At 36.9% G+C, this 288,358-nt stretch overlaps 2 protein-coding genes across 3 annotated transcripts; one reads left to right on the top strand and one right to left on the bottom strand.

The window, feature by feature from the left end:
- Positions 1 to 4,917: 4,917 nt before the first annotated feature.
- Positions 4,918 to 14,586, bottom strand: FPGT (fucose-1-phosphate guanylyltransferase). Its single transcript, XM_031968874.1, has 5 exons — positions 14,113 to 14,586; positions 13,548 to 13,642; positions 11,637 to 11,804; positions 9,526 to 9,618; positions 4,918 to 7,953 (listed from the first exon to the last, which is right to left on the bottom strand). The coding sequence occupies exons 2-5, from the start codon at positions 13,633 to 13,635 to the stop codon at positions 6,506 to 6,508; spliced, it is 1,797 nt and encodes a 598-aa protein (XP_031824734.1). The 5' UTR covers positions 13,636 to 13,642; positions 14,113 to 14,586; the 3' UTR covers positions 4,918 to 6,505.
- Positions 13,639 to 212,828, top strand: LRRIQ3 (leucine rich repeats and IQ motif containing 3). 2 transcript variants are annotated; one of them, XR_004234226.1, is made up of 10 exons: positions 13,995 to 14,102; positions 28,503 to 28,754; positions 30,755 to 31,078; positions 47,041 to 47,171; positions 91,638 to 91,791; positions 130,625 to 130,763; positions 151,753 to 152,482; positions 164,177 to 164,331; positions 209,139 to 209,367; positions 212,317 to 212,828. XR_004234226.1 is itself a non-coding variant. In XM_031968875.1 (6 exons), exons 2-6 carry the CDS (start codon positions 28,503 to 28,505, stop codon positions 93,559 to 93,561), a joined length of 939 nt encoding a protein of 312 aa, XP_031824735.1. In that variant the 5' UTR covers positions 13,639 to 14,102; the 3' UTR covers positions 93,562 to 94,943. The 2 variants fall into 2 exon arrangements, 1 of the variants encoding a protein (XP_031824735.1); XM_031968875.1 differs by lacking the exons at positions 130,625 to 130,763; positions 151,753 to 152,482; positions 164,177 to 164,331; positions 209,139 to 209,367; positions 212,317 to 212,828 and adding an exon at positions 93,484 to 94,943 and having other exon boundaries at positions 13,639 to 14,102.
- The last annotated feature ends 75,530 nt before the right edge of the window (positions 212,829 to 288,358 follow it).

Genomic DNA, 288,358 nt, shown 5'->3' on the forward strand with positions numbered 1-288,358 from the left:
AGCAAGATGGGTGGTTCAGGCTGGAGCAATGAGGGAAAAACTGCTCCCACTGGAACGGTGCTCTTGAAAGCTGAGAAGGTCCTTGGCGTCAGAGGCCACTAGCCTGGGAAACATGGCGTTCAGCAACCACGGAGTTCACTCTCATTCATTACTGAGCTAGGCAACAATGTCCTTGGGATTAACATCTAGGACCTCTCTACTACACAACAATGAGGGAAGAGAAATGGCCAGAAATGGCCGGCAATGGCGTCTCACGGTGGATGAGATAATTACCAACTGTGAGGGAGAAATCAGAACCCGCTGCCTCATTCTGCCGCAGCTTTCTTTTCTGAGGAGAACAACGTTTGGTCTGGAAAAAAGTGAACAATCTCCAACATATGTAGAGAGAATGAAAGAACGCCCAGCAGGCCTGGATGAGCTTGAAGGGTCTGACCCAGAGGAACTTGATACTTGGACACAAAGAATCGGCAGATGTTATGACGGAGCCATTGTCAGGGATCCCTGATAAAGTGTGAAGATGAGGAGATGGAGCATAGGATTGGATAAGGTCAAAAGCTTTTCAGAGACAGAGATAGAAAGAGAGAGAGACAGAAAAAGACAGAGACAGAGAGGAGAGAAAAAGAGACAGAGACAGATAGAGACCAAGAGGAAAGAAATAGAGAAAGAGACAGAGACCAAGAGGAGAGAAATAGAGACAGAGACAGAGGTAGAAAGATAAAGAGACAGAGAGAAAGAGACAGACAGAGAGGAGAGGAATAGAGACAGAGAAGAGAGAAATAGAGACAGAAAGGAAAAAGACAGAGACAGAGACCAAGAGGAGAGAAATGGAGACAGAGGGACAGAGACAGAGACAGAAAGTAGAGAAAACAGACAGACTGAAAGGAGAAAAACAGAGACAGAAAGACAGACAGCGAAGAGAGGAGAGAAATAGAGACAGAGACAGAAGAGAGAAATAGAGACAGAGACAGAGAGACAGAGACAGAAGGGCAGAGACAGGGACAGACACAGAAAGTTGAGAAAACAGAGACAGAGACTGAGAGGAGAAAAACAGACAGAAAGAGGAGAGAAATAGAAACAGAGGCAGAGAAGAGAGAAACTAACCGAGACAGAGACAGAGACAGAAGAGAAATAGAAAGACAGAGACAGAAGAGACAGAGATAGAGAATAATTGAAGAACTGAAGAGCAATGAGCTTGACATCTTCAGTTTATGGAGAAATTCTAAAGTGTTATTAAAAGGATGATCAGCACCTATCTTGCGATGAAGCAGTGATCCAGAGAGCCACATGGCAGGACAGATCAGGCAATGCTGTAATTTGCCTAAACGTCTAACAAATTGTCTCACCCTATTGTTTTTCCTTCTGAGAGCGTGGGGGTGGGAGAAGAGCCACGGGCTAGCCAGCAACACAGTTAAGTAGATTCAGGACTGGTTGAAAGGCGGGACACAAAGGTCAGACTAATGGCTGCTTGTCAGCCTGGCCCAAGTTCTGTAGAAGGAATTCTCCCTCATTCTCGGGGGGCATCTAGACGGCCTGGGGCATAGACTATGGGCGCAGAGTGGAGTAAGGACCCGAGTTCAAACCAGTCTACAGCACTTCCTAGCTGGATAAGCCCAGACAAGTCACCAACTCCTATCTCGGTCTCTGTAACTTTGAAAGGAGGATCATGTCAGCAGTGACCTCATTGGGAGGCCAACTGTGATAATACTGGTAAAGTGCTTTGCACAGTGTCTAGCATTTAGGTTCCTCTCTTCCATTTAGCATTTTAATCAATGACATCAATAAAGGAATAATAGATGTTCTCATCATCTTTGTACAAGGCTCAGCTTTGGAAAGGATAATTAGTGGAGTTATCCACAAAGTTCTGGAGAAGCTGGGCTGCATGGGGAGGAGGGAGAGCAGGAAGATTAGCGGGATCATGCTGGGTAAGAGCAGGGTAGGAGCTGGGACCTTTCCTCAGAAAAGAGATGCCACTGGGGAGGGGCAATAGTCTTTAGGCCATTCGCTGATGTAGAGGGAAGGACGGGACTTTTCTTCCCTGTCAGAGGAGATGAAACAGAGAGACCAAGAGAACCATTCTGACCTGTGGTGGGTAGAGCCCTCGGCAAAAAGAGGGAGGTGCAAGCATCCGGGTCAGCCCTCCTGGTGCCTCTCATCCTCCCGCTTACAGTTATGGTTCCAAGGGCAGCTCTGGGAGGGCAGGGACTCTCCCTCAGGCTTGCATTTTGATCCCCAGGCCCGTCACTTAACCTATGCTTACTGCTTACCCGCCAGCCACAAGCAGAGCCATGCTTTGGGAGTAGCCTTTCCCTGGAGGAAGCGGGCGTAGTTATTATTCTTTCCTGGATTTATGAGAGAACTTATATACAATCTGATTTGGGGAGAACGGACTCCAAATGATTCAGAGGAGGTTTTCATGAACTAAAATTCTACAGGAAGCATCTGACAGGAGGATGGGCAACTCTCAAAAGTCAAATGCTAGACTCAAAGCAAAAGAATTCTAATAGAAGTGAAAAAGGAGACTTGTCTGAAGGGACCAATGGTATACTCCTAGAGCTCACCCATCGACTTGGATTGAAAAACTTGGATGGATCACCATCATCCTCTCACAAGAAGAGAAGAAAAGGTCTACCAGAGGTAAAGCAAAGTTACTATTGTGTTCCCAACAAGTGTTCTCCTTCCTAGACACATTTGATTTTTGTCTCTGCCACTTTTCTTCCTTTAATTCTCATGCTCCCTCTTCTATATAATGTAGAGACTGGCCTCCATGCCTCTAAGTTCCCTTCTGGCTGGGAAGCAATGATCGCATGGCTTCTTTCAGCCCTTGTAGAAAATGGTAGGAGAATGCTGCTGGCGAGCCCAGAACAGGAAACATATGTGGACGATACTTTGCTCACCTTCCCGATGGCCGACTGCAAGGCAGCCTCTGTGGAAAGCAAAAGGCGCCCGACTGCTCCTTCCCGCCGTGTGCAAGAGCACACAGTGGGAGCAATGATGAGCCACTGGGCCTTCACCAAGCCAATAGTTTAGCTGGACGATCATTTATTAAGTGACGTGAAAAAATAACATCCAGGCAGGACGGTGTGGAGATAAGCGAGTCCGTCTCAGAGTTAGGGAGAGCTTATTCTGAGGTGGTTTCCTTATTCACAAAATGGGGATAACGGCTCCCCTTCACAATGTCGCATGGTGACTTAGTCAGACTTTCAAGTTTTGGTTGTTACCGTGGCCCTTGCCACTCCCTGCTCTACTCAGGCTGTATCTGGAGCCTTGGGCTCAAATATCTGGGCCCTACATTTCAGCAAGGTCGTGGCTGAGCTGGGCCATACCCCGAGGAGCAAAATCAGACTAGCCAAGGGCTTTGAGTCCCTGCCACAGGAGAATGACTTAAAGGAACAGAGTGGGCAGGAGAGGGACCATTCAGCTGTGTTCACATACGTGAAAGCAAGAATAAGGCTTGGGCTTTTGGGGACAAAATGCAAAACAGCAGATTGAAGCTAGATGTAAGGAACACTTGCATAACAATTAGAATAGGGATTGCCTGAGAAGGAAGGGATTCTGGCTTCCTGAAAACCTTCAACCTATGGCAGGATGATCAATTGTTAGAGAGACTACAAAGGGGATTTTTTTTTTTTTTTTCTTTTTTAAATAGCTTTTTATTTACAAGTTATATGCATGGGTAATTTTACAGCATTGACAATTGCAAATCCTTTTGTTCCACTTTTTTCCCTGTTTCCCCCATTCCCTCCCTCCCCTAGATGGCAGGTTGACCAATACATGTTAAATATATTAAAGTATAAATTAAATACAATATATGTAATACATGTCTTAACAGTTATTTTGCTGTACAGAAAGAATCAGACTTTGAAATGGTGTGCTATTAGCCTGTGAAGGAAATCGAAAATGCAGGCGGACAAAAATATAGGGATTGGGAATTCTATGTAATGGTTCATAGTCATTTCCCAGAGTTCTTCCCCCTCCCCTCCCCTCCACCCTGTAAAAGCCAGTACTGCAGGATGTGGCTGCAGGGCTGTTACAGGTCTGCCCCAGTCACTTCCGGTTTTGGGTGGTTACAGCCAGATCTTGTTAGGTTCTGACATTTTTTAGAGTACTCTCTCTTTGGTTTTAATTTCTCTGCTGGTTTACTGCTTTATAATTAAGGCAGAGCAGTTAGCCCATGGCAGAGTCGTCTCTAGCTGCAGAGATCACCCCACCCTTGGTCTGCTCAGGCCGCTGGTCTCTCCCTGCCTGTGCTGGTCTGTTCCTGGCCCCTCAGGACAAACCTTTCCTGGCAATCTTCCAGATTATCTTTGGCTGGTAAGTTGTTGTGCTTTTAAACTTTGAGTTTTACCAGTCAAGTGCCATTTTTGAGGCTGAATTTAATGTTGGTTGTGAGGGTATGAGAGGAGCTTAGAAAGTCACGTGTGCCTTCTCTGCCATCTTGGCTCTGCCCCCTTGGGATTTTTTTTCTGGCATGAGATGGGGTTAGATGGACACTGAGATCCCTGAAAATTCTGAAATTCTTGAAGTTCTGAAAGTTTAAGATATTCTGTTTATCTCCATCACATTTCTTACTTGATTAGGCCCAATACTCTAGTCTGTCTTCTTCAATTCTGAATCTGTTATTTGGGGTGTGATCTTTCCCTTTTCACTGTGTCATACACAGATTTGGAGGGATGTCATGCATGTGTCAATTATGATCTGCAGTAGTGAGGGTGTGACAGGAGCCAAGGAGACAATGACCAATGTCTTGATAACATCTATAGTAGAGAGCTATTCATCCTGGGAGAGTGGAAAGCTGAGAGCTGAAGGAAGGAAGGAAGGAAGAAGGAAGGAGGGAGGGAGGGAAAGAAGGAGGGAAGGAGGAAAGAAGAGAAGGGAGGAAGGGGAAAAAAGGAAAAAGAGGAAGAGAAGAAAGCGAGAAAGAGGAAGGAAGAGAGGGAAAAAAAGGAAGAAAGAGGAAAGGAAGAAGCAGAACTCTTGAGATATTTACTTACTGCTTAATGGAAGGTAGACAAACTAGAGGCAGAAGGCAAGGGCAAGGCACAAAGCCCACAAGGCCAGCCTCTTCTTCCCCCTCTCTACCAAGGAGAAGTAATGCCATATGCACCATTTTTATAGCCAGGTACATGCTCTTGCAGGCTGAGCAAACAATTGGTACAATAATGCAGACATAAAATTATACATATTGGTATATTACTTTGGTTTATTCACAGTAATAATCACAACAAATCTGTTTACAATTTAATCAAAAGCTTTACATATTTTAGTAGGAACAGGGAAGTAACCTGGGTTCAAACCCCAAATTTATTGCTCTTCTCTGTACTATTCAGGTAATCATATTTCCTACTACCTGCTTTCAATTTTATCATAGATTGGCACCTTTATCAGTGTGGACCAGCCAAGGTTCACTTAATATGTGTTATATGATTTAATAAGATTTATTTAATATTTTTAATTTATTTATGTAAATAAAGATTTAATATGAAAAGATGAAACAAATGGATAGATTCATGTTCAAGCCATCATCAGGGCCTTCCAATTACCTATTATCTTTCAGTATCATCTTTCAAGAAGTACATAGAAAGAGAATTCCCTGAGATTGAACAAAATCATATGTTCTAAATACATAGAGCACATAAATGTCATCTCTTTCCATTTGGGTAAAACAGACACTTAACTGAGAAATGGAAAGAAAAAAAAATATATTTTCTTTTCCTTTTAAATGCTGAGCCACTAAGAGGCTATGTTAATTCTTACTTTAAAACAACTTCAGATTGTTGAACATTAATTTAATTTGAATTTGCTAGCTACAGCTTTGTTTCTGAGGATAAAGGGTTATTAGGAGGGTTCTTGAGAATCTAATGGGCCTAAAGAGATGATATTTTGATTAGTTCATCTAAATGGAATTACATTTCAGGGTGGGAGTATCTGAAAAGAAGTATTTTGAGCTTTTATTGGAACCAAAAGTACAACATCCCTTGTAAGCAGTAGAAGAGACTCTAAAATTGCCATATTTCTTCCAGCCCTCATTTAAGCCTTGAAGAAAATTACATTAAAAACTGTTTATGATATTAAGTCAAAATAATAGTACTTAAATCCCAAATCCTTTTTAAAAGAAAAGTTCTCAATAAAATGCTTTTATAATTTGCCAGACCATATTGCTGAAATGACTACTAGGTTTTTGTTTTAACAGTTTCCATGAATGTACTCGTTAATATGTTCATAGTCATTAATTCTTATTCAAAAAGCTCCCCAAAGACTAATGAATGTTCTCAGAAAATCTGTCTCTTTCTATAGTTGGAGATTTGAAATATTTCATTAGTTCCTTCATCAAAAGAATGGTTTATTTGTATTTTTGCATTATTAATGTTATGCTACAATAACACTGCTAATGCAATTTCATTATTTGTACTGCAGTGAATCAAAGAAAAAATAGACCTGATTCTTGGGCTCTGCAACCTTGAGAGCAAGGTTGTTTAAAATGAGTCTGGGTAAACGTCCTATAAGCCTACTTTGGCCCGTCGGCTTGGCCCCCCAGCAAACGGATTTCCTGAGAAATGTGCTCCCTCCATCTCATCATGTCCTCCACGTCCTTGTAGAGGAGCATCTCTTCGATGGACAGGAGCTGGTAGCCGCTCAGATGGAACGGCGACAGGCTCCTCACCGCCCCCAGCAGCCTGAGGGAGGCCAGCACCGAGTCCCTCAGCGTGGGGCACACGGGGAAGATGCGAGCGGTCCACAGGCCGAGGTCGCTGCTGGAGAACAGGTCTCCTGTGACTTCCAAGCCCCAGAGATCTAAGCAATCCAAGAATCCCTGTCCAGAGAAGCGAAGGGAGCGGACGTCGGGCAGGGCCCTGACCTTCCGCTTCAAGTCGTCTTCCACGCCGTAGGCCATCGTGGCGTACATCGAGCATCCGTTCACCTTGAGGCTCAGGGCACACAGGAAGGAATTGGGGGGGAGGGCGGTCCCGGCGGGGACGTGGCAGCCGCTGACAATGCTGTTGGCTCCAATGGCGACATCGGGCCCCAGCCAGGAGTACTCCACCACTGTGCCCGGCCCCCAGCGAGAGCCCGGCTCTATTATGCTTTGAATGACGCACGGGGTCTCACGGGAGCCCTCCGAGCCCCCCGCAAAGACGCTTCCGGCTGTGGACAGTAAGCCAAGCTCGAATCTCAGTGCGCTGTCTGCAGAGAAGTGCTGCAGATACTCGTGCGAGGTGCCGAGGTGATAGAACTTGGACTTGTGGAGGGCCACCACGTGGAGCGGCGTCCCTCGCAGCAGGCGGAAGATCTCCTCCCTCACGCGCACCAGCTGCGACTCCTCCCTGGTCACATTGGCCGTGTTCCTCGTGTACTCCACCGTGGCCCCAGGCCCCAGGGCCTGCAGGAAGTCTCCGTAGGCATCGATTTCACAGGTCAGGGGCCCCAGTTGCTGGTAAAAAGCCAGTAATTTCCGGGCTGAATCATGGTCCATGTAGAACAAGCTGTCCGTGTAGACAAAGTCTGAGTAGGCACTGGGAGCGCTGGGGTCCCCTGCAGCCAGGTTCTTTGGGGAAGGGCTTGCCTTTGTGCCCACCGCACCTGACCGGTACATCTCTTCCAAGCTGGGCTTGTGCAGGAAGCGGTGGCAGGTCCTGTACTCCAGGTCTCCACTTTCTGAGCCCCCTGAGGGTTTTAACACAAACACTCCATGCGTGGTCCCCACTGCCAAGTCCGAAGGATGCGCCAAAGCCGTGAAGCCTGGCTTATCGAACCTCAAGGGAGTGTCGTCTGGAACGCTGTAGAGTTCTATGTCGTCCGCACAGGTGACCAGAATTCCAGGGCTCATGTGGGAGGGGAAGTCAACGTACATAGCTAGTTTTAACTCCAGCATTTGATAGATTGGGTAACCAAGAGGCAGAGCCATGAAAATTTTCCCCAGGGCGCTCGCATTGGGTAACCGCTGACTGTAGCCACCTGGAAAAACCAGAGAGATCGTTGACAAAGGCATTCCGGCCGGAAGTCCAAGACTCAGTGAAGGAAAATGAATGAAAGAGGGCCCTGGCCGGTCCCTGGCTCAAGCGGGACTGAGCCCACTGGCCATGGGCAGCGTAGCTTTCATCTACCAAACAGGGAATAAAGCTGACCAAGTGATCTTGGGAGTTGGTCATTCTCTGTCGTTTACTTGAAATGATTAGTCAAAAGAATATAGGTGGAAGGAAATTTTACCTCGGCCCGGGCTTTGTTTGGTCACCTATGTCCAATACACAGGACCTTCCACCCAACAAGGGCCCTAAAAATATCAGCTGAATGAATTATATGAATGAATTTGTGTCTAAGAAAAAAGATGGGCTGAAAACTGGGAAAATCTTTTTCTATCTACATTTTAAGTAGATGCCTCTGAGTGTCTCATAAGGTTCTCAATTAGTCACAAACTTTAGAAGGGTAAGAGTTTCCGAAATTCTCTTATAAATCATAAAGGGAATCAAATCTTACTAATGCAGGTGCATTTGGGGCAGACACGAGTAGTCAAGGAAATGTAAAAATGATAGTTTGTGTTCAAAAATAACGTTTGTGTCTTTCAAGTCTATGTGATGAATTGAAGACTGAAAAAGGATTATCAAGAATAGAGTTTGGCAAAGGAAGGCAGGAGGGCCAGAGAGGGGCAGCTAAGGGGGCTTTGAGCATTTTGGGGGTGAGCATCTTTTTGTGTGGCTGAGGTGGAAGGTGTAGTCACATAGGGAGACTGAGGAACTGAGTGGGCAGAGGGCTTGTGAAGGAATCAAGATGTGTGTGTTCCAGTCCCCTCACCTGAAGGCAGCAGCTGAGATGGGGAAGAGCCAGGTACTGAACCCCTGGGAAATGCAGGGGAGTTACTATTGGGCCTCAGGGCAACAGCAACCAAGGTGGTGATGGGGCAGCAGACAGGAGAGCAGTTACTGAGAAATGGGCCTGAGTCATGGGGGCAGCAACGGGGGAGGCCCGCTCGGACCGAAGCCAAGCAGGATGGCTGTCAAGGCAGCCGGTGCTGGGAAAGCAGCCGCTCAGGGTGGCCAGGTTATCTCGCTAACTGAGCCCGAGAACAGATGCTCCACAAGAACCACCCCCGGCTTCCTTCACGAGCAGGTCTGGACTCCGGAGCCCTCGCTGCGACCACTGCACGGAGCTCCGGAATGCCGGCAGGCAGGGACACCGACTTCCCGCCCCAAGCCCCTGAAGACCAGCCCCAACAGATGGGGGAGTTTTCATGAGCTCAGCCTTAAGAAAGTAATTTTCAATCACCAGATCAAAGGCGCCTCTGATGAAAAGTTGATGACCAAGTACGTGATGTACAATCTAAAGAATATTTTAACAGAAAACCACATTATGCTGCCTCCGACATGAGAAGGTATCAAAGCAAGACACATGTGAAATGTTTGTTTTCAAAGAGGAACAACTTCAAAGATACACAAAAATGCTAAGTTTTCCCAGGAGGGAGGACAAAGTTCCTGCGGTATCAAAGGTGAAATGCTCAAAAGAAACTTATAAATTAGTGAAGTATGACTTTACCAGAGTGAATTAACAGGATGGTAAAAGAGTTCCATCTATCACCATATATCTCTTCCAAACACTGAAGGGCACAAAGTGTCGATCCTCCATTTCCTTTAAAAAAAAAAAAAAAAAGAATAAAGAAATGTTTACTCATTGTCTACTATGTGCCAAGCACTGGGATAGAAAAGACAAAGGTCCTCATTTTTTTTTTTAAATAAGAATTTACATTTATCTCTATTATTTTTCTCATTTGATTTGGTCAGTGTCTTAGAATTGGGATCCAAAAATATCTTGAAAGACCATCATCCAGCACTTCAACTCCCTCTCAGTTATGTCATTTACAAATTTGCTAAATATTCTCTGTTGTGTGTCTTTATCCAAATCATTGATTTAAAAATAATATTACACAGAATGATGTCAAAAAAAAAAAAAAAAAAAAAACAGAGGAACATATAAATGTACTCATCTTCCAAGTTCAAATCTGGCGTCACTCTTCCTTGCTACGAGACCCTGGGCACATCAGTTAATCCACTGGCCTCAGTTTCCTTATCTGTAAAATGAGCTGGAGGGGGAAAGGGCAAACTCTCCAGCATCTCTGCCAAGAAACCCCCAAGCAGGTTCGGACAGAAGACGACTAGCCAGATTCCCTTCTTGACTTTACGGGAAGGAGCGAGCACATACGTGTATAAATCTATCCCCCCCTCCCCCTCCCACACACCTATGCCTTAAATACAGATACACATATGTACCGTCCCACACCTTTTCATTTTTATCAGACCTGGGATCTGGGGGGGAGGATGGACGTTTTTTCTGAAAATCACCGTTGTGGAGAGCTGCCCAGCCCAGGGGGAGTAGGCGACCCGCTGGGTGAGCTTGAGCCACGTTCTCCAGCAACTGAGGCCTCTTCTCTTCTAACTACATCACGGCCCTTCTACTTTACAGATTCCACAAGAAAAAGCATGCTGAAAACTCAAGACAGTTTTCAGATTTCATGTCTTTTCTGATAATCTTCCCCAAATGAGTTTGTAAGAGCTTAAATCTTAAAAAAAAAAAAAAAGCCTGCAGGGCAGGTGGGCAGCGGGTCAGGCCCTCCTCCCCAGGAGGAGTCGCGCTCCGCCAAGAGTCCAAACTCATTGAGCAGTGGGGCCATCCGCTGGGCACACAGAAGGGACCCCCTTGGCTTCCAGCAATGGCAGCTGGAAGGATACAGGGGGGCAGAAGTGGCGGGACCGACTGGGGACCAACCTCGCATCCCCACCTCTGTGTCGGGGTTTGCGCGTTGCTTGTCTCCACAATTTTTTCCTTTTTGATTTGATTTTTCTTGTGCAGCAGCAGGAGCGGAAATAGCTTTAGAAGAACCGCACGTTTAACCTAGATTAGTTACTCGCTGTCTAGGAGAGAAGGGGGAGGAGGGAGGAAGAAAACTGTGGAACAAGGTCTTGGGAGCGTCTATGCTGAAAATCATCTCTGCACGTGCTCTGGAAAATATGACAACCAGTTAAAATTTGGTTCCCTGGCGGGTGGAAATCACTGATCTCCTGAACCTTGGAAGGTCGCCAGGCCCTGAAAACTCCAACGGGACCTACACGGGTTCCAGCCGCTGGGCCGGCTCCCTGGGGGTGGTGCTTGCGCCTGCGTGTGGGCCCGGGAGCCCCGGGAGCGCGGGCCTTTCGGCCCCTGTGGGGGGCAGGGCGGGGAGAGGTCGGAGACAGAGGCTTCCACGTGCTCCTGAGAAGCCTCAAAGGCTGCGCTACTTGGGCTCAGCCAAGCTTAGTCGTTAAAACCGCGGCTTGACTAACACGATTCTCTTCTAACAGTCTCCGGCCTTTCTCAGCTACAAGCTCCCCTAAAGGGCCCGAGGCAGCAGCCCCGTCACCCAGGGGAGCACAGCCCTCTTCCCATTCCGGGAGCACCGGAGGCTGGAGAGCTCCGGTCAGCGGGCGTCGGGGAGCGAGCCCGGCCTCCGAGAGCGTCTCTGCCGCTGGGAGCCCCCCCCCCACCAGACGCAAACGCTGAAGCGCCCCCGGCGAGGGCCCGGCCTCCGAGAGCGTCTCTGCCGCTGGGAGCCCCCCCCCCCCCAGACGCTCACACTGAAGCGCCCCCGGCGAGGGCCCGGCTGGGAAACCCACCGATCTTGGCCCCGGCGGGGTCGGCAAACACGTGGTAGCGGGCGCCGAGGGGCAGCTCCTTCCGCTGGAGCTTCCGGGAGAGCTGCTGCCGGTAAGCGCGCTCTTGCTTCTCGTCGGCCGCCGTGATCACCACCGCGTCCCAGAATTCTCCCCGCTCCGCGGCGCGGCCTGCTCGGGAAAGAGGAGACGGTGAGAACGGGCGCCAGAGCCGCCTCCCTGCGCTTGCAGAGGCCGAGTCCCGCGGAGGCCTCGGGGACTCACGGCGGGACGCGGGCTGGCCGGGGCACGGCGCCCGGGGCCGCGCTGAGCCTGGCTTGGCTGGGCCCGCGCTGGCTGCTCCGCGAGGGGAGCGCCCCGAACTCCTGCCCAGGGCACCAAAGGCCAGGGGACGCCGGACCCGCGCACCCCGTGACATCTCGGGAACGTTGGGGGAGGGGAGGGGGACGCGGGAGACTCTGGCCCAGAACCCGCCACCTCAGAGCAGGGCGGGCTGAGGAGCCAAACAGAGCGGAAGCCGCCCAGTCGCAAGGTGGCGCTGTTAGAGAAGCACCGGAAATGTGCACAGGGGCTGTGTCCCACCGGGGCGACTCCCAGCGGTCTGATCAGCGCGGGAGACCCTGCGAGCCCTGCCCAGAGCAGGGCGGGCTGAGGAGCCAGGGCTGAGGAGCCAAACAGAGCGGAAGCCGCCCAGACGCGAGGTGGCGCTGTTAGAGAAGCCCAGGCCGTGGCGGTGCGCCCGGGCTCCCGGCGGTCTGATCTGGGCAGCGATGTCATGCTGGCCCTCCCGGGGAGGCAAGGACAGCCCCCAGCTTCCTCTGCCCGCCTGGGGGCGGAGGCGGATCCCTGGGATGCAGCGTCGGGCCAGAGTCCCCCGGCCCTTCCCAGGCCACGCCTGCCCTTTCCTGGAGCTGGCGGGCTGAGGGGCGACGTGCCTCGTTCTCCCCTCCTTGGAGGCGTGCGTGGGCACCTTCCCCATGCAACTGTCGGATCCCCGAGACCCGGGTGCCCCTCCCCCCACCTTTCTCTGCACCCCCAGGGCTCACTGTCTCGGGCAGCTGGGCCGGCACGTGCTCGGAGCCCCGGCTCTGCAAGTTCCTATTTGGCCTCAAGACACTACTAGGTGTTGGGCCCTGTGCAGCTCACGTCATCACTGCCTGCCTCGGTTTTCTGTAAAATGGGCATCTTAGCGGTCCTGGCTCCCAGGGTGGCGAGGATCCCGTGAGATCAGACACTCGCGCTAAAGGCACATGCGCCACCGGCATCCGGTAGGTACACTATAAACAGGCGATTGTTGACTGGCTAAATGACTCCAGACAACCTCTCTCCTCATGGGTTTTTCTGACCCCGGGTCGGACTGGGAAGAGCATGTTCTTACTCTCCGACCTTCCCTCCAGGGGGGACCTCTCAGGGAACCGCATACAGCCGGCGCTCCATGAATGCCAGGGAGCGTACCGCATACAGCCGGCGCTCCATGAATGCCAGGGAGCGTACCGCATACAGCCGGCGCTCCATGAATGCCGGTGAGCTGTGCAGCCCTGCTCTCTAAGGTCCCTTCGAACCTGGCAGACTCCCATCCTGCCTGGGGACCTTCCTCTGTAAAAAGGGGTCAGAACGCCCCGAGAGCAGTAGGACTCAATCCTCAGTCTGCATACAGCAAGAGCTTAATAAGAGTTAGGTGAGAGATTCAAGTTGGACTGGGGGGAGGGGGCACTAAAGGCGCCTGAAAGAGCGTGGCCCAGAGAGTCACCGCCCCGGCCCCGCCCCTCGCGGCGAGGGGCCGTGTTACGGAAGTCTGCTCATATCGGAACTAAGCTCCGCCTCCTCGCAACCCGGAAGTCCCTTCTGGCAGCCAGGATCCCTTGCATGCGGCCCAGCGCACGCCGCCCCGCCCGCCCTCCCCCGTCCCCGTACCTCTGAGCCGCTCGAACTTCCGCAGCTTGCGCTGGGTGGCCTCGTACAGCGCCACGTCGGGACCGGCCTCCGCAGCTGCCATGACCATCACATTTCTGGGGATGGGAGGGAGAGGAGCTGGGGGTCAAGACGCATGCGCAGCTTTTTATTGGGCCCCCCCCATCACGCACGCCCCGCCCCTGCTCGAGCGATTCGCCTCTTGCGAAGCCCCGCCCCTTTGCCTCCGAGGCTTGGTGGAAGGAGGCCAAGGCGCGTGCGCAGACACTGGACAAGGTGTCCATAGCAACCAGGGACGCTGACCAGCCTGGCCGTTGAGTTGCAGACTTCCCTGCCGCTCTTCCCCTCTGTCTGCGACCCTGCAGCCCCGCTGCCCCTGCCAGCCCTGTGAGTGGGCTTTGGGGCGGCCCTCTCCGAGCCTCAGGCCCCCAAGAGCCCCCGAAGTAAACTTCCAGAGAGGCTGGAGGGCTTCGCCACCATCCGCCTGTCAAGTGGTTCTCGAAGCGCTTTCTACTCCTTGCGCCAGCGCGCCGGGCGTGCAGTAGGTGCTTAATAAAGGTACACTCACCGTTTACAGTTACCGTCGTACAGATGGAGTCACTGAGGCTCAGGCTGTCGGCATATCCTCATCCGGGCAGCCAGGCTGGGGGGGCCGGTCGGGAGGAGCGGATTCACACTCAGCCCCAGGGCCTCCTGTCTCGGCGATATCCCCTAACCGCGGTCTGCCTCAGTCTCCACTCGTGAGAAATGGGGCCAATCCCAGCCCCTGCTTCCCGGCGCCTGGTAACGGTTAAGGCAGTCCCCTTGGGAAAGCGCTCGGTCGGTGTCCGGCGTGGGTGCCGGGGCCCCGGCGCGGCTGGGAGCATCCGGGGAGGCCACGGATGTGCGACGCCCGCCGCTGGGCCTCTCCGGCAATACTGACGGCGCGTAACCCGGCGGCGGCGGCGGCGTTCGCGGCCTTTGGCCGGTCAGAAACACCCCCAGCCTAGTCTCTGCCCGGCGCCCGGCCGGTCCCCCTCGGGGTGTCGCTCCCAGGCTCGGGGGGGCGGGGCTTCTAGCCTGGCGGTGCCCTCCGACCCCGGGCCTTCCAGCCGCGTGGCGACGTGGTGGAAGTTAGAGTCGCTCGGAATCGGGCTCGTTTGTCGGCTGATCCCCGTTTCCTTCTCTAGGGGAAGAAAGGATAGACCAGCAGAGGGTGCTGGGAAATGCTCCTGCGGAGGCCCGAGATGGAAGCTCGGGGGAGAGGCCCGGGCTCAGACTCCAGGAGGATAAGCCCCCGCCCCCACCCCAGGGCCTAGGAGAAACAAAGCGCGGGGGACGGAGGCAGGGACCGAGACGGAGAGGGGGAGAGCGGTCAGGAGGTCGGGGTGCTGGGACACGGGGCGCCTCCGGGGCTCCAGCCGTTCTCTGGGCTCCGGCCCCAAAGGCCAGCGGGCTCAAAGCGCGGGGCTTGGGGGACAGGAGGAGTGTTTTCTGGGGCGCGGGGAGGGAGGAGGGAGGGCCGGGGGAAGGGGCCTGGTTTCCTGTGGGGACCCTAGGACCCCTAGGAGGGGGAGGTGACCTCAAGGGGGCTCTAGGGCCACTGCCTCCCACCGCCCGGCGATAAGCCCGGACCCTCCAGCCGGAAAGGGCCCGTTCCGGGGCCATTCCTTACGGGGGATGAGCGGCCCCTGCCAGGATTCCCCGCGGCCTCTCCCGGCTCATTGGCTTGGCTTTTAGTGGGGGAGGGGGAGAAGGTGGCTTTTATGAGAGAGGGGCTTGGCTTTTAGTGGGGGAGGGGGAGAAGGGGCTTGGCTTTTAGTGGGGGAGGGGGAGAAGGGGCTTGGCTTTTAGTGGGGGAGGGGGAGAAGGGGCTTGGCTTTTAGTGGGGGAGGGGGAGAAGGGGCTTGGCTTTTAGTGGGGGAGGGGGAGAAGGGGCTTGGCTTTTAGTGGGGGAGGGGGAGAAGGGGCTTGGCTTTTAGTGGGGGAGGGGGAGAAGGGGCTTGGCTTTTAGTGGGGGAGGGGGAGAAGGGGCTTGGCTTTTAGTGGGGGAGGGGGAGAAGGGGCTTGGCTTTTAGTGGGGGAGGGGGAGAAGGGGCTTGGCTTTTAGTGGGGGAGGGGGAGAAGGGGCTTGGCTTTTAGTGGGGGAGGGGGAGAAGGGGCTTGGCTTTTAGTGGGGGAGGGGGAGAAGGGGCTTGGCTTTTAGTGGGGGAGGGGGAGAAGGGGCTTGGCTTTTAGTGGGGGAGGGGGAGAAGGGGCTTGGCTTTTAGTGGGGGAGGGGGAGAAGGGGCTTGGCTTTTAGTGGGGGAGGGGGAGAAGGGGCTTGGCTTTTAGTGGGGGAGGGGGAGAAGGGGCTTGGCTTTTAGTGGGGGAGGGGGAGAAGGGGCTTGGCTTTTAGTGGGGGGGGGGGAGGAGAAGGGGCTTGGCCTTTGGCCCCTAGTTGAGTATTGACCCAAGGAAGAGAGCCAGAATCTCAGACAAGTGCAAGTAAATGCGCCGCGGGCGGCAGTGAGGGGCAGGGAGCCGCCAGGGAGCCGCCAAGACCCCGCGGGCGGGAGGGGGAGAAAAGGCCCCGCTCTCCCCTCCCCATACACGGGAGGGGCCAGGTGGGCTGCAGGGCTTTAGGGGAGGAGTGGCGGGGGAGCCCACCTCCCAAAAAAGGCTCGGGAGACACAGGGCCTGTCGGTGGGGGAGCCCGATTGGGCCGGGCTGGGGCCTGCGCCAGGCCCGGAGAGTCAGGCGGGGAAAGCAGCAAGGAGAGTTTTTTGGGGGGGGGGACCTGGGGGAGACCCGGGGATGGAGGCGGGGATGGGAGAGATTTGTCTGGGGAGTTTTCCCGGGGCCAGTTTCCCAGCTTTTGGCTTCGGGGTGTTTCCCGCAGAAGCTTTTTGATTCTTTAGCCGCCTTGTCTTCGGGTTGGCTTGATTTGTGGCAGACACAGGTTTGCGATTTTGCAGATCACGGTTCGAAATGAAAACTGAAGTTGGAAATAAATAATTGTATCTTTTCCACAGGTCTCTGAGCACAAATATTTCAGTAAAACTTTGCTAATTTACAGACTGGATTTTTTTTAAAGAGAGAAACTAATGAAAAATGAATCCTAGCCACAATTCAAAGATAAATTCCTTTGCTGTGGTTATGAACCATTTAAATATGGACTAGGGTGAAGCCTGTATTTATGGGTCTAGCTTTAATAGGGTATCCACAAGGTGTATGATTTAATTTAGTGAGTCTATAGAGATCATTTGTCCAAAAGTGGTCAGGCTTTGTCAAAAAAGCTAATGTTTCAAATAATCTAGGAGTTCTCATTATTAACTAAACTTTTATCATTGTCTATTTTCATTTGTCTAAGAAACTCCCCTCGATCTCCCAAATAAACGGGACATGATTTGTGTTGTCAGATCGGGCCATGGGCTGGCTGCTCACAGGGAAGGCTTCGAGCAGAGGGAACCCAAGCTCAGATCCAGGAGGTCCTGGATTCAAGAGATGCCTCCCATCCGTACTAGCTGTGCCTCCTGTCTCTAGGACACCACTCTCGGTGGCAGATCTCTGATGTCTGACTCTGCTAATGAAATCACTGGTCTTGCCCCAAACATTCTCTCAGTCGATCAATAAACATTTATTGAGCGCCCATCATCTGGCAGATCTTGTGCTAACTGCTGTTTGGAGATCATTTTGTGTAATTAGATGGTGTGTATGCATCTGACTCTTCCGAGATTTTTTTTTTTTGTCGCAGTCAACTGTGTGTGTTTTTCTGTGTTAGGTTGTCATGTTTAATAGGATTGGGGATTCCTCAAATATGTCCCAAATATGTTATGTTCCCTAGCGATGAGAACCATGCCCGGTGCTTAAGGAAACATTTAATAAATGTTTTCCACTTGCATTGCCAATATTGCGAAATACAAATTATCTCGCGTGTGTGTAAACTCTGTTTCTGCATGCCACCCTGTCTTTTATAACTAGATGTCTGTGAGAGCTCCTCTTTTTTCATGCAATTCCTGCTGTTACTATTGGGCTTTTTTGGTGGAGGAGGGAGGAAAGGAGATCGAGCTTGTATGGGGTGTCAGTGACTAATGCAAATTTTGGAATTCTCGATGTCAGAGTCCACAAGTCTGACTTGTAAATTGAACTAAATGCACATTAACCTTGAAGTATAATATTTATATGAATAAATTTGTATTTTTAGATGATAGTTTGTTAGCATTCCAACTGTCAAAGAGGCCCAAGGAATGCCTGCCATGTTTTCTTGCTACTACTGCCATCAAAAAAACGTCTTCAACAAATGTTTCATCTTCTCCCACTAGAAAGCAAATTGAATTCAATATGCAGGATCAAGGATTTGTACTCTTCCTTAATTCTTAGGATTCCTTCATTTCCATGTCATAAATTCTGAAGCTGCGTGAGAGTTACTTAAAAAAGAAAAACTGGGAGTGAGGATGATATCTTGTAACTGGTAGGCCTTATCTGCCACAAAGGCCTGGTTTTCAGAGTGATTAAAGATATAATATGATGTAAAATAAAAAAAAATAACTTAAATAATCACCTTGATGAAAATTAAGGAAAGATTTACCGACAAGATACAGATTTCCTTATAACTACATCCCTCTGAAGCCGTAGCGGGAGCCCTCATGCCTTCCTTAAAAGGCGACTGGACATCTCCCCAATCCTCCTTTTGAGCATCTCAGTCTGTTTTGAACTTGATCATTTATGCATCCACATGTATTTTCTTCAAGTAAAATACCATTTATTCAGAATAGAGGTGCCCCGATCTGGCTGTTCGTGATTATCTTCAGAACCAGCGGTGCTTGTTGCAGAAATTTCAAGCCAGGGCTATAAGGAGGGATCATCATCACTCTGTAACTTGAACAGTCTCACAAGTGTTCCTGCTGCCTTTTGTTAAGCAACTGTTATATGATGATAAAGGGACAGCTGGATGGCTCAGGAGATAGAACATTGGACTCAGCTTCAGGAAGATGTGAATTCAAACCTTATTCTGTGTGACCATCATCAAGTGACATAATCTGGTCTTGAATAATCCACTGGATAAGGAAATGGCAATCCCCCTCCCCATCCTACTCCAGTATCTTTTCCAAAAAAAACCCCAAAAACCGTGGACAATATTGGTGTGGCTTGGTTTGCAGGGTCATGGAGAAGCATACATGACCAAATGGCAAAAGAGATAATAACAATTGGCATTCACAGGGTGCTTGAAGGTTCACAAACAATTAACAATGATTATTATGTTTTCTTGTAACAAATAAAATAACAGATGTAGGTTGAGATAAAGTGACTCACCCAGCTCATGAGTCTCTGAAGCTGAATTTGAACTTGGCTCTTCATGACTCTAGGGGAAACAACCCAGAAGTTCTAATTGTAAGGTCCTTATTCCTATAAGTAAAGGCAAGTTTTATTTTTTACTTTTTCTATTTTTTAATAAAAACAGAGTGATGGGAGGGTCATGAATTAGCAATAGGGGGATTGGACAAGGCCTTTTGATAGATGTGAATCTTGGGAAGTGACCTGATGCAGCTATGGTTTCTAACGGTAGGAGTGAAAAGGTAGAACGTTCTCTGTGAAAAAAGCAGATAAGGCTGTTGGATTGGAATATGGAAGGCAGGAAGGAGAATAATGTCCCATCAGGCCAGTGATAGACAGGAGCCTTCCAAGCCAAAGTCCATGTTTTAGCCTAGACACAATGGAAAACCAGCAGGGCAGTGACAGACTTGTGCTGATGAAGGAAGACCATTTCTGCAGCTATGGAGAGGACAGATTATGGAAGAGAAGAAACTGGATGCAAGGAGACCAATGAAGAAAAGCCATTGAAATTCTGTGGGTGAGAGGCGAGAGCCTGGACTAGCATAGTTGTCCTAAGATGGGCGAGGAGAAGCATGCTAGTACTATGGAGAAGAGAGGGTGGTGACAGACAGGAGTCGCCTGCTGCTCAGAGGGAAGGAGACCTCCAGTACCTAGAGGAGAAGAGACAGGACCAGCTGTGCACCGGGAGGCTTCCTGAGGACAGAAATCTGGAGAACTCTGGGCCAGAGAATCCCAAGGAAAGATCTGTGATATACATACTAGAGATTACGTGAGACAAAAAGCTTAGGAAAGAAAACCAACAGAAAGCTAGCTCCCCAGTAGGTAAATGACCAGAAAGCATCATAAAAAGCAAAGAAAGAATGAAAATCAAAGTCCAAAATAGAATGATCAAGTATTCATTACTTGGAAAATTAAACACAATTGTTCAATGAGAGAAAAAAATCTCTGGAGCTTCCAGAAATCAAAGAACAATGGCAGGAAAATACAGAATAAATCCAAAAGAAAAATAAACCATTTAAAGGAATTAATGACTGTCAGAAATAAGCTCAATTCAAAATTCACAAACATGCACACATATGCATACATACTAACAAACACACACTACAAAATATGAAAAATTGAATATAGATGATAAATTTCTTCCCAGAAAATAAAGACTCCAAGGGGGAGAATAATAGATTGGGAACACAAAAACACTGAAATGGAGGGAAAAAAAATTGGTGAAAGAAAAGCAAAAGTCACCATTGTTTAAAGAACAAATGATTTTTTTTTAATAAGACAAAGTAACCAGCCTTGAAGACAAGATGCACAGAGATAACTTACATAAATAAGCATTATATATTGTTAAAAACACACCAAAACCAATTTTATTAATGTAGAAAAAACTTATGACAAAATACAATGAAAAAGTAATGGTAAAAATGAAAATACAAAATAGACATAAAAATCATATGTGTGTATGTAAATATATATACGTATATATATACATATACACAGCTATATACATACGTATATAGATACACATTCATATATTTGCTGTGGGAAAAAAACAAATAAACTTAGCAAAGCTTTCTCAATGAATATTGAGTAAAGCAAGAATATCCCTCTCCCCTCTTTGTTATTCAGCCTAATTCTAGACATGCTAGAGATAACCAAAAGACAAAAGAAAAAAAAAAGATACAATTGGATATTGACAAAGAGAAGACACACTTTTTCCAGTTTGTTGACAACTTGATGGTTTAACTAGAAAACCCTAGAGAATCAGTACAGAGATAATTGAGACTCAGAGGGAATAGCTTCAGTAGTAGTATACAAAACACTTTGAAAAGAAAATCATTTCTATATAGTTATAACAACTTGTAGGAAGAAATAGGGAGATCTCATTTAAATCACTTCTAAATGTACGAAATATTTGGGAGGCAATCTACAGAGATTCTCAAAGATTTTATAAGAATACAATTGCAAAGACTATTTTAAGAAATAAAGAAAACTTAAGTAATTGAAAGGATGGTCATTACCGATAGTCATTACTACATAAATACAATAATAATAATGAAATATATAGAGCTAATTTCCTGATTAAGTACTATTTCAATTGACCTATCAAGAGGATAAGCATATTATAAAGCCTAAAAAATTAATACTAAGATTCATTTCGAGTATCATAAGTCTAGAATGTTAAGGGAAAATAAGTGAATGTGTGACCAACCTTTTATTGAATGTCTAGTGGACTAAAGCTTCTATACCCTCATCAAGGGAAAACAAAGCAACAGTGAATCCAAAGGAATGAATGAAATATATCATTTCTAGATATCAAACACTGTTATGTAATTATTAAAACTACTTTGTCCTGTTTAGAAAAAAATCTAGCTGGAATAAATAGCAAATGAATTCATTAACTGAGAGATTGATCAACCAAAGAATATGAATTGCTAAGAAGTCCTCATTTGTCAAGAATTGATGGGCAAACTGGAGAACAGTTTGGCAGAAATTAGATTTAGACCGATTTTAAATGCTAAACTTCAAGTAGATTCTTCTTGTTATTGAGTTGTTTGAGTCATGTTCAATTCTTTATGACCCATTTGGGGTTTTCTTGACCATGATAGTGATTTGTCATTTCTTTCTCTAGCTCATTTTATAGATGAGGAAACTGAGGCAAATGGGGTGAAGGGTCACATAGCTGGTAGGGCCTGAGGCTGGATTTGAACTCAAGTCCTAACTGTAGTCTTGGCACTTTATCTACTGCACCACCTACTTTCCTTTTTGAAATTTTTACAACCTTAATATGAAATCATTTAAAGAACAAAATAATAACTTAGAAGAGAACAAATTCAGGTACATTTCACAGCTTTGGCATGAAGTATAAAATGGATAATTAAATTTAGTGAAATTGAAAAGCTCTTGCCGAAAGGAAATAATTAAAGGGAAACCGTCAACTAAAAAAGAAAAAGCTTTTTACCTAATATCTCTGTTACATAGTATTTATACTAATTTTTCTTGAAAGTTTGATAGAATTTTCCAATAAGATCTATCAGAATCAGGAGCCTCCCATCTCCGCCAGCTCCTGCCCTTTCAAAGCTTTGGTAGCTTCCTTACAGCTAGTTTTATTTTATTTTTTTAAGATAGGATTATCCAAGAACTTAATTTGGTCTTCTATTATTGGGACTTTTAAACTTATTTTAAACACATTTCTTTAATTTTTTAACATATTTAAACATATTTCTTTAATTTTATTTCATTATTCATTTAATTGTAATTTTATTTCATTAAACTTATTTAAACATATTTCTTCTATTTCTTTAGTGTTTACAATATTATTAGGATATAACTATATATAAGTTGTTATGTACAAACATACCATTTTATAAATATATATGTTTCAGTATATATACTAACATGTTGCACATATAAATCTATATCTTTATTTATTTCTGCTTTTTTGTTATCTTGCTTTGTTTTCTATTTTGTTGGTTTGAATTTTTCCCCTTTATAATTTGACCAAAGGTTTATCAGTTTAGTCTTTTGAAAGAAATAGCTTTTAGCTTTGTGGTGTTTGTTGTTGTTCAGTTGTGTACATGTCTTTATTTCCTTATGGACCTTTCTGTTCTCCACTGTGGTGTTCTTCTTGTTCTATAATATAATCGTTCTCTGTGAGCAGGTTTCTTGGGGAGGTTTTCTGGAGGCAGCCTTAGTTTCAGTTCAGAGTAATAATCACTCCAAATGCAGCCAGGAGTTAAAATCCAGTCCTTTATTGTGTCCTTCAAAGTCTTGAGCTTCAGCCCCTCGCTCCCTCCGAATGTCTTCAGCCAGCACAAAGGTGGAAGATGGAATGAATCTGTCTCTGCCCCCGAGAGTGGGCTTCTGGGTCTGGCCCTGAGAGCTTCTTGCTTATATGCTGTACACTGAGTACACACCAATCATTATATCACTGGGAAACCATTATTTGTTGTGGGATTAATTCAATTCTAAACTAGATTTAAACATTGTCTCCTCAATTCCACTTAGTACCTTGTTTCAAGTTCTGGCCCATAACTTCTCCTTGTAGGATTAAATCAATCATACTGAACTAGGTTAAATTAGATAATTATTGTCTCTATCAATTCTAATGACTTAACACTTTGTAAGGATTCCAACACTCTACTATCTTCTGAAGTCTTTCTAAAAGGCTCATATTTGTTGTTTCCGTGATGCTATTTATCCATCTCATAGATGTTCTTCCATCCCCTTCTTCAATCTTTCCCAACATCAACGTGTTTGCCAGTGAGTCCCATCTTCTCATTTCGTAGCCAAATTATTTAAACTTCAGCTTCAGTATTTATCCTTCCAGTAAGTAACCTGAATAAAATTTTTCTAAGTTTTGATTTATTTGAAGGTGTTATCCAAGGGATTCTTCAAGACTTTTCCAAAACCACAACTGAAAACTATTAATTCTGTGGTGCTCACATTTTTTAATAGTGCAACTTTCACAGCCATATATTGCAAATGGAAAAACCATAGCTTTGACTCTACGGATCTATGTTGACAAGGATGTTTCTGCTTTTTAGTATTATATCCAGATTGTCATAGCTTTCCTTCCAAGGAGCAAGTATCTTTTAATTTTGTCACTGCAGTCACCATCTGCAGACATCTTTGAACCCAAGAATATAAAAACTGACATAGCATCCATTTCTTCTCCATCTGTTTGCCAGGAAGGGACAGGAGCAGTTGCCAATGATTTATTTTTTTTTTTATGTTAAGCTTTGAGTAAGCTTTCATAGTCTTTCTTTTAGATTATCTATTTTTATTCTAATTTATAAATATTTCCTTCTTGTGCTTATTTTTGTCATGTTGCTTCATCATTACCATTCTCTTTCATATGCCTATTGTTTGTATGATTATTTTTTTCTTTTAACCCTCATTAGGATTTCATTTCTGTCTCCATTTTTTTATTTGAACTTTCTGAAGTGATCACTATTTTTATTGTTATTTGTAGTGTTCTCAGTTGGTTTTCTGGAGGTCTTGGAGCGGATCTTCGTTTCAGTCAAGTAATCACCACAAGAAAAGCCAGGGGTTAAAGTCTAAATCCTTTATTATCTCCTTCATAATCTAGTTTCCTTGCCCGGGGCCCAGCTAGCATTCTTGAGAGTCTTTCAGACTGGCCTTGGTCTCAGTTTGGGGAGCATGAGGACAGGCCAGCCACCAAGGTGGTGAGAGGTGAAGTGAATCTCTCTCCATGGCTCCCAGAGCTTGAGTTCCCACCTCCAGTTTGCTTGTCTTCTCTGGCTCTGACCCTGGCTGAGTTTGTCCCAGCTTATATGCTCTATTCTAATTACATTATCATAGGTGTGAATCTTGTAGAACTATATTAAGTACTAAGTACACGCACTGAACTAGAGAACTATTAATCCCCATGCTAAACTAGATAACCATTGCCTCACCAATTCCATGAACACCTTGTAAGAATCCTTGTTTCAAGTACAGAGTTCTGGCCCATAACAGTTATTGCCTATAAAGGATATGTTTATTAATTTGTTTTTTATATTTACATAAATATACACATACATACACATATATGTATGCATATACACATATACATACACGCATGTAGAGAAAGATATATAGATATCTATCTACATATTTTATCGACTGGTATCATAATGGTTGATTTTGTAAAAGTGTCATTCGGTACTGAGAAATATAAGTACATTTTGTGACATATAAAAAGTTCAAGAGATATAATTCCTGGATAATTGTTTTATTAATAGTGGTGGCAATAATTAATAAAAGGGAATCAATGAAACCCTTGAATGCCAAAGACCCCTCAATGGAACCCACTTAATACTTATATAGCCCTGGACGAGTGGTTGTTTCTGAGGGTGCAAATCAACTCTGATTGATCAAAATTAATAAGATAATGAACATTATAATGAGAAATGGACCTAATCTAATGAAGGTTTGGGTACTGACTCTGATCACTTAAGTCTTGGTCAAAAAGACATCTATATTCCTATAACCTGTCTAACAAAAGGGAAGATTCTAATTTTCCCAGACCTAAAACACAATGGACCAGAATCTATCAATTCCCTTAAACTAAAATTTGTTTATCCTCTGAACAGAATTGAATTTTCCTTCTCAGTATCAGCTCTGTACTTTAAAGACTGCCTGAATAACCTACAGGAACAGATTTCTGAATAAAAAAATAAAAAGGGGGAAAACCTTGGTCCTAATTCAATATAAAGTTATTAATACAAGAGAGAAATAATCATTTCTCTCAGTTAATGATCCATTCAGAAGGTACTATTATAAGCCTTTTAATGCTTGCTTTGCCAACAATTCTGAAAATTCTACATTTTCTTTTTTGCTTTATTTTTATGCTAGATTTATCCAAAAGTGAGAGAGGGTTTTTAAAAAGTCTACCATTATTATATTATATTATCTATGTCTTCTGCACAATTCAGTTTTTTTTCTTTTATGAGTTTGGAAGATAAAGTATTTAGGACAAAGAAATTTGATATTGCCATTGATTTATTGTCTATAGTTCCTTTCATCACATTATAATTTCTTTGTTTTTGTCTTTTATTGTTGTGAATTTTTGCTTTGCTTTGACAGAATCATTGTACCTCTTTTTTGAATTCACGTCTGATAATAATAAATTTTATTGAAACCCCTCATTTTCATTCTGAGCATGTCTTTGCTGTTTGCACATATTTCTTGTGAAATTGTAGGATTTTGTTTTATCTTTTTAATTTGTCATTCTTTTTCATTTTGTTAGATGGCTTAATCCATTCAGCATTAAATTAAGACAGAATCAAATTGATACATTCTTTCATTTGATCACATTTTTGTTTCTGTTTCTAAATTAGGATTTTTTCTCTTTTTTTAAATAAAAGGACTGTACTTCATTTCTTCAGATATCTTAGTACATATATTTAAAAACTTAAAAATTATTTTGGTCCAATGTTCTAAGCTGTCAAAAACTTTTAAAAAACTGAACCTTACAGTATATTCTCTATCTCTCCCACCTTTGTGTCAGTTACAAATCTTATAAGGATATATGCTATTTTGACCTTTTTCAGTTCATTCACTTAATATATACTGTATAAATATATGTAAATATAAATACATATATATATATCACATATATGAATGCACACATACAAACACATTCATAAACATACACATATATACATATATATCACAAACATATATACAAAAATATACATAATTTCAGAGTGTGAAGGGACTTCACAAGATAGCAGTTGTCAGCTGTGAGAGAAACAGGGACAGCGACAAAAGGCAGAGAGAGCGAGAGAGAGAGATCGATTTAATGAGAGGACTTTTAAGCATTCCTGATGAAAAGATCAGAACTAAATAGAAAACAGAAAAGTCAAAAGAAATATAAAGAGTAAACATGAAAGATTAAATAAAGTTGCAGTTTACATTATTATTAGGGAAGACGATAATTGTATAAGTCTTAAGAACTTTATCATTATTAGGGCAATTAGAGTCTATACAGATAGAGGGCATGAGTGTGAGTCAGTTTTGTTGGAATGATCTCAAAAGAAAATTAAGGGATAAAACAGAGGTCTGCATTGGGAGAAGGGGAAAGGAAAATGTCAAATAAGGGAAATTTTCTCCCATAAAAGTATACAAGGACAAACCTTTCTAGTAGAGGCAGAAATGGGGAATGGTGATGATTAGTGGTAAACCTTGAAACTTCACACACACACACACACACACACACACACACACACACACATCCAATTGGCTGTGTTAAATCTATTTTATCAATAGGGACATGGGCAAATAGGCAATAAGAGTAAGGGAGAGGGGAAGGTGCTGAAGGGATGGCAGATTAAGGGAAGCAGTGTCAGAAACAAAAATAGCTGAAAATGGGGTTGAGAAAATAGTCATCATAATTGGGAATGGGAATGGGATAATCTCACCCATAAAGCAAAAGTAGATAGCAAAATGGATTAGATACCATAATACAACAATGTGATGTTTACCAGAGACATTTGAAACAGAAACAATAGAGTTAAAATGCTTCAGCTGGAATAAGAAAGGCTTCAGCAACCATGATCTCAGACAAAGCAAAGGCAAAAAAAAAAAAAAAAAAAAAAAAAAAAAAATTAATTAAATTAAAAAAAAGGAAAATACATTTTGCTAAAAGTTACCATAGATAATGAAGCAATATCAAAAAACTTTTAAGTTTCTCTGATAAAGGCCTCATTTTTCATATATATATATATATAAGTTAATGAGTCAAATTTATACAAATTAAATGCCGTTCTCCAATTCATAAATGCTCAAAGTACATGAACAGACATTTTTCAGAAGAAGAAATCAAAGTTATCTCTACTCACATAAAAATATTCTAAATCACTGTTTATTAGAGGAAGTCAAATTAAAACAAATCTTGATGGACCACCTTATACCTCTCAGAAATGACACATGCTGGAGGAGATAAAGGAAAATTATGTGCATTAATAAACTTGGTAGAATTTGTGGACTTGTCCAGTGATTCTGGAGGTCAATTTGGGACCATGTCTAAAAGATTATAAAACTACCTTTTGCTCCTCCTGCTACTAATGTACTAGTACTAGTACTAGTAATGCTACTACTAGGTCTGTATCTCAAAACAATAAAATAAATAAAATGAAAAAAGACTTCTGTGTACAAAGATATTTAGAGTAAGTCTATTTGTGATTGCAAAGAATTAGACATTGAAGGCCTTATTCACTAAGCAGCTTGCAGCATATGAATAAGTAATGACAAGGGAGGGATGGATTCAGACAAACATGGCAAGACCTATATGAACCAATGTAAAGTGAAGATCATTGTGCACAATAGCAGCAATCTTGTAATGATGAGCAATTGTGAAAGACTTGGCTGCTCTGATCAATACAGTGATCCAAGGCCTCATGATGAAAAACACCATCCACCTCCAGAGAGAGAACCGGTGAATTGAGCGCAAATTGACGTATAGTAATGTTGATTTCTTTTTACTTTATTTTGCGTGATATGGGTTAGATGGAAATGTTTTGCATGACTTTGCATGCATCATTGATATCATTTGCTTGTTTTCTCAATGAGAAAGAGGGAGAAAATTTGGAACTCAAAATAAAAAAAAAGAATGTTAGAAAATAGTTATTGAAAAGAATTCAGTCATATGATACGTGTACATCTTGTATATCCTAGGAGTGATCATCTAAACCATTGTTTTACTTCAGCTGCTGGAGAGTTCCCCCTTCCCCTTCTATTTTTCTTGTCTAGATATGACCTAAAATTTCCCAGAAGTTTCATTTCAAGCTAATGTTCTTGATTTTATTTTCTAATTAAATAGTAGTTCCCTTTTCTGTCCTTGAGTTGGTTTCATTTAATTGATAAGACAGGATTTTTTTCCCCATGTAATTAAATTTGGGCTAATTTAAATTTCTTTGACACAAAATTATTAGGCAATTTCAGTACATTTTTTACTTTGCTATTTTTGGGTAACAAAGTGTCTTCTGCCTATTTAACTATAACCTAACTCTTTAGCTGTATATTATTATTCATGCAAAACCAATCATATGCCATATTTTTTATTACTAAAATGTTAAAATTTTAAAATACATTCCTTTTGAAAGTTAAGGAAAAAAAGATAAACATTTAAGAAATTCTCCTTCTCTCTTTTACTTCCAGATGTTCCATGGAAGAGAGCCAGAAGAAAAAGGAACTAGCTCTCAAAACCCAGATGAGAACAGTGAAAACCAGTTAAATGATGTGCAAGATTTTATTTTTTTAAATTGCCATGGATTGCATTTATATGCACTGGAAGATTCCCAATGCTATAGCTCACTTAAAATATGTATTTTGTCCAAGAATTTTATTATAGATATGTCTCCACTTAAGAATTGTACACAATTAATTAAATTGGATCTTCATTCAAATCAGGTAATGGTGAATTCAGACCTATGTTTGGAAACATATTATCTCAACAGAATTTTATGTAAATACTTTTAATGTTTCAAGATTCCTTATATTAACTTTTATTTTAAAATGTAAGGCAATATAGATTTTGCTATTTTAATTTTATATTCATTATTTAACTACTTACATTTAAATTAATTTTGAATCTTTAATTCTATACTTAAAATAGGTTGAAAAGTTTGAAAGCCTCTTCCTTTCAATCCCCTCCTGTTCTCTCTGTTTTTTTCTTTTTTCTCTCACTTGCCCTATGCTCCCCTCACCTGTCCTGTCCTGTTGTTTGATAGGAATAAGGACTGGACCCATGATTTTATTGACATGTGGAATTTCCAGATGAGAAAACTCATTCCACCAGTTTAGCTTGAACCTTTTTTCTACAATTTATATTCCTAGAAACTGCCCAGAAAACCGAGACCATACACACAATGTGTGTGAGAAGCAGGTCCTCTTGTCTTGGAGTTTACCTCCAACTCTTGCTGTATCAGGCTTTCCTATATAACACAAAGTCCTTAATCTTGGGGTGGGCACCATGGAAAGAACACTTGCTTGGGAATTTAAGGGTCTCCTATTTTTACTCCTCCTAGGATCCTGGCCATCAAAATGGGTGAGTCCTTTGGCCCCCTTCTCTCATTTTTCCCATCCCTTACATTATTCAGCCTGTGATGGTCTGGGATGGGGGCAGAGGGTGCTTACTTCCACTGGCTTAACGTTCTGAGTTGCAGCTCAACCTCCCAGAGTTCTTCTCCATATTAGCTGAGTCACAAGTACTCCTCTGACTTTATTGCTCTGAGATTATATGGTACATCCCAATATGTTGTGTTTTCAAGATACAGTACCATTTCTTAAATTGCCTTCTGACTTATTTTTTACATTGTTCTCAAAAGCCTGCCATTGCTATCTTTCTTTCTCTATGTAACCGAAATATAATGTAAAAAACAAGTGACTGCTAGCATGTGTCCATTTGAGATAATTATTAGCCTTTCTCTAATTAATTTGAGCTTTGAAATAATCTTCAATTTTCCAAGAATCTCTTTTTCCAAAAGGACAGCAAAATGGCCTCCGTGTTGCATTTACTTTCCTAAAACATTCCATTAGAGAAGCAGGCATTTTAGCATAAAATACAGTCTTTCAGGAACAATTGAAAATCAGTTTAAAAACAAAAATAAAACATAAAAAAATTAATTTTGCCTTGAAAAAAATGAGGATTTCACATCCTGATCTGGAGTACTAATTGCTCCCAAAGTCAATTGGATCAATCTAGATGCGAGCTCTGTGTTTCTAGGGCTGCCTAGACATTCCAGTACCAGGTCCCTAACTGATTGCTCTCAGGATTGATTGTAAAGTCTTGGAAGGTTGGGACTGCTCCCTTCCTAACACTGTGCTTGGCACAGAGTACTTGCTTTATAAAATACTTCTTGAGTATTTGTAGTCACATAAAATACTAGTTGGAAAGGTGATTTCTAAGGAATAAATGAAGCATGGTTTTACTATAAATTTAGATACTGCATCTATTTCCAGATCTCAACTTTTATTTGTGCATATGTAGGTTTTTATGAAACTTCTTTGTATAAAAAGGTAAGATAGGTATTGTTTTTTCCTATTTTTCTCCCTTTTGTAACTAATGTTCTGTTAACTAATGTTCTATTCAAAAGTCTACTTTCATAGATAAAAATGATCAAATTCTGTATATTTTCAATGATTATAATATACACAAATTCTTTCTCAAAATTTTTAAAATTTTTTTTTCTGTTTTAAGTGGTTTCATGTAAGTTTCAGGTGCTTTCCACCCTCAAAAATAAAATAATCCAGTTTATCTAAGCTCTTATTGACCATAGTTTTATTGTACTATGTACATAGGCTAATCAAGTATAAGTATTTTATAAGCCAAGTCATTGCTGCTCTTGTACATTTTATAGGAAATATGTCATTAAATTAATTTCAAATTTTGTATTTCATTGTTATTTCAGATAAGAATTGTACCAGATGGGACATTTTGGAGTGCAATGAAGCAATTAAAACTTCTATATCTCCATGATAATTCATTTGTAAAACTAAAGAATGTGTGTTCGTTATCGGCCTGCCCGAACCTGATTGCCCTCACTCTGTACGACTGCCCAGTGAGCCTAAAAAAAGGTTATAGACATGTGATAGTTAATAGTATATGGTCACTCAAAATCCTGGACAATTTTGTGGTTTCTGATGAAGAAATAATAGAGAATTGGGAACTTCCTGAAAGATTCAAAACACTTAGCAAACACCTTTTCTGTGATATCACTCCAGTACTGGTAAAGGTGAGCATCTTGTTTTGGCAACCATAGTTGATTATTTTGAATATATACCTAAAGAAATTAGCAGCGACTTCAGTTTTGAACGATGTACTGAAATTATGGAAACTCCAAAGCTATTTTAATCAATTATATAAGGAAACATAAATTATTGAGAATGTTATTAATAGTTTTATAGAAACTATGAAAGTTGTTAAAAGTTTCTGGCTCAAAGAAATCTAATTGGACATAAAAAGAATAGCTTTGAATCAATGAGAATGGAGGATGAAGGAAAAGATAGCACTAATTACATTTAATTCCATTTTACAATATTTTATTAGACCCTTAGTAGGTGTAAGGCATATTGCTGCCTCTTCTTAATTAGCTTTTATTAGTATTTATTATTATTAACTTTGTAAAAATTCATAATGAAATATTTCCACATATAACAGCATAAATAAGAGTTGCTTTTGAAGTCTGTCAGCTATAGTTCATTCTTTTAGAAAAAATTAAAGTTCACCTGTCTTTGCTTTTCTTTTATCTTTTTTGATATCACAAGTATAAATATATTTCTTTAGTCTTAACCTGGTAATAAATAAGCAGAGTCCAGCTGTTATCATGGGAGTTTGTTTTACTAGACTATGGGGTGATATAGTGAGGAATTTCTTTTCAATTCTCTTCCTTTTTCTCCTGCTCCTCCTCCTCCTCTTCCTCCTCTTCCTCCTCCTCCTCCTTCTTTTCCTCCTCTTCCTCCTCCTCCTCCTCCCCATGTTTCTCTCTAAACATATCTTTCCTTATGTCTGTCTACAAATCTGGAGTTTAGGTGTAGATAGAATACAGGAAGACCTTCCCTGCATCCCACAGTCCACCTCCTTAGGCCCTTGGGCCCTCAGGGGCTCCCTGGTTGGATGGAGGGGTCCCCAGCTCGCCAGTTGGTGCACTCCTCCCACCCTGCTGAGCTTCTCCCTCACCCCAGCCCTTTTCCACTTCTTCCATTGGCCCTCAAGTGCCTGAGATTAGGGCCTGTCCCAGCATGGGAGACCCTGAGAGTTCTGGGATGCACCATGAGCTACACACTGTCTCCCCCATTAGAGCCTGAGCCCCTTGAGTTACAGGCTCCCTTTTTCCTCTTTGTGTTCTCAGAACATGACTCAGAGTAAGTACTTTATGAATGCTCCATGATAAACTGTACCTTTCATCATTCACATTCACAAACCAGAATTTGTGCAGTTATTCTCCAATTGATGGATGCTCTTTTGGGTTACTTCAACAAAAAAAGCAGCCATGAACACTTTTTACATAAAGATATTTTCTCACTGTCTTTGCTCTCTTTGTAGTAGAAGACTTACAAGTGGTTTTACTATTTCCAAGGATAGACAAGCATTGGTGACTTTTCACCTTTAGATCCAAACTGTTTTTGAGGTTTGTTAAATCAAGTCCTAGCTCTACCAAGATGAGTCAATATGTTATGTTTATTCTCATATCCATCAAGATTGGCCATTTTTCTTTTTTATTGTCTTTTCCAGATTTCTGGGTGCTCATTGTTTTAATGTGCAATTAATTTATTTGTGATTTGGAACATTTTTTATGTGATTGAAAACTTGATATTCTTTTCATAACTGCCTATCTTCTTTGTCCATTTATCTATTTATATTTGTTTAAAAAATAATAAATATCCTCAAAGATGACAAGTCTATATAGAAAAGTATACTTTAAAGCTTTTAAAAAACAGTTCATAGGTTCTTGTCAATTTTTAACATCACTGATTTTATTTGTGAGTTAAAAATAATGTAATCAAAATTAGCTATTTTGTGTTTTGTGAACCTTTCTATACCTTATTTTGTCAAGAACTCTTTTTAGAGTTATAAAAGATATATCATTCCAAATCTCTTCTAATTTGTTTAAACCTGGCTGTTGTGTCCTGCTTTCTAGAGTCCCCAAGTTGGGGTGATAAAACGTACCATGCTTTCTAGAGCCCCCATGCTGAGGTGATTAAAACATATACTGTCTTAGTGGAGGAGTGATGAGGCGAGACTCTGAGGATGGTGGAAGTATGGAGTCCATTTATCCAAGTTCTTTCTCCTTTATATACCCTCCTACCCTTATGTAACCAAAACAACACTGGGCATGTGTATATACTGCTATTATAAACAACCTGCTGTTGTATATAGATTGATACCTGGTATCGCTCTTCTACCAGGTATCACTCTGCTTCAATCACAGCACAGGTTGTTACCACCTCGGGACTTCTTAGGAAAGTTGAGAAGCCCTTAGGGGAGCCAGGGAGCTGAACCAGACATTGTTAGCAGGTTCCCTCTGGGCTGAAGGGTATTATTATACCTCACCCAGAGTTACCTCACCCAGAGTTTCCTCACTGTTTGTGGCCCTCTGTAACTGACTTTTTATATTTAGATCATGTATGTTTTTGGAACTTGTTATGGTATATGCTGTGAGATGTTAGTCAAAACCTAGTTTCTGCCAGAATTTTACAATTTAACCAGCAATTTAAAATAAAATTCTGTAATTCATATAGCAGACATATTTATCTATAGAATTGAACTTTAAAGCCTTTAAAAAACAGTTTCTAGGTCCTTATCAAATTTTAACATCATTGATTTTATTTGTGATTAAAAAATTAATCAGACTTGGGTATTTTGTGTTTGGGAATCTCGCTATATCTTATTTTGTCAAGAACTCTTTCCAGAGTTATAAAAGATATCTCATTCCAAATCTCTTCTAATTTGTTTAATACCTGACTTTTTATATTTAGATCCTGTTATATTTAGATGCTTTTGGATATTATTATGGTTTATGGTGTGAATGTTAGTCGAAACCTCATTTCTGCCAGAATTTTCCAATTTAATCAGAAACTAAAAAAAATTTTCTACTCAAATAAATGTTTCTCTCTTTTATTATTTTTGTGAAGTGTTCCAATCATGCTAATTTTCTCCTGAATTTTATGTACTTATTCTGTTCAGTTAGGATTCTGGCTTTTAATGTTTCAATTATGCTTGATGATTATTTCTTTGTAATATAACTTAAGATAGAAATGTCCACCTCACTGCACCAGGCTACCACAAAATTCCTGAGTGTGGCCAAACTATATTAAAATACAGTTTGAAAATATCTACAGGATTAAAAAATAATACAAAAAAGATAATATTAATTCTTATTTATGGCATCACCCTTTCTGTGTACCTTTCTGTGTATCCATTTTGACTTTATCTTTTTATAGCCTGTGAGATATTTTTCTATACCTAGTTTCTGCCTTATTATTTTCTAGTTTTCCCAGCATTTTTGTCAAATAATAATTTGTCCTAAAAGCTTGAGTTTTTGTGTTTATTTCTACGAGTTTATTCTAGAATTTATATTCTAGATTTTTATGATCATTTGCTATTGTATATTAGATACCTAATCTATTCCACTGATCCACCATTCTGTTTCTTAGTACCAGATTGTTTTAATAATTATCACTTTATAATATAGTTGGAGGTCTAATATGGCTAGCTATCTTTCTTCACTCTTTTTGCATTGATTCTCCTGACATTTTTGATGATCTGTTCTTCCAGATGAATTTTGTTATTTTTTTCTAACTGCATTAAAGAATTGTTGCTAGTTTAATTAATATAGTGCTAAATAAATACATTAATTTAGGTATAATTGTCATCTTTATTATATTGGTTCAGCCTACCCATGAGAAATTGATATTTAATTAATCCTGATCATTACTGATTAGAGAACTGCAAACCATAACAACTTTAATGTACTTCCTTGCACCCTATCTTATTGACTAATATTTAAAAAAAGAGAAAAAAGTAATTATTATATTCCTTTGTATATTGTTTTCTTGGCTTTGTTTACTTGATTCTCCAATTCATAGAGCTCTTTCCATCTTCTCTGTATACATTATTTCTTACATCACAGTAATATTACATTACGTTCATGTAACACAATTTGTTTACTCATTTCCCCCATATGGTCATTGTCTCTGCATCCAATTCCTAGCTATCCCAAAAAGTGCTGCTACAAATATTTTGGAAAATACGGGGTGTTTTTCCCCCATAGGGTATAAGCACAGTAATCCAGTCTTTAGTTCATAAGATAAACTTGAGCCACTTAATTTTGCATATCTTGAAATTGCTTTTTTGCAAAATAGTTGTGCCTTTTCATACTAACATCAACAATGGATTAGAATGCTTATCTTTCTGTGAACCCTTCAAAATTGACTGTTGCTATTTTTTTGTAAATTTAGCAAATTTAGAGGGTGTGAAATAAAAACTCCAGTTGATTTGATTGGCATTTTCCATATGTGACTATGTCCCATTCATAGATAACTAAATCCTGCCTAAAAAATTCATGAGGCACTTGAGAATCACACACACACACACATACACACACACCCTTCATAGATTTAATTAAGAATTGCTCTTTTAAAGAAAGAACTATTTATTATTATTATTTTTGAAAATTTCACTAGCATTTAAATATTTCATTTTTTTAGTTATATGTAAATTCATTTGTGTAGGAATTTGAGTTTCAAATTTTTTCTTCCTCCCTCAAATCCCTCCTCACCAAGACAGCAAGAAATTTGACATAAGTTGTACATGTAGAATCATTTTAAACATTTCCATATTAGTCATGTTATGAAAAAAAATCGGAACAAAAGGAAAAAACCATGAGAAAAAAAGGTGAAAATAGTATGCTTTTTTTTTTTTATTATAGTAACTTTTTATTGACAGAATCCATGCCAGGGTAATTTTTTTACAACATTTTCCCTTGAACTCACTTTTGTTCCGATTTTTCCCTCCCACCCTCCACCCCTTCCCCTAGATGGCAAGCAGTCCTATATATATTGAATATGTCCTAGTATATCCTAGATACAATGTATATGTGCAGATCCAAACAGCTTTCTTGTTGCACAGGGAGAATTGGATTCAGAAGGTAAAAATAACTCGGGAAGAAAAACAAAAATGCAAACAGTTTACATTTATTTCCCAATGTTCTTTCTTTGGGTGTAGCTGCTTCTGTCCATCATTGATCAATTGAAACTGAATTAGGTCTCTTTGTCAAAGAAATCCACTTCCATCAGATTACATCTTCATAAGGTATCGTTGTTGACATATATAATGATCTCTTAGTTCTGCTCATTTCACTTAGCATCAGTTTATGTAAGTCTCTCCAAGCCTCTCTCTGTATTCATCCTGCTGGTCATTTCTTACAGGACAATAATATTCCATAACATTCATATAGAGTGGTAATAATTTCAATTTCATCATCTGAAAATTGTTTGTTCATATCCTTTGACCATTTATCAATTGGAGAATGGCTTGGTTTCTTATAAATTAGAGTCAGCTCTCTATATATTTTGGAAATGAGGCCTTTATCAGAACCTTTAACTGTGAAGATGTTTTCCCAGTTTGTTGCTTCCCTTCTGATCTTGTTTACATTAGTTTTGTTTGTACAGAAGCTTTTTAATTTGATGTAATCAAAATTTTCTATTTTGTGATCGATAATGGTCTCTAGTTCGCCTTTAGTCACAAATTTCTTCCTCCACAAGTCTGAGAGATAAACTATCCTATGTTCCTCCAATTTGCTTATAATCTCGCTCTTTATGTCTAAATCATGGACCCATTTTGATCTTATCTTGGTATATGGTGTTAAGTGTGGGTCCATGCCTAATTTCTGCTATACTAATTTCCAGTTATCCCAGCAGTTTTTGTCAAATAATGAATTCTTATCCCAAAAGTTAGGATCTTTGGGTTTGTCAAACACTAAATTGCTATAGTTGACTATTCTGTCCTGTGAACCTAACCTGTTCCAATTATCAACTAATCTATTTCTTAGCCAATACCAAATGGTTTTGGTGACTGCTGCTTTATAATATAGTTTTAGATCAGGTACAGCTAGGCCACCTTCATTTGATTTTTTTTTTTCATTAATTCTTTTGAGATTCTTGACCTTTTATTATTCCATATGAATTTTGTTGTTATTTTTTCTAGATCATTAAAATATTTTCTTGGAAGTCTGATTGGTATAGATTAAATGAAAATAGTATGCTTTGATCTTCATTCTGGAACATATTTCTCTCTCTGGGTGTGGATGACATTTTCTATTTCAAGTTTAATGGAATTGTCTGGGATCATTGTATTGCTGCGAAGAGCTAACTCTATCATAGGTGATCCTCACATAATCTTGCTGTTACTGTATACAATATTCTCCTACTTCTGCTCACTTCACTCAGCATCAGTTCATGTAAGTCTTTCTAGGCTTTTCTGAAATTATCCAGCTTATCATTTCCTATAAAACAATAATATCCCATTACATTCATGTACCATAATATATTGAGCCATTCCCCAATTGATGGGCATCCACTCAGTTTCCAATTCTTTGCTGCCATAAAAAGAGCTGCTGCTTTTTTGCACCTTGAGGGTCCTTCCTTCTTTTGCACATCTTTTATGATCTCTTTGTCAAAAAGATCCAGGGGTGAGATTGGATCAAAGGCTGTGCACAGTGTAATAGCCCTTTGGGTATAGTTCCAAATTACTCTCCACAATGGTTGGATCCTTTCACAACTCCACCAATAAACATTAATATTCCAGTTTCCCCACATAATTTCCAAAAACATTTATTATCTTTTCGTGTTATCTTTGCCAAGTATGAAGTGATACCTCAGAGTAATTTTAATTTGCATTTCTCTAATAAATTGTGATTTAGAGAATTTTTCCAAATGAATATAGAATGGCTTTAATTTCTTCATCTGAAAATTATCTGTTCATAGACTTTGACCATTTATCAATTTGGGAATGACTTGTAGTCTTATAAATTTGACTCACTCTTGTTAAGGACCATGCCTAGGTGGAGGGGCAGGTCAATTCTCCGAGAGCCTCCACAGCTGTGGATCATAAACCTTGAAGGAGTTGCAAAGCTGCCTTAGCAGAAGTTCCTTGTGGATTGGGAATGAAATAAATTGGAGGCAGAGGGAAGAGGAGAGAGGTCAGCCAATGCAATGGTCTCTTGGTGGGGAGGTCAGAGAAAAGCAACTGCCTCTGTCTCCTTGTATCACTATTATCCTCTCACATGAAGAGATCCATTCTATAGGTCTGAGTTAGACCTCCAGCAGCCACTGACAGGTGGCTCCCATATCACAACACACTCTATTTTATATATTTTAGAAATGAGGATTTTTAGATTTTTTTTTTTTTTTTTTAGAAATACTGGCTTTAAAAATTGTTTCCCAGCTTTTTGCTTCCCTTCTAATCTTGGCTGCATTGGTTTTGTTTGTGTAAAACCTTTTTAAATTAATGTAATCAAAATTATCCATTCTGCATTTTATAATTTGTCCTATTTCTTGTTTAGTCATCAATTCCTCCCTTTTCCAAAGATCTGATAGGTAAACTATCCCTTGGTTGACTAATTTGCTCATTGTATCACCCTTTATGTTTAAACTATGGACCTATTTTGACCTTATCTTGGTATAGGGTGGTAGATGTTGGTCTATGCCTAGTTTCTGTCATATGGTTTTTCAGTTTTCTTAGCAATTTTTGTCAAGTAGTGAGTTCTTATCCCAGAGGCTGGGTTCTTTGGGTTTATCAAGCACTCCATACTCACTGATTATTGTATCTTATGAGTCGAATCTATTCCACTGATCAAGTACTCTATTTCTTAGCCAGTACCAAATGGTTTTGATGACTGCTGTTTTATAATACAGTTTTAGATCTGGTAAGCCATGTTCCTCTGCATTTCTTTTATTAGTTCCCTTCATATTCTTGATCTTTTGTTCTTCCAGATGAATTTTATTATTTTTTTCTAGCTCTACAAAATAATTTCTTGGAAGTTTGATTGGTATGACACTGAATAAGTAGATTATTTGAGATTATAATTGTCATTTTTATTATATTAGCTCAGCCAACCCATGAGCGATTGATATTTCCCAATTGTTCAGACCTGAATTTATTTGTGTGGAAAGTGTTTCGCAATTGTATTCAGATATTTCCTGGGTTTGTCTTGGCCTATAGGTTCCTAAATATTTTATATTGTCTACAGTTATTTTAAATGGAATTTCTCTTTTTATTTCTTGCTGCTGGTCTTTCTTGATAATATATAGAAATGCCGATGATTAATGTGGGTATCTTTTATATTCTGCAATTTTGCTGAAATTGTTAATTATTTAAAGTAGTTTTGCAGTTCATTCTCTAGGATTTTTAAAAATATATTATCTACAATGAATAATAGTTTTCTTTCCTCTTTGCCTACTCCAGTTCCTGCAATTTTTTTCATTTATTAATTGCTAAAGTTAGCATTTCTAAAACGGTATTGAATAATAGTAGTGATAATGAACATCTTTGTTTTACCCATGATCTTATCAAGAATGCTTCTAACTTATCCCCATTACATATAATGCTTGCTAATGGTTTTAGATAGATGCTACTTATCCTTTTAAGGAAAACTCTATGTATTCCTATGCTACCTAGAGTTTTTATTAGAAATGGATGTTGTACTTTGTCAACTGCTTTTTTTTTTTTGCATCTGCTAAGATAATATGATTTCTATTAGTTTTATTATTGATAAGCTCAATTATGCTGAAAGTTTTCCTGATATTGATCAGCACTGAATTCCTGGTATAAATCCTAGTTGGTCACAGTGTATTGTCCTGGTGATAAATTTCTGTAATCTCTTTGCTAATATTTATTTAAGATTTTTGCATCAATATTGATTAGGGAAATTAGTCTATAATTTTCTTTCTCTGTTTTGGCTCTTCCTGGTTTAGGTATCAGCAACCATATCTGTGTCTTAAAAGGAATTTGGTAGGACTTCAAGAAGGAACAATTTAAACAGCTGCAAGTATATTCAGTGTTCTCTCTCTCCACATACATATATGTATAGGACAAATAACTATATATGTATACATATACATGTTACATATGTATGCATGCATACACACATGCATGTATTTATAGATATGTATACATATGCATCTCGGAGACTCATTAATATTGTCTATGCAGAAGCTTTTCAGTTTCATGTGATTAGTTATCTATTTTATCTGTTGTAATTACCATTATATCTTGTTTGGTTAAGAATATAGTTCCTAGTCCTATCTTTGAGAGGTTCACAATCTTTTATCAATTTTTTTTTATCATTTCTTGTGTGATCTTTAATATTAAAATAGTGTATTAAAATAAAATACTATATCCATGTAGAATATATTGTGGAGTGGGGTTTAAGGTATTGGTCTAAACCTAATATTTGCCAGACTGCAGGTTGTTTTTTTATTATTAAATAGGGAGTTTTTCCCTAAGTAATTTATGCTCATCCTAACTTTATCAAACACTGAATTCCGGGGCTTTATTGACTCTCCCTTGTCTAATTGAATCCATTGATTTCTATCTCTATTCTTTAATCTGTACCAGATGGTTTTGATGACTGCTACTTTATAATATAGCTTGAAATGTGAAAATGGTATTTTTCTGTAAGCCTTACTTATTTTCATAATTTCCCTTGTTATTCTAGATCTTTTTTTTCTAAGTTAACTTCATTATTATTTATCAAGTTTTGTAAAGTATCCCTTTGAGAATTTCATTAATATAACATTAAAATAAATTAATTTTGGTAGGAGTGTCATTTTATTTTTATTGGCATAACCCAGAAATGAGCACTGAATATTCCTCCAGCTATTTAGATTGTTCTTTATTTCTTTAAAGGAATAATTTGTAACTGAATATATACAAGTCTTTTGTGTGCTTTTGGAGGTTGATCACAGGTAGTTTATGCATTTTGTCATTATTTCGAATGGAATTTTCCTTTTTATTATTACTTCTTGTGTTTTGTTATTATTTAATAGGAATGATGTTGATTTTTGAAGATTTATTTCGTAATCTGTAACTTTCTTGAAGCTATCTTCTCAATTAACATTTTTATTTGTTTTATAGGATTTTCCAAGTAAACCACCATATTTCCAGAAAACAAAGACAGTTTTATCTTCTAAATATTTTGTCTACTTTTATACCTTTCATTCTTTTCTGTTATTCTTTGCCATCCCTAGTATTGCCTGAACCATATTAAAAATAATGAGGAGTGTGGGAATCCTTGCTTCATTCTAGTATTTATTAAAAATGATTCTACTACCCCATTTCATAATGACTCTTTTTAAAATTTTAGATAGATGCTTTTCATGATATTAAAAAAGATCCTTCTATGCCTATCTTTTTAGGTGAGTTTGTTTAACATAAAAAAGTGTTGTACTTTGTTAGTGACTTTTTTGCATTTATGGAAGTAATCATGTAGTTTTGGATGATTTATTTTTAAATATGATTATGTTGATTGTTTTTTTAATACTGAATTGTCCTTGTATCCTTGATATAAACCCCAGTTAATCATAATTAGTGATTTCTGGATAAATCACTTAACTACTGATAAGAATTTTTATTTAAAAATTTTGAGTCAGTGTTCACTAATTATATTTTTCTTGATTTTGTTATTGATATGGTCTATTATGCTGATAATTTTCCTCATATTAAGCCATGCAGTCTTGGTGTAAATTATACTTAATAATAAAATTCACTTTTGAATCCATCTGATTTTTCTGTTAGGGAGATTATTTATGGATTGTTCAATTTTTTTCTAAGAGAATTGTTTTAAATATTCTATTTCCTGTTCCATTTTTTTTTTTTGTAAATTACCATTTCATTTATATTGTGATACTTATTAGTCTATAATTGGGCAGATGACTAATAATAGTCACTTTAATTCCATCTTCATCGGTTGTAAATTAACTCCTAATTTTTGATATTGGTAATTTGATTTTCTGCTTTCTTTCATTACATCAAATTAACCAGTGGTTTATCTAATTCCGCCCCCGCCCCCATGAAATCCTTTTCTATTTTTATTCATTTGATGGTTTTCTCAACTTTTAATCTCTCCTTTGACTTTCAGGATTTCCAATTTAGTGTTTCATTTGGAGAATTTAATTTTCTTTTTTCTAGATTTTTTAGTTGTATACCTTCTCTCCATGTTAATGTGTTTTATGAAAGTGTTTAGAGATGATGAAAAGTGATGAAATAGGTTTTTCATGATGAAAATGTTGAGATAAAAATTCTCTTTAAATATTTTCTTTGACTACATCTTATATATTTTTGTACATTGCTTAATTTTTTTCTACTTTAAAGATTGTTTTTATAATTTGTTCTTTGATTCATTCATTCTTGGAAATAAATTTAATTTCAATTAATTTTAATCTATGTTTCCACATCCCTTTTCTGAATGTAATTTTAATGCATTATGATTTGAAAAGTATGCATTTTGATTTTGCATTTCTGCACTATGTTGTGAAATTTTTATGCCTTAATTATATGGTCAATTTTTGTGAAGGTACCGTGTACAGTTGAGGAAAAGTATAATCCTTTCTGTTCCCATTCAGTTTTCTCCAGAGGTCTCTCATTTCTCACTTTTTAAAATTTCTATTTATTTAACTTTTTTCTTGTTTATTTTTGATTAGATTTTTCTAGTTCTAAAAGGGAAAGTTGGAATCCTCAATAGTTTTAGTATCTACTTTCTCTTAAAACATTTAATTTTGATGCTATGCCATTGGTGCATATGTGTTTAGAATTGGTACCTCATTGTACTTTTTTAGCATGATATGTTTTCTCTGTTTAACTTTTTAAACTTTTAATTAATTTATTAATTAATACCTATTAAACCTATTTTTTGCTATTGTTTTGCTACCTGCTGTTTTTTAAACTTAGCTGCCATGTAATACTCTGCTCCAGTATTTATTTTTAATATGTGGCCTCATTTTTAATACATGTAAGTTCTTCTACTTCGAGTGTTTCTTCTAAATAATGTTACTGGTTTCTAGTTTTTTAATTCTTTCTGCTATCCACTTCCATTTTATGGTTAGTTCAATCCATTCACATTCACATTTATATTTTATTTTTTTAATTTATGAAATAAAACAGATATTTCTATATAATATAAAAATATTGTTCACGAAACCACAAATCTATTATGCACAAACTATTCCTTTCAAAAATACAGTGAAATTATCATGTAATATTTTTTCTTTTTTAAAAATTCCCTTCCCCCAACCCTTATCTTAAAGAGGGCTTACATTAGGCAAGGACATACATACATGTATGTAAAATTTAATGTGTTTCTAGAGTATGCATAGAATAATTTTACATATGCATTTGTAAAATTATTTTATATATACCTCTATTTCTCACTTTCCCTGAATATACATTTATGATTACTGTACATTTCCTTCCAACCTGTTTGTATATGTCCCTCCTCTTTCCCTTTTCAAAAATCTATTTTGCTCCTGACTATTGCCTTCTTTAATCTGCGCTCTATCCATTAGTCTCTCTCCACATTTCTTATTTCCTTCCCACACTATCTCCTTGTTGGTAAGAAAGATTTTTTTATCCAAAAGGAGTGTGTATATTATTTCCTCTTTAAACCAATTTTGATGTGAGTAAAGTTCAAGATTTCCCTGTAACCCTCCCATTTCCTCCTCTATTTAACAAATCTTCCTTCTCTCCCTTCCCATCTCTGTTGTTCCTCTCCCTTATCTCTTCTCTCAGTTCATCCCTCTTTTTGACAACTTAATTTTTTATATCATCCCATCATAGTCTTCTCATACCCTCAAATAGAGGGTACTCTACTTGAACTTCTTATAACTAATAAATGATAAAATTCAAAGGGGTTACAATTATTATCTTATTATATAGGAATAGAAGCATTTTAGCATTATTGATTCCCTCATGACTTCTCTTTCATGTTGATCTTTCAATGATTGCTTTAAATCTAATATTTGACAATAAAATTTTCATGTCAGTTGTGGATCTTTTATCAAGAGATTGAAAGTCTTTTATTTCATTGGACATACATTTTTTCCCCTCTCAATAGCTAGACTCAATATTGCTAAAGTTATTCTTATTGTAAACATAACTCCTTTGCCTTCCTAAATATCACATACCAAATTTTCTGTTTATTTAGTGTAAGACTGGCTGAATGTTGTGTGGACTGACGGTGTTTTTACAATATTTGAATTGTTCCTTTCTGATTACTTGAAATGTTTTCTCCTTGACTTGGAAACTTTAGAAGTTGGCTTTTATTTTCTGGAAATTTTCATTTTGGAAAATCTTTCAGGAGATGAATGGTAGGTTCTTTCAATTTTATTTTACCCTCTGTTTCCAAAATATCTCAACAGTTTTGTTTGATAATTCCTTGAAATATGATATCTAGCATTTTAAAAAAATATGAATTTTAAGTAGCCCAATAATTCTTAAATCATCTCTTTGGGAGCTGTTTTTCAGTTCATTTGTTTTTCCCATAAGACATTTCAAATTTTATTCTACTTTAAAAAATTATTTTCATTCTATTATTTCTTAGTTTTTCTGGACTCATTTTCTCCTTCTTGCCCAATTCTAATTTTTAAGAAATTATTTTTTTCAGTGAATTTTTGTACTTTTAAAATTTGGCCAATTTTTCTTCTTAAGGAAACTTATTTTTCAGTGGATGTTTTACCTCCTTTAGCAAGTTGTTGATTCTCTTTTCATAATCTTCTTGCATCATTCTCATTTATTTTTCCAATTTTTCTTTTCCCTCTGATTTGATTTTTACAATCCTCTTTTGAGCTCTTGCCGGAATTGTTATTGGGTTTCTATTTAATTCACATTCTTTGATGCATTACTTATAGTAGCTTTGACCTCATTGTTGTCTTCTGGGTTTGTGTGTTGATTTTTTTCCCATCACCTTAGCAACATTTTACCATCAGGTTCTTTGCTGTTGTTTCTTTTGTTTGCTCATTTTCCCTGCTGATTTGTCAGCTTTTAACTTTATTTTATGTTTAATTTGAGTTCTACTCCTAGACTAAAGAAGGGATTTTCCTTAGGTTTAGAATTTTCTTGCTATTGTCTTCAGAACTAGTTTTGGAGTCTGTAAGTTTTTTGTTCTTCCAAGGATATAATCCAAGAATGGTCACTGGTCTCCTGTATGCTGATCTTCACTGCAGAAGGAACTGGATTTCTAGGAGTCACTTTGCTAGCTTTCCTTCTGGCTCCTTCTCCTGTAGCCCCAGTGGCTATTTCTTGCATTTGGTCCAGAACTAAGGGTGAGGTACCCACACTCTCCTCTCAGAGTCCCGGGCCTCTGCCCCCCAGCCCTGGAACTTGGTGTTGTGGAGAGTTCAGCCAGAAGGCAGTTACCATGCAGCCTCAGACACTGACTGGCCAATTGACCCTGGGCAGTCATTGAGCTCTGTCTGCCTCAGTTTCCTCATCTGTGTAACAGCTGGAGAAGGAAATGCCATATCCCTCCAGAATTTCTGCCAAGAAAATCCCAGACGGGGTCACAAATAATCAGACAGGACTGTAATGGCTGAAGGACAATGGCACAAAGTCCTGCCCAGTCAGTGGCACCCCCGCCCTGCTGCTCCCCCAGACTCATGAGCTGAGGGCCACCTTCCATAGGAGACTCTCCCTCCTCCTCTGCCACAGGTCCCCAGATGTTGTCCCTTCTTCCTTCATGAGATCTCTCATACCCACCTCTTTTCCTGCTCCCATACCTGGACTCCCTCACCTCAAGCCTGCACTGGAGCTTTCCCCCTTGGGATCTGTCCTGCCCTTCCCCAAATACGCATGGACGTGAGAGTCCCCTGGAGCCCTCTTAGGGTCACTCCACTTTTCTCATTTTTTTTTCTTTTTACACTTCGCTCCCCTAAATTCAAGGAAGAATCCAGCTACTTTGACTTATTTGTAATTTTTCACCCCAAACATTCCAATCTTGTGTCTCCCTGGCTCTTCTGCGTGTACTCCTCCCTGCCTTTCAGCCCTCTCTCTTTTCCTCCAACTTCTAGCTTCCCTGTCAAAGCAACTCCAATCTCTGCTTCTGCAGGACAACCTGCCAAATTCTCCCAGCTGCCAGGGCCTTCGTCTGTTAGCATATCTACTCTGCATATAGCTTATATGTACATAGTTACTTACATCTTGTAAGAACAGTGGCCCCTTGAGGGCACGGAGATCAGTCTTGCCTTGCTTTGTTTTTCCAGTTTTTAATATGGCACATAGAAAACAGTAAATGTTGGTTAATTGATGAATTAAATAAAAGTATTAACTTTTTAAACTAATGAACCATATTTCATTTTATTTCAGTAACTTACTCTGTATAAAACCAAATTTTTTTTTAGCAATTTTGATCTATTTGTTAATCAGTGCATTTTAATATGACATTGTTTATTACCCAATATATGTCAGATTTTTAGTGTTTTGTCTTGAGATCATTGTTTAAGAGTCATTGATCAAATTTTTCATTAGCCAAAGTAGTCACATGAGGGTCAAGAAGAAAATAAAAGAAAATGGTTGCTTTTATTTCATCATACTCCACTATTTATAACTAGAGTGGGAAGGGCTTCTGTAGAGGATTAATAATAATGGATAACAATTCTTGAGAGAATTAGGGATTTTGTTTTGCTAAGAAACTGTGCCATATTCCAATGAAAGAGGAATCCCAGGATGTAGATGAACAGTAAACACATTATAAATTGCTTTCTGAACTGTCATATGCCAGGTTGGTATGGGCATATTAATTTCTAGATTAATTTCATACACTTCATAATTTCTCTGCAGTTCTCCATAGGATATTAGGCCACTTAGGAACTTGATGTGAATAACTAAGATCGTCATAGCCAAACTAAAACATCTGGTCACCTTATGGTAGGCTACCAGGTTAGGGTAAACATGTCTGAGTGATGTAAATACAACTGAGCTCCTGGAGTATGTTTTTTGAAGACAGAATTAATCTAATTTAATTTCATTGATTTTTCTGTTTTCTAATTGAAATTAAATAAAATTTCTCTATGCTATTTTTCCTCCAGAGAGAGACCCATGCTCAATACATTTACTGCTATGACCTGAGTATGAAATTTAAAAATGCCTTTTAAGAACTTGATAAATGAAACATGTTTTGAGCCTTTTTTTCCCCCCTTTATACAGGGGTCAAACTATGAGAAAGAGCTGTTCCAGATGAATTACGTTATTTCAAAAATAAATAGAGTTGTTGCCCACAATTCACCAGTTGTGATACTCCAGAGATGGATTCGTGGACATTTGACTAGAAGACTGTGGTATGTTTTACTTTTTAAGCATATGTTTAGATATTAAGGTATTAAGGATGTTATGATTTTCAAAGGAAAACACAAATAGTCTAAAAACTATTGATAGAGAATATTGATTTTAATCAGTATTGTAATACAAAGTGGATTATATAAAGAATGGTTTATGAATACTTAAAAAAAACCCAGAGTAATCACTTGTCATTAATATGAGGTTTCTGAGAATAATTTCCATTTCATATCGATACTTTCTAGCCTGGGAGATCAGATAAAACTATATACATAACTTAATTCCAGCAGTGACTCAGAAGACATAGAAGACGGGGGAGGAATTACTTGACTACATTTAAAAGTTATTGTTTATTCGTTGTGAGCCATATATGGGATGTGCCAGCCAAACAAACAAAAGCAAATTCTAGTGGAGGTTTCGACAATTATCAGAGATCAGTTAAGTTACTGCAGATCTTTGTCCTGAAGAAGCGAAGAAAGTAGAGATGAAATCATTGCCTTCAAATATTAGGAACTTTGTTTTGCCATGGAGAAATTAATTTTGTTCTCTTTGCCACCATGAGAGAAAACTAAGACCAGTGGTTGAAAGCTAGAGGGAAAGGATTTGGCTTAATATAAGTTGTGAAATGTCGTTTCTTTGGAGGTGGCAAATTCCCTATTGATGGAAGTCTTCATAAGGGGCCCGTGAAGTTTTATTAGACCAGCCCTCCCAGTTTGCAGATGGGGAAACTGAGACTCTGGGAAATTCAGTGACTCCTTGAAGGCTCCACTATCTGGAGGTGTAAGCACAGGCTTTCTGACTCCAAATCTAATAGTCATTTTATTGAACATTTTTGAGTGACTGATTAGGAACACTGTCGCGGTTTACTGTTTCAGGTACATTTGACTTGACCTGGAAGGGGTAAGTCCTTTTATGATATATTTGTGGAAAGTAAAAAAAAAAAAAATAACTTGATAATGCCGGCTTGGTCATTTCACCAATAAGGCAGTGATTCTACCCAAAGTATATTCCTTTTTGATTGTTTATTTTTTATGACAACCTGGAGAAGGGTCTGCATACAGTGCTGGAGTGAGTTTGTGTCCCTCTTTGGCCTTGCTCTGTTCAGTACTGCTATTTGCAGTATTCTTTCTGGATTACTTTACATATAAATATTCAGTCACAGAGAGGATTTCTAAAAGGAGACTGCTACTCCTAGGCTCCAGAGAGTGGGTGTTAACATCCACACCCTTAAAATGTTGCAATCAGATAATAGACACAAATGGTTCTTATCAAATTCACTTACTAACATGATGTAAAAATATTAAAATAAAACATTTTCTCAAACACTCCCCTACCCAATTCCAAATCTCACTTTCTTATCTTATATACATCCTTAAGAAAAATAGGCTCATATGTAAAGTAAAATGTAGTGAGACACACAAATATGGAATGTGTTTGATCATGTCTACTTCACCATTCTTGGTACTAGAAGTCCCAGAAATACTCTCAAGGTATCCTTTCTTCATCTAAACTCTCCACTGACAGAATAATTAGTTTTCTTTTGACAAAAGACTTTAAAAAAAAAAAACTTAGGACTGCTTAAATGAACTGAAGTTTAGTAAAGTGAAAATAATTTTTAAAAAATTAAATATAATGACAGTGATACTGTCAAGAAAAAATAACTTTGAAAATCTCACCAATTTTAATCAGGTCAATGATAGCAAAGATTCCAGGTGACCAGTGATGATTAATGCTTCCCACCACTGGAGAAGTGATGTACTTAAGATGCAGATTGACATAGATATTTTTCCAAACATAATGCTAGTGTTGAAATTTGTTTTGATTTGATTTGTGATATATACTTGTCATAAGTTTGTTTGTTTTTCAGTGAAGTATGGTGGTACCAGTGATAAGATAGTAAAATTTAAAAAGAAAAAGAAAAATACCATCAAAATAAATTGAAGCAATTCTAGAATTATGGATAATTCCAATATATTCATATATTATAATTTGCTTAAATATTCCCCATTTAGTAGTTGTCACCTTAGTTTCCCATTTGCTTCAATTACAAAAAGAGGTACTTTGAAAATATATTTCTACCTGTGGATCCTTTTCCTCTTTCTTTGATCTCTTTGGAGTGTGGTCTTATATACTACATATTTGGATCAATCAGCTGGAAAATTCCTAGTGTGCTGAGGATGCAGCAGCAAGACAGATAATATGTATTATATATATATATATATATATATATATATATATATATATATATATATAAAATACATATTATATACATATAATAATATATGGTGCCATGGAAAGAATACTGAGCTTTCAGTTTTCTCATTTTTTATTAAATTTATTTTGTATTGTATTTTACCTCAATTAAATAAAAGTTTTTAGCATTTATTTTAATATTTTGAGTTCCAAATTCTCTCCCTTTCTTCCTTCCCACACTTCCTCATTGAGAAAGCAAATAATTTCATACAGGTTATCTATGTGTGGTCATGCAAAACCTTTCTATAATAGTCATGTTGTGACACAAAAATCCCTCCAGAAAAATAAAGATAAAAAAAAAATTCTTCAATCTATATTCAGACACCACCAGTTATGGAGAACATTTTTCATCACAAGTCCTTCAGAGTTGTCTTGGTCATTGTATTGCTGAGAATACATAACTGTTTTACAGATGATCATCTTACAATATGGCTGGTATTTTGTACACAGTATATTTTACCTTATGTCAGTGCATGAAGTCTTTCCAGATTTTTCTGAGACCATCCTGTTCATCATTTCTTATGGCACAATAATATTCTGTCATAAGCACATACCACAATTTATTCAGCCATCTCCCAGTTGATGAGCACCTCCTTAATTTCCAATTCCTTGCCACCAGAAAGAGCTGCTATAAATATTTTTGTACATATAAGTCCTTTTCCTTTTAAAAATTTAATTTTAAATCTCTTTTAGAATGCAGACCTAGTAATGGTATTGCCAGGTCAAGGGATATGCATGGTTTTTTATAGCCCTTAAGACATAGTTCCAAATTGCTCCAGAGAATGGTTGAATCAGCTCACAACTCTACCAAGAGTGCATTAATGTCTCATTTTTCTTACGTCATCATTTGTCATTTTCCTTTTCTGTCCTATTAGCCAACCTAATAGGCATGAGATAGTATCTCAGTATTGCTTTAATTTGCATTTCTCTAATCAATAGTGAGAACATTTTATAAATATGAATATAGCTCGGTTTGATTAATTCATCTAAATAGTAAATAATATACAAATCTTTTGAACATTTGTCAATTGGTAAATGATTCTTATTTTTATAAATTTGACTTAGGTCTCCTTATGTCTGAGAAATCAGAACCTTTATGAGAGAAAGTTGCTTTAAAATTTTTTTTCAGTTACTATTGTTAACTGGATTTCTTGCCATCCTATCTACCCCACCCTGTTTGTTTTATTCTCTCTCTCATCTTGTCATTTTTCAAAAGAGTTTTGTTCTTGACCCCTCCCTCTCCCAATCTGCCCTGCCTTCAATCACTCTTCCCATTGACTTACTCTCTTCCCCTCTTAGGACAGGGTAAGATTGACTTCTATACTCAATCGAATATGTGCTATTCCTTCTTTAAGCCAATTCTGATGAGAACAAGATTCACTCACATCCTCTCACCTCCTCCCTCTTCCCCTATACTGTAAAAGCTTTTTCTTATCCCTTTCATGAGATAATTTATCCCATCCTACTTTTCCATTTTCCTTTCTCACAGTACATTTCTTTTTTCACCCCTTAATCTTATTAAGATATCATCCCTTCATTTTTCAACTCATAGCTGTTCCCTCTGTTCATGTATACTCCTCCTAACTGGCCTAATGAGTTTTTATGAGTTACAAGTATCATCTTTCCATATAAAAATGTAAATAGTTTAACTTTATTAAGTCCCTTATGATTTCCCTTTCCTTTTTACCTTTTTATGTTTCGCTTGAATCTGGTTTTTGAAAATACTTAAAAATTCTCTATTTCACTGAAAGCCTATTTGCTGCCTCCTCTCTTCTCCTCAAGTTTTATACTCAGTTTTTCTGGGTATATGATTCTTGGTTGTAATCCGAACTCCTTTGCCTTCTGGGATATCGTATTCCAAGCCATCCTATCTTTTAATATTAAAGTTATTCAATCTTGTATTATGCTAATTGTGGCTCCCCTATATTTGAGCTGTTTCTTTCCTGCTGCTTGCAACCTTTTCTCCTTTATTTGGGAAGTCTGGAATTTGGCTATGATATTCCTGGGACTTTTCATTTTGTGATCTCTTTCAGAAAGTGACTGGTGGATTCTCTCAAGAAAGATAATGTCTAGGCTCTTTATTTAATCATTCTTTTCTGGTAGTCCAAGAATTTTAAAATTATTCTTCCTGTATCGGCTTTCCAGGTTAATTGTTTTTTTTTTTTTTCCAGTAAAATATTTCACATTGCCTTCTATTTTTCATTCTTTTGCTTTTATTTTGTTGTTTCTTGATTTCTCATAATGTCATTAGCTTCCCTTTATTCAATTCTAATTTTTTAGGTATTTTCTTCAGTGAGCTTTAATATCAGTTTTCCTGTTTGTTCAAATCTACTCAAATCGACTTTTTAGGATTTTTTTTGCAGTGAATTTTTGTGCCTCTCTTTCCATTTTGCCAATTCTATCCTTTAAGGCACTTTCCACCTCACTGGCTTTTTGTACTTTCTTTACCATTTGGTCTAGTTTGTTTTTTAAGCTGTTATTTCCTTCAGTATTTGTGTGTGTGTGTGTGTGTGTGTGTGTGTGTGTGTGTGTGTGTGTGAGAGGAGAGAGAGAGAGAGAGAGAGAGAGAGAGAGAAAGAGAGAGACAGAGAGACAGAAAGACAGAGATAGAGAGAGACAGACAGAGACAGAAAGACAGAGAGAGAGAGAGAAAAAGAGAGTGAGACAGAGACAGAGACAGAGAGAGTGTGTTCTTATTGGCTTAGCTCTTATGATGTTCTTCTTGTATGATTCTCATTTCTCGTCCCATTTTTTCTACCTCTCTTAGTTTTCAAAATACTTTTTGATCTCTCCCATGTCCTGACATCAATTTCTATTTTTCTTAGAGGCTTTGGATTAAGGGCTTTGACTTTATTAACTTCTTTTGAGTGTGTGGCTTAATCTTCCTTGTTCTCTTAGTAACTTTATATGATCAGAAGGTTTTTTTTTTTGTTTGTTTGTTTGTTCCCCCTCTGTCATTTATTCATTTTCCAAGTCTTTTACTCTTTGTTAGTAGGACTGTACTTCTGGGCTGGAGGGTACACTGGCCCATGCAGCAAGGTCTTGTGCAACTGTTTTCAGAGACATTTCTAGGGACCTGATATTTTTGCTTCTTCCAAGGGGCTATGACCTAAGGAGCGATGTGCTTACTAACCCTAAGGCTTCCGCTGGCCTATGTTCTGATCCATGAGCAACCCCAAGCCTGGACCTGCTCCACTGTGGCTGCAAACTCTGGTGTGGTAGCAACCTTCTTGGCCCTGGAAGCGCCACCCAGGACTGAGATGCAGACCTGAGTAATGGCAAATTCCAGAGTCTGCTTCGGTGCTAGCAAAGACCTGTAACCTCCTCCTGAACTAGGGGTGTGACCCCCTTACCATCTGCTGCTGCTAATGCAGTGATTTCCAAAGCCTGCTCCTGGCCTACAGGGTCCTAGGACACTTGCCACCTGTGCCGAATTGTGATCCACTTTCACCCTGATGCAATAGACCTTTCTTCCCAACCTTCTAAGTTGTCTTGGGCTGGAAAATGGTTTCACTGGGTTTTGCTGCTCTAGAATTTATTTGGAGTCATTGTTTAAAGGCATTTGAAGAGGTTTGGGCAAGAGCTCTGGCGAGTCCCTGCCTCTATTCCATCATTTTGGCTCTACCTCTGGGCTTGGAGTCAGAAGGGCCTGGGTTCACATCGTAACCTCCCTCGCAAGATACTTAACCTCTGTCTTCCTCAGTTCCTCAATTCTAAAACAGTAATATTAGTAGCTCCTATTTTTCAGTTTTTGCAAGTATCAAAAGAGATAAAATTTGTAAAGCATTTTGCAAGCCTTAAAATGTTAGATAAAAGCAATTATTGTTGTTATATCCATTGAGGAATATATCTGACAGTGGAGCATTTGACAGAGCCAGTCACAGTGGGACCCAGTCCTTTGTTTTTTGGGTCATGAGTAAGGCAATTTGCAGCATCTACAAAAGCAGGGGCCATGCAGATTGCTTTCCAGCACGTGGGCTGACCGGTGGACAAATGAGCTTAGTGGTGGCTCCAAGGCTCGGTTCTGGACTCTCCATCAGGGTCAAAAAAGAACTGGAAAAGTTGGAGTAACATAAGAAACAATAAGGCAAAATGGACACCCAGAAAACCTCTGCAAAATAAAAATTACACATCTAAGATAAAACAATTTCAGCTGACTTCATGATTTAGGACTCCCAGAATCAGAGAGAAGGTTATAAAAATGAATTTATGTCAATTCTGAGCTCATTCCCCAGGCACTATAACCAACATCTCCATGCTCCTGGCACCAAAGCTGCCCTAGCCATTCCAAGGATCTGATACATTGATGCAAAATCCATCCCCACATCCTGGCTGCTGCTTCCACTTCCTGGTGCCGTAAAGATCATGGCTCAAGACTCTAGAACTTTGCTTGGACTGAAACATCCAGCTGGCTTTGTGATGAACACTGTCTGAAGGAGAGCAGAGGGACAGAGAGAAAGGGGAAAGACATATATGGCTTTAAAAGGAGCGCAACCTTCTCCCTCCCCTCCCCAATCAGAAGCCTCATAGACCATAAGACTGGTAGGGCAACTCTCAGAACTGCTGGTACTAGGCTGGCGGACTGAGGGAAATATATAGTGGAACAAAGCACCAGATATGTGGGGGCTAGTGGTGGGCTCTCTGGCTGTGGGTCATTCTCCCAAGGCTGAGAGAAGAGACTGGTACCCAGCTGATGCCGATTCTGTCCCTTCCCACACAGGTCATTTAGGGAGATGTGGGCTGAAACATCATGAATTACTCCCTGTGGGAGGAGAACTGAGATACTTTGAGATCCAGCCTGTAAAGACACCATCAGAAGGGATGGAATCAGAAAGTGAGGAATAAGGAGCAGTAAGGAGCAAAAAGGAAGAGAAGATAAGAGAAGGGGGAAGAGAGAAGAAAAGAATAGAAAAGGAAAGAGAAGAGAAGAGAAAAGAGAAGAGAAAGGAGAAGAAAAGAGAGAACAAACCAAAGATTCCTAGAACAACAATCTCATGTACAAATAGGTAAAACAACAGAAAAATCACTAATAATAGAAGGAAAAATGGCTTCCAGATGTAGTCAATGATTTGAGGTCTCAAAGAATGAATATTGCAAATCAAAATGAAACCAACTTTTTCTGTTTTTAATATTTAATATTTTCCCCAATTCAAAACAAAAAAAATACATTTGTTTTTAAAAGTTTTTGAGTTTTTAGATTCTCTCACTTATCCTCACTCACAATTAAGAAACTACTTGTGAAGTCATGCAAAACATTTCCATAAAAGTCAAGCTGTGACAAAAAAAAAAGATCTCCCACCATAATGAAAATAAACACCCTCAAGAAAAACTAAGTTTAAAAAAAGAGAGAGATAGAAGAGAGAATGCTTTAATCAGTATTCAGATAAAATCATTTCCTTCTCTGGGTATGTATGAGTAGGATTTTTCATCATAAATCCTTCAGAGTAGTCATGGATTATTGGACTACTGAGAATAGCAGTCATTTGCAGCTGGTAACCCCAGAACATTGCTGTTACTTTGTGTACCGTACATTTCATTTTGCTTAAGTTCATGGAGGACTTTCCAGGGATTTTTTTTTCCTCTGAGTGTCCTCCTCATTTCCAATAAAACAATAATATTCCATCATAAAGACACACTATAGTTTATTGAGCCATTTCCCAATTGATGGATATCCCCTCAATTTCCATTTGTTTCCCATGAGAAGATAATTGCTATGAATATTTTTTGTACATATAGGCCATTTTCCTTTTTTCTCTGGATTTCTTTTGCTAATTCTTTTAAAAATATTTTCACAATTACATGTAAAAGTATCATTCATTTAAAAATTTAATTCTTCCCTTTTATTTTCCTTTCTCATCTCATTGAGGAAGCAAATAATTTGATATAGTTTATATAATATAGTCATACAAAACACATTTCCATATTAGAATTGTTACTAAAGAAAATGGAAACCAAAAGAAAAAACATAAAATAAAAATAATTAAAAATATCCTTCAATCTCTAGTCAGATCAATTCTTTCTCTGGAGGTTAGAGTTAGAGTTAGCCTAAGTCTTTCTGAATTGTCTTAGATCATTGTATGGCTGAGAATAGTTATTACTGTTGATCATTGTACAATATTGCTTTTATTTTGTACAGTATTCTTCTGTTGTTGTTCACTTTACTTTGCATCAGTTCATATAAATTTTCCAGTATTTTTTGAGACATTATAACATTCAAACCTTCTTTGTTAGTTTGCTAGCTACAAGACTGAATAAGTAAATTAATTTAGGTAGAATATCATTTAAATAGTATCTTATTTTTTCAAATACATGCAAAGATAATTTTCAACATTCACCTTTGCAAAATTTTGTGTTCCAAATTTTTCTCCTCTCTCTCCTTTCCCTCAAGACAGCAAGCAATGCAAAATAGGTTAAACATGCAATTCTTTTAAACATATATCTATATTCATCATGCTACACTATAAAAGTTGGATCAAAAGTGGAAAAAATACAAGGAAAAAAACAATCAATAAACAATAACAGCAACAGTAAAAAGGAAAATACTTTTCTTTGATCTTCATTCAGTCTCCATATTTCTCTCTCTGGATGTGGATGGTACCTTTCATCAACAAGTCTATTGGAATTGCCTTGAATCACCTCATTGTTAAATGACTATCCCTTGTTCTCCTAATTTTCTTCTATTATCACCTTTTATGTCTAAACACCAACCCATTTCAACCTTATCTTGTTATAAGGTGTCAGATGTTGGTCAATGCCCAGTTTATGCCATACTATTTTCCAGTTATGACAGCTATTTTTGTGAACTAGTGAGATGATAGAATGTCATTTTAATTACATTGGCTTGGTCCACGAGCAACAGGGATTTTCTCAATTGTTTAGATCCACACTTTATTTATGTAAACAGCGTTTTATAATTGTTTTCATATAGTTCCTGAGTTTGCCTTAAAAAGATCCAACTCTTGATAAAGGATTCTATGAAATGTGAGGAGGACATAAAGTCATGATACACTGTCCCTGGGTAGTGAAGAAAAATGGGAATCGTGATAACAGCATTTATGGTTTGTCTAGAAAACAAATATTGAGCAGATTAGACAACTTGAATCTGCCATGGCAAGCCTCACCAAGGAAATAAATGAGTAAATATGAAGAAGCAAAGGATGAAGTGGCAAGAATTATGGCCTGACTTGCCTGGCTCAAGCTACCTCCCTCTGTTTTTCTCTTGGTATCTTCTGGCTTCGACTAAAGTCAGATATCCACATGGAGCTTCTTTTAGTAAGTAAAGTGACATGTTAGCCCACACCTGATTTATGACACATGGATTTCTACTTTTCCAAGCAGTTTTTGTGAAATAGTAAATACTTGGACTGTTCAATTATTGAATGCAAGATCTGTTTGCTCCTGGTTTGTTCCATTGATTGACTTACCAAAAACTTGAATAATTATTGTTTTATTGTATAGTTTGAGATGTACTATTAATAGATCTCCCCTTCCTATATCCTTCTAAAATTCTGTTGGCGTAGATTTTTGACCCAAATTCTATATTTCTGAAGCTAATTGGTGTTATCACTGATTTTATAAAGATTTTTCTTCAGTGAGATGTTCTAAAGACAGTGTGATGTAGTAGAAGATGGGAGTTGGAGTCATGAAAGCCCAGATACATATCCTGACTCAGCTAGTCCCCACTCCTACTCTGTGATTCTTTACAGTGTTTATGTAGTTTTGCAGTAATTTCTCATATACTTTTCTGCTACTTTATGTATTTTGGGACCAAGATTTCTGACAATAGCATCCTCCTCTTGTTACTGTTGAACTGTTCTTTCAAGCTAAGCCTTTTTATTTTTCAGATGGCGTGCTGAAATTAGAGACATTTTAGTATACATTTGTTTTTCTTTACTATAATTGCAATAGTATAGCCTCTATTATTATTGAACTAGAAATTTTCTGGGTTTGGATAATAATACCCTAAAATTTGTATTTATCATCTTTGATTTAAGAATGCATTCATGATACATCAAAGGCAAATAGTACATCAAAGAGGAAAGAACTTTCATATCTCAAATGAATAATTTTAGATAATGTTTTCCCACAAAATGCATTTATACAGTAAAAAAAACATACAACGCTTCAAAGGGATTAGATGTATCACATGAAATTGGCTCCTTTTAATTTTCCTTGGCCTAGGGTGATAGTTATAACGATATTCATAAAAGTTCCTCTGCTGCCCATTTCTGCCTATTATTTGAAAGTATTCTCAGGCACTTCAGATACAAACAAATTCTTTTACCTATTTTAAAGTTACTAATTTTTGCCCAAAGAAAATGTCTGAGTCTGTGTATCCCTACGAATATACGCAAACACGGTTAGTATAATAATTACTACATTCTTTCATAAAAAAGATAAAAATAAAAAGTTAATTTCATTAGAATTTAAAGAAAACATTGATCTTTTATTCTTTTAACTTTTCTTTTCAATAGAAACTTTCCTGTGATTGGAAAAAAAAGACTTTGTTACCCTGTCAGCAATCAGAATCCTTTTGTGGCATAGGAATCTCATTGGTCCCTTTTCCCTTGATTAAGTACTTGATACCACACTGAGAGAGGTGACCCAGTAGAAAATTTTTTACCTCATTGTAGAATGTAATTTTGAAGATGGGACTGATTCTTGGGAAACATCAACTTTTCATATGAATTGACATTGGATTCTCTTGCATATGTATGTGTATATATATATATATATATATATATATATATATTTATATATTTATATATATGCATATTTGCACATATATGTATATTGTTATCACCACATTAAAGACTTGATAAGAGATCAAGGCATTATTAATGACATTCACTCTTCTGTTGGTTTGGTATCATTTTGATTTAATTTATAATGAAATTCATTATTTTTTTTTTACTTTTGATTTTTCCTTTTACTTGTACATTTAGTTTGTGACAAAGCTGAATGAGATTGGAATATGATTTGATATTTGTTGCTTGAAAAGCTGATCCCTTCATTTAAATTCAGACCTTCCTTTACTCTTTTCTGTTGAGATCAGATGAGGCTATTGAACATTCAGACTATATCAGATTTGTGCAGAATTTAGAAGTGTGATGTATATAGAATAGGACCATGATATATACTTCTATGATCAGAGAAGTTCTATACCTATAAGTCGTCATTGAATAATGTTGAAAATTACTTTAAAAGAAGAGTCTTTTGTCACACAGAAAGGACCAATTCCTAGATAGTTATCTTTATCCCTAGTTATTGCACACTTGGGAATTTCATTTTGAGTTTGTGGTCCAAAATGCTTAGAGGTTTTTTCCTTTGTTTTGTTCCTTTTCTGTCACCCTTTAAAATGTATCCTGAAATCTCTATCTCTTACTCACAAGTAGACACTATGTGCAATCAGTGGAGAAGGATGTTTTTGCGTGGGTAGAGACCTTTTGATCTGATTTTAAAGCCTTAAACTGAAAAAGGAACTTGGGAAGATTGTTGTTTGTATGCTGCTGCTAAAGTGGATATTGATAAGACAGCAGTAAACATGAAATCAATAGAACTAGTTGTTTACGCAGCCATTTGTTTGCAGGAGATTGTTATGGAGAACATGGGGAATGATGGCACTGATAGCTCCCTATATACATATCTAAATGGTCATATATGTATCAAATAGTTGATAAGGTCCATAAAAATAATCTAACAAGAGATCCTTATACTAGAAGCAAATAAGATCTCACTGAAAAGACAAATAAAATAGTGTTAGGATGAAAGCATGTTACAGGGCTTGCCTTCTGTGATGAAATCTTGGTACGGGTCTCAAATCTGACATTGAAGAATAACAAGATGAAAATGTCAAAATGGGAGGGTTCTGGAATGATGACCTCACTACTACTTTTGTTGATGGAGTTCATTGGTTCAACTATTCTGGAAAGCATTTGGGATTACGTGAGAAAAGTTACTAAACAGCTAATGCCCTTTTACCTAGGGATCCTATTGTTGGAACATGTCCCCAGAAGATAAAAACAGAGAATCATAAACCCAAAGTGTAACAAAACATTCACCAGGACTTTTCATTGTAAAAAGGACAGAAAACAGAGTAATTGTGTGTCTATTAAAGGATGGCTGGGTAGCTGTGGGATATAAATTCAATGTAATATGGTTCTCCCATACAACTAAGAGGAGATATAATCAATTCTTCTCGGCTCCAGTGAGGTGAATACCCTCCTGCCTTTGGAGAAATGGGGGAATGAGTGGAAAATGGCAGTGAGATCACTGCACTGGTGTATTTCCCTTAAGTGTTTTCTTTGTTGGAAGGGAAGGTTGGGTTGAATGATAGCAAGAATTTAATAAATATATATTCAAAGAGATCTTTTTTCTGACTCATCATAGGTGTTGGAGAATGTGACTTACCACAGCTTTTTGTACTATTAGTGATCTGAAAATGGCCATATTTGCCCCATTAACCATAATTTTCCAGTCCCAAGACTCTGACATGGGCTCTCCTCTTTTCTTCTTGCTCCTTCTGACTTGCTGACTTCACCTCTTATGTGTTTAAATATCTATAAATATCTATATCTATCTATATAGAATATATAGTTATATTCTATGTAAAAATGACTCAAGATGTGTATATATATATTTATTTGATTAAATTTTCCAATTTCTGTTGTGGTAACCATCATCCTATTCTCTCGGGTCCATAATTTTGGCCTTATACTGGACTCTTCCTTTTCTCTCACATTAAATAACAAATCAGTTGCTAAATCTTGCCGTTTCTTTCTCTCCATCTGCCCCATCTCATACACACATTATTTTAAATCAGATCCTCATCGCCTAGACGATTGCAGTATCTTCCTAATGAATCAAACTTCCTCAACTTTCTCCCTACTTCAGACCACTTTTCTTGATGCTTTTAGTGATTTTTCTTTTGTACATATTTCTACATCTAACCTCTTTTCAACAAAACCCAATGGCTCCCTGTTGCCTCTAAGACACAGTGTAAAGTCACCTGTTTGGATTTTAACACTGCCCAACCTGGCCCTAATTTATCTTTCTAGCCTCATTACATATTAATCCTCTCCCTAAGCTCCTTGGTCTAATCATACTAGTTTTCTCTCTATTTCTCACACTTGTCTGGCATTAAGTCAACTGGCATTTATTAAGTGCCTACCACTTGTCAGCCACTGTCCTAATTGCTGAGGATGCAAATATAGGCAAAAGTTCTCTGCCTTCCATTTCTGGACATTTGCATTGCCCCCTACCTTCAAATTGTAACACATGGTCTGTTTTTTCCCCCTCAATTTCCTCCAACAAAGTTCAAAAACCAGCATCTACACAATGTGTCATCACTCTCCTATATATTTTACTACTTGGTGTATTTTTTATATTTATTTTCCACAGAAAATGCTCTATAAAAACCATGAACACACTATGTAAACCTATTCAATATTATTTTTGTTCCTTTTACTTTTTTAGCTAATGATATATGTAAATGTTTTCTCTCCTGATAGAACATAAGTAAGCTCCTTGAGAGAAGGGATCATTTTGTTTTTTGTCCGTAGCTCATTACATTCCTTAACAAAAGCAGTTCTAAATCAAACTTGTTGATTGAGGGATTGATGAAATACTCTTTTGGTGTAATTGTGTGGCTGCTGGCTGTGGACAACTACCTTCTGTGGTGGACTGAAATTTAAGAGCAATGAAATAGAAATGGGAAAGTATATTATGATATGAATATGCTTAATATATTATCAAAAAGGAGTTACACAAGAAAAATATCATAAAGAATCTCTTCAGAAATGCATGGGAGTAATTGAACATGGGTTGGTCTCATGGCAAGAGGGAAGGACAGCCAGTGGCTCCATTATTTTCTTTACAGTGGCTGGGGAAAAAATGAGATCAGTCCCCGTATGATCATGAAATTATGGAAGTCATAGATAAGAATGAATCTCATAGGAGAAGAAGACCTGGTTCATTTACACCATTTGCACCATTGGATGAAATAGGACATTGATGAAATCACAGAACCATTTGAGTACTGAATTAAAATGTAAAATTATGTACCAATTTAATTCATGCACAAGTAGGAAGCAGATATGCTTAGAAGGAATTCATATGAAAAAGAAAGCAGAGGTGGTTTTAGTAGGCTGTCAGCATCTGAGTCACTTGTGTTAAGATTTGGCAGGAGAAGATACACAGTTGGCCCTTCACCATTCAGAAAAGTATAGCATCCATCCAGAGCAGTTGAGATGATGGCTTCTCCTACTCTGCCCCAGCCAGGTCATACATGCAGTCCTAAGGGCTGAGTTTTGGTGCATCTTTTTTGAAGAGACATGTTGAGATCACCTGAAAGGATATAATAATGAAGAAGCTGCTGGAGTTTATCTGAAAGAAAGATGGGTATTCTTATTGAGGGCCTGATCTTTGTCTTCCAGCATTTGAAAAGTGGTTGTTATGTGGAAGAGAGGGATTGACTTTATTTTGCTTAGTTTCAAAGAAAAAAGCTCAGGTGAATGGTTTTCAACTAAAGGGATTTTAGATCTAACACTATAATTAGAATTATCCCCAAATTTAAGGAAAGGAGGCAGTATGTTATCTATCATTTAAGGTCTTTAAACGAACTGTATGAAGAATTGATTGTAAAGTTTCATAGGGCATTCATGTTTCTGTTTGGGGTTGACTACAGAGGATCTCTGAAATACTCAAATGTTGGCATTCTTTGATTCTTATTGATTAATGAATAATTTGAACTTTCCATTAAGAGCATTGAATATATGAAAATTTCAACTTAAAATTAAGTTAATTGGGAAGTAATTATTTTTATATTGAAGTGGGTTTTTGGCTTGTATAAGGGATGCCCTTTGAATATAAAAAAGTTCTTTTAAATATGAACATGAATCTGTATATTAAAAATTTTTGTAGCTTTAGAGAAACACATAATCTATTGCATAAAATAAATTACCTTTGTATTTCCCGCAGGGAAAATTTTGAAATCTCATTTTTGAACTATAATGGTTATACCATTACTAGTGTCTTTCATGTAACTCTAAATACTATTTTCTACCATTGCATTATTTTTATAATATTGAAGAATATTCCTCCGTTCATCATTATAAATGCTACTTAAGCCTGACTTTTCAAAATGCACATGTTCCAGATAGTTGGCTGTAAAACAAATATAATTAAAGCAAATCCTATTTATACAACTAGAGAGCTATTCTCAAAGAAAATAACAGGAGTTAGAAGGTATTGGGTGAACCAATGAGCAGCTCTGTGGGATAGTATAGCATTACTATTTGGTCAGGGCAGGTGAGTGTCTACATTAGGGTTGTGAGCTAAAATTGGAGACTTCTCTAGAAGTTCTAGATATTAAAGAGTAGATCCATGTAAAATTAATGAACAACTCTGACTTTATATAATACAGTCCTATCTTAGAACACAGGCATATTTCATCCCATTGTGATATTGCTAAAAAAATGTTATATATGTAATATAAAAATGTAAAAAAATAATGTAAAAATTAAAAGATCATTATATGACATGGAAACTATTTCAAGCATTTAATCTTCTGAAGGGACCATGCATGCATGGACTTGAGCACAACTTTTTAAATGAAACTTTACTCATACCAGTTAGTACTAGGCTCATTTCCTCTATTTTGTATTAGTCTGAGATAGGTTGGTGGTACAGTGCTTTGAGCACTAGACCTGGAGATTGAAAGATTTGAATTCAAATCCAGACTCAAACACTTTTTAGCTGCATGAACCTGGTCAAGTCATAATCATCATCTGGTTCCTCAACTACAAGCTGAGGATAATATATAATGAGGATATAATAACCCTCCCAGGGTTACTGTGAGGTCCAGGTGCCTGGCACAGAGAAGGTGCTTAATAAATGTCCATTCCCTTTCATTCCCCCACAATCCCTGCTTACTGAAAGCCTTCCCTTCCATCAAAGCTCCGCTTGGTCAGCCCCTCCTTAATGGGTCTTCCTCAATCCCAAGCTCCTTCCTCATGGGATCTTTCCCTGCTTCAAATACAATCCCTCTGAACATCCCTGCTATACCTGGTCCTTCTGCCTTGTATTGGCTTTGTGTCCTGCCTTCCTGCCTTCTATGACTGAACTTCCCAAGGACAGGGGCATATGTAGTGCACAGTGTCAAATTGAGTTTAATTCAGTGTTTTCCTGGGCCTTTTGTTTTGAAAGATGGGCTTATTCCATTTGTATTTGTTAATAATTCTTTACAGACTGATTATACCTCTGGGATTATATCTACATCAATATTTGTTGAAGTTAAGCCACAAGACTCAACTATTTTTCCCCTTTTCATAGTATTTTATTTTTCCAAATACATGCAAAGGCAGTTTTCAACATTTACTTTGACAAAATATTCCAAAATTTTCTCCCTCTCTCTTCCTCAAGTCCCTCCCCAAGACAGCAAAGCAATTAGTATGGGATGTCAGTATGTACAATTCATCTAAACATATTTTCATATTTTTTCTGCTGCATAAAAAAATCAGATCAAAAGGGGATAAAATGGCAAAAAAATAGCAACAAGCAAACAAACAACTATAACAACAAAGGTTAGAAGATTAGGCTTTGATTCACCTTCAGTTTCCTTAGTCCCTCTGGGTACAGATGATTCTCTCCATCACAAGTCTATTGGAACTGGTGTGAATCATCTCATTGTTGAAAAGGGCCACGTGCTTCAGAATTGATGACCATGTAATCTTGTTATTGCCGTGTACGGTGATCTCCTGCTTCTATTCACTTCACTCAACATCAGTTCATGTAAGTCTCTCTAGGTCTCTCTGAAATCATCCTGCTGGTTGAGAAACTTAATTTCTTCAAGATTCAGCTATTTCCTTGATGCTGCTTCATCTTCATAATCTTGATGAGACTCATAGGGGATAGACCTGAGGGGGGAGTTCATTTGTTTCCATTCTTATGTCAAAACTCTCCATTGTGCCTCCATCCAGAGGTACACCCATATTGGCTATTATTATCATTATCTTTTCTGATGAAAATGGCTTGTGAATTTTCTTGCTCTTATTTTTTTAATATTCTACATTTTACTGCACAGATGGGACAACTAGATGGTTCAGTAGATAGAATAGCTGAGACTGCAGTCAGCAAGACGAGTTCAAATTCAGACTTAAACATCTGCTAGCTGTGTGACCCTGGGCAAGTCACTTAACCTTGTTTGCCTCAAGTTTCTCTTTTGGAAAATCAGCTGAAGAAGGAAATGACCAACTGCTTCAATATCTTTGCCAAGATAACCCTATTTAGGGTCACGAAGAGTGGAGTATGACTGAAACAACTAAACAGTACAACACTTCACAGATGGATGAGATGACTGTCTTTGGTTATTGAAGCAGAATATTTTGAGTCATCTCCTCCCCTGCAGATTCCCTGAGAATAGCCTTGATACAACACCATGTGGAGATGGGATGACAGAGATGATGTGTCCTCTTCATGCATCCTGTTCATGTACATCTTGCATCCTCTCCACACCCGCTTCTGATTAAGACCTCTAGGTTTTTCTATTTTGAAAGCTTTTTTCTTCATTTCAAGTCTTTTGAAGGTTATGAATATTTAATATGTTAATGTATATTTAAACAAAAAACTTCTTAAATTTTATGAATCAGTCTTCTATCCAGGCATTTGTAGTCAGAGTTCTGTTCCTAATAATGTTTTAGTTTTATAATTCTGAATGATGTTTTGCAGCTTGTCTTTGAAATACAAGGTTTTGTTTCTTTTTCGAAAAAAAATATAAACGGTATTAAGCTTTTGTTGTCTGATTCTAGATAGCCAAGAATGTTTTTCTTGGGCTCATGTAGATGTAATTTTTTTGCACCCTCAGTGATGTTTCCATCACTTCATTCATTGCACAAACTCTAGTAATTTAAAAACCACATCAATAATCTGGCCTCTTTAAAGATAACAGGCCTGATCTTTAATTACCATCATATATATAAACTACTCTGTTTTAATGAACAAAAAGTCAGGTCTCAGCCAATTGTTGGACATTTCCATCCTTGCAGATTCCATCCTTCAAGCGTTGACTCTTGTCAGGAATCAATCATTTCCACTTAGATCTCATTAATCCAGTGATTTCTTCCTCTTAGTTTTTATTCTTGCTCAGTAAGATGAGGTCTGCTTTTGACTAATCAGTTTGCTATAATTTTTTAAGCTTATCAGTTTTCTTTCTCCTATTGGATGAAGTATTGTTTCTTATGATGATGATTTCCTTGTAGTTGGATGCTTCTTCATGTGAATTGGCCTCTAGGAACCCTTTTTAGTCTACTATCCTGTTCTTGTGGTACGTGAGTTTAAAATTAAGTCCATTGTTATCTCCTGGTGGCTGATAGGAATGTACTTAAGTTAGTTAATGAAGAAACTACTCTTTCTTTGAGCCTACATGATTCAGAATAACTTTTTGAAAAGTCATCACAGGTACATTTAGACATGAGTCTACTATTACCCGGGGAACTGATTTTCCCCCAGCAAAATATTTGATCCAAATCTTTTTTGAACCAGAGTGCTCTAATGTATTGAAAAGCAATGTTTCATGATTCTTGTTTGATTCTGTTAATAACCTGTTTTATCTTTAATACCGCATCGAGTCAAATGAAGAAGAAAACCCCCAAAACATTTGGGCTAAGAGATTTGTTGTTATTCAGAAGCTTTTTCTTGCTCTGACTTTTAAGAACACTGAATGATTTTCTATTAAGCTAAGCACAGATGCGAGATATTTCTATAAATGTAAGCTGCTGTATTCATGTCTCACTAGTTCTATATTGCAATAGCAATTTAGCTAAGATACATGAATATCACACATATTCTTAGGCAACAAAACAAAAGAGAAACTTTAAGAAAAGTTTGATTGCCTCAATTCTGTTCCGGAGTAGGGTGTTGAAAATGTATTCTTCAAAGGTACATTTTAATATAATAACCTAAGCCTGAATTCTTTGCCCGAATACTGTGATGAAATCCATTCAAGTGGCATTTTAAAATAATAACATAATGCTCAATAAACACCTAAGTAATATGGACTAGAATTAGTTAAAGCATAATGAAGATCTCTGAGGAATCTAGTGAGAATTCCCCCAACAAACAAACAAACAAATCAAAATCTGTGATGTGTTGTTTATGCATTCAAGAAAAGGGGTTGATCTGACAATGATTATTCTGAATTTTGTCCACAAAACATAAATGTAATTTATTTAATAGTGTGAATTTTCTTAATATGTAATCAGATATGTAAGGTGTAAGAATTGTGTAAGGTGACTCTGTACATATATGCAGCCATTGAAATATAATATAAATATAGTGCAGTCATTGAAAAATTTCCATTTCAATTGAGAATTGCTATATAATGCCCTGAATTCTACAATCATGGGAGTCACTACTATAGATAGCTGGCCAGGGTACAACTCTGGACTATCTTAAACCTGGTTTGGGGATTTCTCATTTTAAGGATAACAAGAACTAAATGACATTTCTTGAATAACTTTGGTTTTTATGACAATAAAATTGTTTTTCAAAATTGGTTAAAAGTACAATCCAACATGTCCTAAACTTGGAGTCTGGCCCTGAGTTCCTGAATCTGCTTTGCTGGATACTTGTCCCTAATTATGTGACTTGGTCAGGTAATATCGTTTGGGAGACTTTGACGTCAGGTCCACAATGAAGGGATTGGACGAGGGAAGCTCTGGCACCTTACATCTACAGCCAATGGTCTGAATTTTTAGTTCCACCCACAGTGTAAAATGGTCTGTCCTCTGCCCTGCCAAGTGACTGTTTCCATTTTAAGCAGTTTCCTTCAGTTAATGAGCGACAGCTGCATCCCCAAACTTTGCCTTTTTGGAGGGGCTTTCCTGGAGCCGGGAGGGCTGCCCCCTTGGGATGGGTTTTTCCAGAGAGATAACTGCTTAGGAGTCTGTGTTCTCTTTGTTTTGTGGAGTATTCTCTTTTCTCTCTAAACCTGGTGCTGGGCTGTGTATGAGGCAGCCGGATGGTGCAGTGGCTGGAGTGACGACCTGAAACTTGATGTTGCAATCTGACTTCTGCCATTTATCCTCTCTGTGATGCACGAAGTTCACGTCCCCTCTGCCTCAGTTTCCCTGTTTGTCAAAGGGAGATAATAACAGCACCTATTTTACAGTATTGTAGGGGCCAGAGAAGTGATATTTCTAAAGTACTTTGCAAACATTAAAACACTACATAAATATATCATTAAATATAATATATAATAATATATATTAATAAAATAATATAATTAATAATATATAATATAATTAATTTTAAAAAGTAGTGTTTACATTCACAGAGTGCTTCCTCTGCCTTTCCTCCACAGAATTTCCTTGAGTTACAAGCCCCTTTCTCGCCCCTTCTCTGTACCCCCCAGTTCACCCCTTGCTGTGAGTTCTTTTCCCCAGTAGGGTCAGCCAGGTTTACTTTGTTCAAGGAGCCAGACTTGCTCATAGCAATGGGGGAGGAGGGTAGGTTTGTGATAAAAATCAATAAAGTTTTTTATTAATAATGAAATATAACAACAGCCACTACAACCCAGGGAGATCTGCAGCATGAGTCCGCTATGATCAGTCTCATAGGAGACCTAGGCACTTGAGTCTAACTCAGGTCCACAGTGTTACTGTGGATCACAAAGATTTATACAACGTTCGGGCAATTCTCATCATTTTTTTATTGCTTAATTTTAATTCCACTGTTTGTGGAACGGTATTTGTGTTGCATCGAGGCCAACGAATCTAGAAGTTTTGCTGAGACTTGGAGGAAGCCAGTTAAGTTTCCTCCACCATATTCTTTCCCCTGCTCTTAGGTTCATAAAGGTAATATTGCTTTGAGCTTGAGCATTCTCTGTGTGAGAACATAGTTAAGGGAAAGAAAAAAATAATATTCTGTTCCTTGGAAACTTTCACTGTACATGAAGTTTTTCCAGAGTAATTTCTATAATTTAAAGTCAAACTGTGCTATATCAAAGCTGGATTATGCCAAAGATAGATACTTAGTGTTTTACATATACATTTTTATATTTCCTGCGAAGGTACTGGCTATTTTTCTGAGTTTTATGCAGTAATATAGACTCTTATCTTATTATGGTATTGATTATTTACTAAAAATAATCAGAGTAAGGGAAAGTGAATTTAATATTCTTTTGCATTTCTTCAATAGCAAATGAAGACAATGGGAAGTTTGAAATTGCAATTATAAATTGTTCTTTTCCCCTTATCATACTTTTCAATTCCAGCAGCCAATAAGGTGGTGCAATAGAGTGTCAGGTCTGGAGTAAAATCCAGCCATAGACATTCTCTAGCTTTGTCAATGTAGGCAAGGCATTTTAACCCTTGCCTTAGTTTGTTCAATGGTAAAATGGGAATAAAACAAGCAACTACTTCCTAGGTGGTTCTGAGGATCACATGAGGGCCTGGCACATGGTAGTGTCTATATAAATGCTTAATCTCTGCCTCATGCCATATATGAATGAAATGCCTTATTATAGTCCTCCTTGAAGCTTGTTCACTTTCTCTAAGATTATTTAACATTTATCCTGTGTAATCGCTTGATGAGGAACAGGCATTTGTGCATTGTTTTCCTTCATTAGCTCATGAGGTCTGAGGGCTGGGACAGTTTGGACTCACCTTTGTACTCCTGGGGCTTAGCCCAGCGCCTGGCACATGGTGAGCACTTAAGTAATGTTTGTGGACTTAACCTGGTGTTATGCAAACAAGCAAATAGGGCAATCTCTGCTCCTGGAGAGTGTGATATCAATAATCTCTCAAGTTCCATGAAGAGATGAGCCGTGTCTTGTCTCGGAGCTAAATTTTGTGTCTCCTCAAGCATCTAATTCAATGTTTTGTCTGTCTCTCCCCTCCCCTCCTTTTTCCTTTCCCTTTCCTCTTCTCCTCTACCCTTTTGTCCCCTTCCCCCAATTTTTCTCTCTCCCCCTCCCCATCCTTCTATTCCACTCCTCTTCTGTTCTTTTCTTTCTTTCTCCCTCCCTTCCTCTCTGTGTCTGTCTGTCTGTCTGTCTCTCTATCTCTGTCTCTCCCTTTTTTCTCTGTGTGTGTGTCTGTATCTCTCCGTCTCTGTTTCTCTTTTTGTCTCTGTCTTTCTCTCTGTCTCTGTCTTTCTCTCCTCTTTTTTTCTCTCTCTGTCTCTGTCTCTCTGTCTTTGTCTTTCCCTTTATTCTCTCTGTCTCTGTCTCTATCTCTCTGTCTTTCTCTATTTCTGTCTCCCCTTTTTTCCCCTCTCTCTGCCTTTGTCTCTCTCTGTCTCTGCCTTTCTGTCTCTCTCTCTCTCTCTCTCTCCCCCTTTTCTCTCTCTGTTTCTCTGTCTCTTCCTCTCTGTCTACTCTCTTTGTCTCTCCCTTTTTTTTCTCTCTGTGTGTCTGTCTCTATCTCTCCGTCTTTCTCTGTCTCTGTCTCTCCCCCTTTTTTCAGTTTCTGTCTCTGTCTTTCTCACCTTCCCTCCCACCCCTGTTTCTAGTGGTCTTCTGATTAGTATTTGTTTAATTGCTTCATTCATTTGCAATAAGGCATGACTGTAGGAGAGCTAAAGAAAGCATCACACAAAAATAGAGTCCGTGCATAACTGGGTATATATGTGCCAAGCAGCACTTCCACTTTAGAGTCAGAACTTACAGAGCGGCTCTTGCTGATTGCCCTCCCTTTCTTTCTGAATATTCCCTGTCTACACTGAGCAGATTTTGGTGGGAAGAAATGAAAGGAATAGAATTATTCTTCTCAGCAATCCTGATGACTCTTTCTCATGATGAACAAATGCAAAAGGAAGAAAAAGATGAGGAAAAACAGATGACTTTTACGCCCCATATACCAGAGCATCCCAGGCCTTTGTATCACCACTGTCTCTTGAAGTCCATCCAAGTTCACGTTCATTGTTTCCATGACTCTGTTCATCTTATCATAGGCCGTCCCCTTTTCCTTTTGCTTTCAGTTTTATCCAATATCAGGATCTTTCCCAGGGAGTCCTATCTTCTCATTACATGGCCAAAGTATTTAAGCTTTTGACCTTCCTGTCACTGATCTTAATTAATTTTTTAAACCATTGAGTGGAGGCAGCTATCGGATGGTACATACAGTGAGTGGATAGGGCAGTGGCCCAGGAGTCAGGAGGATCTGAGTTCAAATGCAACCTCAGATACTTAATACTTATAATTTTGTGACCCAAGCAAATCACTTAACCCCAATTGAGACTCAAAAAAAAGTACTGACTGGTTTGATTTAATTGCTGTCTAAGGAACTTTCAAAAGTCTTTTCAAGCTCTGCAATCTGAAAGTCCCAATTCTGTGACCCTCAACTTTCCTTAAAGATCAATCCTGACAGCCATACATTATTATTGGAAAAATAAAACAAAAAACATAACTTTGACTCTATGGACATTTGTTGCCAAGAGGATGTCTCTGCTTTTTAGTATGCTGTCCAGATTTGCCATAGATCTCCTTCCAAGGAGAAAGGAACTTTTAATTTAATGACTGTAGTCACTGTCTGCAGTGATCTTTGAGCCTAGTAATATATATTCTGACACGTTTTCCATTTCTTCTCCGTCTCTTTGCCAGGAAGTGATGGGACTAGTTGCCAAGATTGTAGGGGTTTTTTATATCAAGCTTCAAGCCAGCTTTTAAAAATATTTTAATAGTATTTTTTAAATACATGCAAAGATAATATTCAACATTCACCTTTGCAAAACGTTGTGTTCTGATTTTTTCCCCTCAATCTCTCCTCAAGACAGCAAGCAATCTGCCATATATTTATGCTGCAGGCACACCCACACCCACACAATCAGATCAAAAGGAAAAAACTCAAGGAAAAAAGAACAAGCAAACAACAAAAAAGTGAAGATGTCCTGCTTTGATCCGCATTCAGTTTTCATAGTTCTCTTACTGTGAGTGATGCTTTCCACCACAAGTCTATTGGAACTGCCTTAAATCATTGTTGAAGAGAGCTCAGTCCATCACAGTTGAACATCACGTGATACACATGTACAATAATCTTCTGGTTCTACTCACTTACTCAGAATCAGTTTGTGTTAAGTCCCTCTTGAACTTTCTGAAATCATCCTGTGGTTCCTTTCTTATAGAACAATATTAATCCATAACATTCATCTACCATAACTTATTCATCTATTCTCCAACTCATCACCATCCACTCAGTTTCCAGTTTCTGGCCACTACAAAGAGGGCTGCCAAAAACATTTTTGCCCATGTGGGTCCCTTTCCCTCCTTTAAGATCTCTTTGGGAGATAAGCTCAGTAGGAACACTGGTGGATCACAGGGTGTGCAGAGTTTGATGGCCCTTTGGGCAAAGTCCCAAATTGCTCTCCTTGCAAGCTAGCTTTTACCTTCACCTCTTTGACCCTCATCAAGATGTGCCTTAATTCCTCTTCACTTTCTGCCATCGTAATGGTGCCATCTGCATATCTGAGATTGTTGATATTAGTTCCAGTTTATTGATTCATCCAGCCCAGCATTTTGCACAATATTCTCTGAATATAAATTAAATAAGGTGACTAGACACTGACTTGTCATTTTCCTTTCCTGATCTTAAGCCAGTCAGTTGTGTCATGTTCAGGTCTAATTGCTGGTTCTTGACCCACATGCAGGTTCTGTGAGACAAGTAAGATGTTCCGATGCTCCCACATCTTTGGGGACTTTGAGTTGAAACTGAATTTTAGTGCCAGCCATTTAAATGATCTAGTGCCCTAGCTCAGTAGGACTCTAGAGCAGTACATAGTAGACTGGGCATTTCTAAATAGTCTTTTTCTGTGGCTTAGTTGGAGAATGTTGGGGAAGTAGAATAATAGTATAAGTGAAATGATTTTTAATTATTTGGAATAGCTACTTCATATGTTCTAGTCACCTATTACTAAACTCATTAAAGAAAAATCATTTTATAGAGCTGAACTGTATATACATGTAGCTTATAGAGCTTCATTTTGATTATTGATAGTATGTATACTAGCCCAGCCATTATTAAGTGCTTGTTATGTTCCAGCCACTGTGTTTAGTACTGGGGATGAAATTCAAAGCCAGAGCAGCCTCTTCTCAAGTAGTTTTCATTGGAAGAGGGGAGATATAGCATGAATCAGCAGGGCCTAGCAGATAAGCCAGAATATGTGGAAAGATTCATTAGCAGGAGTGTTCTAGCCTCTGGAGGTTGGGGTGGGCTTGGAGAACCAGAAAATGCTTCCGACTGAAGGTAGCCTAGTATTTGAAGTAAGCCAGGAGGTCTAAAGGAGAGTAAGGGCATGGAGTTGGGGAGCGAGCATGTTCTAGCTTTGGGGGCAACCAATATACAGTGAGACAGGGAGTTGGTAAGTGGGGTAATGGGTGTGAGAGACCCTGGGGGCTATCACGTCTGGATTGAGGAGGGCATAGACAAGAGCTGAGTGTCCCAGGTCTGGAGAAGTCAGAAGGAGGCCACGTTCCCACAGGAACTAAAATCCAGAACATTTACTTTTGGTGGATTTGTACTTTCATAAACTTTCAAAGTATTCACCCCCCCCCCCCAAGAGTATTTTCTTATTGCTGCCATATTCCTTTTATCTTTTTACTTACCTTTACTATTTGTGATGATTGCTTTTTTTATACTTTTGTATATATTTCTCATTGTTATTAGAAAGACAGAATGAAAGGTAGTGGCTACAATGTCCTAATAATTTTCTCTTGCAGACAAGTAGACCTAATTTCTAAATACATAATAGCTGAGCTGCACTCTCTTAAACTAATAACTCTTTGAAGTATAAGACCTTTAAAATTTCTGTCCTTCATGCTTATGCATTTTACACGTTATTAATGGCACATTAGATATTACCGTAAAAACCTCAGCTCTCCCATAATGTCTTGAAAACTTTCATTAATATGTTAATTTGAAGCCCTTTGCAGATAATGCTTTGTCAATCTTTTGAAAGGACGGCACAATGCATTCTAAAAAGTATATGCTTATTCTTTGTACTCACTGAATAATTACCATGACCAACAATTTCTTTGAATTCTGAAGATCATTTTAACCAATGTTTTTCTGTTGAACTCCATGTCATCATTTCAAATTACTCTTATCAAAGTTTTGAAGATGGAGACTTCACCATATTTAATCAGAATGTAAGACGCTTGAAGACAAGAGACTGACATGTTTCTTTTTGACCACAGGGTACTTAACGTGTATGCACACGCTATCATGACTGATATGTTCTTATTGTCTATCCAGTGACCTTCCCAATGTGGGATTCATGTGCAGCCACCAGAAAGATCTCTTGAGATTCTCTTCCGGACCTCTTCCTTGTTAATGTCAAACTTGTCTCTCCGTTCTCATGGGATGATCATATTGAGTTGTTAAGGAATCAAAGTTCTCTCAATTTTTCTTTCCCAAATTTTATATGATTTTGGTGTGTCAAGGCAGAGGGATGTCTTACTGGCTGAGAACCTGTAAGATACTTCGTTGCTGCATTCAGTCAACTCACATTTAGTAAGCTCCAACTGTGTACTAGGTACTGCACTAAGTTCTGTGGATACAAAGAAAGGCAAAAAAATTTGTTCCCGACCTCTAGGAACTCAGTTAAATGGGGGAGACATCATGTCAACAGCTATATATGGAGCATGTCTCAGAGGCGCACTTATGGCTTCATTGAGGCGTTTGGGGAAAGGATCTTTTGTAGAAGGTCTAATTTCAGCTGGGGAGCTGGATGGAGCAAAGTGGCACAGCACTGGGCCTGATTCCAAGTCCAAAACTGGTCCCGGACACTTCCTGGATGTGACACCCTGGGCAAGTCACTTAAGTATGTTTGTTTTACCTTCCACATCTGCAAAGTAAGCTGGAGAAGAAAATGGCCCTCCAGTGTCTCTGCCAAGAAAACACCAGCTGGGATCATGAAGAGTCAAACATGACTGACCTGATAGAACAATAAAAAGCATTTAGGGAAGTAAGACGGAGTGGGGAGGTGGCCAGTAAATCCCAGAGCCAACTGCATGAGCTTGATAATTGAAACCATGGAAGCTGATGTGATGGGGGTCACCCAACAGCTAAAGCACTTAATGTAGGATCGAGATCCAGGCGAAGAAACAGAGAAGGGCTGTGTGAGAGATATTCAAGAGGAACAAGAGAGACAGTACAGAAAATGCGCTGGTCAGATAAGAAAGTGCATCAAATGGGAGACACCCTGAGAGGATAGGAGAGAAATGGAGATGTTTGTGGCAGAGGGAAGTAGCGAGCAGATGAGGAAGAATAGAGAAAAAAATCTGCAGGGGCGGGAGGAAAGCTTCTGGAGAAAATGGCAGGGAATGGGAGCCCTTGTGCATGTGGAGGGGATTGCCTTGGCCCAAAGCTCCCTGCTCCCTGGGATGGGGATGAGGCAGGAGGTGACCTAAGATAGCTGGGTGAAGTAAGGTGAGCAGGTGCAAAGAGATCTCTGCAAATGGCCTCATTTTCCAGTGAAATAGAAAGCATGGTTCTGATCTGAGAGGTGGGGGATGGAGAAGCTGGGGAAGCTTTGAGGAAGGATAAAAGGATCTTTTGTATTTCTGGAAAGATGTACTTTGATGTATAGTTTTGTTGTGGAAAGCCTGCCTTTCCATTTTGTTTTTTTGGATGTCCTCAAGGAATGATCAGAGTCAGTGTCTATCATTTCTTGTACCTATTTCTCATTTGTCAACATCAGTAGCTTGATTAGCACACGCAGGGTCAGAGTTGACTCTGATCATGTCTTCTGATTTTCATTCAATTGGACATTTATTTTAATAGTGTCTTTAGAAGATAGTGTCATCTACAAACAAAATATAAATGATTGCCCCTGTTAGAAATGGTCATTTACATTAAAATACAATCAATTTCCTTTGTTTTCTGTTATTTTATGCTCATTATATCTATCCTATTTTTCTTTCTTTCTTGAAATACTCTTAATTTATAGGCTTGAGGCTTCTGCAAGTAAATGTGTATTGTTTTATATTGATATATTTTTTAGGAATTAGCCCCTAATATCCACAATATGTCTACCTTGGTCATAATATAGTAAGAGATATATGGTAAGGGCTCCTTAGGAGACAGAAGATATATGTATGTATATATATATATGTATGTATATATATATATATATATTTGACTTTTAATATTTATTCAGACACTGAAAAATAATTTGAATATGGAGACTTTCAAAGAATGAGTTGTCTCTTATTCACATACTGGTGAGAAGGCAAAAACTATTTTAGATAATATGGATGAATCACTGAAAAATCTCAGTAGCCTTTCAAGATATGTAAGATCTTCTCTAGTGATCAAGAGGTAGTTATACTACTCTTACAACTGGATTTCCATATTCATCAAGGCAACTAAAGTGTTGTATTTGGTGCCTATCAAATATAATCAGGATAGATGAGAGTCTGGTACTTCTCTGTCTTGAAGTAATGGGGGTTTTCAAAATCCCTTTTCCCCTTTTTTTCTTTCCCTGTCAGGAGTTATGTCTCCAGCTAGAAATTATAATAGCTTCAGGTTGGAAGAAACACTGATTTCCATCATTCCGTGACCCTGGGGATATTGATGACTGATAGTGTCTATTTTATAAAATAATAAACTTTCAAATCATTGTTTTAAGTGAAAATCTTTTAACTAGAGAGAAATTATGGCCAGTAGTAATTCTTCACATTTATATAATGCTTGAAGGTTTACAGAATATCCTACAAATTATCATCCTCATTATATCAAAATATTAATCAACATGTGGTAAATTAGAAGAATTGTTTGCTCAGTAGACCTGTTGTTATCATTTCATTTCACTTGACAATTTCCATTTGAGATATTTGAGTTGATGTTGAGATGCTTTGTTGGTTACCGGGGGGACAGAGTTTGGTACTTGATGATTGCTTTTAGCAAAAGAGAATATTCCATTGAACTGAGATGATGAATGTGGATGAGAGTGTGTAGGGGCGATTTTCAGCCAGCTACTGTTTCAAGGTAGGAACATTGGGACTGGGTTTGCTCATGTGGTTCTCCACTCGTATCTAAGACCATTGGATTCTTACTGAACCTTCAAGGCTCTTCTAAACCTTTCAGAGGCCTTGAATTGGATACTTAAACATCTATGACAATTTAGAACACTTATGATAACACACCTTAAGTTAAAAAATATCGATGTAATTCTTTTCTATATCTTTCTACACAACCTCAACTGTTTCAGCGACAGCAGGCAGTCATAGTTCATGTTAGAAATAGGCTTTGATGGAAAGACCAGTGGATTTGGAGTCAGAACAAGTAGGTTTAAACCCCTTACTACTCCTATAGTCTTCCTCGCCTGGGAAGTGAGGACTTTGGAGGAGATAAGTTCTGAGTATCCTCCTGGTGCTCAGAATCTGTACTCCTGCCGAGTACCCAGCATCAAGCTCAGTGCATGGCAGATATTTGGCAAAGAAGGATTTCTGTTCTTTGGAAGTTTGCAAGATAAGGCTTGAAAGGGGTGGTCAGAAAGGATTCTTTTGAGAGGACAGGCCAGGTAAACTGGATGGTCTTAGGGATCCCTTTCTATTATGGAATTTTATGAGAAAAAGATTGTTGAATAGAAGATTTCTTTGGACTCTGGGAAGTCCTCAAGGAAGGAACCTCAAGTCCCATATTAGAAGTCTAAGATTGAGTTCTTTGTGATCAAAAGATGGCCCCTGAAAAGTGATTCTATATTTGGATGACTTCCTATGCCCTGTTTTTCCCAAATTGGAAACTGAGTCAGGCTGCATATATATCTTTCACACTTCTTGGCATATTTAACTAATAAATATATAAATATTATATCTCAAGAGGATTTGTCAGTGAAAAAGTACTGTGAAATCACAAATGGAACTGCTTCTTTTAATGACTCTTATGATACACACAGACATACACCCACATATTCTCACACACACACACACACACTGTACACGCCCTTCAGAACAGCTTTGGTATTCAGTCAAATCAATTTCCAGTTTTAATGATATGAAAACTTTATTATTATTGTTAGATTAGCAGGTTTTCAGTGGATTATTGTTTTTGATAGCTTTTTCTCTGTAAAGGACACATAATGAAGTATGATGAGAGATATGACAAAATATTCCAAAACTCAAGTTTATTCACTTCATGAAAATAACATTTTGAAAAACACAGCTATAGTACTTCCTCTGAAAGAGAATAATAGTCTCCACATTTCATTCATTTGATAGGAGCAATTAAGTACCTATTATAGGTCACTGTCTGAGGCATTTTATCAAAAGAAAAAATTTCAAAATATTTCTTAATCTCAAAGAACTGATGTTCTACTGAGGGAAGACAACCTGTGAATCTATTGTTTGAGTAATCACAAAATATTTCTTTGGAGACCAGATCTGGGACTTGGTACAAAAAGATCCTAGCAAGGAAATTCCCTCTATCAATGAATTTTTGCCGCTCATAGATTTACGGATGTGTGAATAAGTGACAACTCATTCTTTGAGAGTCTCCAAGTTCAAATGACTTTCCAGAGTCTGAATAAATGTCAAAAGGCAGCTAGATATTCCTAAGAAGATACTCTTTGTTTCCAGTTCTTGGCTACCATGAAAAGAGTTGCTATCAAGATTTTTTTATACTGCTAGGGACTTTTCTTCTTTCTGTGATATCTTTGGAACATATATTTCTTAGTACTATTGTTGATAAAAAATATGCATAATTTACTAACTTTGGGGGGTAGTTCCAAATTGCTTTCCCAAGTAGCTGAACCGATTTGTAGCTCCAACAACAGAGCATTAATGTGCCTATTTTCATGCCTCCCTTCTAATGTTTTTCCTTTTTTTCTTTGTCTTCTTTTTGTCTTCCTCCTTTGTCATCTTTGCCAGTCTGCTGGATGTGAGGTTGATTTCATTTGAATTTCTCTAGTTATTAGGCATTTAGAGTATATTTTTCATGTGTACTGTTGCTAGTTCCAATTTCTTCCTTTAAAGCTTTATAATCTTTGATTATTTTTTCTATTGAAAAAGTCTCCTTATTTAATAAATTTGGAAGTTTTTGGTTTAATAGATTTGAATCAATTTTTAATATCAATTCCTAATATCTTAGATATGATATCTTTATCAAAGAAACTTGCGGTAAAGATCTTCCACCCATTCATTTTTCTTCCTTCTAATTTTAACTACATTAGATTGGTTTGTACATGAACTTTTACATTTTATAAAAGTAAAATTGTTCATTTTGTCTTTGATGATCTGTTTATGTTAATTTGGGCCTAACAATTAACACCAAGAAAACACAGGTTCTCCATCAGCCAGCATCACACCATCTACATGTGGAAACATCAGTTATAGCAAATAGTGAAGTTTTGAATGCTATGAATAAGTTCTCTTACCTTGGTAGTAAACTTTCCAGGGATATCCACATTGATAATAAGATTAACACAAGCATTGTCAGAGCTAGCTCAGTGTCTGGCAGGTTCCAAAGGAAAGTGTTGGGATGTAGACTAAGCACAAATATTGCTGGATGAAAAAGGATGTACAGTTTTAGATAGTTTGGGCATAGTTCCAGATTGCTCTTCAGAATGGTTGGATTAGTTTCCATGTCATCACAATATTCATAATTTTCCTTTTTTCATATTAATCAATGTGATATGTGTGAAGTAGTACCTTGAGATTGTTTTAATTTCTATTTTTCTCCTTCAATAGTGATTTAGAACATTTTTATATGACTATATATAGCTTTGATTTCTTTATGTGAAAACTACTTTTTCATATCCTTTGACCATTTATATTAATTATGATATTGTATACTCAAACTCCTTGATAAGAGAAACAATATAGTAATTTCATTAGTCAATAAGCATTTATTAAGTACTTACTATATATATGTGTATATATATATATATATATATATATCAGATACTCCACTAAATACTAAAAAAGGGGTAGGGTAAAAAAAAAAAACCCTGAACAATGCTACCCTCAAAAATCTCACATTTAAGTAGAGAAACAACTTTATGTAACTAAGACACACACATGTTAAGGACCATGCCTAAGAACACTATAAGGGATAGATCGATTCTCCGAGAGCTTCCACAGCTGTGAACATCTGAAGGCGTTGCAAAGGAGCCTTGACTGACACAGGTGTTGCTTGTGGATTGGGAATGAGATAAATTGGAGGCAGAGGGAAGAGGGGGGAGGTCAGACAACATAAAGGCCTCTCAGTGGGGAGGTTAGAGAACAGCAACTGCCTCTCAGTCTCCTTGAATCACCATCATCCACTCACAAGAAGAAAAGAAAAGGTCTAGTGGAGGTAAAGCGAAATTACATATTGTGTTCCCACCACACACCCACACACACACCCACACCAGGAATTTGTCTTGGAAATCCGGGAGAGACACAGGGCACTATCCTGAATGGACAACGTGGTCAAATATTGGAATCAGAGATTGGAACAAATGAAGAGAGAATGGAGGGTAATTAGTCAATGGAGTCTGAAGATGTGCAAAAGATGATAAGAGCTGGTCTCTCTTCTCAGTAAAGCATCTGATAACACTTTGTGCTGTGACGAGGGGCAGGAGGTATGGCCGGGGGAGTTTGAGGAGAGAAGGGTTGTGGTCAGATAGGGGAATTTAAAAGGTCTCAGTGATGAGGTGGAATACTTTTCTTGGTGATAATAATACTGTGGGTATGATTGTTGCTCTGGGTAGTTTCCTTTAAAGTCTTTAGTTCAGTTCAAATGCTAGCACCCTATCTACCACTTGCATTTGACAATCAGTGATTAAATGCCTTCTTTAATCAGTAAATATTTGATAGATTGATGGAGGAGAACTGAGATTTTTTTTTTGTGTGTGATTTTATTGGTGTAGGATGGTAGGGATATTTGATAAACTGAAATAATGGTTTATGGGAGAAGAGAGTGATTTAATATCTTTTCCATCCTCCAATTCTTACTTACGTGTCTAATTTTTTCTTAGGTACACAATAAAATGTTTACAATTCCTTGGATAGAACACTGAGTCTGGTGTCAGGAAAACCAGCTATGTGACCTGGGGAAATAATTTCACTTCTGCCTTCTTCAGCTTGTTCAACTATAAAATGGGGGTTATAATGGCACCTACTTCCCAGAGTGCTTGTAAAGATCAAAGAAGTAATCTGTGTCAAATGCTTCCCCATAGTCATCCTGACACATAGTAGATGTTTAAGAAATGCTTGTTTTCTTAGCTTTCCTTTGCCTTGGGAACACCAGGTTATGAAGAAGGAAGTTCAGCAATATTGTGTGTGACAAAACAAAGTCAGGCTCGGTCTCCATTTGCTGCAAATAATTTTCCTCAAATGATTAATCTAGTGCTCAGAGAATTGCTAAAGATACTAGTTCCTATTTTTTTTTTTTATTCTTACAGTAGCATTTAAAAATTCCAGTCATTTTCTATATGATTGAACAAAAAATCTAGGATATTTGAGACTTTTAAAATATTTCAGTGGCACTTCCTTCAATTGTTCACTAAAACTCTTTATGCAGTTGAGGTAATGTGGGTTTGGAATCTCCCTGAGCTCTTGGACTCAATTGAGGCATTGAAGTTGATAAATACTAGTAGGATGCAACAACCTGGAAGATAAGATTGTCCTCATTAGTATTTGTCTCCAGTTCCTAGCTCTGCTTCTGGCTCAAAATAAATGCTTGTTGATTGACTGACTGATAGGTGTTTGGATTCAAGCCCTTTTCTAATCTCCAGCACTGACAAATTTTCCTTTCTTTTTAAATTAATTGGTTTTGTTTATGATTTACTTATGTGTATATCCATTCATCCATCTAGCTATTTATCCATTCATTATTTTATTCTTTATCTATTTATTGATTTTCTCTAGGCCTCTCATTTCCATGAGGAATTTCTGGTGTTGGCTTTTTGTCTGTAACTTGAAGCTTTAGACAACTAAGAGGTTTCATGATTTCTTTGTAGCCTCAGAACTGGGCCAGGAATTTTCTGGGATCCCCTCTAGTTATTATGTGATGCTACTTCACATGGTATCTGCTGTCCCTCTTCTTCCAAGACATTTTTGTTTTGCTTGTACATGTTTTGTTTCTTTGGATGTTTTATTCTCCTCCCATTAACATATTTCACCTTTTTAATGGTCCTTTAAAAGTTTCATAGAAAAGAGTGACTTGCATCTGACAATTTTTTTTTTAAATTGAACTCTGTTGAAGTGAAACTGAAATATTTCAATATTGTTGAAAGACATCATACTTACGGGCCTTAAAAAAAAAAGTTCCTCAAATATCCATTTTGTACTTTTTATAGCCATAGATTTAATTTCTCCATCTACTTAGTTACGGTAAGAAAGAAACAGACCAATAATTTCAAATATCTACCATGGCCAAAAATCATCTAGTTAGAATAACTTCTAATATGTTATTGACTGTTTTGTTAGAACTCACATTGTAAGCTTGATGTTATCTGCAAGTGGTTCATTTCCCACCTCTGTCTCCAAAGTGCTTTTTATATGCCTCAGCAAGCACTAACATTATAGTTATTTGGTCCTAAATTTTTATTAAGGAAATTATATGGGATCAAGATATTTTAATATTTATTATTTATTTTACTGCAAACCCATGTGGGACAAATATATTCCAGGAATAAAGTTAAGTAATCACAAGAAGGGCAAATGGTCCATCACAAACTTAAATTACTTATAGATTCAAATAGACTGAAGTTGAACTGATCATGGGATGATATGATAACAAAATATATTCATGCCTGAAAAGCCTCTTCTCATACTTAAGACTCATTTTGCTCAGGTCTGATTCCCCTTCTACTTGTATCCTTTAATCCACTCTGACTTCTCTCATGTACTTTATCAAACTCTAATTTGTACTATAGCTGTATATGTGTTTATTTCTTCACTTGGTGTAGGTTCAATGATCCACGGAATCAAAGGCCACCATTTTGCATCTTTGAATTTCATTCCTTATTATGGTCCATTACACAAATCAGGTATATAGCAAATGGCTGTTGAACTCAATTGAAGGTACTTTCTGAATCTTTTAGTGTTCTAGAACTCCCAAATCCATATTTCTAGTTCTGACCCTTTATAAACTCTGTCACAGAATATTTAATATATCACCAAATAAGATCCTATATGTTAAAAAAACAAAACAAAACAAAACAGATTCATCTGCTTCCTGATGAAACTTCTCTTTCTAGCTTTCCTATTTTTGTTATGAGATATTTATTCTCCTAAATACAGAGATTTTGAGCTTTGATTCTTTTATCTTCTGTGTTCATTTATTGCATACATCCTGAATATATTATAATTGTATATAAATTATAATATTATATAATGTCATATAATATATATTATAATACAAATAATCATTTATTATTATAATATCCTTCAGAATATCTCAGATTCATTGTTAATTCTCCATTTTCCCCTCCCAATATCCTTACTACCTCCGTTCACATTTTAAGTAAATAGGGCCAGTCTTTATCCTTTCATACTTCCCAATGTCGTGGACCAGCAGGAGTAGTCATACTCTTGCTCCTCAAAATTACTTTTTGAGCTGAGCATTCGTCTTCTGCTATCACTCACTAAACAACCTCTCCTTGTCCATGTCTACATCTATTTACATCCTGGTTGTTATAACCTATTAACCACCAGGTCATTCCATCTTTTTTCTTAAGACAGTTTCAGACACAGTCTTCTTTCTCAACACATTTCCTGCCCATTGATTTGGGGATAATCATGCTATTGTGTCCTTAGGTGTCATGACCTACAAATACATCAGCCTTCTCAACTTTTGTGATCTGAACCTGCATTCTATCTCTGTGAATAAAATCGCTCCACACTTGACCTCATCATTTTTCCTAAGTATTGATTTCTTGAGTATTTGACGTTTTTGAATTTCCTTTTTCTAGCTACAACTTCTCTTATACTCACTCCCTCTATCTCTACCTATTCCTTTTTAAATTAAAGCTTTTTATTTTTAAAACATATGCAATGATAATTTTCAACATTCACCCTTGCAAATCCTTGTGTTATAATTTTTCCTCCCTTTCCCCAAACCCCTCCGCCAGATGGTAAATAATCCAATATAGATTAAACTTGTGCAATTTTTCTATACATATTTCCACAAATATGCTACACAAGAAAAATCAGATTAAAAAGAAAAAAAAAGAGAAAAAACAAAAAGCAAGCAAATAGCAAAAAGGCGATGATAGTGTGTTGTGATCCACATTCAGTCTCCACAGTCCTCTCTCTGGATGCAGATGATTCTATCACAAGACCAGTGGAACTGGCTTGAATCATTCCCTTCATGGTTGAAAAGAACCATGTGCATCAGAATTGATGATTGTATAATCTTATCATGTACAATGATCTCCTGATTGTGCTCATTTCACTCAGCATCAGTTCGTATAAGTCTCTCCAGGCCTCTCTGAAATCATCCTGCTGAACATTTCTTATAGAACAATAATATTTCATAGCATTAATATACAATAATTTATTCATCCATTCCCCAATTGATGGACATTCACTCAGTTTCCAGTTTCTTGCCACTACAGAGAGGGCTGCCACAAACATTTTTGCGCATGTGGGTCCCTTTTCCTCCTTAAGATCTCTTTGGGGTACAGGCCCAGCAATAACACTGTTGGATCAAAGGTTGTGCACATTTCGATAGCCATTTTGGCACATAATTCCAAATTAATCTCAGAATAGTTGGATCAGCCCACAACTCTACCAACAATGTATTAGTATCCCAGTTTTCCCACATCCCCTCCGACATTCATCATTATCTTTTCTGTCATCTTAGCCAATCTGAGAGGTGTGTAGTGGTACTTCAGAGTTGCTTTAATTTTCATTCCTCTGATCAATAATGATCTAGAGCATTTTTTTTCATATGACTATAAATGGTTTTAATTGCTTTATCTGAAAATTGTTTGTTCATATTCTTTGACTATTTATCAATTGGAGAATGACTTGAATTTTTACAAAATTAAGTTAATTATCTATTTATTTTGCAGATGAGGCCTTTATCACAACTTTTGGATATATTTTTTCCTTCTAATCTTGTCTGCATTGGTTTTGTTTATACAAAAACATTTTAACTTAATATACTCAAAATTCTCCATTTTACATTCCATAATGTACATTAGTTCTTCTTTGGCCACAAATTCCTTCTCCACAGATCTGAGAGGCCTCTATTCCTTCCCTACATCATGAACTCTCAAAGCTCATTGAATTATTTCTTTGTACAACAATTTTTGCCAGGTCCTACTTTTCCACCTTTGAATCTTTGTCACTGAGATCAGTTCATCTTTACATTACTTTTATCCTCTTGCGATTCCTACTTTGCCCAAGAACAAACTGGATCACTTTCATCCTATGTCTTTTCTGCTTCTCTTGGTTTGCTTATGGGTGCTACTGAAAGAGGTTCCAAAACTCTGCTGATTGGGTACAGTTAAGCAATCTATATCAGCAAATGTTCATCAAATGTTTACTATCTGCATGCTGTATTAAGTACTAAGATTACAAAGACAAACATGGAACAAATTTATCTTATCTAACAATTAATTTCAGCTCAGCTAAAGAACAATGTATTTATTTATTCATTCATTCATTTATTTGTTTATTTATTTTTTGGGTTGGCTTCATTCCTCCAATTCCCATTCTAAACATCTCCTTAAACTATCTACCTAAGTACCACACCCACTACCAGGGCCTTTATCTCCCACTTTAGTGACAAAACTGAGACTATCCAGAATAAACTCTCTTTCCAATTCTATATTTTAGAATTGCTCTCTCTCACCTCCTAGTCCCTTCTCCTTTTCTCCAGTTTCTGATGATGAAGTGATCCTCCTTTTTGATGAGTCTAACCCCACTGCAAGTGCTTTTAATTCTAAGTGCCATCAAATATTATCTGGGATCTTGTCCATGTGATTTGAGTTCCTGTCCTGATCTTTAGCCTCTTACCTCTATTGCCCTACAAAGTTGATCATTTATTAAACACCTAATATTTGACAAGCTCTGGGGATAGAAAACAAAAATAAAGGCATCCTTTATCAAAAATTTTATGTACTGTCAGTAAGACTACAGGTATATTTATAAGTGGATGCAAAATAAATAGCTAGTGTTTGGCAGCTATGGAAAGAAGGCACTAGCATCTAGAAGAATTAAGAATGGTTTCATGTAAAAGGGAGCTCCTGATCAGCATTATTGGATGAAAAGATACTTCTTCGAAGTGTAGTGAGGAAGGAATGCATTTCAAGTTTGCTTATCCTCCACTTTCCTTCTCTCTCATTGTTTGTTGTCTGTCTTAAGAATGTGGATTCCTGCTCCTTTTGTCCCTAAATCTAAGCCTTCTGGGAAGTCTCTCCAGCTCCCTGCCTCCATGTGCAGATTCTAGCCCATCTCCAAAACCAGGACATTCTCATGCTTCACTTAGGCCCTCTCTTATGCTGCACCAGAACCCTGGGGATTCTCAGATCCCCTGCTTCCCCTATTCTCAATTAAAGTTTCTGCATCTCCAAGCTCATTTCCAGATGGGTTCAAACTGCTCCAGTCCTCCTTTTTTCCCCCCTAAGATGAAAAGACTTTGTGATTCTCCTGAATCAAAGCCATAGGAAGCTGCCCACCCCAATTGTGCAAGGTCTCCTAGCTTGGCCTGAGACTTGGGGAAATCTTTACTCCCCTATTTCTGCTTAAATTTATGGGAACTTTACTTCTCCCCAAAACCAGACTGGCCTGAGTCCTAGGAAGTACTCCTTCCCTACCTTCCTTGCAGGGCTCTGCCCAAAGAAATATAAATTTTGATCAATGAAACCTTACAAGATATCTAGGGGCTCGTGGATTAGGGCTTTGTCTTAAACCCAGTTACTCTGGCTCTCATGGATTGGCCAGCAATAGATCCAAGGCTAATTTATTCCACTTGCTCACTGCTTGAGTCCAATTTGGCTCTAAGGGAATATGAACGGCAATTATTGACCAGAAACCCTGAGGATTTTTCCATCTCAGGGGATTTTTTTTGGCTAGGAAAAGAGGCCTTCTCCGCCTCATTACTTATCCAGCCTTAATCACAGACTGGGCTCTGCCTTAAAGTTCAAAGACCTGTTAAAGACCTCAGCTTAAAAAGGCCCAGATCTCCCATTGCATCCAGAGCCATCTCCACTTATCCTGAGCCCTCTCTGACTCCTGGATCTAAATGGCTCTGGAAGGGGAAGTGAGACTGGGGACTTTGCCCAGCCTCTCTCACTTAAACCCAGGAGCAAGAGATAGTCCCAAAGCAGAAAGAAACCCAGTGAGGAGATATTCTCACCATTAAGCTTTTAGGCACATAAATAAATATTCATTTATGGAATTTAAAATACAAAGTCACAAAAGTCTACAAAAGATTGAATTAAATTATTTTAAATTTTTATTTTAATTGTTATTTTAAAATGCCAATGAAAATGACATCACATTATGCAAAAATAAATACAAATCTATAAAGATGGACAAAAATATGAAGTTTTAAAATTTAAGTTTATCATCCCCTTATTACATAATCCATAATATGTTACTATTATTTGATAACAAAACACTTTATTTCCAAGAAAAAGAAGACTTCGAACAATTTATCAAAAGAAATACACAATTAGGAGCCAAGATGGTAGGAGGATATACGTTTCTTTCTGACCTTCTCCTACAACCCTCAGACTAATTACCAAATCCAGCCTCTTAATTAGCTTTGCATTGGCAGAACCCACAGATATTGGGAGTGCAACAAATTATCAGCAGAAGATAATTTCACAGATCACCAGAAAAGGTCTGTTTTAATCGGGAACAGAGAGAGGCAGACGAAGCACAAACAGGCTGAGCACAGACATTAGCGTAGAAGAGCAGAGTCCCGGGGCAGCCTGGACTCTATGAGGCAGCTTGGACTCCGTGGTGAGGAATCTATAATAGTGATGTTAGTTACTCTGCCCTGGCTACTAACCAGTAGATCAGCAGAGAAGTTAGAAAACATCCAACACAAACACAAAAGGTAAATAGTGAACCCCAGAATCTCATGGGACTGTCATGCCCACCCAACACTGGGAGTGAGTCAGCATTGACCCAATGTTGCAGCAGCTTGTAAAGGAAGCCCTAAAAGCAGATCTTAAATTAAAAAGAAATGAGTAAAAAAAGCAAAGGGAACTCTGACCACACACAGATTTTTATGATGAAAGAGAAGAACAGATTTCAAACCTTGAGGAGACTAAAAGCAAATCATCTCCAGATGAAGCCCCAAAAGGTGATAGAATCTGGTCCCCACCACACAAGGATCACCTAGAAGAAATTTTTAAAAAATCTTAAAAGAGAGCTAGAAGAAAAATGGGAAAAGGAAATGAAAACTTGGCAAGAGGGTTTGGAAAAGGCATATAACTCATTAAAAGAAATCCACAATTAAAGAAATCCTTATAAACACTACAAAATGAATGACTTACTAAATGATAACTTTTGCCCAAAATTATATTATCATTTAAACTTCTTAGTGGTAGCTCTTAAGAACTAGACAGTTAGGTGTATAGCTAAGCCTTTGGATACTTTGCAAACATCACATTGGTACTATCTCTAAATACATTGGTATCTTTATCATTGTCTATGACTTTTATCTCTTCTTGTGAATTCTTCATGTGTTATTTCACCTATAGGAACTTTTCTCTCAAACTAACTGACATTTCATGAAATCAGTGTACATTATCATGTTTTGCTTATTTTCACTATGTGTACATTTCTAGTTGACCGTTTTTTTAAAGACCTAATTTTAATTCTATGCTTTTTTAAGCTTCTGAAAAATTTTTTAAACTGTTTAAAACTTTAAAATAAAATAGAAAAAGAAAAAAAACACTGCCATTTGCATAGCAAAACTTGAGAGGGTTCAAAATAGAAAAAAAAATAGAAATTTCCATTTCAAGAAAGCCTATATAATAAATATAACACATTGTGTTCAATGCTTATCTTTTCTTTGCCTCCTTGTAATTTTTATTTTGTCCTCTGCTGGGCACTTTTTTATTTTATTATTTTTCCTTCTTCCTTCTCTCCCTCCCCCAAGAAGGCTATAATTATGTGCATACACATATACGTAGATATCTATAATCATATGTACATATATGCATTCATATACATCCATATAAGACTATACTTTGCTTGTTTGCTCTGTTTCTCTGAAGGTGGATCACATCTTCCTTTGAAAATTCAAGTCTTTCCATATTCTTCTATATCCACCAACTCATTTTCTACACCAAAGCAATATTCCAACCTTTTGCTGTCTAGTTTTTTTTAAAGTCTAAACAACATTGATTAATATGGCCGACAGTGTAGTTTCTCTTTTTGTCTTTTGATTAAATTTAATTTAGCTGAGATCATGATGACTATACTTGATGTTTTTCCTAATAATTTCTACTCCTGACCTTTATTTTATTTGGTGTGTATCATTTACTATCTTTCCTGACTTCTCTGTTTTGCTTCTGCCCACTACCTTATCCTCCTATTACTTACCCTTCCCTCCTCAAGGATCTCTTCTGTATCCTCTTTTCCCCGACTTTCCCCCTATCTTTTCTCCTTGCCCTTGTTTTTGTTTCTATTTAAATTTAGAAGACTTTTGTAGCCTTTTAAATGTACATACTGTTTCCTCTTTGTCCCATTTTCATTATTCTACACATGCTTCTAATAGCACCCCTCTTTATTCTTTTTTTCATCCTTCAACTTTATGGATTTATAAGATGCTCATTCCCTCCTAATTGTATATGTTGTTCTCTCTTTAACCTAAATCTTATGTAAGTTTCCCTTTAAAATTCCTCTTATCCTGTACTCCTTCCCTATCCCCTCAACTGTCTCTGAAATTAGAGCAGTTGAATACCCCTTTATGTGTATTGTTCCTTCTTTAATCCATTCCCAATGAGAGGATGTTCCAGAACCAATCAGCCCTTGTTCTCCATCTGATTCATCTGTGTCAGTTTTTGCTCACACCTCACATTTGTATAACGTATGTAGTTATTCTTTTTACCCTTCTACTCCAATCTTCTGACCTACTTAATTACTAATGTCAATATTGGACATTATTTTTATAATAAATGGTTTTATAAAAGGCAAACCTTGTGTCCTTATTGAGTTCCTCATAATTAGTCTGTGATTTTTATTTTATACTTTTCTTGAAACTTGTATATAAGTTTTTTTCTATTAAGATCAGATTTTTATTTTTTTTTTTTTGGCAAGAAAATCCTGAGTCTGTCACTTCATTGAATATCCATTTTGTTGTTGTTGTTGCTCAGGATTATGCTTGAGGTGAATATGTTTGTGTGTAACCCCAGTTCTTTTGTTCTGTGGTATATGACGTCTGAAAACCTGTGGTCTCTTAATGTAACCAATACTGGTCTTCCTTGACTCCATAGGAGCTTTCTATGGTCAGGGTTCTTTTTGCTTTTTTGCTCATTTAAAAAAGTTGAGCTCTTCTGCTAGGGCACAGGGGAATTATCCTGAACTCTTTTTCAGAAGACAGGGACCTTTCACTGGGGCTGAGACTGGGACGGAGGGTGCTACAGGCTTTCCCCCAGCTCTGGCTATTTGCTTTTTGTAGTAGTGTAGGATCTCACAGCTGGCCTGTTGATCCACTGACCTTCTAAGCCAGTAACCAATGGCCGAGTCTCCTGCTAAATTCCCAGTGTTGGACTTCCTCACCAAGCCTTCCTGTTCCAGACCTCCCCACTCTGTTCCCCCCTGCCCACTGAGACAGATCTTTCTTGAAGTCCTTGTAATGTATTTTTAAGATGGAAAATTATTACTTGAATGTCTGGATTCTTTGGCTCCAAAAGCCCTTGCAAGGCTTGATCTAATGAGAGAACTGAGGCAATGTCTTGTCTACTCTCTGCCATCTTGGCTCTACCCTCCAGTTTTCTTCCTTAAAATTCTGGATCTCCTTTTTCATTCAGTTGATATTCTTTTCATAATCTTGCTTTTTCTTGTATTTTTTTTAATCCCTCAATCTCCCATAATTTTTAAAATTCTGTGAATTTTGGGGGGCAAGTGACCCGTTGACGTTACCTTTTGGGGTAAAAGAGGCTTATTTTTTTGCTTTAGTATCATCCTCTGAAGATAAACCTTGGGCTTCTCTATTCCCAGAGTAACTTTCTATGTTTGGGTTCTTTCTCCTTTGCCTACTTTTTTTTAATAGCATAGGAGCACCTCCTTTGGTCCTGGGCTATGAGATTTGGTTGCTCTGGTCTCGGGTCCTCCTTCTGGCCTGGAATTACCCTCCTGGAAGTGCCTACAGCCGTCCAGGGCCTGCTCCATGGCTTCTGCATGCACCATGCTGGGTTTCCCTCATCTTCACCTGCTCAGATGCCAACTCCCCAGACTGCCTGGTGGTGGGGGCCAAGACTCTCTCCCTGCCCAGCTAGGGGAAAAGTTTTCTCCTCATGTCTTAGCAGAGGTAGCCTGGAGGTGCACACACTTCATGTGGGCCAACCTTCACCCCCATATCTTTCTTTTGATCTTCTCTGGTTGTCCCAGGAGGACATGCTCTGCCCCAACTATTTACCTTTGCCTCTCCACATTGGCTCTGAGGTGCCACTTTGTCTTCTCTGTGGGGGAACTTTACCGTTTTCCCAGAATTTTGTTATACATGTGTAGTCACATAAAACATTCCTGGATTAGTCATTTTGTGAAAGAAACCACCACCATGCAGCATGCTTAATAAAATATTTATTGGCTGATTGACAAAACCAAAAGAGATGGACTTTGGAGATTCAGAAAATGTGTCATACGAGCTGCTCTCAAGTAACTCTCAGATGAATGGGAGGGAAAAGATATCCCAACAATCAGAAATTCACATAAATTTAAATATATACTTTTTTATTCTCTTTTGGGGGGAAGCAATTGGGTTAAGTGACTTGTCCAGGGTCACCCAGTTTGAGGCTCCACTGCACTCTAGCTGACCCTATGTCTTTTCTTAAAGACATGGTATTGTGTCACCTGAATAGATTTCCCACTTTGGTTTCCTTAGGCTACATGATGCTGGGCAAATTATTCATCTTTCCTCAGCTTCAGTTTCTTCATTTATACAATGGGGATTATTAACATAGTGGAGAGTGTGTTATGAGGATCAAATGAGGTAATAGGCAAAACTAAAAATGACACAAATAACTTATCATAAGCTGTAGTAAGAAATTTGAATTATTGTAGTTCTAGAAAATTAATTGATAATTCATTTTTATATTTTTTTTAGGAAAAAAAATTATCTCAAATTGTTACAAAGAAAAATCCTTTCTGACAAAGTTAGAAAGGTGCTAAAGAAGGATGAGGAAAAAGCTATAGTCAAGGAAGAGCAGAAATTGAATGAAGAGAATGAAGAAGAAAAGCCCAGTATGCCCGAAGACAAGGTGATTGTAGGGAATTTTCTTTGGCGAGTTTTATATTGGGGAATCTGAGTTGAGATTTCATTGTAAGACTATTAGTCTAATTCCTGAGGAAGCTGTAGAAAGTAATGAAATGTCTTCAAAAATGCAATTTAAAAAAATAATATCTGCCTTAGATTCTAGTTACATTTAAATCAAATAATTGAAAGAAAAATCATTGATAAAATAAGTTAGATCACACAGTACTAATTTTGAACTGTTTTTATAATCCTGTTGCATTCTTATGAGACATCAGGATGATTTGCAAATAATTTGTGGGATGGCAAAGGAGCTTATTTCTGGGAGTTTTCTAGGGAGAAATGTACATTATCCCATTTTTAGATGAAATTTGATTGCATAAACATTTTTATTAATTACCTACATTGGGCAAAGACCTGCTCTAGGCAGCCGAAGTACACATCTGTTTATATTTCTTTACTGGAAGTTTCAGTGGTGATTGGCCTTTAGAATAGACTTGTGGTCACAAATAAAACCCATTCCAATTTTCCTCTATACCCATACATTCACATAAATCATCCCTTTTCTTAAGACTTTTAGGGCATTGATTTGTTGGTTGCTTCTTGCTGGGAGTGGGGAAATGCACAACAGGAACCACAAGGTCCTTCTAACAAGAATTTTCAATTTTCAATACTCTTTAAGGTTAACCTAGTACTTTTCCATTCGATATTTCACTTTAACCTCACCACAGCTCTCTAAGCAGGTACTGTGCTATAGGGAATTAGATTCCCATTTTACAGATGAACAATCTGAAGATTTTAGAGTGAACCAATAGCTGTCATCTACCTAGGAAGTTTAGAAAATGAGATTCAAATCTACCTCCTGCCACTGATTTCTACCTTCAGCCCTTTGTCCACAAAGGAACGTGCTCATTTCAGAGATAGTAGTTGGCTCTAAAGAGCCTTCTGCTATATATTTTTTAGATGATTCTAGCCAAACCCCACCATTCCACCCAGTGAAATTGCATTCAGTCCTGCAGCAGTTTTCACCAATGCCGATGTATCATAATGTTCATGAGTTTCATGTTCATAGGATTTAAACCTCTCGGAATCTTGGTGGTCAACATTGGTCAAAACCCCCTCATTGTTCTAACAAGAAAGCCGATCTCCCCTCTTGGCCCACCAGAATCTAACTTGCCCAAGGACACAGATTGTGGTTATCACAGATCAGATGTGAATCCAGATTTACCGACATTGGCTCCAATACATCTTCTTTTATGTCGTGATATATTTTATTTTTCTAGCTACAATATAAAATCCCCGAGGTCCAGACTTATTTTCCTGTATTTCTTTTCAAATCATTCCTATGCTAGCCTCTCTAGCTAATACTAACAGATATTGCAAACTTCCATCTCTTGATATGTCTATACCATATCAAGTGATCAATACATTTAAAGAAAATACTCATTTTTCAACAAGTGATTTGGTCATATTAGCAGTGAGATTACTTGAAACTATGGGAGATTGTTTTCATTATAGAGAGCCTTTTATAACAATACTGTTCATTGTCATAGGATTTAACCTTTTTTATCTTTCATATTAGAGAATAACATGGTAATTTATGTTGCTGTTCATTTGAGTAGCTTAAAAAACTAACGCACAATGAGCAGTTCTTTGGACAGTCTGTAAATATGAATCCTATCCATGCTTTGTTTTGCAGCCACAGCAACAGTTGCCATGTCAAGTTACTTCTCAAGCTACTCAAACTGATCATCCCCAACGGCGTTGGTCAATCTGATGCTTATTTCCCAGAAACCCACGTTTTTCTTCATTTGTGTGAAACTGGGCTTCAGTGCTCCTCAGTTCATTTGGTTTTAGCCTTCCTTAGCCCCTTGTCATCTCATCCAATGTGTATGTGCCAGCCATCTTCTATCTTCCATAGTCTCTTCTAATCAGTGTGATGGTGAGCTAAATTAAAGGAAAAAGTACTTTAGGATTAGTCACTTGGCTCTGTTTTATGACTATACTGTTGGTTATTGTGCCTTCATATTGAATGTTAATTATGGTTTTTCAATGTGACTGATGCTCCTAGAGAAGTGATATTTCTATTACATCGGAGATTCACAGTCAGGTTTCATTTACAGGCACTGTGGTACTCAAGACTTGGCCCTTTCCCTTATGCAGCTTCTAATCAGTGGAGGAAACAAGATGTACACATTTGAAATAATTAAGACAACATTCATTTAAGTGCCATTCTGTGTGGTTCAGATAATAAAGTACTCATCAGAGTAGATGAAGAAAAGATTGTGTGTGTGTGTATGTATGTGTGTAAATAGGAGTGAGTGCATACATGTATGTGTAGATTTCTGCCAGAAAAAGGGGTAACTGATCCTAAAGAGAACCTGGTCTGAATGGGCAGAAGAGACCCTTGGGCCTTTGGGTTTTCTCAGAGGCTGGCCGTTAAATGTTGTCATTGGATCAAGAATATTTAGAAACAGAAGTTAAAAAAAAATGGAATTTTTTTTTCATTGCCAAGATTATTCCTTTCAGAGAGCTTTGATTATATGAATTTCTTCCTTATGTTAGTGCAAAATATATTCCACTATAGATCCTGCCTACTATTTTTATTTCCTTTCAATGGGTTCAGATAAAATAGACTCATCCAAATTTTATGTGGCCATTAGTTAGATATTAGATGATAGATAAATTAGATGATTAGATAGCAAGTTAGATCACTTGCGGTGATTTTTTTTTTTTCTTCTCCATTGCCTATGGCGTGGTTTTGGGAGTCCCTACTGTCCTTGCCTTCTCCTACATGTAATCACTTTTGTCATGCCCTTTTTCATCTAAATATGACAGCAAGATCTGAACTCAAGTCTTCCGATGTCACCTGAACAGAGCTGAGTGCTATAGAACAGATGCTTCCCTTTCTTTTAAGTGAGATGACATTGCCTTTTGTTTTATGCCTGATTCCTGTGAAATGAGCAGTATTTGAGACAGAGGTGGGCAATGAATACTTGGTGCATGCTTGCCAGTAAACCCCATGACTTATATTTTTGCACGGACTTCTTTACTCTTTCCACACATTTCTATATTTTTCCATTAGATTCTTTTTGAATTCATTTATTTATATTCCTTAGCAAATTTTATCTTGTTAGGTTGGACTTCAGGCAGACTCTTGAAATATTTTTGGATTTTTTTTTTGTCATTTCATTAAGTATATTAGCTGTTCTCTCGGCTACACAAATCTGCCCACCCTTCTACCAATATCTTCATTGAAGCCATCAAATTAAATAAAAAAAAAAAATATATATATATATATATATATATATATATATATATATATATATATAATTATCAGAACATGGACATTGACAGGGTCTTATGGGTACTCCAAAAGAGATGTCCATCTCAGGTGCGATCCGTCCCTCAGTCAACATTCTCTAGATGAAGTTAGGCTATTCCAAACACAACTCGCAGCAGTCTCTCCTCCAATCCATGTCTCTCAATTCTATTCTATAAAAATACTTTGGAAAAACTGTCAAGTGTTTTACTAAGATTAAAGTATACTTTTTCAAAGCATTTTCCTCATATCATTATAGTAAACACTGTCAAAAAAATAAAGGTACCATCTTATTTGGCTGATTTCTACTGAACCACTTTCAGTTCCTAGGGTTGCACAATTCTTAGAGTGTTCAGAATCATCGCCTAATAATCCATTCCAAAATTTTCAAAGAATCAAAAACCATTTATAGTTGTTTGTCAATAAGCATTTATTTTGCACCTACTATGTGCCAGATACACTAAATTCTAGATACACAAAGAAAGGCAAAGGGCGGTTCCTGCTTTTGCTTTAATTGTTAAAAATCAGGCTAAGCCTTGCTCATGACTGATAGCTACATTTATACAGAGCTGATGATATTAGATCTCATTTTCTCCCCAAGCACATCATCACTGGGAATTAGGCACCCTGCCTCCTAAAAAGAACAAGGTAGATTTGAGCTGATGGCAGAGGAGAGCGGAATTCGCCATACATCTTTTAGGGCACCTGGTTTGGTTTCACAACTGAGGAAACTGAAGTTGATGGAGGTGAACAGAGACAAACAGATGGAATCTCAGGAAAGATTTGAACTTAGGCCTTCCTAATTCTCAATCCTGTGCTTGATGCACTACACCATTTAAATGCCTGATTTAACTTTGTCATCTATCTATCCATACATACCTACATATGTACATATTATAGGGAGATATAGACAAAATTACACAAATACTTTAACATTCGTGTGTGTGTGTGTTAGTGCTTATCATTAAGAAAACACACAATCTAGATAAGGAAAAAAAATTTTTTCTCCACTCCTGGTGCTTACAATTTTGTAAGGGAACAACATCTAAAAAGCAGCAGAGACTGCTTCAATTCTGAGAAGTATGTGAGCTTCACTGGCTGCAGGGGCACAGGTTGCCTGAGGGATTTGGGGATACGGCTTCTCTACATCTATCAATATCATCCCAAATACCTTTTTAGTAAGTTAATTAATGATGCGCTGATGGACCAAAACACTTATTATTTAGTAATTTTACCTCCCTGGGTGATGACCCAAAGGACATTCAAATTAAGAAAAATGGCAGGAAGGGAGCTTTTCTGAAGATTGCCTTTACCAAACTCCCTCCATACAGAGGCAGCAAGAAGCACATGGAACACTGAACTGGGGGTCAGGGAGACATCCCTGGTCACACCCAGCCTCAAACCTTGTCATTTCACCTCTGGCTGTCTTGTTTTGTTCATCTGTGAAATGGGGATCAGAAGAGTTTCTCCCTCTAAGGATTGCTCTGAGAATTCAATGAATCAGTATTTGTAAAGAACTTAGTGCAGGATTGGACACATTTGTTGTGCAGTCCTTTAGTCACATCTGATTCTACAAGAAAACGCCATGGGGATTTCCAGACAAAAGATACTGAACCGATTTGGTCTGCATTTCTTTTTCCATATGGCATCATTTTACAGAAGAGGACCTGAGGCAAATAGGAAATTTTGATTCCAGGCTGAACATTGTACCCACTGAATCATCTATCTGCTCTGCTCATAGTTACTGAATACATGCTTTTTCATACCTTTCTCCTTCCCCTGAATGAGAAAAATCTGATATTAACAATATTGGATAATACTGATAGAACTATCAATGACTTCTTATTTGTATGCTTTAGATTTTTTTCTTCTAGTAAATTTATTTTTAACATACATTATTTTATGCATCATTTGGGAGAGAAAAATCATAGCAAAGGGAAAAAAAAAACATGGGAGAGAAAAAAAAAAAAAAAGAACATAGCTTATGTTGATTTACATTCAGTCTCCTTAGGTCTTTTTATGGATACAGGTGACATTTCCTGTCCACTCTATTGGGATTGCTTTGGATCATTGAACCACTGAGAAGAACCAAGTCTTTCTTAGTTGGTTATCCCACATTCTTGTTGTTATTGTGTACAATGTGTTCCTGGTTTTGTTTCTTTTGCTCAGCATCAGTTCATATAAATCTTTCCTTTCTAAAATCAGCTTGTTCATCATTTTTAACAGAACAATAATATTTCATTACCTTCATATACTGCAACTTGTTCAGCCATTCCCCAATTGATGAGTATCTACTCATTTCCCAATTCTTTGCTACTACAAAAAGAGCTTATATGCTCTAGATTTTAAGTGCTCCCAATTCTCATTTGATCTTCAACTTCCCTTCCTGTAATTTCTCCTTGTGTTTCATAGATGCCTTGGATTCTTTTGAAGGGATCTTTCTATTTAATGGCAGCTATGGGGCTCTGAGATTTTAGGGGATTCGCTTATTTCTCTAATCAGGAATTGGTAGAGGGGGAAAAGCTCCGAAAAGTCCCATTCCTCCAGCATGGTGTGAAAAATCAGTGCTAGTAGAAAAATCATTCAGGAAATGAATGATAAATTTCCTTTAGAACCCCAGAACATAATTATGTTAATTTGTTTGCTTACAATATTTGGCAGAAAAATTTCCCAGCTATGTCATATCTGGATGAATTGAACTCAAATTGGGCAATTAAAAGCTTTGTTAAGTGTCTTCTCTTGCCCCGTACTTCAGTTCCTCAACGACCATTTTTGCTTTGTTCTTTCCAGTATGAAAAACTTTTTTCTTTGATTTGCAGTGGTTGTTGGAGTTCACTATTTCTGCTTTTGCTCAGGCATCTGTTATCATTCCATCCATCTTAAGTGAATGAACTGACCCAGGCCTTTCCCATGGTTCATACATGCTGCCTGCTAGCTGCTGCTTATTCCCAATCCCACCAGTATTCTAGATCACTGACATTCATGGCAGCATGACCATGACCTTTCTTCCTTCCCTGGCTAGCAGTAATTTGGCCCAATGAGATTCATCAGTAATGAATAAGCCTTCTAATCTCTAGATGAAAATGCTAGATTACAAACAGCAACCACAGAATCTCATCATTAGAAGGGACTTAAAATCAAAAGATCATAAAATCTAAAGTGAGAAGCAACCTTAAAGGTTGTCCAACCCAAGTCATTAATTTTATGGATGAGAAAATTGAGACTCAGAGAGAGGATGAGACACATTTTAAAAAGCTCTATTCAAAAAAATCCCTCTAAGCCACACGTGGTGGTCTCTGCCACATTGCCTGTGATCTAGAAGTCATCTAATTTAATCCACCCCTAGATACTCAGTAATCTCTGATATAGTAGGTCTGTCTGCCTCAAGTCTCCCTCCTCACTAGTACATCCTCCATTCATCCAAGGAATTTTCTTAAAGCAAGGAACAAATTATTGTTGTTTGTCCCTCTATGGTTTCCTGTTTATCTTGCATACTGGGCCCTTGTGTGTATCTGTTGGCTTATTGTCTCCCTCAGTAGTTGTGAGCTCCTTGAGGGCAGGACTTGACTTTTTCCTCTTTTTGTATCCATGACAATTAGTATAGTTTGGCACAAAAATAGGTGCCAAATAAATACTTTTTGACTAACCTCAAAGTTATGCAATTTGCAAAAAGTCACAAGCTTTGTTTTGAAGTCCTCCAGTTGTGAAGACTGAGTTAGCACCCTGGATACCTTAGAATCAGCCAGAGTCAGGATAAGCAAAAGTCCTTGGTCTTTATTCTTGGTTTTTAGTGGTAGAAGTGAATTGGATGGACGCAGAATCTCCACAACCTCTCCTCTTTGTGTCCTACCCAAAAGTGACTCTGGCTAATCTTACTCCACCCCCTACTCCCTCCTATAATTCTCTGTATATACCAATTATCAAGCCAGCACAGAATAGTGGGAAGGGCCATTTTCCAAGCATATGCTTATAGAGTATTGTCCAATTGGTAATTAGCCTTAAGTGCTTGGTTGTCCAACTTCAGTGCATAAACTCAAGAATTTCAGTCCTTTACATCTCCCACTTTCTTTTGTTTTAGAACATAGGTGGTCACACCATCCCTGACTTCTCAGGGAGGTGAGAACTCCAAAAAGGAGGTGATCATACCCTCCCTAACTTCTCAGAAAAGGAGATGAGAGCCCCAAAAAAGAGATGATAATGCCCCCACTGATATCTCAGGAAGGGAGATGAAAAGCACCAAAGGAAAATGGGGATTGCTATTGGGTTTCTGGGCTGAAGGGTCTTATTAGAAACAGGTATTGCACAAACCCATCAGCATGGGAGGTATTAAATAAGCACATAACAATAACGCACAGGCTATTATAAGTGATGACTCTCCCCACAGTCAGTACAGGCTCAATGTGGTATAACAAACATGAATTGTATATGCAAGTAGCAGTATAACAAACAATACAAATCAACATGGTGTTGTAAAAGATTTCCAGAAGTCCTAGAAGGAGGGTATGTAAACAAATCACTCATCCGCCTCCTTCAGCAGCCAAGAGATAGTCCAAAACCAATCTATTGTCCATTGCTTCATGTCAGAGAATCCAATGATCCCCACAAGTTTTTGAAGTCCTGCAACAGTCTTACCATTTCTCAGAAAATCCAATGATTCCTGAGTGTTTTCAAGTCCTACAACAGTCTTCCTGAGGGTTTTGAAGTCCAACAATTTTTGATATCCATGAGTCAAATGCCATAACTGCCAGGCTCTTTCAGTGGTGGGCACAGTCACCAACAGAACCACCTGATGTTTCTTGAATCTTCTCCTTCATTTCAAGGGTCTACTTTGTCTCACTCCGATGGACAAGGTGAATACGGCTTGTTGGCACCCATCTGATTCTTTCTCCATCTGTAGAGACAAGCAAACCCTCTTCCCCCAAGCAGTTAACCTATCTGGTTCCTTCCATTCATCACTTTCTGGGTCTCTCCACATCACCTGGCGATTATCTAAAGATAGTGGAGCTGCTCACACTGGACACTGCCCTTCCAGTGGGTTATAAAACCTGTGTGCTGGAGCCAGTGCATCTTTGTCAAAAATCAAAAAATTAATAGTATAAAGGGCTAGATTTAGACGTTCTCTAGGCTCCCCCTTTCTTTTGTTTTTGGAGGAGCTTCTTAATGTTTCTGTTTTTCCTCTCTACTATTGACTGTCCTTGAGGAGTAAAGGGTATGCCCGTGGTATGTAAAATCTTATACTGTGCACAAAAGTGTGCAAAATGTTTAGAAGTATATGCAGGTTCATTATCTGTTTTTATTGCTTGTGGCACACAGATAATTGCAAATGTTTGGATAAGGAATTCAGTGACCACTTGGGCTGTCTCTTTTCCTGCTGGTACTGTAAAAGTGAATCCTGAAAAAGTGTCTACCACAACATGGATAAAAGACAGACGACCAAAAGATTTATAATGGGTCACATCCATTTGCCAAGTTTCATTGGGTCTCAACCACGAGGATTTTCCCTGGAGGCAGTGTAGGATCGTGGAAAGGAAGGCAAGCCGTACAGGCTTTTATTATGCTCCTAGCTTCCTCTCTTGTTATACCAAATTGCAAACGGAAAGCTCAAGCAGCCTGATGATATTTAAAATGAAATTCTTGGGCTTCCTGAAATAAAGGAGCATTGGCCAAAAGGTTAGAAGGCTATCTGCCTTTGAATTACCATCAAAAATAGGATCTGGAAGTTCGCTATGAGAGTGGACATGCAAGATATAAATCTTACTTGGATGCTTTCTCACTTGCTCTTGAAGTTCTTTAATGAGCTGATACATATTAGAGGCTACAAATTTTATTTGGGCTGTGGCAATTCTTTGTATCACACCTACTGAATAGGCCAAGTCAGATATTATATTTATATCTCCTGGATAATAAGTAAGAGCTAGAATCTAGATTGCATACAATTCATTCTGCTGAGTGGACTAAAAAGGAGTTCTGACTACTCTCTTTATAAAGTCATGGGAGTATGCAGCACAAATATTATGTTTGGACACATCTGTAAAGATAGTTGTTCCTTTAACAGGAACTTTAGAAACCTTTTCTTCAAGGATCCATTGCCAGTTATGTAATGATCTGGTTATCTTTAATGGAGACCCGTGTGTAAAATTTGGAGCCATGACTAATAAACTTTGCCACTCTGGGATGGTCTCACAGCACACATTAATTTGTGTATTAGTAAAAAAAAGGTATATATCTTGTCGAGTCTTCTCCCAGATAATTGAATTGCTTACTTAATAGCCTTTAATAAAATTCTAGCCACAAGCACTGGGTAAGGAGTAAGGCTTTGTTCTGATTGTGCCTAGAAGGTTCATCCACTCTATCACACTGTCTCCTTGATGAAGGACTGTTGTAGGTGCCTCTTGTATAGCAAAAACTGATATTTCCAAGGGTTTTTCAGTGACTATTTCAACCACATTGGATAAAGCCAGTTCAACTTCTCTCAAAGCCTCTTGAGCTTCTTTTGTAAGCTGGCGTGGTGAGTTTAAAGCACTATCTCCCCTTAAAATGTCATATAATAGTTGAAATTTATAGGTAGTCAAGCCTAACACTAGATACATCCATTGGATATCTCTTATTAATTTCTGAAAATCATTTAAGGTGTTTAGCTTCTCTGTTCTTAAGGAAAGTTTTTGTAGTGTAAGCACTTTAGGGGATACTTCATATCCTAAATATTGAAAAGGAGCATGTCTGAATTTTTTCTGGAGCTATGTGCATTTTGCAGTTCCTTAGTGTTTCCATGGTCTTTTGCAGACATGCTTCTAACATTTGTTCCTCAGGTGCACATCCCAGTATATCATCCAGGTAATGTAATAACATTACTTTTGGAAATACTTTTCTTATTGGAGTAAGAGCAGCAGCAACATACATTTGACACATAGTAGGGCTGTTTTTCATTCCCTGTGGCAAAACTGTCCATTCATATCTTTTATAAGGCTCAGCTAAGTTAACACTGGGCATTGAAAAGACAAATCTTTTCATATCCTCCTTATCTAGAGGGATAGAATAGAAACAATCTTTAATGTCTATAACCCAAAGAGGCCATTCTCTAGGCAATTGAGTAGGAGATAAAAGTCCAGGCTGAAGAGTTCCCATAGTTCCCAACTGCTCATTTACCTTTCTTAAATCAATCAACATCCTCCATTTTCCAGATTTCTTTCTTACAACAAACACTGGGGAATTCCAAGGACTTAGAGAAGGTTGTAAGTGTCCTTGGTCAAGTTGCTCCTGTACTATATCTAATAAGGCCTGAATTTATCGCTATCTAAGGACCACTGTTCTATCCACACTGGTGTATCAGTTTTCCATTGGGTAGGAACAGGTGAAAGTGTTGGCAGGCCTTCAACAGCAGCCCTGCCTAAAAAACCAAAGTACTCATGTGTAATCCTAATTGTTGTAAAATGTCTCTTCCCCACAGATTGATGGGGATTTTTCAACTATAAAAGGAGTAAAAACTCCTCTTTCACTTTCAAATATCCATCTCAAAGGGGTAGCACTAACTTCAGCTGCTGTTGATCCTTCTACCCCAGACATGTAGGTGTCTGCTTTAATCTTTGGCCAGTGACTGGGCCAGTTGGCACCTCTATTGACTGTATGATCTGCAGCAGTGTCTACCAATCCTTCTAATGGTAGGCCATTTATATAGATCATGAGCATAGGTCGGTCAGCTGTTACAGCTGCTGTCCAGTATATTCCTGGATTTTGTGGCTTGGAGTCAGAATCTGGGTGACTATCACCAGATTGCTTATTAGGAGACTGTATCAGTACACCTATTGCTACTACTTTTCTTGGTTGATAAGTCACACATTGTCTACCTGTATTAGTGACTGGGATATTATCTATACATTCCCCAGTTTCCCACATCAGTGTGTGCATGGATACTGTTTTGTAAGCACTCTCAGGAAGTGAAATGGTCAAGCCTATTGTGCCTGGAGGCAAGGGATCCATAGTCTGGAGAGGAACAGATTTCGCCTCTCCAGGGGGTATCTCAGTTGTCCCAGCTGCATACAACTCTATTCTCCCTAATTGTAATCCCTTTCTCCTATCAGATGGCTTTGGCTGATTGGTCATGTCTGTGTACTGGACTTCTAGGCACTCTCTGGGTGTAGCATTGGCTGCCATCATACCCCAAGTATTTTTTGCCTTGGGCCCTGGGGCTGGGCCCCTCATTCCGTTTCCCTGAATCAGTCTATATTCTGAGGCCCAATGGAAGCCTCTGTTGCATTTTGGACATGGGATATTGGGTCTTGTTCTCCCACCCTGTTTTCTCACTCTGTCTCTATGCCAACATTGAGCTTTCAGATGCCCTACTTTACCACACTGAAAGCATTGACGAGTCTCTTTGGAAGTCCCTTGCAGAGGGTATGAGGAGTTATGTGAGGATGAAGGGCATGGTGATTCTCACTCTCACAAGGCAGCTTTAACCTGCCTAAACTAAAACATGTTATTGACACACCCCCATCAACTCTAGCTCCTGGGATGGAGAGAGGAGGAGTAGTGGGAGGGGCAGTGATACCACCAGTACCTCCCCCCCCCCAGAAATCACCCCCTCCTATGATTAGATTGCAAAAAGCAGTACTTAAAAGTCACAGAAGAAGGGCAGGATTTAGCTGATTTGAAAATAGGAATGTATCCTGTCATTCAACAGTTTAACTCTTCAGGTCAAGAAAGTAGAAAATACACTCCTTTTGACATAGAAATCCTCCAAGATCTGAAAAAGGCTTGCACCCTTTATGGAGCTACATCAGCTTATGTTAAGATGTTATTACAGAATTTAGCTTATGAAGTCCTAACCCTAGGGACTGGAAATCTATAGCAGGGACATGCTTAGAACCTGGACAAAACTTGGGGCTTTCCAAATATAGTGAGCTCTGTAGGATACAAGCCCAACAAACTGGAGTTAATCCTCCAGTCGCCTATGACCAACTAGCAGGTATAGGTTCTTATGCAGAAATTTCAGTACAGATTAATTACCCCATAGCAGCATATAAGCAAATTGCTGCTGCTGCTATCAGAGTATGGGCTTTTCTGCCCAGTAAAAACAACAAGGGTGAGGCCTTCACAAAAATTGTACAAGGGCCAAATGAACCCTTTGCTGATTTTGTGGGATGTAACACACATTATGATAAGGGAACTTGTTAAAGAAAATGCTAATGAGGTTTGTAGAAGAATTATACTAGGACTGGGCAAGGATGCTCCCTTAGAGGAGTTCATAAGACACTGTGCCACAGTGGGCACAAATGCCTTTTTATATCCAGGCTATGATGCAGACTTCCCAAGATCCCAACATGGGGAGACAGGGTCCCTTCTGGCAAGGGACTCAATTAATGTGTGCTGTGAGACCATCCCAGAGTGGCAAAGTTTATTAGTCATGGCTTCAAATTTTACACACGGGTCTCCATTAAAGATAACCAGATCATTATATAATTGGCAATGGATTCTTGAAGAAAAGTTTTCTAAAGTTCCTCTTAAAGGACCAACTATCTTTACAGATGTGTCCAAACATAATATTTGTGCTGCATACTCTCATGACTTAACTATAAAGAGAGTAGTCAGAACTCCTTTTTAGTCCACTCAGCAGAATGAATTGTATGCAATCTAGATTCTAGCTCTTATTTATTATCCAGGAGATATAAATATAATATCTGACTTGGCCTATTCAGTAGGTGTGATACAAAGAATTGCCACAGCCCAAATAAAATTTGTAGCCTCTAATTTAGCCTCTCTTACCTTCTCCTTTAATGGAGATCCTTATCTACATGTTTTTGTGTATGCCATTAATAGTTCATTGTCTTCCTCTTTTTAGTCACACTTCCTCATCTGGCTGTTTTTAAAACTTTTCTTTTTTCTATAACTTGCAGGATTCTTTAAGGTCAATTGTATTATGTTGTATATATAGAATGTTTCCTTGGAAATGGATTCAGGACCTTTATCATTATAGTATTCATATAGTTGATCTCTTACTAGTTTCCAATTATCTGTCCCTACATCTTCTTCCTTTAAGAACCAAGGGGATGTGCGTCCTAATGTACCCATGAGTCTAGCAATCTGCTCCCAAGTTAAGCCTTGTCCTTTGATCAACTTAAGTATGCTTTCTATAGTGCCCCCTCAGTGGGGGTGGGGTTGGGGCTGGAACTGGGGGAGAATCTTTTCAGCTAGAAAAGGTTACTAGTTTACCCCTTAGCAAAGTAAGTTCTTTGTCTATTAAAATACTCACTATTTCCTGATCACTGGGGACTTCTTCAGTGAAATTAGGGTTGTTGGTCCACACATTGGGCACCAAATGTGAAGACCAAGTTAGCACCCTGGATGTCTTAGAATCAGCCAGAGTCAGGATAAGCAAAAAGTCCTTGGTCTTTATTCTTGGTCTTTAGAGGTAGAAGTGAATTAGATGGATGTAGGATCTCCACGACCTTTCCTCTTTGTCTCCCATCCAAAAGTGACTCTGGATCGTCTTACTCCGCCCCCCCCCCTAGTCCCTCCTACAATTCTCTGTATACACCAATTATCGAGCCAGCATAGAATAGTGGGAAGGGCCATTTTCCAAGCATATGCTTATAGAGTATTGTCCAATGGTAATTAGCCTTAAGTGCTCGGTTGTCCAACCTCAGTGCATCAACTCAAGAGTTTCAGCCGTTTACATCCAGTGATGGACAATTCTTTGAAGAAGTAGGCTAGGAAGTTCTGTGTTTTTACAATTTTTATAAATTTCTTTTTACTTCTTACTTATGAGGTCTAAAGGAATAAGCTGAATCCACACCCTATCCCACTCTTCTCCTCCCCCCCCCCCCAGGCAATGTGGGATAGTACTAGGGTGAAACCCTTGGAATAAAAAAAAAATCCACATTGAAATACTGCCTCAAACACCTTTTAGTTGTATGATTTTTGAGCAAGTCGCTAAACCTGTCTGGAACTTAATTTCCTCAATAATGCATCGAGAGGATTGGATTCATCTATCCTTAAGGTACCTTTCATAAAGTAATGATATTGTGCTCTGATCTTTTTTCACATGCTAGCTCTTAGAATATGTGAAAATAGCTATCCTGTCCATACTCCTCAATACTTAAGGGGGGTAGAAAATGGAAGCAGGCACCTCACCATATTGATTATAAGAGCCATCAGCAGAGAAAAGTACAACTTAAGAGCTTGGTTCCAACAAGTATGGGGAACCAGTGGGAATCTTCTAATAATTTGTAAAGTGGGCTCTTTACATTTCTGACACTGAAAAGTAATAGATGCATACATGAAAACATGTAGATAAGGATCTCCATTAAAGGAGAAGGTGAGAGAACTGGGGGAATGCTTGCTACTCTCCAGATTTTCAAAGAGAATGAAGTGCCCCTTGAAAACATAGAAGTGCTTGAAAGGGAAAATAAAGTAGATTCAGAGTGAACTATAGCCTTTGTCAGAAAGTTGAAAGATAGAGAAAAGTGAAACAAAAAAAGCAAGAGAAGAGATAGAAAACTTGTAGCTGGGAAATGAATAGGAAGGTATTCCTTTAGAGGTTAAGGCTAGGTATTAAAAAAAGACCTGCCTGGAACTTAATTTCCTCATTAATAAATTGAGAGGATTGGGCTCATTTCTCTTTAAGGAACCTTTCATAAAGTGATGATTGTGCTCTGATCTTTTGTCACATGCTAGCTTTTAGAATATGTGAAGATAGCTATCCTGCCCATACTCTCTAAGGGGGAGAAAAGAGGGATAGAAAATGGAAGCAGACACCTTGCCATATTGGTCTGAGAAATACAAATGAGGAATTACAAGTGCCGTGAAAAGAGATACCATGTATCAATCAGTTAACTAATGGACAAACATTTTATCAAGGGCCTACAATATAAAAGGAAAGAAAATGTGCTTACATTTGGGGCTACAAAGGAAAAGTGAATTAGTCTCTTCTCTCAAGGGGCTTATACTTTCACAAGGAAAAAAGTTCATACATTTACAGATATGTTCAAGACATATGCAAAGCAGATAAGGGTCACCATGGAGAGGAAGGCACCTGGCACCTTGGGTCACCAGAAGTAGATGGTTGAAGAAGGTCTCATTAGAGCCTAGTCTGGAAGGAACTGGAGGATTCTAGGAGGTGTATGGGTGGAAGGGGCACTTTCATATTGTGTGAAGAATGGGATAAGCCAAAATCTAAAAGGCCAGTTGTGGTGGTTGGCAACTCCCTGCTGAGGCATCCTCAGGAGTATGGATGTGACCATATTTCAACCTGACATGAATAGTAGGGAAGTATTCAGTTTTCCTTTCTGGAATCATTAATCATTCCCCATGCTATGAAAGAGCATTGGGTATTTTACTAAAAACAGAAGAGTCTTGGCTTACTTTAATGTACTAATTCTTCAACAAGGGAAAGGAATAAGGAAGAAAACTGCTATCTGGGATCTCTTTCAAAATGAGGAACTGCATGTTTATGTAGAAATGATGAAAACTGAGAGGACAATGACAAACTTAGAGATTCTCAATTAAACCCAGGGACGGGTCAGCAGAATTGGACAGAATCTTAGATTTGGGGGACATGAAATTCATAGCTCAAAGAAAGGATTAGAAAGTATCCCCAATCCTCTGATTTTTACAGGAAAATTCAGTTGCCTAAAAATGATCTGCGGTTTAGTGGTCTTCAAGATGAATATGATTGATGAAATCGAGTAGGCAGACTTGGGCTAGGTTAAGAAAGGCACAGTTTCCACTAAAGAGGGAAGTAATAGTCCCTCTGCACTCTGTCGGTATCAGACCTTAGCTGAGATTGTTGCTGCGTTGTCACTTTGAATCTGTTATACTCTGTGTGATCACACCTGGGTTTTTCTTGGCAAAGATCCTGAAGGGGTTTGTCCTTTCTCCAGCTCATTTAACACATGAAGAAACTGAGGCAGAGAGGGAAAGTGATATAGCCAGGGATATAAAGTCAAGTGTCAGGAGCCACAGATTTGAACTCAGGATTTGATGAGTTCCTGATTCCAGGCCAGGCACCCTGTCCATGATGGTGCTTTCTCCCCAGCTGCTATCATCTTTAATAAACTAGAGCATCCAGTGCAGGATCACCAGGATGATAAGGAGCCTTGTGCCCATGTCATGTGAAGAACTGGTGGTAGTTAGCCTGTGGGAGAGAAGACCAGGGATGAGAGTGTCACAGTCAGGATGAGAGTGCTGAAGGTGGAACCAGGAGCAGCCTTGCTAAGAGATGTATTCAGAACAGCAGCAATGGGAAGAGCAACAGCAACACCAATAACAGCAATAGCAACAACAGTACCATCAATATAACTACTACTATTACTATAGTAGCAACAGTAACAGCACCATAATTATTACTACTACTACAATAGCAACAGCACCACCACTATTACTATTATTACAGCAGCAACAGTAACAACAGCAACAACAGTAACAAGTGATAGTAATGGCACTATCACTGTTACTACTACTATTACAGCAGCAGCAGCAGTAACAGCAACAGCAATAGCAACAACAGCATCATCACTATTACTACTACTATAGCAGCAGCAGCAACAGTAACAATGGTAGCAACAGTAATAACAGCAACAGCAGCAATAGTAATAAACAATAGCAATAGCATCACCACTATTACTACTACTACAGCAGCAGCAGCAGCAGCAGCAGCAACAGTAAAAACAGCAACAGCAACAACAGCAGCAATATTATCACCACTACTACAACAGCAACAGCAACAGCAATAACATCACTCTACTATGACTATTATTACAGCATCAGCAACAGTAACAAAAGCGACAGCATTACAATTACTATTACTATTATAGCAGCAGCAGTAACAATAGTAACAACAGCAACAGCAACAACAGCAGCAACATTATCACTACTACTACAGCAGCAGCAGCAGCAGTAACAGCAATACCACACTATTACTATCACTACTACTACAACTATTACAGCAGCAGCAGCAGCAACAGGTAGTATAACTACAGCAGCAGCAATAACAAAGACTACTACTACTATTACTATTACTACAACTACTATCACAGCAGCAGCAATAACAGCAACAACAACAAAACAGCTGTTACTGCTATTACTACTATAGCATCAGCAACAGCAACAACAGCTACTACTACTACTACTACTACTACTACTACTATAGCATCAGCAACAACTACTACTATAACTACAATAGCAACAACACCCACTACTACTACTATTGCAATATCATCAGCAACAATAACACTTCCTAGCAATTGGAGGTTTCCAAAATCAGGATGGGCTGCCAGGAGAGGCGGTAAGATGAATATTTCTTGGGTTGTATTATGGGGATTTTATGTATGGCTTAGACTAGATGGCTGCCGAGGTCCTTTTCAACACTAAAATTCTGTTTTGATTTTCTTATGTCTACTAAAAGCATTACTTAAGAGTTCTTAAAGAACAGAATGTATTTAGAAATGGACATATTCTGTTTGTGTTTGGGTACTAAAATAGCCCTTTTCTCTTTCATCATGGTACTAAGGTAAAGTGTATTACCAAAATTTAAAATATTTATACCAAATTATGGCAAAAATGAGGCTGAAAAACAAAAAAAAAACCTCCTTTTATCTTGATATCATTTTCCATAAAAATTTTATAAAAGGCTCCTCCCCTTCTCAGCCCCAAACACATTTGTCTTGTAATAGGGTTATTTAAAATCTTAAAATCTGAACTACTTCTATGTTTTCCTCTCTCCCTTCCTTCTTGCCTTTCTTCTTCCATTATTTATTCTAAAACAAACAAAAAATCCTCATTTATACTTTAGAATCCATCATTCTTATAGTACAAAAAGACCTTATTACTCCTCTACTCCAATCCCTGAATTTGACTTAAACCTCTTTATAGGAACCTTCATCAGAGTTCATTCAGTTTCTACATGGACAGCTACACTAATAATAAATTTATGATCTCCCACAGGGGCTCATTATCTTCATTTGGGGACAGTTCGCCTTGTTTGACTCGTATTAAAGCCCAATCTACTTTCCTGTAACTTTTAATTAATTTTTGGTAGTTGTAACTTCTGGGGTTAAGCAAAATGAATGTGATACCTTTGCAGAATGGCAATTCTTCAAATATTTGGAGATATACATTATGATTCCCTTCTTAATTGAAGCCAAAGTCAAACAGGTCATCTCTTCCTTTGGCTATATACACCTTATTCTTTCACTGAACCCTCAGATGACTTGGCTTCAGAACATCTCATTATTCTGAGCATGTTCCAGCTTGTCTGTTTTCTCCTTAAGTATATCTAGAATTGAACACAACTTCTCAGAAGAAGTCAGTTGGGATAGAATAGCATCAGTGGCTATCTTCATTCTGGACAATGTATTTTTTTTAACACTAACATATACTGTCAGTCAACTCGTATTGAGCCTGAATCCTTTTCAATCTTCAGGACTTGGCCAAATCTTGCCAAATTGCCTTTATCCTATACATGTATAAATGCTTTTTAAAAAGTACAGAATCTTCCAATTACACTTTTTCCCAATTTCATCTTGCCAAATTCTTTCCATTATACCATCTCATCAATTTTTTTTTGAATAGTAGTTCTCTTTTTTTCATTATTTTATTATAACTTTTTATTTACAGGACATATGCATGGGTAATTTTTCAGCACTGATAATTGCAAAACCTTTTATTCCAATTTTTACCCTCCTTCCCCCCACCCCCTGCCCCAGATGGCAGGTAGACCAATACATGTTAAATATGTTAAAGTATATATTAAATATAATATATGCATACATGTCCATACAGTTATTTTGCTGCATGAGAAGAATTGGATTTTGAAATAATGTACAATTAACCTGTGAAGGAAATAAAAAATGCAGGCGGACAAAAACAGAGGGATTGCAAATGCTATGTCGTGGTTCACACTCATTTCCCAGAGTTCTTTCACTGGGTATAGCTGGTTCTATTCATTATTGAACAAATGGAACTGCTTTGATTCATCTCATTGTTGAAGAGAGCAACATTCATCAGAATTGATGATCATATAGTATTGTTGTTGAAGTATATAATGATCTCCTGGTCTTGCTCATTTCACTCAGCATCAGTTAATGTAAGTCTCTCCAGGCCTTTCTGAAATCCTCCTGTTTTTCTGAAATCCTTCTGCTGGTCATTTCTTACAGAACAATAATATTCCATAATATTCATATACCACAATTTATTCAGTGGTATCCACTCAGTTTCCAGTTTCTGGCCACTACAAAGAGGGCTGCCACAAACATTTTTGCACATGTGGGTCCCTTTCAATCCTTTAAGATCACTTTGGGATATAAGCCCAGTAGTAACACTGCTGGATCAAAGGGTATGCACAGTTTGATAACTTTTTGAGCATAGTTCCAAATTGCTCTGCAGAATGGCTGGATGTATTCACAATTCCACCAATAATGTACCAGTGTCCCAGTTTTCCCAGATCCCTTCCAACATTCAGCATTATCTTTTCCTGTCATCCTAGCCAATCTGAGAGGTGTATAGTGGTAAATCAAAGTTGTCTTAATTTGCATTTCTCTGATCAATAGTGATTTGGAACATTCTTTCATATGAGTGGAAATAGTTTCAATTTCTTCATCTGAAAATTGTCTGTTCATATCCTTTGGCCATTTATCAATTGGAGAATGGCTTGATTTCTTATAAATTAGAGTCAATTCTCTCTATATTTTGGAAATGAGGCCTTTGTTAGAACCTTTGACTGTAAAAATGTTTTCCCAGTTTATTGTTTAATGGTAGCTCTCTTATTCAAGGCATTATTCATTGCTTTCAACTTTGTGTTTTCCACAGATTGAATAATCATGTCTTTCATTGATTTATTCATTCATTGGTAAAAAGATCAAACAGTCTGATCAAGACTGTTCAAGATCAAGAAGAGGTCTGGAATATGTAACAAGTAATTTCTTTTCTGGTTAATGATGAGTCAACAATGAATTCTCCCTACAAATCAGTTTCCAATCTGGTAAATTATTTCAATCAAATTAATCAAATAAATAAATGAGTCAAAATGATGAGGCTAAAAACAAAGTGAGATATCAGTTGCTGGGTAAAGTGCAAAGCTTTGCTGTGACTTGGTGCTTACTTACCAAGAGACTTTGAACCTGTGACACCATAAAGGAAGCATGGCATTATAGATAGAGAATTGGCATGCCAGATAGGGAGACAGATCTAAAACTTATCCATGGTATACATTGAATGTCTGATATAACTCTTTTGTGTTCCAATCAACATACTAAGACTATAAGCTGAAGAGAAGGTACATACCTGTATTTTTAGAGAATGTTTTCTCACTGCAAGTTCCTACTATATCAGTAAAATAAGTTTGTTCACTAATCCAATTTTTCTTTACGTTGTTCACTTGGCTATTTGAAAATAACCTCAAATGCTTCCCTGAATTCCGGTTTTGCTAAAATGTTCCTTTGTAATAACCCTGTCACCAAATCCAGATGTTAGCTTGTTGAAACTTGTTGTGAAAAGGATACTAGGCCTTTTCTCTGTGGCCCCAAGTTATATATTGATAGATTCCTCAGCTCTCCTTTTATATTATAACATTAACTGATATTCAGTCCTGCAGCATTTCTGCTCTCTGTTGTTACCCCAAGATCAGTTCCAGGAGTAATTTAATTACTCTCTACAAAGATTATGTTTGCTTGTTTTTCCCTCTGTGTAAGATGCTCACCTCAAACTTTTAAATGTATTTCTTCTGACCAGATTACTTGAAAGCAATGAAGGGAGCTGGAAGTGCTTTTATCATTGCTCAATTTCAGTTTCATCTTATGTTATCCATTTCATTTTTTGGCAGAATCCTTTTCAGGCTGAAAATTATCATTCTTGATGAAAAAAAAGGAGAACCAAGAAGACTTGGGGAGTTCAGCATTGTACCTGAGCTCTTCAAAGAATCTCACTAATCCAAACACTGAGCACATCTCTTCTGTGGTGTGACTTATAATTTTCAATGTCTTGGTTTTCCATAGCATTTTTTTTTTGGTCAGCCTTACCTCTTTGGTGAATTTTAGCCTTTAGCACTCTTCTTTCAGGACAATAGATTTTTTAAATTTTTATTTAAATTTTTGGTATTTCTTCAATGATGTCTTAATTTCTGTCTTTTGAACTGGATTTTTACCAAACTTAAAATCGCCATAGAACCAACCACTTATGCAGCAGTTATTTTCTTTAAGAATCTTCTCTTCTACTTCTACTCATTCTCCTTGAAGTTTTTCATGCTCCTAGAATCAATATTTCATTTGAAATTGCTACCATTAATCTTGATCAAATTTTTCTGAGTTCATAGCTCTACCATACCTAGATTTTCTTTGAACTTCTTGAAATGCTCAGTTATACATTGACCATGAGCAGCATTTCCAATTTTGCATGATTTGGGCTGGCCTACCTTGATTGTTGAGTCAATGAAAACATAATCAAATAGCTGTCTTTGGGTAATTGCCCTCAGACCACCAATAAGATGAGGTTTCATACACTCCAGCACCATCCATCTCGTCATTTTGTTACTTGCCTCCTCCTTCTGTTCACTCCATTTCTCCCTCTTTCCACTTCTTGTACTGCCTTAATTAATCAAATAAATGTTAATAATGTTCTCTGTTAAAAGAATACAAGTTCACTATCTCTTTATTACCTGGACTCCAGTCCCCACAATTTTTCTGTCATTAGATGAAGTCCTTGAGGATAGCAGCCATCTCACATTTTCACTTCAATCCCCAGATCTGAACATCACTGATCACTTAGGAAAAGCTATGAGAGCAAATATGTAAAACCAAGATATATACAATCTAATCAATACAGATCAGTAAAGACTTCTTGTCAATGATGGAATTTTAGCTGCAATTTGAGAGAAGCCAGGAAGTAAAAAAGAGAAAATATTTCAAATATGGGAATAACAAAAGCAAATTCTGGAGCCTGGATATTGGGTGGAAGAAATAGAAAGAAGGCAGGAGTCATGGGATTCCAGAATATATGGAGATGGGGAGTAGAGAGTAAAAGGTAAGAGATTAGAAAGGGAGGAGGGAAACAAAATTATAAAGGCTCTGGAATGACAGATGACAGTCCATTTGATCCTGGAAGAAATGATAACAGCTACTGGAGTTTCATGAACTAGGAGATTGACATGGTCAGAAGACCCAGCACAGGAAGCATAAAGTAGTCATCAGATGGGGGGGGGGGGGCACCAAGAAAGAAGAGTTTCTGAAACTTTTCTTCAAGAAACTTTTGTACCACAAGTTTCTCAATGTCTGATCTTTCTGGAATCTGTTTTCCATGGCCACCAAAAAATTTGAGGTTTGATTGAATACTTGTGTTGGATATTTCACAATTTCACTCTGTCCTTTTGGTTTTCAGAGCTCTGTGGCTCTTCCACTCTGGAATCATTGGTCAGAGTTCTAGAAAAGCCTAAAAAAGCCTTTCATCTCTGAGCCCTATTTGAGTTCCTATGTGTTTCTTCCTCACTTTTCCATGGCTTACATTTCTTCAATGCTACCAAGGTTTCTTTTTTTCTTCTTCTTCTTCAAGCCTTGAGCCCTTTGACAATCAACCTGATCAAGTTTATAGACCTTTTCTCAGAATCATACTTTTAAATACTTGTAGGAAATGCTAACTTTCCTTTAGAGGTTAGTGACAATAAAATGTAATGAGTTTCTCATCCATGTTCATAATCCCTTTGTGTGTGCAGAGGAGGGGGGGCAAAGAGGAAAAGTAAAGAACATTTGCATTAGATATTCTTATTCTAGCTTTCCCTGTCTCCAGTCTCTCTCTTCTTGATTGGTCTAGCTTAAGTAAAATTCCCTTTTTCAGATTTCAGCATCATAGAAAGATCCTAAAAAGCTCTGGATAGTGCATTTTAGAGGAAGATAAAATATTTCAGTGGATTGTGAGATTACACTAAACATGTGATTACTCCTTCCCATGATAAAAGAGCTATATCCAAAAAAGCCACTTTTTTGGCTATTTGAAATTTCCTTATTGTAATATGAATGACTGGTTTTGATTAAAACTGATCAATTTTATTTGTATACTCTCATATTTTTATATCTGAATACTTTTTTTTTTAACCATATGACTACCCAGCATCTCACTAGTTGAATGAAGCCATTTACTGGAACCATTCAGCTCCAAGGTCTGAGAACAGAGGAAGCCCCTATTAAAGCATGTGCTTGGAGGTTCCTGTCATGCCCCAGCACATGGGTGATGAAGGGAGCTGCTATCTTCCTCATTATTCATAGCCAATGGAGTAGGTCCAAGAACCTGTAGGAAGCATGCGTGTTTGTGGGCAACCAAACACCAAACACACATTGGCTAGAAATAAAATACTCAGTCAAAGGAAAAGTTGAAAGAAGGAAGAATGTTCTAGTGAGTAGACTCTGGGGAGGAAAAGGGAATTTACTGTTCCTTTCATGGAGAAGACAGTTTCCCCGCAACAAGAAGGCATGAAACTATCAACAACAAACACATTCATTCCACAGAGAGACCAATAGCATTTATGCTGGACATATCTGTTTCCTTATTTCTCAGGTCTCTGCTTCTCTTTGTTTTCTTCCTGATGTTTTTGCTACTTTACCCCTCATTTTCTCTTGATTTCACTTGATCCTCCATCCTCCTGAATTATTTAACTCAAATTTAGTTTCCCAATGATAGACTGCTGGACAGTGTCACTGAATGAGACAAGGGTGCTATTGAAGTTGTCATTTGTTAATGTCTTCTTTCAATGATGAAGTTGGCTCTTTTAACCCTATGTAATAAGATGTTCAAGATAGTGAGGAACATTAAAATCATAGATAATAGATTTTAAGTTGGAAAGGACTCTCAGAGGTCATTTTAGTTCAATCACTGAGGAAAGTAAGGCATAAGAATTTGACTTGCGTAAGGTCATGCTAACAGTACCAAAATAAAGTGGACTAAACCCAGAATCTCTGAGTCTACTATTTTTCCTTTGTATTTGCTGCTTCATCATAAAATGATCAGCTGAAAAAAAGAGAGAATATTCTGTAGAAGAGAAGGCTTATTATGGAGGAAGGGGGATGATCACTTTCCTCAAATATTTTATTTGTTGTCCTTTAGAATAGGATTAGACTTACTACATATCATCATTGTTTAATGAACAATCTGGGCATTTTCTCCAGTTGTCTCAGATGTATGTGTGGATGTATATGTGTGTATATTTTGTTCATGAATGAGATAGGATGACACCTGGGGGTAGTAAATCCCATTTCCCTGGAAGTCTTACAATGAAGACTAGATAGCCATTTAATCGGCCACTTAGAGATGGAATCATGCTTTGGGAACTGATCAGACTGGATGAGCGCTGGGTTCCATTCCAGCTCTAGAAATGACGGTTAAACTGTAAATAATATAATAGCAATAGCATAACTACTTCTGCTTTGTCCTAGATAAAACCAGAACTAAAGCATGATCTAGTCTACCAACGAAACTTTGCTTGAATCTTGAAGCAATTACCTGTCCTAGTGATATTTCAATTTATAAAATATGATGACTTTTAAAAAAATGAATTCCATAGCATTTTCTTTCTTCTTCTGATTCTTTCCTAAATCATCCAGGTTATAAACTGTGTTATTCTAACCTCCCAGATGCAGCTCAACAGTTTGGATTTAGAATTATAAAAGAGAAGAAATTTGCTATCCACCTCTGAGGATATAGAAAGGAGTGATTTGGAAAGGGTTAGAAGTAACTTCAAATGAAAAATGTGTCACTCTTTGTTACATTGCAGCTCCTATTTTCTACTTTACTTTTATCACAACAACTAATGAGAAGAGTTTGGTAAAAGAAGCTGAGACTGGTGTTTGCTACTCACTCTGTGAAATGTCATGATGAATAATACAGTGTGTTTTGGCTTGCTTGGAACTTTGAAATCTGATTTTTTTTAAAAAAATGATCATTGTCTAGTTTGTGCCTAATTTATTGAACAGCCACTATTTCTCCTTAGGATAGAGATTATTCATTATATTTGTATTTTTTTATTTCAAGTGCTGGCATAGAGTAGGCATTTAATAAATATTTGTTGATAATTAAGACTACTATGCACAGCAATACTGACAAAGGATGCTGAGTCATTTGGAAAACCATGCAAGAAAGGGACAAATATGGATCCTGCTGACAAGAGGCTCACATTCTAATGGGGAGACAGCACAAAAACAATATGTATCCACATGCGTGTAGACATACACATACTTGCCTACATTTATATGTATATCTATGCACATATATACACATAATGCAAATAGAATCATTTAAATATCCCTTTTTCTGTAGTCACACAACTGCTGCTCTTATTTTAGGTTGTTAACAACTCTCCCCTGAATTACTACCACAACCATCTTCTTTCTGATTGTTCTCTTTGCCTCATTTCTCTATATTCTAATGAGACTCATAGTAATAGGGCTGGGAAGCTGGAAAGCTATCTTATAAATGTTAAGATGTGTCACCACACTTTAAACATGAAGTTTTGCTTAGCAAGGACTGTTCCTCACACATGAAATGCTTTCCTTCTTCACCTCCATCTCTTCAATCTAATTGGACACCCTCTTCAGACATTGCAAGAAAGTGGAGGAACACATGACCTGCTGCAGTTGCCCAAATGAAAGACATGCTCTCATAAAAGGAAAAAGTCCCTTTCAAAGAGGTCTTGCCAATAATCATTATTATCTTCCTTGGTGAACTATATCCACATTGTCTTGTCCCTAAAATGAAAACTGGAGTTTAAGTGCTTTATCACATCATAAAGAGTAGTTGTAGTTCTGAGAAATTGGCTTTCTAAAGAATTTCCTGGGAAGCAGATTCATGTAATTGAATGTCTTCCTCTACATCAGTTTACATTTTATTTAAAACAGTCAAAACTAGTTTACATATATGAATAATCTAGAAATAATGTTTGGAAAGAATGGTAAGGGCTTTTATTTTGTCCCTAAGCTCAAAATAAGTCATTACCAGGCAAAACTCTTGGATCAGATTTCATTGAATTTAAACATGATGATTGTTCATATTCTTTATTTTACTCAAATAATTAATATTACAATTATTTCAAACTTATATGAAAGAAAATTTACTTTGCAAATGAACATATAAAAGATTCTAAATAAAAGACTTAATAAAATGTAGGATGCTCTTGGTATGAGAAATTTTTAAAGGATGAGAATAAAAAGCTTCACTTTTCATTATCCTCACAGCTGTCAGTGCTTTCTCCTCCCACCACAAATTACCTTGCCATTATTTTGCGTGTGTATATATTATATTTGTGTTGTACACTTGTATTTTCAGGGGAGAGGGCTTTTAGATTTGATTTTGTATCCTAGTACCCATCACAGTATCTGGTATGTGATGTTTAGTAGGTGCTTAGTGATTTCTTGATTATTGTGACATAATTGAGGAGTTATGAGCTGATGGCTTCATCTTTGCAGGTGAAGAATAAGATGAGAATAAGATGAGATCCTTTGCTAAAATGGGGGAAAGTTGGGATAGGTGTTTTGAAGTAGAAGGAAAGGATGGAATGTGTTGGCACACACCTGCATCTCCACTCTTGGGAAAGTTGAGGCTGGCAGAAATGCTTGACTTTGTGAGATTTGAGTTGCATTGTCCACACCAAGTTTTGCACCAACCCCTGGGGGACAGGGGGATATCTGGCTGCATATGGAAGGGCAAATTGGTCTTGCCTGGGAAAAATAGAACCAATGTCAAAAGAAACAGCAGAAGATGAAAGTGTGGAAGAGCGAGAGGAGGAGGAAAAGGAGAAAGAGGAGGAGGAGGAGCAAGAAAAACAGAAGGAAGAAGAGGAGGAGATTGAAATAGTTCATGGTTATCAAGAAGAGTAAAAATTTTGGTGGGAAGCCCTTAAGAGTCCAATAATGACTGGCATGAGACTCAGGCAGCATGATCGTTGGGCTTTCTCTAGCAGAATTAGCACTGAGGGCAGTACCTGACACATAGTAAGCACTAATAAATGTTGACGATTGATTGATTGAGTTCAGCAACACATAGGCTGGAAAAGAGAAGCTGGTTGAGGAGAGACATTCTGAGATAGAATCTTTTTAAAGAATTCTGGCATCCCTTTGGAGAGAGCAGATGACCAATAGCCACCCTCAAGTCTTCATTGCCCTTTCCCTTACCTCATTTATCTCTGAGAAAATAATCAGTCACATCCAGTTATAGTCATTATCTGTTTTTGAAATCATAGAATATAATGGCCTAAGTGATTCCATCTTCTGCAGTTTCAAACATTAATAAATGAAAGTTTTCAGAAGCACCATCACAATCACTTAGAGAAATTCAAACATTTAGACAGAGGTCTGACTCCTGGCATTAGTCTAAATTTATATTTATCTTTAGCTAATCCTTGCCTTCTTTATGAACCAAGCAAAATTCAGGTCAGTAGAAATGTGGGTAAAGAAACAATCATCCCAACTAAATTATTAAAAATAGCTTAATGAGTTGGGAAAAAATAGTAACAAAGTTCATTTGGAAGAACCAAAGGTCAGAAACTTCGAAGAAATCAGGGGGACAAAAGATGTACAGGAAGCAGATTCAGCAGTATCTGACCTTAAACTCTATTGTAAGCGAAAGCATTGTTGAAGTAGAAAAAAATAATAATTTTGATTATTTACAATTCAAATTTCATTGTACAAATAAAACTTCTGTAGCACAGAATAAAAATAATAAATATGGGAATAAATATAAATAATTTTGTTTGTTTATTTATCTCTCAAATAGGATATGATTGGGTTGGAATCCTGCTGTGGTGTAGGAAATGTTGAACTAAATGTTTGCACGTTAAGATAATATGGAAAGACTAGGGCTTATGATGAAAATACTCTCCATCTTCAGAAAAACAGATGCTAGGAGGAAATAAATATAGTACAGGATTACATGTATGAGTGGATATGTGTCTATATATAATTACATGTATGTTTATAGGTATCTGTATCTGTTTATGTGTATATATGTAAAATATGATAATTGTAAATATATACATACACATGATGTCGCCTTCTGTAAGATGGTGGGGAGAGGAAGGAAGAAAAAAATTACAAAGTGCATAGCAGAGAACAAAAGAAAACAAATAAGGAAGCAAAGAAAAGTTGGACAGCTTGGAAAACAATGTATAGTATTATGGAAATTTATTGGTTTATATTGAATCTTCTCATATTTTGCTGTGCATATGGCATTTTTTTCTTTCTCATTTTGTATTTACATTTAAAATAAAAAAGACATAAGAAAAAATAATAAAATAAAAAAAATGATACTTATTAAAGTAGATTGTGGTGTCTTTTAGTGGATAGATATGGGGACCAGAAGTTGAGGCAGGTTATATGTGGTTCACCAACACTTCTAGTTCTTTTTCAAATGAAATATGTACAGTCTGGCAATATTTTGCTCATTTTTGATTTGTGCTGGTGATTTTTTTCTAACCCTATGTATATCTATTAGATTTTAGGTTTGTTATAGTAATCCTTCATTCCAGCTTGATAAGAACTTTTTCTATTCTAATTCTGTCATCGAAAATGTTAGCCATACCTATCACCTGCACGTCATTTATTAACTTTATAAACAATTTGAATGTTCATTCCTATAAGAAGGAATAAGAAAGAAATATAAGTAAATATTTCAAACTTTCAGTGGGGCCCTTGATATTGGTTTCTACTTAACTTCTCCAAAACAAAAGATTAATAAAAAGGTCCACAAATCATCTCCACAAGTACTGAATGGGAGAGACATGGCTAGCAGTTGTCATTTGGGAAAAAAAAAATATCCCTAACTGTCCTCAGCCCTCTACAAGTCAGGGTAACAAGGATCTAAAACCCCAGAGTATGAAGGGATCTTGGAGGACATCAGATCCAACTCTCTCAAAGGACAGGAGATCTACATCTTGGGGAAATACAGCGACTGTACAAGTTTATCCAGGTGGTTAAAAAAAAGCAGAAGGAGAATTTGAATCCAAGTTTTCTGAACTGGTTCTACTTTTATCCTTCAGCATTTTCTCCTTCTGTATAACAAGGGGCAAGGACAAAAATGTTTTTTCCTCAGTGCCTCCTCTATGGAAAAAAGTTATTTGTACTTTCCTTTCTCTGTTATTAATGTTTTTCTGTTGGCATAGCTCCAAATGCCAGACTGTCCTACACTGGACTGATAAAAGACCCATAGAGACTGAAATGAGTCCCAGTAATTTGAGAGCAATGGGACTGATTAGATCCTGACACTTGAGACACAATTGGGATAGGTATCAACCTTTTATTTTCAGATCCTTCAGTTGTGAGCCCAAACATGTGCTCAACCTCATATGTTGAGAAAAGGGTGGGGTTTTCAGGACCCTTCAAACCTTACCAAAATGGCAGCAAATTGTGTCTCTTCTACCTTCAGCAAATTAGCTAAATGCTTACAAATTTAGATTCCACATACACCTAAGACTCAAAGCATGCAAAAAAGGGAATGGAAGGGAATGGAGGAGAGGGGGCCAGAATATGTTTGTCAGATTCCACTTATTGCAGAAAGCCCACCCTGACTTTCATAGTGTTGGAAGATCTCATTGCATTTAATTAATTTAAAAAATATTCTGGCTATTAACTATGATAACAATTTTAATAGCTCAGTTATAAGCTTAGAACCAACTTTACATACATTACTCCACTTAGAGATTCCCCACCCCTGCCCCATATTGGTACCTAATGAAGTCGCCTATAGACTGGAAGTTATATGGAAGTAATAAGCTCATAGGATGATTTGACTTTAGTCTAGGAGACATCTAGACATCAGAGATCACCTTTGTCAAACTTTACCCAAAGTGAAGATCTTTTTTTTTTTTTTTTAAATAAATTGGATGGTTTTCCTATTATATGGAAAGACAATTTTTAACATACGTTTGCAACAAATTTGCTTTCTAAATTTTCTCCTTCTGTCCCTTCCTCTTCCCTAAAATGGTAAGCAATTTGATATAGGTTATATATATGTGCAGTCATGTAAAGCATATTTCTATATTAGTCATATTGTGAAAGGACAAACAGAACAAAAGGGAGAAAAAACAACAAAAATAAAGTGAAAATACTACACTTCAATCTGTGTTCAGACTACTCTATCAGTTCTTTTTCTGTATGTGGATAGCATTTTCTATTATGGGAAGAAGAGATCTTGCTGATTACAATTCCTGAGTCATACAGCTTTGATAGAAGGAATGTTGAAAAGTATATTGGAACATTCCATTTTTGGCCAGACTTTTTGAACATTGAGGAATAGTTTGGTTTCCCCTCACCATTCTGGCTGCTTACCCCGGAATGTGGTCCAATTTGTCAATAATCTTTCTAAAATGTGAGACACAGCTCCAGATATAGTTATTAGTGTCTTTGAGTCTTACCTCTACTTTATTCTAAGAGAATATTATTTCCCAAATCCCACTATTTTTACTTTCAAAAAGGCTCCTCATTTTTGTCTCATGTTCAATTCAATTCAGCTAATTCTCATTAAGTAACTATTATGTCCAAGAACCTTTTAGATGCTAGGGATATAAGAACAAAAATGAAGAACATGCTGTATTTAAGGAATTTACATGCAATGAGAAGAAATAGATTACAAATCTGCATGGAATATATTCCCTTCCTGCCTGTCTTCAATTATTTCATTTTCTGTCCCCAAAACATAATCTTTTTCATGTTGTTCTCTGATGGACTCGGCCAGAATCAACAGCTCTTTTAAATACGTCTTGCTATCATTACCTTTATATCTCTTTGATTAATTTTCTACTTTGTATTATAAGGAGATTCTGGAAAAATGAATGACTCAGAAAACTTTGGGCTCCATATTTTTTTTTCAGAAAAAGACAAAACATCACCTCAGAGTCAATGTATAGCAGCAGAAATAAAGTTTAAAAGTCAGGGTAAAGCAGTTGTCCTCCTAAGACAACCTGGGGATATTCCAGGACAAAAAACTGGGATGGAAGGTAGCCTCAGCCTCAGGAATTTTCACCTCACTGATAGTGAGGGAGACCAAGGACTTGAAAGACCCTTTCCTTGTCGAGGAATATCAAGCACAGCTGAGCTGACCAGATAAGATCTGTGGCAACGGGGGCAAAGAGAGTAGCACAGACCTGGCGAAGATAGTAGCAAAGGGGCAGGGACCCTGATAAATATAGACTTTTGCAGGAGAATAGTCTCTGATTTCAGTTCCAGGGAAGAGAGGACAGTTGAAATTTGCAGCCATCAGAAGGATTATAAAAAGGATTGAGGAGCATAGTAATGGCTTGAGGATAAAAAGGAGTGCCTAACATTGGGCTCAACAGAGTTTAGAAAGTGACAATAAGAAAGACTATATTGAATTACTTGCCATCTAGAGGAGGGGGTGTGGGAAAGAGAGAAGAAAAAATTGGAATAAAAGGTTTTACAAGGGTGAATATTGAAAACTATGCATATGTTTTGAAAATAAAAAAAAAGAACAAAAACTAAAAAAAAGAAAGATTTGATATTGATATTTAGATTTATCATTCCTCAAACCTTGGGACCAGAATGTGATAATAATAATAAACTCCCTAAAAACAAAGGGAAAATAAAAATAAGTAAGCAAAGGAGAAAGAACTCAGCCATTGATAGCTATTATGGGGATAGGAAAATTCTGGGTTCATATTCAGAGAAAGATAATGGAGTTTAAAATGCCACTCCTTTTTTAATGAAAAATATTAAGTGGCCAAAAGGCCCAAAGGACTTTTTGGAAGAATTTTTAAAAGGATTTCAAAATAAAATAAGAAAGTTTAAGGGGGAAAAAAAAATAAGATAGATCCAAGAAAATTGAGGAAGTCGGCCAACTGGAAGGCAGAAACTTAAGGAAGGGGGAAATTAATGGCTTTAGAGGATACCAAAAATAATAAAACAAAAACAAAAAAGTAGAAGAAAATGTGAAATATCTCATCAGAAAAATAATTGAAGAGAGAAAATATACAAAGAGGTGGAATTATATTGTAAATTACAGTTAAAAAAAGAATCTCGATACAATATCATAATAAACTATTAAAGGCAATTGTCCTGAAATTCTAGAAGAATAAAGCAGAAATAGAAAAAAAAAATCCACTTATCTCCACCTGAAAGATATTATGGGAGGAAAACTTTACAGGAGTAAAAGTTTTAAAGCTCCCAAGATAAGGAAAAAATATTGCCAGCAACAAGGAAAAAATTAATACCTCAGAACTATGATCAGGATCACACAAGATCCAGAAGCTACTATGCTGAAGGACATAAAACTTGAAACACTTTATTTCATAAGGCTAAAGAAGACAACCAAAGGTAACTTATCCAGCAAAGTTAAGTATAAAAATGAATGAAAAATTTAAAAAAGAACATTTAAGAAATTGAAAGTCTTTCATTATTTGTGACAAAAGAGCAGAATTTGATGGAAAATTCAACATATAAGGTCCAGGAGAAACAGAAGGTAAACATTAAAGACCAAAGGAACTCAATAAGGTCAAAATGTGTAATGTGAAAATATTAGCAGTAGTCTCATGATTGTCATCATTATTTGGGTAGTTTGAAAGAAAAGCTTGGACTGAGCTGTGTGTGATGGAATGATTTAAAAAAAAAGTCATAGGGAGAAATAAAAAAAATGAGTAATTCTCTCACATGAGACATAAAAATAAATTGATACAGATGAAGCAAGAAGAGAGAATTGGTAGTGCTAGAACCTTATTCTCATCAGAAATGGGCTAAAGAGGGAATGGCACACATCTAGAAAAGGATATAAACATTTTGCAGATTTAGAAAAAAGAGACTTTAGGGAATAGAATAGGAAGGACCATTTAAAAGAGTGTGTAGATTAAAAATCAGGAAGGGAGGAAGGGAGAAATTATTTGAAAGATAAGAGGATTGGTAGAGAGGAAAAGGGGATTTTTAAAGTTTTGAGTAGAATAAATAGAGGAAGTTAATGGTTAGAAGTAAATTAGATGAGGAAGGAGGAAAAGGGAAAATAGGGCAAAAAGAATAGTGAATAATAGCACGAGAAAATATAAGAATTAATTATAACTTAGAATGTGAATTGGATAAATTTACCCATAAAACAGAAATGGATAGCAGAATGAATTAAAAATCTGAATTCAACTATGTCATTTTCAAGGAACATAATAAAACTGAGAGACTCACACAGAGATAAAGAACTAGAGTAGAATTCATTATGTAAAAAAGGAATAGTTATAATTTAAAATAAGATTTAAAGATAAAAATAGAGGAACTACACTCAATTCCATATTGTTCTAGAACATTTAAAGTAACTAGACAGCATAAAATAACTTGAAAAGATACCTGCCAAAACAGACACAGGAACTACATGAACATAAGCAAATACTTTTTATACAAAATTAGATTTAAATAATTAGTAAAATATTCATTGTTCATGAGTAGAGTCAATTTAAGTTAAAAAATGAATTTTAACTAATCTGTTCATTCAATACCATGTCAAATAAGTTATTAAAATTATTAGAAAAAAATAATAAAATTCATTTGGAAAAACAAAAATCCAAGAATTTCAAAGAAACTAAAAAGAAAAAATGTAAAAGGAGGAGATGCAGTAGTACTTTAAACTAAGACCATTTTCGAAGTGTAAAATGAATAATTTTGATTATTTTAAATAAAACGTTCCTTTTAAAAATGAAACTAATTAACCAATAATAGAAGAAAAGCACAAAATTAGGGAAAACAACTTGAATAGACAGATAGAAAGTGGTTGTGATGAAATATTTCTGCGATATAAAAAATGATGAGCTGGTTGATTTTGTGGTAAAAACCAACATGCAAAGGTTAGATCTATGAAGGAAGATGTTATTTGCCTTCAGAGAAAGAACTAATAAATGGAAATATATGTATTATGAATATGTGTATATGTATATATATTTTTGTGCATGTATATACATATATATATACATATGCATTTTTGCATTGGCATTAAGTTGTGTCCTCTTGAGTGGAGGGAGCAGGGAAGGAGAAAAAAAAATACAAAGCACATAGCAGAGAAAAAAGAAAAGCTAGAAAGAAGAAGAAAATCTGGGTGGCTTTTAAAACAGTGTGTTAGATTTATTATATAGGTTTTCATAAAATTAACATTTATTGTTTTATATTGAATCTTTCATCCTTTGTTGTGTACATGGAAATGTTCTCTGATTTTTTACTCATTTTTATATTTAAGTTTATATTTAAATTAAATAATTAAAAAGTGTAAAAATAATTTGTATTATAGCAAATATTTAAAAACAATAATATCTTTATAAGATGCTTTCACTAAATGGTTTTTTTTGGTGCATTAGGAAATGGACTAAGCATAGTGGATACAGTGTACTTCATAACTAGAAAGACTATTAAATCTTGCCTCTGACACATGCTGGCTGTTTCACTCTGAGCAAGTCACTTCCCCTCTGAGTGCACTAGACTTTGTGACTGTGTTCAACCACCTCTTTCTTCTGCCACTGTGCTTTCTCCCATTGGTTAAATGTTCTTCCTCCATTTTGTGGAAGAACTCAACTCAGCTAAATAAAGGACTTTTCATTTCCCATACTTTTCTGTTGTGTCCCTACATGGATACCTTTTCCCTTCCCTTCCCCCACCTACTTCCTTTTTTGGCAATTGTCTCTTCCAATAGATTGCAGGCTCCTGGAAGGTAAGAGTTTGCTTTCATTTTCAGTATGTTTGCATTCTCAGTAGTTATCATGTCTATTTCTTAGGACGGATTTAATAAATGCTCTTTGACTTGACTTAATCTGAATTAGACTTTAAAATGAAGAGAAAGAGCCAACAAGTATTGGTAAAGAAAATTGTCTCATTGGGAGTTCCTTTTATCAGTGAAATCATAGATCTAGTTTCCTATTTTCATTTGGTTCAACAACCAAATAAGACAGACAATTATAATTTTTATTATCCACATTTTTAAATTAAAATTTGTTATTTTCAAAACACATGCATGGATAATTTTTCAACATTGACCTTGCAAAACCTTGTATTCAAATTTTTTCCCCTTTCCCCACCCCTCTCCTAGATGGCAAGTAATCCATTATGTATTAAACATGGTAAAATATATATGTTAAATCCAAAATATGGATACATATTTATACAATTGTTGCACAAGAAAAATCATATCAAAAAGGAAGAAAAAAGAAGAGAAACAAAACAAAATGCAAACAAACAACAACAAAAAAGAGTGAAAATGCTATGTTGTGATCCACACTCAGTTCCTATAGTCCTCTCTCTGGGTGTAGATGGCTCTCTTCATCACAAGATCATTGGAACTTAACCACATTTTTTTTTAACCAATGAGAAGACTGAGACTTAGTATGGTTAAGTGGTTCATGATAATTTTGTCATTTATATCTCTATTTAATCTCCTCTAATACATTTTAAATTTTTGGATGATAATAATTATGATTTCTTTCATCTTTGTATTCCTGGTCCTTAAAACAGTGTTTTGAAATTTGTAGGTAATCAATCCCTATGTGCTGATTTAAATCAAACAGGACAAAAGAAAATGGGATTATCATCATTTTAATGCTAGGTTCTTTATTGGGTCTGATGTAGCTTAAAATCGCATTAGCCTTTTTGGTAAGAAACACCATATTGCTGAATTATTTTAAATTATAATTTACTAAGAGAGCTGTGCATTCTCACTTTGCAAATATGAGTCTATATAGGAGTACAATTATGTGTAGATGTTCATGAGAACTTTTCTTGTTCAGTGAATTCAATCATGTCCAATTCTCTGTGATCTCATTTGGAAAACCCCAAGTGGTAAAGATACTGGAGGGTTTGCCATTCCCTTATCTAGCTCATTTTACAGATAAGGAACTGAGATAAACAGTGTTAAGTATCCAAGATCATGCACTTATTGTCAGAGACCAGATTTTAACACAAATCTATGAGTTTTCCAGATTTCAGGTTCAGTAGTCTATCTGCTGTATCCTCCTGAGACCTAGGTGCCTACAATAACTATCTCTGATATTGCTAAGTGTCTAAAACAGATGTGACAAATGTTAATATTTATACCACTTCAAGATTAGTCAGCCTAAACCTTAACAAAACTGGAGTAAGGCTAAATTTTAAATTAATCAAGATGGTGTAGTGCTGGATTTAGAGTTAAGAGGACATGAATTTCAATCCAACTTCAGAAATGTACTAACATCCTAAACCTGGGCAAATCCCTTAATCTATTTGTCTCAATTCTTCATCAGTAAATTACAAATAATAATAATAGCATCTATCTTTCAGATTTATTGTGAGAAAATAATGAAATAATATTTGTAAAGTTTCTTTTGTTTTTTGTTTGCAATCTTTAAAGCATTATATAAATGCTAGCTCTTATTGTTATTTATTTCAAGGACAGAACATTGATGCAAGCAGCTAAAAGATCTGATCCCTTTCTGTCATTATTATTATTATTATGTATTATATTATTAAGAAAGATCAACAATATGATTACTAAATAAACAAAATTCATATGATAAATTCAAAGTAGCAAAAGATGGGATACAAGAGTAGGGCAGGGTAGAGAAAGCTGAAGTTATTCTTAACTGCTACCAAAAAGAAGTATAAAAGAATATGGGATAGAAAAATGAGAAAAAAGCCTGGAGCACATGAGAGGAACATCTTGAATCCATAAATTTGTCTATAATTAGAGTTCTTTACTTTTTTTCCAATTCTTTACCTGTAAGAATAGGTAGATAGGTAGGTAGATAGATGGCTAGATGGATAGAGAGACTGAGAGAGAGAGAGAGAGAGAGACACAGAGAGAAAGAAATGGAGAGACAGAAACAGAGAGACACAGAGGTAGAGATAAAGACAGGGAAATATGTATGTCTTAAATATAAGGAGGATTAATGGAGTAGAGTCTGTTGCCATGGGATAATGATACAGGGAATTTTTCCTGGGCACTACCTTAAAAAACATAGTAACTAATAACTCTTCATTTTAAGACATCTTTAAAAATTATCTTTTAAAAAAAATAAAAGTTTTTGTGAGTCCAGAGTAAGTTTCATTGTCTTCCTAACAATAAAAAGTTGTTAATTGCTTTTCAGTGATGTCTGACTCTTAATGACCCCATTGGAAGTTTTCTTTTTTATTTTCTTTTATTTTATTAAAGCTTTTTGTTTACAAAACATAAGCATAGGTAATTTTTCAACCTTAATCCTTGCAAAGCTTTCTGTTCTGACTTTTCCCCTCCTTCCTTCCATGCCCTCACCTACCTGGCTGGTAGTCCAATATAGGTTAAATATGTTAAAATACATGTTAAATCCAATATATGTATACCTATTTATACAGTTATATTGATGCACAAGAAAAATCGGATCAAGAAAGAAAAACAACCTGAGAAAGAAGTCTTTCTCTTTCACCGTAAAAACTATTTATGGTCAGAGTTCTTTTAGTTTTTTTACTCATTTTTTTTAAGTTGAGATCTGCTTTTGGGGCAAGGGAGATTGTCCAAACTTCTGTTACAAGTAGCAGTAGCTGCAGTGCTGACTCATTTCAGGTGCTGGGTGGGTATGGACAGGTCTGGTGAGATTCTGGCATTTTAGAATTCACTATTTACCTTTTGTGTTTGTGTTGGATGTTTTATAACTTCTCTGCTGATCTACTGGCTTGCAACCAGGGCAGAGTAGCCAACATTGCTGTATATTCCTCTCCCTGTAGATTCTTCAGCCCGATGCTGTATAGCCTGTACTTGGTGTCTGTATTCAGCCTGCTTGTGCTTGGCTTGTTTCCCTCCATGTCTGATTGAAACAGAACTTTTCTGGGGAGCTTTGAAATTATCTTCTGTTGGTAATTTGTTGCACTCCCAATATTCATGGATTCTGCCAGTCCAGAACTAATTCAGAGGCTGGATTTGGTAATTAGTGTGAGGGTCATGGTACAGCATCAGAAAGAAATGTACGTTCTCTCTGCCATCTTGGCTCTGCCTCTAAAAGGCCAATTAGGGTTTTTTATGAAAAAAATACTAAAGTACTTTGTCATTTCATTTTCCAGATCATTTTATAAATGAGGAAATTGAAACGAACAAATAAGCAAAAATAAGATTAAGTGACTTGCCTGGGGTCACACAGTTAAGTATCTAAGGTCAAATTTGAACTTACAAAGATGAATAACCAAGATGTTCAGACATTCCTTCCACTGTGGCACCTACATACCCCAAGAATAAGGTATCTTTGCTGTTTAAAGGGTGGAAATTTTTGATGTTTCTTAGCTAGAGGATGAGAAAAGGATTGGCCTAGTCCAAGAGTAACAAATTGTAGGGTCAGAATGATATTCATTCATTCACCTATATACAAAGCAATAGTGTATAAAACAAAAAAAATATATCTAAATGGGGCAAGAATGGAGCTTTCAGAGGTTATCCCAATCAAAAGTTTAATATTTAGAATGTTAAAGGATATGGTTTTCCTTCAATGAACTACGGTAGTGTTTTAGAATATTAAGTGCCTACAGCTAAAAGCAACATGAAATTTTCATCCCTTAAGTCTCTTTAATATTGTGTTTTGTTCTTTTTTTAGGTTAAAACTATCTTCACGAAAAAAGACATTCCACATAGAATATTATCATTGAGACATAAAGCCCTTCTTTCCCGTGCTTTATCAGAATTACGGAGAATAGAAACACCAATACCGGTCCCAAAGTTAAGGCACATAAAAAGTAAGTCACAGAAATCTTTTTTTTCCCCATTTCCCCCTTCAGTAAATTATCTGAATGAAAAAAAGTTAATGGTTTTGTTGAATCTTGGCACAAATTTCAAACCACAAAAACCATATATTGAGAATACTGGATAAAATTACATCTCTCATAATTGTATAGAGGTGTGTATATGTGGTGTGTTGTGTGTGCCGACACATATGTTTCAAATTTATCAACTTACTGTGTATGTTAAGGTGTACAGGCTGACCTTTCCAGTTTGGGCTGCAACATTACTCTGTTATTTTGAATAGCAATGTCTTTTCTCCAATCCCAATTATTTTAATTCTTTCCTTTTTTTAAAAAAAATATTTTATATTTCTGTTTTCCCTAGTTACATGCAAAACAACTTCTTTTTGGTTATAAATGTAAATTTAATTTAAAATATTTCCATATGACTCATGTTGGGAGACAAAAATCAAAACAAAAGAGAAAAATCACAAAAAAAGTGAAAATAATATATGTTGATCTATATTCAGTCTTCATAGTTCCCTCTCTGGATGCAGATGGCATTTTCCACCCAAAGTTTATTGTAATTGCTTTGAATAACTGAACCCCTGAGAAGAACCAAGACTTTCACAGTTGATCATTGCACAATCTTGCTATTGCTATATACAGTGTTTCCTGGTTTTGACTGTTTCACTCAGCATTAGTTTGTGTAAATCTTTCCAGGCCTTTCTAAAATCAGTATATTCATAATTTTTATAGAACAATAATATTCCATTACTTTTATACATCATAACTTATTCACCACTCCCTAATTGATGGGCATCTGCTCATTTTCTAATTCACAACTACAAAAAAAGCTGCTATAAAGATTTTTGTACATCTGGATCCTTTCCCCTTTTTGATGATTTCTTTGGGATACAGACCCAGTAGTAGCATTGCTGGGTAAAAGGGTATATACACAGTTTTATAGTCCTTTGGTCAGTATTTCGAATTGCTCTCCAGAATAATCGGATCATTTCACAACTGTATCAGCCATGCAATAATATCCCATTTTTCCCCACAGTCCTTCCAACATTTGTCATTGTTTTTTAACCATCGTCTTAGCTAATGTGATAGGTGTGAGATGGTACTTCAGGATGTTTTAATTTGCATTTCTCCAATTAATAATGAGTTGGAGAATTTTTTCATATGAGTGTAGATGACATATTTTGTCATATATGTCTGTTTTTATCCTTTGACCATTTATCAATTGAGAAATGGCTTGTATTCTTATAATTTTTGTCAATTCTCTATATATTTTAAAAACGAGGACTTAATCAGAACTACTGTCTGTAAAATTGTTTCTCAGCTTTTTGCTTCCCTTCTAATATTTTTTGGTTTTTCTTGGGCAAAAGCTTTTTAATTTAATGAAATCAATTAGCCATTATACAATTTATAATATCCTCTAGTTCTTCTTTGGCCATAAATTCTGCCCATCTCCAAGGATTTGATTGTTCTTCTAAAATGCTAATGAGTTTCATCCTTTGTGTCTTAACCATGTACCCATTTTGATCTTATTTTGGTATGAAATGTAAGATATAGGTTTATGCCCAGCTTGTGACATAATATTTTCCAATTTTTTTCCAGAAATTTTTGTCAGATAGTGAGTTCTTATCCCAGAAGGTACATTCTTTGGGCTTGTCAAAGAGTACATTACTATTCTCATTGATTATTGTGTCTTGGGTATCTCACCTATTCCACTGATCCACTATTCTATTTCTTAGCCAGTACCAAACATTTTGATGACTTCTGGTTTATAATATAATTTTAGGGCTGATATGGCTAGGCCACCTTCCTTTGCATTTTTAAAAATTCCCTTGATATTCTTGACCTGATTATTGCCTCTTGAGGTTATTTCATATTTTGTATGTACTTTATCATTAATGTACATTAATGCATACAATGTATGCATTGTAGCTTTCAATAGAAAATAAGGAGCTTGAAAGGGAGAGGCTTGTTTTTGTTTTTAAAACCCTTGATTCTAGCACAGTCATTTATGGACAATAGGCTTAATGAATATTTACTGAATTAATTCAAGTCCCCTATCAAAATTGTGACATATATAAATGCTTTTAATATCACATAAAACAACAACAATAATAAGAAGAAATTGGAGAGATCTTCAGCTTTACATAATACATTTATGATTGAGAAGATTTTTTAATAAATTGTATTGTTTTAATTTGTATAACATCTATTAATTAACAAATGTTCAAATAATAAAAATTTTAGTTTTTACAAATGTCTTACTTGGTCTTATATCTTTTTTACTACATGGAAGTGATTGTGGGTCACTTGTCAAGTTAGACTCAGTGATAGATTGTATTTGTTATATAAGGACAAGTCTAATTAATTTCAGATCCATACTATTAAATTAGCCTAGAACATTTTCATTTGTTTGGTTTAGTTTGGTTTTTTTTTTGAAATGAAACTCTTGACCACTGAGTCAGAGAAAATGCAATCTTTATTGGTGAAAAGAATATCTGTGTCAGCAAAATTAATTATTTTGGGAATATTAAGATAATTATTTCTAAATGCTCATTTTTACTTTAGTGCAGCATAGCATCTGATCTATTTTCACAATTCACAGTTGCACTGAAGGGATGGATAGTAAGTAGTAAGTAGATTCTGCCTTAGCTTTTAGGGAACTCTTCTGATAACTATGCTTAAAACTGTGACTTATGAGCTCCCAAAATTGTGCTTTACCTTTATTATTCAGCTATGGACACAATTGGCTCAAAGGCATTTACTGAAATTACACATTAAGAAGTGAGGCTAAAAAAAACTGTTGTCATTATGAGCTTGGGTCACACTCTCCTCCCAAAATATACAGCACCCATATGGAAGAGTCAGCACAAATTTAGAGTACAATGTGAGTTATAAATGAAGGGAGAAAGTAATGTCAAGATACCTGACAAAACAAGAATTGTAGGACTTAGATATTCTTTCATTCCTTGTTGAATCATCATAGGGAGCCTTCCCCATCTTCTTCCCTCCTCCCCCATCCCCACATTCACTACCAGGTGTAGGATTTCTTGTGAGTGAGTTCCTTGACTGGGTGTACTCTGCTTATTCAGTGAATCTCAATTGCCAGTGCGATAATGGGTCTCATAACTCTGGACAGTTCTCTTTCTGTTCTCAAGTGTCTTTGCACCTTGAAGTCTCAAGTATCTTGGAGGTACCAAAATTCCAAGGTCTCTTTTACCTTGCTTGTTTTATGACTCTTTTTGGCAGCCTGGTAAAGCCCATGGGCCTTTTCTCAGAATAAAATGAATTAAAGAACTGTTACATTTTAGTCAGGTGTTAGTGGAAATAAAGATCTACTTTTTACCCATTTAATTTTAGAGACTTCTGGAGCTCTATCTGTTGATCCCTTCTGAATGTGGCTTAGATTAGGAATCAGTGGTAAAAAGAGTGTATTTTTCTAACTCCTAGTGGATTATGATTCCTAGTAGTTAAGTATCCCAGTTTTAAGACTTGATAGATGATTTAGGGGACAGACAATCCCTTTCCCATGTTCCTATTTCACCCTCCTAAATAAGCCCAGGAACCTCGTCCAAAGCTATTAGAAAATCCACAGCTATGAATTACTGTGCTGAATCTGGAGGTTATTTACTTAGAGATTGCTGAGCATGTAGCCCATTTCTAGCTCCAGCAAGTCAGTCTTTTCTTATTCATTCAAAAGACTTGTTCATTCTTCATAAAAGAATCACCAGGAATGGCCTGATTTTTGGTAATTAGTTTAGCATCATGGTAATATTTTTTATGACATTTTGGGATTTTGTGGGATGTGGAGTGGGATGGGAGACAAAGAATACTTACCTTAGTGGCAAAGTTTACTGATTTTACGAATGTCACACAAGCAGATAATTGAATAATTTTGTAGCTAATTTCATACTGAGCTTTATTTTAAAGGCATTGAAATTTGCTATTTTATTTTCTCATTGGGAATTTTAGAAGAAACAGTCTCAATTTATCCAAATTCAACCTAACTTAGTCTAACTCTATAGAACTTTAATTTTCTCATCCATTACCATTTTCTTTCTTCTTTCTATTAATAAGTGGAGTGAGAGAGGGAAGTAAAGGAAATAATTTTTATTTCCTCACTTCTCAATCTCTTACTTTGCCTCAGTAGATAAAATGGATTGCTCTGACATTAAAACATATCTTTTAGATTCTTCATGTGAAAAATGAAGAAAGTCTAGTAATCTCTCTCCCTCTTCTTCTCTTTCTCTGTCTCTCCCTATCTGTCTCTGTCTCTGTGTCTCTGTCTCTATCCCTCTGTCTTTCTATCTCTCTTTCTCTCATTTGAGCAGTAGTCCTACAAAGAACATTTCCTGCATATCCCCACAGATCCCATAGGCCAGTAGTAGTACTCAGGGTATTTATTTTACAAATTCATAAATAGGTTATGGGAAAAGAAGCATTTTAAAACAATGTTTTAATATAGAGAATCAACCAAAAACATCTATTAGAGACTTAAATGTTTCTGGCACTTCATTCTCCCATACTATGAGGGCTGAGATAGGACAAACAATATGGCCATATGTAATATATCTACAATGCAAATGGAAGGACATCTCAAAGGACCAGTCCTGCAGGGGTGAGGACTGAGAGTAAAACCTCTAGAAGGTGAGTTTTGAGTTTAGCCTTATAACAAATCAAGGAAGTCACAAAAACGGAGGGCAGGAGAATGAGGACTTTTGGCATGGGGGACTGCCTGGAAAAAGGCAGAGGCAGGTAGAGTGCCTGAGTAGCAAAGGATGTTTTAACTGGATGGTTGAGTACATGGGAAAGAATGAAGTGTAAGAAAACTGGAAAGGTCAGAAGGAACCAGGTGGTGAAGGGCTATAAATGACAAAGAGGACTTTTATATTTCATCCTGTACATAATCGAGTGCCAATGGAATTTTTTTGAGGGAATGTTGATGTGTCTTTGAGAAGGAATGGAAAGACTTGGAGAAGGAAGGGAATCTGTCATCAGAGGAAAAGTGGATTGTCTCAGAAAGTATTAAAGAATTATCTCGTTGCAAGGAGGACCCAATGAAGATTATGTAATCTTCATTTGTAGCAAATTTGGCCACCAAGCTTTCATAAAGGGAAACAAAGAAGATGGGAATCATCCAGGCTTTGGGTTCCAGACCTCTTAGATATTTGCTTCTGATCTCTTTTCACTCAAACAATTCTAAATAGCTCATAACCATTCAAAAAGACAAAAACTTAGATTTTGAATGTTGGACTCGATTTAACAATTTTAAAAAATCCCATGACTTGGGGAGGGGGAGGACAACCCCCAATTTAAAGTATCTTATCAGATCAGTCTAGAGAAGGAAATGGATGAAGTGGATTTTGACATGCTATGCCATACCTTTCCTATGTCCTTTTCTAGCTAGTGTGAGCCAAACCCACCCTTGGCTCCAATTTAGGCACTTTGTATTACAGCTGTCATTTTCTTCCTCCCTAACTTAAGTTGAAGTTTCTCTTTCATATCTCCTCAGCAAATATTTCCCTTTTTTCTCTTTTTTCATAAAACTACCTGTCATTGTGGAATAAGTGTTTGTAGGGACATGATAGCTCCATGAATTTTCTTACTGTAGCTTATCTGCCTAGAAGATGTGTTTTTGGATGAGAATATAAGGAATTAACTATACAAATTCCATCATTTTGTTGGAAGTGCATGATATACCTCAGGCAGCAATTTTAGCCATAAAAGCTATGTTATCCTAGTTAAAAAAAAACTTTCTAGTTAATATGACTGGGGAACCAGCCAAACCTCCCTGGTTATTTCAGGACAGCACAGATTATTCAGTGATTATATAAGAAAGAAACTCAAATCTTTTACAAAAAGGTCCAGCTGTTAAACTCAGACATTTCTGAGAAGAAACTGATACTTCCTCTGTAAGTGTAAGGTTGAGGGGGTTAATGATTGAAGGGTCATTATATCAAAGTGCCCTGGATCAGATTTATACAATTCTTAGTAATTTTATCTTGATTACCTACTTTGACTTGATCTAAACCCATTTATGGCTTTGAAATTAGATGGGTCTGGAAGAATTTTTGTGGTTTTCAGTAAAATGCATTTCATTTTCCAATGGTTACATTTTTCTTCCAAATTCATCCAATTCACTTCACTTTGCTGATTTATTTCATCAATGCTCTAGGTAATTTTAACTGCATTTTTTCTTCCAATTTCATAAATTGCTGGAATATTTGATTCTTTTCTTTTTAGTATTCTTTTTACTCTATATAGCTCTGCACACACACATATGTGTATATACATATAATATATGATATAATATATGTATTCACATGTATACATGCATATACATACAGATATGTGTGTGAATTGGTTCTATCAAATATGCAATTAAATATTTGACTTTTTTGAATTGTACATTTGTAAATTTGTATATTTACCCAGACTGAGGAGAAAAACCATCAAAATATTAGTCTTTTTCAACTTTGCCAAATCTTTTGTTTTCTCCAACACTCACTTCAATGGTTATGTGACTTCCTCAATGTAAAAGTTATGTCTGATGTGCATTCATCCCCACCCATCCTATGTAGCTCTTCCTCATGACCTCCTATAAATTTTGGGTCAACTCAATATATTTGAGGTCAGTATTATATTCTTTTTTATTATTCCTCTTTATTAGTAACACAGCTTATTAAAGAATATCTTAGAATCCCTGGCTATTTATAAGCTTAGTCACATGTATTTCTTATGATAATTATCTCCTCATCACCCAGGGCAGTGCTCTCTCCATCTTCAAATAGACACACACTCACATAGTGTTAAATGTCATATCTCCCATAGAAGGTATAGTCCTGTAGGTCTGAACTCATTTTAAAATTTATTCTTTATATGCCTAGGTCCTGGGGGAACTTCTTTTAAATTGGAGTAAATCAATCCATGTTGGATTGAATTTCATCAGCTATTAATAGATCACTTTGAAGGGTCAGTGAATGTTCATTTCCCAGATGTTTCTGATTTGCTTTCTACTTTCATCTGCATATGTTCACAAGATAAGCCCACACTCTGACAAACATTCTAGTTTTTAAAATCTTTTTAGATCCCTAATTTATCATTTAATATGTTGGCTTTTCCTCCTAACTTTATGTCATTTGAGGACTGAACACACTTTTTGCCTTTGTCCAAAGTGGATAGTTATTAGATAGCTTAGGGCCAAGAACAGATCTTTGAGACTGTCCAAAAGAGACCTCTGTCCAAAAACATGTCTCAGATTTGATTGCTACTTAATGGGTCCAGCCTTTCAGACAGCCAAACACATGACACCCATCACATTCACAAGAATAGCATGAATCTTTGTTAAATGTTTTGATAAAATTGAAAGATTCAGTAGCATCTGGCTAGAAGACTGAATAAGTGCTCATTTCAATGGCTACTTTTCACTTAATTCAGTTCAATAAATTCCGATTCCTTTCTTTTAAGGCAGAATTCTAATTACTTGAACTGTAGACATTAATAACAGCCTCTTCAAGAATATTGTATTTTATGGGAGTAATTATAGTATCAAAACAACATATTAATGTAAAGTAACATCATGAAAGAGAAAGTACAAGTAAAAATAGCAGAGGGGCTTACACTTTGATAAGGGAGGACAACACACAGAGGAGTAGTAGCCAGAAAAGGGAATTTTAGATTGAGAAATATAAAAAAGAAACCTGATCAGGAAAAAAAAACAATTGATTAATAGTTTGTTATATATTTAAATAAATAAGACACTTAATTACAGTTGAAGGAAAAAAACAAGCATTTCTTAAGCACCAATTATATCAAATTCTGAAGCCATGAAGAGAAATAATTCCAGTGAGGAATGGGCAGAGGAATAAGCATTTCTTAACTACCAAATATAAGATCATTTATCAATTGCAGAATAACACCTTCATATAAATTTGAGAAATATTACTATATATTCGAGAAATGGGAACTTTATCAGAGATAATTGCTGTAAATGCTTTTCCTATGGCTTTATTCTTTCCTTCTTATCTTAGTTAAATTGATTTAGTTTATGTAAAAACTTTTATGTTTTTATAATTTAATAAATATAATATATTATCCATTTTTATATCTTATAATACTCTCAGTTTCTTACCTAGTCATAAATTATTCCCTTCTCCATAGATATGGCAGGTAAATTATTTCTTGCTCTTTTAATTTGTTAATAGTATCATATTTTTTGCCTAAATTTTGTGCCTATTTTGACTTTATAATGTATAGGGTGTAAGATGATGGTCTATACATATTTTCTGCCATATAGTTCTATAATTTTCTAAGCAGTCTTTTTTTTTTTAATCAAATTAAGGTCTTGTACCAAAAGCTTTGGTTTTTCTGTTTTTCAAACACTAGATTACTGCAGTCATTATATGAGTGTTTATTGTGTAACCAATCTATTCCATTGATCAATCATTCTATTACTTAGCCAGTATCATATGATTTTGATTTTTAAAATTTTATAATACAATTTAACACCTGGTGTGGCTAAGTCATTTTGCTTCACTTTTTCCATTAATTTCATTGATAATCTTTTGTTTTCCCAGATAAATTTTGATGTTATTTTTCTTCTTATAGAAAATAAATTTTGATAGCTTGAAAGGTATGGCAATGAATAAATAAATTAATTTAGGTAGAACCATCATTTTTGTTATATTGGCTATGTATGTCCATGGACAATTTATATTTTTCCAATTATTTAGATCTGACTTTGTGTAAAAAAGTGTTCTATAATTGTGTTCATATAGTTTGTAGGTGGAATTCAAAGTATTTCATATAACCTACAACTATTTTATTTTATTTATTTAGAATCATTAATATTTTTTTCCAAAATACACATAAAATAAGTTAGCACTCAATTTTACAAGTTATGAGTTTCAACTTTTTTCCCGCCTTCTCTTCCTTCCTTTCCCTCTTCCTAAAAATGCAGGCAATTTGAGATAGATTGTACATATGCTATCATGTACAACATATTTCCCTACTATTAAAGTTGGGAAAGAAGAAACAGATCAAAAGGGGAAAAAAGCACAAAAAACCCAAAATACATGAAAAATATGTACTCCATTCTGTATTCATAACCCATCAATGCTTATCTAGATGTGGATGTATTTTCCTTCATTATTCCTTTGTACTTGTCTTTGATTATTACTCTGATGAGAGGAGATAAGTTATTCTTAGTTGGTTATCACATAATGTTGCTGATACTATGAACAATGTTTTCCTGGTTCTGCTCATTTAACTTTGTTCAAGTATTTCCAGATTTTTGTGAACTCTACCTATCAATCATTTTCTTCTTGCACAATAGTATTCCAGGGGATGAAGGATGTTTTCATTGAAGACTGGTCCTTCTGGTGTGAAGTTCCTCCAAAAGTATAGAATGCACAGCTGACACAGCCTGGTAAACCATTTCAGCAGATAGGCTAAACGAAGTTGAGGGGAACTGAAGAGTCTTGAACCTGTCAGTGAGTTAGGAAGGTGTCTAAGCATGTGAAGACTTTTCCTGGTGAAATGGACAAATGAGAACAACTTGTTTCAACTTCCATGAATATAGCTGAAGCAGATATTGTGGAGTGCTTAGGCATCAATGGTGTTTTGCATCTCAAGTCATCACCACCTATCTTAGCTCTGTCCTACCAATGTTCTGTAATGACTCTTAAAAGAAGAGAGCCCAAAGACTTCATGCAAATGCTGCACTTCATCCAATTGATGCAGAAATCAAAAGATATCACCCTTTTACCATTTCTATGTATCTCAAAGTCCTATGGTGATAAGTGACAAAACACTGGAAGCTTCAATCACAACCTTACATACAGGTCACCCAGGATTATCATCTCATGAAATGGGATTTAGCAGTTACATGGATATTAGAGCAGCCTTTTAAGGATTGTACTGCTCCGGGTGTGAGGAAGGGGCTAGAAAAGGTAAACTCAAAATTGTCTGCTTAACCAAAGCTCGTCTGATAATTGTAGTTGGAAGGGATCCATCTTGCAGTCAAAACACAAAAAAGTACCAAAACGATGATTCTACTCAGCAGCAGTAGATAGAATATGCACACACTTAAAGATAACATGAAATCCAGTAGCCCTGAAAAGGGAAAAGTGCTTGTGAGAACTCAGCAGATATCACATCTAAATGACAGCCCTGAATTAATAAAGAGTGGGAAATGAAGGTCCAATTTTTGAAGTTGGAGCTGGATAAATATATATATTTTATGGAGTCGCTACAGTGAAGGGAGCTACCATGAAGCTGGTGTAGGTTTTGCAATTAGACCTACTCTAGTAAACAAACCTGATGCCTACCAAAAGGACTGAACAACAGATTCATAAAAATGCAATTGCCACTTGGAGGAAAACAGCACAGCACCATCATCAGTGCCTATTCTCCCACTATGATGAGCCATGATAAAAGAAAAAAATTTCCTAAGGCTTTTGAAGATCTTTGTTATTAATGTGCCAAAAGAGAACAGACTTAAAATTCTGGGTGATTTTAATACTACAATTCTTGAGAGGAATGGAGTTGGAAACAGTAATAGAAATGATCACTTAATACTGAAAATGTGTACATCTCATGACCACCTCATTACCAAAACTATATTCTGTTTACCAAATGCAATGAAATTATGTGTGTGGTATCACAGGAAACACTGGCATTTAATAGACTTTGTGATTGTAAGAAGAGAGAAACAGGATGTGAGAGTGATGAAGGCAATGTGTGGTGCAGAGCACTGGACTGATTATATACTTATCCTCTCCAAATAAATATCTGCCTTCAAAAGCAGTAGTTGCCAGACAAAATGACTATCAGAAAAATTAATGTCAAGAGATTAGAGTCCTTCTTTGAGACGTAACTGTTTATTGCCAAATTGTAGGGAAAGTCAAGCCAACATATATTTGGCAACAGAGAGGCAACATACAGTTGGAGCAGAAAAGGAGTGTGTTGCTTTCAGAGATTTCAGAGTGTACAGCTCTGCATTTGCTCAGAACACTTGCAAACATCAAGACTAGTTTGATGAAAATGATGGGAAAATGCAAAAATTGCTAAGTGAAAACTGAGTGTTTATCAGTTGGATAATTCATCCACGTCTAAGAAGACAACATTTAATTCCATCAAAAATAAAGTACAAGTAAAACTTAGAGAGATGCAGGAATACTGGGTAAGAAGAGAGATAAAATTTAGTTTTATGCTGATAGTAACAATCCAAAGCACCTTTATTATGATGCCATGAAGACTATGTGCCAAAGAACTTCTCAATGCTGATAGAGCCACATTAATTAGTGAGAATGGCATGATCCTAGAGAGTTGTGCCGAACAATTCCATAGTGTTCTCAACAGACCACTATCAATAAATGCTAAAGCCAATGACCATTGATCTCAAGTTGGTTGAAATCAATCCTTCCTTACTGAAATTCCAAGTGAAGAAGAGATTTTGAATGCCATTATGCTCCTTTCATGTGTCAAAACACCTGGTGCTTATTCTATTTCAACTGAGTTTTACAAAGTGGGGAATCTATTGATTATTCAAAAGCTAATTGAAATTTTCTGGGTTATATGGCAAGAGGAAATTACCCCCCCAGGAGCTCAAGATTGGCTCCATTGTCCATCTCTACAAAGTAAACAGATTACCCTGTGATAATAACACTGGGGAGCTCTCTTTTAGAGCTGGCAAAATTTTTGCCAGAGTCCTATTTAATAGGCTGATCCTTCATTTAGAAGATGGTCATCTACCAGAGAGCCAGTGTGGGTTCAGAAAGGAGGACCAAGATGGAGGTGGCAGAGAGGAGACAGATCTTTATCTGAGTTCTTCTTAGTGTCCCTCAGATCAACACTATATTGAGCCTCTGAACTGGTTTTGGAGTGACAGAACCCACAAATATTTGGAGTGTAACAAATTTGTAGCAGAAGATATTTTGTAAGAACTTTAGAAAATCTCTGCTTCATTCAGGTGTGGGTGGGGGGGAGATGGCCCAGCACAGGCGCAGTCCAGGGACCCAGGATGATGTGGCATCAATGTGCTGGAGAATTTACCAAGAAGCTATTAGTCAAAATACAGCAGTGTTGATTACTCTGTCCTGGTTACAAGCCAGTAGATCAGCAGATTAGCTGTGAGACATTCAATACAAATACAAAAGACAAATAGTGAGCCTCTAAACCCCAGAATAATGCAGAATTTAGCATACCCAACTAGCACCAAATCAGGGCAGCCACTGTCACCTATAGAGGAAGCTTGGAACAATCTTCTCCTTTGCCCTAAGACCTTAACCTTGAATAAAATGAGTAAAAAAGAAAAAAGAATACTGGCCATAGATAGTTTTTATGGAGAAAGAGAACAAACTTCAAACCCTGAGGATACTAAAAGCAAATCATCTCTAGATGAAGCCCCAAAGAGTGATATAAGTTGGTTCACATCTCACAAGACTCAATTAGAAAAATTCCAAAAAGATATTAAAAGAGAGTTAGAAGAAACATGGGGAAAGGAAATGAGAATATTGTAGGAGAGTTTGGAAAAAAGAAACACAGAATTTATCTGAAAACCCCTTACAAAATAGTTTTAGTGAAATGAGAAAAGCATATAACTCCTTACAAAATAGACAAAATGGAAAAATAAAACAACTCCTTGAAAAAGAGAATTTGTGAAATGAAAAATGAACAAAACAACTCATTAAAAAATTCAATTCGCCAAATGCAAAAGGAGCTAAAAAGCTAAATGAAGAAAATAATTCATTATAAATTAGAATTGAACAAATGGAAATGAATGACTCAATGAGACATTAAGAATCAGTCAAACAAAACCAAAAAAATTAAAAATAGAAAAAAAGTAAAATATCTCATTAAAAGGAATGATCAGGTATAGCATTTGCTGCCTTACAACTCCAGAAAAAATGGTAAGTGCAGAAGAGACATCTGTAAACAACATCTATAGATATGACCAAGGCCTTTGATACTGTGAATTGTGAAGACTTATGGGGAAAAATGTCAACATTTTGTTGCCAAGGGAAGTTGATTAGTATCACACAATAATTTCATGAAGTATGCTTGTCTGGGTTTTGGATAATGCACAATGCTCTTGTGTTTTTCCAATCATTAATTTAACTGTGCACCTAATTCAGCCTTTGAAATTGAGATGCAACAAAGTCTGGATTGATTCTCTGCTATCTGTACGAATTTTGACCTAAAAATGAACACCAAGAAAACAGAGGTTCTCCACTAGCCAGCACCAAAATGTGCATTCCTGGAACTATTGATTGCAGCAAATGAAGTTTGTTCTCTTTCTCCATGAAAACTATCTATGGTCAGAATTCTTTTTGCTTTTTTACTCATTTTATTATAAATTAATATAATTTTGGATCTGGTATAGCTAGGGCACCTTTATTTGATTTATTTTTATTAGATCCTTTGAAATTCTTGACTTTTTGTTTTTCCATATGAACATTGTTCTTATGTTTCCTACGTCATTAAAATAATTTTTTGGGGAGTCTAATTGGTATAGCACTAAATAAATAGATTAGTTTAGGTAGTATTATTATCTTTATTATATTTGCTCGCCCTGTCCAAGAGCATTTAATATTTTTCCAATTGGTTAGATCTGACTTTATTTGTGTGGAAAGTGTTTTGCAGTTTTGCACATATAGTTTCTGATTTTCCCTTGGCAGATAGATACCTAAATATTTTATACTATCAGTAGTTACTTTAAATGGAATTTCTCTTTGTAACTCTAACTGTTGGATTTTGTTAGTGATATATAAGAATGCTGATGACTTATGTGGGTTTGTTTTGTATCCTGCAACTTTGCTAAAGGTGTGGATAATTTCTAATAACTTTTTAGTAGAATCTTTGGAGTTCTCTAAGTATACCATCAAATCATCATCAAACAGTGATAATTTGGTGTCCTCATTTCCTAGTCTAATTCCTTTAATCTCTTTTTCGACTCTTATTGCCAAAGCTAGTATTTCTAATAATTAAATAGTAATGGTGATAGTGGGCTACCTTATTTCACTCTTGATCTTATTGGGAATGGTTGTAGTTTGTCCCCATTACATATAATGCTTACTGACAGTTTTAAATAGATGCTACTGATTATTTCAAGGAAAAGTCCATTTATTCCTAGTGTTTTTTTTTTTTTAATAGGAATGGATGTTGGATTTAATCAAAGGCTTTTTCTGCATCTATTGAGATGATCATATGGTTTTTGTTAATTTGGTTATTAATATGGTCAATTATACTAATAGTTTTCCTAATATTGAACCAGTCCTGCATTCCTAGTATAAATCGTACTTGATCATGGCGAATTATCCTGGGGATGATTTTCTGTAATCTTTTTGCTAATATCTTATTTAAGACTTTAGCATCAATATTCATTAGGGAGATTGGTCTATAATTTTCTTTCTCTGTTTTTAACCTACCTGGTTTAGATATCAGTACCATGTCTGTGTCATAAAGGAATTTGATAGGACTCCTTCATTCCCTATTTTTTCAAATAGTTTATATAGCATTGGGACTAATTGTTCTTTAAATGTTTGGTAGAATTCACATGTAAATCCATCTGGTCCTGGGGATTTTTTCTTAGGGAGCTGATTAATAGCTTATTCTATTTCTTTTTCTGAAATGGGACAATTTAAGCAATTTACTTCCTCCTCTGTTGACCTAGGAAGCCTATATTTTTGGAGGTAGTAATCCATTTCACTTAGGTTATCAAATTTATTGGCATAAAATTGGGCAAAGTTACTCCTTATTATTGCTCTAATTTCTTCTTGGTGGAAAGTTCTCCCTTTTCATTTTTAAGACTAACAATTTGATTTTCCTCTTTCCTTTTTCTAATCAGATTTACCAAAGGTTTTCATAAAACCTTTCATAAAACCAACTCTTAGTTTTATTCAATAATTTTTTTACTTGATTAATTTCTCCTTTTAATTTTAGAATTTCAAGTTTAGTATGGGGGGGGGGGTGGTTAAATTGGTCTTTTTCTAGCTTTTTAAGTTGTAAACCCAATTCATCGATCTTCTCTTTCTCTATTTTATTCAAGTCAGCCTGTAAAGATATAAAATTTCCCCTTATTGCCACTTTGGCTGCATCCCACAAATTTTGGTATAATGTCTCATCATTGTCATTATCTTGAATGAAATTATTAATTGCGTCTATAATTTGCTGTTTCACCCAATCATTCTTTAAAATGAGATTATTTAATTTCCAATTACTTTTTGGTCTACTTACCCCTAACTTTTTGTTGAATGTAGTTTTTATCGAATCGTTGTCTGAAAAGAAAGCATTTACTATTTCTGCCTTCCTGCATTTAATTTTGAGGTCTTTATGTCCTAATATGTGGTCAATTTTTGTATAGGTTCCGTGAACTGCTGAGAAGAAAGTATGGTCCCTTCTGTCACCATTCAGTTTTCTCCAAAGATCTATCACCTAATTTTTCTAATATTCTATTTACCTTTTAAATTTCTTTCTTATTTGTTTTGTAGTTTGATTTATCTAGTTCTGAGACTGCAAGGTTGAGATCTCCCACTATTATAGTTTTGCTGTCTATTTCTTCTTGCAACTCTCTTAACTTCTCCTTTAGGAAGTTAGATGCTATACCACTTGGTGCATATATGTTTAGTATTTATATTGCTTCATTGTCTATGCTACCCTTTAGCAAGATATAGTTTTCTTCCTTATCTCTTTTAATTAGATCAATTTTTGCTTTTGCTTGATCTGAGATAAGGATGGCTACCCCTGCTTTTTTTGACTTCACCTGATGCATAATAGATTCTGCTCCAGCCTTTTACCTTTACTTTGTATGTATCTTCCTGCTTTAAATGTGTTTCCTTTAAACAACATATTGTAGGGTTCTGGCTTTTGATCCAGTCTCCACTTTATGGGAGAGTTCATCCCATTCACATTTATGGTTAAAATTACTAATTCTGTATTTCCTGCCTTCTTATTATCCCCAGATTATGCTTTTCTTTTTTCTTGCTCCCCTACCCTTACACCAATAGTTATTATTGCCCCAATTTTCTACAACATTTATGAATTTCCTTTTTTTGTCATATTAGTCAATATGATATCTGGGAGATATACCACACATTTTTTAAAAATTTGCATTTCTCTAATCAAAAGTGATTTAGACTACTACTTCATGAAGTCTATAGAAAGTTTTGATTTCTTTATCTGAAAACTATTTAATAGCCTTTGAATATTTACCAATTGGTAAGTCACTTGTATTGTTATAAATTTGACTCATTTCTTTACATATTTGAGAAATGAGGCCTTTATCAAAGACAGTTACTGTAAAGATGTTTCACAGCTTCCTGCTTTCCTTCAGATCTTGGTAGCATTGATTTTGTTTGTGCAAATGCTTTTTAATTTGCTAAACTCACAATTATTCATTTTACATTTTGGAATGCTCTCTATCTCTTCTGTAGTCATGACTTATTCCCTTCCCCATAGATCTAACAGGTAGACTTCCTTGCTCTTCTAATTTGCTTATGGTGTCCCCTTTTATGTCCAAATCATGCACCCATTTAAAACTTATTTTTTCTAACTGTGTAAAATATTTTCTGCTATGATTATTATGGCACTGAATATACAAATTAGTTTAGCCAAAATTATAATTTTTATATTAGTTTGGGCTATTCATAAGCAATTCATGTTTTTTCAATTTTTAAAATCTGACATTGTCTTTGTAGACTTCTAAATATTTTATGTTATTTACATTCATTTCAAAAGAAATTTCTCTTTCTATCTAATTGGTCATATAATGAAATACTGAGGGCTTATGTAGATTTACCTTATAGGCTACAACTTTATTGAACTTGTTCATTGTTTCAAGTAGCTCTTTAGTTGATTATCTAGACTTTCCAAGTAAAATATCCTATTGTCTGCAAGGAAAAATAATTTTGCTTATTTTCCATTTTATTAATCTCTCTTTTGGTTTTAATTTAATTAAAATCCAAAAATATATTTGGTATTTAAAAGGAAAATTTTAATTTGTTATTTTTCTAGGGATTTTTAAAAATTATATGCCCAATTAATTAATCTGCTTTCTCTATTTTATTAATTTCAATATTTAGAGATATTAATTTTACCCTAAGTACTGCTTTGGATACATCCCATACATTTTCATATACTTTCTTATTGTTGGCATTCTCTTTGTTGGAAGTAATTTCTTTGTTTTTGATCCATTCTTTCTTTATGATTATATTAATGAGTTTTCAATTAATTTTTAATTTATATTTACAAGGTCCTTTATTGAATTAAATTTAAATTTTATGATGATCTGAAGAGAAAGCATTTTAATCTATTTCTATCTTTCTGCATTTGATTACAATGTCTTTCTGCCTATTACATGCCGAATTTTTTTTTTTTATAGGTATCATGTACTACAGAGAAAAAAACATTTTTCCATCCTCATTCAATTATCTTTTGAGGTTTATCATATCTAAGTTTTCTAAAATTCTATTCACCCCCTTAACTTCTTTTTTGCTTATTTCATGGTTAGATTTATCTTGTTCTGGGGAGGGAAAGTTAAAGACCCCACAGGTACATTTTCCTCCTCTATTTCACTGTTTTGCTTTAAGAATTTTGACACTGTGTGCATGCATGTGTGTATGTGTATGTATATACACACGCATATATTTGGTATTGATATTACTTCATTGTCTATATGTACCTTTTAACAAAATGTGATTTTCCCACTTATATATTTTAATTAGATCTATTATTTTTTAATTTTAAGATCATATTTGCTATGTGTGAGATCAGTCATTTTTTTCGGCCATAGTAACTGTTCATGACTCCATTATTATTAGATTTTGGCAAAGATAATGGATTGGTTTATCATTTTCTTGTTGTCTAAATCATTTTATGTATGTGAAAATTGAGTCAACAGGTAAAGTGTTCAGATTCACAAAGTTAATAATAGTGTGAGACCAAATTTGTGCTCAGAAAACAATTCTTCCTGATTTCAGCCCTTGTGTTCCATCTATTGTATCTCCTAATTTCTTAAAATTTTGTTGTTATTCAATTATTTTAGTTATGTCTGTTTTTTTGTGACCCCATTTGGGGTTTTCTTTGCAAAGTTACTAGAATGATTTGCTATTGCCTTCTTCAGCTCATTTTGCAGATTTGGAAACTGAATCAAATGAGCTTAGATGATTTACTCATTGTCATAAAGCTAGTTAAGTGTTTCATCTTCAGCTCATATTCAGTTTTAGTGTTCATTGAATGTTCCTGACCCCAGACCCAGTGTTCTATCCACTGTTCTACCTTGGCTTGCTTTCTTTTTTCTCTCTCTCTTCCTCCTTTTCCTGTCCCCTTTCTCTTTCTCTTTCCCCCCACTCTCCACTTCTCTTTCCTTCTTACCCTCTCCCTTTTTCTCTTTTCATCTTATCCATTTGCAAAAATATTTTGCTTCTGAGTTTATACTTCCCCAGTCTTACAATTCTACTATTAGTCTCACACTTGTGCTTCTCTTATCTCCTTTCCCTCCTACTATGGTAAGATATATTTCTATATCCAACAGTGTGTGTGTGTGTGTGTGTGTGTGTGTGTGTGTGTGTGTGTGATTTCCTCATTACTCCAGTTTTGATAAGACTAACATTCATATGTTCCACTTGTCCCTTCTTCCATACTCCCCTCTATGGTAAAATCTCTTTTGGATTTGTTTTCTTTATGTCAGATGATTTTACCTCATTCTACCTTTCCCTCTTTTTCCTTCTCTCAATGCATTCTTTTTCCTTATCCCTTAATTTTATTTTATTTTAGATAATCATATTATCATTTTGAACTCATACCTGTACTTTCTGTCAATGAATAATCCTTCTGACTTCCCTAATAAGGAGAAAGTTTTTTGAGAATTACAAGTATGATTGATCCATATAGGAGCGTAAATAGTTTAATCTTATTGAATCCTTTATGATTTCTCTTTCTTGATTACTATTTATGTTTCTCTTGAATTTTGTATTTGAAAGGCAAATCTATTCAGCTCTGGTCTTTGTATCAGGAATTCTTCAAAATCCTCTATTTTTTCTTCAATTTCTTTTTTTTTAAATATAGCTTTTTATTTACAAGATATATGCATGGGTAAATTTTCAGCATCAAAAGTCCTCTATTTTGTTGAAAAACAAATTTTCCTCTGAAAGATAATAATATATATATTTTTTTGCTGAGTAGTTGACTTGTCAGCTGGTTGTCATCCTATTGCTTTTGCCCTACATAATATCAAAACCCAAGGCCTCCGATTTTTTAATTTAGAAATTCTTCTTTTTGTTTGTTTTAAAAATTTGGATTTTTATGTTCTATAAGGTGCTGTTTTTCTTCAATATTTTTGTGTTTCCTTTACCAAGCTGTTGACTTTTTTTTTATGATCTTCTTGTATCATTTCTCTCATATCTCATTTCTCTCTCAAATTTTTTCACTACCTCTCTTGATTTTTAAATTCTTTTTGAGTTTTTCTATAGCTTAGAGACATATATTTCTCTTATGCTTTGAATAGAGGAGTTTTGACTTTATTCTTTTCTTTTGAGTGTGTATTTTGACCTTCCTTTTCACTATGGTAACTTCTATAATTAAGACTTTTTTGCTCATTTCCCACCAATTCCTTGACTTTTGACTCATTGACAAAATGGAGCTCTTTAACTGAAGTGAAGTGGGCACAGTCACAAGCTTTAGGATTTTTTTTTTGTAAGAGATACTTTTGGAAATGTGTAAATCATTGGATCTTCCAAAGAGGTATGATTTAGGGAAAGATGTGCTTATTATACTTGTGGACTGTGCTCTGGTGTGTGAGTGACCACAAGCACTCTTTTACATTCTGGGTCTCTGCTTCTCTACACCTGCCAGTTCTAGTGTTCTAGTATTCCTTCATAAACTGGGCCTGAGCTTCTAGGACAGCAACCCAGATCCAAAGATGGACAATGCAACATTATCCTATTCAAAAGGTCAGCAAAAGAATCCTTGTAATCTTCTTCTGACCAGTTGTCTGACCCTCTTACTGTGTTGTTAGTTGAAAGATCCAGAAATATCCACTATTCCCACTGATTCAGTCACTCTTAAGGCCTGCTCCTGATTTCCTTTCTTGATTAAACATTGTACTGCTTGTAGAAGGGTAAAATCATAATTTGAAAACATATAAATAATGTAGGAAAATATAACCTTAATTCCTATAAATTTAGATATAAATGGATTGCACTAGCAAATAAAATGAAAAAGAGACAAATTAGATAAGAAAACAAAATATTGCTTCAGATATAACGATAGAATAAAAGAAATATTCCAAATAATAAATGGGTCGTATTAAAAATCCTAGGAGCAATTAATAATTATGGAAAGGTAAATGAGCATGATAAAATAATGTACTAAATTTCAAGGACTTTTATGAATAGATATCTAGATCTAAATTAAGATTCTCATAGATGTAGATGTCTATATATTTAGATCTGTCTATATATAAACATGTATATGTATATTTAAATTGTTATAAATTATATATATATATATATATATGTATGTGTGTTTACACACTCATATTCAGCACTAAGCATGATGCCTGATAAATGCTTGGTAAATTTTTATTTGTAGAATATATGTATATGTATTTCCTATAGAATATAACATATCACATCAGCAAATACATCTCTCAGGATAAAAATTTGAATTAAACATTTAAAAGTAACAGAATTGGCATCACTAGATCAGGCATTGCTAGTTGGGTATCTTTCTTCCAATCAGATGTATGAGTCTTCCATAAAACAAAGAAAGGAAAAAAAATACTTTGTTATTGATGAACAAATTGTTGATTTATTTTTGAATTAGTGAGGGTGTGATTATCCGTGTGACTCAAAATTATCATGAGAAATTAATGAAAATAACAAAAGCAGATTTTCTCTTTTGATTAGTGTGCTGTATGAGCTACATATTAATGTGTATTTACATAATCTTGTATTTATTGTTTTTTTTTAATTTTCTGTAGTTTCTAAGGTCTCCAGAGAAGAAAAGATTGCAGATCAAGAAATGGACTTTAATTTTAGAATTCCAGTGATTAAAGTTCATTTGTCTCTGCCACCTATTTATAAGTATTCGTCAAAATCTAAAGAGATGAAACAAGAAACCCAGCACCGTCCTATTTACCGATTATGTCATTTTATTGATGGACAAGCTAAATTTAACATTAGCCATCAGTTGGAAAGAGAAAAGAAAAAAGAAGCTCCTAGACCACATTGCACTTTGGACCTTTCCCCATTTTATAGTATTGATAGACAATATAGATACAGGGAAAATATGAAAAACATCCAAAAGAAAATAGACTTTGTAGAAATGAGACTATTTGCTGATGAAATTGCTCGTGAAAACATTCAGGAATATATTAGAGAGAAATTGAATTTCATTAAAAAAAGAAATGAAGATGAAGGAAAAAAATATGAAGAAAATTTGCGAAAATTACGTGAAACCAAATCAAAACTGAAGGAAGAATTGAAAAAAAGGAGACATTCCTTTCTAGAAAATGCCAAAAGAAAAGCAGAAGAGCGGGAGATGGTGAAAACTTTATGTGATCAGCATTCTACTCTGGGAAAGGAGATGTTTCAGTTTGACAGATACAATTGGAGACAAGATAACATGAACAAAAACAGGACACTTGTGAATGAAATCAAGGAAAAAGATAAACGTCATAAGGAATTAATCAAAAAAATGCAGAAAGGGAGGTAAGTATATTTTTATGCAATGGACTCTATGTAAGGTGTTTTGAGGATGAATGCATGCCATAGATTGATTTCATCTTTTTTTCTGAATTTTTTTTATGTAATAAGCAATAGTATTGACATTTTACCAAAAAAGTTAATACCACAAAGTGTTTTGTAATGATAGGTGCTGTTATTATCTATTATTAAAGGATTAACTTATTTTTCAGTCCCTAAATAAGAGATAGTACAGAGAGAAACATACATATATATGCATACATATATACACATAGAAAACATAAATATGTACGTGTATGTATGTTATATACATATCTATATATTTATGTATGTTTTACACACATAATACCCACATTGTGTTCAAAAAGTCTTGATACAGTTTTAAGCTTTATCACTGAAAATAACTCCTAAAGGTAAGAAGTTTAAAACTGAACTGTACCAAGACTTTTGAAACATCATGTGCATTAACAAAAAGTTGAATAGAAAAATTGTGTTAGACATTCTAAGGTAAAAGTTATTCTGTATAACTAACTTTTTTTTTTTTCCTGAGGCAATTGGGACTAAGTGACTTGCCCAGGGTCACACAGCTAAGAACTGTTAAGTGTCTGAGGCCAGATTTGAATTTAGGGCCTTCTGACTTCAGGGCTGATGATCTATCCACTGGTACCACCTAGCTGCCCCCAATAACTAACTTAAAAAAATTAATTCACATTATCATCTTCTAATAAAATAGTGCTTTTATATATTTCTTTCTATTGTTTTATCAAGGTATAAGCATGGGATAAAATTATCCAGATCTTTCTGTTATTTTCACGTCAGAAGATGAAGAGTTCACAGAATGAATATGTTTCTGAAATAGACACATTTGCAAACTTTCTTTAATTCTTTTGCTTTTGCCTTCATTTTCTAATGAAGCAATTTTTCTCTCAGATATATTGCAGACAACTTGGGGTTTAAGATACTTACAAAGGGAGGGACTAGTCTTTCAAGTAGGAAAAAGAGTTTGAACACTGTTCAAAATGATGAAGGTGGGATCAGTAGTTTACTTACACAAAAATCTATAGTTTTATTGGCCTGTCAGTTCCTTTAAAGGAAACACTGTAATGGGGCAGCAGAGAAAATAATTGTGGGCTTAGTCTAAATTAAGAAATAATTAGCATTCACATAGGTGAATCTCCTTTTCCTCTGCCCTAGTCAAACCACATGTGGAATATGGGGTTCAGTTCAGTATAAATAGCTGATTGATTAACTGGAGAGTATGTATGCAGAGAATATCATATGAAGAGTATTGATTCTGTGACACATAAAAACTGAAGATATTCTGGAGCTTTAGAGTATAGATAGAGGAGATGGGAGGAGGATTTATCTTTTGGTTAAGGGGAACATAACAGTATCTTCAAAGAGCCTGAAGGCTCCACCTGATCTCAGAGGACACACACAAACTGGTCAATTTAGACTTTGTGTATGGAGATCTTTCTCACAATTAGATTAAATCACAATTGAGATGCTTTACCTGGAAAGAAAGTGCTGACTTTTGGTTAATGCTTTTTAAAAGTAAAGCTATGACAAAGGGGATGCTTTGTTAGATATGAATTAGACTAAATGATCTTCAAGATTCCTTCCATCTCTAAAACATTATGACTTGTGCCTTAAAGAGAGGAAAGAAATAAGCAATGAATAAAGCAATCTTTTTTGCAGTGGAGAATTCATAAGAGGAGTAGTGGGGGATTAAATTGTAAAGATAGTTGACACCAGATTATAAATAGCCAAAATAACCAGGTGAAGGAGTGACTATTTTGGGAGAAACCATTGAAATTTTTGGAAGGAGAAATAATATGCTGTAAGTAGTGTTAAAGGAACATTATTCAATGAATGGTATGCAAAAAAAGGGATGGAATGAGAGGAATAGACTCTAAAAATGTTTCATTGCAGTATTTCAAAAATGTGGTACAAGTGGTCCGGGTTGGTATTAATGGAAAGCAATGAGTAGATAAAAGAAGAAAAATAGATAGAAAAGACTGTCAAACTTGAGACTTGACTATTAGAAAATTTGGGAAGAGAAGGTCTATTTTTGAAATTTCAGATGTTAATTTGTTTTATTTTTAAAAAAGAACAAAACTTTTTGTCATGTAATTCAATTTTCCCCTTTGTAACAGGAACTAAATCTTCTAAAGAAGTTCTAAAAGCTTCTAAAGAACTTCACTCAATCAACAAACATTTATTAAGCTATGTGTGTCAGAAATTATACTTTGTGAATGTAAAATCTTGAAACTAGCTGATTAACATCATTTCCTTAAGTAAACTTTGAATTTCTCAAGGAAAGAGTAATTGCTTTTGCAAACGTGGAAATCTTTTGTGAGAAATGAGCATTGCTCAGTGTTTGACTGCTATTCATATGGCAATGAGAGCTGTAGAAACTTAGAAATATCAGTCTTTGAGAAATCTTTACTAAATCATACTTTAGATAATCAAAATTGTATTGGTCTACAAATCTTCTGACCAGGTTTTATCCTTAAAAGATTTAAAATCATCTCATTATGTAAATGCCAGCAAATTGAGGCTTATAATATTTATACTTGAAGACTCTTAATTATAGCTACTCTATTTAATCTAAATTCTGAAATGTTTTCCCTTAAAAAAAAAACTATTGTGCTTTCTAAAGCAGTTTTAAATAAAAGTGAGGATGAGTCTGAATCATTTCAACATGATTTCCTTTGACAAAGGCAAAGAAAACATCTGCCTTTTCTATTTTACAAGCTATCTTAAGACTATTCGTGGTGGTATTTTAATTATAAGTGTACTCTCCTTAAGTATGAAAAGTGCTTTAGAAACGATTACAAAAATATACAAATCCATTTAAGCCAATAATACAAGAGCATTTTCTTTATTTTTAGACTTAAATTCATTCTATAATAATATACACTGTTTCTTACATCTTTGAAACCATTGGGAACAAGCTAAAGTTACTATAGTGGCTCATTTTAATGAACTATTTGGCTTTTGAAAATGGAAGGAATGCAAGTGCAGGGTATCAACATCTAAATCTATTGCAAATTAACATTAAGGGAATTTAATTAGCTTTGCTTTTATCCCAGTAAATTGAATGTGTGGCCATCATTAAGCTGTAGAGGACAGAGTCAAGTGAGCCCTCTTAATGGATCTGTGGAATCATCTTGAGTCTGGTGCTACTGTAAATTTACACTTGAAAGCACACAGGAAAACAGATCTCAGGAACATAGAGTCCTATACAAAATTCATAGATTTAAAAGGGGACATCTAGTCTGACCTCCTCATTTTTCTGAAGAGTCTTGGAGGCCTTAAATGTGAATCCAGGTCTTTTGACTCCAAACCCAGCCTCTCTCCCAATGTCCTGTAAGCTGTTAGGACTGACTGAAACCATTTTCAGAGACACAGAGGGTTTCAGGATTTCCGGAATGCTACTAATTCTGAAGCTAACTATGGATCATTGTCTAGCACATTCATTCCAATGAATCTCAATATCAAAGTGAACATGCAGGGGTCACATCATGTTGTAGTTGGAGACAAAAGGCAAACTCTTTCTGACATAAGGGGCACGGATTCAAATTCAGCTCAGTTGCTAAATCAAAACTTCACACTTTCTGTGACATGGTGATGTCTCTGTTCTTTAATCTCACTACCTCTGTGGTCTTGGAAAAGTCATGGCAGCTCTTCAGACTTCTGTTCACTCATCTTTTAAAATGAAATGGTCTCTGAGGTATTTTCTACTTATATAGGATCTCAGGTAAGTCATAGTTTTCTTGACCTTCAATTTTCTCATCGGAGGAATGAAGGTATTGGACCTGACCATTTCAAGGCAGGTCCCTTCAACCCCTTTGTGTACAATTCTTTTAAGCTCTTATTAAAAAAGGGGAATAAAAATGGGGCAAAGAGAGGAAGCTTGAGAAGGTATTAAAATCAAGTGACAATAATTAGTGGAGCACCCAGTGCCCTTCCATTTAAACTAATGCTGAAAACAAAGAAAGCGTGACATCAGGGAAATCAGACATCTAAGCACTTGGGCCCTAGTCCAAGACTTTTTTTCCTTCATTAAGATGACTGAAGGTCTCTGTCTCTGCTCCCAGAAGTGAGGGTCACCCTGAATAACCTTCTTTGATGGTAGGGAGCTGCTTTTCAGGCAGCCTGGAATCTGAATCAAAGCTTAGCCCAAAGTTTTGTATGTGCATGGACCAGTTTGAGATCTTTGATGGAATCATGAATGATAATTAGACCTTACCAGTCACCTAGATCAAGAGCTGTCATAGGCCTGAACCAGGTTGCTCAAGAACCCTGTTCTAGTATTTACTAGAGCTAGCCAGATGTTTTGTATGTACATAGACCAGTTTGAAGTCTTTGATGGAATCATAAGTAACAATTAGACCCTACCAGTCAAAAGTCAAAGATGCAATAGGCCTGAACCAAGTCACTCAAGAGTCCTATTCTAATATTTACTAGTTTCCTTGGGAATCAGCCTCCTTTATAAAGACTATCATTAGCATTGCTGCTTTCTGTTCTACTTTTCTATTCATGACTCATTTGGGAAATGAGTTTTAGGGAAAAGCAGTAGCATATTGTATTCCACAAGGAATAACTTAGAGTCTGTGCTCTGTAGATATTAAATACATCTTGGTCCCTTAATATATGCATGAATAATATTCACCAACTGATTCTTTTCTTTGCTTCCTTCCTTTTTTTTGTTTTACAATTTATAATTTATTTTTAACATTCTTCTCTTATTTTAAAAATTTTAGCTCCTAATTATTTCTTTCTGCTCACTAAAAAGCCAAGCAAAATGATGTTAGTTATACATGTGAAATCATGCAAAATATTTTCCTATTCTCCATATTAAAAAAAAAAAAACAGGAAAAATGTGAGAAAATTATACTTCAAGTTTTACTTAGAGTTCATCAGTTTTCTCACTGAAGGTAGATAATATTTTTTTGATAATCTTTTGGGATTGTTTTGGATCATTGTATTGATGGTAATTGCCAAATCTTTCATTGTTGACCATCATTACAACATTACTGTTACCATATGATAATCTTCCAGTTCTGAAGAACACTTTGCATAAGTTCATATAAGTCTTGCCATGTTTTTGTATTTTAAACCACTCTCTTCATGATTTCACATAACACAATAGTACTCCATCTACATTATATGCCATAACTTTTTCAGCCATTCCTCACTTGGTGACCATTTTCTTGATTTCCAATTCTTTGGCATTAAAAAAATTGTATTTTTGTACAGATAGGCCCTTTTTCCTCTTTCTTTGATCTCTTTGGAATATAGACTTAGTAGTGTTATTGCTAAGTCAAAAGGTTTGCATAGTTTTGTAGCCCTTTGAACCTACTTCCAAATTGTTCTCTGGAATGATTGAATCAATACACTATTCTACCAGCAGTTCATTAATGTATCTATTTTTTTTTTCTCCATCCTGTCATTTCAGATAAGTTTAGGGTAATACTTCAGAGTCATTTAAATATGCCTTTTTCTAATCAAGAGGGATTTAGAATATATTTTCATATGACTATATAAATTTTCCATTTCTTCTTCTGAAAATTGGCTGTTTTATATCCTCTCACCATTTATCAATTATAATATATATATATAATATATATGCACAGCCATGTATATATAAACACATACACACATGTGTGTGTGTGTATATATATATATATATATATATATATATACTGAATCAAATAATATACATATTATTTGATTCAGTACTCTATTCAGTATATATTTGTATATATTTGAGAAACAAGGTTATTATCAGAGAAACTTATTATATATATAATATATATATAATATTATTTCATTGTTTATAGTACTTTTTAGCAAAATGAAGTTTCCTCATTATTCCTTTTAATTATGTCTATTTTTGCTTTTGTCTGAGATCAAAGTAACTATCCTTATTTTTTCTTAATCCAGCTGAAATATATTAACTTATCCTACAACCCTTTATTTTAACTCTGTGGATCTTTATTTTCATGTGTAAATCTTGTAAACAACATAATATTACATTCTGTTTGTCATCCTTTTCCATTTTATGAGTGAACTAAGCTCATTCACATTCATAATTATAGTAAGTAAATATGTTATTTCTTTCCATCCCATTTTCTTTTGTTTCTTATTTTTTTCTATTTTTATCCTATCCTTCCTCAAAAGTCTATTTTACTTCTAACCATTTCCTCCCCTAATCTGTGTTCTATTTATCATCCTCTCCTCATGTTTCTTAGATCATTTCTTGTAATGTTCTCTCTAAAATGTAATGTTCTCTGTTGAGGTTTTCTTGGAGTCTCTGGAGGCAGCCTTCATTTCAGTTCAGAGTAATCACCACACATACAGGCAAGTGTTAAAGTCCAAATCCTTTATTGTCTTTTTCAAAGTCCTGTCTCCTTTCCTGGGGCCTGGTTAGCTTTCTTATAGTCCAGATCCTTATTATCCCCTTCCTGGGGCTGGGCAGCTTTTTCTTTCAATCTTGCCTTAGTCTTAGTGGGGGAAGTGCAGGAGTCCAGACCAGCCACCAGGAAGATCAAATATTGGATTAAATTTCTCCCCTTGGTTCTGAGAGCTTCAGCTCCTGCTGCCAGTCCTTTGCCTTCTCTCGATTGTCTCTGAATCTCCCTGGCTGAGACTTCTAGTTTATATGTTCCACATTGAGTACAAACCAATCATTATATCACTAGGAAACCATTATTTTTTGTAAGATTAAATCAGTGTTTGTAAAGTCCAGGCTAACTTCCTAGAGGCCTCAGAATCAGCCAGAGTCAGGATAAGCAAAAGTCCTTGGTCTTCAGGGGAAGTAGTGAAAGAGATGGACAAAACTGCCAGGAGTTTTGCCAAGGATCCTTCCTTGATTTTAGAGTTCAGAATCTCCACACTTTCCTCCTCCTCATCCTGAAGCCAAGTGAAGTTCTCCACCTCTCTCACTCCACCCTCTAATCCTTACCTACAATTACCTAATCCTTACCTACAATTTTCTTAACCCCAAGCTAGCTTCAACTGTAAGAAGAGAAATTCCAAACATATGCTAATAGGGTTAATTGTCCATAGGTAATTAGCCTTAAGTGCTTAGGTTGTCTGATTCTAGTGCACCTATTCAGATCTTCAACCCCTTAAAAATGCTAAACTAGATTTAACCATTGTCTCCCCAATTCCACTTAGTACCTTGTTTCAAGTTCTGGCCCATACCATCTGCTCGTAGCATTAAATCAATCATACTGAACCAGGCTAAATTAGATAACTATTGTCTCTATTCCACTGACTTAGTATCTTGTAAGAATCTTTTGTTTCAAGTTCACAGTTCTGGCCCATAACAATTCCTCTTCTGTTTCCCTATTAAGTTATATTTCTATACATAACTGTCTCTACTTGTTTCTCTCTCTCTCTCTCTCTCTCTCTTTCTTTCTCTTTCTCTCTCTCTTTCTCGCTCACTTTCACTTTCTGCATGTGTATTCTTCCCTTTTTGACGAAATCACTGATAAAAGTGAGTTTCAACCACTGCTCACCATTTACTCAATTCCTCCTCCACTATAAAAGTGGTTTCTTATACAACTCTTTTATGTGAGATAATCTTCCCCTTTCTAATTTTCCCTCCCTTTTCTCCAAGTACATTACTCTTTCTCTCCCCTTTATTTTTTTGGGAGATAATTCCAACATAATCAACTTACTGCAATGCCCTCTAACTATGTAGACTCCTTTTATCTTCTCTAAAGGTGAAAAAGTCCTTAGGCATTACAATTATGATTTTCCCATATAGAAATGTAAACATTAAGATGATACAGAAACCCTTGTGATTAGTCTTTCATGTTTACCTTTTATGTTTCTCTTGATTCTTGTGTTTGAATGTTAAATTTTCTATTCACCCCTGCTTTTTTATCAGCAATGGTTGAAAATAATAATTTTCATTAAATATTAATTTTCTCCCAAAGGATTATTTTCAATTTTGTGGAATAGATGCTTATTCTTTATAATCATAATTCTTTGTCTTCCAGAATATTATATTCCAAGCTCTCTACTTCTTTAAGGTAGAAACCTCTAAATCTTGTGTGACCCTGATTGTGACTTCACACTAATTCAATTGTTTATTTTTGGCTGTTTAAAATATTTTTTCCTTTACTTGGGATTTGGCTATAATATTTCTGGGGATTTTTATTTTGGGATCTCTTTCAAAAGGGGAGCAGTAGATTCTTTCAATTTCTACTTTGCCCTATAAACATATCAAGGCAGTTTTCTTTGAAAATTTCTTAAAATATGCTGTCTAAGCTCTTTCTTTGAACATGGCTTTCAGGTTAGGGCTAGCAGTTTTTTAATTATATCTCATCTCCTTGTTCTAGTTTGCAATTTTTTAAATGAGATATTTAGTATTTTGTCATTCTTTTGATTATTTTTTCCTGTTTCTTGATGTCTCATATCTTGGCTTCCATCTTTGCTTACTTTTCAGCTTTTACTTTCCCAATTCTAATTTTTAAGAAATTATTTTACTCACTGTCCTTTTCTACATTTTCCATTTTACTAATTCTACTTTTTAAGAAGTTCTTTTCTCCAGTGACTTTTTGTGCCTTTTTAATAATTAGTTTAATTCTGTTTTTAAAGTTGTTTTGCTCAGAATTCTTTTATACCTCATTTATTAAGCTTTTCATTCTGTTCTCATAAAAGTTTGTTTATTTAGGAGGTTTTGTTTGCTTCATTCTTGCTTTTTCCTCTACCTCTGTTACATCTTTTTTAAACCTCTTTTAAAAACTCTTTTAGAAATTCTTTTTGGGTTGGAGTCAAATTAGCATTTTTCTTTGAAGTGTTGTTTGTAGCTGTTTTCACATTTCTGTTTTCTTTTAAGTTTGTTCTTGGTCTTCTTTGACAACCAATACCTTTTCATAGTTAACTTCTTATTTTCTCATTTTCTCATGTTTCCAGCCTATTTTTTTGAATTTTATGTTAAAATTGTGCTGTGGTTACCTGGATGTGGGGAGACACTATTTCAAGGCTTCAGACTTCTGTATATGTGTGTGTGTGTGTGTGTGTGTGTGATTGTTGTTGTTGTTTTCAGAAATGATTCTGGAAGTGTTCAAGTTTTTTGTGCTTCCAAGATAGTGTGATCCTGGAAGAGCTATGTGCACTGCTCTCCTGATTTGTACTTTGGTCCTTACTCATGAAGTGCCTCTGATTCCATGCAGCCACAAAAGCTAGTGTTCTATTTTTTTGGAAGTTTGACCAGGGTTCTGATTCCTTTGTGATAGACCACCAATAATTCTCTGCACCCTGAAACTATGACAGACCTCTGCACAGGCAATCGAGTGCCAATCAGAACTAACAATACCCAGTGCCAGCAAAGATTCTGAACATCTCTTTATGACGAATTACTTGACCCCCTTATTATGTCTGTGCTGAAAAGTGCTAAAACTGTTGTCTCTGCAAGTATCAGTTCTAGACAGGCTTTCACTTTTGAGTCACAAACTTTCTCGGCTGATCTTTTAAATTTTCTTAGGCTGGAAAAATGTCTCATCCTGACATTTGGTTGGTTCTGACACACCAAAATTTAATTTGAGGCGTTGTTTTATTTTATTTTATTGGAGAGGAAATCTGAGAAAATTCTCCTGGTTTGTCCTGCTCTGCTATATTGGCTTCCATCTTTGTTTACTTTTCAGTAAGATACTGTAATCTGCATTATTGTAGTCTTAGGACAGTAAAAATCTCTGTGGGCCCATGTTGACTTAAAAACATGAAGTACCATTATCTGTGTTGTTATATTTTTCTTTATTTTGTTAAACATTTTCCCATTGTGGTCCTGGCTCCTTAAACTAAGAATCTGATGCCTCTGTTCTAAAATTGTCTAGATGTTAAAAAATGCTCAAAATGTATTACAAGAGTAATCAATTGTTCCTTCTCACAGTCCAAAATGAGTCACTTCAACTGGTACCTACTTTGAGAATTCTTAGTCATAATTTCATGAGGTCTGATGAATTCAACTACCATCTCTATACAGATGATTACCAGCTTTGTCCATATTTAACCTCTCTTCTGCCCTCCAGTTTTACATCCCTTGGACTATTGGATATTCCAAATTGCATCTTTTATAGAAATCTTAAACTCAACATGTCCCAAGCTGCATTTATTATTTCCACCCAGAACCCTTCTTTCCTCACAATTTTCCTGTTACTGTTGAGGGCACCACTATTGTCCCAGTTATCCAGACTCAAAACCAATTTGTTATTCTTGATTTGTCCCTCTCATGCAAGTTTATCAATTATTTGCCAAGTCCTGTCATTTCTATCTTTAGAGCCTCTCTTGAATATGCCCCCTTTTCTCCTGTGATTCTATACCCACCCTGGCATAGGACATCATGCCCCATACCATTATATTCTGGAAAGACAGCCAAATCTGCCCACTTCTAGTCTCTTCCCACCCCAATTAGCTAGTAAAATGACCTTCCTAAAGCACCACGATCTGATAGAGTCGGGTCTGATAGAGTCGGATTGAATGATTAAATCACATTGACTCAAATCCAAAGCTTCACTCTTACTGTCAGAATCAAATATAAATTATTTGTTTAATTTTTAAGGTCTTTAATAACTTGCCTTCTGAATTTCCTTGTCTTTCTGCACCCCATGCATTTTCTCTTCCAGCTAGTGACACTGGCATTCTCACTATTCCCTGGACAAGATCCTTGATCACCCAGCTCTCCAGGCATTTTCAGTATCTTCCATGCCTAGAACACTTTCCCTCCTCATCTCTCTCTCAGGACTTTCTTGGATATTCTATCTTCTTCAAGAACCCTTTTCTAGTCATCCTTAATGTTAGAGCTTTTCTTCAGAAATCATAGCACAATTTTTCTGCCTATATTTTGTTTGCATTAGTTTTTTCAACTTCTCCCCCCATCCTCAGAATGTGAGCTTCTTGAGAGCAGGGTCTATCTCTTGCCTTTCTTTATATATCAAACAGTTAGTCCAGGGCTTGACATTTAGTAGGAACTTCATAAAGTTTGTTGACTGGCTGACTCTTTGAGCTTTTATTACTAAGAATTATGATACAATGATAAGGTCATGTCATTCAGTAGAAGAGTATGGGATCTGGAACTGAGAGGATCTAACCGAGGTTGAAATTGTTATTACTGATTGTGTAAGCTTAGACAAGTCACTCATATTCTATAAGCATGCATTTTGTTATTTATCAAATCAGGATAATAAAACAATTCCTACATAGTAAACCTCTAGGCATTATATTCAAATAAGTTATTATGATTTTTAAGACTCTGAAATTTTCAGAATTTTGTGGTTAAATGTAGAAAGTGAATTTTCCTAAACAAATGACTTTTAGAGAAGTGAGCTCCCATTTGATCATGAATAGAATTCTGAGCTTAAAGGAAGGAACCCTTGGGTGCAGAACACACCTTGGGGAGAAGATGCATTTAGTAATTACCTATTCTGCCCCAGGTATTGTGTTAATATTAATAAATGTTATCAATGTGGAGTGACCCTGGCCATTAGTTTTCTCATATGTAAACCAAAGGTAATATAATTAAAGGATTGTTTCAAGGATTAAATGGGATAACATTTTAAAATGCTTCTGCAAAATACTATACAATTGTCATTATTAGTAATATTATTATCAAAAATCATTTTTCTTTATAATTTCTTATATTTTAATTTTAAAAAATATTATTGTTTATTTTCCCTTTAGGATGAAAGCGATACATAAAAGGCATGTAGAAGAAAAATTAATTATTCATACCATCGGTACTCAGAAAGCTTCTGATAGAATTCAAGAAGCTAAGGAAAATGTGGCTGCCATGAAGAATCATCACGTTCATTTTGCACTCCCTTTGGATTTCAAAAGTAATTCTTCCCTTTCTAGCACATCCTCATTTTTGAAGTGATTTCTATTTCATGTCAAAGAGCACTGGGAGCACTCTCTGAAGCAAGAGAAAATCTACTGTGATAGAATGGATCTGTTTTTTTTTTTTTCATCTTACTAACATTAAATTTTTTATTTTATTTTGTTCTCAATTATGTTAAAAATTAACATTCATTTTCTATGAAATTTAAGTTCCATCTTGTCTTCTTCCCTTCTCTTCCTCTCCTTTCCTTAAGAAGGTAAGCAATTTGATATAGATTATATATGAGCCATCAAGCAAACATTTTCCTATTTGCTGTGTTGAAAAAGGAAACACAAAAACAAAATAAACAAACAAAACATAAGTGACCCCAAAACAAAACCGAATATATCCAAGCATAGTAAAGAAAGTTTAAAAAAATAGTATGCTTCAATCTGCATTCAGACACCATCAGTTATAGCTCTTCAGGTGGATAATATTTTTGATTACAATTTCTTCAGAATCATCTTGTACAATTATATTGCTGAAAATAGCCAAGTCATTCACAGTTGATAGCCACAAAATATGGCTGTTCCCATACACAATGCTCTCTTGGTTCTGCTCATTTCACTTTGTATCAGTTCATATAAGATTAACCAGGCTTTACTGATGCTGCTTATGTTTTCTTATGGCAAAAGTGTTCTGTAACAATTGTCTGCCACTTGTTCTCTAATTTAAGGGAATTAGCTCAATTTCCAATTCCTTACCTCCAAAAAAGGAACTTCTATAAATATTTTACACTTGTAGGTCCTTTTCCTCTTCTTTGATCTTCTTGGGATACAGACCTAGTAGTGCTCTTGCTGAATCAAAAAGTATGCAAAGTTTGCCCTTTGGATCTAGTTTCAAATTGTTCTCCAGAATGCTTAGATCATTTCAGACCTCCAGCAAAGTAGTAGTGTCCTAAGCTTTCCAAATCCCCTCCAACGTTTATCATTTCTATTATATTTTATTTCACCAAAAGCTTTTATGCATCTATTCAGGTAATCATATGATTGTTTTGATATATTATTATTTATATAATCAATTATTTTAATAATTATCTTTCTGTTACATCATTCCTATATTCCTGGCAAAAGTCCCACTTGATCACCAAGTGCAATCTTTGTCATGTATTGCTTTAGTCTCCTGGCAAGTATTTTATTTGGAATTTTGCCATGCATATTCATTAACACAATTGGCCCAAAATTTCCTTTTTTCTCTTCCTGGTTGAGGTATCAACATCATACTTGTTTCATAAAATGAGTTTAGTAAGAATCCTTTGCCTATTATTCCAAGTATTGATTTAATATTGAAATTCATTGATTTTTAAATATTTGGTACAAGTTTTTCATAAATTCATCTTGTCCTGATGTTTTTTTTTTCCTTCTTAGGAAACTCACTTATGTTCTCTACAATTTCTTTTTTCCTGTAAAATAGATTTGTTAGGAGATTCCACTTTTTCTTCTTTTAATTTATGCAGTTTATTTTTTTAATTGTTGGCATATAATTGGGTAAAATAACTTCCAACAATTGCTTTGATATTAACTTTATTAGTGATATATTCACCCCATTTCATTTTTTTTCTGAGACAATTCGGGGTAAGTGACTTGCCCAGGGTCACACAACTAGGAAGTGTTAAATGTCTGTGATCAGATTTGAACTCAGGTCCTCCTGAATTCAGGGCTGGTGCTTTATCCACTGCACCACCTAGCTGCCCCAACCCTTTTCATTTTTGATGCCAGTGATTTGGTTTTCTTTTTTTCTTTTTTTGATCATTAACCAATGGCTTATGCATTTTCTTATTTTTTATAGTTTCATCTATTAATTCAATCCTTTTCTTACACTTAATTTTATTAGTCTCTCCTTTAATTTTCTTTAAGATTTCCAATTTGATGTTTAATCAGGGATTATGAATTTGTTTTTTATTTTAATTTTTAATTGCATACCCAAATCATTGGTCTTGGTCTTTCTCTATTTTATTGAAGATATAAATTTTTCTCTTTATTATTGCTATGTATCACATAAGTTTTGCTATGCTGTTTCTTTATCATTCTCTTTATTGAATTATTTATTTTTCTATTTTCCTAGTTTAAAATATTTAGTATTTTTCCCAGTTAAATGTAAAAAATATATTTATTTTTAGCATTCTTTTTTAAAACTTTGAGTTCCAAATCTCTCCCTTCCTCCAGCTCCCATTGAGAAGGCTCACAATTCAATATAAGTAACATAATGTTGTCATGTAAAATATTCCCATATTAGTTATACTGTGAAAGAAAACAGACCAAAAACATACCTCCAGAACAATAAGAGAAAAAAGTGTGCTTCATTCTGTATTCAGACACCATCAGTTCTGTCTCTGGAGATGAATAGTGTTTTTTTTTAACCTAAATTCTTTGGAGCTATCTTAAATCATTGCATTGCTGAGAACAGTCGAGTGATTCATAGCTGATCATCATTAAATTTTGCTGTTGTTGTACATAGTACATTACACTTCACTTTGTATCAGTATTCATGTGAGTCTTTGCAGGTTTTTCTGAGAGCATCCTGGAAACTTTAAAACTTACCTTTGGTGTTCTTGTGAGTTTTCATATTGGAATTTAAGGTGATGATTGATATATATTTTATATTTCTATTTTACTCTCTCACTCTAATATTTCAGGGCAATTTTCTTTAATAAAATCTTTGAAGTACAATGTTTAGACGCTTTTTTGTTTTATGATAAATTTCAAATATTCTAACAATTCCTATATTGTCTCTTTTTAATATCTTTTCTAAGTCAATTGTTTTTCTAATGAGATGTTTAATTTTCTTTTCTTTTCATTCTTTTTATTTTGTTTTATTATTTATTTATGTTTTATGAAGTCACTAGTTTGCCCTTGTCCAATTCAAATTTTAAGGAGTTATTTTCTTCTGTAGGTTTTTCTTTTCTCTTTTTTTTCCCAATTGGTTATGTTCTTTTTACAGTTTTCTTGCATTACTCTTATTTTTCTTAATCCCCCCCCCCCCAATCTCACTGAGTTTTAAAGTCCTTTAAAACAATTTTTTTAATGGACATTTTTACTGTTTTGGCTTGTGATCATTTTTCTTTTGAGATATAGGGAAGTAGATGCTTCAATTTCATTCTTTTTGCTTACTCATTTTTTCATGAGCATATTTATTGTGAATTTCACGTCATAGTTGGGTTCTAATACCGAGTTGTGAGGGGTAGTATCTTAGGGTTCATGTTTTTTCTTCTGTTGTTTTCTAAGCTTTATCCAGGGACCTGACTTTAGTTCTTTTTTTCCACCCTGGAGCCAAAACTAGGGTCCCCAGCAACATTGTCACAGTTAACATTCTTCTTCTTCTGATTCCTCCTGCATTTGCAAGCTTCAGTTCGTACTTCTGTCCTCGGTTCCCCACCCTCTTCAACTTGGCTTTACATATGCTCATTTCTCCTTACTCACAGACATAGCTCAGGACCATGACAGGTCAATACATCTGGGCATCGTATCTAGCACCCACAGAAAGCCCCTGCAGTCTTCCCCTGATCAATTGGAAGACCACTACATTGTCTATGAGGTGAAAGTTCCTGAAGTTGAGGCTTCCAGAGGGGGTGTTTGTTTGCTGATATCTGCCCAGAGATATTTTCACTTCAGGTCTAATATCCACTTTGGAAAGTCAAGAATTTCCAATCATCCTCTCAATTAGATGAACAACTGCTTTACTACATTTTTGATTATTTCTGCCCCTTGAAGTTAGTTCACTTTGAAGCATTGTTTTATATTATTTGTAGGGAATTTTGAGGGATCCTGGTAATTCTTTGATTTATTGAACTAACTTCCCAGAATTATCCTCCTCAACAATTTTTCATATGGTGATTTTTTTTTATCCCCCAAATCTTGGATTTTTTTGTTTATGAAATATTAAATTACTTTGTTCACTTATCTATCTGTCTGTCTATCTGTCTATTTATCTATAGTATCTAATTTACTTTATTGATTCACCACTCTATTTCTTACCTAAGAAGGAGTTGTTTTGATTATTACTACTTTGTAATGGAGTTTGAATTTTGGGTGCTGCTTAGCCAATTTCCTTCACATTTCTTTTTCATTGATTCCCTTGATATTTTTGAATTTTTTGTTCTTCCAGATTATTTGTTACAATTTTTTCTAACTCAACTTAATATTTTCTGATAATTAAATTAGTATGACACTGAATAAATTAACTTGGGTAGAACTGTCATTTTATTATTGGATAGATCTGCATTGTTAGTGAATTATTTTGGTAATGTCCAATTCTTTTTTTTTAACCTCATTTGGGATTTTCTTGGCAAAGGTTTTCTTTACATTTTCTTATCCAGATTATTTTATAGCTGTTGAAACTGAACAGAAAGACTTAAATGACATTCCTAGATCACACAGTAAGTATTTGAGGCTGGATTGGAACTCTGGTTTATGGATGATAAAATTAATATTTCTCTAATTGTTTATTTCTGTTTTATTTATGTGAAAAACTTTTATTGTGTTCATACAGTTTCTGGGTTGTTTTTATAAGCAAGCAGACAACCAAGTATTTTTATATTGCCTGCAGTTATTTTAAAAGGAACTATTTTAAATAATACTTTTTTATTTTCAAAATATGTGCAAAATAAGTTTTCAACATTCACCCTTGCAAAATCTTGTCCTCCAAATTTTCCTTTCTTCCATCCCACCCCCCTCCCTTTGCTAATGCAATATAAGTTAAATATGTGCAATTCTTCTAAACATATTTCCACCTTTATCATGCTGCACAAGAAAAATTAGATCAAAAAGGGAAAAAAAAAGGAGAGGTAAGAAGCAAACAAACATCAAAAATGGTGAAAATATGTTGTTATCCCCATTCAATCCCCACAGTTCTCTCTTTGGATGCAGATGGTTCTTTCCATCACAAGTCTATTGGAATTTGTCTTAATCCCTTCATTGTTGAAAAGAGTCAAGTCCATCACAATTGATCATCACATCTTTTTGTTGCTGGGTCCAATGACCTCCTCGTTCTACTCACTTCACTTAGCATCATTTTATATAAGTTTATTCAGGTCTTTCTGAAATCATCCTGCTGATTGTTCTTATAAACCAATAATAAGCCATAGCATACATATAACATAACTTATTTATTCATTCCCCAAATGATGGGCTTCCACTCAGTTTGCAGTTCCTTGCCACTACCAAAAGAGGTACTACAAATAGTTTTGCACATGTAGGTCCTTTTCCTTTTTTTATGATCCATTTGGTATACAGACCAAGTAGACACACTGCTGGATTTTGATAGCCTTTTGGGCATAGTTCCAACTTGGTTTCCAGAATTTTTGGATCAGTTCACAACCCTATCAGCAATGTATTGGTGTCCCAGTTTTCCCACATCCCCTTCAACACTTACTATCTTTTCCATAATTTTAGCCAATCTGAGAAGTGAGAACTTTTACCTCAGAGTTGTCTTAATTTGCATTTTTCTAATCTGTAGTGATAATTAGAGCATTTATTCATTTGACTGGAAATGGCTTTAATTTCTTCATTTGAAAATTTCTGTTCAAATCCTTTGACCATTTATCTATGGAGAATGTCATATTCTTATAAATTTGAATCAATTATCTATATATTTTAGAAATGAGGTCTGTAACAGAAGCCTTGGCTATAAAATTTCCCCCAGTTGTCTGCTTCCTTTCTAATCTTGGCTGCATTGATTTTGTTTGTACAAAACTTTTTAAATTTAATATAATCAAAATCATCCGTTTTGCATAATTTCAACCATGTTCTGGAATTGGGTTTTAGGTGTTCATCAATGCCTAATTCTTGCCATATTCTTTTCCAATTAGAAATTATTGTTTATATATTACCTTGTTGGTAATAAAAAGAAATACAGATGAAATGTATGGATTTATTTTCTATTCTGCAACTTTGCTGAATTTTCTAATTATTGCAGTTAGTATTTTTTTAGTTTATTCCCTAGAATTCTTTAACTTTTTTGTTGTTCATCCTTCATCCTCAAAGTGAACCAATAATATTATGATGTTGGGGCCTAAGTTTAACTGTGGATGATTAATTCCCTATAAACTCAGAAGGCCCTTTGAACACTTGGGATAGAGATGTCTCTAATTTTTGCAAATACCATGATTTTTTTTTTTTTTTTTTGGCTACTGTGATTCTGCTTTGATCATAGAGCACAATGCCTTCTTTGATGAAGTCATAACATGCTAAGTAGTCTTGTGGTAGTATTCAATTCATGTCTCACAATTATCAACAAAATTCTTCAGAGACATTAAGAGTGTCCTTGTATTCCTTTTTCTAATCTTGTTAGTGCTGCTTTCTGCAGGCTTTACTTTGTAAAGTAGTCTTTTAGACAAACGTTTATTTGACCTACATAGTTTGCCCACAGGAATTGCACTGTTTGCAGAAGAGTTTCAAAGCATGGCATTTAAGCTTGAGAGAGTTCCTCCAATGTCTGGTACCTCATTTTGCCAGATAATATGTAGAATCTTCCTAGGGCAATTCAAATGGAACTGGTTAAATTTTCTTACATGATAGTTAGTATACCATAATATCATTTCCAAAGAGTGATAATTTTGTTTCTTCTTTATCTTTTCTAATTCCATTTGTTATTGTTATAGCTAACATTTCTTGTACAATATTGAGTAATAGTGATGATAAAAAGCATCTTTGTTTAACCTGTGGTCTTATTGGAAAGACTCAATATCTCCAAGCATATCTCCATTACAGATAATCTTGTTGATGGTTTTAGGTAGATATTGCTTATTATTTTAAGGAAAATTCAGTTTATTCCTATGCTTTCTACTGTTTTGAATAATAATGAATGTTGCATTTTGCCTTTTGCTTTTCTCTTGAAATAATCTCATCTATTGAGATAATCATATAATTTTTGTTGTTTTTTGTTATTAATATGGTCAATTATGTTATTGTTTCCCCAATGTTGAACCAGCTTTCATTGTTAGTATAAATTCCACCTGCTCAGAGTATATGATCCTGTGACAGTTGCTGTAATCTCCTTGCTAATATCGCATATATTTATTAATTAGTTGTTTATTTTTCACCAGTATTCATCAGGGAGATTGGTACCTTTTCCCACTTTTTATTCTTTCTTGTTTAGTTAGGTATCATACCATATTTGTATCATAAAAAGGAATTTGGCAGAAATCTTTATTTTTCTATTTTCCCAACAAGTTTATATAGTATTAGAATAAAATTTTCTTTAAATGTTTGGTAGAAATCACTTGTGAATCCATCTGGTCCTGGGAATTTTTTCTTAGGGAACTTATTTATGGCTTGTGCAATTTCTTTTTCTAAGATAGGTCTCTTTATGTATTCTGTTCTAACTTCTGTTAATCTGAGCAGTTTATTTTTTTTTTTTTAGTTTTACTTAGATTATAAATTTATTGGCATAAAATTATAAAAAAGCTCCTAATAACTGCTTTTAATTTCATTTTCATTGATGATGAATTAATCCTTTTCATTTTTGATACTGGTAATTTCCTTTTCTTTTCCCTCTAGAAAAAATCAAATTAGCCAATGATCTTATGTATTTTATTGTATTTTTCACAAAATCAACTTTTAGGTCTTTTTTATTTAATGATTTAGTTTCAATTTTATTAATTTCTCCTTTGTTCAAGCTTTCCAGTTTTGTGTTTCATTGAGGATTTTTAGGGTTTTTTCTAATTTTTTTTTGTTGCATACCAAATTTATTAATCTATTCTTTCTTTATTTTATTGATTTATTTTTACCTCTAAATATATAAATTTAGAGATACAAATTTTCCTTAAATACTGTGTTGACAATATCCTTCAAATTTTTCTATATTATCTTATTGATGTCATAATCTTTAATGAAAATATTATTTTTATGATTTGTTTTTTTTTTACCTACTCATTCTTAGGGTTAGATTCTTTAGTTTTAAACTACTTTTCAACCTGTTTCCACAGCTTTTCCTTGAATGCAACTTTTATTGCCTTATTATACTGCTGCTTTTCTATATTTCGCTGTGATGCTTTTATGCTCTAATTTATGGTCAATTTTTAATGAAAGTGGCATGTACAGCTGAGAAAACAGTATACTCATTTCTTTTCTCATTCATTTTTCTCCTGAGATCTATCATAGTTAAATTCTAAAATTCTATTTTTCTCCCTATTTTCTTTTTTATTTTTATGATTAGATTTATATAGATATGAAAAGGAAATGCTGAGGTACTCTCTAGTTTAGTGTTACTTTTTTCCTGTAACTCATTCAGCTTTTCCTTTAAGAATTTGAATGCTATGCCATTTAGTGCATTCATATTTAATATTTTAACAAATAAAATTGCTTCATTATCTATGGCACAAATTAGTAAAATATAGTTTCCCTGCTTATATCTGTTTATTTTTTTGCTTTTGCTTTGTTTGAGATCATGATCACTTTTTCTTTTTTTTTTTCTTTTTAACTTCAGCTGAAGAATAATAAATTCTACTCTATTATCTTTACATTGGCTGTATGTCTCTGCTTCAAGTGTATTTCATATGAACAATATATTGTTGGATTCTGCTTTTTAATCCTTCATGCTATCCATTAACATTTTATGAGTGAGTTCATCTCGTTTGTATTCAAAGTTATGATTATTGACTGTGTATTTCCCATCATTTTATTTTTCCAATTATTGTCTTGCTCTGTTACTGCTCAAAAGTTTATTTTATCTCTGACCACCTATTTCTTTAATCTGCCCTTCCTTTTATTAGCCAGCCTCTTTTTCTCATCCTTTCCCCCTCTTACTTTGCTGTAGTGTATGCCAAGTGAATATATATGTTATTTACTTTTTGAGTCACTTCCAAAGAGAATAAAATTTAAGTGTTATACTCTAGTCTCTCATTTCCCCCTACATTTTAAAAGGTCTTCTTTTAGTCATTCTTCATGTGAGATAATTTTACCCATTCTTCCTGTGACATTTCTCTTTTCCTAGTGTATCCCTCTTTTTTATCCCTTAATTAATATTTTATTTGAAATCTCCCCATTAAGATAAATCTGCAGCCATGTCATTTGTTTGGGTATATTCCTTCTAACTACCCTAATGATAAATTTCTTTGGAGTTACAATGATATTCCCATATAGTAAGATAAAGATTTAATTTAATTACTTTTACTTGATTTTTTTTTTCATGTTTGCTTTTTTTATGCTTCTGCACCCAGAGAGAGGACTGTTGGAACTCAGTGTGGATCACAATGTATTTTCACCTTATGCTGTTGGTTTTTGTTTGTTTATTTGTTTTCTTTCTCATTTTTTTTTTCTTTTTGATCTGATTTTTCTTGTGCAACATAATAAATGTGGAAATATGTATAGAAGAATTGTACATATGTAATATATATATATTGGATTTCTTGTTGTCCAGCAGAGAGGATGGGAAGAAGGGAGTGAGAAAAAAATTGGTGCACAGGGTTTGGCAAGGGTGAATGTTGGGAATTATCTTTTCATGCATTTTGTAAATAAAAATACCTATCATTTAAAAAATTTAAAAAATGAATTTAGATGCTACTCTATATGGTGCATATATATTTAGCTTTGAGATTGCTTCATTGTTTTAGTAAGATTTAGCTTCCTTTCTAACTTTTTTTTAAAATAGCTATATTTTTACTTTTACATTGCTTGAGATCAAAATTGCTACCTGTTTTTGTTTTTGTTTTTGTTTTTTTTGTTGTTGTTGTTCTTGAGCTGAAGGCTAATAGATTCTGCCCCATGCTCTTTTCTTTACTTCATGAGTGACTGACTCTCTGTTTCAAATATGTTTCTTGTAAACACTCTATTATAAGATTCTGTTTTTTGATCCACTCTGCTTCTGTTTTATGGAATTACATCCACAGTTATGATTACCAGCTAAGTGTTTTTTTTTTTCCATCCTATTCTTCTTCCCATTTGTCCTTTCTTTTCTTTTACCCTTTCCTTTCTCCCCAGTGTTTTGCTTCTGTCTTCCAACTTCCCTTATTTGACTTCTCTTTTGTCAGTTCCCTCCACTCTTTACTTAATCACATTCCCTACTACTTTTCTGTTAAGAGATTTCTATATGCAAATGATTGTGTATAAGTATCATCATCACATGTATGAATGTAAACAGTTTAACTCAATAAAATCCTTTATTTATTTATTTATTTATTTTTGCTTATTTATGTTTCTCTTGAGTCGATATTGGAGATCAAATTTTTTCATTTTGTTTTGGTTTTCTCCTTGGGAAATCTTGAAATCCTCTTTTGTTGAATGACTTCCCCCCGTCAATATGTTATACTTAATTTTTCCAGGTAAATAGTTCTTTGTTATACTTAGCTTCTTTACCTTCAAAACTGTCATGATTCATGACCTCTGATTCTTTAATGTTTTAATTGCCAAGTCCTATATAATACTGATTGTCACTCCCTGATATTTGATATTTGATTATTTTTTGATTTCTGTCCACTTAATAATATTTTTTTCTTCTCCTGATAGACCTTAAATTTGGAGTTTTTATTTTGAAATCTCTTTAATGAGATGATTGGTGGATTCTTTCAATGCTTATTTTGCCCTTTGAATACAGGATATCAGGACAGTTTTCCTTGATATTTTCTTAAAAGATGCTGCTCAGATCCTTTTTTTTTTTAATTGTGGACTTCAGATTGTCCAATGATTCTGATGTTCTTTCTCCTGGATCTTATTTTCTAGTTCAGTTGTTTTTCCCATGAGGTACTATACATTTTTTTCCATTTTTCTTTCTTTCTTTTTTTTTTTTTTTGAATTTGTTTTATTGATTCCTGTTGTCTCATTAGCTTCCACTTGCCCAATCCTAACTTTGAATTAGCTTTTGAATTTTTTTTTCTATTTGTTCAATTATACTCTTTAAGGAATTGTTTTCTTCAGTGGATTTTTGTTTCTCCTTTTTCATTTGGCCAATTCTACTTTTGAAGCAGTTTTCTAAAGTGATGACTCTTTTTTCATAATTCTCTTGCACTATTCTCATTTCTTTTCCCAATTTTTCTTCTACTTCTCATATGATTTTTAAGTTCTTTTCTAAAGGCTTTTATGAGTTCTTCCTGGGCTTGTGACAACTTTCCATTTTTCCTTGGGCTTTTGCCCATGGATTGTTTTAGCATTGTTATCCTCTTCTGATTTTTTGTCTTGGACATCCCTATCACCATAATAACTTTCTATGGTTAGAATATGTGTTTATTGTCACTCTCTGTTTATGTCTCTCTGTTTGTCTCTGTGTCGGTCTCTGCTTTTGTGTGTGTATGTGTGTGTGTGTGTGTGTGTGTGTGTGTGTGTGTGTGTGTCTCCTCCCCTTTTCCTTTTCCCTTTCCTTCCATTTAAAATTTGAACTCCTTGGATAAATGGAGTGTCTCTGTCTTCTTGTGCTAGGGGCTACAGACCCTTGCTGTTTACCTAGTACAATATCAGTGTTGTCTGAGGCCCATAGAAGGCCCTCATTGCCACTGTTAACTTACTTACCCACTGCCTGTGTGAGCCAGTAATCAAAATTGCAATGCTGGAACCCCAGCTCTGCTCCCTTTGGATTTTGATCTCCTCAGGACTCCTTTAGCTCAGTACTGTTAATCATAGTTATTACATCTCTTTAAGACACTGTGCATTTTGATTAATTTTATTACTTGATTTTACATTTTAATTATATTCCAAATTCATCTCGTTCAAATTTGAAAATAATTGACACTTTTCATATATAAGTAAAACTTTACACACATTTATATCAATACTTTATTTCATTGCTCAATTATAATTTTATATGTAATATATTCACAGTTGTCTATTTAACATAAAAATAAAAATAAGAGTTATCAGTTTGTTGAAATTTGTCACTTGGGAGTAAAAAAAATTATTCATATTATAGTTTGGTCATATAATTTGCAAGTAGGTTCAGTGGAAAGCAGGCCTTCTTTTTAAACCCAATGTGATCTCACAAAGGGTGACACTATGCTTTGTTTCTGAGATGGCAGTGGTTTTTAGCTGCCTTCACTTTCACAACAAATGGATGAACAAATGAGACTTCTGACTATAAATAATTGCACTTGATATATTTAAAGGAGTATATATATCTCTATATATATATCTCTCTATATATATATGTTAGATTGGGAATGTGGAAGGATTTAATTTCATGGGATATAGGTAGAACTTTCTATTCAGAGCAGGAAATGGCTCCCAGTAGATAGAGCACTGGCCCAAGGTTCAAGAGGATTGAGTTCAAATCCAGCCTCAGTCATTTAACACTTACTAGCTGTTATGTAAGTCATATAATTCTAACTGCCCTGTAACAAACAAAGCAAAACCAAGGACTTTTATGTTAAATGTTTTCTCTAGTGCAAATGCTTAGTGTTTTCTTGTTAGAATCAAATAGAACATGAGTATGATGGACAATGCCACATCCTTGGAATGAGGAAGACACAAGTTCAAACTCTACCTTGGCCACATATGTGACAGTTCGATGCTACAGTCACTTATTTCTCAAATCTTGAGGAAATTCTGTGTGATTATACATGACAAAGGAGGTACTCATCTTCATAAACAGAGTTTTATACTCCAGATGTTCTCAACAGCAGTGAAATCACAGCTACAGGCTCAATCCTTCATTTGTCCCAGTAGAAGATCTGAACCAGAAAAAGGATGGTGTTTATTGACCAAGACCTCCAGGAGAAATGCCAGGAACAAAACAGGTCTGTTTGCAATATTCATTGATCTGACCAAAGCTTTTGAGATTGCTATTTTTGAGGGATTGTGGAAAACCATGGCCAAACTGGGTTGTGCAGAGAAGTTCATCAATATTGTATGCCAGTTTTATGATTGATTGCTTTAGCAGATTGTGGTAATGGATGGTGCTTTCGTACTTTCCCAGTCACCAGTAGAGTGAAGCAGAGTGTGTTCTTGTGCCAGTAATTTTTAGCATGCTGTTTTCTGCAATGATATTGGATGCTTTCTTTAAAAAAAAAGATTAAATTCATTAAAATGAATTAAAATTAAATTCATTAAAATGAAGATAACAATTTTCTGACAGTACATTATTTAACTTGAAAAGGCTACAAACCAAAAGTCAGGTGGAAGGAGATGATTATACATTTCACAGTCTAGCTTCTGAGCCTTAGATTCAACAGAGGATGGATCACTTCTCTGCTGTCGGGCTCATTTGGGTAAAACACTTAACAGTAAGAAAGAATTCTTTTAACCATCTATATATTGAGCCATCCATTCAAGCACATGGAGAAAATTTGATTATTATGGATAAATTCACTTACCTTGGCAGTATTCTTTCCAGGGATGTACACACTGATAATAGGTTGACACACATGTTATGAAAACTGGCTTAGCATTTGGGAGGGTCTGAACGAAAGTGAGGGAGAGGAGAGGTATTAGACTGACTACCAAATTGAAGGTCTACTAAGCCATTGTGCTGACCTTATTGTTTTATGCCTGTGAAACCTGGACAGTGTACCAATACTATGCCAGGAAATTGAATCACTTTTATTTGGGTCATCTTAGGAAGATTCTGAAGATTATTTGGCAGGACAAGGTACTGGATCCCAAGGTCCTTTTGCAAGCTAAACTACCAATACTCAAACTCTACTGTAGAAAGCACAACTCTGATATACTGGTCATGCTGCTTGGATGCAAATGTCTGCTTGCCTAAGACATTTTTACAGAGAGGCAAGCTCTCACATCAGAAGAAGTGATCAAAGACTTAAAGTCTCTGAAGAACTTGAGAATCCATTGTGCGATACTGACACAGGATGGCGCAAAATGAAGTGCCCACACTAAAAAAGGTATTATGCTTTATGAGCAAAACAGAATTTCAGTAAGTCAAAAGAACTCTGAGACATGCAAATTTAGAGACATCTTCACTTCAAATGCCATGTGGATTATTTGTGTCCAATCTGTGGTGAGGCCTTCTAAGCTCATATTGATTTGATCCGCCACTGTTGGACAGACTATACATTGACCCTGAAAAAGTGATATAATTTTTGTCTTCCCTTGGCATAAAAGGCAATTTTCATCCATGTAGCCATCTATCTTTATATGTTTATCTACTTACCTACTATCTACGTACCTATATTCCCATTTCTCTACCCAGAAAATCTTCTCATAATACTTTTTTTAAAAAAAGGGAAAAAAAAACAGTTCAACAGAAATCATTGAATATCAGCCAGAAATCTGACACTATAGTCAATGTTCCATACTATTTTAATTAATGCAAATTTGTTTTTCTATGCAATCTGCTTACTCTGAATATACTTATATATGTATGTGCTGTCTCTCCCATTAGAATGCAATCTTCTTGAGGACAGAGATTGTTTCATTTATTATTTGTATCTATAGTGCCTTGTACATGGTAAACCCTTGGTAGACACTTGAGGGATTGACTAGTGCCCCCTCCTCTGCAAAGAAATGAGAATTGAAAGAGGTGCATTTTGAGTTGTATGGGATATGGTGGCAACTCTCATTTCCTTAAAAGTATAGATTGTTTCACCAGAAAACTGCAACAGTTTAACCACATCCCTTGGCAAAAGTAAATTCTCTTTTCCACTTTTCCTAGGAATTAAGATGGGGGCTATCATAATAAATAAGCACATTGTGAAGTATTAAAAAAAATCAGAGACTTCAGAAAAATGTGTAGGAAGAGAAAGAGGAAATTCTTACAAATTATCCACGTGGACTGTAGGACCTAATGTAAAAACTTACCACCATCATCTTTAATGCTCATGTCTAATGTCCCCTTATTGGTATTGATTCTTATGGTGGTTGTGACTTTAAAGCGGTGCTTGACTAGGAATATAGTTAAGGATGGTCACAAGGGACAATTAACCATCTGTGTGAGACTCCTCAGATGAATCATGCAGTGGGACCTAATGCCATTTCCCTTCTTGTTTTATGTGTAAATAATGCCACTAGAAGACTGGAATAGATTTGGGAGGCAATGATCTTTAATGCATCAAAGCTCAGGCAACATATGACTCGACCTCATTAAATTAAATCCCCAAAGGGTTATTGACTGTTGGTGTCATAGAGGAAGAGAAATGGGAACTCGGACAAAATCAAACTCACTAAAACCAATGTAAGACAAGATCAAATTTATGCTGAACAATAAGGAAAGATTGCAACTATATGGAGAGAATTGCATCATATATTATTTATTGGATTGCTTTTTTCAAGGGGAAAATAAGGTGTTCTTCAAAAATTGCAAGAGATAAGAGCTATAAAGGATGTAATTAGAGAGATGTATGATGAGCAAAGTATATTTGGTGAGAGGAATATAATTGATGGCCAGCCCCTGGGCTCCAAGGACATATAGAGAACCTTGAGAAGATAGGAGGCCCTTTAAAAACCAGGTGGGTTCTGTATGAAAGAGGAATAGAAGGTCCTAGAAGTGTAGCTCCAAATAAGCTAACATAGATGGGCTGTTATCTATATAGAATGAGAACTTACACCAATGGATCATTTATCCATAAAATGCACCAAAGTATGTTCTGAAGAAAAAATCCAGGTAGAGTCCCAAAGTTCCAGAGTAAGAAAGTTCCCAGGAAGTGATCTAGTGCAAACTGTCTTTTTGCTTCAGAAAAGAAATCAGCCAAGAGAAGTCAGGTCACCTGTTGAATCAGGATATAAAGTAGACAAGTCCTATGGCTTAGAGTTGAATCCAGCCTTCCGACTCAGAGCTGTCTGTTTCTCAGGAGTATTCTATCCTATGAAATTTTAGCACTTCTCCCCTAAACCCCTAGAGGTGACAGACATCCTTTAAATTTTTCATCATTAAAAGATTATTAAAGCAGGTCACATTTTCTGTTATGTTTTACCAAGTGGCAGAGGTTTCAGGTAGAGACTTGGCAAAGCATTGTGGGACTGCTATGTGATTAGATTAGCTCCATGCAGAAAAGCTGACGTTCATAGACTATCTCCCAGGTGGTGAGTTTTTAACCATGAAGCATGAGGAAATTGCATCTTGCACAGGAAGACATGACCCATACCAAGAGATTCCACAATTTACTCCCTCTCCCTTTTGAGAATGTGGGAACCCCTGGGTGTGCAATAATGCATTTATTGTTGTAATTAACCCAACTGTTGATTGGTTTTGCGGAATTCTTTTTCCTCTTTGATTTTAAAATATTTATTATAAGGGATGGATCTTTGGGTAGGAGAAAGGATGTATTTAAAAATAGCTGATGCAAAACCAAAATACATCAACAAGGGTTTTTTTTTAAGTAAATAATTCACTAATTATGCTTTTGCAACTCTAGAGAAGGCAAAGTCATCTTCTCTTTCCAGCAGCCAGCAGGAAGTCCCACTGTCCCTGAGGTACAGTATAATTAGAAAAGCTGCAGTCATAACTGTTATTTCTGTGGAGCAGGGTAGACTCCAAAGAGATAGTGAAGTCTGGGGAGTTCTCCATTCAAATCCCACCTATCAAGATTATTAGTTAGATGACCGTAGGTAAATCTTTCAACTTTATATATTTTGCTCATTTGGAAACTGAGACTAATGAGTAGCATCTCCTTTAGATGGTGGTTGTCAGCATCAAGGGAGGTAATATATATATAAGGTATTATATACATATTATAAGTAATAGTCATATTGCCATTTCTTCAGAACAAAAAGCCCTAGAGGGTTGGAGTTGCCACTAAATACAGTGTCTTGCACATTGCAGTTGCATCATAAATGTTTGACTCATTACACTGAGTTTGCTCAATTAAAAAAAATTCTGTGCCTCAGTTTCTGCACCTTGAAAGTGAGAAACTTGAACTAGATGATTCCTAAGAGTCCTTCCAGTCCTAAATCAATGATGCTATAAAAGAGTTAACATATTTCAATTTATATTTTATATCCATCAACATTATTATCTAAATTAATAGATTAAATAAATTAAATATTTATTAAGCTCCTATTCTGAGGAAGCAGAATGACTAGTCAACTGTTCTCAGAACAAGCAGAATCTGGTATCTGGACTCTGGCATACATTCTGGCTGTGACCATGGGAGAGTGGCTCTGGGTGCTGTAGCCACTTCTCTGTGATTATGAGTCTCAGACAAGGTTCTCACCAGAATCAATAGATGACTCCTGTACAGAAAGCTGGTCAGGCTTGGGGAGAGGGCCTCCAAGAGAAGGCACAGATGGCCTTTCTTCCTAGAAGACAAGGTAAAGTGTCTCCAGAGGCTTCTTCCATGGGAAAGCCATGGGAGAGTTTGTCAGCCTCCCTTGGTGCTTCCTCACCCACCTTGCTGCAACTTCTTCCTCTACTCCTCCCTGTATATGGATGGGCTCGATGGGTCTCTGTCTCTCCGTGTCTGTCTCTGTTTCTGCCCCTCTCCCTTGCTCTGCCTTCCTGTCTGTCTTTATTGGTGACCCTTTCATCCCATTCTTCTGCATTCATTACTGCCTACTCCAAGCTTCCAAGGAAGCAACAACCCCTGAAAACTCTGCTTCCTGGACTGGTGTGTTACTGACCACTGATGGATAGTGCACAATTTCTGGTACATTTTTCTGCTTTTAGCCAGAAAAATGACTCTAAGATGGGTCATATTAACTTAAATATTTCTCATTAGTTAAATATTCTTTTCTTCCAAGGACAATTATATTTGTGTGTGTGCATTAGTGACTAAGCTAAATGGGCTAAGTGTAATAGGCTCCCTTAGTTCTTGAGCCTCTGTAGCTCTGGCCTCCTTGACTCCCAGAGTTCAGTGTGGGGCCTTTTCTGTCACAACCTGTGCTCCTTCCTTCTGCTGCTGCAGGATATTGGGAGTAGTGGGGGGTGCAAGGGAGGCATGGAACTGGGGCATCTGGAATTAGGAAATGTCCATCCCATTGGGTTCCAGCTTTGCTGCTTATTCCCTAGGATCACCGAGATCCCTTTTGGAACAAACCCATTGTTTCTCCAAACCACAAAACCTTGGAGGCCTCTTGTAGGTCTTGTAGTTATGATAAATTCTCTTCTTATCCCCTTCCAGTCACCAAAAGGAATCTCTTCCTCTCCAACATTTCTCTAGTGTTCACTGTTTGAATGTCTCCTAACCAGCATCACATTCTCTTTTGTAATTCTCTTGGTCATATCATCTTTGTTGAGTTTGTGCAGCCTTTGCTCTTTCCAGAGGAGCCATCCTGACTCCCTCTCATTTTCTGTCAAATTCAGCCTTTCTGGTCTATTTGCTCTTCTTCACACATGGTGCTCCATCCCTTTCCTTTGCCTGGACCTTGCTCCCTGCCTACAATGCTCTCTCAAGCCACATACTTCTCTTAAAACCCCTGGCTCCTTTCAAATTTGTGTTCCCTTGCACTTCCTACACTAGACTTCTCCTGATCCCCACAGTGGGTACGATCCTTTCCTTCCAAATGACTTTGCATTTATGTTATCTACATTTTGTACTTAATTGCCCAAGTACATGTTGTTTCCCCAAAGAAGAATTCAAGAATCATTTTAATTTAATTCCTTTTCCCTTGCTCTATATCTCTAGTGGCTGGCACAGAAGTTCATTAAGGAATTGAATTTAAATCACCAAGCAGTTGTTGATTGCCTTATTGTGTGCTAGATGCTTTTCTAGGTGATACTGATGCAAAGGTAAGAGGGAAACAGACCTGACTTTCAAGGACTGTGCATTATGCAAGCAAAAAGTATATACATGCACAGATGGATGTATACAAAACACTAGTTGGGATGGGGGCAAGAATAGTAGGGGAGCTTATGTTAGGCTTCCTGTAGGAGGTGGACCATAAGATGTGTGCAGGAGAAAGCATGGGTTTGAGATTAGTGTGGCACATAAGTAGGACAAACTTATTGAATGGGAGCTGGGCATAGAAGTCCCATATACATAATAGTAAGTTAACCGTGATGCTTAAAACATTTAAACAGTTTGTTATTTCATTTAGGTTATAAATTTCAAATTTTTAAATCTTTTTCTGAACCAAACCACTCCTCTTTGGCCCCCATTGCTCTATGTATATTGTCTCTCCTTATTAAACTATAAGATCCTAGAGGACAAGGACTGTTTTTATTCTGAATGTAGCCCCAAGTTGTCACATAGGAAACAATATTTTTTTTCCTTGACTAATTAATGCCATCCATTCATTTAACCCCTAGAACTGTACCTTTGACACATTAATGAAGACGCCTTTTAATTGAATTGGATAAAGGCCAATTACCAAAATAATTAGAGGAATTTGGAGAGTAGGGGGGATGAGATGGGCAGAACTAGCTGAAAAGAAGGTTTGGGGGAGCATAAATCTTAAACATGGGTAGTGTCATTAATGGAAATTATTAATTTAATGGGATAAGAGTCCCCATGGACCTGATGGGTTTTTCAGTTTGGTTAATTTGGTATATTCTTAAAACCAAAAACCCTCTCCCCAGCTCAAATATTCCCTGGTACTTTGAGGAGACTTTTTATTTGGATAAGTTATTGCCATGGCAATTTTTTCCTTGAATAATTTATACACATTTCAGACTACTCATTTTGAAAGCTTTTTTTTTTTTTTTATTTATTTTATTTAATTTACAGTTTTTGAATAATTTAAACATGGGTGCTTTAAGTTAAAATTCCAAATTTTTATTTTTATTCCACTCCCCCCCTTTCCCCAAGGGGGTGCCAGTATGTTAAATTTTTTAAACTTAATAAAATGATACATACCCAAAAAATATTTTGTTACAAAAAGAATTTTGAATTATTGAAATTACTTTGGGAAGGAAACTCAGGGGCATAAAATAGGGACTGGGAACAATTTTTGGTTTTTTTAATTTTTTTGATAGCTATTCAGTTATTACTGTCTTTAGAAAATTTGCATCTTGTTAATCCTTCCACCCAAATGGCAATCTAGTATTTTTTAAATATAATGATTTCCTGGTTCTGCCATTTTTTCCTTAGATCAGTTCTAATTTGGCCTTTCTGAAATCATCCGTTGTCATTTAAGAACTAAATTCCAAATTTTTAAACCCTTTATTCTTTTAAGTGGGAATCCATTAGTTTCCGTTTCTAGCCCTCCAAAAGGGGCTGCCACAAAAATTTTGGGAATAAGGTCCCTTTCCTCTTTATAACTTTGTAAATCCCGAGAACACTGTTGGATCAAAGGGGACAAAATTTATAATTTTTCATATTCCAAACTACTTCCCAAAATGGTTTGGATTTGTTTCAAACCCACCAACAAAATCAAGTTAGTTTTCCCAAATCCTCCCAATCTCTTTTTTCCTGTCACTTGCAATCAAGGTAGGTATCTTTTTTAATTTCATTTTTAAAATGTTAATTCTTTTCATACAAAATGTTTCAATTTCCCTTTTCATCTAAATTTTTTTCATTCCTTACCATTTTCAATTGGAAATCTTATTTTTAAATTGATTTTCTCTATTTTTTAATGACCTTTAAGAACCTTTTTGACTAAAAATATTTTCCCAGTTTTTCTTCCTTTAATTTTCTTGTCTGCATTAGTTTTTTTTAAAAAAAAACTTTTATTTGGTATAATAAATTTTCTATTTTGTGATCAGTAATGATCTGTTCTCTTTTGGCATAAAAAATTCCCCTTCCAAGGTCTGGGGTAAACTATCCTATGTTCCTCTAATTTATTAATAATTTCATTTTTATCCAGGTCTAACCCATTTTGACCTTATCTGGTGTACGGCGTTGTATGGATCAATGCCTAGTTTCGCCATATTGTTTAATTTTCCCACAATTTTTATCAAACAGTAAGTTCTTATCCCAAAAAGCTGGGATCTTTGGGTTTTCAAAATAGGTTCTATTTTGTTGACTGTTTTATCCCTTGAACCAACTATTCCACTGATCAACTTCTATTCCTTAGCCAATACCAAAAGTTTTGGAACTGCTGCTCTATAGTATAGTTTTAGATCTGGTACAGCTGCCACCATCATTTGATTTTTTTTTAAACCCTTGAAATTTTGACCTTTTTTTTCCATATGAACTTTGTTGTTATTTTTTCTAGGTCATTAAAATAGTTTTTGGAAATTATTTATGGTAAATAAATGATTAGTTTAGGAATATTGTCATCTTTATTATATTTGCTCGCCCTATCCGAGCATTTAATATTTTTTCCAATTGGTTGATCAGACTTAATTTGTGTGAAAAGTGTCTGTAATTTTGCCTAAAGTTTCTGATTTTCCTTGGCAGATAGATTCCTAAATATTTTATATTACTAGTTACTTTTAAATGGAATTTCTTTGTAACTCTGACTGTTATTTTGTTGGATATATAAGAATGTGATGACTTATGGGTTTATTTTTATAACCAACTTTTGTAAAGTTGTGGATTATTTCTAATAACTTTTTGCAGAATCTCTGGGTTCTCAAGTTCCATCATGTCATCGGCAAAGAGTATAATTTGTTCCCATTGTTTCTATTCCTTTAATCTCTTTCTCGCTCTTATTCTTGTAGCGTTTCTAATACAATATTAAATAGTAACGTTGATAAGGGCAACCTTGTTTCCCCAGATCTTATTGGGAATGGTTAGTTTGTCTCCAAATATATGCTTACTGATGGTTTTAAATAGATGCTGCTGATTATTTTAAAGAAAAATCCATTTATTCCATACTCCAAGTGTTTTTAATAGGAATGGATGTTGGATTTTATCAAATGCTTTTTCTGCATCTATTGAGATGATCATATGGTTTTTTTAATTTGGTTATTGCTCAATTATATTGATAGTTTTCCCAAATTTAACCAGCCCTGCATTCCTGGTATAAACCTACTTGATCATAGTGTATTATTTGGGATGATTTTCTGTATTTTGCAATATCTTATTTAAGATTTTAGCATCAATATTCTTGGGAGATTGGTCTATAATTTTTCTTTCTTGTTTTCACCTACCTGGTTTAGGACAATAATGTCTTTATAGAAGGAATTTGGTGGACTCCTTCATTCCCTATTTTACAAAAATTTATATAATTGGGGCCAATTGTTCTTTAAATGTTTGGAAAATTCAATGTAAACCATCTGTCCGGGGATTTTTCTTAGGGAGTTGTTTAATCCTGTTCTATTTTTTTCTGAAATGGGACATTAAGCATTTACTTCCTCTGTTAGTCTGGGAAGTCTGTATTTTTATAGTCATCCATTTCATTGGTTATCAAATTTTTGGCATAAAGGAACAAAATAACCCTTATTATTTCTCTAATTTCCTCTTCATTTAAGTTCTCCTTTCATTTTTAAGACCTTAATTTCATTTTCCCCTCCTTTTCTAATCAGATTTACCAAAGGACTATTTTATTAGCTTTTTCTTGAACCAACTCTGTTTTATTAATTAGTTCAAAGTTTTTTTACTTTAATATTTTAATTTTCTCCTTTTAATTTTAAATTTCCAATTTAGATTTGATTGGGGTTTTAATTTGGTCTTTTTTAGTTTTTTATTGGGCCCAATTCATTAATCTTTTTTTTTCCTGTTTTATTCAAGTAAGTCTAAGGATATAAAATTCCCTTTTTACGTTTGGCTGCATCCCCAAAATTTGGTATGATGTCTCATCATTTTAATTTCTTGGTGTTTTGATCTATAATTTGTGTTCACCCAATCATTCTTTAAGATGAGTTGTTTATTTCCAATTACTTTTTGGTCTTTTCCCAACTTTTTGTTGAATGTATTTTATTGCATCATGATCTGAAAAAGAAAGATTTATATTTTCCTTTCTTGCATTTAATTTAGGTCTTTTGTCCTAATATATGGTCAATTTTTTGAATAGGTTCATGAACTGCTGAGAGGTAAGTATATTCCCTTCATCTCCATTCAATTTTCCAAAGATCCAACATACCTAATTTTTCTAATATTATATTTACTTTTTAATTTTTTCTTATTTGTTTTGTGGTTTGATTTGTCTAATTCTGGGAGTGCAAGGTTGAGATTCCTACTAAGTTTTGTTTTATTTCTTCACCTCTTAACTTCCTTTAGGAAGTTGAGGCCATACCATTGGTGCATATATGTTTAATATTGATATTGTTCGTTGTTTATGTTACCCTTTTAGGGATGTGCCTTCCTTATCTCTTTAATTAGATCAATTTTTACCCGGATCTGGATAAGGATGGCCCTTTTTTTCCACCTGAAGCATAATAGATTTTTGTCCCAGCCTTTTACTTTTTACTCTATTATCCCTGCTTTAAATGTTTCTTTAAACAACATATTGTGGGTTCTGACTTTGATCCAGTCTGATTCCCTCTTTTGGGGAGTTCATCCCATTTAATTTACGGTTAATTACTAAATCTGTATTTCCTCCTTAACCCCGAGTTTTTACATTTTGCCCCCAACCCTCTTTTCCCCTTTTAAACTTATAAACCCCTCTTGTATCAATCTTATCCTCTTTATAATCCCCTCCCTCCCCCCTTTGAGTCTTTCCCCCTTTTTTCCCTTATTTTTTCTTTTTTTCCCTCTCCCGTTTTTAATGGGGGAGAATTTTCTAAAACAAATGTCAATTATTTTTTTTCTTTGAGCCAACCCCTGATGAGAAAGATTCCACAATGTTCCTCCCCCTCTTAAATTTCAGATAAAAAGTTTCTTAGCCTCTTTGTGGGTGTGGTTTCCCTTTTTATCCCTCCCCCACCTTTTTGCCATCATCCCTTTTCCATATCTACCCTTTTTATGTTATATCATAACCAAATTATACATGTATTCTTTTTAATCCACAAAGAAATACAATTCTTAAAGTTATTTTTACCTTTTTCTGCATCTCTTGAGTTCCTTGAGATCAAATTTTGTTTAGTTCTGGTTTTTCTTCAGAAAAAAATAAATTCATTTGATTAAATGTCCATCTTCTTCCCTGGAAGAAAACCAAAGGCTGGGTGTTTATTTTGGCCATCCGTTTTGGCCTTTTGGAATTCAATTCCAGGCCCTTCTTTCCTTTAATGAGGGCGGATTCGTGATCCTTTTGTGGACCCGGTATTTAAATGGGGGTTTTGTAAAATTTTTTTTAATCTTTGTTCTGAAATTTGCCCTTTCCTTGGGGTTTTTTTTTGGGTTTCTTTCGAGGTCGGAATTCTTTTCAATGCCCTTTTTACCCCGATTCTTTAACATCTGGGCAGTTTCTTTGAGATTTTTGTAAAATAGTATTAGGTTTTTTTCATCATAGTTTTCAGAAAGTCCAAATCCTCATTATCCTCCTAGATCTATTTTCCAAGTCGTCGTTTTCAAGAGAAATTGTGGTTTTTCCAGTTTGTCATTTTTTTGTTTTTGCTTGACTGACTTGCTGTCTCAATGAACAAGTTTCAATTTGTTCAGTTCAATTTTTAAAAATTATTTTTTCAATAGCTTTTTTTTACTTCTTTCTGTATACCCAATTGAGTTTTTTGAATGTATTGGGTCTTGGAATTTTTTCCATTTCACTAATTTTTTTTTTTAGTGAATTTTTTTTTTCCAACACAGATCCCCTTTCTTTGGTGTTCTTTTTGTCTTTTTCCAATTACGGATCCTCTTTCTTGGAAGGTTCTTTTGGTTTTCCAATTCACAAATCCTACTTTTAGGAATTCTTTATTTTTCCAATTCAAATTTTACTTTCCTGAGATTTTTTATTTTTTCCCATTCACCAATTTTGTTTCCCACTTCCTGGGAATTTTTTAACTTTTCCAATTCGTATTTCAGGAAGGTTGCTCCTTTTAAGGCTTTCTTTCCTTTCCCCATTTTATCTTCTAACTCTCTTTTTGGATTTAATGGCCCTTCATGAGAGCATTATTAAAGGAGGACAGTCTGTGCATTTTTGTTGTTTGAGGTCCTTTGGGTTTAAACTGCTCTTTTTTCTGATAGAAGCTTTATTGTTCTTTTCTCTTTTTATTCATGTTTTAAAGCCTTTAGGGGTAGGTCTCCTAGGCGGGGTTACCAGCTTCCCTGCAGAGCAGGGGAAAAAAACCGATTTCCGGCCCGAGGAAAGGGAGTGCTCGGTGAGAGTTTTCCCTTCCCCAACAGGAAGTGGATTCAGCACTGGCCGGCTATCAAACGCTTAGTAGGGCTATGGGTTTGAGCCCCTGGCAGGACAAAGGGGTGAAAGGTCCGCCCCAGGCCGGAGCCTCTTGTGGGACTGTGAGTATTAGCGCTGACGCAGAACGCAGACCGCCACAAACCTGCCCAGCTCTCTGCCTGATGCAAACGCCCTGGAAAGTTTTGGCCCCGCCGGCCCCCCCGGCAGATTGGGGTAACCCGGGCTGCATCCTCCTGCCGTGCAGGGATCCAACTCCCCAAGGAAAAGCCCCTTACGGGGGTTGGGCGCGCTTGTGCGGATTTGGCCTTCACCCTCGGTTTGAGACTCTCCCGAACCAATTTCTCCCAGTCTGCGCCGACTCCCCCTGGCCCCGGAACCAACCTTTTTGGCGAGACTGCAGATTTTTTCGGCCGGGGTTGTTCTACCTTATCTTTACAATTGGGCATCAAGACTATTTTTGAGGCTCGATATAATATTGATAAAGAGGGTAAGAGAAGAGCTTAGAAAGACGCGTGTGTCTTCTCCGCCATCTTGGCTCCGCCCCAGTGTTTGGAAAGTTCTTAAGTAAAGTGTGGGAGAAAAGTATTAGACTGCCTACAGAACCAAAGGTCTGCAGAACCATTGTGATGACCTTGTTGTGTGTCGGTGAAACCTGGGCAGTATATCGGCATCATGCCAGAAACGCAATTACTTCCATTTGAATTGTCTTAGGAAGCATTTGAAGAACACCTGGAAGGATAATTGACTAGATATTTAGGTCATTTTTCAAGTGAAACTGCCAAGTATTCAGAGTACAAATCAGTGGGCTGGCCATGATGGACAAATGGCAAACATCTGCTTGTAGAAAAGTCGATTTTATGGAGAACTCAAGTGAAGAAGGTATTCTTATGGTGGACCAAAGAAGCAATTCAAGGACACTTTCAAAGTCTCTCTGAAGAAGTTTGGAATTGGTAGTGAGATATGGGACATATGGCACGGGACTGCCCAGCATAGTATAACTGCATCCAAGAAGGCATGTGCTCTATGAGCAAAGCAGAATTGCCATGACTCAAAAGAAATGTGAGATGTTTGAATTTAGAGAAATCTCCCCTCCAAATGTTCATGTGGATTATTTGTGTCCAAACCATGGTAGAGCATTAAGAACTCATATTGTTCTGATCAGCCCCAGCTGGACACACTGTAACTTGACTCTAATATAGTGATGTCATTTTGATCCTCTTCAAATCAATTAATCAACACAAGGAGTCATATTTTAGAGTCATTCAAACCAATAGTGGCCATCCAGTTCAATACTTAGCCCAGGTATAAATAGTTCCCTTTAAAAATTAATCAGTAAATAAGTATTTGGTGGACATAATAGGCCCCAGACATTGTGCCAGATGCTAGGACTGTAAAATCAAAAGTGGAAATCACCGACCTCAAGGGGTTTACATTTTAACTTGGGATATAAGCATATAAACACATAATTATTGGTACAAAGACCAAATAAATACAATGTAATAGGAAAGAGGGAAGTATTGGTAATTGGAGGAATCAATTACTTCATACAGAAAAGTGGGAAACAAAGATGCAGGAACTGTAAAAAGTGCAGCATCTGTAAAATGCAAAGAGAGAAGGGGCAGTACTTGAGGAAGAATAAGGAGGTCACTTTGAATTTAACAAGGAGATAGATATGAGATGTCACTGAGGATTGGAAATCTCAGAGGAGAGTGAAGCGCTGCTGATAGTGAAGTTGTAACCTAGGTAACGAGGTAACTAGAAAGAGGGTGATACACTACACAGAGATTGTGAAGATCACAGGTCTGATGTTAGGTAGGCAATCCATAAACATTATGCTTCTGCCATGTTTCAGGCACTGAGTTCCAAGCACCGAGGATGTCAAAATAGGCAAAAGACAACCCTAACTCTCAAAGAGCATGCAGTCTGATTATAAGTTCTCGAGTCTTGAGTTATCTAATGGAAAATCAATTCAAAATGTCTTAACAGACAGCTGAGGATGTGGGACTATGACATGAAGGAGCAATAGGGTAGGCAGAAGGAGAATCAGAAAAAAACTGATATCATGAAAAGCAAAGGAGAGAGTATTCAGGAGGAGCTGGTAGTCTCCAGTAGTGCATCCTGAAGAGAGGGGAGGAATAAGGAAGACTGAGAACAGGTTACCAGGTTTGTCAGTGAAGTAATTATTGGTAATTTTGGGAAAAAGAATCTTCAGCTTAGTTGTAATGTCCGGGCTAGCTTTCTGGAGGACTATTGGACTGGTCTTGGTCTTAACAGGATAGTCACCATGAGGATGGACAGGAATAGAGTCTAAAGTCTTTATTCTTACAGTCTGTCTACTTCACAGTCTGTGTTTGTCACAGTCTGACCCAGTCCTTGATCTTAGCGGAGGAGTGCAGGAGGCAGGAGAGCCACCAGGTGGAGGGTCAAAGATGGAGTGTCTCTTTTCCAGTCCTCTTAGCCCTTAAATACCTTACAATTACATCACTGCAGCATACCGATTATGTGTGAAGTAGAGAATCATTATATCACTATGCTAAATACTAAGTATATGTGAACTAGAGAACTATCATCTCATCAATTCTACTGAATTAACACTTTGTTGTAAATATCCTTGTTTCAAGTATCCTTCTCCAGAGTTCCGGCCCTTTACACTTTAGTGATGCGATTATGATACACAATCAAAGAATTGAGGAGTAAATGAACAAAGAGAAAATTGAGGCAAGAATATAATCAGTCAGCAAACATTTTTTAAGGGTTTGCTATTGGCTAGGCACCATGCTAAGTACTGGTGATATAATTACCAATAAATGATAGTCTACTCTTAAGGAGCTTTTAATCTCATAGAAAAAAAAGATGAAAAGGAAAGAAAGCTGAAAAGAGGAGTGGAAAAGAACGTGTATCACTGAGGGAATGATGGAGACATTCAAAACTGTTCAATGTACCTCAGCTGGTGAAAAATGGACAGACAATTGTATGGGACCCTTTCTTTAAACAGAACTTTTGGTTCTTCTGCTCTCCACTCATGGGTTCTAACCCGTGGGGAGGAAGTTGCTGATAAGATGTGAGTACCAAGGGTGATTCCATCTTGCAGCAGAAGATTTCCTATTGGTGAGGTTGTTATTATTTTTATTGTTGTTGTTTGGTGGCGTGAAAGCATAAGGGGAAATCCAAAAGCAAAGTGGAAGTCATTTTTCTTGGGTGTTTGACTGTTAAAGAGACGAGAAGCATAAGACAATATCTTGTGGGGATGGCAGTAGGTGGCGAATGCACCTCTAGTGCATGGAGATATTTCTGAATTGATTGATAAAGTTATTGCCTCAGATCAGCATCCCAGACAATGCTTCATTGAGCACCCTGCCTCGACCACATCAATAACACAAAGATACTCATTTCCTGATTGGATGTAATGGACATAAGCAATCATACTTCATCTTTATAAGAACTTGCTCCAGTGGAATACTAAATGCTTTCAATAACTATCTTTTTATAATGACAAACCATCACTGATTATATAAAATTAGCTTAGTATGGCAGCTTTGCTGGTGACCAAGACACAAACTGAGAAGAAACTCAGGACTTAATCTGAACGGCATGGATATCAGATTGTTGGTTCTGAACAGCGTCCTCCAACCTGTCCCTTAATTTCACACTAGAGCCTGAGGTGGGGGAACAGGGTCACTTTTAATAACTTGAAATAATATTTACGATAAGCCACTAGATGTAAAGCTAATATTGTTGTGTGACCTTGAAGACCATCTAAGCTTACATATTCTATATCCTCCTCATTTTATATACAAGGCAACTGAGGCCCAGAGTAATTAAGCAGCTTGCCAAAGGTGACTATAGATGTATGGGATGGAACATTAATTCCTTGAGAAATAAAATTGAATGTTACCCAGGAGGGTGTGTTACACATTAGATAAAAATATATGTGAGTGAATATTTCTGCCTTCAAGGAGCATGCATTGCATTGTAGGATATGATCTATCTGGGGGTGAGACCAGAGAAGGGATTATGCATGGACCCTCAGGACAGTAGTCATAGTATCCTTTCTCTGGCTGATGGTGTTATTGATTAAGAAATGGCTCTCCCATTAAAAGAAAAGATCTGGGGTCCTAAGAATATAGACTTCGAATTAGAATTAGAAGAATCTAATTTCCTGAATCTCTCCCCCATATTTTATAGACTTGAAAGCTGAGCCTACAAATCCTAAAGACCTAAAGTGTTGGTTGGGGAACCTTAGATTCTACAGTGTTCAATGGTGCTTTTAGGGATGTCCAATAATGAGCTCCCTCAAGAGTCGAGAGATATCCCCATCATTGGGGCTTTTTTGACTGAGGCTGGATGCCCATAAGAACATTGACCACAAAACTATTTCTCCAATGCAGTGAATAAGTTCTCAAATATGTGTGTGTAGGGTGAGGGTGGGAGGGCAGGCCCTTTACAGGTCATTGTCATGTAAATATAAACCGTCATCATCCTCATCATGCATGGTCACCTTCTAAACCTTTTGGATTCATTTCCAACAATGGAGATTTTTAAACCTTGATAATTATAACAGAGACTACACTATATGTATTAATTTCTATTTAGTGAACCTCTAATAGTAAAGATTTAGACAATAAAAGGCCTTAATTTTTTTTTTTTTTTCTTGAAGCTGGATTGCCAAGGAACTGTGGATTTTTTGGATTCTGCTAATGCTTAGTTATATCACATTTGAGGTGACAGCCACAGTGACCTGTTCAGTGAAGAGAGATCCTATCAGGGCACCTGCTGAGAGAAAGCATTTCATGCAGCTCATTTTCTCTAGCTTCATTGTCAAAGATCATACCAAGATAACAAAAGTATGGCTAAGGACTATCAATTCAAAGCATCAATTTAAAATTCAGGATTTTCTAGTACAATCTGTCCCAACTGATTTGCTGCTAAATTCTGACAGACTCCAGATCAACTTCTGAAAGTTTAAAAATGGAAACACAACAATGGTTGTTTTCATTGGCTCATCGCTCTCTGGTATCTTTTTATGGAGCCCCCTTTAAAGGCAGTTACTTGAACCAGTTGACCTTCAGTAGAGTGTGGGATTATAAAGAATGTCAAATATTAGCCTAAGGTTAATAGAAGCTGAGCTCTTTTATGGGTGCCTTCATGGAAATGTCCAAATAATCGCAACCATGTTTAATCAAATGATTTTAGAACTTCTAGATCAAAAGAACTACTTCCTCACTTAATAGTGCAATCAAATTGCCTCAGACTGACAAAGAGCCTCAGAGACCATTCAGTCCAGTCTGTGCCCAAATTAGAAACTCACATGGGGCCATTCCCGACAAGGGGAAATCCAGCCTCAATCAAAAGAGTCTCAGTGTTGGGGTATCTCCCAGTTCTAGAGGCAGCTCATTACTGGACATCCCTAAAAGCACCATTGAATACCAGAGGGTCCAGAGTTCCTCAACAAGGGAACCCTGATTCTTCCCCTCTCTCCTCCAACCAAGGGGTGAACTACACACCAAAAAATAGGCCAGGAGCTCCCTTATGATTATATAAGTAGTTTAATAATCAAATGGGTTAGTTACATAGGGGCTATCTGGGGCAGTTAGTGTATCGCTGATGCAGTGGATCTCTGTTTCCTGCTATGCAGCCAGATTATTCAATGGATCCCTGAAAAGGCCTCCCCAAAGTTCCATGGTAATTATACAAATCAGAAAAAGGGAGGAGGACCTAAGAAACATCACTGCATACATTAGTGCAGTTTGGGCTGGAATTTTGATTTACTGGATGAAAGGCCAGTGCAGGAGCTGAGATGTTCAGGCACTCAAGGCCATGTGCTGGTCACTTTGATTAAGTTCCTAGATACATGCAAATATATTTTTTTTCCTTCTTGCTGTCTTTGTAATGACTTTTGCCTCAGAGGGACCCCGTATTCTACTCCTGAAGTCCTTGTCATGCCTTTTGCCAATGAGAATCCCACAAGATTCCCTTTCTCTCGATGATTTGTGAGACTCTGCCTCCAATTCAACAGGTCACGATAGAAGCAGCAGAATAGTCACCAGTTACATTCTGAAAGATGATGTGCTTGTCACCATTGCCCATGGGTCTCCCTAAATCCACCCCGGTCAGTCCACCCTTGGAACTTTCCCTTGTGCTTTGGGTCTCAATACTGTGCTCAGCCTCTCAAGGTTTTTATTAGCTATCACTCCCTATATGATTGGACCATCTCTTGGAGTGGCCATGCATTTTTCTACCGATATTCTCTACAGTATTTCTTGGGAAGCATCCTTCATTTACAAAGTGTCAGAGCTTGCTCCCACCCACTCTGTGCCTCCATTGTCCTTGGGTTAGCCTTAACTTCCGTTCTTTGGAGACGGTGATATTCTACTGAAAATAATTGCAGAAAAATTATGCCTGTCAGCTTGTTAAAATTGAAGCTAATATTTTAATAATATTGTTACATTCAAAATCCCAGGAGGGTCCTTATCCTAGTGACTGAAAGTCTGACCCCTTCCTTCATTAGAAGGGTAAGGATGCAAACTATTTTCCTTCCATCCCTCCCCTGGAGCGTCAAGATAGAATCAGCCTTATGTTCCTGAAGTCTTCTGGAGGAGATGACCTTGAAAAAGGGACGCAGAAGAGGGATTACTTATTTCCCCTTTTGCCCTTCCTTCCTTTCGAGCCAAATGGAAATCTTTATATTATGTTATTACCATCTTTGATTCTTCCCTCTCCATTTCCCCTCTTCGATTCAATCAGTCGTCACATCTGTTGATTCTGCCTCCCAAATTATTCTCACAAAATTTTCCTCTTTTGTCCTCTCTAATACTTTACTTCAGATGCCCATCATTTCATGTCGACTATTGTAATATATTTCTAACTGGCCCTTCTTTCTCTGATTTTTCTTTCTCTGATATGTTCTTCATTCTGATGGCAGATTAATCATTCCAGTGAACAAGTTTGAATGGCACTCTCCTCCTCAAAAATCGTCTCTCGCTCCTTGTTGCCTAAGGAATAAATTTCTCCTCAGTCTTGGCCTTAAGGTCCTTTACAATCTGCCTAACTCTACCATTCCAGCTTTGTTTTCCCCTCCTTTCTTTCATCATCTTTAAATTCTTGCCAAACCAGACCACTAACTGTTCTGCCCTATTTACTTGCATTGCCCACTTATTACACATTTTCCACAGGCTGTGTCTGAATAGAATGGAGGTATGAATGAAGAAAAAACTATTTATTGAACCCTTACCATTTGCAGTTGTTGTCTAGTCATATCTGACTCTTTGTGACTCTGGGTGCCATACTGTTCATGGGATTGTCTTGGCAAAGATAAGAAAGTAGTTTCCCATTTCCTTCTGCAAAGCAAACAGAAGTTAAGGGGCCTGCCCAGGGTGGCACAGCTAGCCAGAGGCCATTTTTGAATTCATGTCTTCTGACTTCAGGCTGACAGCATTCTCACCCTCCCCAACCCTCTCTCCTCTCTGTGTCACTTTGTCCTTCCCTTTGCCCGTCCCCTTTTCTGCCTCTCCCTCCATTTCTTTTCCTCCCTCTCTCTCTCTCCCTCCCTTCTCCCGCTTCTGTCTCTCTGTCTCTGTGTCTATCTGATTCTGTCTTTGTCTTTGTGTGTGTCTCCTCTGTTTCTCTGTCTGTCTCTGTCTCTGTCTCTCTCTGTCTCTGTCTTTCTCTCAGGGTCTCAGTGGATCTTGGGCTCCCATTGCAGCTCAGTTCTTTGGTAAAATCATTAAATTTCTTTTGATGTGCGTTTCTTCAGGGTAACAGGAAGATTGAAATAGCTGACCTCTGTCACCCTCTCATCTCTAATCCTCCGATCATCACATTTCTCATTTTCTTTTTCTATCTAAAGCATGTATATAGTTAGAGCTAGAAAGGACTCAGAGGTCACTGCAAGCAATGAGATGCCACTTAATTTCCCAGGGATAATGCGTAGCAAAGGCAGAATTTGAACCCATCTCCTGTGTCCTTCCCAGTAATCACATGACTGGGCTTCCTTGGCCTTGGGCATCTTGGGACCCATTCCTGTTTTAGCCACTTTCTCACTCTGGGGTTCCGAATGTGGCCCTGACTTTTCCTCAGTGTCTCCTCAATAAGAAAGTTAGGAGCACAGGACAAAGGTGGAACTTAGAGGAGAGAAGAAATGTGACAGTATCAATGTCAGCCATTACTCTTATTGGCTATTCCTTTGTTTGCCAACTTGACTGGCCTGAATGGCACCAAAGAACTCTGCCAGGGCTGATCAAGAACCTTTCCTCATGGTTTACTTTGTATGGGGACACATGAGGTGTTCGGGAAGGACCAGCTCCTCTGGAGGGAAGGCTGCTGAGGCCTGTTCCAGGCTACTCATCTACCCTTGGTGTCCACCTGTCACCCAGTTTTTACCTGTGACCCCAAGAAGCTGGAACATGCACAGGTTTTAAATCCATCTGTGAGTTGGGAGCATGGGTGTAGACTTCTCCCAGCAGAATGGGCAGAGGAGAATGACTTGTTCCAACAGCTCTGAAGGAGCATTTGGAGCTTGGTCAGACATCAAAGAAGCCAGGGTTGTCCGGGGCAGCCAGGGCCGACCCCAGTTGTCCTTCACTTTTTTCTTGCTGCTGAACTTTGAGGATTCTGAAAGAGAAAGTGAGGTTGTAATTTGCCCAATTCTTGGGCAAGTCAAGGCCTGTGTGGGTCATGGTCTTTGAAAAGGAAGACTGATCATCCATACATTCACTGCTCTGAAGATGCCTGCCTTCCCAATAGGGGAATTCAGCTCCCCAGTGCTACTTTCCACTCCCAACCTTGGATCTCCAAAAAGAAATACACCTTTAATTCCAGTCTGGGTCTCCCCACCTCACCCATGAAAATATAGAAAAGGAAAGGACTTGATATATCCTTTTTTAATACCTATTTTGTGTTATATTTGTGGTATAGGAAAAAGGATGCCGAACACTAAGAATTGTAGAACGAATGGACCCAAATCCAGAAGCTGATTATTACTCTGAGAAGAGTCCAAGCTTTTTGGGGGCCCCGTTTCTTTGCTGACTGCTAATTAGCCATTCTCCATCTCAGCTTGGCTGAGGCCCCTCTGCACAAACACCAGGATAAGGCTTTGCTTTCCCCTGGCTTCATGTTCTCTCTGATAGGGACTCTTTCCTTCATGCCGGCAGCCTCTACTTTCTGATACTCACAAGATCAGATCTAGAGAAGGAAAAAAAAAACCAAACTTCCAAAAGGTACAAAGCTCCAGACTCCCCTCGAGAATCTCCATCCCTTATTATGCTGAGTTAGGGAAGGTCTCTGACTTCCTCCTTCAATTTTAGACTTCAAGAAATTCACCCATGAGAAGCTGCTTTGACTCTCATCCCTGAGGCATCCTTGATAATTCCTTTTTTCCAGCTCATTAACCAATAAGAGTGAGGGTGTGGGGGAGGGAAACTCAACCATGTAATGAGTCATACTTTGGTGGAATCAGGCAGAATATCTCAGTATGCTTATTTTTTTTAACCTGATCCCCCAGAAACAGGCAGAAAATATAGGTCCATGCTCCTTTTTTAAGAGGAGAAAATCTCTGGGATTCATCAGAATGACCCTTTAGTGAGGGGGTCACGAGGGGCTGCTACACTTGTTCCACATCTTCCCCCATAAATACATTTACAAAATCATGAAAAAATTCAATTTAATACTTATTTTTAAAATTTTATTTTCTGGATGCTAGATGTGAAGATTAAGGGGGAAAATCTTTATTCTTAAGGAGGTGCAATCCTTAAAGAGACATTAAATGGCCAAGTGACTGGTGCAGAGCAGATTGTCACAGAGGATTGAAGAGATGGTAAAAAAAAAAATGCCTTAGAAAATGGCAGGCAAGGGAGATTGGTTTCAGATGGGGGCAGGGTTCGAGCTATTTCTCCCCACCAGAATCCTAGCACTTAGGATGGTGTCCTGGATTCAGTAGCGGTCCTTCAAAGGTTCACTGAATGGCTCTGATTGCATCATCACTGAGTCTTGGCCCTCCAAAGCTGGGCTCACCAGTTTTATCACTGATTCTGTGAGAGGTACAAGGCCAAATCTGTCTCCATGTTTTCAGAACTCTAGTCCTTTTTTTGTTTGTTTTCCATGCTTTGTGTATTTGGGCATGGACATTTGAGGCCATGCATTTCACTGCTAGCTATTTTCTCCTGTGAACTTTCAAAGATCTATACTGCTGGTCTCTATTTCTATTGAATTAGTGGCTTCTGACCTATAGAAGTACTTTCTAAGTGAACATTTTCTTTGGCAAACAACACATCAACCATTCTGGAAAAGTTAAAGTCACCGGTCAGACTAAACTGTTCAAACAGCTGAGAGGCAGAGAGAGAAAGAGAGAGAAAGAGAGAGAGAGAGAGAGAAAGAAAGAGAGAGGGGGAGGAGGCAGAGACAGAGAGACAGAGAGAAACAGACTCACAGAGAAATAGAGACAGAGACAGATAGACACACAGAAACAGACTCACAGAGAAATAGAGACAGAGAGAGAAAGAGAGAAACAGAGACAGAGAAAGAAAGAGAGAGAGAGAGTGAGAGAGAGAGAGAGAAAGGGAGGGAGGGAGAAAAAGAAAAAGAGGAAATTCTATTTATATGGAATTTCAGTCCAAACATAGATGAACATGCATATAGATACATCTATGTATACATGTGTGTAAAGATATAAAAATAATACATGTGTCTATGTCCATTTATAGACATACACACATATGAAAGCATTTTTAACTTCTTGGATTTATTTCAAGGTATTATAACTTCAACTTGTAAAGTATCTAACATCATTTCTTAGTCATGGCATATTCAGAGGTAGAATGATTTAAAATAAAGTAAATGCATCACTAACAGGACACATTGTGCATTGAGAAACTGTCAAATACAGATGCATAGTAGCTCTCTTTAAACGACTTTCATCTTTTACCCCCCACTGTCTAAAATCTGCTACTGTCTTTAAAACCTCTCCCTCCCATTTCCTCACTACTGCTTTCTCTAAAAATGTGCTGAAGGATGGCAACATCCAACAGAGATCACCCAGTTTTCATTTCCTCTTCCTCCACTCAATTACAGCAATGCCTTGGTTCCCCAATCTCGTTAAAATAATAAAATTACCTCCAGTTCAAATTCTTATTGCATGGTATCTGAACCCATCACCAAATGGGGAAACCATTCTTGCTAATGGACTCTCCTCTCCCCAGTGCAGATAATGGCCCCCTGTGGACCGAAAGAGTTAATATCATTTGGTCCCAAGGATGAAGCTAGACATTAGAGAGAATCGGGTTCCTTGTGGAGTTCCTGAATGGACCATTCCCTACCTTCCTCACCCACCCACTCCCACATTTTCGAATGGTGCTGACTTTATCTCAAGCTTTATTTCAGTTTCTTAGAAGCACTAAACATATATATATAGAACTGTCAACAGGAAAGGCCATTTTGATGTTTTGTTTTTGTTTTTGGACTTTTGAGCAGTTTGTTGAGTTGCTTCATTAATCTCTCCATCTCTGCCTCTCCTCCATCTGGAGTCAAATGGGGATGGAGGTGGAATTGCTCAGATGTTGAATGCGCAAGCATACCCTGCAAATCTAACACAAAAATTGCAGAGGGAAGCACTTCTGTGACAATCACAAATTGATAATGCTGCAAAAAACAACCCCTATTATTTCCATTTATGATACTGAAGGGTGCATTGGAAGCTTGATTTTGGATGTATTTATTGAGTTCAATTCTTAAACATGATCAAGGAAGTATGCAGTGGTTCACATTGAAAACATTTAGAATTTAAACCTTTTACATGATCATTCTTCAATTATGACTATTCCTGATTTGTCACCGATGAAATGAAATACTCCATCAAATCATCTCAGAACGAAACTCCAGAATCATAACATTTGAGAAGCCCACCTCCCCACACTGCTACAGTGCTGGTTCTTTTTTATGTTTTGTCTACTCTTATCACTAGGTGGTGTTGATGAGCAAGGTTGGTTAACCTATGGTCATCTAGCTAGAAAGTCTGTCTGAACATATCTTGGCCATAGCTCCCTCCTTCCTTCCTGTGGATGGAGTGTCCCAACCACTTGTGAAGGGGAAAAAAAAGCTGATATATCATTGGACTCATCAATGAAAATTTGAAAACATGATTTCAAACTAGAGAAAGATGGGAAAAAGATGAATACCATAGCATTCTCAGAACAGAAAAGAAGTTAAACCTGTCAATGACAGAGCAGTAAATGTCCTCCTACTCTTCACATGATTTCTAGGAGTACAGGAGATAATATTACTTTTTTTCTTCCTGGTTAGCTTATATATGGAGAATCATATTCAGGACTTGGTGGAACAGTTTATGTTGAAGAAAGTCTACAATAGGAAGACCAGACTGATGAAGAACCTTGAATACAACCCAGGAATTGAGAGAAGGAAGTCTTGAGAAGAGAAGACTCAGAGAAACATAACTACAACAATAACAACAAAAGTATTTAGAGAGTGACCATAGAGGAGCATTTCTGTATTGTTTTGTCCCTAGTTAAAACCAGGAGCCATGGGGGGGGCATTGCTAAGAATCAAATTTTTGTGGGTTTGATATTGGGGGAAATCTTCCTAACAATTAGAAATGCTCAATAGAGTAACATTCCACCTCAGGAAGTACTTAGTGAGTCTCTGATCTTTGGAAATCTCCAAGCAAACCTGGATTATCTAATTTGTTCATTCATTTCTATGAAGGACTGGGTGGAATCTGAGAGAAGGTTCTCTCTTTTGAGATACATATATATATATCTATTGACGAAGATGGCAACTCAAGTCCTGGGTTCCAAACGTGATTTAGTTACCTATTCTCTTTGTGTTCTGGGAATGAGGAATTGACCTCATACATCTGAGTTTCTTCATCTGTAAAATGATGAAGTTGAATTAGATCTATGCTTTGCAGTATTCAGGCTATTAGCATATGTGCTTCATTAAATTATTCTAGACCCCAAATTTGAGGTGATAGAACAAAAATAAAGATCTATTTCTCTATCCCACTTTGCCTCTTTTTCTTTTCAGGTAGCTTAGTACAGTGCATTCACTGTAAACTCCATAAGCATTGTTGCATGGAGAAACCAGTACAATTTCTTACCCATTCTCTACAGAACCCTTACAAGTCTTCAAAATAAAAAGAGACAAATAGGGAAAGACAGACAAGAATAGAGGCAGAGACAGAAAAAGACAGAGAAGCAGAGTCAGAAATAAAGACAGAGACAAACAGTGACAGACAGATACACATACACACACACACAGACAGAGATGGGGACAGAGACAGAGCTAGAGAAAGACAGAGACAGGAAAAAAATTCAGCTTTGTTTTGTTTTATTCATTAACCTGCTAAGGAAAATAATTTTTAACAGTACCTAAAATTGTCATATATGTATACATATATATATATATGTATAGTCACACATTTAAAAATACACATATGCATATATTCCAATTCAACTATGAAAAGGTCACTTGACAAACATCACAATTTGTCATTAATCTTTAATCTTTTCAGTTTCCCTAGAAGACAAGGCTGGGAAGCACACCACCAGGGGAAAAAGAAACCCATTCTTATGTCCCATAAAGTGTCATTCACTATTTCCTCACTATCAGTCAATGAGGAAGAGCTCTCTACCTCCTGAGCCCATTTCTGCTCATTTCTAAGGATCTCTCCTCACACTCTAACTTCTGCCCCTGGGACTAATCTTCCACTTGGCAGATCTTTCCAGGTCCCTTGTCTGACTTACTGTTGCATCTAAAAGCATGTATGGAGTTGTTTATTTTAGGAATCTCATAACAGGACATTTGTCAAACAGCTTTAAATGATTTTTCCCAACCTTACTGATAAATATAAATAAATCTTTGCAAATTGCAAATGACGTCATGTTCTGATCAACTGTCTCTTTCTACTGTATGCAAAGCTGATCATTGTCCTAGGGTTTCATTTCTCTTGGCATAATTGGCTAAATCTCCAGGGTATCTTTGGCCCAGAATGCGCAGTGATTTCCACATCAAAATTTGGAGCCGAATTTCAACTGAAAATAAATCAATGCCAGGAAAATGCATAGACATTCAGGTTCCTTCAATTTCAGGGATCCAACAAATGTTTTAAATAAAGACTGGACTTGGACTGCTCTCCGGAAAGAGCTCGAGGTTCTGAATCTATATGGAGAAAGACCTCAGAAGCTGCTGCCCACATGTGGTTGATCCATGCCTGCTCGGTCATTCACTGTGAAAGTCTCCCAGCCCCCTTGTGTTTTCACTTCTGCTCTGATTTCTTTTCTCTGAATTCCCGGTCCCTTGGATTGTAGTCGGCTCAGCACTGGCAATAGCACTTCTCAGTATAATTCTGCCAGCTTATGATGTCGAAGACTGCTGATGAGAGGTGATCCAGTTGGACTGGAATAGACAGGATGGAATCTGCAGCACTGAAAGACGTGCCCAAGTGAAGTCAACAAGTTTTTAAGCACTCACTCTCTTTCTGGCACTGATGTAAGTACTCGCAATACAGTGGAAAGACAAAACCAATCCCTCTTTGAAGGAGATTACAATCAAATGGGCCACAACTGGAGGCTAGACCCCCATTCCTCTGACCTGGACTAGTGAAGTTGCTCAGGATGGGCAGGCCTACCCAAAGTCTCTTTCCACTTCAACGCATCCTCTGTCCAACAACTAAAGGGATTTTCCTAGAGCTTGTGTCTGACCATGTTACTCAAACGCCTGCAGCATTTTGCCTTCAGGAGCAATCTGTTTGGCATTCAGGACCCTTCTTCTCTATCTTTCCTGTCTTCTTACATCCTGTTCCCCAATATGCATTCTTTGATCCAGTAACACTTGCCTCCTGGCTGTTCCATGATCAGGACCTGATCTCCCCCAGCTCTGAGAATTGCCTCAGTTGTCTTTCCTATCTGAAAAGCTCTTTCTCTTCATGTCCAACTCTGGGCTTGCCTGCTCTCCAAGTCCCACCCAAAATCCCATCTTCTAGAGGAAACCTTTCTCGATATTTCTGTTCTTCCCTCTGCTAATTAGTTCTTATTTATTCTACATATAAGTGACTTTGTACATACTTATTCGCATGTTATCTTTCTTGTTAGATGGTGAGCTCCTTGAGAGCAGACACCGACTCAGTCCTCTTTGTGTACCTCCTACAAAACAGACACAAGAAATACTATTGACTGGTTAAATGGGGAAGCCCTATGGAACCTATATTGTATGAATAAGATATATTCAGAATGGGAGTGGTCTCAGAGGGAAAATTCTAGTATTAAAGCAGAGTAAAATTTCTTATAGAAGTTGGGATTTGTAGCTGATACTTTAAAGAAACCATGAAAAAAGATAAAGGAGGAAAAATTCTACATAGGGGAAACAGGCACTAATAATGCACAGATTGGAAAGATAGAATGACTTGTGTGAGAAACAGCAAAGATGCCAGGATCATCAGGGGCAGCATGATGGCAAAATAGAGCACTGGGCCTGTGTCGAGTATCAGTGACTTACCAGCTGTAGGATCCTGGGCTAGTCAGTGAATTTCTGTTTGAATCAGTTTGTTCCTCTGCAAAGTGGTGATAAGATACTCCCTGCCAAACAGACATATGGGAGAAATGTTATGAAGGTAAAATCAATAAGGTTGGGCAATGGTTTAGCATTCAGGGAAGACAAAAGATGGCAAAACTGGTGAAGTATCAAGGCAATAGTCCAGTGAGAAAGAGAAAGCAATAATGATGCTCATCAGTGATCATGAACATCATTAACAAGATAAATATAAGATTTTCATTTCAGGTCATAGAATAAACAACAGCTATGGGACAGTCATGTTGATGAACATTAACAAAAAGAGCATCAAATATCCTAAAAAATATTGTCTTAGTGTGAATTTTAAAAAGTTTCTATATTAGCCAGTATAATGTCATCTCTTTGAAGGCTGAGAAAGTTTTGTTTTGGACCTTGGATCCCCAATTTGTTATACGTTCATAAGTGAGTCAAGAACCAGTGATTTTGTTTCTATAGATACCATTGTCTACGTTTCCAAGTGTAACTTAACTCTCTGGTATGGGATGAGGGAAGTGATTAAAATTCAGACAAGTTAATAAACCTTTCCATGAGATCAGAAGTCATATTGTCAGAGATGGGTATTGATCTCAAGCCTCCCTGATATGATATCTCTTTTCCCCAAGCAAGGTTTTGAAGGTTGGAACCAAAGCAGGGGCATTCTCATGTATGCTTAAGGCCTGCCAACCAGACATATGTGCTCTAGTGGATTATGCTCTAAAGGGCATCTTTGCTGTGAACTCTTCTAAGGAAAGTCTAAAAGGATTTTTCACATTTCATTTTGAAGACGAGGAAATAGAATAAAATATATTCTACTTGTAATTTTTTAAGAGGGAAAAGTAATTGTTGCTTTAAATACTGCTTTTCCTCCTGAAGTATTCTGGGTGTGTGAAGATTCAAAATTGATCATAATTAAGAATACACTGGAGCAGCTTCAGTGATGAATCGTTAGTAATTGTCACCGATGGTCAATATTCCTCTTTCTTCCTTTTTTTTCTCCTTAAGATGCACAATGTGCTGTAACAAATTCAATAGCCATCTTCAACTCACAAACAGGTGGGTTAAGTGGTACCCAAAAGGAACTTCACTTAAGCAAGAGCAAGGAAATTGAACGAGACCATTGCTAGTCAATCAACCAGTCAATCAATCCACAAAGTTCGATTAATCGATTAATCAATTGGCATGTACCAGACAATGGGTTAGGGATCTAAGAGAGAAATGGAATCATCTTTGTTCTCTTAGGGGGGAAGAACATAAAGGATTTTCCAAAAGCCTTAGGACAATTAAGTTTTATTAAAGCAGAAACCTGCATCAAGATTAACGACACCATTTGTAAACAGAAGAAGTAAATGCAAAATAATATGAGATATTCCAATAGATTATATCAGAAAAGAAGTCTCCCGAGTTTAGCTTGAAGCGAGCAGCTAGGGAGGAGAGTGGAGAAAGACCAGGAGTCAGGAGTCAGAGGAACTTGAGTTCTAAGGAACATTATGTGTCTCTGAAGAAGTTAGCTTCCTTATATATAAAATGAGCAAAATAATAGTATATGATACCTGATACTGGTGACAATGATGAGCCTAACTACTCAGTGACGAGAAGGCAGTACATTGCAAGCCTCACGATTTTAGCAAAGACTGAATTAAGAACACTAAGTTGATTTTTCTTCATCTGGGCTTTGCCAGACTGCAGCTTATACTGTCTTATTTCACCATGGAAAAGACACAGGAGTGATGATTTGGGGATGTTCTGAATCCATTTCCTTGGTATCATCATCATCAATTTAAACAGACCCATAAGGTTTCCAAAATATCTCCCATTCATTAACATGGATAATCCCTCAGCATCTGTGTAAAATAATGTTCATTTTATAAATGAAGGAACTGAACCTTAACAGTGCTGATGGGAGTTGCCCAAGATCAATTTCACTATATTGCTTAAGTGGAATTCAGAGTCTGGTTCTCCTGAGTATATGTTTGGCCTTGTATCCTTTTGTTGTCCAGGCTTTCCTATTCACCATAAAGCTGAACCCCTCTCCTCCCTCCCTCCCTCCCTGCCATTCTATGTCTGCCCTCCCTCCCCTTATGTCTTTGGTTCTTCCTCAGGAAATCAAAGTGCATGTTTCTTTTTCCTATGGCAGTTCTCTGTCTCATGTGGCACCCAGCTCAGTGGCAGGAAGTCTGAAGCTGCCACACTCTGATAGGTATAAGCTAGGTTTTAGGTGGTTCTGTATGTCCAGTCCTTATCTGATTCTTGAAATGATCCCTTTATTTGCTCTCACCCAAAATAGGAACATGGATTCAATTACCAGCAAAAGTTGACATCTTTTCATCCCTCTAAATCTTCTATCTTGAAATCAAGGTCATCTTATTTCTTAGCTACTGACTTTGGATCATCCAAGTAGCTGGAAAAACAACACACACACACAGACACACAAATGTCAGACCTTTGTAGGTTTCCCATTTTCATATTTCATTGATAAACACAAAGTGGATATGGTTAAAAAAATGGAGCTTACATGGAAATCTACACCACATCTTGGGGTCACATTATTGCTTCTGTTCCTTCATTTTCAGTGAAATCATGAGGTAGTGATTTGGCTAGCATATCAGGCAGATTGAAGTGAGGCTGAGTTGTAGTTTAAAATTATTTCTGTATTTTTCTTGTTGTCCATTACCCTCTTAGATCATGAAGGAGTGAGCACATATCTAGGTGAATCCTTCTGAGCAAGCTCTAAAATGTTTCTTATATAAAGTACCTTGCAAACCTCAAAGTACTATCTGAGTGTTATTGACATTACCTTTAGTGACAGCATCAGACTGTCCCTGAAATCAGGGGCAACTTTTGAATTCTATTTCATTTTAATAGATCAGTATTTATCCTCTGCTAAGTGCTGTATAGTTCCTGTTTCATCTTCATAGTCATATGAATAGATTTTGTTTTTATCTACCCATTCTGCTGGAAGTCTTCATGTGCTCGGGATAGATACCTCCCTAAATCCCCTATGGGTCTGAGACCCTTTGCTTCTCCTTCACCTGGTTTATGCTGTTTGCTGAGAGAGATACCTCGGTGTGGTCACTGCTCAAACTACAGCTTCTTGGAGTCACAGGTGACAGTTAGATGACAATGGACACAACAGGTGAATGAGCAGCCATGAAAAGAGTTTGCAGCCCTCCCACCACAGATGCTAGAACTCCCTGAACACTTCATGTACCCCATATGGATTACAATATATCTATACCTCTATTTTTTCTCTCTAGCTAATTCTCAAGTAGGCAGTGATTGATTAATCATCTAGTTAGTGAAAGTTCCAGATTCCTCATTTAAACTTTCATCCTTTCCTGAAACCAACATGCTACATGGCCTCCAATCTTGGATACTCAAGGGAGAGTGTTACTTATAGAAGAGATTGGAACAAATAGATCATTTGTAGTTTAAAATTATTTCTGTATATTTCCTGTTGCCCATTACCATCCTAGATCATGAAGGAGTGAGCACATATCTAGGTGAATCCTTCTGAGCAAGCTCTAAAATGTTTCTTATATAAAATGCCTTGTAGACCTCAAAGTACTAGCCGAGTGTTATTACCATTACCTTTAGTGACAGCATCAGGCTGTTTTATGGTGAAATCAGGGACAACTTTGAATTCTATTTCATTTGAATAGATCAGTATTTATCCTGATGACTTTTAAACCATATCTTTAAATGGAGTCCCATATTCCATCTTTGGGGATGTTATGCTTTTTCAATCATGAGAAAGATTGATGTACCTTTAATGATGCATAAAATGAAGATATTGGATAATGGATTTAGCTAAAATCCTATGGAAGCTTGCAAACCATTTTGTTCGAAAACAACAATGTTCTAGCTGGATTGTGAATTATAGCAAATGAAATGTGCTAGAAAATGAGAGTGCAAGGAGATTGGTCTCTCCCTATTGGCTGAGAAAAAATTTCTTTTTTTAGTAAAAAAACAATGATCTATTTAGAAACTTAGGAATTTTTTTTTCTCTTTTAGAAACTCTTCCTTTATCATTGTTATCTCTGTGGAGGATGCAAACAATCATTTTGTCCTTAATCAATTTAAATGTAATTAGTCAGTAAAACTAGTAAGTAATGGTGCCATTACTCCAAACAAGTGACTAAATTTCCCTTTTGTTTGTGGTTAGTTTTTAATAGAACTTAAAACTTAGTCATCAGATCAAGATCTTCCCCTTTAAAAGTGAGTCCAGATCTTGATTCAAAATTTCTCTTGATGGTATATTGTATAAATGTTGTTTAAAAGTAACTGATGATAATATGTAGCATTGATCTAGAACTTGATAAATATTATCTTCTTTGATCCTCAGAACAATTTTGAGAGGTGCATGCTATGATTCCTGTTTTGGAGGCCAGGAAACTGATACGAATAAGTATCTAAGGCTGGACTCAAGATCAAGTCTTTGTAATTCCAGAACAAACCCTCCATCCACTTATCACCTGACTGTCAGTGCTCTTTCAACAAAGAGAAGAAAATGCAAGCTATTTAAAGGCCAGAAATATCATTTTTTGACTTCCACCCTCATTATCTGACCCAAAGTAAGTATTCAGTAAATAAAGAAATGGTAGGTATTATCTGATTGGTGAGTTAATAAGATCATGGAGCTGGAAGAACCCTCAACACTTCAAATTCAGGGGTTCTTAATGCATGTATGTGTGCATATGTGTGTGACGGCTTGCTTTGGTGAAACCAAAGGACCCTTTGCTAGAATAGTGTTTTTAAATATTTGAAGAATATTACATTACAATTACATTACAGTTTTATGATAGGTGGAAATACATAGTTATCTTTTTTCCCATCCAAGTTCAAAGAGCTCCTGAAATCTATTCCTTGAACCCATGTGCTAGACTGAAGCATTCTAAACTCTAGAAAACATCGCCATAGACATTGGGCCAAAATTTCACATCTCTTAGTCATTATTTCATCAAACTGTGCTCATGATTCATTCATTTTTGATCCAAAAAGAATTTTGTAGCTTCCTATGTTATGCAAGGGACAGTTAGACAGGGGCTGTTAAGACAAAGAGGAAACAACCATTGCCCTCATGGGGCTTACATTCTACTGTAGCTAAACAATATACCTACAGGTAGTAAGTACTATTTCTATGCACAAATGAAAGGCAAAATTCATTTTGACAGGAGCATTTGTTCTTGGGGAGGAGACTGAAAAGTAACTCCCAATGATAGGAATAGCTGGAATCTCTATGGATATTTTTTTGGTCGAATTCAAGGATGCTCTGATTTTCCTGGCTAAACAGCATTATGGTTTTGAGAGCCATGTTTTCTTTCCTTTCTTCAAAATTTGTTCACACCTTTGCAAATGATTATTGGACAGTTTGGTGTGTGACTAAAACATGAGCTAAAAACATACTCACACACACCTTGATTAGATAAGTTAATGTCTCATCAGTGATTTTCACACCTCCAAAAACTGGCTCCATCCCACACAATTTTTTTGGATGGAAAGATTTACAGGTGATGAGACAAATTCCACAGTTTGGTTTTGTTTCTGACTGAATGGAAGTTTAGTTGCTAAGTGGGGAGGGGAATGAGAAAATTAGGATGGCATGGTAGGAAGAGCATAAGACAGTGTTAGAAGGAGTTGAGTTCAAATGCTGTTTCATACTTTTATTAACTTTCTGACCCTGTACAATTAACTTAATCTCTTTGTGCCTCAATTATCTGCAAAATGAGAATGGGAAGGACTTTACCCTTCAAATACTTTCTATCTCTCTCTCTCTCTCTCTCTATTATATATATATATATATATATATATATATATATATATACTCAACATATGAATTAATTTTTGAAAGAAAGAGGAAAAAGATAAATGTCATCTAGCCCAAGATATTTTTAATTGACATATTCAAAAATAGAAGTCACATTATTCTTAGTATTCAAGGTAGAAATTAACTAATATACCAGTAGAGCTAAAATATCACCTATATGGTAATATCTTTCAAAGTATGGATTATCATTCATCCCTGCCTTCTTAAGTTACATGAATGACAATGACCATGTGGATCAATCTCCTACTATTTCTATGATACTTTTAGATTTACAAAGTGCTTTCCAAATATTATCTCATTTTTCCTTACAACAACCTTGGGAGGTGGGTACCATCACTAGAAAGTAAGACAGACAAGAGTCATCTAGACAGTAAGTGTCTACATTCAAATCTGAACTCAGGTTTTTCTGATTCTATGCCTGGTGCTCTGTGTATTGGGTCATTCAGTGGTCAGATATACCCTATCACCATTTTCATTTTAACTGCTGAAGTAGATTCCCCCGAGATGACTTCCAGCCCTAAAGTCATGATTTTAGAGCTTTCTGGAGTCAGTGTTAGGCATCTGGGATGATGCTCAGTAATCATGTGAGGCAAGTCAGTGAAGCAACTTAGGCCTCAGTTTACTCTTCTATAAAATGAGGGAGTTGAATGAGATGGCCTTTCTATTTATGATTCCATGATCCTATGGAATTCTTGAACATATTCTCCTATAAAGTTTCAAGAGAGTATCTATTTGATGCATTCTGGGCCATTCCTGCCAAGATTTTTGGATATTTTATTGTTACTGACATAGCAGTTGTCTCTTCCTCCACCACCCTTAGCTCTTCCTTCATACAGAGCTCAATACGGAGCTATTTCTGCCCGTACACTGAAGTGATGTCCTTCATGGTTTTTTTCATCCAGATATTTCATCATTAGTCTTTAGTTTTAGCTAAAATTAAAAAGTTTTGGCCCACTTTTCCTAGCATGGTTTTCTTTGTTGCCATCTCAATACTAATTTCTCGTTCTGGCATCCTGAGATTCTGCGATTCAGGATTTCCAGACCTTCTGGGATTGGGTGCCATCTCACTATTGTAACGCCAGTAGTTTTTTAATTTGCTTTAATCGAAAGGATTCATTGCTTGCCAATTATTATGGTGATATTAAGTATTGTTAATGAGTGCTAACCTTTTTATATTTGTGTAAAACTTTACCAGGTTGCCAAGCATTTTCACAGGTATTATCTCATTTTAGCTCACAAATGGTGTGTGAAAAAGGTGGGGCAAGACTTGCTCTAAGTTAGAAAGTTGGTTGGTTTGATGTAACAGCAACAAGAACAATAATCCATCATTTAGAAATTAAAGTTTCTAACCATTTTTTTCATCCGTGAGCCCATTTAATCTACAAAACAAGTATGTAAAATAGGGGCTATTATTATAATCTACGTTTATAGATAATGAAGCCATACCTGAGGAGGGTCAAGTGTCGTGCCCAAGGACATCCAAAAGTAAGTGTTCAAGTTAGGTTTGGAGCTCAGGGAGCTTTCAGATCCAGTCTTCAACTACCATTAGTCAAATTATTCCTATTGTTTCACTTAGATTTGTGCCAAGCAAGTTTACTCCAAGAACTAATATATTCATTCTCCCTTCTTTATTATTGTTATTTATTATCTAGCTACTTCAAAGTTGAAACATTTCTCTCCAATTTTTGTTTTCTAGACGTCTCATTTGTCATTGCCATTGTTGATGAGTTCCTTTGGAAGCCACTTACACAGCATTATCTATGATCTTGTCAATGAGAAAAAATGATGAGAAAACAATGAAATCATAACAAAATACGTGATATTCAAATAAAGCTCAAGGACATTGGTCATCAATTTCCTTTAGCTATAAAAAGTGTAATTTGTATTGGTAATGGTCAAGTTGAACAATTTCAATGATTTGGAAGTTTTAGGATGAAAGAGGAAATCAATAGATCAGTTTATTAACCCAAATTTGTTAAACACTATGTGTCAAATCCACAAGTGAAAGTCCCTCCCTCATGGGAGCAGACATGTACATAAATATATACAAGCTTAACAAAGTAGGGAAATTATTCTGGAGACTGTAAACTCAAATTGGAAAATGATATTAAAAAAAGTATAACTAAACTTCTTTTTGAAAGAAATTGGTGGTCTTGTTATTACAACTAGTGAAATAAATCTTCACCACTTTTTATTTTTATCATGAGGAAAAGAAGAATTAAGATTTGGTGTATAAATTATCATAATTCTTAAAACAACACTTAAAAAGAGATATCAAATATGATATGTGTGAAAAATGAACAAAAAAAGGAGTGATTTGTGTCCATGAGTGTGTGTACACAATACAAGAAGGACTTGTCATATGACTTGTAGGTATAAGATAATATTCTAGGCACTGTCGGTAAGTATAAAATGAATCATTGCCTACAGGGAGCTTAAATTTTAATAGTATTTTGGAGATATATTCACAAATAAATAAGGAAAGTCAAAGTATATTTTAAAGGAAAAAGTAATCAAATGAGAGATCAATATAACTTTGCTGTAATAGGGACAAATTTGCTTAGCTCTGAATTAATCTCAGTGACCTAAGGGGAATGATGCTGTTGGGATGTAGTCTAGATATGGAAAACAATATGGGCAAACACTCAGGGACAGGAGAGGATCCTTGGAATTCAGAAGACAACAAGTAATCCAGTTGGACTAAAGCAAAGCCATCTGAAAGACAGGACAGTGATGCCTAATGGACCCGGCATATGCAACCTGGAACCTGGATGTGGAAGGGCTTTAAATGCCCATTTCCCTAAAAAAGAAAGAAATTGGTGGTCTTGTTATTATAGCTAGTGAAATCTTCTTTCTCCCTATTGTGTCTTAGGGAGTCCAGGCCACACTATGTGGCAGAGCTCCATTTTTAGAAGAAGCGAAGAAGCATCCACATGAGAATTTCTTACATTAGTGAAACCATGGGACAAGTGGAAATACATACATATATATATATATATATATATACACACACACGTGCAAATGAACAAACATCCAATAATTTCTAGTATATTACAAATTATATATAAAATTATATACACACACACACACATATATATACTTACATATGTATAAATATATATACATATACATTTATATGTGTGCTTATATATACATGCACTTTTATCAATTCACATAAAATTAGGATAATTTCAACAAATTCAAGGAAGGCAAGGCTTGTGTTTGTTTGTTTGTTTGTTTTTGTAATCCCAGCACAGTGCCTGGCACATAATTAAACTCTTCTAAGTGACATGATTCTAGCCATATGTGAATATAAATCCAGTTTCAATTTTTTAATCTATCATGTCCACAAATGCATAGTTTATATGCATTTATTTACCTATCCATTACTATATAAAATCATTTCTGTATATTTACATACATGTACATACAGATGTGAATATATGGATGCATTTGCATATGTATGACTAAGCATATTTATTCCTTCCATTTCTACATACAAACCTCTCCTATAGATAGCTTTCCAGGTGCACACAAGAAATTGTCAGTGAGCTAGGATTTCTTTTAACTAGACTATAAATTACTTCCCAGTAGATGGCAGCACATCTTCAGACTTTTTAAAAGAAAATCTCCATCTCCAGAGAGGGAAAAATACCATCAGTTCTTCCCCAGAAAAGGAAGGACTCTGAAAGCCTCTCCACTCACCCCACCCCAGCCCCCAGAGCAGCAAACAAACCTTTTCAAAGAAAAAGGTGTGGTTACACCTTTATTATTCCATAAATATTGGATTATTCTTGATATTTGGATTACTGAATCTTAAAATTAATAGAATTCATTAAACCCCGCCCGAGATGCTCAAAAAGATGCTTCAAATGTAAGTCTCCGGTAAAGGAAAATTTAGTTTACAAGGTGAGAATTTTTCAACTCCCTCTGTTTTTAAAGCGGGCCTGAAGGGAATTAAAATTTTGCATCAAAGTAAAGGAGAGAGGAGAGATGTAAGTGACAGTCAGGCTATTAAAACAAAACAAACAACCTCTTAGCCGATGATTCCACCCAAGGTTCTCTGCAAGGCCAGAGGAAGAGGCTGGGATCATTCTTTGGATATTTCAGAAGGTTTTTTTGATTTTTCCCTTAATCATGTGGGTTGCCAAGCTGAATTATCTGAATGAATCAGATCATTAGGTACTATTGTGTCCAGTTTTAACTGCCTGGACTAAGGTCTAATGTCCCAAATGCTCTTCAAACTATAGATTTAGGAGGCACTTAGAATGAGAGATTCATTCTAGATCAGCTCCATGTTATTTTATAAACAGGGAGACAGACTCAGAAAGAGAGCCTGGAACAACTGTATATTCCAATACTGAAAGACACAGAGGAAAAAGACAGAGACACAGAGAGAAGAGAGACAGAGACAGAAACAAAGATAGTGACAGAGATAGAGACAGAGATATGGAGAAAGATAGTGACAGAAATAGCGACAGAGAGGGAGGGGAGGGTTTATTAGGCTCTTGCTATGCACTAGGCAGTGAGCTAAGCACCAGGACTATGGAAACAAGCAAGTCAGTCTCAAAAGGAGATCACATTAAAATAAGGAAGCCAGAACATGATTTCATCAGGCTGCCAAGAGGAGCTTGGCCCCAGTGGCACCTTAAGGCTCCTTCAAAGATAACTCATTCCCAGAATGATGGTATTGGTTGGTATGATTCATTATTCATTATTATAAATAAAGACCAATAGTTCTCTTGGTTAGGGGAATATTGGTAAATGTTGAACTTCATTATCTGAAGATAAAAAAAATGTACTTGCAATATTAAATTTAATCTGCATTATTCATATTTCCCCCATTTCTTTTTAAATCTAGACAATCCACAAAACAATAAATCAAGCTCTGATTTGGAGCATTTTCCATTTTCTTTGTGGATTTCTCACACTGAAGATTTAACAGCAAACTCTCCTCAGCTGGTTCAAGTTAACCCCAGCATAGTCCCAGTGGCAGTAGTATTCTCTTCATATTCACAATGGAAGAAATATTGGGGTAATCTGGCCTCTGTCTGGCTTCTGTCCTTCTCCCTGGCAGTGCGTGTGCTGGTAACGAGAATGAAGGTCTGAACTCCAGCTGAGCTGACCCAGGCTGCGGTACCCACTCAGTTCCTTAGCAGCTGTGTGCCCTTGGCCATGTCAAGCCTCATCTGTGAAACCCACCCCATGGGCTACCGATCCCTACTTATGCCCTTGATGTTAGTGTGCTGGGAGGCAAACCTATTTCACCTGTGGGATCTTACCTCTGGAGGGTTATTACTATTACTCCAGATAAATGGTAGAATCAGTTCTTGGGGAACCCACGGCTATACTGGAGGTAGATTTTCCTCTTCTGTTCTTGCTATTTTATGCTAGTGATCATTTCCATCTGATTCCAAAGATTTTTAAGCTGACTTTTGTAGAACAAGCCAAGACCCTCCCTGCACTTAACTCTCTGTGGGCCACCATTTTTACCTCTGAATCTTTTATTCTAGTTCTACTCAAAGATGACACTGCTGGGATTTCTTCATTGACTTTATTTTTCATCTGAATTATTTTGATTTCTCAAAACTATCAAATCAACCTATCTCTTTTATGTGATTCTTAAGATGCTCCTAAAGTGGCCGATGTAGAATCACAAAAGTGTATGTAGTTCTGAGAAGAAAAAAATTGTTTCCGTTTTTCCTTTGCATTTGATCTAGCTAATGTCTTCATTGACAGGATCGATTATCTGCCTGATCTGGTACCAGGTACAAAGGTAAAGCTCCACCTCTCCCATTTCTATGGGCTCTGGAGTTTATGAAGCCTTTGTCCCGCCATGAAATGGGCAGCGTTTGGTTCTTATTCATACCAAGAAGTCTTTGACAGAGAAATCCCGAGTCTCTTCTTTGGTTCTCTTCCAGGAAGGAAGCCTTGGGGACTTAGTCAGAGAATAGGGCTTTGTAGTTGCTTGTCTGGTTGTATTGGAGACTAGACTTAAAGGCACTGCTGAAATTCAGGGACCAGCTCAGTCACTTTCCCCTTATCTATATTGCTCTTCAGACTATCAGAGAAAGCAATTAAATGGACACGGTGCAATTTCTCATTCCTCTAGTTATTCTGATGGCTTGTTCCTCTGCCTTAGTATTGTTTCTGGTCAAGCTGAATAATCTATAATTAATTGTACAATTATCTCGTCCTTTTTTTTTTTTTTTTTTTTTTTTTAAAGCAAGACTCAGTATTGGTGCTTTTCGATGGTCAAGCACTTCTCAATTCAATGATGTGAATAAGGAGCATAGCAGGATGGGCCAGCTGAGCTTTTTTCTGAGGCATGGGCATTTAGAGGCACTAATAATCCCTTTACTCTTTTAGCAAGAAGAAACAACTGAGCTCAAAATGGAAAACCCCAAGAATAATTAGGTAAATTAGAAAATGACTTTGTCCCCACTTCTTTCTCCGTATATTAGGTGGATTCTTTCTCTTGCTCAGTAGAAGGCTGCTTTCACCCTCCCCCCCATGAATCTATTACCCTTCAAGAGTTTAAATAGGAAGGCCACTAGACCCAATGGCCACTCACTAAGTATGAGCTGACTGATTGTCAGCAAAGAGGAAGTGCACTAGTTCTACTAGTTATTCTTGGATCTGGAGACAAGAGCTATGAGAATTAGGCAGATATAAGTAGATACCGTACGTACTTCCGGAGATGGGCGAAAAATCAGCTGGGAGATCACTTGTTCCAGAATGGATCATTCCCCTCCACATATTCTTAAACATTCTTCCCCTAAATCCTGGGTATCACATTTCCCCATATACTATTTCAGATCTTCATTTAGGAAAGATTAGAAGAGAAAAAGGGGGGAGGTAATAGAATAGAGATGTCATAGAATATTACTACTACTACTATTGCTACTATTTCTTCTGCTGCTGCTACTATTAGTACTGCTACTACTACTATTGCTGCTACTATTATCACTGCCACCACTACTACTACTATTGCTGTTGTTGCTGCTGCTATTATTGTACTACTACTATTACTACTACTGCTATACCTATTTCAACTATTACTACTATTGTTGCTACTTCTGTTACTCCTGTTGCCACTATTGCCATTACTGTTACTATTACTGCAACTACTTAGAATCGATTGTATGACATGGGAGATACTGGCACAGGATCACCCAGCATCAAAGAAGATGCAAATCAGAATTGAATTAACCTAGAAGAAAAGTGATATGCACAAAGCTAGGTAAGCCATCTCAAATGTTCCTATGAACATTTGTGCCCAACCTGTGTCAGAACATTCCCAGCTCCTGTTGTTCTGATCAGCCATAGTCGGGAACACGCTAAATCGACTCTAACATAGTGATGTCATTTTGATCCTCTTTAAGAAGGAAGGACAACAACCAAACAACAACCAAACAACAACTACTACTATTACTACTACTACTGCTACTACTACTATTGCTACTACTGCTACTATTGATGCTGCTGCTACTACTACCACTACTACTACTACTACTATTACTACTACTACTATTGCTACTATTGCTGCTGCTATTGCTATTACTACTACTCCTACTCCTACTGCTGCTGCTGCTGGTACTACTACTGCTACTACTACTTCTGCTTCTGCTACTACTACTACTACTACTACTACTACTACTATTACTACTACTACTATTGCTACTATTGCTGCTGCTATTGCTATTACTACTACTCCTACTCCTACTGCTGCTGCTGCTGGTACTACTACTGCTACTACTACTTCTGCTTCTGCTACTACTACTACTACTACTACTATTACTACCACTGCTACTACTACCACTACTACTACTACTATTGCTACTTTGCTGCTGCTGCTAGCACTACTGCTACTACTACTGCTACTGCTGCTGCTACTGCTATTACTATTACTACTATTAGTGTTATTATTATGGCCTAAAATTTCTGCAGAGCTTTAAAATTTGCAATGTACTCCACACAGGCAAACTTATTTGATTGTCAAAACAAACCCATTAGGGAGGTGCCATTATAATCCCCATTCTATAGATGTCACAGAAGCCAACAATGTGACTTACCTAGGATCACCTTACTGGTCAGGGTCTGAGGTCAGAAAAAGTTGAGAAAGTGAGGAACACAAAAAATGAGTGTTTGCTTAGCAGAGTTGGTCTCAGAATCCGAAAACCTGAGTTTAAGTCTTCCTTAAGTCACTTTGTGACCAGGCACCTAACCTCCCACAGCTTCAGTAACCTCACTTGTACAATAGTGACTATTGCATTCTTTGTACAAATGCTGTCACAGTAAAAGCTCAAAATAAACCATGAATATAAAGTGTTTTCATGCTGTAAAACATGTTTTAATTCAAATGATATCATTGTTTACTGGTGTTTAAAACCAGAATCACATTTCCTAAAGTTTGTCTCTACCAAGAATGGAACCTGGTTGCTGTGGAAAGAACCCTCCGGCTGAATCCTGCCCCTGCCCTTTGAGCAGCCTCCATCCAGCCTTTCTTGGGATTGTAGGAGATGTCCTTTGAGACAGTGCCTTGCCTGACTGACATTAAGCCGATGTAAAAGAGAGCTCCCTTATAGATCCAGAATATCCCTTGAGGATTTGTGAGCTAAGACAGAAAAGTAACAAGGAGATCTCAGGCAGTGTCCTGCCAGCCCAGAGATATTCACTGACCATCTATCTGATCTTCAGGGGTCAGCTGCCCCAGGACCACACAGTATATGGGGCGTTTCAGCGGGATGGCTGAGCTAAGGTCACTGGTAGCTTTTGCTTCAACCACCAACAGCATCTTCCCCCAGCTGACCAGTGGGATGCCTTTCAGTCTGGGCCTATGTAGTGTCAAAGTCACCCTAATCTAGTCATTTTTATAAATTGATTACCATTAGGGCTAATTACCATGATCAGTAATAGTTATGCCCATCATTAAGTACACTTGAGATCAACTTTCTTGTGAGTTTTATTTGATCATAACACAAAACTGTCTACATTTTCTATATATTGCTTCTTGATTAAATTCTAAAAGGGATGAAAGTTCCTTGGGAATGGAAGAGAGTTTCCTGGTTAGAAATTCTGAGCTTTTCTAGAATAACAACAAGGCAGAGGCAGCCAGGTAGCTCAGCAGATAGAACACTGGACTTAAGTCCATGGGGAGAATAATGGCACCTATCTTTCAGGACTGTTGTGAGAATCAAATGAGATAATATTTACAAAGTGCTTAAGGCTTGGCATAGAGTCCAGTATACAGTAGACATTATAGGATCATAAATGTCATAGAGTCCAATGTTACAAATGAGAAAAGTGAAAAACAGAAATGTGACTTGCTCATGATTCTACAATAGGGGGCAGAACTTTGATTGGAAGCCAGATCTTTGAGATTTGACAGTAAGGGCCAAGCCCTCAGGGGAAGGAGATGGCTATTGAAGGCTGGAACAATGGAGATACTCAGAGGAAGAAGAGTCCAAACTAAGATAAAAGAGAAGCATCAGGGAGAAGGAGGCACATATCATGTGTATGCAGAACTTAATGGTTTACTTAGTTAATCTTGGATAAACAACAAAGAAACCAATGAGATCATATCTTCAATAAAACAAAAGAATATAAAGTGACTCCAAGTATATCGTCCCTATTTCAGCACAAAAGTAAAAATAAAAGAAGGAAAAAGAGAAAATTAACTATGTAAAGTGTAACATATCTATAGATTGACATGCTAAGAATTACCCAAAACTTAGGTATAAATAGATACACATCAATTAAAGAAATTAGTGTTCATGGCTGGACTGGGAAAATGTTAAAAATATAACTATGACTCAATCTAATTTCCTTTTTTAGAGTTATACTGAACAAGTAACCCAGAAGATACTTTAATACAACTAGATTTTAAAAAAAGAAAAAAAAAAAACACGTTATGTGGAGGAATCAGAGGTTAAGAATATCAAGGTTATAACAAAAAAAAAGAACAAAGGTTTTATGTTGCTTGCTTATAAATCGTATAACAAATCAAAACCATTTGGCATAGACAAGTTCAACACAGCAAGAGATAGAAATAGTTATTGATTGGGATAATGTATATATTTCTCTGATAAAAGGAAGGGAAGGAAATGGATAATTCATGCTGGAACAATGAACATACCTGGGGATATGGAGCAGAAAGGGCTGAGTCCATAAAAAAAAAATTAACAAAATTTAGAATAATCCTCAAAGATAAGTAACCAAAGAGCATAAACAGCATATCGTCTTTTTTCATAAGAAAATATGTAAGCTAATGACATATTTATAAAAAAAAAAATTGAAAGCACAAATCAGAAGTGAAAACCAAACAACACAAGCATACTAATTATAAAATGGTCAGAGGTGATCAGAGATAACATCTATCAGTGTTAGAGGTACCAATGAAAGAAAGTTGTGAATTGATCCAATTGGGAAACTTTGTGAAAACGGTAGACAATTTACTAAACTTTGCATAACTTTTGATACAGTAAACCCACTACTGGCTTTATTTTTCAAGATCATTGGCAGAAAGAAAGATCCCATATGTATTAAAATAGTCATAGCAGCACTATTTGTAGTAGCAAAAGACTTGGAACAAATTATGAGCTTTCAACTTGGGAATGGTTCAAGAAAATGTGGTATGTGAATGTAATTGAATATCGCCTGTGCCATTAGAAATAATGACTAGAAATGATATAAATGTCAAAAAGCCTTCCACAAACTGTTGAACAACAAGCAGCAGCAGCAGCAACAACAACAACAAAACACAAGTAAATAACGATGTACACAATAACAACCAGGCATAGAATAATGAAAACTCTTAATAGAATTTGAGTCTAATATAATGTCAAAAATAATTTTCAGATGAATGGAGTCAGACCACACTTCAATGAAGAGAGGCTTGAAATCTATACACTGAATATCAGTACTTATACTAGTCAGTCAGCTAGCCAGTCAATTAGCATTTATTAAACATCAACTATATACCAGACACTCTGCTGAGTGTTAGGTATATAAAGAGAAAAAAAATCAAAAAAAAGCATAAGGCTAGAATGGTACACTCAAGTTAAAAAAGGCATTGAAATCATATATAATTTAGACTAACTCTTGTTCAGTGAGGACAGAGGAATGACAATGAGGAAGAAACATTTATTGGTAAGTTATTATTTCGCCAACAAATTTCATTAGTAATTAAAATTTATAGCCTCTTTCCCCATAAAACATTTGAGAGATTTGAAGTTTTTGCATATCATGCTAGCACTCTTAGTTGAAAAAAATGTTTTCTTCCCTAGTCTTTGGCAAGCCTCCACATGATAGTTGGGAATTCTGTTCCATTTTCGACATTCTCCTTGGAATTATTGAGTCGTATTCAGTAGACAGAACCACTCTACAATCTTTTCGCTTGATCTCATTTAGTTCCTAGAGTTTGGACAAGAGGACCTTGGAAAGGTCATTTAACTAGGACTTTGACAATGATAATACTTTGGGGAAATTCCACTTTTGCTCGGAAGTCAGTCCATGTAATTCAAGTGGAAAAAATATTGTTCTCGGAGATAGATGCAAACATGCCCATTTCGGATGTGCCATTGAGTTTTCCAATCCTATTTAAACTGTTTTAGCATTTTGCTCTTTAATTCTCGTGCCATGCACACATTTTGTTGCCATGTTTTCACATGACAGGAGTTAGGCTTCTAGCAGCTTAACACTCTCTGCCTTCTATTCTAGTCTTTAATTCTGAAGTGGGGAATGGGACTTGGATGCAGTTTGTAGACTGTCATCGGCAAAGTTTTCTCTGTGACCCATGTGGAAATTGTATCAGATATCCCACCAAACTAAACTTAGGATGTAGGATCTCGTAGGATTGCCTTAGTACGGAATCAAGTCACTTTCAATCTAATCTGCAATGGGGCTGTTCATAGAACACTCACATGACTATAACTGTCCATCTACTACCATCCCCTGTTCTTCACATTGCCAAGGGCATTAGTGAGTGAGATTTAAAGAGGAGCACAACCAGACTCTCTTAAACAATTCATGTCACTCTTATTTACAAAGTGGAAAAAGTTGAAATATGGGAAATGGCCTTGCTTTTGTTTTTTAAGATTAAATACTACACAGAAGAGGGATTGAATGTGACTAACATACATTTTAAGCTCCTAGGTGTGCCAGACACAGCAGGGAGGTACTTGGTATGGGGAATAGAGAGGATGTTTCCAAACCTGAGAGACTTGAGTTTAGCTCCCGTCTCTGATTTACACTGGCTGTATGATTGAAGACCTTAGAGACTGAGCTTCAGATCTGTATTGGTGGAAGGAGCTTCTCTATACAAATGAAATCTTGATCCTGGGCCTCTCCCCTTATGTTTCCTGGAAGTGTGTGTTTCTGGTAAAACCATTGCATCCTATATAGTAATTCTAGGGCTTTTTATCTCAACTGAATCAGGAACCTAAGAGCAAGACACCATCTCTACCTCAGGGTTCTATGATGCCCTGAGAAAAGAGTATATTCTTCTAATTCAAAGAGGGGGTAAAATCAATTGCTTTTAGCAATTAGCTTTCACAAAGAGGTTATGTAATGAGAAGTTATGGCAAGGACAAAAGTTACAAATCTTCCTCTTCTAGCTCTTGGCCATATACTCATCCCTTATATCCCCTTGGTACCTGCATAGGTACCAAGCATAGATTCAACCTCAAAGCCTTTACCACAAAATTATGGCCCAATCACATTGAAACTGCATCATAGACAATGGATTAGTGCCTGGAGGCACTATATGGTTTCCTTCCTTCATTTTGAAAAATTGTGGGTCCTGGCTACTGTGCCTTCAATCCACTGTTATTCTGGCACAAGCAGGACACTCAGGATTTTTCTCCTTATGGAACTGGAGTGTGCAAACTCCAGCTGCTTCATCTATCACTTTAGAAGCTGACAGTGACAAGGTCTATTCTATTTTTTCACCTAACAGCAAAGAGCAAACACACAGAAGCAAAGAGAGGGGTCCATGTTTATAGCCTCCTGGGCCCCAGGTGAGAAGATGAAGAGCTAAGGTTTCTCTCTGCCCACTCAGAGGTATTCAGGGAAGAAAGACAACAGCAATGGGCATTACTTGGTGCCTTCAAGTTTCATGCGTGGTTGATGGCTGAGAAGAGTGAGTGCTGTGAGGGCCATACACGCTGTGGCGTGGTTCTCAGAGTCACTCTATATGAGTGATTGCTAAGGATATATTGTTGTCTAATTTCTAACTAGATTAATCATCCTTAAATAGTCACAGGCAAGCCTTCTAAAAACTGAACATTCTGAACCAAATCCGTTTTAGGATTCTAAAGCCCTTGGCTCCATTTGGAATTGCAGGATGCTAGTCACACTTTAATCTTCATTTAACATTGCCATTTACTCTAGGCTCAGGCAGTTGAGATCACCATTAATTGATCTAAATAGCTTTCATTTCCATTTTCATTCTAAATGGAAGCATCATATCACTGAAATCTTATTAGGTATCATGGGGACCATTGATTTCCACTCCTTTATTAGAAGGTATGCATTGTAGTCATTGACTTTTAGGATTCATGATCTAATGCATGAAAACTAAAAACTTGGCCATTAATTCTCCTCTTTTTCTCTTTTGAAAAAAAAAAAAAGGAAAAATAAAACATGTAGACCTCAAGAAGGTTTTAGTGCTAGAAAAGTAGATTATAAAATAAAAATCATTGTTTTTAAACAGTCATTTCCCCCTATAAAACACTGCTCTTGAAGTCTACTTTCCTGGGTTATTTATTTCAAAGTACCAATTTATATATTAGTCTTCAGAAAAATGTTGACAATGAATGGCTTCCAATTGAGTATGTTTGGACATATTTATCATTGTTATTTCTTTGTGGAGGTAGTCCAGGATTTATCTCTCAGTGACTACCTGTCACAGGTATCCTAGGAAATGGAAATGTTGTCAAGGTAAGTGGATACATCCCCAATTCCAGGAATTTTAGATAAGGCCTCTGAGAGCTAGATAAAGGTCTGTTGTTGGATATCCTGGTGACCTAGTAGTCTGCAATATGCCAGGATCTTAGCCAACAGCATAAAAAAGAAAATGAGACAAGGAATAACAATTTTTGTTAATCAGAGAAGCATTATCTGTGATGTGGAACATCTCCCTATTTTACATGCTCTCTGCAAGTGAATGACTTCTAATGATTAAAGGAAATTCTATCAAAGTAGTGAAGGAGTAAAAGGCCTGCTTCAGTTACAATCAGCAATGTTACCACCTTTGTTTAGTGTCATTCCACCATGAAGCCAACCAATTAGGATCTGAGAAAAACAAAACAGTATTGGATCTGGTTGTTATTGAGTTGGGAGACCATTTGGGAATACTAACTGTAGACTTTATTTTCTTGATCTCATTGATCTATCTATCTGTCTTTTCTCTATCATTTATCTTTCTACCACCTATCTACCTATCATCTTATCACTTATCTATTTATCTAGTTACCTAGCTATCATCTGTTTATCATCTATCTTCCATCTATCATCTATCTCTATTATCTATCAATCATCATTTATCTTTCCATCATCTATCTACCTATCTTATCTATCATTTATCTATCTAGTTATCTATCATCTATCTCTCAATTTGTCATCATGTATTTATCTATATATCATCTAGTTATCTATCAGCTATCTACCTAATTATCATGTATCTATCTATGTAAATCATCTATCTATCTATCTATCAAATGATCTAATCTGTTATTATGAGTGGCAGCAGGGTACAGTAGAATAGAGTATGTCTTAGAGCTAGAATGAGAGAAGGTCAGGTCCATTCTTGACACAGTTTTTTGAGGTTTATATGAAACTGTGCATATCAGTTGAATCCTTTCCCACAGTCGTTAATTCATGGATGTTCAGAACTGTGGTATGAGGAAATCTGACATACTATTTGCATTGAAAAGTACTGACACACTGCCCTTTAGTGACATAAGTTCCTTGAACACATACTAGTTTGAGGCAGGTCTCTCAACCTTTTAGGCCTCTAGGTAACAATGTCAGACTCAGTTACAATAAATGGTGAGCATCTGCACCTGTAAGAGGGAGTTTGCTCATCTTGGCATTCCTACACCAAAACAAACAAACTAAGAATTATGTTTCTTGTAGTCCCTACTTGTGTAACCTTGTGAAATGAGTGGGATAATAATCAACCCAACAATGAGTAACACATTATTAAGTACCTGCTATATAATAGGCATTGTGCTGAGTGCTAGAGATTAAAAATAGATAAAAGACAGTCCTTACAATCTGGAAGTACTTACTCTTATTATATACCATGCATGGTGCTTATTAACTAAATGATTAAATCCAGGGAATACAAATGCAAGCAATGCCCTCCAGGAGCATTATAACAGAGTAAGATAGTACATATAATGTAGTTGAGAAACTGGGATGTGATGGGGTGAAGATAACCAGAACTGGGACATAAGAGAGAAATCTGGAGAGAGGATTGATGAGAAATGAAGATGGGTCAGGGTAGCTTTCTTAAATGGAGATTGCAGGAGAGATTTTCCATTCAGAAGGAGAGACCCCAGGAGTAGAGGCGTGTGAATTCCAGGACCCACGATTTTTCAAAATGAAGGAAGGAAACTAGCATTTACTAAGTCCCTGCTATTCATCTACTACTATGCTAAACATATTACAAATATTTCCTTTTATCCTTACTATCACCCTTTAATGTAGGTACTATTATTATCCCTATTTTACAGGTGAGGAAACAAACTGAGGCTAAAAGAAGATATAAAGCTACTAAGAAAGCTAGTGTTTGAGGACAAATCTGAACTCTGTTTTTCCTGACTCTAGACTCAGGGCTTTTTCCCTTATTCCATCTAGCTCTTTAAATGATCTGGGATATGGTAAGGAATTACAGAATGCAACCTAGTGAGAAATGTATATCAATGTCTTTGGATCTAAATTTAATCTTATCCAAAATGAGGGAATTTAATCTATGCGGCCTCTAAAATTAGTCTTAAGTCTGTCATATGTCAATGAGTTACAAAAGATTTCTAATACTACTATACTCTTCATGGAGTTGGTCTAATAGTAGGGAAGCAAAATAGAATTATTGTAAACTCTGTTTAAAAACATTTTCATACTGAAGTTCCCCTAATTTCAAGGGGGAAACATGAAATATACCTAATACACTAATGTACAATAACAGAATATGGACTTAGAGAGCATCTTGAGGCTTTCCCTGGAAGAATAGATAAAAATGATTTGAAATAAACATAACAAGCATTTTCATGTGAATCATTATTTCTAAAAATCTTAAAATCATTCCCTTAAATAGGACATTTAAAGACTGCCTTGTGCAATATCTGTTTGCTTGGCAAACAGTTTTCTCTTCAGAGATGCAAAAGTCAACTTGAGTCTGGATTCTATCTGAGTAATGCCAAATTTAAAACTGGAAGACTCTGAGCAACAGGTAAAACATATGTTGTAAACTACAGAGGAAAACATGAAATTCTTGATATTTAAAAAAAAATAATCTTTAGACCTGTTATTCATGCAGTGATGCACATAAAATTTAGGAAATGTTTATTAATAATGGCATAATACATTTTTCATGAAGGAAATATGAAAAAAGAATAAAAACATTATTGGAGACTAACCAATGATATCCTAAATAATAGTGGGTCAAAGGAAAACATTACAAAAGTTATAATTATAGTAAAGGAATGAACAAACACAATCACCACCAAAATATATTTGATGTAGCAAAACCTTTTCTTGCATACAGAAAGAGAAAGTGATTTAATGAATTGATCTTACAATTAAACAACAACACAACAAATACAACTAACTGATACATTTAAAAGAAGAAAATATAAAAGTCAAAGGAGATAAAAAATGAAAATAGAAACAGTTGAAGGACTAGGAATATAGCTTCAATGTGTTTAAATTCTCTGAGAGAGAGAAGATCAGGAATGTAAATAAGTAAATGCATAATTTATTTTCTTTTGAACTAGACAATAGATTTAATTGTTCTAGGGGACACCAGTGATAAAACTATGAAAGGGGTGTTGCCCCTGCTTTGAAATGGAGAATTTTAGGAGTTTTCTATTATGTTTGTGGTAACTAATTGGATCAATGATTTACTCAAGGAGACATTTCCAAAAAGAAATAAAAATAATTCTTAGGAGAGAGAATTTTCAATTGGGGAGAAATTTTCAAAAGGGGGATGTTATTGAAAGAAATTGAAATTATTTAATTTACTAGATCATGTATTTAGTGCTAAATGTGACTGTGGACATCAACACATTCAAACCCCTCATTTTCTGGATGAAGAAATAGAGACTCTAAGGATGTTTAAGTAACTTACATAGGGTCACATAACAAGGTAGCATCTGAAGAAAAAAAAATTAATATCTGGTAACACTTTGTAAACTATGCCACATTGTTCCATCTTAAATAGATGATAAAGTTGCTGCTGCTGCTGCTGCTGATGATGATGATGATAATGATAATGATAATGATGACAATGAGAGGCAGATAGAGATAGAGAAAAAGGTTTAGAAAACAAGGGGAGTGAGAGGAAGAGGGAAAAAGAAAGACAGAATAGAGAGGCAATAGGGAAAGAGGGAAGAAAAGGGGAAGAGAAAAATGAAATGGATGATATCTACACAATTGTAATTATACTTAGCTTAATAAAACAAAATATAGAATATCTGAACAAATCTTTGACAATTATATATATATATATATATATATATATATATATATATATATATATGCTTTTAAAATATAATAATAGCCTTTTGATTCCAGATAGATCAAACTGTGAAAAAAAAAAAAAAAACAAATTATCCTACTATATAAATCCTTCAGAAAAATGGAGAAGATACCCAACCAAACTCCTTTTATGAGACACATATGGTTCAGATTCTCTAAAGGGGGTGCATATGGCAGAGAAAAAACAAAACAAAACTAAAGGTCACTTTTGTTAATTAATTTTGAGATAAACTATTAAATAAAATATTTGAAAACACAACTGTTTCAATCTAATTGCAAATATTCATTGTAACCAAATTGAATTCCTGATTGTAACAAACAGGGTTTTTAAAATCAGAGAAACTATTCATAAAATGAATCATTGAAATAAGAAATAACAATAAATACATGATTTTATCAATAGGAAGACAAAATCTGACATGAAGTATTCAATTATGCATAACACACTAACAAAATGTTAGAACAAAAAAACTTTATATAATCAAAAATCTTTATGCAAAGCCAAAAAGAAGTACTGGAACCATTCTCTAAGAGAGCAAGGATAAAACAAAGTCATCCTCTTTGTATACTATCATGTGCTCCAGTTCTGGGAAATGTTATTCATAATAACAAAGCAATTAAAAATAAGGTAATTATCATAAGCAAACAGAAAAAAAGAATTATCTTTATTCATGAATGATATAATTATTTACTTATAACACCAGAGAGTAAACATAAATTAGGATAGGGATGGAACTCTACTTATGACAAGCAGTAATATACAAAAATGGAAAGTTATATGGAAACTCAGTCATGATTGTTCTATGACATGATTTTATCAGTTTTATGCAATATTCTTGAGATAGGGTTTGAGTATTTATGGTTAGCATGTTAGATTATGATAAAAATATAATTAACAACTTCAGAATAAGTAGGATGTACAGCAATAATAAATCTATGTGATGATCAGCTCTGATAGATTTGGCTTTTTTCAACAATGAGATGATTCAGTCCAATTCCAATAGTCTTTTGATGGAGAGAGACATCTGCACCCAGAAGAGGACTTGGGCATTGAATGCAGATCACATCATAATATTTTTGGAATTGCTTAACTGATTTATTTTTCTGTCTCATTTTTTTCCTTTTTAATCTGAATAATTTTTTTGTGCAGAATGATAATCCTGAAAATATATATAGAAGAATTTCACAGATTTAACATATATTGGGTTACTTGCTATTTAAGGAAGGGGGTGGGGAGAAGGAAAGGAAAAAAAAATTGTATCACAAGACTGTGAAAGGGTAAATGTTGAAAACTATCTTTGCATATATTTTGAAAATAAAAAGGACTAAACTTATTTTAAAATATTAAAAAAGAATAACTAATATATTATCTCTTGTAGTATCATCATAAGATTTAATATAGTAACTGACCTCTGCCTATTGTCTCATGCTGATCCTTCTCTTTCCAGATACAGAGCCTAAACTGAGTATAATTGTCTTTATAATAGTCAATATATATCTGATGTTCACAGAGTGAAATTGTTCTTTCTTTTTACAGGAAGGGTAGTAATTAAAAAAAAATAATAAATAACCACAAGCAAGGAGCATAAATCTACTCTAAAATAAAGAAACAACTACACAATGGAATTTTGATATTGTACCCAGGGAGGCTGTCAAAGTCTTTGTGATCTCACCTTGCACTGTCACTTTTTTTTCCTTCCAGAATATATTTTAACCCCTTTTCTTTTCTGGTAACTGTGTAACTAGGATGGAAACTCTAGTCAGTGAAAATTTATTGTTCAGTAGAATATGTGAGGAAGGACAATTTCCCATTCATTCCCAGAACCTAGGAATTGTGAGAACCTGTTCATGAAGGAAGAATGGAGCATAATGAGAAAGCCATACATAATTCATGCATTTTTACTCCATATAAATGGGATAGTACAAATTTTAAAAAGAAAAAGGAAAGAAAATTCAGACTCTGTATTTTTCCTCCAAGATCATTAATTTTCCTAGGAGAAATACACATATAAACACACATACATATGTAGGTATACATATATACATATGCTTGTATATATGTACATATGTGCATCTCTTCTTCAATCTCTCTCTCTCTCTCTCTCTCTCTCTCTCTCTCTCTCTCTCTCTCTCTCTCTCTCTCTCCTTCTCTGTCTCTGTTTCTCTCTTTCTCTGTCTCTCTTTCCCTCCTTCCTTTTCTCCCTCTCTGTCTCTGTCTCTCTGTCTGTCTCTGTCTCTCTCTTTCTGTCTCTGGCTCTATCTCTCTGTTTCTTTTCTTTCTAACTCTGTCAAGAATAACTTCCATCTCAAACTATTTTGAGACAAAGCTGTGGCAGACCTTTGCTTCAGCCCAGTGTGAAGTATTTTGGCTCAAACGTCCCTTTATCCGGCTCTGATATTGTGGAGCAGCACTGAAAGCTGATGGATATGGCATAACTGAAACTTGGGAATTTTGCCATCTTGCCTCTTGAATTGCTTGCTGGCAGCCAGTACAACTTGTTGAATACTAAGTGGGCTTTAAAGAGAAAAATAAAAACAACAACCTCATGGAAATAGCACTTGTGTGCAATGACACATCAGCAGCACTGTTGTTTGTTCTTGAACCATTTTTCTTATCCATTTGGTACAGTGTAATGGGCTGAGGTTTGAGCTGATGCACTGAGGTCCCAAGTACATGAGGCTAGATAGTAATTGGGCTATACTCTATTAATATACATGATTGGATTAAGAATGGTCCCTGCCCACTCTCCTTGCAAGTCCTGATGTGTTGTATAGGAAATGACGATTTTGTGGGTGGAGGCAGGAGGGAAGAAGACAAGCTGGGAGAGATTGGGCTGAGTTCGAGACTCCGAGCTGCTGGTTGTGTGGCTGCTGGTCGAGCTAGCTTCTTGACTCAGCTGCACACATTGCTATCGCCGATTCTCTTCCACCTCCGATCCTTCTTCACTGAGAATAAAGACTGACGATTTTCCCCTAACCTGAATTCCTGTCTCCTGCTAATTTAAAAATACACGATCTTCACATTTGGCGCCCAACGGTGGGAACCAAGGACTGAAGAAGTCTCCGGTGACCAGGAACTTGGGTGAGTATTGTTAATAGACAAATAAGGAACTTATTTTCTTAAAAAACTAAACCAGTAATTTTTTTTTTTGGCTAAAATGGGACAAATGCTAGCTAAAGACTCTCCATCCCCGCCCCCAACTCCACCCAAGAGTGGTGCTATAGAAAGCATGATTAAGCTGACAGAAATACATGGGTTACTTATAACTTGGGAACAGATAGCGAGATTTGTGAGTATATTAAACGGCATCTCCCCTTGGATCCTAGAAGAGGAGCAGATCTCTCGAGATAACTGGTCCCGGGTTGGACAAGAGATGTCCATGCATTTCAGAGAATGTGGTCCTCACTCAATTTCCATCGAGGTATTTTATTTATACAATATATTTCAGTTAGCACTAAGAAACCCTATCCCTAGAAGAAAGAAAAAACCTGTGGCTCCTTCTTCTACTTCTCAAATTAGCCATGATATTAAGGAGGAAGACAATGAAGAGATTAATGACCATATCCCCACAGGGCATGGAGACTTAAGTGAGCAAGGGTGTGGTGACCTTTCCCCTCAGGAGGCGGCTTCAGCCCCACCCCAGGAGCAAGTGATTGACTCTCCTCCACCAACTCCACCCTCGGGGATGGAGGGAGGAGGGGCAGTGGGGGGGGCAGTGAGGGGACCAACCTTGAGCAGGCTTCAAGAGGGCTTAATGAAGGCCAAAGAAAAGGGTGTGGACATCCCGGAGCTACAACCACTTATGTTTCCTGTAATTTCCCAGTCTAATGCCTCAGGTCAACAAAGTCGCTCCTTTTAACGTAGAAATCATTAAAGATCTTAAAAAGGCCTGCACTAATTATGGGGCTACATCAGCTTATGTTAAGATGCTGTTACAGAATTTGGCTTTCAAAGTCTTGACTCCTGATGACTGGAAATCTATAGCAAGGGTATGCCTAGAACCTGGACAAAATTACATGTGGCTTTCTGAATATAGTGAGCTCTGTAGGATACAAGCCCAACAAAATAGTCAAAATGCTGTTCATGCTGCGATCACCTATGACCTACTACAAGGTATAGGTCCATATGCAGACGTCACAGCACAGGTTAATTATTCAGTAGCAGCATATGAGCAAATTGCTGCTAATGCTATCAAAGCGTGGGATTGGATTCACAATAAAAATGATAAAGGTGAGGCCTTCAAAAAATAATGCAAGGGCCAGATGAGCCCTTTGCTGACTTTGTGGGACGTTTGCAGACTGCTATCACAAGAACTAATGGGGAAAATCCAACAACAGATGTTTTAATAAGGCAACTTGCTAAGGAAAATGCTAATGAGGTGTGCAGAAGGATTATACTAGGACTGCCCAAGGATGCTCCTTTAGAGGAGTTCATAAGACGCTGTGCCACAGTGGGCACAAATGCCTTTTATAGCCAGACTATGATGCAGACTTCCCAAGATCCCAACATGGGTAGACAGGGTCCCTTCCAGCAAGGGACTTCTAGAGAGAAACGGCAATGCTTTCAGTGTGGTAAAGTAGGGCATCTGAAAGCTCAATGTTGGTATAGAGGCAGAGTGAGAAAACAGGGTGGGAGAACAAGACCCAGTACCCCATGTCCAAAATGCAACAGAGGCTTCCATTGGGCCTCAGAATGTAGACAGGTTCAGGGAAACGGGATGAGGGGCCCAGCCCCAGGGCCCCAGGCAAAAAACACTTGGGGCATGATGGCAGCCAATGGTGCACCCAGAGAGTGCCTAGACGGCCAATACCCCAATATGACCAATCAGCCAGGAAGCCATATGATGGGAGAAAGGGATTACAATTAGGGAGAATAGAGTTGTATGCAGCTGAGACAACTGAGATACCCCCTGGAGAGGTGAAATCTGTTCCTCTCCAGCCTATGGATCCCTTGCCTCCAGGCACAGTAGGCTTGACCATTTTATCTCCTGAGAGTACGAACAAAACAGTGTCCATCCACATACTGATGTGGGAAACTGGGGAATATGTAGATAATATCCCAGTCACCAATACAGGCAGACAATGGGTGACTTATCACCCAGGAGAAATAGTAGCATCAGGTTTACTCATACAGAATCCTTATAAGCAGCCTGGTGATAATCACCCAGATTCTGATTCCAGATCACAAAATCCAGCAATTTACTGGACAGCAGCTGTAACAACTGACCAACCTATGCTCACAATCTATATAAATGGCCTTCCATTGGAAGGATTGGTAGACACTGGTGCAGATCGGACGGTCATTAGAGGTGCCAGCTGGCCCAGTCACTGGCCAAAGATTAAAGCAGACACCTACATGTCTGGTGTAGGAGGATCAATAGCAGCTGAAGTTAGTGCTGCCCCTATGAGATGGACTTTTGAAGGCAAAACAGGAGTTTTTACTCCTTTTATAGTTGAAAAAATCCCCATCAATCTGTGGGGAAGAGACATTTTACAACAATTAGGATTACAAATGAGTACTTCAGCTTTTTAGGCAGGGTCACTGTTGAAGGCCTGCCAACACTTTCACCTGTTCCTATCCAATGGAAAACTGATACACCAGTGTGGATAGAGCAGTGGCCCTTAAGTAAAGATAAAATTCAGGCCTTATTAGATATAGTACAGGAGCAGCTTGACCAAGGACACTTAAAACCTTCTCTAAGTCCTTGGAATTCCCCAGTGTTTGTTGTGAAAAAGAAATCTGGAAAATGGAGGATGTTAACAGATTTAAGAAAAGTGAATGAACAGATGGAAACTATGGGAACTCTTCAGCCTGGACTTCCATCTCCTACTCAGTTGCCTAGAGAATGGCCTCTTTGGGTCATAGATATTAAGGATTGTTTCTATTCTATCCCTCTGGATAAGGAGGATATGAAAAGATTTGCCTTTTCAGTGCCCAGCGTTAACTTAGCTGAGCCTTATAAAAGATATGAATGGACAGTTTTGCCACAGGGAATGAAAAACAGCCCTACTATGTGTCAAATGTATGTTGCTGCTGCTCTTGCTCCAGTAAGAAAAGCATTCCCAAAAGTTATGCTATTACATTACATGGATGACATTTGGGATGTGCACCTGAGGAACAAATGTTAGAGGCATGTCTACAAAAGACCATAGAAACACTAAGGAATTACAAATTATACATAGCACCAGAAAAAATTCAAAGACATGCTCCTTTTCAATATTTAGGATATGAAGTATACCCTAAGGTGCTTACAGTTCAAAAACTGTCCTTAAGAACAGAGAAGCTAAACACATTGAATGATTTTCAGAAATTGATAGGAGATATCCAATGGATGCGACCAGTGTTAGGTTTGACTACCTATCAGTTACAACCGTTATATGACATTTTAAGGGGAGACAGTGCTTTAAATTCACCACGCCAGCTTACAAAAGAAGCTCAAGAGGCTTTGAGAGAAGTTGAACTGGCTTTATCCAATGTGGTTGAAAGAGTCACTCAAAAACCCTTGGAGATATCAGTTTTTGCCACACAAGAGGCACCCACAGCAGTCCTTCATCAAGGAGACAGTGTGATAGAGTGGGTGAACCTCCCGGCACAACCAGAACAAAGCCTTACACCCTACCCAGTGCTTGTGGCTAGAATTTTATTAAAGGCCACTAAGCGAGCAGTACAATTATCTGGGACAAGACCTGACAAGATATACACCTTTTATACCAATACACAAATTAATGTGTGTTGTGAGACCATCCCAGAGTGGCAAATTTTATTAGCCATAGCTCCAAATTTTTTATATGGGTCTCCATTAAAGATAACTAGACTATTACATAATTGGTGATGGATTCTTGAAGAAAAAGTTTCTAAAGTTCCTCTTAAAGGACCAACTATCTTCACGGATGCATCCAAACATAATATTTGTGCTGTGTACTCTCATGATCTAACTATAAAGAGAGTAGTCAGAACTCCTTTTCAGTCCACTCAGCAGAATGAATTGTACGCAATCATTCTAGCTCTTACTTATTATCCAGGAGACATAAATATAATATCTGATTCGGCCTATTCAGTAGGTGTGGTACAAAGAATTGCCACAGCCCAAATAAAATTTGCAGCCTCTAATATATATCAGCTCTTTAAGAAACTTCAAGAGCAAGTGAGAAAGCATCCAGGTAAGATCTATATATTACATGTCCATTCTCATAGTGGACTTCCAGGTCCCATATTTGATGGCAATTCAAAGGCAGATAGCCTTCTAACTATGTTGGTCAATACCCCTTTGTTCCAAGAAGCTCAGGCATCTCATTCTAAATATCATCAGGCTGCTCGAGCTTTACGTTTACAATTTGGAATAACAAAAGAGGAAGCTAGGAGCATAGTAAAAGCCTGTACGGCTTGCCTTCCTTTCCACGCTCCTACACTGCCCCCAGGGAAGAACCCTCGTGGTTTGAGACCCAATGAAATCTGGCAAATGGATGTGACCCATTATAAATCTTTTGGTCGTCTGTCTTCCATCCATGTTGTGGTAGACACCTTTTCAGGATTCACTTTTGCAATGCCAGCAGCAAAAGAGACAGCCCGAGTGGTCACTGAATTCCTCATACAAGCATTTGCCATTATGGGTGTGCCACAAGCAATAAAAACAGATAATGGTCCTGCTTATATTTTGAAATATTTTGCACACGTTTGTGCACAGTATAAGATTTTACACACCACAGGCATACCTTTTAATCCTCAAGGACAGGCAATAGTGGAGAGGAGAAACAGAGATATTAAGACACTACTCCAAAAACAAAAGAAAGGGGGAGCCACAGGTAACCCTAGAGAACTTCTAAATCTAGCTCTTTATACTATTAACTTCTTGATTTTTGACAAAGATGCACTGGCTCCGGCTGACAGGTTTTATAACCCACCGGAAGGTCAGTGTTCAGTGCGAGCAGCTCCACTATCTTTAGATAATCGCCAGGTGATGTGGAGAGACCCAGAAAGTGGTGAATGGAAAGGACCAGATAGGCTAACTGCTTTGGGGAGAGGGTTTGCTTGTATCTCTACAGGTGGAGAAGGAATCAGATGGGTGCCAACGAGCCATATTCGCCTTGTCCATCGCAGAGAGACGGAGCAGACCTTTGAAACAAAGGAGAAGACCCAAGAAATATCGGGTGGTGCTGTTGCTGATTGTGCTCACCATTGAAAGAGCGTGGCAGTTATGGCGTTTGACTCATGGACATCAAAGATTGTCGGACTTCAAAACCCTCAGGAATCATTGGATTCTCTGAGCCATAGGACTCAAAAACCCTCAGGAATCATTGGATTCTCTGAGCCATAGGACTTGAACAGAAAACTTCTCAGGAAATCATTGGATCTTCTCTGAGCCATAGGACTTGAAAACCCTCAGGAATCATTGGATTCTCTGAGACATAGGACTTGAAAACCCTCAGGAATCATTGGATTCTCTGAGACATAGGACTTGAAAACCCTCAGGAATCATTGGATTCTCTGAGACATAGGACTTGAAAACTCTCAGGAATCATTGGATTCTCTGAGACATAGGATTTGAAAACTCTCAGGAATCATTGGATTCTCTGAGAAATGATAAGACTGTTACAACACTTCAAAATCTGCTGGAATCATTGGATTCCCCAACACATAAAAAGACTTTTTCAGGACTTCAAAAACTCAGGGGAATCATTGGATTCCCTGACATGTGAAACTATGGACAATAGATTGGTTTTGGACTATCTCTTGGCTGCTGAAGAAGGTGTATGTGTGACTGTTGTTTACATACCCACCTTCTAGGACTTCTGGTGATCTTTTCCAACACCATGTTGATTTATATTGTTTGCTATTCTGCTACTTGTGTGTACAATTCATGTTTGTTACACCACATCGAGCCTGCACTGACTGAGGGGAGGGTCATCCCTAATAGCCTCTGCGTTATTGCTATGTGCTTGTGTAATACCTCCCATGCTGATGGGTTTGTGCATAATAAGACCCTTCAGCCCAGAAACCCGCTAGCAACCTCCATTTCCCTTTGGTGCTTTTCATCTCCCTTCCTGAGATGTCAGGTAGGGCGTGATCATCTCCTTTTTAGTGCTTTCACCGCCTTTTCTGAGAAGTCAGGGAGGCTGTGATCACCTCCTTTCGGTGCTTTCACCTTCTTCCCTGAGAAGTTAGGAGGCTGTGATCACCTCCCCTTGGGGGCTCTGACCTCCCTGAGGAGTCAGGGATGGCATGACCACCGGTGTTCTAAAATAAAAGAAAGCGGGAAATGTAATGGGCTGAGGTTTGAGCTGATGCACTGAGGTCCCAAGTACATGAGGCTAGATAGTAATTGGGCTATACTCTATTAATATACATGATTGGATTAAGAATGGTCCCTGCCCACTCTCCTTGCAAGTCCTGATGTGTTGTATAGGAAATGACGATTTTGGTGGGTGGAGGCAGGGAGGGAAGAAGACAAGCTGGGAGAGATTGGGCTGAGTTCGAGACTCCGAGCTGCTGGTTGTGTGGCTGCTGGTCGAGCTAGCTTCTTGACTCAGCTGCACACATTGCTATCGCCGATTCTCTTCCACCTCCGATCCTTCTTCACTGAGAATAAAGACTGACGATTTTCCCCTAACCTGAATTCCTGTCTCCTGCTAATTTAAAAATACACGATCTTCACAGTACAGATAAGTACCCCCTCAGTGCAAGAACAACTCGCCTCCTTTTGGAACTCTTGGCTCCCTTTATGGCTCAATTCAAATGCCACGTCTTCCATAATGTGTGTGTTTTTTTTAATACAGCCAGGATTATCATCCTTCTCCTCCACAAATTTCTTGTTATTTCCTTTTATGTTTTTCAGATTTCCATATTTGTGCATATTTTCTTTCCCTTGAGTGCAATGGAAGCTTCTTGAGGGCAGGAATGTTTCAGTTTTGAGTGTTCATTCCTAGCACCCAGAGAATATAGTAGCTCCTTAACTGATACTAAATAAATTGAATTAAAGAAAGGTGGGGAACATCTAGTTTGAGAGTCCTATAAAATCATTTGCCAAGGCAACCACTGGTAATTATGAAATTGAAGTGAGGTATAACAGCCCCCCACTACCTGAGTTCTATAAGATAATAATTTTGCATGGATCATGAATGATGTTATAAATATCCAAATGACCCCAGGCAGAAAAAAATGGTTCTTCATCATTGCTATAGACAAAAACAGGTGGTGTAAACTAGAATGGGAAGATGATGAAATGACAAAATCCATTTAGTAAAATTATTTATGTTTGTGTATTGTATGTATATGAGGGTCAGCTAGGTGGCTCAGTGAATAAAGTGCTGAACTTGAAGTCAGGAAAGACCTGAGTTCAAAAGTGTCACTTTTGACAACTTAAAAACAAGTCATTTAACCTGCTTGTCTCAGTTTCCTCATCTGTAAGATTAGCTGGAGAGGGAAATGGCAAAACTAATCCAGTATCTCTGCTGAGAAAACTCCAACTGAGGCCACAAAGAGTGAAATGACCTAACTGAAAATTAATATATGCATATGATGGAGTAAACTTAGCTGTTCTTCAGTATCATAGGGATCAATGTTTTCTCTAGTGTGTATAATCATTCTTCCCAAGACAAATCTGGGGTGAGTAATGTGGGGGTATAGCATCCCCTCCAAAGCTCTTTCCCTATTGCCTTGGCAGCTACTGACTTCTCTCCTCAGAGTTCTAGGGGCAATCCTCAGGGGTTTCATTTTCTAATCCTGTGACACATATGCCCTCTTCTAGTGTGCTCATCGATGACTAGTTAGCAAGTCCAAATTAATTAGATTTGAGAAAGTTTGAATTACTAAGAAGGAAGAGCAAAAAATATCTTTCCAAGAATCTAGCACACACTCTCCCACAAAGGTTCAGCATATGGAGAAGCCATGATTGTCAGCTCCTGATGACTGAAAGTCTTTTTCTCTTTTTCTCTGTCTGTACTTTGTGAAGTTATCAGTGAGTGTCCAAAAGATGAAGTTCTTGATCAAGTTACAAGGGATAATGCCCTATAATATCCATAGTTGACATTTCTTTCCAACCCAAAGAGACCATAGTTCCTGAAGGTGCCTTTCCTCTAGTCATTGAGGAGAGGGGGAGGAGACACTAGTCATTTCAGGGACATGCTGGAGCCAGCTCAAACCTCGCCGATTGTTCTATTTTTCACGTAAGCATTTACCCCTCAGCAATCATCAAAAGCTACAAATGGAGCTTGATTTATTGTTGTGTTGTTGTCTAAAGCAGGACTTGAAGGCCAAATCCAGGCCCTGAGAGCTAAGAATAAAAATGTCAAAATTATTCTTGGCACCCAGAACCAAGTAGTGACAAAGGTGGCCAGTAGATCACTGAGTGCTGTTCAAATGCAAGAATTTAGTGGGGAAAATGTTAATAATGTAGATTAAGGATGAAAGCAGAGCTCTACATTCCCACCCAAGCCTAATCTTAGAGCCCATGGTTAGGTATTTACCAGAACACTCTCAGTGCAAAATCTTCCCTTTCCTGCAGTCCCTCATCTCTGAATGCTGGGAATACCTCAGTGCTTCCATGATTTTTCTGATTTACCACTGGAATACTCAAGTACCTGGAGGTAGAGATATTTTTTTTTCAATTAATCCTTAATTTCCTTTGCAGCATTATTCAATTTCAGCTAAGTGTTTTACTTGACACCCTTCATTTCTCCCAAATTGATTAAAGAATTGTTCATACCTAATTTGCAGCAATAGATATATATTGGACTATTTCACACTTAATTGACACTTGATTCAATCCAGAAATATGGACCTTCTTTAATTACATTAATTTTCCTTTTTTTTTTTTTTTTGTGAGTATATGGATATATCACGTTTCCTCTCTTACATAAAGCAGTCTTCATAGGATTGATTGTGTGATTAAAATTCAAATCCTTGAGAGTAGGGATTGTGGGCCTTCAGTGCCTGGAATACAATAGAGGCTTAATAAGTGCTTTTTGATTGGTAGAATCACTCCTCAGGAGTAAATCTGATGACGATTCTCTCTGAATCTTTCTAGATTGATATGTAGACAACAATGTCTCTGTCTCTCTAATCTGGTGCTTAAATCATTCCATCTTTGCACGATCAATCAAAGTTTAAGTTGTGGACATTACATTGGAGAAGCCAAGGTCATGTTCACTTCTAGATGAAACATTTAGATTATTTAGATAGTTCTCAGTGAAAGTTTATCAGTAATAAAACAAAGAAAAAAAAAAGATGTCATTTTAATTGAACATCCTTTATGACCCTTATATGTAAGTGGAAAATATTCATCATTACCCTAAAAATTCATCTTTTATAAATTATCGTGGAAGACATTTGAAGCTATTGCTTCAAGACATAAAAGCTATTGTTGAAATGTCCCAGTAAGAAGGAATACTTGTTGTCTCAATGTAGGTTTGCCTTCCATCTGTGCCCATTTTTGTCAATGTCCATTCCTTTGAAAGCATTTCTACCTTCTTTTCTAAATCACTGATTTCCTAATCTGCTTACATATATATGTATATATATATATATATATATATATATGCATATGTATAGTATGTGTATATATAGCCACATATAATATTCTACATAAATAATTAATTCTATATAAATAAAATCTTTTAGGTGTTAGATAAATAGCTCTCATAGCCATTTCTGGGCTTTTCTTTTGTTTCTATAATCTTATATTTTACAATAAGACCTTAGAGCCCAAAGTCATTAATGCTATTAAAGTTAACTTTTTCATATGTCTCTACTTCTGTCTGTGCTAGAAGTCTATACTTAGTTTTCACATGGTTTCCTCTCCTTGTGAGTGCACTTGACAGTGAGCTTTTTATTTTTTAATAGATATCAGTGGCAGTTATGAAAAATCAGTTAAAATAAATGAAATTTTCAAGATAAATTCTGACCAAGTATCAGAGAATGAGGACCCACATCTAAGCTATTTCTAATTTAGTCGTTGAGAGTTAGTTTTGTTTTCTGGACTAATCCTATCCATTTTCCTTTATATAGTCTCTAGGGTCTGGACTCACTAGGTGAAACAATCATCATGCAAATTCAGAAAAAAAAATTATGTGTCTTCTGCTGGGGTTCCCCCTTCTGTCTCCACAGTATTTAAGTTCTAAATATGTAACCACTCCTTAACTCTCCTAAAAGTTGATCCCTTTAGAAAAATAGTTATCAGACAGACAATTAAAAAGTTCCTTATTTTAAGTATTATCTTCACAATATCCACTATATTTGCAGAACTAACTTATGACATATTGCTCTCTTATATGGATAGAAGTTGTGCTTCCATGAATTTCATTTCTGTGATGGTTAATAAGCTTTGAAAAGTTACTGGAATGTTGAATGGAGCTAAACAGGAATAACTGACTATAAACTTTAGCATATGGCAACTACTTTTCAAAGTAATTTAAATGTGGTATTCTTTCCCAACAACATCTGGTGGATTCTAGTCATCTGTGCCTTTCCTTCTAATGATAATTTCTTTACACGATATCCAAAGATATGGCATTTAGCTTCTTTATTTCATTGTGCTTTTAAGGAAAACCAATGATTTTGAATTTTTTAAACATAATCTTGCCTTCAAAGTTAGCTGCTTTTGTTTTTAGAACTACGAATAATTCTTCCAACTTTGTTGTCGTTTAATGTTGCTCTGACATTTCTTGTTGAATCACTGCATATTTACATTTCATCTATACTTATTTCTTTGTCCAAGAAAATTATTTTTTGAAATTTCTACTTCTCATTCTAAATCACTGAATTCCTAATTTGTCTACATCAATCTTTGGTTAATAATCTTAATCCTTTACTCTTGAATTATTTTCCAAATCTTCATGGCTATTTTATGGATTTTTGCAATTGTTAAAATTCCATTTTTGGAGAATCCCTTTGTATTTGGCTCCATTTTGTTTATTCTTAGTATTTTTTCATGCATTAATTTGCCCATTAATATTTATTTATTCTATTAGTATTTGGTTTTCCTTATTTGTTTGTTCTTGTATGTGGATTATCTGTGGGGTTTAGCTTATAACAATTTCTCATCCCCCCATTTTGTGTTGATATTCTTTTACTTGGTTGTGAATTTCTTGCTATTTCCAATAATGCATGGGAGATGTGCTTACGTTTGACTCTTTACTTCATAATCTCTGCAGAGCTCTGATCATCTCATTTTGGATGATCAACAGGTAGCATAGTCCCTGGCAGGTGGTAAGTATTAAATAAATGTTTCATATATTTAATGTGTTAAATTGTGCCATATCATTCCATTGGGTGTTAATGGCCATTCTCTATATATAATAACTTCCTATGTCTTTATATAAATAATAACTTCATACTTCTACTTGACTCCGTTTGCCTTGGATGCATGGCAAGGAATTTTTAAATAGCATCTAAAAAGGAACACACTCAGCAGGCCTTCATAGATATATTTAAATTTAAAGGCATTGAAATGGGAAAGCCATTCAGCTCAAGGTCAATTGAATGAATCATGGTAGCAGAAAGGAGATTACGATGTAATACAAGGATATGCATGTGATATTTATGACTTTTTTTCTATATCAGAAAGTAACACTAGAGTGGTGGGGTCTGGAAAAGTCAGCTGCTACTAGAAATGGCATATTACCTAAAGAATAACATCGAGTTAACTTGTGTAAAAGTCACTATTCAAATATATTTATGATCGATGTAAATAAAGAAATTTCTACAAATATTTGTTAAGTAACTTCCCCATTCAGACTTCTATTTTAGGTCCTGGAAACAAAGCAGTCATTTGTATTTATTTTAGCACTTAAAGAGTTTATAAAATACGTTAAGTCATCCAGGAAATGAAAGTGCTTTTTATAAACCAAATAGTATACAAAGTCCAGGGGAAAATATAAGCACGAAGAAAGAATGACAGTACTTGGCCTCAAAGAGCTTATATTTAATGAGAGTAGACAACATATAAAAGGGAACTGAGAACATTAAGTGGAACAGTGGTATTTGGATTCTGCCTTACACACTTGCTAATAGTATAATCTTGGGCAAATCACTTAACCTGCTTCAGTTTCTTCATCTGTAAAATGGGAATAATGTTAGTCTCTTTCTCCCAAGTTGTAGTTAAGATATAATGATATATCCTTTGGAAACCATAAAACACTATACAAATGTTAGTTATTATCATATAATTGCTATTCTTAAGGGGGGTCATTTGGAGTGAGGAGGTAATAGATATGATGGCAAAATCAGAAGCAGAACAAGGAGAAGAATGAAGGATGCTGGCCAGGGCCTTTCCCCTAAAAGAAGGTCCAGGAAGAACTCACCAATGGGAGAAGTGGGCTGGCAAACATTTCCTGGATGAGAAACCACAGGCACTGAGCAACTTCTAGGTGACAAGACAGATGATCATAGTCTGTAATTTTCAGTTTCAACAGTCAGAAGCAGGTCCAGGAGGGTCTCTCTCATACACATTATTTAATTTGATGCTCACAACACAAAAAACAACTATATAAGTCAGATATCTTTTGATTCTATTTTATAAATGTAGGCGCAAAGATACATAAAATTTATACATCTTGTGCTAGTTTAAAAAGAAGGTAAATGGCAAAGTCAGAACTCAAACACATGTTCTTGGACTGTGAATACATGTCACCTCTGTGAAAATATATAAAAATGAACTTGGCCATGTGTGGTCACAAAAAGGGGAGTTCTGTATGATTTTAAAAAAATGATCTCTAAAATCACAAGGCAAACAGTCTTTACGATTAGTGATCTCCACCTTACTCCCTACGTAACTTCCATGGCAATGGCAATTTTGGTTTGGTATGGCACCCTTAACAAAAGTTTACTAGCAATTAATCAGCAGCCTTTATTAGAATACCATGATGGGTCAGGCAATATGACAGACATGAGAGAGAGAGAATCAAATTTTAAAGAAGGGAATCAATCCCTGGATTCAAGAAGCTTATATTCTTCATCACAAAAATCAGTTGGATCTGTGTTATTTTGAAAATACCAAAATTAATCAAACTTCTTTCCTCATTGAGCTTAAAAAAGCTGTATTATTAAAACTCACAGATGCCAATTTAAATGTCACATACTCATTACTTTGATGGACATGCCATTAAACAAGATAGAAAATGATCTGTAGGGAAAGAGTGAAGGGAACTGGTTAAATCAACCAAACAAAGAATTTGTTTTTTGTTAATTTTTATTTTCAATTCCAAATTTTTATTCTTCCTCCATCTTTTCCCCTACCCACTGAGAAGGCACGCAATATCATTCTTGTTATACATATGACATCATGTAAAATATCTTTTCATATAAGCCAAAGTAGGAAAAAGAACAGGGAAAAGAAAAAAAAAACATCAGTCTGCATTCAACACCAACTCTCTAAGTGAAGAGCATCATTATTTTTCATCCCAATACATTGAGATTGTTATAGGTCATCGCATTGGTGAGAATGGCTGTCTTTCATAGCTGATCATTGTTATAAAATTGTTGTTACAGTGTGCAATATTTTCCTAGTATTACACATTTCACTTTATATCAGTTCTTATATGTCTTCCCAGGTTTTTCTGAAATCATCCTGCTTGTCATTTCTTATAGTACAAGAGTATTCCATCATAAGAATATATGTCCCATATTTCAGCTGTTGAAAGAATTAATTCTTTAACAAACAAGACTGTAAGGTAATCAGCTGTCATTATCTGTGCTAATGTCTCATGTATCCTGCCATGTCTTTTCTCTGATTCTCTGTGAGCCTGGAATATTCTCCCTCCTCCCTTCTTTCTTAGAATTTTTGCCTTTCTCCATAACTCACTTAGCTTATTTTTTTTTCTACAGGAGGTTTTTTCTCATTCCATCAGCATATACTATACACCCCCAGCATCCAAGGCATTCCTCTCTATCTCTCTATCTATATTATTATTTGTGTTTTGTTTCTACTATGATTCTTTTCCCCATTTTCCTAAACTACCATCTCCTCAGCTAGTTTGAAAGTGTTTTTTTTTTTTTCCCTTTATTGTTTGAGATCCCATCATATTTGCATCAGTTTACCACTTTCCTACTCCTGTGCTGGACAAACACTCCCCTCAGCTCCTGTTGCAGATGTCTCTGAGAGAACATTGAATTGATTGTCAATAAGAGCATTCTTGTTTAATACAATGAAAGTGCATCATTTTTTTATTCACTGGAATTGAGGGGAATATCATGGCTGAAACAGAGAGATGAAATCAAAGGGGGGAGGAAGAACACAATAGTGATAATACACTAACATATGGCTTTTTCATGACATCACAACATTTGCCAAGGGCTTCCTTTATCTTTTTTATTTTATAACCACCCCATCAAGTTGAGAATACAGAAATGTCTGTTCTACAGATCAGCAAACTTCAGAAAGATGGAATAAATTGCCCCTTGTTAGATAGCCAGGAACTGCCTGTTTTTCAGTGCTGTGGGAGAATGTCTCGGCTCGTAGTCTTTGAGAAGTCATCAGGTTCAAAATCTTCTGACATCAAAACTTGTAAAATTTGTTAAATTTATTAGAATCATGCCCCAGTGGCCTTTGGCTGAACATGGTCACTATTTGTTTTGTGAGGTTGTAATCTCTGTAGTCATGTCCTAACTGTTGATAGAGGATGGGAATGGAGCCAAATATGTACTTTGGCTGTGTCAAGGAAACCAACAGAACAAACTACATTATTGGATTTCCCAAAAGAAGACTCTCTAGAATAGGGCCTTAGGCAAAGGCGAACATCATAATAAGGGTGAAAACCAGTACACAATTGACTTTGCAATGATTGCTGCTCTGTTGAACATTATCTTAGTCTGGGACTTTATCGGATCTTGGAAGATAACCTGACTTCCCCTCACTTGAGAAGTTCTATCTTTTAAAAAAATGTTTTAAATACAATGTTAATGATGTGCTTTGTTTTTATATCCCTTATATTTCCCAACATCATCTTCTTGTGCAAGAGAACTATCCCTTTTGACAAAGAATAAAAGAAATAAAAAGAAAACTATTCAGAAACAGTTACCAACATATTAAAAAAAGTTTCAATCTTTATATGGTGTTCCCTATCTGTGGTTTTCCACCTCTGCCAAGGAGGTGGTGTGAGGTAGAAGCTTAACATAGTGCCTGAAACATAATAGGTGCTTAATAAATGTTTGTTGAATTTCATTTTGTAGGAGGAGTTCTTCAAGAATTCACACACATTGTGAGCATGCAATTCTTAATCAAGAGAATTGTTTGATGTCCACCTCTGACATTTACAAACTGTGGGATTGTGGGAAAAAATAACATCTTTTCTGCCTCTTTTTTTTCTCTATAAACTGGGGGGAGTATTATCTATTACCATGAGTCAGGAAAGAGCTAATCACTTAGCTTCTCCCAACTTCAGTTTCCTCGTTTGTAAAATAAGAATAATAATGGCACCTATTTCACAGGATTCTTGGGATGATTAAATATGATAATATTTGGATATATTATCCAAATATAATAAATTTGGAAATTTAAAGTATTATATAAATGCTATCACCACTATTACTACTACCTCTACTAGTCCCTGTGCTTCATTTTCATGATGTCATGTCTTGGGAATGATTTGGATTTTAGTGATGTGATTGTATCAAGTGTCCAGTGGCAGGGCACATAACAAGACAACTGCTGATCGCTGGGATACAGAGGATGCCCTTGGCAATTTCACCATCTGACCAGGCTCTAAGCTCTCCACAATGCCTGCTTTAGCGGTTTTCATGGAGGTTAGAACAAATAATCCACCTCTGCCCATTCTACCTGGAAAAGTTTTCACATACTTGAAGTAAGCATCCTCCTAATTCATCAACAAGTTTAAAACCTGGCAGCTGCTCTCAATCTAGTTTTATTGGGATGGTGGCTAAACATGCTATAGTTTTTTGGAGCAAGTGGATACCACAGATGGATAAACAGACCAGGACAGGGCTCAGGAAGTCATCAGAACAGAGGGGCTGGTCCTCCCTGAACACTACCACCATCACTAGTACTATAATCATCACCACCAACAATACCAGCACTACTACTCCTCTGTCACTTCCACCCCACCATCATTATTACCATCACCATCACTACTACTACTGTTCCCAACTACCACTACTACTATTACTACCATTACCACCCCACCACTACAACTACCCTACTACCACTAGCACTAGTACTACTACTATTTCACCACTACTACCACCACTATTAGTATCACTACTAACACCACCATCACCACTATCCACCATCATTATCACTACAACTACTACACAGAAATGTTTTTTAAAATGTTTCTATAGAAAGAATACCAAATGAATAAGAAGTCAAGCCAACAAAGGTTTATGGAGTATCCATTGTGTTCCATGAACTGAACTAGGCTCTGGAGATAGGGAGACAAAACAAAACAAAGAGGCTTTGCCTTTAAGCAGTTAAGATTCTTCTGTTGATGGAAGGAGCTTTTATACTACTGAATGTATCCATGATAATTTGAAGGCTGACAAGACAGTAGGATCCTAAGGCCATGGATTTAGTACTCTATGAAGTATTATTAAGGGTCATCTAAGTCAACCCCATTTACTTTAAATAGATGAGGAAGCAAGGGGTCACAACTTCTCAAAGTCTCACATATCACAGGTAGTTGGACTCCAGGTTTCTGAATCTCAATTTCAGAATCTTTTTCCTATAATTTAATTCTTCTCAATTAGAGAAAATGAGCAAAGTTTCCATAGATATGAATCATATTTTTGAGGCTAAAAGGTATCAGAATAAACTGAGGCACCAAAATGTTACTTTTTTTTTGTCAAAATCAAACTAGTAGTAAATAAAATCAGAGGATTTTAATTTATCTTTTTTGATTCTGATTCCAATATTTTTTATATAACCCCACAGGGACATTTTTTAATGCCCATTTTTACTAAGTATATCTCTGAAACATCTGTACTAAATATGTACTATTTTTATCTCTATCTATATTCATATACAATATGAATATTTAGTTATATTTCCTTCATATCTGTGGCCACTGTCTAGTTCAGATATTCATGGTCTCTTCTGTTCAATTAGTCTCCAAGATGGGCTCTCCACTAATCCCTCTTCACTCTAATTCATCCTACACACAACGGCCAAAGTAATATGTTGAAGCACAAATATGACCACTTACCTTTCCTGCTCAAAGAGTTCAAGGTGATAGTGATTGCTTTGAGGACAAAACACAAATTTTTCTGTTTGCTATTTAAAATCCTCCAAAATCAGATCCCTGTTCTCCCTTCCAGACTTAGTCCCAATTACTCTGTTTCAGTCATGTTGCTCCCTCTGATGATCCTCCTCCATGACTTCCCTCCCTTTTTTGTGCTTTTATATAGTCAATTATCCATGCCTTGAATGGACTCACTCCTTTCTTCTGCCTCTTAGAATATTTAGCTTCTTTCAACGCTTGGCTAAAGTTCCACATTCTATATGAAATCTCTCCTAATCCATCCCACCCCAGACACTGCTACAAATGTCTTCCCACCCAGTGCTAAGTATTTATAGAGGATATTTTAAATTTACCTATAGGTACACATTCCCACAACAGATTATCAGCTCCTCAAAAACAAGTGCTGTTTCATTTTTGACTTTGTATTCCCAGCACCTAGCTTTATTCTTAGTACTAATTAGATACTTGATAAGAGCATTGATTGATTGCCTCTTCTATTTAGGCAAAGAGTGCTTGCTATGTTCACTGAAATTATATAACTTTTGGCATGTATATTTAGAGGGGCAGGATTTTATGTGTATTGTAATTGTTTTGAGTGGAATGTATCCTCTCTCTTTTTTTTTGTTTCTTCATGATTTTAATTAATACTTTATATAGAAATATTGTAATTATGTGGTCTTATTTTGTATGCTGCTACTCAACTAAATCATCTCATTAAGCTTCTGTGCTGGCTCTCTGGGCATTCAGTCCTGTTATCTTTTGATTCTTTTCAAATATTTTTTTCTTCTACACTTCTCTTTAAAAAAAAAAAAAAAAACTACTCTTTTGTAGACTTGCTCTCTCACATTCTAGCTTCTCTATTTTTTTTTTTTTTTAGCAAAAATGGATTTTCTTCCATAAGATCTATAAATTATATTATTTGCTCTTCTGAACCCATTCTTGAGTATTTTTTTCTTTCCATTTTCATTTCAAGGATCCTTGTAGAATCTCTAATACTTTCACCTTTCTATTGGATTCCTTTGTTGAGAAATGCTTTTTCAGTGAAGTAGCTCCATTCTTCTAGCATTTATTTTTTTCTTCTCAGTAAGCTTTTATATTTATCAACTATATTGTTGGATTTTCTATGGCTTGGCAAAGAATTTCATTTTACAATCTGGATTTTAGGAAAAATCTGGGCTCAAAATTATGTTTAAGAGATTTCCTCGATTTAATGACCCTGATCAAGCCCCATTCACCATTCTGGGACTGCAATTTTCTCATCTGCAAAATGGGAGGCTTGGACTATTTGACCTCTCAACTCCTTTCTATGATCTTACCCTCACTCTAGGGATCCTTGAAGTCCTGTAAACACAGGATTTCTGGGACACCATCTCCCATCTTCTTTGCCAATTCTTTATTTTCTCAAACCATTGGAACATGGTTTTCTGTAAGATCTATGCTGGTCAAGAGGTGAGAATACCCATGGGTCATTAGTCAAAGGCAAACTCACTTTAACTGAAACCAATTCCTAACTTTTCCTATTCTCACTCTTTTGAACTCTGTTTTTCTATTTTCAATTGACATTTTTTCCAGTCCCCAGACTGACTTCAGGGATCTGGTAGAAAAGAGATTGGTGGAAGCTTCCTTGGTACACTTCTGAAGGAAAGATCTTGAAAGTCCTTACTCTTGAGTCTCATTTTCACATTTTTCTCACTCTTGGACTTTTATTTTTCTCTATATGACATTAAATCAGTTATTTTGTGATACCACATTTCTGATCCTCTCTCTTCTTTCCAACTTTCTCTCCTAGGATAGAGATTCTTTGACAGGATAATGTCCCCCATTCCAGCCATTCCTCCATACACATATGTATACTTTCTTCTGAAACTGGTATCTGCTCTGATTCAGGGATCTCAATGTACCCTGGAAGTGGTGGAATGTTTCTAAAACTTCAGTCACCAAGACTGACGTAGGGATGCTTCCAGCCAGAATTGGCAAAGGCTTTAGAAGGTCTTGGGCCTGGAAGCTGCTGAAGAACCAGAAATAGAAACAATGAACCAGTTGTCTACAAATTGTTGTTTTCTCTAAGAATCATCTTGTGGTAAATTCTTTGAAGTTTTCTTTCCCTGTAATTGTTTTAGCTGCTGATTTTGAAAATAAACAACAACAAAACCAAGTGTGTTTTCCTCCTTTTAATTTCATATGGTTGGGGAAAGCCAATCCCTAGCTTATCGGTCACCCAACCATCTTCACAGAATTAAGTCTGGGAGAATATTCAGTGAAGATGGGCTCTTATATTTTTCTAGAAATCATGAGGCATGGAAGAATAACTCTTTGATTTTCTTCTGGTAAGGGTTTACTTCGTGTCATAGGTTCAAACCTGAAATAAGCCTGCGTACTTTGTCTAAGCAGTTCATTGAGCATATATTATCTTCATAAAATCAGGAGAAAAGGATTCAGGCTTTGTTTTGGTGGCAGGATCTACGGGGTCCATCTAATACCCACTGGTTGACTGTGTTCTGGCTTTTGATTTAGATTCTTTGTTGCCTTATTTATCCCCTATGTTGATTCTTTTAATTCTGACATCTAGTCTGTAGACCTTGTGACATAAATTGTATTTGGGATGCAGAGCAAGAGCTGCATTTGGGGGTTCATAGTTCAAACATCCTTCATCCTGCTTCTTACAGCATATCTAGACCAATTTCAAAAGTTGATCAATAAAACATACCTAGACTCCCCTGTGACCTTGTTAAGGGTATCCAGGTGTTCTGCTCCATGAATTAAGAAGATGCATCATTACAAACCACATGTGCTACCCAACAGGGTTTAGACTTCCTGGGATTTTTATTGATTATTCAAAGTAGCTCAGCACTGTCTTTCAAATCTCTTGATTTTGACTAACAGCTATGTTCCAAGTTATTTATTTGATTCAATCTCACTTGACTTAACTTAGTTTATGCCTTGCTTTTCTATCCTTGATCTAAGGCTTTGGGACTATACTATTGACTTTGTCCCAAATCTTACCCCATAGAGCTATGTGGCCATAGCTATATTTTCTTATCAATGGAAGTCACAGTTAGGAAAACCTTCCTTAACATTTGTATTCATAAACCACAGATCTGGCCATGTCTGTCCCCTGCTCAAAGGACTTCAAAGGCTCTCTACTGTCTGTATGAAATCTATTCTTCTCTGATTGGCATTTAAAGCTCCTCACAATTAGGATATGATTTGCTTTTCAAGGAATCTCCATTAGTTCTATTCATTCCCTTTTTGTTTCAGCCAAAGTAAACCAGGTTCTGCATTCCCTGTCAGAATTTTCATTTTCTATCTCTTTTCCTTTGTATTCAATGCCTAGAATATACTTCCTTCTCATTTTGCCCAAATAGTATCCCTACCAGCTTCCTTCAGTGCCCAGCTCAAATGGCACTGGCAACATGAGACCTATCTTAATTCTAGTAGCTATTTAGTTAGTCCAATGCCTAATATGTTGTGTATAGGGGCTAGACCTGTAGACCTGTGATCTCATTCATATATGGAACTCTAAGGTGAGGAAACTTTCTCTGCCCATGTAGGTCATCCCTGTTAAGGACCATGACTAAGTGCACTGTAAGGGGCAGGTCAATTGTCCAAGAACCTCCACAGCTGTGAACATATGAAAGAGTTGTGGGGAAGGTGTTACTTTACTGACACAGGTGTTGCTTGTGGACTGGGGATGAGATAAATTTGAAGCAGAGGGAAAAGGAGGGAGGTCGGAGAACAGCAACTGCCTCTCAGTCTCCTTGAATCACTATCATCCTCTCACAAGAAGAGAAGAAAAAATCTACTAGAGGTAAAGCAAAATTACATATTGTGTTCCCATTACATCCCCTCTTATTTAATGATGGGATTAGTGTGCTACCTAAGTTATTATATCTGAAACATAAGGTTACCTTGCTCAAGGTGAAACTGGCTTTCTATTCACTATGACACTTACCCTCTCTGACAATATATACCTGGAGAGTAGAACAATAATAATTAAGGATGAAAATGTAGGAATCATTCCTGGGGTTCCTGGGATTATTAGCCTGATTCCTGCCCTCTTTCCTCACTAAATATCGTTGATCTATTTACTTAATCTTGAGTTGTGGCAACCACAATTTTAAGATTGGGGAAAGAGAGATAATGAGTCTTATGTCAGCAATTCTCTGGTTCAAAAATTAATTTGGTGAAAATGTCTTCTTCCCACCTAGTTCTATTTAGGAGAAACACATGGATATGTACAAACAAAACTCCCTGAGGCTATACTCAAGAGCAGGGAACCCAAGGAGCCAAAGAGACAAAAGTAAAATTTCCTGACATTAATAGTTTGGAATTCTTCTTTTGAAAACTGTTTGTACATATACTTTGGCCACAAATCCATTGGTGACAGGCTATTGATCTTACATATTTATAGCCATTCTTTATATTTCTTAGAAATCAGAAATTCATCACAAATATTTGATACAAACTTTCCTCCCTTAATCAGCATATTCTAGTCTTATTTTTATTGCATCATTTTATGCAATTTTAAAATTTCCTGTTATACAATTTATGTATTCTGTCCTTTCTATTTTAATAGAATGTTGCTTAAGATCTAATGCCTGAAATCCTTCTCTTCTTTCAAACTCTATTAATATTTTGTCCATGTTGATTATATGAATCCATATGAGCCTGCTAAATTTTATTTGCAGAGACTTGGATAGATTTCTAGACTTCTCCCCTCCACCATCCTTCTTAAAGGAATATATTGATTTCTGCCTAGAGAGGAGACAAGAGATTGGGGTGAGAGACTGGTCACTCTGCTCATCTCAGAGAAAGGTTAACAGGTTAGAATTATGTCTATCCACCCTTCAAATATAGTTTAGTCTAAGATAAATAATGTCTAGTTTCAAGATGAGTTTCTCATCAGTTTCTCTTAATGGAGACGAGCTGCTTGAAAATCTCTCTCTTTCTCTCTCTCTCTTCTCTTCTTCTCTCTCTCCATGTAAATATAGATATGTAGATAGATGTAGATATTTATATCTATCTTTATATATAAAATTTTAAAGGCTTGATTCTCATCCCACCAAATGCTAGCTCTACAAAGAATATGTGTCTGAGCCAATAGCATTCAGAAACCAGAGCAGGTGTGCAGATGAGAATATATCAGACAATATACAGAGTGAATGAATTGATCTCGCCCAAGGGGAAATTTTTCAAAGTGTCTTTTGGGACAAGCTGAGGGTAAGAATATGAGCTGTGGCTTCCAGACATATCAGCTTCTTCCCCGAGTCTTTCTTTTCAGAAGATGGAAGAACATTTGGAACCATGTCTGTTCTTTCTTGAAGCTGGAAGGCAGATGGTAAAATTTCTCTTCTCCAAGTTCTTGCCAACTCTACCCCTCAGGGAAAGTCGGAGCACTGTGTGTTCAGTTTCCACCATTATAAAGAATCTTCTGCAAATGGACTCGGAGCTGTTGATTTCATAACTATTGATCTGAAAGGGGCCTTCTAATCAATTTAATCTAGTACTTCTTACTCCACAAATGATAATCTGAAGCCCAAAGACTTGAGAGTTTCTTATTCAAAAACAAATTGGATAGATTTTTATAGAAAGGATGATGGGAATATGTGTGACAACATTGAAAAGGAAAGCTGACTTATTTCAAGTCTGGGAAGATGGATTCAGATCCTCTCTCTTTTATTCACTACCTTTGTCACCATCACTTTACAATGTAAACCATGTGAGCTCTAATTTTTTCAATTTTAAAATGGTAGTGTTTCATCTATATGGCCTCATGATCTTTTGCTCTATCAGGTTATAAGATTCTATGATTACATTAGAGTAATATTTTTCTGAAATTTCTGTGAATCTCACACCAACGCCCATTGGAGCTTAGATGAAAAGTGACTTCTTGTGATGAGGGTATTGAGATTCGGTTTCCCAATTTTAGTTACTGGCACATCTGATAGAATTTCAAGCCCAGGAATGACATGGACTTTAGCTAAAACTTTGACTGTGACAATGTATCAGCTGCATCCAAATTTCATTTACCATTCAGAATTACGGACCAGAATAGAAGATTCAGAACATTCTGCTGCTAAGAACATAACTACTGCCATATTTTACAACAGGCAAAAAATGTGCATAGCATGGGAATTAAAGAGCAAATTACTAAAATAGTTTAAATAGGATGATAAAACCAAATAGCAGATCATGTGTGCTTGTTTTCCATTGATGTGATAATAGAACTGGATTTTTCAGTCTCAATTATAACCTGACTCTCATCCAAGAGAAAAGAAAATTCTCTAATTATTATTACCAAACTCTGACTTGAATAACCTGTAAAATGTTCTTCCTTATGAGACTTTGGGCGAGTGTGTGTGTGTGTGTGTGTGTGTGTGTGTGTGTGTATGGCTGAAGAAAGTGAAGATGGGAGTGAGGATAAAAATGTAGTATTTTCTTTTTAGTTAGATGCAAGTAATTCCTGGGAAGAAAAAGTAAAGACTTGAGAATAATGGAGTTAAAACTTTTTAATAGTAGCAGAATAATTTAAGCCACGGGGACTTCAGATTTCACTGACATGCAGAATTATTAATGCTATCATCCCGTGTCTCTGTCTGTCGTGTCTCTGTCTGTCGTGTCTCTGTCTGTCGTGTCTCTGTCTGTCGTGTCTCTGTCTGTCGTGTCTCTGTCTGTCGTGTCTCTGTCTGTCGTGTCTCTGTCTGTCGTGTCTCTGTCTGTCGTGTCTCTCTTCCTTGCCCTCCTTCTCCCTACCTCTCTCCATCTTTTTTCCTGTCTCTCTCTCTGTGCTTCTGTCTGTCTATTTCTCTGTTTCTATCTCTCTCCCTCTTTTTCATTCCCTCCCTCTCTTCCCCCTCTCTCTGTCTCTGCCTCCCTCTCTCCCTCCCTTCCCTCATCTTTTAAAAAAAAACAAAATAAAACACGATATCATTAATTCTTTACTTAAGCTTTGGGGTTGTTTATTAACTCTATTTGAAAAATGATTAAAATGGAATATTCATTTATCCAAAAGCATTTATAAGCACAAAACATTTTTCCTTGACCTCAAGAGGTTTATGTCTATTGGGAAGAATACATGCACATAGTGCTAGTGGATAGCACACATCATCTTTATTTTATAAGTGAAAGGACTGAGTCTGTAAAGACAAAATGAACATCTTGTAATTAATTCCTACTTCTGCTCCCTTCTAGTTGAATACTATTACATGATTAACACAACTTCAGAGAAGACCATGATCTCCAGATTGGAAGGCACCATAGAGGTTATGTCCAAGATTTACTTGAACAAGAACCCCTTTTTTATTTATTGCAAATGGTCATCCACTCTACATTCAAAGAGTCTTAGTAAAGGAAAACTCATTTTATGCCAATGAATACTATCCTTTTAAAAAAAAACTAATTATTTGGAAGATTTTCCTTGAAAAGTCTTCAGTTGTAAGTTACCCTCTTTGCAACTCTGTGGAGGAAAAGAAATGGAAACAGCAAGCAATAGTCATTTTCTATCTGAAGATGGGTTGTGATAAGAAGGTCATGAGATGCACTATCTTCTCTTTACCTAAGCACAACAGAACATTGAGCAAGCACTGGCATTTAGTAGACTATGTCATTGTATGGAGAAGATACAGACATAAAACAAGAGTGATTAGGTGATGTGGAGCACAGAGTACTGGTGACTCCATAGCAAGGTGATTATCGAGAGACTCCATATCAAGACATTTTATACCTCTTTGGGATGAACAGTGGAGGAAAATCTGAATCCGTACATAGTTAGCAACAACGGAGCAGAAAAGGAGTGGTTAGCTATCAAAAATTTCATGTCCAGCCCCATATTTGTTCATCTGAGCCAGGACACTCACAAGCATTAGGATTGGTTTGAAGAAAATGATGAGGAAATTCAGAAGTTGCTAAATGAAAAATGACAACTTTATAAGGTCTACAACAGGACAATTCATCTGTCTCTAAAAGGTAACATTCAAGTCTTTCAAAAAGTGAGAGCAATGCATTGTTTACTTATTTTTCCTTTTTGATATGATTTTTTTTCTTGTGTAGCTTGATAATTGTGAAAATATGTATAGAAAAATTGCACAAGTTTAATATATATTGGATTACTTGCCATATAGGGGACGAGGTGACAGTAAGAGAAGGAGAAACAAATTTGAAAGACAAGGTTTTGCAAGTGTGAATGTTGAAAATTATGTAAGCATATGTTTTGACAATAAAAAGTTTAAAAAAAAAAACCCCTCAAATTCAAGCATAGTTTAGAGAAATCTGATTTTTTTTTTTTCACTCAATAAGAAAACAAATGAGATTCAATTTTATGTCAACAGCAACAATCCAAAGAACTTGTAGGCTGCTCTGAAGACTATTCATAAGCCAAAGACTTTTGGTGCATCTCAAATACTTAGCTTGGATGGAGTCCCCCTGCTTATCCTCCCCCCATCATCCTGGAGAGACAAACTGGACACTTCCAGGGCATTCTTAACAGACCCTCATTAACCAAAGCTAAAGCCACTCACCATATGCCATGAGTTGAAGTCAATTCTTTTGTGGCTGAACTTCCAATTGAAGACAAAGTTTTGAATGCCATTAGACTCCTATTGGATGGCAAAATATCTAGGGCTCCTTCATCCCAGCAGAGATTTACAAGGGAGGGAGTCCACTGCTCATATAGAAGATGATTGAACATTATAAGACAAGATTATATGGCAAGAGGGGATCACGAGTCCCTTGATCATTTCTATAAAGAAAAAGGAAGGAGGTTGTCCTGTGACAATCGCAGGGGGTTTGTTCTTTTTAGTCTTTACCAGCTTTATTAGCTGATCCTTTACCTAGAAAATGATCATCTGTTCAGGTGCCAGTGTGACTTTAGAAAGTAATGAAGAATGGCCAATATGATGCTTGCTGCCTGACAAGTCCAGGAGAAATGCCAGGAGCATAAAAGAGTTCATTCATCAACCTGACCAAGGCCTTTGATACTGTCTGTTGTGAGGGCTTGTGGAAGATCATGGGGAAATTGCATTTCCCGGAGAAGCTCATTGATATTACACACCAGTTTCATGATGGCATGGCTGCCCAGATTCTGGATAAGGAATTTTTTTTCATGCTTTCCCAATCATCAGTGGAAGAAAGCAGAGCTGGGTGCTTTCTCCCATGCTTCTTAGCATAATATTTCTCACCATGTTGTCAGGTACCTTCAATGAGAACAAAAATAAAATTAAGGGTGGCTACCACGCTGGTGGTAAGCTATTTGAGCTGAAAAGCCTGCGAGCCAAAGTCAAGGGAGACATAGTATGTGACTTTTTGTTCACAGATGATTGTGCACTCTCAATGTAGCTTCTGAGGCTTAGAGTCAATAAAAGTATGGATTAGTTCTCTGCTGCTTGTGCCAATTTTGGCCTGACAATACCGAGAAAGCAGAGGTTCTCCACCAACCAGAACATACCGTCCGTACATGGAGCCATTGGTTATAGCAAAGTGAAAGGTGATGAATGCTGCACATAAGTTTCCTTTCCTTGGCAATTCACTTTCCATGGTTGTAAGCAAGGATGATGAGGTTGGGGCACATTTTGCTAGATATAGTTCAGTGCTTGGGAGGCTCTGAGGGAAAGCCTCAGAGAGAAGGATTATTAAGCTTTCTACCAAACTGAAGGTCTACAAAGCCACTGTGCCAAGGTCATTGTGTGCCTGTAAAACCTGGACAATTGACCAGCTCCATGTCAGGAAACTGAATCTTTGCCGTTTGAATCACCTTAGGAAGAACGCCTGGCAAGACAAAGCGGCAGCCATTGAAGTTCGTGCTTGATGAACTTCAGCTTGAGTTCAGCTTGAGCTGAACTTCCAAGCATTCAAATCCTACTGCCGACAGCAGGGCTCCAATGGATTGGTCATATAGCCCAAATGCCCAAAGTGCATCTACCTGGAGATTATTTTACAGACAACTGGCACAAGGCAAGCACTCACACAAGAGTCAGAAGTACAAGGACATTCTGAAGGTCTGTCAGAAAAAAACAAACATTAGTATCAATTTTGAGAAAGGGAGTCTTTGACTGATACAGGAACACCCATTATGACATGCTTACGCCAAAGAATGACCTGCCCTCCACAATCAAAGCAGAATCGTCCTGGCACGAAGGCAACATGTGATCTACAAACCTAGGGATATCTGCATCCCAAATTTCCAAGGGGGCATTCGTGCATCACCTATGGGAGAGTCTTCTCCTTGTATGGGACTAATCACAGCTGACCCCATTGGTTTGTGATCCCAACAATGTTAAGCTGTTAGACTTCTTGGAGTTCTAAAGATTAACAACTACTCTCTTTGCTCCCAGTTTTGCCCTTTGGAGCACTTGGAACAAACTGACTAACTATGAGAGTTCTTCAAGTACATGAATCCAACCATTACATCCCTAGCATGGTATTCACTTCTCCAAAATAAGCATCCTCAAACTTCCCAGAAGCTTTTTTTTTTTTTTTTTTTTTTTAAAAAGACACAATCTCACACCCTTTGGTGCCCTCCTCTGAAAGCTTTGTGCCAATTTCTTAAAAATCTTCCTAGACCTAAAGAAAGCACCACTCCCATGGTCTAGTTAGAGCAGAGCCTAGACTGTTCCTCCATCATCCCAGACAATATGTTCTTATTAAATGTACCCTGAGTTTTCATTAGCTTTGAGGATGGTCAAGTGATGCTGGTGGATTGTATTGGGAAGCCAGTCTTCTAAAACTCTGATACGCTACTCTTCTGGAACAATGTATTGAGCCAGAGCTTGCCTCGTTTTTTCTCAGTGAAATTGATTTTTGAAGCATTTTAAAACTTTGCATTTAAATGTATTATATCTTACATTTGCACTTAAATATGTTACAGAATGAATTAGATTAATTCTAAAATTGTAGCCTAAAGTCTTTTCTGACTTCTGAGTATTATTCTGTTGTTCCCGTACTATGTGAGCTACTTGTTATAACAAGGTACAGGGCATTAAAATCTCAAGAGAGAGGCTGCAGAGAGAGGGCAAAAACAATCCCACTTTAAGCCATTCAACCCCTTACCCCCTTCCACTGAGAAGATAAGCAAATCCTGAGAAGGATTTAACTTCAGTGTAAGTCAGCCAACACTAGCCTCCAAGGTAATACCCCATGTAGTCTTAAACTTGACTAACATACATTTATTTTTATCAGTGATGAAAATTAAAATAAAATACTTTGATTCATGCAAAGATGCTAAATCAGCATGTGACGTAAAAGGTTATCTATCTCTCTCTTCTATTAATATTTAATCATTAATTGAGATTAAGAATTTTCTTTTTCTATTTCCTCATTCAGAAATTAGACCCTTAAAGGTTTTTTGAAAAGGATCTGAAGAACATTGCTGATGAATGAGATTCCCCAAATTCTTGTGGTACATGGTTTTTAATTTTTGGGAGGGATTTCTACCTGAGTGGGAGGGTTCATAAACAGAATCTAGTCTAAATAAGAGCTTGCCCTTAGGAAATAAACCCCTATCTGACTTAGATCACCCCAAACTCCACTAGAATGTATCAAGCTTATAAAGCAGAAAACCAAGTGCTGAGATATGGGTGAATTTGCCCAGATTGCTGGAGGTGGTTGAGTTTCTGAATTAGGTCATGTTCTCTGCAGGATGAGCTGAAGACTTTTTCCACCCACATTTTCATTAATATGTCTACTTCCTCATTGATTGTTAGTCAAGCAGAGTTTATTTGTACCCTCAGGTATACCCCTTTCCCAAAGACTTTCTAATCTTTCAGAGGCCTCCTAAATTCATCTTTGGTTTACAAGAGAACGCCTTTTATTATTTGTTTGATAATCAGGATGAATAAAATAATTAATTACCTAGAAATTAGGTCTCTTGGACTTGTCATTGATCACATGACATAGCTCCTGCCCTCAAAAGTAGTGTGATCTTTTTAGGGATTTAAAAAATACATTAATAAGTGATTCAGTGCCATGATGTATAATCTAGAGATTTAAAGGTTCCATGAAGAATAGACAAGTATGAGGAGGAAGTTGACACGTACTTTCTAGAAGAAAAATATACCTCAAGATAGAAAGAGTTGGAAGGTGGGTAGAATTTTGGAGAAGAAAGAAATTCTGTGTGCATGAACTACATGAGTAAAGTTGTAGAGGCAGGATTCAACCAGGCATGTAGGGAAAATGTCAAATATTAACCAAATCCAAAGGAAGAAAGTATATTGAATCCAAATATAGGTCATGGGTTTGATCCAAAGGGAAGTCAAGTCCTTGGGATGCCGGGATTTGCACATGGTAGGATACTAGGCAGATAGATTGTGAAGGGCTTTGGATGTCAGAATAAGTACCTTGGGTTCAATGAAATCAACAGAGGAAGCCACTATGAGAATCTTTTCAGTCTTGAAACATAATGAAAATGCCATATGGGAAAGCTGGATTTGATTGTAATAATAGTGTAAAGCCCAGATCAGGAGTGATGGTTGGGAGGTCAAGGATCTAGTCTCATAAACTGGAAATAAAAAGAATGGAATAGAACCCAGAAGAAAGAACTGGGGGAGGGTGAAAATGCTTTAGTTATCTCCTCATTCTTAGGATGTCTATAGAACACTGACTGCTCTCAAAAATATGTACTTGTTTCAGGACCATTGCTAAATTTGCTTCAAGTATTTTTGTTAAACTGCACTGAAATCTGTTCAGAGTGACACTACTATATCATGCAAATAAACAGAAGTAGGGACAGATGGATGTGGCCACACTAATGGGTTGCCATGTTGATTTAAGACATATCAAAAAGGTCACTTCACTTGTGATGCATATTTGTATTTGAAAAAAAAATATTGAGGTAGGACTTATTGACCCCCCCAAAGCAATTCGTTACCTTGCTTTTTGCTAATTCCCACAGAAAAGAGATTGGTGTCCTTTATTTTGTCCGCTTTGATTAGATTTTTGTGAGTGAGTTAGTTAAATTTGGAGAACTGAATGACTTGGTTTTTTTTTTTTTTTTTTTTTTCCCTCAGGATTAAATGAAGAATTCTGATCATAGCTACTCAACATGACTCCTATACAACTCTCCTTAATTCTGTTCCAAGCTTTAGCAATTTTTAGTATCTAACAGATCTTATTCAAATGGTCTGGCCTCCTTACCAAAGCACATTTTTAGTTTCCATGGATAATTCTTTCAGTTGATAATAATAAACAAATAAAACTGCTTGATTAGTTATATGAACTTCACAGGTTTCAGGTTTCCTTTTTTTTTTTTTTTCTAAACAAAATGAAGGTATTTCAAGGATGCATTTATTAAACAGTCATTGAAGATTGAGTACTGGGGTAGGTACCATGGATTTAAACACAAAATAAATAATTATTTTCTGAAATTTATCCAAATTTTCATAGTGACAAATTTTGTGATAACAAAAAAGTGAAAACAAAATGAAAGCATGTGAATTGGGTAATACCTCAGCAAATGTTCATATGGGAACATAATGGAATAGACTTGGCTATAAGAAATGATTGATTTGATGACTGCACTAATAACACCTAGAAAGTCTTTCATGTACTGAAGGCAAGTGAAGTAAGCACACCCAAGAAAACAATATACAATAACTTCAGCGATGTAAATGGAGACAAAGGACAACTACAAAATAATAATTTTAAAAACGAATGCTGCAAAAATACAAGGAATGATCCCTTCTCAAAAGAAGAGATGTGAGCAGATATCTCTCTCGTGACTCTGTAGGGGAAGAGGGAGCAGCCGATGAGAGGGAAGTACAATATATATTTTCATTATGGTACTTTGATTTCTTCTCTTTTTTCATAGTAGGAGACTATGACTTTCTAAGAGGGTCAGAGAAGGATGTAGGAGGAAATTTAAGCTGTGTAAAAAACAAAAAGAATTACTAATTTTTTTTTTCTGAAAAAAGTAAACATACTACTGGAGACTCATGAGTTTTGATTTAATGAAAGAGAATGCAGAGCTACAAAATATCTTGAACCTTAATTACATTTTTTAAGAGCCCTAAGTTAAAGATTGGGATTGTTTCAGGGCCACATGAACAGCCACATTAGAAAGCTGTGACAACTAAAAACTGATTCAGGCCTTGTTAGACTAATCCCATGTAGCTCTTGGCAACCCTGTACATACTTAGAGCATAATTGTTAGTAAACATATTTGGCACTTTCTCATTTTATTTTTTTTTTTTTTGGACATGTAAAATAAATTGGGTTCACATTTAAGTAAATTGAGAAGGTGATGAAAGACCAGACTTGACTGATTGTTGATATGTAAATATTAAGTTGCCACAAATGTTTGATCTATGTGCAAAATGGAGGGATGAGACAGCTGAGAGTTGCACTGCATAAGATTTTAGGAAGAAGGATGGTGGGAGTTTATGTGTAAGATTATGATGTTAAAAATCATACATCCAACATGAACCAAAAGTCATATTTGAACCTGGATTTAAGGCCCATTTTCTATTCACTAAGCTACATGGTTGTTGTTATTGTTGAGTCATTGTCATGTCCAACCCTTTGTGACTCCATTAATCACATTGTCTATGAGGTTTTCAGACACTGGAGTGGTTTGCCATTTCCTTTCCAACTAATTAAGAGGTTAGATAATTTACCCAGTGTCAAATAGCTACTAAGAGTCTGATGCCGCATTTGAACTCCCAACTTGGTGACTCCAGGTCTGGCACTCTGTTCCCTGAGCCACCTAACTGCATCCTCCCACAATCCCTCTGTTATTTTCCATTTATAATTCAGAATTGTCATTTTAGTCTATTCAGACCACACTTCCAGACCATCAAGATTATCCAAATCCCAAATCTGCTATTCAGTGTGTTTACTAATTGGATAAGGCAGCTTTTGTCCAAGTCATTGATAAAAATGCAGAACACACAACTGGGAAATACCTGGATCTCTAGGTTACACACCAAAAATCCTCCTTCCACGTGGTATTGAAGTGTGAGCGATAACTGATGTCTGAGATCCCTTTTAAACTTATGATTACAAAGTCCTTTATCCTTAGAGTCTTCATAGAATCCATCACTTTCTCAAGCATCATGGCCCATAAGAAGCTTTGCTTGTGTCCTGTCTTCCTAGAAATCTTGTATTGTTTGTATATTTAGACATGTTTCCTAGAAACTTACGATGTCTCTTGGAGTGTTTTAGTGTGTTTTTTAAAGAGTGTTTAGGGTGCTTTTACCTTTGTATGTAGTGCCCAACACAATGCTTGTTGATGAGTTGATTGGATTGGACTAATGGATTAAATCAAATATGTAGGAAAAAGGATTTGTGATATTGTTAGGCTGTTTAAACCCAACCTTATGTGATTGTAGGTAATTAGTGAATGTGTTGTGGGTTGACCATTTGAATTTGTTCTGGTGGAATCATTAAGGCTGCTTCAGAGAAATCTCCAATCTCCTTATTGCCCTTTGACTAGAATAGTGCTTTTCTTCCTTATATATTTCCTCTTAATCCAGTCATAAGTATTCAGTAAGGTATTGCCAAGTGTGATAACACTGATCAAGAGGAATAGCTTTGTATAGACAGTAACAAAGCTTCTCAGTTGCTCCCATTTGCCAATTAGCTTTTGGTCTTTTTGAAGAATTAGTGAATCATGCTCTCATTGCTAATATTTTCTAGTTCTAGTTCTAAAAACTGCCTAGGTATAAACTAAATCTAATTAAAATAATAGTAAGAGCTTATATGAGCACTTTTCATCTATTATGTCATTTAGTCTTTACAACCCTTCTGAGAGTAGTTGTTATTCTTAATTAAATGATTGAGGAAACTGAGGCATTAGGGGACTTACTTAGGATCACATAGCTAGGAAGTATTGGACCAATTTTGAAGAATCTTTCTAGACTCCATCTCTAGTCTTTGGGTATGACCTTGCTTTAGTTAGTTGGTCATCGGGGCAGGGAGGGCTATGCTCTTAGAGAAAAATGATTTGTGGACCACGTCCCATAGAAGAGAGAAAGTAAAGGAGTGCCCAGATACTCTGAATCTGATGTTCTAGGAATAAACCTTTTGATTTGGCCACAAGGAAGAGTGGGGAGCTTAGGAGGTAGAACATACATGAGGACTAAGGAAAAGTGTGAAAGGAGGCTGAGGAACCATTTCTTGGGTGTCTAGGCTTGACAACACTAATGGGAAGCATGATCACCAGCTCTGAGACCACCAGCACCAGTCCTGCCATCAGCATCAGTCCCATTTGCACAAATATGTCGCCTTTTACCAAGTGCTTTTCATTTTCCTTTCATTAGCCCATCTGCACCTTGTGACATCCTCAGGGTGACCCTGGGAAGCAGAAACAATAAAAACTATCAAAGATGAGGAAATCACTCAATCAGCAAGTATTTATTAAGCACCTTCTCTGTGCTAAATCCTGTGCTAGATCCCGGGAATACAGGTACAAAGAATGAACCATTCCCTACCCACAGTGAACTAGCCAAGCCAGAGGATTTAAGTGACAATGATGAGGTTCAACCCCAATGATGAGGTTGGGGTAGCCATTCCTAGTTTAAAATATGAGGCACAAGGTGCAAGGTGCTTGTGAAGAATTTCCAATGTTGTTCTATCATAAGGAACTATATTTATGAGAAGTTACAGGCAAAAGAAAGAGGTAAAATAGGAAATAGTACCACGAGAGCATATAGTTAGCAAGGACAGAGGTTTTAACCATTAACAAGGGAAAAGACAAGTTCCCCAGTGGAACTCACATTTAGGCAGGAGAAAGGGACTATACCAGGAGGTGGAGCAGCCGTCTACTGGCTGGCTAAATTTGTAGAGGAGTTTAGTATCCTAAAAGAATTAAGTATGGCAAGGAGAAGCTGCCTCTAAAAATGGGGAGGAAGGGTGAGAAGAGAGACACCGGATGGCAGAATGGGCCTTGGAAGGTTTATTGGGGAGATTTAATCTCGGGGGTATGACATCACAATTTGGCTTTCTGATTGGATGCAGTAAAGTGGGATTTCCCAGGACCTCCACAGTGTTAGGATTATAAATTTGAGCTGATCCCATCAGTGCCCTGCCCTGCTTGCTTCAGGGAGTATTATCATCTTATCAGTACCTTAGGCTCTCAGCCAACTCCAGCCAATTACCCCAAACCTATTGTTCCCCTGGTATTTCCTGATACTCACCACTCCCACTACAACCATGGATGAGGTCTCCATAGAAATACCTAGCTTGAAATAAAAAGTGACAGATTCACGATGACCATTCTCTTTGAAAAAAGGTTTATTTAGGAAAAGAGGTTAAAGACAGAAAAAAGGGGCAAATACGAAAGAACATCAAGTTAGAAAGGAGAGGAATCTGGAAGCATCCATTCAAAGAATATGCCATGAGACCGTGAGTATGTCATTGCCTGGCAGAAGAGTTAGCAGACTACCGAGTTAGCCAGAGGAAGGGGAAAGGAGCCTTTGGGGGGAAGGGCCTATGGGGAGGGAGAGAGAGAACCTGCTAGTGGGCTTAAAGAACTTGCTGACTAACCCTGAAAAGAACTTAGCAAAGATCTTCATCCTGAGCAGGTCTTCTATAGGGGAGACACAACAGATCTGAGGGAGGGAGGATTGGCAGACCAGGTCCCAAATCTGTCTAAAGATACACTAATCAATATCTCAAAAGGTGGTTTAAAAATCTACACAGGTTGGGGGGAGGCTGATGAAGAATTCCATTCTCATAATCACTCTCTAAAAGCGGGATAATTTGGGAATTGGTTCTATCTGAAAGTAGCCAGATGGGCTTTCTTTCTGACAAGGAAGGACAGCCATTTCACCTCAAGGACCACTCCTCCTTCTTCTCTTCTCCCATTTTTCTTCCCTGTCCTTCTTCTTCTGCTCTTCCTCCTCCTTTTCCTCTTCTTCCTAATGCTGTTATTACTGTTTCTACTGCCTGGATTGCTCCCTAACCTTGATCACAGAATGGGTGTTGCCTCAGCCAAACTGAGGCCTGTTGAAGATTAGCCTTAAAAATAAAGATCTTCTCCCACTTCATCCAGGCCATCTCCAGTGGTCCTTATCTAGATCTGGCCACTGGGCCCACCTCTGGGGGAAAGTGAGGTTGCCCAGCCCTCTCTCACTTAAATCCAATTCATTTGCATGTCATGGTATCTCCTCCCTGATGACCTTGTCCTTTTGGAGAGCAGACAAAAAACAAAACAAAACAAAACAGAATAGCTATTACTACCATACTATAGTATTTACAAGTAACATTTATATAGTAGAACAATATATAACAGAACTAGATATAGTATAACAATATTTCTATAGTATAAAATAGTAGTTGCTAATAACATGCTAATATGTAGCATGTTAATGATGGAAAGGAGACAGCAGTGACTCTGAAGCCCTTTTGAATGATTGTAAAACATAATAATATTCCTTCCCTTAGATTTTAGGGAAGATATATTAGTGATCCTAAAGCCCTCTGACCTTGTTCTAACAATCTGTCTGTCAATGATTTCAAAGTCTTCTGGCCTTAGAACCGTCCAGCAAACACTGCTGACCATCAGATAGATAATCTGTTGGTCAGTAATGACCAAGTTCCTGGAACAGGTGACCCCTCACACCTACTTGTAAACCATAAAATTAGCAAATGTAATCTGTGGGTCAGTGATAACAAAACTCTTGAGACCGCTCCTCAGACCACTTGTAAGCCATAAAATTGACAAATAAATAACATGAAGGTCCTGGTTTTTCTTTTTCCTATAAATTTATCTTCTTGCTCCTGGATTTTTGCTAATCTCTTCTGGAGTTTAGTCAGCTTGCAATGGCATTACAATTACAAATAAACTTTGCCCCTTAACAAGGAAATGGATTCAAGCCTGTAAATTTTTCGAGACATCTCATGACATCCGTCTGGGACCCCAAACTTCCGGGGTTCCCATTCCCAAACTCAGCATTAAGACCTGCTTTACAAAGGTGCATTATCACCCTCATTTTATAGAGCAGAAAGCTGAGACATGGACCTCTGAGTGACATCTCTAGGTTCATACAACTGGGAAACAATTCGGGTCAGATTTCACCTGGGGATTTCCTGACTCCAAGCTCTGGGCCACAGTTTACATTTTATGGGACAGGACCTTGCTTTCTAATATTCCCTAAAATATCAAGACCTGTATTGCAAGTTGCATTGAGGTTGCACCCACCAGATTTAATATTTCTGAAATTCTTGGGTCCTTTTCTCTGAGTGGGAGAGAAGAATATTGTGTGTGAGTGTGTGGTGGGGGTAGGGAACAGGATGTCAGTACACCCAGAGCTTCAGTGCCAACTCAGACTGGACTCAGCATGGGTAATCTTTAAAGCACATACAAAGGGCCTGTTCATAGGGACTATTGGTGTCCGCCCCGTGGCCCAGCATTCCAAGCTCACTTTGCTCTGATCAGCCATAGTCGGGCACACCAGTGGACGCTAACATAGCAAAGTCATTCCAGTCCTTTCTGAGAATGACAACAACCAAGCAAAAGGAGGAATAAGAACAAAACCCATTGAATTCCTGATGTCGATTATTTGAACTCCCCCCTCTCCCCACAATGGCACAGTCTCAGCCTCTTCATGTTTGTCCATCATTGTCACTCTTCCATTTCCTTCCATGACTTTTGTACAAGACTTCCCATCCAAAATACTGGAGACTTTTCTCAATAACCCCCGGGTTCTGAGGATGCAGCTCTTTGGCTGTCCACGTCTCAGGGGACACAAGAAGGAAGAAGTGTCTTAGAATATTATTTGATGCTAATCATAAACTTCTAAATTCATTGCAATAATCTCCATTTTAGGATTACAATAAGTGTGGGGGTTCAATTATTTGTTTACAGAAACACATCCATTCTTTGCTTTTTAGAAAGATTTCCCAGCCTTACTCTATGCCCTTTAGTATATAAGCTTTAGGATCTGCCTTTCAAGTTCTGATCTTTTGCTGTCTATTTTTTAAAGGAAATTTTGTTTTGCTCCTGATTTGTTTTGTTGCACAATAGAGCATGAAGGGAACCTTTTATTTTGCTCCATGGCAGTCTGATCAAAGTAATATCTAATTTGAATGCACTGACTATGAGCATTTTCTAGACACTGGAAAGCAGCCAGACATCCACAGGACTACACTATTGAAAAGTGCAATCAACAAGACTTCCCATGGGGAGCCTGTACTCTGAAATTGGGACTCTTGGACTGTGTAAGGGATGAGAGCCTCCTTAAACCCTACTAGGTACTGACAGCTGAGAGAAGAAAGGATTTTGGAGTCGGAGCCAGAAATGATGAGTCTTTTCTGCCTCACTGGAACCTTTAGCTATGGAACACCAAGCTCAGCATGCCCCCGCCTCCTCCTGGACCATGCTGTCTATCTCAGACTTCAAGTGAAAAAGATAGAAGGTCCTATCAGAACCAAGACTGTAATCCTCACAGCTGGCTAACACTTGATAGCTTGCAAAGTACTTTATCATGCACTGGATTATTCTCCATTCAAAACTGGTATGAGATGGCAGAGGCACACATTATGGGATCCAGATGACAGAGGAGGAAAATGAGGCATGAGATTCTTATGTTCCTTGTCCAAAGCTTCAAAGCTAGTGAAGTCACAGACAAAGCTAGAATCCCAATTGTGGTTCACAATTAATCAATCAAAGTCTCTCAAGTGATGAGGTCAGTCCCCATGGTTTGGGAGAGCAAAGATGAGGCACAAACAATGTGAAAAAAGAACAATCAGTCATTCTCCCTACCAAAGGGGATCTTTATGGATAAGAAAAGACCGCCAGCAAAATCTAATGATGATTTTTGAAACATGTTTTAGAGAATTGAGAGCCTGTATAAGCTATGGGAAAAGATGAACTATCTGGGAAGAGCTGGGAAGATAAAAGATGTGTATTTTTATCTAAAGAGTCTGAATTGCTTGGAGGTGCTAAGTGGTCAGTCTTTCTGGGGGGACTGAGACCAAGATAGTGACAATGAGGTCCTAGAGGTTGATTAATGCACAAGGATGACTTGGAGATGGTAAACATTCAGAGAGGACTTGGACAAAGGAAATGGATGAAATGTCACTGACTCATTTTCCTAAGGCCATATAGGAGTTTTGCTCTCTATCTCACACAAACCGAATAGTCTGGGCAAACTAGCATCCTTATAGTTTTTAACAGTAAGTTGGTTTAGGAAGTACACATCACAGAGAGGGAGCACTTATTCCCAATTTACTATAGACCAGGAAGTGGGATGTAAAAAGCCACCAAAACAATCTCTGTCCTTCAGGAGCTCCCCTCTTCCTGAGAGTGATATCACATCACCAACTAGTTCTGTCCTCTCTCTACAAAGAAGATGGAATCTAATCTCAAAACAAATGTGTTCTTTGTGTTAAAGTTAATTACTATTAGTAATTGTAGCCAGGAACATTTATCTAGTACGTTAAAGATTGCAAACTGCTTTATACATGTTATCTCCTAAAGTAATAGGGAGCAAATAATATTTTGTTTCAAATATTCAAAGATCTAATAATATTTCATCCAAACCTCAACCTTTGTAGGAAGTACTATTATTATCTCCCCTTTTCAGTTGGGGAAACTGAGGCAATGAATAGTGAAGTGATTTTTCCAGGGTTGTCACAGTCTGAGGATGGATTTGACTTCAGTTCTTTTGTCCACTTTCCCACTAACAGTAGAGCTGGAAGGGATCTCAGAAGCCATGAACTTTAACTTACTGTCTGACCTCAAAAGCCCATTTATAGGTGAAAAGCATGAAGCTAAAAATGATGAAATGACTTTTCCAAGACTACATATAGAGGAAGTCCCAGAGTTGGGGTCTGAACACAGGTTCCCCTTGATGTGATTCAAGGATCAATATGATTTAAATGATGTAAACCCCACATGACGATAGGCACCAACACTGGGGGTTTGGTCAGGTGAAGTATTCACAATGGCCATTCTCTTTGGAAAAAGGTAGATTTACTTAGGAGAAGGGGTTACAGACAAAATGAAGGGAAATTAATAGATATCAGGAATGGCAGAGAACATAGAAAGGGGTTTTCCTGAAATAGCACCCCAAAAGAGTTAGGCAGCTGTAAGGAGGAGAAAGGTTGGAAAGCACAGTGGAATTAGGAGAGATACAATGTGTCATGGAGGAAGCGGAAAGGGAAATACACCAAAAGGCAGAATGCTGTGGTGGACAGACTCAAAGGAGGGCAGCAACCATGGGATGGCCCATAAGTCAATTTTATAGGGAACATGTAATGTTTATAGGGAAAATTTTATAGGGAAAAATCCCCTGAGTGGGATTTCTGACAGGACATGGCAAGATGAGACTGCTCAAGACCTCTACAGAGGGGAGAGTCTCATAACTTGGATTTCAGACTGGAGGCCCTCTCCAGAAGGTGGGACCAGGGAGCTAAACAGATGTCTATCAATGCTTTCTGCCTGCTTGCCTCGGGGATCAATTCTTTAGTTTCTCTTGGTCAGAACAACATTCAGGACCTCCTTACCCTGTCTACAAAGGATAGTGAATATGAAGCTAGAAAGGAGCCAGGACTATTCAATCACCTCATTTTGCAGATATCTGATCCTCAGGGAGGTAGTTAGTCCCATAAAGTAATCAAGTAGTAAATGGCAGAAGGGATATTAGAACCTGTCTCAATCCTTTCTATATTTTAGCCATGGCACTACGTCACTAGAAGAGAACATCTTACCTGCAAATCTTGGCAAGAGCTAGAGGATGAACTGATTGGCAATAGTCATTGCACAAAGCTGGTCCTTAGTGGGGTGCTCCTTACCTGGGAGTTCATTAGAAGATAAGATTATGGAGCAGAGGTAAGACCATTAGTAATATCTTAGCCATTCATCATCTATGTGATTAATGGGATACTAAAGACCAAAGTTTTTCTTTTGTACAGAGACACCAGCTCACTGTTCTATTTTTCATACTTGTAAATAGGCTCTGGTGATATGGGGCCAAGAAATCAATCATTTCCATTTGGATTGATTAGGCAATTCCATCATTTTCATTTTACACCACTCACATTTCCCTAAAATGTCCAACTCTTTGAATTGCCTGCTCAAGCAAAGAAAGGCTTTGCTATTTGAAGGCAGAGAGGCATCCGGAATACACTAAAATTTCAATGGAAGATATTGAGTATTCTCCATTGCCCAATCAAAACAAATAAAACTTCTTAATTTCACATTTAGACTAATATCAAATCTGGCTCCCACGGCATTACTGATACGACTGGGGTAAGTCCAAATGTGTGCCTTTGCAGACCATAATTCATCTGTGATCTCCTCCCTCGTGTTGAGAAGCTTTTTCTATTTCAAGGTCCACTTCAGGTCTTACCTCCCCTACTGTGTGGTTAGACCACATAATAGGGAAGGAGTACTGACTCAGCACTGGAAGACATCAGGGATCAGGTCTCACTTCTGACACTTCATAGGACCATAAGCAAATTATGTCTTTTTTTCTGAGATTCAGCTTTTTCATCTGTAGAATGAGACTGACAAAACCTGTGTCCTCTTACCTTAAAGGCTGACCTGAGGATCAAGACTGTAGGTCAAGTACTTCCAAACTCTAAGAGCCATTCAAATGTCTTATAAATGCTAATTCTCCTCCTCCTCCTTTTCCACCTCAGGCTTTATTTAAGTTGTATTATCTCAGGTAGGAACCATCTTTCTTTCCTTGAGCCTCACCAGCCACTCTGCCTTTTTCTATGCAGACCATCACTTTCCAACTTGAATTATGGGTATTCTTGTATTGTTCCCATTTATATAATTGTGGTAAGTTTCTGGAAACGGGACTTGTTTGTTGTCCAATTTTGTCCTCCCTATCCTAGGAATAGAAACTTGTGTGTGCATGGAGCAAGTGACAGATAATTTTATTGAAATGACTAAAATGCTATTCAACTGTCTAAAGTATTCAGTTTGCTGAAATATTAAGATTGTAGTTTCACTATAAAAATAAAAAGGATAAAAACATAAATTGACAGCGTGGAATCGATTTCAAATTCTGCTGAGATACTGAGGTCAGAACGTATTCAGTACGACTTCTTAATTTTTTATAGCTATAATTCTATTGTCAAAAATAAGAAAAGGTCCTTTTCCACCAAATAATAATTCAATTATTTTCAGTATGCTGTTTATATAGTCATTTAATGCGTTTTACAAATCATCAGTTACTAGGTTGCATAATGGATAGAGTTCTGGGTCTGGAGTCAGGAAGATTTGAATTCAAATCCCTCCTTAGACATTACTTTTGTGACTCTGGGCAACTCATGCCTCAGTTTCCTCAACTCAAAAATGAGCATTATTGTTGTTAGTCCTTTGTTCTTAAAGGGGACCATGGCTTCAGGGAGATGATGCAAAGTCAGTAGTCTCACTTTGGCCTGCAGGACCAGTTGGGCTGGTGAAATGGCCTGGATTTAGTGGGAGTCCTTGGCCTTTGGGGTTCACATTCTTTTCATTGTGCCATGCTATCATCTTTGATTCTGGGGAAATAGTAAAGATATCAGTAGACTGGGTTTCTTGGACAGATTTGCTTAACAGACATGAAAAGTAATCGTTTCTATTGCTGGATAAATTGTCTATGGATAAAAATGGCAATCTCTCCCTGGCTTACAGGGAAAATTAAAGAATAAATTAAAGGAAGGCCACATTACCGGTTGTTAAATAAGCTATGGGGTCAGCAGGCAAGATGATAGTAAAATCCTGAAGTTATTGAAAGAGAAATACCACTATGCCATTATCATCTATGAACCTGTGTGAACACGTACACATTTCTGGTTATTAGAGCTAAAAGACTACATCAGACATGGTCCTTGTAAATGGTGAACTAGTTGGCAAGCCTTATGGGATCTGGGAGAAAGTGAGAAAGAGAGAGAGAGAAGGAAACAGAGAGAGACAGAGAGAGACAGACAGAGAGACAAACACACACACACAGAAAGAGACAGAGAGAGACAGACAGACAGAGATAACACTGGAAAGAATGGTAGAGGTCCCTCACCCAGTCCCTTGAATATATAGATGAGGTAACTGTAGCTGATACTTAAGATGAATAAAAATACATAAAAAGAAAAAAACTTCCCCTGCCCAACAGGGAATGCACAGAATTACAGCCTTTCAGAGTTGGAAGGGACTTTGGCAGTCCTGCAATCCAATCTGCCCCTGGAAAAATATTTCCTCCAGATCACAGGAAGCACAAAAGAAATCAAGAATGTGGATCGTGAATACCGTACCCTAGCTATATGCTTACAAAAAGGAGAGATAATTTAAATGAAAAGTGATGAGCTAATATATATATATAAACTTGTCAATGCTGACATCCCAGAGAATTATTGGCTTAAGTAGACCAATCTTGGGAGGTTTGTAACACATCATTAAAGGATTTCCCCATCAAAAAAAAAACCCCAAAATTTAAAAAAAAACTGTCCCAGAAGTATTCTTTTAAACTTCTATAATATAAATACCCATATAATATTAATTATTCACAACAATAAAGAAAAATGAAAATATCCTGTATATTTCATGAGCTAAATATAATATTAATATACAATTAAGTGAAAGATATTCCATGAAAATTATGAAGAGGATGTCCTGAACAATGTAAATGACAGATAGTTATCCATCTTTTATTTGAAGACAGAGTTGTTATGGCAGATTTTAGCAATCAAATCTTTAAAAAATAGGTATTAGACACACTTTTATGAATAATCTAGTTGCTTAACATTTTGTTCATCACTTTATTAAGTATAAATAATCAAGAATAAAAATCTAGCCCTGATTTGTAAGATTTGCTAATTTCAGAAGTTTAAATGCTCGTCCTGGAAATTTAGCAATCAGCTTTTCGGGACTGGTTTGAACTGATTCCAACATATTCTGACTTGAAGACGCTTTGAGAGGCTGAACCAGCTTAGAGCTGCAGAGACCTAGAGGTTAGTGTACCAGAACCATATAGAAGGTAACCTAAGACTTAACCACACAACTACTTTAAGAGCTCGTTTTCCCCTTAGGGGTAGCTTTAATTGCTAGGAGGTCTTTCTAATTTTTTCCCCTTTTCTATCAACCAAGGGGGCAGCCACTGAGCACCATAGTTAAAGTGCTGGTCCTATAGTCAAGAAATCTTATTTCCATAATTTCAATTCTGGCCTCAATTACTTGCTAGCTGTGTGATGCTGTTCAAATCACTTAACTCTGTTTGCCTCAGTTTCTAATCTGTCAAATGAGGTGGAGAAGAAAATGGCAAACGACTCCAGTATCTTTGCCATGAAAACTCCAGATGGAGTCATGAGGACTCAGACATGATTAAAAGAAGACTTGACCACAACAATAAGAAGACTGAAGAATATTTTTTTTCTGGGGGTAGGTGTTATAAATATTTTATTTTCCTCCAATTATATACAATTTTTTTAAACATTTGTTTTTACCTTTAATTTTAGATTTTCAAATTCTCTCCTTATTTCTTTTCCCTCCCATTGAGAAGGGAAATAATTTAATATAGATTACAGGCATGCAGTCATGCATAACTTATTTCTATATTAGTCCTGCTTTGAAAGAAAATAGAGGTTCCCTCCCCCCCAAAAATAAAACAAAATAGAAAAATAAAGTTTAAAAGTATGCTTCAGTCTTCATTTAGACTCAGTTCTTTCTCTTGCAGTAGATACTATTTTTCATAATAAGTTCTTCAGAATTGTCTTGGCTCATGATATTGCTGAGATTAGTTAAGTCCTTCACTCAAAGTCATTATACAATATTGTTCTTACTGTTTAGAATGTTCTCCTGGTTCTATTCACTCCACTCTGTATCGGTTCATATAAGACTTTTCAGGAGGAACCAAAAGTCTTACAATTCAGGCCAGTAAGGATGGGATATTGATGGTGGAGGTAGGACTCATCTGTATGTGTGTGTGTGTGTGTGTGTGTGTGTGTGTGTGTGTGTGAATATTGAAAGTTAAATTTGGTCAGTGAGAAGACACAACTTGAAAAAAATAAAGTCAAATTGTCAAAAGAGGAAGCATATATTTTACTCTAAGATATAATAAATATGTATCTGCAGGTATGACTTCTGGAGTGAGAGAACACAGTGAGGATCAGAAATAACAAAGCAAAAAAAAACTCAAATAATTAGCAATAATTTGATGATTTCCAACTGATGGCTCCTAAGGGAACTATTTTTTCAACTGACAATAATAAGCGACAGTTGTCTACTGTCTTCTTAAGGTCTGTATTCAAACATCATGGAGAAACTCTCAAGATCCCTGAAACCCAATGACTTCTCTCTAATTTTGGTGATTCATGATATTTCAATGATATTTAATTAATGTTATGTCAATCGGTACACATTTATTAAATGCTTACTATTTTCCCAGACCTTCACTAAGTACTAGGAATACAGAAAGAGATAAAACAAAACAAAACAAAACAACATTCCCTGACCTCAATGAGCTTACAAAGATATTTGGCAAAGGTAATATACACATGAATATACACAAAGCAAAGGAGAGAAATAGAAACTAATGATGAGAAGGAAGGCATTGAAATTAAGAGGAGCTGGAGAAGGCTTCTTGTTAAAAATGGTATTTTAGTTGGAATTTAAATGAAGCCAGGGAGACCAGCAAATATTTATTTAAGAAGTCTAGAAAGTATTACTAAAGATTAGCAATTCTCGGTCAAGAACATGAAGACATCACAGGTTGGATTGATATTTTCATTTTTATTCTAAGTTAAAAGCAAGAATTTTAACAGAAAAGATAGATCAATGGAAGTCAACAGCCGGCTAAGAAGATGGCTTCCAACAAAGGGATCTGGATTTTTGGACATGGATTAAAATGAGGTAAAATTAGCTAAATTAGGTATAATAGAATATACACAATGAGGCCTGATTAAAATATAATCATCTGGAACCTCACCAATCTAATCACAGCACCATAGAATCTGAGATCTTTGTTATGACATAGTCTTTAATTACTAATTTTACTCATAGAGTTACTCTCTTACACACACACACACACACACACAGAATATAATAGAATACAATATTCTAGCTATTGTCTAGTCTACACTGCCCTTTCAGGGGTATTTTCTACTCTTTTTTATACTATGTCTTTAAGTAGCCTAAGTTCCCATTAGCTTTTAAGAATATACTTATATTGGCATTTTGTTTTGTTTTGTTTGGGGAGGGGGGAATCTTACTCTGTCACTCACTTTGAACTTGTGTTGCACTAAATCCCTCATATTTTTTCCCCAAGAACTGTTGTTAAGAAACCCCTCTCTCTACTTGTGCAGTTCCCTTTTTGAACAAAGGTATAAGACTTCATTTTCCTCTGTTTTATGAAAATTTATTAGGTTTACTCCATCACTCTGATGACTTGTTGAGATATTTCTGGATCCTGACTGTCATCCAACACCCCAGTTATCTCTCCCATATCTGAACAGTGCAAATTTGATAAGCTTGTCTCAAGTAGGTTATTGATAACAATGTGAAAGAGTAAATGAATATGCAGTGATTTCTTAAGCATTCCTTTGGATATCACCCATCTCTGACTGCTCTTTGGGTCTGTTCCTTGAACTAGTTCTACCTCTCCCTAATGACAATGTCACTCTGCTCACATCGATGTATTTTCCCATAAGAATTATTATTATTATTATCTTATTATCCATAAAAAGGTTAAATGAGTTGTTGACTCTAGGAATAATACATCTGTAATTTTATCTGATCTTTCAGTATGTACTACCAGAATGCCAGTGTATGAATCATAGTGAGCTAAGTGACCTGGCTCTTAGTAATCCTTATATCCTTTTATATTTTAGTATTTTTGTTCAGAAAATGAAAGCAAGATTAAAAGGAAAGCAGAAAGCTAGGAAACAATTTTTATAGCACGTATCTTTGATAAAAGCTTCATTTCTTAAATACATAGAGAAATGAATCTAATTTATAAGATGATGAGTCATTTCACAATTGGCAAATAGTCAAAGGATATGAACAGGCAGTTTTCAGGTGAAGAAATTAAAACTATCTACAGGCTTATAAAATGCTCTAACTCACTATTAATTAGAGAAATGCAGACTAAAACAATTCTGATGCACCATTTCACACTTCAGATTAGCTAAGATGATAGAAAAAGAATATAACAAATGTTGAGTGGGGTATAGGACAATTTGTATGCTAATGGACTTTTGGTGGAGTTGTGAACAGATCCTGTCATTCTAGACAACAAACTGAAACTATATCCAAAGGCTACAATCCCGTGCATGCTCTTTGATCTAGCAATAACACTTCTGGGTCTGTACCCAAAGAGAGCAAAAGAAAAAAAAAAAAAAGAGAAAAGGACATATATGTACAAAATAGAAACTCTTTTTGTGGTTGCAAAGATTTGGAAATAAAGGGAAGTCCATCAATTGTGGAATGGCAGAAGTAGTACTACATTTCATTTGATGGAATATTATTTTGTTGTAATGAATGATCACCAGGATGGTTTCAGGAAAAGCCTGGATAGACTTTTATGAAATGCTACAGAATGAAGTGAGCAGAGTAACAATAATATACACAATAACAGAAATATTATGTAGTGATTAACTGTGAATGATAACTATTCTCATCAAAACAAAGATCCAAGACAATTCCATAACATTCATGATGAAACATTCTATCTACCTTCGGAGAAAGAGCTAATGAAGTAGGAATACATAGTATACTATTTTATTTTTAAATTTTTTTCTTTTGATCTGCATTTTTCTTCCAATATTTTTCTTTTATGATTTAACATATATAATCATATAAATTTGCTTATGATTTCAAAAAGGAGGGGGAAAGGGAGAGAAAGAAAACCATTTTAAACTCAAAATTAAAAAAAAAGTTAAAAATTATTTTTATATGTAAGTGGGGAAAAATAAGTTCTTATTAAAAATTGAAATCAGGAATCAAATCAAGTTAATTATCTTTGTAAGCAGTCTTTGAAGTGGGAGAGAAAAAAGATGCTGGGGCATGGTGAAATAATGATGGAGTAAGGTCCTGGAAGAATACAATCTCAGAAGGGTCCAGCTTTCAATTATGAGGCCACTAAGAACAAAAAAACACAACATGGTAAGACAAAGAATTTTTATGGTATAGGAATAAGCTAATATTTCCAGAAACAGGAGGACTTCCCAGCAGACTATAGGAATAAACTCCCTTTTATGAAGATAGTCCCTATAATGCAGCTTCCAGGCAGTTATTACAGGGGAGAGAATTTTAAAAAGTTTCTAGTTGGGAAAGTTCAAGGTAGATCACTACCTGACTGAGCAGATATTGGGAACTCTATTGAAGAAGTTCAGACAGAAGTTATTGCTGAAAGCAAGAGAAACCATTTTTTGCTCCTCTTTTGTTCCCCCTGTGTACAAACTCTTACACTCATCCTCTGTTTAAAAGAAATAAAAATAAAAGAAAGATACAAGGCGATCGACTCAATAACACAAATAAGAACCTTGTAAAAGATTCTCAGAGGTCCCCCAATTCACCCCATCACCAGCCTTAGTGTGCAGATGGGAAACTTAAACCATGAAAATAACTTCAGTATTAAACAGGTGATAAATGATTTGAACTCAGGCCCTCAGGCTCCCAACTCAATCTTCAAACTTATTTATAGTCCAAATGATGTGGTCTCTTTTCCTGAAGGTTGTCAACCTCTGCCAATCTATCCGATTTCTCTGATATGTAAAGTGGTAAAGATGTAGAAGCATCATTTTTCTTTTTTAGTCTCATTTCCTGCTAATGTTTAGTCTTCTTGTTGTTCAGTCATGTTTTAAGTCATGTCCAACTTTTTGTGATCCCATTTGGGGATTTATCATCAGAGATCCTGAAGTGGTTTGCCATTTCCTCTTCCAACTCATTTTATAGCTGGGAAACTGAGGCAAATAAGGTGAAGTGACTTGAACAGAGTTCTACAGTCAGTAAATGGACTTGAAGATGAGTCTTCCTGATCCTAAGATCATTTCTCTACCCATTGGGCCACCAAGAAGTCTATTTGTAGCCTTCAACAGTTCGTAGTTCAGTCCTGTTGTGGCTTTTTTAGACCAGCTAGTGAATTTCTATAAAATTTGTAATCTTCTAGTGTTATCTCACAGATTTTAAAAGTCCAGTTTAAAAAGAGGGAAAAAGTGCTCTATTGGGGATCATTTTAACCCTTTTGGTGACCCCATTTTCTCACCCTTAGTGGCCCCCATTTTGTTAATTTTCACTCCAAGTTTCACTTCAAGTTTTTATCTCTACTCATTCACCATTCATCTCTCCTGTGGTAAACACTTTATTTCCCTCATATGTAGCTGAGAAGATTAATAAAGAAAGAGGAGAGGAAAGATTTCTAATACCATAGGGATTTAAAAAAAAATCACATCATCTACCATACCCAATGGCAGCTCAGCTCTATTATTTATATGGTATTAAATCCATTATACAAAGAAACATACTAATAAAAATGTAAACCAAAACATGCATGACAGTCAAATCTTTAAAAAAATCCCCCAATGAAAAGAGGCCATTTTCATTCCAAATTAAGCTAGGCTAAATTGCTGTGTTTCATTCGGGTTTCAGAATGAGCTAAAAGTAGAGGCACAATTTGGAATGTCTTGTACCCAGTTTTTGTTTCAATCTGGGCAACAGACTACAGAAAAAAATATTAATTCTCTATGCAAAATAAACTGTAAAAATAGTTCTATTATTTTATTCAGTGAATTAAATTTGCCACAAATATTAATGTCTGGAATATAAGGCTTTGGTATGAACAACCTCAATTGATTGACTTTAGACACAATGCAGATTCAAACTTGGGGTGGGAAGGGTTGACATCCTTCTTCCAAGAGACTTTAAGTTGTGAATGTAACTGTGGAGAATGATGTTTGAACATCAGATTCTAGGAGATGAGTTCCCTGAGATCGCCATTAACGTACCCTTTATTCTGCTATCAGTGGGTCAATGTCCTGGTCAGAAAAATTAAGGATAAACGTTAGTTTGGGAAAGTATTCCTTAATGTTAGTAAATGGTATTCCTTGTGAAAACTCAGACCAAGAACTTCAGCTCCATGTCCACAAAAGGTCATTTTTTTGGCTCCAACTAACTTGAGAGCCGTCTTGTCACCTATGATTTAGTAGTCAATGGCTGGTCTGGCTCATAGCAACTTGTTCAAAAGGTTTTCATGAAATTTCCTGGCAAACTGGAGTCTAAGGAAAGATCTCATGGTTTTGAAATGAAAATGACTGACTAGTTGATATGAAATGAGCTATGAGCTTTTTGGATTTGTTCTATGCCGCTTATATCTCATCAAGGAAAGGACAGCTGGTGGAAATCATACACTTTGTGAGGAAGAATCAGGAATCTATAACTATAGTCACAGGCACATTATGTATAAATGCATATGTGCATATATATATATATATACACACAAATATATTTATACATGTGTATATTTAGATATGTGTATTTGTGTGTGTGTAAGTGTAGACAAACACACACACACACAATCCTGTCCCTCTTTCTACTTATATTCTAAATCCCTAAGTATTTATGAACCATCTACCCTGTACCTATTGTTTCAAAACTTGGGCAATCTAAGCCTTCACTATCCCAGAGAATGTTGGTTGCTTGCCCATCACTGCATCTTCCAGAATGCTTAGACTATTAGAATAATCTCTTCCTTTGCCTCTGCTTATGAAATCCTTTCACTTGTAGTTCATCGTCCCTCACAAGTGCCATAAATGATTTCCCACCATGGAACAGCAATGAAAGAGGAAAGAATTGGGGATTTATAATTAGAACAGCTGGACTTGATTTGGAGCTCTTTTACTTACTACCAAAATGCTACTCACTTGACATCACTCTGTCTCAGTTCCTTCATCGAAAATGAGAGTTGAAGAAGATGATTTCAAAGATTTTCCCCCTGTTCTAAGCTCCAGGATCTTGATACCCTGCTATGGACTCCTAATGGATTAATATTCACTATGAGAATATTTACTGCATAAAAGTTTCACTTATATTGGTTATTTCTGCTACTTCAGCCAGATTGGAAATTTAATATAAGGCAGGGACAATTCTTTGCCACACTCTGGTGTTAATAATATTTGTGTCAATCTGGAATAATAGTAGTCATTTATTGATGGAGAGAGCTATCTGAATCCATCAAGAGGACTATGGGGACTGATTGTGGATCACAACATAATATTTTCATTTTTTTCGTTGATGTTTACTTGTTTTTTCTCATTTTTTTTCCTTTTTTGATTTGATTTTTCTTGTGCAGCATGATAATTGGGGGAATTGGATCACTTACTGTCTAACGAAGGGAGGGAGAAAAAATTTGGTAGGCAAGATTTTGCAGGTGAATGTTAATTGTCTTTGCATGTATATTCAAAATAAGAAGCTATTATTAAAAATAGTAGCAACTTAATGATGGATGGCAAAAGACACCTACTATAAATTAATGTTTATTATTTTACAAAAACATCTTTTAGCCAAGTCTTTGATTCTTTCCTCATGGCCAAGTTAAAGATCTATTGCTTGAGGACATGATGGGTGTGCATGTGACTGAAAAAGTGAAGTCAAAGAGGGATCCTTGTCATCTTGGTCCTTGTAAAACCGGAGGGTCCAGGCTCCCAAAGGTTGCTTCTTGACTTTATGCTTTTCAAAGTATTTTACTCGTCCAATGCTCCTTGGAGGCATAGACAGAATGTTTAAGATATTTGTGAATGTTGCAAAACTTAGGAGATATGAATGTTACATATCGGCATCAGAAGGCCAGAAGACATTAGAACAAAGCCAAATCCATCCAACGAAATTGAATGAATTAAGAATAAAACTCTGGGGCAGCTAAGTGACTCAGTAGAATGGGTAGAGTGCTGGGCTTAGAGTCAGGAAGATCTGGGTTCAAAGGCGGCCTTAGACATTTGCTAGCTGTGTGAGCCTGGGCAGGTCATTTACTCTCTGCCTAAATGGAGAAAGAAATGGCAAACCACTTCGATATGTTTGCCAAGAAAAGCCCGGGGACAGTGCGGTCCACAGGGTCATGAAGAGTCGCACATGCCTGAGCAACTGAACGGCAACAGGAACGTCAGTTCTACACTTGGATCAAAAACAGCAATGCCACAAAACTGGACTAGGGAAATACTTGGGTAGAGGAGGTTTCATGAAGATGATCTGAGGGTTTTAGTGGACTTGAATTTCCACAAACCCGAGCAGTGTGGCAGAAAGTGAAGATATTATCCTATGGAAGAAGAAAGAAAATGTGAGGATCTGTGTAAGAACCTAGTAAAGCAGATGATCACATCCACAACTGCCCAAGCTAGTATTTGTTGTCCTTAGCCAAGAGGCACCTGCAACTTTGGCTAAATCATCCCCTAACCAGGTTAACCAAGTGTAAATTATTTGGTGGTCTCCTTTTTTTTTCTTCCTTTCTTATTTTAACGACAAATCCTTCAACTTGCATGGCAAACATGGCCCCAAGTGCCCTCATTTCCCCTGAGATGATCTTTTCTTTTTCTCTCCTGTGTAAAGACTTACCTCTCTGGCTTAGCTTGTTACAGAACACTGCTGATTGACTGGGTAATTGAAGCAGGCTTGAAAAGTTATTAAAAAATAGAGGAGGATGAAGCTGCAACCAGCAGGCAGCCTTTCTTAGCACCCTCTGACATATTTTCTTCCCTCAGTTTGTCTACTTAAGATACGTGACCATGAGTCAGAAGATCTACTGAGGAGGGAGACTCTCCCTAAGGACTTCAGGAGCTGAGAAACTCCCCTGTAATCCTAGACTGTTTAATACAAGAAGAGTGGATGGAACGGGGCAGTAAGAGGCTTCCACTACATTCTCTCCATGGTCAGGCCCGCCTGGAGAACTAGATTCAATCTCTGGGAGCTGCCCTGGAGCAAACACTGACACAAGTTGGGAGGCTCCTAAGAGGGTGACCAAGTGGCAAGAGGATGGAGGGAAGTTGAGTCAAAGAAAGGACCCAGAGGATGCAGGTAGAACAGAAAAGGGAGAAGAGAATAGGAGGAAGGAAAAGAGAGGGGGAGAGGAGAAAAGGGGAAAAGAAGGAAAAAGAGGGGAAGAGGAGAGGAGGGGAAGGGGGAGAGATAGGAAAAAAGAAGAGAAGAACTGAACTAGCTTTATTAATAATTAGGCATGGCACACAGTAAGCACTGAATAAATATCTATAATTAAAAGCTCCATTAGACAGAATGCTTGACCCACACAATTAAGCCTGAGCCATGACTCTCTGCTCTCTCGGGCCTTTAATATGGCTTCTGCTCCTTTTGGAATATGAAATGAATGACTTTATTCTGGGTGGCAGACTGAAAGTTTCAGATTTGCATTACTGTTAAGAAGTAAGTCATATAACTTGAAAATTAGGATCATTTCTTTCTGTGTCTGTCCTGTAGTCAAAAAATGAGGACGATGGGCAGTGAGTGGCTGGAGCCTTTTTGATAGCATCTAGACCATACTCCTTCCTTTACATATTTTTGTCCGTTCATGTGAGTTCCTTTGATCTTTGGGGAAAACAGGAGGAGTGTGTGAGGAGTAGGAGAAGGCAGAGGAAAATGTAGCTAAGGGTAGAAATCATAAGCTTTTCTCTTTGGAAGAGAAAGGACAGTTCAGTGATTTCTTGTCATCAAGAGGATACCTTCTGGGGGTGAGAGACTTCCCATTTGCAGTAAGAGGGGGTTCAGGACAAGTGCAGCTCAAGAAAATGGCAACCTGCAGCTCCACGTGTAGTTCTCAGCCTGGTTCCGTTCATGCCTTGTCTCCTGTCTCCCAAAGTTATCAGAACCTCTTCTTCCTGATGATTTTTGTCATTTTTCTGATTTTTGCTGTATTCTTTGATATTGCCCTGAAGCATTTTTTAGGGTTTATTCATTTTCATTTATTTTAAGGCTTTAAACCTTTTGACCCCCTGTCTGTTCACTCAGTTGTTGGTTTCTGCTTTGATCTTGGCTGAGGCTAAGGTACTTATGTTCACATTTGAAGTGGAATCTTCTTGGGGGTTAGGGATTGAGCTGAAACAGAATTCTGGCACAGGAGGAACGTGCGGGTGGAGGAAGGTGCTCCCCAAAGCTGTACTGGAGACCAAAGTCATAATCTCATAGATCTAAAGGAAGAAAAAACCCCCTGAGTCCAGCCAGCCCAATCCCTTTCATTTTAGAAAGAAGGAAACTCGGGGAGGTCACCATGAGGAGCTCCCATGACTTGCTGAAGCTTTTAATTGACAGAAAGAGAATTTGAACCGAAATTCTTCACTACAGAATCAGGTGTCTTCCCATTGTATGACGTTGGTCTTTCTCATGGAACTTGAGCATTTTGATGACATAGAAAAGATCAGATATTCAAAAGAACCACAATGTGGGATGGGACGAAACAGCAAATTTATTGTGGAGAAGGGAAAGTTATCTGGAGGTTTAGAGATGGTGATAACAAAGATCTGGAGGACATGGAGTTACCTGTAAAGGACAAAAGGAGAAAAATGAATGATGGGGGCAGAACAAGAAGTATGTCAGCTCTTCCCCTGTCGCTGTGTATCAGAGGCATTGAAGAAGGGATGGTTGACATGCGGGAAAGTGTCAAGATATGTTAGTATCTTCAGAGAAAGCTGGGCTAAATGATAGGAATGAAAGTGGGAAAGAGAGGATGGAAAAAAAATGAACAATTTCAGTATAAGGGTTCTGGGGGGCGTAGTCAAAAAGGCATGGAAGAACATCGAGATTACAATGGTTCTCAGAGAGGGCAGGGTTTTGATGGCCACTGTGCATTCTGTCTTCACCTTCCATCAGCCATGCTAATTAAACACTGAGCTAGACATATTCTGGATGGTGTCGTTTTTTAGACCAACTGTCATGTTATATGCCATTTTCCCTTGGAGGAAAGGCACCAAGAAACAGGAAAAGAGAAAGATGGATAAGGAGGAGAAAAGCAAATGGGTGCTTATGAAATCTGTCTGGCTGCATCTTTCTTTCTCCCTTTAATTTTAAATTTTAAAGAAATTAAATACCTTTTTTTCTGTGGCATGGAGGGATTAAATGGCTTGCCCAGGGTCACACAGCTAGTAAGTAACTGAGGTAGGATTTTCAGGCAGGTTTTCTGGACTATTCATTCCAGGGCTATTGCAAAATGGGGGAAGTTGCAAGTTCTAAGAAACAGGTAGGAGAAGGGTTTCAAAAATCCTCCATTGTGGGAGATTGCCAAGACAAGGTAGAATTGACAAGTAATGGCCAGGAGCCACAAAGCAGCCATTCTCTCCTGGTGTCACTTTGGGATCTTCAGTGATTACTTGGTGACTCCACTTCCTCATCTACACAATGAGAACAGTGGACTCCAAAGCTCTTATATCCCTTCCGTTTTTAGAACCATCATTCCTATCTTGGATTGTTCAGATGTAGAATTGTCTGAGGGGGGTTGGGCTGCCTGTTTTCTCATGGTCTTTTTGCACTGTATGTTTTTTATTATTCAAGGATGAGCTGGACAGGGCAAAAAAAATATTATATGATTCCATATAATATACTTGCAGCCCTCACTTACATTGACCCTTCTGGATGTATTAGAAATGACAGTGGGGATTCTCAAAATAGGAAGAGGGTCTAGAACTCTCATGAAATGAAACAATACTACAGGGTCCTTGAGCCTAGATTTATCCCTTGTTTCTCAAGATAGTTCTGAGGAATTCAATTGATGCTATTTGAATTTTGTTTATCCGGTACTGTTCCACGTTTGTAAAACATATGTCAGGTCGGGCAGGACATGGGTTTTGTCGATCTTGAGCCGTCCTTTTCCCAGCATGTTGCCAGGCCATTGTGAATTCCATATGCTGTGATTGAAAATGTGCTTTGCTTCAATTAATTCTTCATTTTCTCTCTTTGAGTGGAAAGAGAAAATTAGAAACATAAATCGTTGACCCACATTTCTCAAATCATTTTGCTCACAGTTGAAGATTGAAAGTTGAAGTCCAAATCCTTATATTCTCACTTTCTTATTACTGTACCATCATTTCCTTTTTCCCTATTTATTTCTTTGTTCTTCCAAGCCTCTGGAATTCACTCTCTCCTCAACTTCCCCTCTTAGCTGCCCCAGTTTCTGTCAAGGCTTGGTTCAAGCACCCCTTACTGTTTGAGGGTTGGGCGTCATCCTTCCTAATTCCCACAACTACTAGGATTTACTACCTTTGCTTTAAAATTACCTCAGAAAAATTTGGTATCTTTGGCACACATGGCAATACGTACATATCATCTTTCCAGTATGCTTTGTCTTTATTTCACTATTACCTTTAGACTTCTAGAACATAACATAACAGGGACTTAATAGATTCTTGTTCACTTGATTAGTTGTTATTATTTTTATAGGAAAAAAATAAGGTATTCCAATGCAAAATGATTTCTTATGGAATACTGGGTAGGAAAGAAAAAAGTCCAACAATTGCCTAGACACATAAAATGTTTGAGCTGGAATTATCCTTAGGTGAATTAATGAATGAATCAGTCAATCAATAAAGGTTACCCAATGGCAATAAAGATTGTCTGATGTCCCAGACACTGTGCTAAGCCTTGGGGAGACAAAAAAAGGTAAAAAGGCAGTCCCTCTTCTCAAGGAGCTCACAATATAGAGGGAAACAACATGCTAACAAGCTATATTCAGCAGAAATTGGAGACAATCACAAAAGGAAGGCACTAGAATTAAGGGATAAGCAGAAAATATTTACTCTATGGCAAATAATATAGTTAGCATTCAGTGACAGAATATGATATTCCTTGTTCTTGTTATTTGCCTTCTATAGGAACAACACACACATGGAAGGAAACAAATAAGCATATACAACATGAGAACAAAATTAAGGAGAACTGCATTAAGGTTGTATAGACATTTGGAAAAATCCTAATGCTTATGCTGAATTTCCACAGAATGCAGATATTCTGAGAGGTCCAGATGAAGAATTAATGCATTCTACATATAGAGAATTATCATGTACAAAGACATAGAGTTAGGAATGAAAGGACTATTGCAGATGATCTCAGGGCTGTTAGAACTGGAGTCACAAGACTGAAGTAGAATTTCTGGATCTTCTTTCCCATTGCTATCAGCTCCAAACACAACTTCTTTTTCTGTTTTCTTCTCTGCACAATTAAAGCACTTCTCGAGATGACTTCTGAGGTCTCTTTAGACTTGAGATCTCTTATTTTTACAGATAAAGAACCTAATGCTCTCACTTGAGCTAAACTGGTCAAGGAAGAATCAGGGTTTGAGTCCAGGATTCTGCACCCCTTCTTTTCCTGCCCCCAACTCTCACCCTAACACCACACGATGAATTTATCCTATGTCATTAAATCTACCCCATTCCCTTATGGGTGAGGGAGGCATTCCAGAACTTGGAAAGACCCATGTGACCCAAAGAAGTTTGGGGAAAATGCCAAGATTACTCTGAAAGTGAATTCAAACTTGAGCTTTGAGATTTCTACCTTCTTGGTAGGTGAAGCAGAATTAAAAAATAAAATAGTAGCTCCTTTTTAAAAAGATCCTGTTTATAAAAATTCCAATGAAATTCTGCCAAATGGATGAGCAGGACTTAGATGTATAATTGAACCAGCTGCTGTAATATATGCTGCTAGATGATCAAAGGAACCACGTTGGAATTGCTTCTCCAAATACGATCTATTCCCTCACATAAGGCTCTCTATCTCACTGTCTCTGGGTGTCTCTGTCTCACTTTCATGTATATATCTCCTGAAATTTATTAACTATGAAAAGTTGAAGGATTGAAGTTTCTGTTTTTCTTAATAAGAAAATGCCAAGATTCATTTTAGTCATCTCCTGTGAATTTAGAGAACGTTACAATAACAATAAAATCAATCAAGA

This window comes from Sarcophilus harrisii, chromosome 4, assembly GCF_902635505.1.
Source record: "Sarcophilus harrisii chromosome 4, mSarHar1.11, whole genome shotgun sequence".
Lineage (NCBI taxonomy): Eukaryota > Metazoa > Chordata > Mammalia > Dasyuromorphia > Dasyuridae > Sarcophilus > Sarcophilus harrisii.

Bases quoted from the DNA above. Each gene is read 5' to 3' on its own strand.
- FPGT (XM_031968874.1), bottom strand. From the start codon at position 13,635: ATGGTCATGGCAGCTGCGGAGGCCGGTCCCGACGTGGCGCTGTACGAG. The intron at 11,805-13,547 runs GTACGGGGACGG...TTTCCCGAGCAG, and splicing joins GAAGTTCGAGCGGCTCAGAG to GCCGCGCCGCGGAGCGGGGA. The intron at 9,619-11,636 runs GTGGGTTTCCCA...TTTTTTTTAAAG, and splicing joins CCCCGCCGGGGCCAAGATCG to GAAATGGAGGATCGACACTT.
- LRRIQ3 (XM_031968875.1), top strand. From the start codon at position 28,503: ATGTTCCATGGAAGAGAGCCAGAAGAAAAAGGAACTAGCTCTCAAAAC. The intron at 47,172-91,637 runs GTATGTTTTACT...TATTTTTTTTAG, and splicing joins CATTTGACTAGAAGACTGTG to GAAAAAAAATTATCTCAAAT. The intron at 91,792-93,483 runs GTGATTGTAGGG...TTTGTTTTGCAG, and splicing joins CCAGTATGCCCGAAGACAAG to CCACAGCAACAGTTGCCATG.